Genomic DNA, 257,975 nt, shown 5'->3' on the forward strand with positions numbered 1-257,975 from the left:
TTGACTATCTCCTTGTGTCCTCCACCCTCAGCCCCAGGCAACTACATTCTACTCTTTATTTCTATGAGTTTGGCCTTTTTAGATTCCACATGAGTAAGATCAGACAGTGTTTGTCTTTCTGTGTCTGACGTATTTCACTTAACATAATGCCCTCAAGGGGATTTGGACAAATTTATGACAGGTATCCACCATGATAATATACACAGTAGTTTCATTGCTCTAAAACACCCTCTGTGCTTTGCTGAGTATCTTATTTTTTATTTTATTTATTTGCATGTTTATTTTGACTGGCTCTCCCAACTTTTAAAAAATTATTTTTATTTTCTTTTAAATAAGCTTTTTATTTCCAGCTATAATAGATACACATGCAGTTATAAGAAATAATACAGAGAATTTCTGTGGACCCTTTATCTACTTCCCTCCATGGTAACATCATGCAAAGCTATACACAACTGTATACAATATCACAACAGTTCAGTCAATATACAGAACATTTCCACCACAACGAGATCCCTTCTGTTGCTCTTTTAAGCCACACCCACCCACCTCTCTCTCACCTCACCTCTTCCTTAGACCTTGTGAACCCCTAATCTATTCTCCATTTCTACAATTTTGCCATTTCCCAAGCTTTCTCTTTTTAACAGTCATATCTTTAAAACGTAACAAGTTCTTCATCTCATCAAATAAGCAATCAGTATTCAAATTTCCAATTCTCTCTCTCTCTCTCTCTCTTTTGTTTGCTTGTTTGAATCAGAATCCAAGCAAGCTCTATATCTTGCAATTAGGTAAGGTTCTTTTCATCTGTAGGCCTATATCCTATCTCTTAGTTTCACTTTTTTTTTACACACAGTAAAACTCCCAGATCTTAAACTGTTTCATTTAATGAATTTTGTATATTCTCACGTAATCGTCAAAACTTCCCATGCCCCCAGAAACTTCTCTTACATTCAAGTCTAATCAATTCCTCAACAAGAGGCAACCACTTTTTGGTTTCTACTCTCATGTATTAGTTTTGTTTGTTTTACAGCTTCATACAAATAGAACTCTACAGTATGTACTCCTTGATGAATGGTTTGTTTCACTGAATGTTTTTAAGATTAATCCATGCTTTGCATGTATCAATTGTTTATACCTTCTATTGCTCAAGAGTATTATTACACTTATGAAAATTCCAGTTGTTTATTCATTCACCTGGTGATGGACATTTGGATTGCTTCATGTTTGGGGTCATTACCAATAAGGCTGCTGTTAAGATTCATGCACAAATTGTTTTGTGCATAAATTTTTTTATTTCTTTTGGGTAAATACCAAAAAGTTGGGTCATAGAGGTGATGTATGCTTCAACTGATAAGAAGCTGAAAAACCTTTTCCCAATGTTGTTTTACCATTTTACTCTCCCACCAGCGATGTATGAGAGTTCTAATCAGACCCACATGACTCCTCACCAAGGTTTGTTTTTGCTAGTCTATTTTTATTTTAGTCATTTTAGTGGAGTGTGATTTTAATTTGCATTTCCCTGATGACTAATGGCATTGAACACTTTTTCATGTGCTTATTGACCATTAGTGTATCCATCCACTATAAAGAATCTATTTAAGTCTTTTATGCATTTAAAAAATTGAGTTATCTTTATGTTGTTGATTTGTAGGAATTATATGTTTACATATTCAAATTATGAGTCCTTTATCAGATATATGTAATATAAATATTTTTCCTAGCTTGTGCCTTGGTTATTTTCTTAATGGTGCTTTTGATATATATGCTTATTTGTATATTCTTGGAAGGACAGACAAGAGCCTTGTTCCATTGTTTATCTCCGTAGATAGACACGGTTGCTGGGGCACAGGAAAGGTTGACAGGAAAAGTTCTCACCCTTTTGTGTTTTGTAATATGCAAAATGGTATTTTAAGTATTACCTACTCAAAAAAGAAAATAATAAAAATAAGAGTTTAGGCGTTAGCTAGACCTGGGTCGACTGCCTACTCAGGCATTTTAAGCTTTGTAAACTTGGAGAAGTTCTTTACCTAAAAAAAATGCTTACAGTTTGACATGTCCTAAAGGATTCTATAGTATATCCACTGATCTATTTTTAGTTCAGTGCCATAGTGTTTAATTACAGAAGTTTTAGAGAATGTTCTGATATCTGGTATGCTGAATCCCCCTTTACTATTTTTATTTTGTATTTTTATTGTTGTAGAGATTCTTGGTATTATGCTCTTCATGTGAAATTTAAGATCATTTGATCTTTCTTTCCTTTGAACACTGTTGGCCTTTTCCTTATAGCCAAGAGGAAATGAAGCACGTGATGCCTGGTATTTGTATTAGCAACACGCTTAAAGAGTTTGGGTAATTTAGACTTCAGGACTGAAGTTTGTCATATAACCAGGGTGTGTACAGAGTATTTGCAAGATCATAGAAATATTTGTGAGTGTCCCTTTAAAAAATGGATTTGACAATGTATGTTTATATACATAATCTAGTTATTGAATAATAAATTTTAACCAGTTTATTAAGACATAACTAAAATGTATAAACTGAATAATTTAAAGTGTGCATTTTGAGCCCTGGCCAGGTAATTCAGTTGGTTAGAGCATCATCCTCATACACCAAGGCTGCAGGTTCGATCCCAGTCAGGGCACATACAAGAAATCAACCAATAAGTGCATAAATAAGTGGAATAACAAATTAATGTTGTTCTTTCTCTAAAATCAATTTTAAAAAATAAAGTGTACATTTTGATAAGTTTTAAATAGGTATACATCTGTGAAATCACCACTGCAGTTGAGATAATGAATATATCAATCACCCCAGAAAGTTTTCGCCTATCCATTTTACAATCTCTCCTGTCCATCTCCATGCCAGGCAATCACTAATCTGCTTTCTGTCACAATTGATTAGTTGGCATTTTCTAGAATTTTATATAAATGAAATCATACAGTATGTATTATTTTTATCTGGCTTCTTTTGTTCTGCATAATTATTTTTAGATTCATTCATGTTATTACATTTATTCCTTTTCATTACTGAGTAGTAGTCCATTGTATCACAATTAGTTTATTTACCTGTCCATGAACATTTGTTTGTGTGTGTATGTGTGTGTGTTTTAAGATTTCATTTATTTATTTTTAGAGAGAGGGAAAGAGAGGGGTTGAGAGAGGGAGAGAAAGAGCAATGTGTGATCAGTTGCTTCTCGAACACGCCCCCACCTGGGACCTGGCCTGCAACCCAGGCATGTGCCCTGACCGGGAATTGAACCAGCGCCCTTTCATCTTTGGGACGATGCCCAACCCACTGAGCCACACCAGTCAAGGAAATTTGTGTTGTTTTCAAATAAAACCATTACAAATGAAGCTGCTGGGAGTAGTTATGTGCAAGTCTTTGAGTCGACACATGTTTTACATTTTTCTTGAGTAAATATACCTAGGAGTGGAATGACAGGATCATACAGTAAGTATATGTTTAACTTTTGAAGAGACTGCCAAGTTGTCTTCCAAGGTGGTTGTTCCATTATACATTCCCAGCAGCAGTTATGAGAGTTCCAGTTGTTTCACATTCTTGTCAACACTTGATATGTATTTTTAACTTCAGCCATTCTAGTAGGTACGTAGTATTACTTTATTGCAGTTTTCATTTGCATTTCTATAATGACTAATGAGGTTAAACATCTTTTCATGTGCTTATTTACCATCAGTATATCTTCATTCAAACCTTTTGCTCCTTTTTAATTTTTTTTAACTTTCAAAATATTTTATTATTTAGTAATCTGTCTATAGCTTTGTCAGTCTCAAAGTGGCTTCTTCATATTCTTAGTTAATGTGGGGTTTGTTCAGCTAGTCTTCAGGTGGTTCTCAATAATAGGTGTTCTGTAACTTAGATACAATTTGGACGTGATCATGGAAGGAGGTGAACACAGCATTTACCTACACTACCATCTTTTGCTCTTTTTTATTTTTATTTTTTTAATTTATTTATTGATCGATTTTTAGAGAGAGAGAGAAAGAGAGAGAAACATCAATTTGCTGTTTCACCCACACATTCATTCATTCATTGATTCTTGTATGTGCCCTGACCAAGGAAGGAACCTGCAATTTTGGTGTACTGGGACACGGTTCTAATAACTGAGCTGCCTGGCCAGGGCATTGCTCTTTTTTAAATTGGGTTATTAGTTTTGTTATTATTGTATTTTGAGAGCTGTTATATATCCTGGATAGAGGTCCTTTATCAGATACTTGATTTGCAAATATTTTCTCCCAGTTTGTGCTTGTCTTTTTATATCCTTAACAGTGTCTTTCACAGAACAAAAGATTTTAATTTTAATTAAATCCAATTTATCATGGTTTTTTCTTTAATAGATCATAGTGTTGGTGTGATATCTAAAAAATCTTTGCCTACCTTGAAATCACAGAGATTTTCTTATGTTATAGACTAGAAGTTTTATAGATTTGGGTGTTATATGCAAGTATGTGATTAATTTTGAGTTCAATTTTGTATGTAGTGTGAGTTTTATGTTAAGTTTTATTTGCGTGTGTGTGTGTATACACCTGTCATAGTACTATTTGTTGAAAAGGCTATTCTTTCTCCATTGAATTGCCTTTGCGATTTTTCCAGGTTCTTAAAATGAAAGCTGAGGTCATTGATTTGAAACTTTTTTTTTTTATAATATAGGTTTTTAGACACTGCTTTAAGTGCCTCCCACAAATTTTGATGTTTCATTAAGTTCAAAATACTTAATTTTTTTTACTTTTGGTTTCTTCTTTGGCCATGGGTGGTTTAGAAGTATGTTGTTTAGTTTTCAAATATCTGGGTGATTTTTGAGATATTTTTCTGTTATAAATGTCTAATTCAAACCATTTGGGTCAGAGATTACAGTATACTTTGTATGATTTGAATTGTTTTATATTTACTGAGACTTGTTTTGCCCAGAATATTTAATGTGTACTTGAAAAGAATGTGTATTCTGTTTTTGTTGTTGTTGGGTAGAGTGTTCTATAAATATCAATTAGGTCAAGTTGTTTGATAGTATTGTTCCATTTTCTATGTCCTTACTGACTTTCTACTTGTTCTAACAATTATTGAAAGGGAAGTAATGAAATAATTGTGGTTTTTTCTATTTGGTTTTAGTTTCATATATTTTTTAAAAGATTTTATTTTTTTAGAGAGAGGGGAAGGGAGGGAGAAAGAGAGGGAGAGAGAAACATTGATGTGTGAGAGAAACATCAATCAGTTGCCTCTCGCACACCCCCAACTGCAGGCCTGCAACCCAGGCATGTGCCCTGACTGGGACTGAACCAGTGACCTTTTGATTCCCAGGTCAGTGCTCAATCCATTGAGCCACACGAGCCAGGACTAAAAATGAATTTCTTATAAGCAGAATATAGTTGGGCCTTGCTTTTTTTACCCCATGTAATAATACATGCCTTTTAATTAGGATGTTTTGACCATTTTCATTTAATATGATTATTGATATGATTTAAATCTACCATCTTTTCATTGTTTTCTATTTGTTCCTTCTTTTTAATTATGAATCCACAATATGATACTCTCTTCTATTTTATTGTCTGTTCTTTAATCATTTCATGTTTTGCTGTCATTTTGGGAGTTCTGTTCTATTTTTCCATTCCTTTGATAGTTACCTTCCTTCTCAGCACTAATAATAAAATATGTAGTTCTTTACCATGATTAGAAAATGCAAATATAACACTTCTTTCTTCCATTAAGATGTTCTTTCCTGCCACTTTCCCCCAATAAGAGAGGCCTTTAGAATACTTTTACTTACCTCTCTCACTCTGCTTCCAATTCCTAGGTTTTACTGAAATAGTATAGTACTTACGGTCCTAGATATAATTAGACATCTATCCATCTCCATGAACATTTAACAGTACAATATTTTGCCAGATTTGTTGCTCACTGCTTGGTCTTTCTCCTCTTCATCTCCCTCTAGCTTTTTCTTTTCTTTTTTTTTTTCTTTTTTTTAAGTATATTTTATTGATTATATTGTTACAATAGTTCCAATTTTTTCCCCTTTACTCCCCTCTGCCCAGGACCATCCCTCCCCCAGAAATCCCCTCCACCCCAGTCCATGCCCCTGGGTCGTACATACAAGTTCTCTGGCTTCACCCTTTCCTATATTATTCCTTTTTTTAAAAAAATAATTAATTAATTAATTTTTTTTTAAACAATAAAAAATAACACACACCCCCCTCAGACTTAAGACCTTTTATAATCTTATGAAGGACAATAGGCGAAGGTCTCGTGCTCCTCTAGCTGCTTCAAACTGGACATGGTCGTCATCCTACCTACACTTGGGTCCAGAAATCCCTAATAAGAATGTGGGTGTAGTGGGGAGGGTGGCCTTCCCACATGGGGAAGGATCTTGCAGACTCCAGGTCAGTTGGCTGTCCCCGGGCAACAGCGTGCTCAGTTTAACAGGCTGGCATCCTTGTTGTATTCAGTCATGTTGTGATGTAGCGGCCTTTTCTCCGTGGTTATCTCTTTTCTTTTTTTTTAAAGAAGGAATATCTGAGTGAGATATTTTTAAAAATTGATTTTAGAGGGAGGGAGAGAAAGAGAAATCGATTGGCCAGGGCCATCTTCCTCAATCTGACTGCTCTGTACTCTAGCTAAATTTTTCATGAATATTTTCTTCAAGTGAGACATGGGAGTTCTTTTTCTTTTCTTTTCTTTTTCACATGAGAATTCTTTAAAAAAAATAATTTATTTATTTGTCTGTCTATTTATTTATTTATTTTTAGAGAGAGGGGAAAGGAGAAAGAGAGGAAGAGAAACATCATTGTGTGGTTGCCTCTCACTCGCACCCCTAACTGGGGACCTGACATGCAACCTAGTCATGTGCCCTGACTGGGAATCGGACCAGCGACACTTGGCTCGCAGGCCGACGCTCAATCCACTGAGCCACAGCAGCCAGGGCTGAAAATTCTTTATATCTTCAAATACCTTCCTTTTGCACTGGCAGGTGAATGTTTCCTCAGTTGGGTGTGGGATTCCTGGGTAGCCATCCTTTTCTCTCAGGGTTCCCACTTCAGCTCCCAATGTTACAAATGAAAAGTCCTATGCCGATCTGATTCTTTTCCCTTTTAGGTAGCTTGCTCTTTCTGTCTACCAACTTAAAATTGTTTTTCTTTTATCTGGAGTTCAGGAGTTTTGTGCTTATGTGTATGTTTTTTCTTTTTGTATCTTCCTGTACCCTTTCAGTCTGCAAGCTCAGATCTTTCTTTGGGTTGGCAAAATATCCCTCTATTTTTAAATTACTGCCTCTCCTCCATCCATGCCTTTTCCTTCTTTTGGAACTAATACGTTTGACTGTGAGGACTACTGGATTTATTCTCCAAGTCTCATTTTTTCCTCATTATTTCCATCTCTTCATATTATTTGCTCTCTTTGAAATATTTTTTCCACATGTTGTTCCAAACCACTAACTTGAGATTCAGCAGTTACCAGATCTTTCTTTCTATATATATACTGATTTTTTTGTGCTTGAAAATAATGGTTTTTAGTTCCAGAAAAATATTTTCCTGGTATACTACTTAAGTTTCTTTAAGTGTTCCTAATATTTTCTTAAGTTTCCACAAACCTCTTCAGTGGTTCCATTCCTGTGCTGTCTGGTAGGCAGGAAAATCTATAATGACCTCATCCATGTAGGGCCAAAGCCCTCTGAGTCACACTCTTCCAGTAGCCTCAAGGTCCTGACCTCTGCTAAGGGGCTCTCCAAAGCTGGTGTCCAAGGTTTTATGTGGTGAAAATTAGGAAGCTCCCCACCAGGTCTCCACACCAGGCCATCCCCTTACCAGTCTCCAGTTCATGCCTTCACTTGTACATCCTGACTGCTGACCACAGCAGCAACATGGCTAAGGAGAGGCAGGTATTTGAAGATGGAGTGGAAATTCCCGTAGAACATGGTTCTCAAACTTGAGCATTCATTAGAAGCACCTCCAGAGCATGTTAATATAGACAGCTGAACTTCATCCCAGGAGTTTCTGATTCATTAGGTCCAGGGTGTGTGCCCGAGAATTTGCATTGCTAACAGTATCCAAGGAATGCTGATGCTGGGATCTAGGAACCCCATGTCAGAATGCACTAAACCAAGCCCTCTCCTTCTTCAGAATTATACCTTTCTTATGTTAAGGAAATGAATCTCTCATGTCAGGAAGGTATCACCTCCTCATACATAGATGACCATATCACCTGCAAATAAAGACAATTACTTTTTCCTTTTCAGTCTTTATCTCTTTTTATTTTCTTGCTTTATTGCCCCGCTAGAACCTCTAGTACAATATTAATTAGTTACATCCACATAACTCTTATTACAATGTGTTGTTATAAGTGTTCTATGTTATTAGTTATCATTAGTAATCTCTTATTGTGTCTAATTTTAATAGGTATGTATATATAGAAAAAACAACATAGTATATAGGGTTTGGTACTAACCATGGTTTCAGGAATCCACTGATCTTGGAAAGTATGCCCTGTGGATAAGGTGGGGACTACTATATATGGAATCTGAAGAACACACTTCTAAGTAACCCATGAATAAAAGAATAAATTAAAAGAGATACTAGAAAGTATTTCGAACCAAATGAAAATGAACACACAACATATCGATATTTCTGAGATGAAGCTGAAGCGGTACTTGGTAATTTATAGTACTGAAACACCTATATTAGAAGAAAAAAAAAATCTAAAATCAATATCCTCAGCTTCCACCTCAAGAAACTAGACAAAGAAGCCATGACCAATGCAGCTCAGTGGGTTGGGCATCATTTTGCAAACGGAAAGTTTGAGGGTTTGATTCCGGGTCAGGGCATATGCCTGGGTTTCGGGCCAGATTCCTGGTTAGGGGCATGCAAGAGGCAACCGACTGATGTTTCTCCCTTCCCCTCTCTCTAAAAATAAATAAATAGAATCAAGAAAGAAAGAAAGAGAGAGAGAGAGAGGAAGGAAGGAAGGAAGGAAGGAAGGAAGGAAGGAAGGAAGGAAAGAAGGAAAGAAAGAAAGAAAGAAAGAAAGAAAGGAAGGAAGGAAGGAAGGAAGGAAGGAAGGAAGGAAGGAAGGAAGGAAGGAAGGAAGGAAGGAAGGAAGGAAGAAAGAAAGAAGAAAGAAAGAAAGAAAAACTAGAGAAAGAAGAGTCAATTATACCTAAAGGAAGTGTTAGGGATAAAGAAGCAAGCCAGTTACTCTCAAACCAGGAGGAGATAATTAACAGATGAATCATGGAAAAGGGGTGAGGAAATGGCATTCTGTAGCTCCTCACACATATCTCTGAGATCAAAAGGAGGAAGATTGTTGTCACCAAACACAGAGAAATGGGAAGATGTAGCTAGATAACTTTGCAAATAAGTTGGAGATAGACCTATAACTAGATTACCCTTAGTTAATCACACCCTGAGTTAAACAGTTATTCGTGTTAGATTGTGAACCCTGATTAACCAGTAATGGAGAAACAGGGGAGAAGGAGAGGGGAGGGGGAGCTAATTGCATTAGTATAAAACCAGTTTTCTTTGCCTACTTCTGCACACATGCTCCTGGCTGGTGGTGTGCCCAACTCTGCAGACTCGTGAATAAACCCTCACTTTGCTGCTCAAGTCCTGTGACCCAGCTTTTTATTGTGAGCGTTTCTCACAGGAAGCAGAAGAAAGGAAACCTAACAATTAAAGCAGAAATCAATTAAGTAGTAAACAAGTAAGAAACTCAGAGAAACCAAACGAGGTTCTTTGAGAAAATCAATAGCAATAAACCTCTAACTAACGTGAAGAGGAAAAAAAAATAGAGAAGACACAAATCACCAATATCAGAAATGAGAAAGGTGACTACTACAGTCTACAGATACTAAAAGAATAATAAGGAACCAAATTTATATCAATAAACCCCATAATTTAGATGAAATAGATAATTTCTTGAAAGACAAAAACTATGTAAATTTACTCAAGAGGAAATAATCCTGAAGAGCCTTGTGAGGACAATGGAATCTAGTCAGGCCTTCCTCACCCCGGATGCTCAGGCATGGGCTCCTGGAGATAAGAATTAGATTTCCCTGCGAAATGCACTTGCAGTTATATAAGCATTGATGTCATATTCTTGGCTAGTAGCCAGCTTTGTCTATGTATAATATAAAAGGGGCAGGAACCCCCACGGGATTGTTCATTCATGTTCGTGTTCGGGCACAGCAAGGAGCAAGTGTTGGGGCAGTGAGTGAGTGGAGGAGCAGCGCCAAGCGCCAAGCGAGTGTAAGGCAGGGATGCAAGCGAGACGCTGTAATGTCTGCAATAAAGGAACTGTCAGAGATTCCAACCTTGCCTCGCATATTTTATCTGATTGCCGGACAAAAGAGAATCTGCATTCGTTGGCACAACAAGCCTCTTTATCAAAGGAGAATAAGTAGTTTAAACTCTTCCCCAAAAGAAATCCCAGTGGCAACACTTGGTATACAGAAGTCCTCAAGTCTGTTTTCACTAGCAGAAGGGAACAGCACCAGCAAAACTCCAGGTGACACTAAAAACACTTAGACCTCTGAGCCAACTTTAAAATGTATGTGGTTATAAGAAAAAGCTAAAAATAGCAAGCTACAAACTAAGAAAATGTGCAAGGTAATTGTTGGCCCCAGAGAATTTGCTAAAAATGAACTTCATGAACATTTTCAAAACTAGGCCATCAGACTGCTGGACTCCTCTAATAAGTGGAAACCAGATCTCAAAAAACTGATATAATATCAGTCTGGAAAAGAAAGCACAGAATTATTGTATTTTGGGGAGATAAAATTAAAGGAATGATGCCTTGTCCAAACAAACGATATCCCTCTTTGGAATAAAATACATCTTCTGCTTCAAAGACAAACGCTTTCGTGACCTTGTCAAGAAACTTAGCTTTGCCCAGCCTCAGCCGCCTTATTTGTAAAGTACAGATTGAAATAAAAGCTGCCTAGCCCGACTAGTGTGGCTCAGTAGGCTGGGTGTCATCCAGCAAACCAAAAGTTTGCAAGTTCAATTCCTAGTCAGGGCACATGCCTGGGTTTCGGGCTGAGTCCCCGGTTGGGAGCATGTGGGAGGCCAGCAGTCCATGTTTCTCTCATACATCAGTGTTTCTCTCCCTCCCTTCTCTTCTCTCTAAAAATAGAGAAATAAAATATTTTTAAAAAATAAAATAAAAGCTGCCTAAAGACCAAGGTTGTATCAGATGAATATTTGTGTTGGCTTTTTGGGTCCAAGACCTATAATTCTATAAAATTTGTAATGCTAACACTAAACCAGGGGTTGTAAGAACATTGCCATCTTTATACAGGGTGGGGCAAAAGTATGTTTACAATTGTGGGTATGCAAAATGCAGAATTTATTCTTATATTATTATTTACTTATTATTGTATTATTTTCCATACGAACAACTGTAAACCTGCTTTTGCCCCACCCTGTATAAAATCCAACCGGAAAACTGTTCCACTTCACATTAAAAAAAAAAATCTTTAAAAAAAAGAGATGAATCAACTAAACATCTAAATGGGAGGATGGCTGGGGCATGGATGAAAAAGGTGAAGGAATTAAGAAGTACAAATAAGTAGTTACAGAATAGTCAGGGGCATGTAAAGTACAGCTTAGGGAATAGAGCAGCCAAAGAACATATATGCAAGACCCATGGACATGAACAATGGTGTGGGGATTTCCTGAGGGAGTGGGGGGTGCTGGGTGAAGGGATCAAGGGGGGAAAAATGAGGACAACTGTAATAGCATAAACAATATAATATAATTTTTAAAAATAGAGGGTGAAAATGTAATTTTAAGTAGAATATTCGAGGAAGGCTTCATTAAGAGAAGTGATGTCTGAACAAAAATTTAAAGGCAATGAAGGAGCAAAGCAAGAAGATGAATGAACATTGAGGCAAGAGGGGATAGATGGCAGGTGCAAAGGCCCTCGGAAAGGGATGCGCCTAGGCTGAGGGATGACTGCTTTAGTCTTAAACTCTTTGAAGGCAGAGAAAGGAATTACACAGAGCAGGAGTTCAGTTAGTGTCAATGGGAGACAGGAAGTAAAAGAGGGATTGTAATATCGTACCCAGAGATTTTGAGGTTGAAGTTTGGGAACAAAGAAAAAGCATCAGTTTCATAAAGCTGGAGAATAGGTGATTAACTGATTTTATGTCCTTTCTGGCATTCTCTTAAAATTATTTCTCAAATGGAGATAATTCAAGGAATTTGAAGATTTTGTTTTTCTTTTTGCTTTCTGCCTTTGCTTTGAGTTGAAAATAAGGATTTTTGTTTGATTGGTTTTTTTACTATATTTAAAACATTTGTAGATTTATAGACCTCTTTAAGATGAAAGACTAGAATTCAAATAAATACTCTCAAAATGACTATTATTTGGAAGAAATTAAAATACCATTTATAACAAGAATAACAATTTATAGGGGAATTATTAATAAATATGAATAGAAATGCTCCCCCCCCAAAAAAAAAAAAATAGTCAAGAGAATTGGGTCTGAGATTTGGATGGTCTCTTGCTTTGGTTTGGATAGTTTGTATTTGCCTCTGCAAACAACTCTGAATGACTTTTACATGACCATGTTATTGTTTTCATAAATGGTATTTTTAGGAATTGGAAATAACAGAAAGTTCTGGTAGACTTGCCACTTGTCCTTAGTAACTTGTGTAACTAAATGCCTCTTTCCCAAAAAATGACTGAGCAACACCAGCCCAGAATTGTAAGTGTAAAATAAATATTTTTATGTAAGACAGTAGCAATAACAGAAGACGTAATAGTGGTTCAGTTGCTGTTTTCTTTTTTTTTTTTTTAACTTGGTTTCTGTTTAAATTACAGAAAGAAAATTATTTCTTTCCGTTTTTCTATTTTAATTTTTTTGTAAGATTTTTCAAGAATAAGTGGAGGCCTGGCAGGTGTGGCTCAGTGGATTGAGCACCGGCCTAACAACCAAAAGGTCATAGGTTCAATTCTCAGCTAGAGCACAAACCTGGGTTGTGGGCCAGGTCCCCAGTTGGGGGCGTGCAAGAGGCAGCCAATCAATATTTCCTTCTCTTTTTCCCTTCCTTCCCCTCTCTCTAAAAATAAGTAAATAACATATTTTTTTTAGTTTTTTATTATTGTTCTATTATAGTTGTCCCAATTTTTCCCCCACTGCTCTCCACTGCCCTCCCCCACTCAATCCCCACCCTGTTGTCCATGTCCATTGGTCATTTACACTATTAGTTCCTTGACTAGACCCTTCCCCTTCTTTCTCCCCTTCTCCCCCTTCTCCTCCACCTCTGGTCACTGTCATTCTGTTCCTTATTTCCATGCCTCTGGTTCTCTTTTGCTTGTTTGTTTTGTTCATTAGGTTCCTGTATTAGGTGAGATCATATGGTATTTGTCTTTCACCACCTGGCTTATTTCACTAAGCATAATATACTCCAGTTCCATCCACGCTGTTGCAAAAGGTAGGAGTTCCTTCTTTCTTTCCTCTAAAAATAAATAAATAAAATCTTAAAAAACAAAAAGAGTAAGTGGAGAAGTCTCTGGTCTCAAGATACAGTCAGCACCCATTTTGTTTCAATGTCACTAAAGTACAATTAATTTTAGAGAGATTTCTTTTTTGGTCTTTCCCCTTCCACTAAAGATTTTTGAGGATAAAATTTTTCTTTCACCTGCCGTTTTTTTCTTTTAAATATTTTATTTATTTACTTACTTTTGGAGAAAGGGGAAGAGAGAAAGAAGAGAGGGAGAGAAACATCAATGTGTGGTTGCCTCTCACATACCCCCAACTGGGGACCTGGCCTGAAACCCAGGCATGTGTCCTGACTGGGAATTGAGCCAGTGACCCTTTGGTTCACAGGCCGGTGTTCAATCCACTGAGCTACACCAGCCAGGGCGTCACTTGCCTTTTTTAAAAGTTAATTTGCATTCTCCACTTTTTGGTTGAAAGGTAACAAACTTTGAAACATACAAACATAATACAGTTGAAATTTTGACTTTATTCTTCTTCTATTATAAAAGTAGTGCATATTCATTATATAATAAAAGGAAAGCACAAAAGGCATAAAGAAGTTAATTTTTAAATTGCCTATAATACCATCCCAGGGGAAAAAAAGTATTAATATTTTGGCATATTTCATCACTCTTTTTCTATGTATTTTTTAATATAACTTAGATATTACTATATATAAAGTACTATATCCAGATTTTTCAACATATATTAAAATTATTTTTTCTCATATCAATAAAAATTCTTTTTAAACATAATTCTAAAGGCAGCTAAAATTTCATCATAAGGAGATACTATAGTTTATTAAACATTCTCCTAATATCAAATACTTAATAGGAGAGTTAGCAGGTCAGAGGATATAAACATTGTTACAGCCATTCTGTTTCCTAAAAAGATTGGTCTTGAGAATACAGAGAGGGACTAATACACAGAGCCAATGAAGGTGAGGGGACTGTCAAGGCCAATCATGAGGAGGAGACTCAGAGGTCCTGTCCTAGCCGTTCTAGCTCATTGAGGAGGAAGTCCATGTCAGCCCGGGTCAGTGCAGGGTTGGCCACAATCATGCGGAAAAAGTTGCCCTGGGTCCCATGGGGCTGGTAGCCAATCATCATGGAGCCCTTCTTTACCATACGTTCTTTTAGTACCGGGGCCACCTGTGGAAGGGGTGCAGAATGTCCAGCTGCAGCCTGGGGTCATGTGAGGGGAAGGGTGGCTCTTTGGCCAACAAGTTATCCAAGATGCATTTCCCTCCCACCCAGCCATGTTCCGGAGGTGGCACTCATTGCTCTGATCCTGACTGTGGTCCCAGTTTACCTTTTCTGCCATGGCCAACCTGCTTGGCCTTCTCTACCATCTGCTTTATTCCCCATCTCACCTATCTCCAGATTGTCACGTGGGTCATTTTCTATTAAATCCTGGCTTCCCTGATTCACAACATTGCTTTAGTCTAACTTCAAGCCTCCGTCATCCTTAACACATTCTCCCCTTCTCTGAATACCTATAATATTTTTATCTGTACCCTGTGATCTAACATGTATACTTACAAGATTTCCTTGAACACATTGGTTTCAAATTGGGAAGTCTTGTTTTCAATATATTACTTCTTAAGGGCAAGAAGATTCTTGTCCTTTTGGGTCATCTGCAGCATCTACTACCAACCTATATACTTAGGGACCTATGACATATTTCCTCTGGAAAGCATGTCTGGCCTGGCCTTACTGGGTTGTTCTGTCCCCAGTATCAGTGAGTAAAACTCTTCTGTGATCTTCCTGCCTCACTTCTCTGTCCTGGACCTGAGCTCCCAACAGAACTGCCAGCTCTGGGGTCTATGTACACTGGTGACTTACCCTATAACGCCCCTCTCTGTCTTCTTCGTACTTTCCAGAAACATACCTTATTCTCCATCCCCATCCCCACAGAAATGAGGACAAGTTGGTGTTTCCCAGTTCATGCCCCCGCCTCAGGAGCAATAGACCAGCAAAGGGGCACGCCATGCCACCATCCGCCAGCAGGGGGCGTAAATGTACCAGCTCCGTCAGTTCCCTCAACGGGGTTAACCACAGTCTTGTGGAAGAGAAAGCCTACCTTAGCCAGCCTTTCACTGTAATCCAGACTCGCCTGCTTGCCCCGCAGGCTGGGGGGCAGGAACCAGAAACACACATTGACAAACTCAGGCTGGAAGGAATGTGGAAGAGAAAGGTGTGAGCTGAGAAGGGGGACTGTCCCCCCTCACTGCTCCTCTTCTTCCATCAGGGCTTTGCGTGTAGGATAGACTAGGGGGTAGGGGAACAAAGAACACAGGACAGGTCATACCTCCATGACCAATTCAAATCCCTCCCGCTTCTTTATTTCCTCCACCAGGTACCTTTGAACAGAGAATGAGAAATCACAGGTGGGGGAGGAAAGAAAATAAAACAGACCCGGAGAATGAGTTGCAGAGGCACTGAGGGCAGCAAAGGGTTTCAGGGAAGTGACCTGGGGAGGGGAACTGGAACTGCCTCCACACCTACCTGGCAAGGGCAAAGGCCTGGTCAACACGCCGCTCCAGCCCTTGCCCACCCTGTGCCTTCCACATGAGCCACAACTTCAGGCAGTCCACACGGCGGCCACACTGCACCACCTTGTCTCCCGTGTCCAGGGCCACATCGTAGAACTTGTCCTGCTGAAAGAGGTAGCTGGCCTGGGACCCGTGGCAGCGCTTGAGCAAATTCTGTGGGTGGGTAGGAGACTGTTAGACCCACCGTCTCCACCCCGGTTTCCTCTTGCAGTTTATTAGAGGACTTCTTAGCTCAATCCACTCATTCCTTTCCCTGGAACCATGTGGCACTGATGGGATGCCTGCCATTTGACACAGACCCCTTTTTCTGGGTTTTCTCCTAACACCCAGAGTTCTTCCCAAACTCAACCCAGGATCCCTTCAATTACAACTTCAAGCTCGACACTTTTTCCTTTGCATGAAGACAGGCCATGGGGGGAGTGAGAGAGCCCACAGATGTTCGGCTTCAGATGGGATGGTAAGGAGAACATAGTAAGGCCAGGGGCCCCTCTAAGGGGAGATAAAAAAGAAGACAGGGGTCTAAGTTGAGAGATGGGACGAGGCCAGGGGCATGGGCAGACCCACCGTGGTATCCCGGAGAAGAAGAGCTGAGCACTGCAGGCCTGCTGTGAGGAGCTTGTGGGGATTCCAGGCCACAGAGTCAGCCCTGCGGTAGGTACAGCAAAGCTGGGTCAGCTGACTCCCCCTTAAGCTGTCCGACCAAGCTCCTCTCCCTTCCCGGACCTCAGTCAAGGGGCTAGCCCAGCAGTTGGGAAGAACTGCCATGCTGCCACCTGAACTCCCAGCCCCAATCAACCATCTCCAGTTCCCCCACCACCGATCTCTTTCCCTCACTGCCATCCAAAGCTCCCTAGACCATGACTATTCTATGGATCAAGGATTTGAAAGGAGCAATTCAGGGAGCAGGGACTGTAGGCACCTCTGGATCCCATCCAGGAGATGTCTATGTGTCTGTGACAGCAGGACACTTCCACCCCAGGCAGCCTGTGGAGAAGAAAGAACAGCATGGGTTTGGCCTCAGCTCAGCCCAGCCCACCCTCAGGCCCACGTCCCACTCACATCCACATGCAGCCATAGCCCATGACGCTGGCACACATCAGCAACTGCTTCCAGGGGGTCAAAGGCCCCCAGAACAGTAGTGCCGGAAGTGGCACTGACCAGGAATGGCACAGCACCCTAATGTAAAAATGCAGAGAAAGAAAGGCTGTCAAGTCACCTAAAAAACAACCCACAGACTGGTGCCAGAGTCTATGGCTAAACTCTTTGCCATACCTGACCTGGGCCCTTTCAACCTTATGAAGTACTACTATCTCCTTTAATTTGCAGGTGAAACACTGAGATTCAGAGGTATGAAGAAACTTGCCTCCAAGCTGAAGCTCCAGAAATGGAATCCAAACCTAGGTCAGTCTGATAGTCTATCTCCAAAGCTCATTCTTTCTTCCTTCCTTCCTTCCTTCCTTCCTTCCTTCCTTCCTTCCTTCCTTCTTTATTTAAGATTTTATTTACTTATTTTTAGAGAGAGGGGAAGGGAGGGAGAAAGAGAGGGAGAAAAACATTAATGTGTGGTTGCTTCTCACATACCCAACAACTGAGCACCTGGCCCCAAACCCAGGCATGAGCCCTGACTGGGAATCGAACTAGCGACCATTTGGTTCACAGGCTGGCACTCAATCCACTGAGCCACACCAGCCAGGGCCAGGGTTCATACTCTCAAATTTCAATGCCTTACTGGGACACCAAATGCTATTTTAAAATTTCTAGTAGTACAAAAGTTTATAAAGAAATCGAATTAGGTTTTTTTTTTAATGTCACAAAGAAAGCCCAGGCCCAGATGGCTTCACTGATGAATTGTATTAAATATTTAAAAAGAGTTGATAGCCCTGGCCAGGTAGCTCAGTTGGTTAGAGTGTTGTCCTGATATACCAAGGTTGTGGGTTCGATCCCTGGTCAGGGAACATACAAGAATCAACCAATGAATGCATAAGTAAGTGGAACAATAAAAATCATTGTTTCTCTCTTTCTCCTTTTATTCTCTCTCTCAAATCAATCAATAAATTTAAAAAATTAAAATAAAATAAAAAAGAATTGGTGCCAGTTCTTCACAAACTTCTATAAAAAGAAGAGGTGCCCTAGGCATGTACTGGAGGCAACACATTGATGTTTCTCTCTCTCTCTTTTTCCCTCCCTTCCCCTCTGTCTAAAAATAAATAAACTTTAAAAATCTTAAAACAAACAAACAAAAGTCAGTTGGCTTCTTTGCAGACAGAAATTGACAAACTGGCCTAAACTATCTGAAAAAAAGAACAAAGTTGGAGGACTCACACTTCCTGGTTTCAAAATTCACTACAAGGCTATGTTAATGAAGACAATGCGGTCTACAGTACAGAATGCAAATCAATGAAATGGAATTGAAAATCCAGAAATAAACTTTCATATTAGCAGTCAATTGATTTTCAACAAGGATGACAAGACAATTCATTGGGGGAAAGAATAGTCTTTTTAAAAAATGGTGCTGGGACTACTGTGTATCTACATATAAAAAAATGAAGTTGATGACAGCTATCCTCAGAAGGGAGGGGGTTTTGTGGGGCTAGGTAAGAAAGATGAAGGGATTAAGCAAAATGAAAACAAAAACAACTCATGGACACAAACAACAGTATAGTAATTACCAGAGGGGAAAGGGGTGGGAGGAAGGAGAAGAGGGTATAGGGGCATAAATGGTGCTGGAAAGAGACTTGACTTGGGGTGGTGAACACACAATACAATATACAGGTGATATATTATTGAATTGTACCCCTGAAACCTATATAATGTTTTTACCCAATGTCACCCCAATAAATTCAATTTTAAAAAACCATAAACAATGAAATTGAATCCCTTTTTCACATCATACACAAAAATTAACTCATAATGGATCATAGAACTAAATGTAAGAACTAAAACTACAAAACTCATATGAAGATATAGGAGCATGGGTTAGGCAAGGACTCCTAGATATGACATCAAAAGCAAAAGCAATCAAAGAAAAAATAAATTGGAATTATTCAAAATGTAAAAGTTTTGTGCTTCAAAGGATACCATCAAGAACATGAAAACAAACTAGAGAATAGAAGAAGGTATTGCATACTACACAGCAGAAAGAAAGAAGCAACTCCTACCTTTTGAAACAGCATGAATAGAACTGGAGAGTTTTATGCTTAGTGAAATAAGCTAGACAGCAAAAGACAAATGCCATATGATCTCACCTATAAGAGAAACCTAATGAACAAAACAAACAAACAAGCAAAATAGAACCAGAGGAATGTAAATAAGAATAAGACTGACAGTGACCAGAAGGGAAGAGGAAGGGGGGAGGGGGATAAGGGAGAAAAGAAGGGGAAGGGTCTAGTCAAGGAACATATACAAATTACAAACTACCCAGGGACATGGACAACAGGGTGGGGATTGACTGTGGGAGTGGGGGTGGGCAGGACAGGGGACAACAATGGGGCAGGGGGGATTGGGACAACTGTAAAAGAACAACAATTTAAAAAGGCAAGAAAAAAAAAGGAAGGTATTGCAAATCATATATATGATAAGGGACTTATATCTAGAACAGAATAGAGTAAGCACATGATAGGACACTCAACATCATTAGTCATCAGGGAAACGCAAATCAAAACCACAGCAAGATACCACTTTGCACCCACTAAGATGGCTATAATCAAAAACAGAAGCCCTTGCCAGGTAGTTCAATTGGTTACAGCATTGTCCCAATTCGCCAAGGTTGTGGGTTTGATCTCTGGTCAGGACACATACAAGAATCAACCAATGAGTACATAAATAAGTGAAATAGTACCTTGACTGGTGTGGCTCAGTGGATTGAGCTCTGGCCTGTGAACCAAAGGGTCACCAGTTTGGTTCCTAGGCAGGGCACAAGCCTGGGTTGTGAGCCAGGTCCCCAATTGGGGGCGTGCATTAGACAACTGATGAATGTATCTCTTGCACATCCATGTTTTTCTCCCTTTCTCTCTCCCTTCCCCTCTCTCTAAAAATAAAAATAAATAAAATCTTTTTTTTTAAGTGGAATAGCAAATCAATGTTTCTCTTTCTCTCTCTCTCCCTTCCTCTCTTTCTCTAAAATCAAGAAGTAAAATTTAAAAAAGAAATAACAGGTGTCAGTGAGGATGTGGAGAAATTGGAACCCTCACACACTGCTGGTGAAATTATAAACCGGTACAGTCACATTCTTTTTTTTTTTAAGCCTCACTTGAGGACGTTTTTCTCATTATTTTTAGAAAGAGGAAGGGAGAGAGGAAAGGAGAGAGAGAAACATTGATGTGAGAAAGAAACATCAACTGGTTGCCTCCCATTCACGCCCAGACTGGGGATCAAACTTGCAACCCAGGCATGTACCCTACCAGGAATCAAACATCAAACCCACAACCTTTCGGTTATGGGGTCATGCTCCAACCAACTGAGCCACACTGGCCAGGGTGGGTGCAGTCACTTTGAAAAAGTCTGATGGTTCCTCAAAGGTTAAACATAGAGTTACCATATGACTCAGCAATTCCACTATCAGGTAAAAACCAAGAGAAATGAAAAACATATATTCACATAAAAACTTGTACACAAATGTTCAGAGAAGCATTACTCATAATAGCCCAAAACTGGAAACAACCCTAATATCCATCAATGCAAAATTAATAAATAAAATGTGGCATGTCCACACAATGGAATATTATTCAGCAATAAGAAAGAATGAAGAACTGGTACGTGCTACAGCATGAATGAGCCTTGAAAACATTATGCTAAGTAAAAGAATTTCATCACAAAAGACCATTCCTATGAAAAATCCAGAATAGGCAAATCCAGAGACACCAAGTAGATTAGTGGTTACCTAATGGGAAGTATGGGAGTATTAGGGATTGATGGCTAGAAGGTATAGGGCTTCTTTTGGGGGTGATGAAAATATTCTAATATTTATTGTAGTGATGATTGCACAATTCTGTAAATATGGTAAAAAAAAAAAAACACTGAATTGTACACTATAAATGGGTGAATTGTATGGCATGTAAATGGAGTTATATCTCAATAAAGCTTCTACCAAAGAAAAGTTTATACAATAAACAGTGATACTCCACTGTTCTAATTGTTGCTCATACTGCTCCTCAGGGGTAACATCCCTATGTCAATAAATTCATACTGTCCTTCCTATACTGCAATTCGCTATATATACTTTATATAAATAGACTTCAATATGTAGTGGAGGTATTTTCTTTTTTATAAAAAAGATTTTATTTATTTATTTTTAGAGAGAGTGGAAGGAAGGGAAAAGGAGAAGGAGAGAAACACCTATGTGAGAGAGAAACATGGATTGATTGTGTCTCACACATGCCCTGACCAGGGACCAAACCACAACCCAGGCATGTGCCCTCAGGATCGAACCCGTGCCCCCTCACTTTATGGAATGACGCACACCAGTCAGGGCTGTAGTGTAGGTATTTTCATGTTAGTATATATATTCCCACTTTGTTCTTTTAAATGTCTACAGAGTACTCCAATAATAACAATAACAACAATAATAGTAGCTTCATGGACTCTAAGTGCTTTACATATTTTAATTCATTTAATCCTTATAACAGTCCTATGTGTTAACTTCTATGTTATGCCCATTTTACAAAGGAAGAAATCAAGACACACATATCTGGTATCATAATTTGTCTACTGATGGACCTTAATTTTTCAAATTTTACACTTTGCTCCAGTGCACAGAATTCAAAGTACTATTATGATGATTTATAGAATAAATCTTAGCAGTAGGACTCTGAATCAGTGGACAGATACATTTAAAGTTTATATATAGTACCAAAATTCCCCCCATGATGGCTACAGCAGTTCACATAGCCCCCCAGTGTGGGACGGGTGCTGGGCCTCAACATTTCCACTGCTCAGTCTGCAATCCCCACCACTGGCCTGCACATCTTCCCAAAGCCCTCTCTGCACAGACCTTCCCTGCCCATAGAAACGTTCCACAGTACACTTCAGGCCCCAACACCCTCTCTGCGGTGCCGCCTTGGGTTTCCACTCAGTAACTCAGACCTGCTCCTTCCTCTTAGGATCTGGTCCTGCCAGTGGATCTCGGCAGAGTTCCTGAGGGGATCACAGAGTCTCCTTGCCCCTCAGGCACCCCACAGATCGTTTCAGCTCACAGAGGAGCTGGGCACAGAGGTCAAGAAGAGGGATGAGGGAAGCCTTGAGTAGGGAGAGCCCAAAGAACCCATCAAGAAAGGACCACGGCCCAGCTCCACACCCTGCTGCGCATCCCAGCCCCTGTCTCACCTCAGCCTTGGCCAGACAGATCTGCCTCTCCAGATCCTCAGGGATCATTTTCCCCCTGGAAAAGAAAATTGAGCGGGTAAGGACATAATTGGTTCTCTAGGCTAGGAAATGTTGAGAACAGGGTAATATAGGGTTGGCAATACAAAGGCCACGATGTTGGTTTTTCCCTAAGAAGGGTAAACATCTTAGAGGACAAGGCAGGAAACTCTAGCAGAAAGAAGTGACAATTCTGCAGGAACAGAGAGGGGACAGAAATCTACCAGAGGTGTGGGTCTGCAGCCAGAGCTTCTGACAGCAGGAAGGTATGCAGCACCAAGCCCAGTCAGGGCCACAAGGACAGGACCATCACCTCTCATCTGCCTTGACCACTCGGATACTGTCAGTGCCAAGTCCCAGGAAAGCAGCTCCCTTTTTGATGGAGTAGTGACACTGGGGAAGAAGGCAGAGAGCATGTTAGGCTATGGGTGGGAGGGCAGGGAGGATGGAGCACAGAGACTAGTACAAGTCAAGTATGAGCTGTAATAGATGAGCCTCAGTAGACCTGGGCTTCCCAAGTGTTCATGAGCCTTTGAATTGCCAGGGTATCTGATTAAAATGCAGAGTCAGATACAATAGGTCTGGGGTGGGGCCTGAGATTCTGCATTTCTAACAAATGCCCCAGTGATACTGATGCTGCTGGTCCCTGGACCACACTCCAGGTAGAAAGGGTGTGGACTGTCTCCACCAATGAGTGACATTGCCCCTTCTTCTCCCCACCCCCTAGACTGAAGGCAAGGTGAATGGAAGCCCCCTTGATTGGAAAGTAGCACATATGCTTGGGGCAGGCTGGCCTTGGAGGAGGTGACTCTGGGTAGGCAGAGGACCTGACAGATCTTGGATTCTGCTGGCTAGAGATTAGAATCAGGAGCCTAGGATAGGCCTGTGCCTCTTCCCCACCTCCTTTGTTGTGAAGAGGGCCAAGGGTGGCAGTGCCTGGAGGCCCCTCTGCTTGCAGTCAGGATAGCGCTGATAGCGGGCCAGGTTCACAGCATACATGTTGGCGATGGAGCCCCCTGTCACAGAGAGGATGGTGGCAAGAGGGAGAGACATTGGGTCAAAACTGGAGCTCGCCTCTCTTGACCTCTCCACCCAGAAGAACTGATCAAAGAAGCACAACCGATTGGCCCCCAGTTCACGATTTCCTATTTCTACATATGGCATGAGAGCCGAGAACAGCCCAGGGACCCTGATCACCTGACTGTCCCCAACATATCCTGGGCTGCATCCAAAGCAGCCAGAGAGAGCAAGCATGGGAGCACTGATCCCATGTACTATTTGGCAAACATGGAGAGACAGAGTATTGGGTGCCCTCTTCCTTGTTTGGCCAGAACCCAGCAGGAGAGGAAAAAAAGAGATATGCGCCCTCCCTGCCAAATTAGAACAAGAGAATTGTGGGGAAAGAGGAATCTTTAAAAAGGTCAAAAGAGACCCCGCCTCCTTCTCACATACCAGGGCAGAAGACCCCATCCCCACAGCTCCAGCCCACCAGCGCCCGGAGTTTCTTCAGCACCTCTTCTTCCATGAGTACAAACACAGGAGCAATTTCATAAGTGTACCTGCCAGGAGAAGGAACAACGAGAAAAGGGAAGGGACAGGGAGGGACGCTAGGTGAGGTTCTCAAAGAAGTCAGAGAGAGCAGGTGGTGAGAACGAGTGAGGGAAGGGCCCAAAGACAGAACCAAGGAAGCCAGAATGAGAACAAACTAGGGTCCCGAGGCAGGAGAAAGCTTAGAAAAGTGAAGGGAGCCCAAAGGGCGCAAAGGGAAAGACTGCAGCAGAGTCTCAGGAAACAGAGATGGGGGTGAGAACCATTTCTTCCCCTCCCCCTAGGGCAGTCTCCTGCAGTGCAAACCCATATCCTCCCTGGAATGGTAGGAGGGGCCCTTGGTGTGGCTCACTGGCTGGTGTTGAGGCTCTCTGTGACAATGCGCCCAGCCAGAGCATGGGGATCCAACCCTGAGAAGAGCTGGTTGAAGAAGTGAGGGTGACCTGAAGAAGGGGGCAGGGAGCTCAGAGTGGAGCTGGGTACAAACTCCAGACACTTCCCACCAGCACCCAGGACCCACAGGTCTTCACACTGTAGCGGATCACAGCCCGGCACCGCTCCAAAATTTGCTCCTGTGGCTCCCCCTGGCTCCGCAGCTCCAAATCCAGCAGCTGCTTCAGCTCCTCCGGTTCCTTCCACTCACAGACCTCAGAGGAGAAGAGGGAGATTCTGGGGTCCCTTAGACATTCTAGCAACTGGCTGTCCAAACCACATCTCAATATACACAAGACACCACCAATGTGCACTTAAAGCAACAAGTCAGGATTATTTCCAAAGCAACACATGAACAAGGGTAAATAAACACACTAAGACCCAGTATACAGTCTCTGAGGCACACAGTGAGACAGTAATAAAGTCTGGGGAGAAGTCTTGTGGGAGGAGGAAAGCTCTGAACCAGGTTGATGGGCAGGAAGAGAAGGGAGAAAGGACCCACCTTCTCAGAGGCACTGGTCCCTTTCCAAATGACTTCATCCACAACAATCCCAAACACATCCCGAAGCAAGGCTTCTGCAGCCACGGGGTCCCAGTCAAGGGAGAGGAGTGGTTGGGAGTCAGCCATCAGGATAAAATCTATGAGCAGAGCAGGAATTATTCCCTGCTCAGCCTGTGTACCCCACCGGGCCCTAACCAGCAAGAACCCCAATGCCTTAATGGGCTTAAGGCTCCAGTCCTGCAGCTCAGTCCCAGCCTTCACTGTACCGACAAGGGCAAACGAGAGCATCTAGGGAGAAAGCCAGTTGAAACAAGTGAGAGGGAAAAAGGCAGTTAGCACTGAGCATGTGAAATGTAGCGGCCACTGCCACCTAAGGCAACAACAAGAGGCTTCCCTTTCGGTTCGGGTCTCTGTTCAGGCAGGCTGGAGGCAGCAAATACAATTTGCTTTTCAGAATGTTAAGACCAGGACAGCAGAGGGAGTGAGGTATAAGCCGCAGTCACATGACCATGACAACACTCTTATGACCTTGCCCTTAAGAAAATGTACACAGATTTGGGATAGGGACAATAGGTTAAGTCCCCTGAATAATCATTAGCTGACTTGGAGAAGGTAGAAACTGAGACAAAGGCAAAAGCACAGGCCAAGAGTCAGTAGGAAGAGGGGCTTACCACCCTGAAGCAAAGGGTCTAGAGCAGGGTTCCTAGGAGATGTTTGGCAGGGAAAGAAGGGCAAGGGGAGGGGAGGTTCAAGAGGTGGGGGAGCCTAAGAAAGACCAGTGGGGGTGAAATGGTTTAGGCAAGCCTCAGAGGCCAATCTCTGCACCCCAACCCCCTGAGTCTTTTCAGAACTGTCATCATCTCTAACGCCCCCTCCCAGAGCAGGAAGGGAAGGAGGTTACACTGAGGAAGGATCTTGTTAAGTAAGTGTAACCCTGTGCCTTGCAGGCTAAGAGTGCTCAATAAACAGGGAGTGGCTGTCTGAAGGGAACACCAGCTGTATTCATGACAGGGTGCTGGGACTGAGAAAGCTTCCCTGTCCCACTGGGAGGACACAGATGCACATGCAACACTTATAGCCCAGGGCGTGGCTGGATGCTGAACCCAAGAGCTATTCAGGAAAAGAGGAGACTGATGAAGGCTGAAGACTGGTGAAGCTCGGAGGGGACTGGAGCTGAATCTTCCAAGGGGGCAGGAGAAATAAAATTGGTGAAAGGGAGAAAGAGAGGCGTGCAGGGGTAGGGGAGGAATGCCATGAGCTTACATCGGGAATAAGGTCAACGAGGCCCAGCTAGCTGGAGGGAAAGGTCTGCAAGAGTGATATGGGAGCACAGCTGCATGAGCCTATGGTGAGCCTGGAGTGCCAGCCAGGCCAAGGAATCTAAATTTTGTCCAGCAGAAAATGGGAAGTTGCTGAAAGGTGGTGTATCAAAGAAAAATGTGATGAAATTGATGCTCTCAGAAGATGAGGGTATAGCAGCAGGATTCAGAATTAAGAGGCTATTGCCATAAACCAGGCAAGAGGTGATCCACCCTTGAATAGGCTGGTGTCAGTAGAAAAGGACAGATAGAGGAACATTCACGCTTGGCACTCACTAGATTACACTGAATTCAACACTAATGGAATCTACTTTGAAGAAGAGGGAAGAGTCAAAGGTGATCCTGGGGTTTCAAGCATGGGTAACTGGAAGAATAATTGTGCCCTTGAAAGAAAGTGGAATGCAGAAAAAGGAAGCTGGATGGAAAGTAAAATGATTATTTCTTGGAAATACTCATCCAGGCGAGGTGTCCTCTGGCTATAGATACTCAGATGGGAGGCCATCAGGCCCAGGGCTCTGATAAGATAATAGAATGAAAAGCAGTCAGCGTGCAGCTGAAGCCTCGTGACTAGCTCCACTGCCTCTGGGAGAGAAGGTTCAGAGAGACAGCAGCATGGGAAAGAGGGGCAAACACCATGGCCTGCAAAATCCCCCAGATGAGGGGGCAAGAGGATCCAAAAAAAAAAAAATGTGGAAAGGGAGGAATCTTCCTCAAGGCGAGCTGCTCTAATATAATCCACTGTCAACAGCCACTGGACTCCACACCAGTAGAAAACAAAGGTCCAAGGGATCCTGGTGGCCTTACCCTTAAACTTCTCCTCAGTTGATTGGGGCAGATAAGGAAGCTGGCCTCTCACCAGCTCTCCTGTTGGGTGGCAGCAGTGAGGTGTTCAGGTTGAGAGGCTTAAGGGAAAGAGGCTAATAAAAATAGGTACCATTGAAGTAGGTGCTTACCATACGCCACACTCTGTATTTAATGTGTATTATTCTATTCTTCATAACTGCTTGGGGTAAAATTATTACCAACAACTGAAGACAAGGAAACTGAGATTTCAGAGATCCCATGTATTTAACTTGTCCAGATCACACAGCCAATACGTGGCTGAGCTGGGTTTGAACCCAGGTGTGTCAGGCTCTGAAGCCGATGCTTCTAACCATCAGGCTCGACTGCCTCATATGCAGCTGTCTCAGGCACTGAGTTTGCTGTGGTGTCAAGGCCATTGGGCCAGGAGTGAGGATACCTCAGGACCTCAGTTTCTGTAAAATAAGGAGTTTAAAGAGGGATTCTCCAAGGCATCTGCTGGTGTTCAGAGGAGCTCAGGTCCTTGATATGGCAAGGCCAGGGAAGACATTCCTGTCTCTGCCTGGGTGGAAAACAGGTTGCAAGGGGTTTGCTAGGGTGAAATGACTAGTGAAGAAAGAGAGAGCCCTGGCTGAAGGGAGGCCTTTCCCATAGCTCTGAAGAGGTCTGCAGAAAAGACCATGGCTCCGCCCACCTGGCACCTTCTTTGTCCATTCCATTCTCAGAAATGAAATCTAGAGGCGAGGGCTCTGAACACCCCCAGCTTCCTCCAGCGGTAAACAGGAAGCTAAGGCATCATTCCCCTCATTCCCCATGCAGAATCCTGTCCTGAGTGCCTGAGACAGGGAAGAACCACTCCCGCAGAGAGTTTTTCTTTTCAAAAACAAGAAGGACATTAACCTGCAATATAGAATGATGAAGAATGATAGGGCTAGGAACAGCACGTTAGCCCCTGGCTGGGATGTTGGTTTTTTTCACAAGTCACTTGATCTCCATAAGCTCCTGTAACCATCAACTCTCCTTCATATCTTTCTTTCCTTCACCAATACAAACTAGATTGTACAGGCAATCATTTCAAGCACTCTTTGTCCAAAATCCTCAACCCCCAGCTCTACTGTCCTTCCACCAAACCCACCTGGCAAAACCCCAGTCCAGCTGACCAGTTCTTGTCTTACCAAATGCACCAGGACTGCTGGATTCTGCTAGCGAAAACCACCTCCCCATTCAAATTGGTATCACTATCAATTCATGGTCTCTGTGCTCCTTCCAGTTAAACACAGCAGATTAAACACATACATTTACCACTCCTCCCTCCTGAAACCCCACTAAAATTACATCAGTGAAATTTTAATTCCAGAAGGATGAAGCAAATGAGAAGAGAGGAAAGAGGTGAGAGATGTCAATAATTGTAGAAAATCAAAAGCAGATAGAAAGTGGTAACTGGTTAAGCCAATGACAGAAAGTCAAAACCAGTATGTCTGCAGAGGGCTGTCAATGGGAAACTACCTGGCTCTCCAGGCAGTGGCCCAAAGAGGCTCAGGAATTTACAACACCAGCTATCTTGGAAGGCAGGAGGAAGGGGCACAGCTAAAAATATGGAAATTAGATGAAATTTTGTATAAGGAACATTTAGACCCTCACTCTTCTCCCTCTACCCACTCAGCCAGGTGACTCCCCTCCCCCTCCCTCCAAAGAAGCATGAAGTTTGTGTTTTCTAGAGAAACTGAAACGGGGAGGCCTGAGTTGAGGGACAGCAGGCACAGCAGGAGGTGAGGATGAGGCATTGTACTAAAAATAAAAGGATCAGGAGGAAGTGACATATTGAATCACCTGCTTTCTCCCCATCAGCATTCAGAACCAGCCACCAAAGGTAAACCCTCCAGGACCAGGGGACTGGAGGATTCGTCTCTAGAGAAACTGACCTCAATAGCCCCACAGAATAAACCTACTGAAGCTCTTATTTCAGTCTTCCTTCAGTCACCTTGTCAGTGTGGACCACAAGTAAATGATGCTTATCCATGCACTTGGGCCCTGCAATATGCCTAGTGCCTCGTTCTTAAATATGAGCAGAGAGTCAGCCAAAGATTATCACATACTTAAGGAAAACCCCTAACATGAACTACAGAGGTAAAAACGGACAAACTGAAAAAAGGCATTTGGCGGAAGAAGAGAAATGCAGGGAGCAGAAAAAAGCTTCAAAAATTCAAGAAGACATTGCATCCACGAAAAAAAAAAATTGATTGCTTTCCAAAAGGAATATTCAGAGAACAAGAAGAAGCTCTAGGATTTTTAAAATACGACAACTGAGCCCTGACTGGTGTGGCTCAGTGGACTGGGTGCCAGCCTGCGAGCCAAAGGGTCTCCAGTTCGATTCCTAGTCAGGGCACATGCCTGGATGCTGGGCCAGGTCTGCAGTTGCAGATGTGCAAGAGGTAACCACATATTGCTGTATCTCTCCCTATCTCCCTCTGAATCTTTGTCAATAAGTATTGCTTGATTTACTGAAAAAATAAACAAATAAATAAAAGTCGGCAGCCGTCCGTCTCGAGAGACGATGGTGTAGCTTCTTAAGAGTCTATCTGCACCGCTGAGAATGGCTGTGCAGTCCGACTCGGGAGTGACATGGTATCTGTCTCCTCCCGTGTTAAATCGACATCTTGCGATGACGCTGGAGTGTCCTCTCCAGTGAAGCTGAAGCTACAGAGCCTGGGCAGGGTGATATGGAGGGTCTGCTGTTGCCCATGCCCATCCGTCTCAAGAGACGATGGTGTAGCTTCTTAAGAGTCTATCTGCACCGCCGAGAATGGCTGTGCAGTCCGACTCGGGAGTGACACGCTATCTGTCTCCTCCCGTGTTGAATCGACATCTTGCGATGACGCTGGAGTGTCCTCTCCAGTGAAGCTGAAGCTACAGAGCCTGGGCAGGGTGATATGGAGGGTCTGCTGTTGCCCATGCAGCAGACCCCCCCTCTCTTCGCAGCTGAAGGGTCCAAGGGAAAGACGGAGTCAATACAGCTTGGATTCAGGTGCGCCGCAGGAGTTGCCGGTGTTGACTACAACGTCAAACCGCCTTAGGGACTCCGGCTCCGGATTTTCTGTCGGGGTTTACTCCCTTAGCCTTTCCCCTGAAGAGGTATGCCGCAAGGCAGCGGAGGTTTTTTGGAGTCAGAGTTTTCCTTCTCTGATGTGCCCTGACTGGAAGATCGAACCAGCGACACTTAGCTTGCAGGCCGACGCTCAATCCACTGAGCCAAACCAGCCAGGGCACTGAATAACTAACACAAAGACAGATAACACAGGGCAAAAGTAGGTTTATAGTTGTTCCTATGGAAAATAATACAATAAGTTAAAAAAAAAATACAAGAATAAGTTCTGTGTTTCAAGTACTTACAACTGTAAACCTACTTTTGCCTTACCCTGTATTGTTTCAGAACAATAGAGAATCCGAAGACTTCTAGAGATAAAACAAAATGAACTCAGAACAGATCATAGACAAAGGAGAGAGAATCAGACTACATCATACTTTTCTATCACAGGAGAGAAGTAGCCATCTTCAGAGAAAATAAGAGCAGCAGTGATTATGTTAAATTTAACACTGCCTGACAACATTACTATTTTTCTATTTTCAGTTCTATCTCCAATTCTCTGTAGCAATTATTTTAAAAAATTCCCATACCTACCCTGGCCAGTGGCTCAGTTGGTTGGAGTGTCGTCCTGTACACAAAAAGGTTTCAGGTTCAATCCTGGGGGTCAAGGCACATACCCAGGGTTGCAGGTCCAATCTCAGGTAGGGGCACGTCAGGGAGGCAATCAGTCAATTGATGTTTCTTTCTCTCTCCCCCTCCTCTCCCTAAAATCAATTTTAAAAATATCCTCGGGTGAGGATTGAAAAATAACTAAAATAAAATAAAATAAAAATTTCCCACACCTCTCAAATTATTGACCTATCAACCCTCTCTGTTTCTCTCTCTCATTTCAAATTTCCTAGAGAAAATAAAAGCCATCAAAACTCTCTCAACTTTTTGTTTCCTGCACTCTGGATCCCTCCCTCTCTCCCCCTTCAGTATCTATTTAGTATCTAGTATTTTCCAAACACTTTGGTGGCTACTAGAGACACAAAGGAGAGCAAAGGACCACAGCCCTGCTCTCATGAATTTCACAGTCTAAAGTACAGGTCACAAACTGGAAGATAGTGAGTATGCCCACCCTCAGACAAAGTTTTGCTTGGCTTACACAGTATATTTTAAAACATTTAAAAAATAATTGTCAGTGTTACTGAAACTTCCAGCTTCTGGTATAAAAAGTCAGAAGACCTAGCAACACTGGACCTAAATTAATAAATAGCAATGATCACTTGTGTTGTTTTTAAGATTTTATTTATTTATTTTTAGAGAGAGGGGAAGGGAGGGAGAAAGAGAGGGAGAGAAACATTGATGTGAGAGAGAAACATCCATCAGTTGCCTCTGTACGCACTTTGGCCAGGGACCAAATTGCAACCCAAGAATTGAACGGGCAACCTTTTGATTTACATGATGATACCCAACCAACTGAACCACACCAGTCAGGGCAGCAATAATCACTTGTAATTGGAGTTCCCGCCTTTATTGTTATTATAATTTAGCATTCATTATGGTTTCAGTTTTTTAAATTTTTAATTAGGCAATATATTCAGGTAGCTTAAAAATCAAAATATACAAAATACATTGATAGTGAAAAGTCTAATTCCCATCCTATCCTGTATGCTCCATTCCCACCTCCTCCCCCAAAGGTAATCATTTTTATTAGTTTCTTGGGTAACCTCTTTGTTTTTAATGCAAATACTAACAAATGCAAATACATATTCTTATTTTCTCCCTTTTTTATATAAAAACATATAATCAGTCTGCACCTCATTTTTTTCTTCAGTTAACAATATATAGGTGATCTGAATTTCCTCATTTTTTAATATAACAGCTTGAGATATAATTTACATACCAAAAAACCTACTCCTTTAAATCGTACAGTTTAGCGGTTTTTCATATAGAAACAAAATGTGCAATCATCATCACTATCTAGTTCCAGAATATTTCCATCACCCCAAAAAGGAACTCATTAGCAGTCACTCCCCAGATTCCCTTCTTCCCAACCCCTAGCAACCACTAATCTATTTCCTGCCTCTATAGATTTGTCTATTCAGGACATTTCATATAAATGTAAACATACAATATGTGATCTTCTATGACTGGCTGCTTTTTGTTAACACAATGTCTTCAGTGTTCATCCATAGTGTTGCATATATCAGTATTTCATTCCCTTTTCTGAACAAATAATATCCCATCATATGGATATACCACATTTTATTAAATCCAATCACCAATTGGTGTATAAGTTTTTGTGTAGGCATATGTTTTCAGTTCTCCTGGTACATACCTAATAGTGGAACTGCTAGGTCATATGGAAATTCTATGTTTAACTTTTTGAGAAACTGTAAAACTGTTGACTTCCAGTCAAGATGGAGGCATAGGTAGACATGTTTCACCTCCTCTCACAACCAAGAAAGAATTACAACAAGATCTCAAAAACAAATAACCACCAGAATCATCAGAAAATCAAGCTATATGGAAACCTGACAACCAAGGATTTAAAGAAGCCACATTCATCCATACAGGTAGGAGGAGGCGGAGTCACAGAGATGGGTGGGGAGGCAGTGGCGGCAGAACAGACAGTCCCACAGTGAGGAGAGGAAAATAAAAATTGGGAGGGATAACTTGGAAACTAATGATACCAGCCCCAGACCAGACAGCACAGCCCAGGATTCCAGCACCAGGAAAATAAACCCCCATTACCTCTGACTGTGAAAACCAGTGGGGTTGGGGTAGCAAAAGAAACTGTTGGAATTTTCGCCACTTAAAAGAGTCTACATGGTCTTAGAATGTACACAAACCCCAGGACAGAAACTGGAGGGGCATCAATCACATATGGGAAGTGGGTGAAGTGACTGGAAATGGGGCAAGAGCTGGAAAATTACCAGAAGCCAGGGAGTGGCACTGTCCCCTCTCTGGGCACCCCACTACAAACAGAGCCACAAAGTGGTGAAGCAGGTAGTCCTGCCCTGGCAATTACCTAAGGCCCCACCCCACACAATTTACAGGTGCATTTGCTACATAGGCCATGCTACGAAGGGAGTAAAAGCAGCTCCACCTCATACACAGAAACAAATACAGGGGGGGCTGCCAAATTGAGGAGACAAAGAAATATGGCCCAAATGAAAGAACAGAACAAAACCCCAGAAAAAGAACTAAATGAAACAGAGATAGCCAACCTATCAGACACAGAGTTCAAAACGGGTGATAAGGATGCTTAGAGAGCTCATAGAGTACAGCAAAATAAAATAAAATAAAGGAAGAAATGAAAGTTGCACAACATGAAATAAAGAAAAATATACAGGGAACCAAGAGTGAAAGGAAGGAAGCTGGTATTCAAAGTAGTGATTTATAACAAAAGGAAGAAATAAAGTCAACCAGAATAGAAAGAAGAAACAAGAATGGAAAAAAATGAGAAGAGGTTTTGGAATCTCTGGGGGAACTCTAAACATACCAACATCTGAATCATAGGGGTGCCAGAAGGAGAAGGGGAAGAGCAAGAAATTGAAAACTTATGTGAAAAAAATAATGAAAGAAAACATCCCTAATTTGGCAAAGGAAATAGACATACAAGTCCAGGAAGCACAGAGAGTCCCAAACAAGTTGGACCCAAAAAGGACCACACCAAGACACATCATCATTAAAATGCCAAAGGTTCAAGATAGAGAATCTTAAAAGCAGCAAGAGAAAAGTAGAGCGTTACCTGCAAAGAAGTTCCCATAAGACTATCAGATGATTTCTCAAAAGAAACTTTGCAGGTAAGAAGAGACTGGCAAGAAGTATTCAAAGTGATGAAAAGCAAGGACCTATAGCTGAGATTACTCTGTCCAGCACAGCTATCATTTAGAATGGAAGGGCAGATAAAGTGCTTCCCAGACATGGTAAAGCTAAAGGAATTCATCATCAACAAGCCATTATTACATGAAATGTTAAAGAGACTTATTTAAGAAGAAAAAGAAAGTCAAAACTATGAACCTTAAAATGACAACAAACTCAAAACTATCAACAACTGAATCTAAAAAACAAAAACAAACTAAGCAAACAACCAGAACAGGAATAGAATCATAGGTATGGGGATCATCTGGAAGGTTATCAGCTGGGAAGGGGAAGGGGAAGAATGCCGGAAATGGTGCAGAGATTAAGAAACATAATTGGTAGGAACAAAATAGATAGGGGGGTGTTAAGAATAGTATAGGAAAGGGAGAAGCCAAAGAACTTACACGCATGACCCATGGACATGAACTAAGTAGGAGGATGGCTGGAGGGCAGGGGGGTGCTGACAGATGGGGCAAAGGGGGAAAATTGGGAAAACTGTAACAGCATAATCAATAAAGTATACTTAAAAAAAAGAAACTATATAACTGTTTTCCAAAGCACCCACACCATTTTATATTCCCATCAGCAATGTATGAAGGTTCCAATTTTCCACATCCTTGTCAGACTTGTTGTTGTCTGTCTTTTTGATTATAGCCATCTGTATTTGACAAGAATTTCCAACATCCTAGAGGTACCAGTATATGAAAGTGCTTATGTTCTCAGCCTAAGTAAACTTTTTCATTTGAGAAGTAAGAAATTATATTTTAATAGTTTTATTATGAACTCCTATATTAGTTTTGCTGTGGTAACCGGTAGCTTCAAATTCCCACTGGCTTACAAGAGGTTTATTTCTCTCTCACTGGTGGTTGACTACAGCTCTCATTTGTGCGCCCGTATTCCTAGACCCAGGCTGAAGAAACAGCCCCTATCTGAGACACAATGTTCTCATAGCAGAGGGGAAAAAGAAAAAACATGCACTGACTCTTGAAACATCTGCCCAGACCTGCCATAGGGCACATCTGCTCATATCCTGTTGCCCAAAGCAAGCTGTAGGACAGTAGAGTGAAGATGCACAGCAATGGGTGAGGATGTAAAATCCCATCACAAGGTCATGAGGTACAGGCCCTTAGAATTTTGCAGTTTCACCTCAGTCCACACCAGCCCACCTCACTCGTTTGCATTACCTACCTGGCTCTGTAGATAACTAAGTTGGAACTGCTGATCTAAAGGCTTCTCTCCTTTTCCCTCCAGGATAGCCTCTTGATTATCCCCTCTCATTTCTTCAACTCTTCTTCCTACTCTCACAGCATTTTAAATAGTTTAAACCTCTCACATGTTCCCACTCCAGCCACCTCCTCTTCACAGCCAACCTTCTTGAAAGAGTTGTCTCCGCTCCCTGTCTTCACTTACTCTCCTCTTGCACTTTCTTCAGCCCACTCCCATGTACCTTCTATCCTCAAAGTCATCAAGAACTTCCCTGCTCCAGGTCCAGTGGACACATCTCATCTTTATCCTACTGAAATATTTTGCCATTCTATCTTGAAACATTGTCTTTCACTGGCTTCCATATGACTACCCCTGACCATTTCTTACTTTTCTTTGCATTTTGACCTTCCTCAGGACATTCCTTAAATGCTGGAGTCCCTTAGGGTCTATCCAGGGCCTCTATCGTCAGTACTCTGCAGCTCTCCCCAGACAATCACATTCATTCTCAGGGCTGCATGCTGGTTACGCTTCAATCCCAGACCTCATTCCTAAGCCCAGATCAATGATGCCACCTGCCTAACTTGGAAGTCTCACAGGCACTTCACACTCCATAGTATCCAAAATTGAGCTCATGTTCAGCCCTCTCAAATATGCTCTTTCCTGGGTCCCCTGTTCAGTGAATGGCACCATCTTCTACTGGTTGCTGAAACCTAGATACTAACTGATCTCCTGCCTCCTCATCCTTGACTGATTTTTTTTCTTTTTTATATAATCTTCAAATGTTACATCTTTCTCTATTTCATTCAGAACAACACCGAAACCTAGATAAAGCTTCCTTCACTTTCTTCCTCTGGACTACATTATAATATTCTTTTCTTAAAAACACTTTAAAGGAAAAACGGTAACTTTACAGTCAAGAAACCTGGTGGACACCACCTTACCCAGGTGATCAAAGCTAACAACACCAAAATGGGACAGACTAAGACAAGGGGCCTCCTGATGTAAGGCTCTGAAAAACTCAGTCACTTATGTAATAGTTCTGCCAAAAATGCATAACCTGAATTTAATCATGGGAAAACATGTATCTAAATTGAGGGTTATTATACAAAATAACTAGCCTGTACTCTTCAAAAATGTTAATGTCATGAAAATCAAAGAAAGACTGAGGAACTGTTCCAGTCTAAAGGAAACTAGAGACACTTTAACCAAAAGGAATGTGTGATCTTAGATATGCTCTTGAATAAGGAAGGAAAAACCTGCTATGAACAACATTATTGGAACCACTGGTGGAATCTAACTATGAATGGCATCATAAATATTAGTATTCTATCAGTGTTAAATTTCCTGAGTTTGGTCACTGCATTGTGTTTATAGAAGAGAACATTCTTATTCCTAGAAAACACATGCTGAAACATACAGCAGTAACAGAGCATAAATACTGTAACCTTTAGTTCAGAAAAAGACAACACTGTGTACATATCTACAAGCATTTTTAGAAAAATAACAGCCTATTATAAAGTCTGCCCTTTTAAAGTACACAACTCAGTGGACTTTTTTTTTAAGTATATTTTATTGATTATGTTGTTACAGTAGTTCCAATATTTTTCCCCTTTGCTCCCCTCCACCCAGTACCCCCCCTTCCCTCCAGCAATGCCAACCCCCACCCCCCAGTTCATGTCCATGGGTTGTGCATATAAGTACTTTGGCTTCACCCTTTCCTATATTATTCTTAACTTCCCCCTGTCTATTTTGTACCAACTGATTATGCTTCTTAATCCCTGCACCATATCCCCATTTGTCCCCCTCCCCCCTCCCAGCTGATACCCTGCAGATGATCCCCATATCTATGATTCTGTTCCTATTCTGGTTTGCTTAGTTGGATTTTGTTTTTATTTTTTAGATTCAGTTGTTGATAGTTGTGAGTTTGTTGTCATTTTAGTGTTCATAGTTTTGATCTTCTTTTTCTTAAGCAAGTACCTTTGACATTTCATATAATAATGGCTTGGTGATGATGAGCTCCTTCAGCTTTACCATGTCTGGGAAGCACTTCATCTCCCCTTCCATTCCAAATGATAGCCTTGCTGGAAAGAGTAGTCCTGGTTGCAGGATGCCTTTCATCACATTGAATACTGCTTGCCAGTCCCTTCCTGCCTGCAAAGTGTCCTCTGAGAAAGCAGCTGATAGTCCTATAGGCACCCCCCTGTAGGAAATCTCCGCCTCTCTCTTGCTGTCCCCAGGACTCTCTTTATCTTTCACCTTTGGCATCTCAATCATGATGCGTCCTGGTGTGGTTCCCTCTGGGTCCAGCTCACCCAAGACCCTCCGTGCTTCCTGGACCTGTATGTCCATCTCCTTCAGAAAATTTGGGAAGGTTTCCTCATTTTTTTTCAATTCTTGCTTCCTCATTCTGCACTGGTTGACTTTTATTTTCTTCCTTATGTTCCAAATTGTTGATTTGAACCCCAGTTTCCTTCCTTTCATCATTGGTTTTGTGTGGATTTTCCTTCATTTCACTTAGCATAGCCTTCACTTCTTCCCTTATGCGTCTGCCATACTCAGGCATATCTGTCAAGCCTGTGAGCATCTGTATCACCAGTGTTTTGAATTCTGCATCTGTTAGATTGTCTGTCTCCTCATCTGTGAGGCTGGCTATCTCCTCGTCACTTAGTTCTCCCACTGGAACCTTGATCCGTTCCCCCTTTTGGGTCATACCTCTGTCTCCTCATTCTGACAGTGTTTGTTTGCCTCCCCATCCCAGGTAGAGCTGTCGTTCCTGTTATGTTGTAAGGGGTGGGGCCTTAGGGATTTGTCAGTACAGGGCGACCCGTTTCACCACGTTGTGGCGCTGTATGTGGGGGAGGGATCCGAAAGGGAACAATACCTCCTGCCCAACATTCGTCCCTTTTCCAGGCACCTCTCCCACTTCCGCACCGGACTGGTGCTCCTTTAGCTGCTGCCCTGGCCATCGTCCTCAGAGTGGGTGTGTCTGCGGATGTTCTAGGACCATGGGGGCCCTTTAAACAAGTGGACTCTGCTGAGAGACCGGCAGTTTCTTCCTCTGCCTCAATCCCCTGGTTTGCACAGTCAGAAGCAATGAGGCTTGATTTTCCCTGGTGCTGGGACTGTGAGCTGCAAGGTCTGGTGAGGAGCTGAGAATGCTCCCCAGGTGTCCCTCCTGACTTTTTAAAATGTGTGACTGTGCTTTCTGCCAGCCTGCTGCCACTCTTGCCGCCACCACAACGCATCCTCTCCCCCTCAGCTCTGCCCTTCCTACCTGTCTGGATGAGTATTTCTTCTTTATATCTTTGTTTGCTGGACTTCCATGCAGTCTGATTTTCTGGAACTTCTGGTTATTTCTAGTTTTGAGGTAGTTGTATTCCTTCTTAGTTGTGGAGGGAGACACAGCGTGTCTGTCTACATCTCCATCTTGGTCGGAAGTCTCAGTGGGCTTTTTTTAGTATATTCACAAAGTTGTGCATCGATCACATTATTATTTCCAGAATACTTTCATCACCCCAAAAAGAAACCCCATAGCTACCAACAGTTACTTCCTATGCAACAGGCTGAAAAAGATGGGAAAAGTTTTCAAAACATTAACTGTGGTTATTTCTGGGTATTGGAATTATAATTTCATTTTCTTATTTATATAGTTCTATATTTTTATAATTTTATATGATAACTTCATATTACTTATATAATTAAAGGTTGTTGTTTTTTAATCCTCACCGAAAGATATATATATTTTTTTAATTATTTATTTGTTTATTTTATTTTTAGAGAGAAGGGAAAGGAGAAAGAGAGGGAGAGAAACATCACTGTGTGGTTGCCTCTCACTCGCGCCCCCAACTGGGGACCTGACATGCAACCTAGTCATGTGCCCTGACTGGGAATCGAATCAGCGACATTTGGCTCGCAGGCCGATGCTCAATCCACTGAGCCACAGCAGCCAGGGGCTCGAAAGATATATTTATTGATTTTAGAGCGAAAGAGGAAGGTGGATGGGGAGAGAGACAGACAGATACAGAGACAGAGACAGAAGAACATCGATGTGGGAGAGAAACATCAATTAGTTGCCTCCTCTATGTGCCTTGACCAGATATCAACTGGCAACCTAGCTATGTGCCCTAACTGGGACTTGAAACTGCAACTTTTTGGTGCATGCAACAATGCTCCAGCCAACTGAACCACCCAGCCAGGGTTAAGATTAAGGAGGAATTAAGGGACAACAAGAATTCCAAAATACACAAAGTGCAAGGGTCAAGGAATGACCCTAGTACATCGCATGCTTTCCCAATTCCTCAACTATCATCAAAAAGGTCTGAGTGACAAAGGTAGCAATATATTACTCATTTCTATCATACAGTTAGTTCAGCAAACATTGGCTGAGTATCTACTTCTGCTTCCTGTCACTACTGTGAGAAACACTCACAATAAAAACCAGGACACAAGACTTGAGCAGCAAAGCAAGGTCTTTATTCAAGAGTCTGCAGAGTCGGGCGCACCCTCAGCAAGGAGAATGTGCGCCCAAAAAGAGGGAGCTGACTGCTTTTATGCCTAACGCATCTAAAGCCCCCCTCCCTCTCCTTTTCCTTCCCCATTTCTCCATGCTGGATACTCCGGAGTTACAATCTAACCCGATTATCTAAATGCCCCTTTTGTGATTTGTAAATATGCTAATACTGTCAACTACCTTCTCCCATTTTCCCTTTGTCTGATGAAGACTATCCTTCCCCCTTCAGGATGCCCCTTTTGTGATTTGTAAATATGCTAATGCAACTGTCAACTTCCTTCTCAGAGATCCTCTAATTACATTTGCCCTTAAGACCCTCTAATTACATTTGTCCTTTGTTACTAATGATTTTCTACTGGTTTGGGAGTCACTATTTCCTTGTTTCTTGCACTACTCTGGTGCTATGTCTGCACTGTGCACTACATCTAACAGGCCAGAAGGGAGGCTGGCAGGTAAGATAAAGACATGCTCACCACAATAGAGTGGAAGTTTATGAAGGAAGGGCAAGACTGGTGAACTCAGCTCAATTGGCCCAGGGTAGCCTTCAAAGAGAAAACACTAGGCCTTTCCTTAAACCTACAGAGTTGATGCAGGAAAACACTAATTGGCATTCATTACAAAACTATTTGAATAAGTGATGGGGTGGGCCTGACAGAAGAGTGTACCAAGGAAGTCAGGGAAAGTCACATAGGCGGAGGCCTGCCTGTGGGCAAGGGGATTAGGGAAGTAGCTTCTTAAAGCACTTTCAGCCAGGCTTATTGTTGGAAAGTGAAAACACTGATTCTGTGCTATCTACTAACTCAACATCCACCTTAATAGAGGCACCTATTCTCCTTACTGCCACTCTTTCCTCCCCTTCTAGCCGGTAAATCCCTGGGGAGAGATGACTAATTTTTATCATTCTTTAAGAAAAGCACCAAATACAAAATAAACACTCAAAAAAATGTTACTTTTCATCTTCCCTGTTCTCCATGCCCTTCCCCCAAAGTCTTGCACAAAGGCCATCAATAAACATTTGGTGAATCAACCAACTTAAAAACAAAAAAACTCATTTACCCTGTTGTGATGGATCAAGTAAGGATAAGTCTTTGTTGTTGTTGTTTTTAACTTTTTAAGTTTGTTTTTTAGAGAGGGGAAGGGAGGGAGAAAGATGAGGGAAACATGAATGTTGTAACAGAACCGGAGTGGGAGTCCTCCCCAAAGTCCCCACAGAACATGGTTTTGGGGATGGGGAAAGGAGATTGCACAGCTTTTAAGGTACTTTGCATATCTATGGAAAGTTGGTAACTAGATAATAGCTGTGCTGCAGCCCAGGGCAAAAGGGCTGGTGATTGGCTTAAGATACTTTCCATAACAATGACGTATGGTGCCCTAGGTCAGCATTTAAAATAAGGGCATTCAGCCATAAAAAAGGAGAGAAGCCACACTGTCTGAGAGGGTGTAGACAGAAGTCAGCTAGGAGGTCTGGAGTGTAAGGGGGAAACCACAAGGTGTGGAGTGAGAAAGAGGAGACCTACTAGGAATCCTGCCTGGAGAACAAGGCAGCAAGGCTGATGAGGCTGGAATTTGGGGACCTGCCTAACCAAGCATGGATTGGTCAGAGATGCCTGAAATGCTCAACTGGGACTGTGAATACTAAGCCATGGAACTCTGCTTTTCAGAAAGACGGTACCTCTGACTGGTGTATTCTGAAACTGTCCTGGTTTGGCAGGGGGAGGCAGTACTAAGTGTTTGTGGGTGTTTTACAGGGTGTGGGACATAACGGTAGAAACCTGTCATTATTCTGAATCCATAAAACTTTTAAATAAATCCCCTTTCCTTTTCCACCAAACTTTTGTATTGAGAGTCACCCTTGGGGGCAGGCATTCGGACCCCACAGCTGTTACAGAACAGCACAGACTGGGGTTCTGTAACAATGTGAGAGAGAAACTTCGATCAGTTGCCTCTCATGCACCCTGACCCGGACTGGGACCCAAACTGCAACCCAGGAATGTGCCCTGACCAGGAATTGGACCTGGCCACCTTTCGCTTTGCAGGACAACACCCAAATAACTGAGCCACATGGGTCAGGGCACAAACAACTATTTTCAAGTACAGAAAAATAACACTGCATTCCACTTACATTTGAGTTGCATAAACCAAAAATCTGTATTAATGATAACTTAAAAGATTTGCAAAGGGTTTTTCTTCTCAAAGCCTTCTCATCTATGATGTAATTATTTCCTCACAATAATGCTAGAAATGAGCCTGAAAAGTATTTATTTATTCATCCTTATTTTCTTATTTTTATTTTTTAAAGATTTTATTTATTCTTAGTGAGAGGGAGAAAAACATCGATGGGTTGCCTCTCCCATACCCCCAGTTGGGGACTTGGCCTGCAACCCAGGCATGTGCCCTGACTGGAAACTGAAAGGGCCACCTTTAGGTTTGCAGGCTGGCACTCAATCCACTGAGCCACACCAAGCAGGGCTATTCATCCTTATTTTCAAGATGAAGGCTCTTGGATCAGAGAGAGAGAATTAATTTGTCTAAGATTACAAAGGTAATAAGGGAGCAAGCCTGGATCACTGCTTTCTGACTTATAGGCTAATACCTCTTTTACTACATTATTGGTTTCTTTTAAGTATGGCATTTCTCCCTACCTCTCACCACACACACAAAAAGAAACTAAAGCTGAGACAAATATGTAAACTAAAAATATACAGCTATAACAATACCAGAAAGAAGAACAGGGATATTTTTATAATCTTGAAGTAGCATGTCACAAAAACCCAAAGCCACAGGCAAATTTGACTAGGTAAAACTTTAAATTTTGTGTAAATAAAGACACCATTATATTGGTTAAAAATAACTGATGGCTTTTTCACCACTCATTATTCTACCCACTCAATGTACACCAAAATGATTTTTCCTCTCCTTGCAACTATTTCTTTCCATGTAAATTTAAAGACAAACTTAAGTTCCACGAAAAGTCCTGTTTTAATTAGAATTTAACTTAACATATAGCAAAAACTTTGGTCTCTACGATATTAAGTCTTCCTCCTAATGGACATGGTAAAACTCTCCATTTAACCAAACCCTTTTTGTCTTTCTCTAAAATAGTCTGACTTTTTAAAATACTATATGACTTGCAGTTTCCTGTTAAATTTATTTCTAGAAATGTGATATTTTTTATTGTGCATGAGATTATTCTATGACGTTCTTATGGTTGGTTTTACTGTTATATTTTATTATATAATTTTTGTTTGCTAATCTTACATCTGGCCATGCTACTGAACTCACTAGTTTTACTATTTTGTCAATTGATTCTCTGTGTAGATGAAAATATCATATGAGTATAATGAGACTTTTGGGAGGTGGCCAGAAACTCCAGCAGGATATTCGTTTAGATGGTAAACATTCTTGTCTTGTTCCTATCTATATAGGAATGTTTCAAATATTTTCCCATAAAGCATAACTTTTGCTCTGAAAAAAGGATGAAATATAAATAAAAACCCAAGAGAAAATATTTTAAATGCATGACAAATGAAAAATTAATATAACATAGAGAAGACTCCTACCAGCTAGTAAGAAATAGACAAGTGGGCCCTGGCTGGTGTGGCTCAGTGGATTGAGCACCGGCATGAGAACCAAAGGGTCTCCAATTCAAATCCCAGCCAGGGCACATGATTGTGTTGTCGATCCCCAGTTGGGGGTGTGCAAGAGGCAACCACACGTTGATGTTTCTCTCTTCCTCCCTTCCCTTCTCTCTAAAAAAAAATAAAATAAAATCTTAAAAAAAACAAACAAGAAATCAACAAATGACCTACTTTTTTCCTTAAGGGGCAAATGATGAACAGGCAGTTTACAAAAACAATGAAAAAGGTCAAGACACAAGAGATGCTTGGTTTCACTATTAATGACATGTAAATTAAAACAATAAAATTACTATTTTTAACCTATCAAATTAACAACTGTATAAAAACTTCATAGCACCCAGTATTGAGAAGGTCATAGGAAATGGGGACATTCACACATGGTTCTGAATGAATGCACAAAGTTACAAACTTGAAATTCAACTTCACAGAATCTATTAAAATATAAAATGCACATATCCTATCTACATAGATATCTAATACAAAAGAATAACTATATAAGGATGTTCATTATGGCATGGTTTTAAAAAATTGGAACTAACCTGAATATTCATCAGGATGGATCTAGACAAATTAAACTACAAACATAAGTTGAAATACTATGCAACAATTCTTAAAATGTGAACTGACTCAGATGTCTAAAATACACTGTGAGGCCCTGCCTGGTTTGGCTCAGTGGCTCAGTGGATTAAGTGCCAGCCTATAAACCAAGACATTGCTGGTTCAATTCCCCATCAGGGTACATGCCTTGCTTGCACATCAGTGTTTCTCTCCCTCCAAAAGTAAATTTTTAAAAATATTTTTTAAAAATTAATAAATAATAAATAAAATACACTGTGTGGCAGACTGTAGGTGCTCAAAAAATATGTTCTAAATGAAAAGAAAAATTGGTATGAACATAGAAAAAGCCTGGAGGTATATATACCAAAATGATAAGAATTACTACCTTGAGGAGCATTGGATAGTAGAGGGGGAAACTAAACATTTTTTGCCTATTATTCTTTTGCTCTGTGTGAATTTGTTAAAATAAATGAGCTAATTTTTTAAAATTAAACTTATTTCTGATTGTTTCTCTATCCACTTTGTCTCAATTTTATGAGGATCCTAAGAACTCAAGGAGTTGCTGTCAGTGCTCAAATAATAGAATGCTCAGGGAAATGAAGCCAGTGCGCAAGAAGTAGCTGGGAATTATCTTCTTTCATAAATAGATGCTTTTCTTCTGCTATCTCCATTAATTCTCTTAAACTCACAACCTAACAGAACCTAACCACAGAAGCTAGGACCTAAATGGAATGGACATTTCCTTCCATCAAGTACACTTTGGATAGTCCACCTTAAGCACTCCCTGATAGCTAAAATTTAAAAAAGGCTCGTTTCCTTTTTCCTAATGCAGACAGGCCCATGGGCCATCCTGCATCGTGGTCTCAGAGGAGACCAGTTTCCTACTGAGGGGAATCCTAAGGCTTTTTTCCTGCGTGGCCCATGTCAGACGCCGGAGGGTCTGGAATAAAGGCGGAATTGGTATAAGGCAATCAGACTGGCCTCTGGGTGCGTGGATCACCGCCGGGGCGCCCATTTTCATATAGAAGTTGAGTGTACACGACAGGAGTGTGCAAAGAAAGTTAACTCCTCTCTCAGCTGACAGGGAGGCCCCAGAATCTGCAGATCTGGGTCAGACTGTAAAGTTCAAGTAAAGGCAACGAAGGCCGAGTTACGTGAAAAGGCAGGGTATAAACTATTCTCACTGTACTTGGGGCTCCACGTTAAGAAGCGACAGGAAGAACGTCCGCGAGAAAGGTACATAGGGCTTTTTCGAGGAATCTTTACCAAACCTCCTAACGAGCACCTAGCACACAATTGTTTCAGGGCCTTAGAGCCTGCCCTCAATCAAGATGGCCGTCGGGGCTCGAACGCACCAAGGCGCACGCGCTGTACCATCGGCCCTCCCTCTTCTTGTCTTTCCACGGGGCGGGGGGGGGGGGGGCGGCACCGCCCATTCAAGAGCTGCGCTCCATTCCTGGCGTCCTCGGCCTCACCGCCTTTCTGGCTGCCCCAGCCTGTTCAGCCCGGAAGTGTATATAACAAATCAGCGGAGAGGGGGAGGGGGAGGGGGAAGTGCTTCCGGGGAAGCGGGCCCAGGGTTGGTGTTTGTAAACTTGTCTCGGTCCCGGCGGGGGCAGCGGTGGCTACAGGGTTGGCACAGTGTGCTGGGGCCTGGAGGAGGCGTCGCACGGCGGGTGAGAAAGCTGGAGGCCGCGCGTGGCAGGTAGGAGCCCGCCCCAGGGAGCTTAGCGTCGTCCGGGCTGACGGCAGCGCTTCAGCAGCTCGCAGGCCGTGGGGCGCCGCGCGGGAAGGGGGAGGGGAAGGGAGGAGGGGCGCGTTGCGAAGGGAAGGGGCTCCCTGGGGAGGGAAAGGAGCAGCGCGCTCCTCTCCCTGCCCGCGTGCCCGCAACATTAGACCTGAGAGCGGGGGTGGGGTGTGCGGGGAAGGCTTGCTTGGAAGGGACACGGGCACGAGCACGCACCTTGCACGGCTTGGGCGCTCTGCGTGTCTCTTTCCAGGCTCTGCCGCTGACTGGAGGGCTGGCTGGAGGGAGGGAACGCACGCGCTGCGCGGGGCTTCGCCTGCTTGCTTTCCACCTCCGCAATAAGTTTCTGTACCTTGGGGCAGACTCGGAGGAGGCACACGTGTGGCCCGGCCCGGATGCACACTGCCAATCTGGTTTCTTCCCGCTATCCAAGCGCCCAGCGATAGCCCCTAAGTTTTTCTCCACCCCAGCTCTGGCCAACTTAATAGAATACGAGCTTCGTGTACAGCCCACGCGGTACAAAATCTCTGGAGGGCCTCAGCTCCCTTCTTTCATTCCTAAAATAGCAAATCCAAGCATTTGGCCTGTTGGCAGGTCCTTCACAAGGACCCCAGTTACTTTTGCTCTTGTTGACTGCTCCCACCCCTTTGCCCAAGAGACCAGTGTCTTCTCGACCTAGAAAGATAATTCTGCTTGACTAATGCCCTCCTTCTGTCACATAGAGGGCCTGACCAAAAAAAAAAAAAAAGTTAAGTTCACTACAGGTTGTATGGCCTGAGGATGTTGTACCTAACAGCTCCATCTATCCCTTTCTGGTTTCAGGTTTCTGAAACAGATTGTGCACTTCATCGAGAGAATTCAGTTGGAAAACCAAGACTGGCACACTTTTTCTTCAGACAATAGGCAGAAGCCAAGCAGAGTCCAGTAATTCTTGGATTATTTATCTTCCATTTGGAAGACACGAAGTTTTATTTGAAGACAAAAGCAGTTCAATATGGCAGCAGGACTGAAGGGACATGAAGGAGTTGTTACAGTGATTTGGTGACAGTTCTTCAAAGTGTCTTAAGGAAAGTTGGATCAAGAAACCCCTGAACTTTTGAGTTGCATTAAGTGAGAAATCAGCATGGCTCAGGTAAAAAGCTCTAGAGTCCTCCTTCAAGATCACTGGGAAGCGTGTTTGCAGTTTCACTCTTGAATGCTGCCTTAGTCAACATATTGACCAACCCAGTGAGCCAAGCTCTGTATTAAGCACCAGGGGGAAATCTAGAGGAAGGAAAGGAAACAGGCCACAGCCCCTGCCTTCAGGGAGCTTCCAGTCAAATGAAGGAGGTAGGCTGTACTGCATCACAGGCACTGATGGGACATTTGCAAAGCAGCAGGTACTTAGTTTACATTTGGTACATTAAGTGCTGAGGGGTGTGATGAAGTAAACAGTTTTGTGAATATTTCATTTGTTTTTTTCAACAGGAATTTATTGAGCTCTTGTTATATGCAAGGCATTGTGCTGGGGATCCAAGAATGAATAAGATTGTCCCAGTCCCCAGAAGTTTCTGGGCTAGGTGTGTTTAGGGTGGGGGAGGATGGAGAGACAGTGTTACTTATCTTTCTTTTGTTGTTGTAATTTATCTTTATAGTCACACCACCTTGTATGGTGGCTGACTAGTAGTAGAGACTCAGTGAATCTGTTGATTGAAGGAATGTGCAATCATTGAGATATGTATACTGCCGAGGAGGGAATGATACCTCTGCCTGGATGAAAAAAGATGAATCTTAAAGGATGCATAGGATTTTGCTAGATAAATAATTAGAACAGGGTGTTCAGACGAGAACTTCATGGGCAGAAACTTAGAGGTATGGGAGAATGTGATAAGGTTGGGAGTATTGAAGATAATTTGCTAGTTAAGGAGCAAGGATTTAAATGGGGGGTGGTTCGGGGCATAGGATAGATAGTGATGGATGACAAAATTCAGGTGAGGGAGTTGTTCCTGGAGAATTAAGGAGAGTGCAGCCCAAGGGCCTTTTGTACATTAAGAAGGAACTAGGCTTTATTCTGTAGGGCATGGGAACTCTGAAGAATGTTAAATAGCAGAATGGCATCACCTCAGTTTATTTAGAAGGTACAGTATTCCCTCACTTATCGTGGGTATTATGTTCGAGACCCCACCCCCCCAGCGAAGTAGGAACCTTACATTTATTCTACACTCTTAAACCTACGTAACGTTAACAGCATACGTATACAGTACCGCAAAATCCCACGATATAGCGAAAAATCCGTGATAAATCATTAAATATAATATTTTTTAAAATCCCACGATACATCAAGGCCGCAGTAAGTGAACCGTGATATATAGAGAGGAACTACTATAATTGTCACTGTCGGGGTACAAGATGAATTGGAGAGACAAGGTGACATGATAGTTTATTGTCAGGTTATTTTCGTTGTCTGAGTAGGAAAGCTATGGGCAGGGATCTCAGCTTTCTTCCAGGGACCCTTCCCTACCAGTGTCATCAGGATGGTTGCCTGATCACAGAAGAACTGGCTTTCTTCCAGCTGCGTGCATAGCTTCCTCCTTTCCTGCAGAGTAGGAGCCCTTTAGTTTCTTCCTTTGCTCTACTTACAACCCATCTCACAGCATCATGTTCATTCTTGTTCTGAGAAGACTACCTTTCACTAATCACTAACTTTGTACTAGGCCCTGCTAAGCAGTTTACATCCAAGTTTAATTCTAAACTCTGTGAAGATAGATATTATGATAAACATTTTGCATTTAAGGAAACTTAGGCTTAAAGAGGTGGAGTAATTTGCCCAAGATTATATAATGTAAACAACAAAGCTAAGTTGTTTGTTTGTACTTCCACGCCATTTAGTCCAAAATCCTTGAATGTGAGAAATGGGATTCCAGAATATACTGACCATCTGAAAGAAATTTCTTTATAAATCACTTGTGGAAGTTTGCTAACAACTATTTCTTAAGTTTCTTCAGTAAAAGTATATTCCCTAGTGCTGGTTAAGTAGTTAATTTGAAGAATGTAACAGTGGAAAGAGGAAATTTTCTTAAACATTTCTTTCTTGTGTAATTTTTATATGTAAAGCAAGGAATGTGAAAAAATATGGGTATGCACACATGTAAATGACCTGGTGGTATGTCAACAGAAATTGTATATTCAACTCCAAAATCCTTCCACGTGGTTTAATTTTTATATGTTATAATTGACAACACTTAGGGAATTTAAAATCTAAAGAGAGAAATTTTACTGATAACCATATTTGTTGGATCCAATAGAATATATATTTGGCACCAGTGGTGTCTGGAGCTGAATGCCATTGAGAGAGAAAGGAGGAGGAAGGAGGAAGTTCCTTTAGAAATCTCCCATTTCAGTGGGTCAGCAGGACAGACCCTCAAGCCCACTCACAAGGCCTGGAACTACTTCAGAATAATATGTAGACACGCACTGTACCTAGCACAGTGCTAATGATAAAAATGTCAATAATACTTGATTTTGTTTTATTACATCTGAATGATGGGTGACAAAATAAGTAGTTCCTGGTGAGATGAGTTAGGGAGGAATCCTGAAGGAAGCAGAGTTTCGCAGTGAGAGAAACATTCTCTAGAGAGAATCAGTTTGTAGTTAGGAATAAAGGAAAAATACCCCTCAGGTCCCTGTTTTTGCCCTGCCAGGTGACCTGACACCTCATCTCCTTTCAACTTAGGCAAGTCTCCTGGCTTGTGAAGGCCTAGCAGGTGTGAGTTTGGTGCCCACTGCAGCCAGCAAGAAGATGATGCTGAGCCAGATTGCCAGCAAGCAGGCCGAGAATGGAGAGCGGGCAGGTAGCCCTGATGTGCTGAGGTGCTCGAGTCAGGTACAGCGCTTGAGTCCATTGTGGCACCTGGGGGTCGGGTGGCCCAAGCTCTCTGCCAGGAGATTCCAAGCTTTGATTCCTCAGTGCTTCTCTGTTTAGGGAAGTGGGGTAAGGGAATCCAGATGGGGAATAAATGAATGTGGGTATTTTAGTGAGCTAAGGAAGGTCTTTTCTGTTCCTACAACCGATTAAGACCAGAGTACTTAGAGAAGAAATGGATAAGAACTTTCTCTAAACCTTTGGGCACATAGTTTACTCTCATTTACAAGTTGCTTAAAAACAGCATTTGGTCTTCTGTCTTGTGTTCTGAGATGGACTGAGTTTAGATTTGATTTGTATTTGAAGGGCCACCGAAAAGACAGCGATAAATCTCGGAACCGCAAAGATGAAGACAGCTTGGCTGAGTCCTCTCATTCAAAAAAGACTGTTAAAAAGGCAGGTAATGGGGTTATCCCCAAACATGTAGTTTGGTCACGAGGTAATCCTCCTCTTTCTTCCTTCTATGGCTCAACCTGGAGCTTTCCCTAGATGTTTTGGTCCCTCACAGCCAGTGAGTGTGTCACCTTGATTTCATCCAGAAACCACTTTGGTAGTTGATCTCCATCCTCTGCAGAAGATCTTTGGTAAGGGAAAGAAGGTTAGGGGAGCATGAGATCCTGTGGCAAAGGGACAGGCAGACTACCCCTCAGGTCCCTTCAAAAGTGTTGAGTTTGACAAGGCAGTCAGCTTACCCACCCACTTTCTTTCTAGGAGGGTCTCTTAACTCTAAGGGATATGGGAGATGATAGCATCAAAGAGGTTACTTTGTACAGCAGGTGGAAATAGACCCTGAGTAGAATGGGCCGGGGTTGGGGTGAGAAGGGGACAGAGAGATAGCCTCATGACATGCTTGATTGTTGCCCCCAGGTGGTGGTAGTGGAACAGAATGGTTCATTTCAAGTAAAGATTCCCAAAAATTTTGTTTGTGAGCACTGCTTTGGAGCCTTTAGGAGCAGTTACCACCTCAAGAGGCACATCCTTATTCATACTGGTAAGTCTCTTGCTCATACTCAAGGAGGGGGGAATAGTCTATAGTTTTGGGAGAGTGTAGTTCTTTTGGGGTTGATTTTAAAGGATATTAGAAATAAAGGAAGAAGGTAAACGAATGAGCTAGAGAGATCACATGGTTCCGTATCTAGTGTCATTGAGACGAACAGTTTTGTGGACCCTTCCCCATTAGGTGTTTGCACATTGCTAAAAATTAAACTTTCTGGGAAAATACCTAGAACGTGATCCCTGCCGTGTATACCTCCTGATACTAATTTCTCTCTCCACCTGGGCCAGGTGAGAAGCCATTTGAGTGTGATGTATGTGATATGCGCTTCATCCAGAAGTACCACCTGGAGCGTCACAAGCGTGTACATAGTGGTGAAAAGCCCTACCAGTGTGAACGGTGTCATCAGGTAAGCTCACATGTCACCCATCCACCTCTCCACAGAAACTTTTCCTTCCCAAAGAACCTGGGCCTGCCCCCACTCCCAGCCAGACAAAGTGTTCCCTAGTGTTCCTGGCCATGATCAAGTTAGTACCTCAGGGTGAGGTGTATTTCTTTGGCCTTACGCAGCTAATCATAAGGGGCCATTTGAATAACTGTAATTATAAAAAATAATAATAATAGCATTTCTTAAGGTCTTACTCTACACCAGGCACTGTGAAAGTGTACTTGACATTGATTATTCTCACATTAATTCCACAAGGTAGCTGTGTCGTCCTCATTTCACGGGTGGAAAAACTGAGATTGGGAGAGATTAAGTTTCCCAAGGACACAGCAGGTTAAGGGCAGAGCCAAGATACAGTCAAACTTCAGAGCTAGAGTACTTGGAGGAAGAAATGTAATCTTTGCGCTGAGGGTCGGTATCTGATCTGATGAGAATGTAGGAGCCAGGACCAAAACAAAGAATAAGAGATAAGAAATGATAACAATACCTCCTGGATACTTTACTATGTCTCAAGTTTTGCTACATGCTCTTCTATTGAATCTCAAAACAAAATAATGAAAGCTCTATGAGGCAGAGACTTCATCCCTCTGGTTCTCCACTCTTATCTGCTGCCCCAAGAACTACCTGCCTTGGGGTAGATACTCAAAAATTTGGTGAACGAAGGAGCCACACTGTGAGTAGGTACTTTTAGCCCCGTTTTACAGATGAATTTACCGATTCAAAACTGTTGGATAAGTTGCCAAAGTCACAAAACTACTTAGTGGTAGAATCAGGATTCAGACTTCAGATCTCGTTCTTAACCACTGTGCACTTGTGCCATCTGTGTAAGCTTGGAGGCAATGTAGACTTGGTCGAGTGCCTCCTGTGTGGGGAAGACAGATCTAGCCAAGAGGTAGCTGAGCTGCTCCTCGCAGGCACTTAACCCTCTCTTTTTTCTCAGTGTTTTTCTCGGACAGATCGATTACTCAGACACAAACGGATGTGCCAAGGATGCCAGTCCAAGACTTCCGACGGGCAGTTTTCTCTATAGGCGCAAGGGGCCTTGGGTGGTGGGAGTGATCAGAAGATTCTACCGAAGAACGCACCCCCTCTCTGGTCTGATGGTCCCACCACCACCCCGTGTGTACCTGTCCCTTCCTGGAGGAGTGGACCCAGGAGACCAGAAGAAGAGTGCATCAGGGGACAGCAGCGCCAGAACCTCAGCTCTGTAAATAACCTGAGACTATGAGTTGAATCACGGGGAAGTTCCTATAGCATTCCTGGGTAGGAAAGCTAGTCCCTAGACCCTTGGCAGAGGTCTTAGGTGGGGGACTCAAGGTACAGGACCAAGACTGAAGTGTGGCTCCCACAACCTTGGACTCCATCTGGCAGCTAAAATGGAAAAGATTAGGGGAGAGGGATTTGTTTATTTGTTTGTCCTGTTCTTGTTTTTATTTATCCAAAAGCAATTTCAGCAGGTGCACTATGGATACAGGTAATCTAGAGGCATAGAGCCATGGTCACAGGGACTGTGTGTGGTCCCGCCCTCCACCAGAATGGAGTTTTTAGTTGCATTTGATCCTCAGTGTTCCATAGCCCTGTACCTCACCTCCTGTTTGAAGGAGAATAGGATCAGGGATGGCAGCTGAGCTTACTTTGGTCTCCTTATACACTGTAGAGACAAAAGGAAGAACAGGAGGAGGAGCAGATGAGGGAGGGCTGGATCCAAGAAGAGTGGACAGGTACCTGTTATTTCCTCTGGGGAAGAGTTAAGAGTTGTGCCCATGGGTGTTGTAATGGCCCATGCCACACTGGTACCCAGTGGGGTCAGCCTAAGTGCCTTTTGGAGGAAACTTGGGTGAGAGGGGCTCGTGAAACCCTTCTCTCTTTGGGCAGTTAACCTTGGAAATAGTTTGTGGCTACCTCGCTGCCATTGATTCCTAAGCCAGAGGGGAGTCATGGATATCAAAGTAGGTTCTTCCTCCTTGTGCCCTCTTAGGAACCACCCAAGACTAGTTCTGAGTTGAGTAACAACTGTTAATGAAACAAAGGAAATTGGTGTCCCCTGACATGACTGTTGAGCAGTGCAAGCTGTTCTCTCTGTCCAAGTCCTATCACTGTATTTAGGTAGAGGAAATAAGGATCTGGCCTTTGATCCCAAAGAACAAGATCTTGGCTTCCTTTTTGATGGCCTTCCCTGCCCATCAAAGAATTGGGGGGAAGGGGTGCTGCAGAGAAAAGTTTGAGGAAGAAACCTAATGTAGGTTTTATTCTTAACCATATTTTTTTGCTCCTCTCTGCTCTTAACACCACCACCCTGCTCGCCCTCAAAAAGGTGAGCAGGGGGTGTGTGAGTGTGGGTGTGGGTGTGTGTGAGTGAGAGTTTTGTGTTTGTATGCTTAGAGGTAGCATATTGAGCCAAACCCTTCTCTGGCCCTCTATGCAGGGAAGGATGAGCAGAAAACAGCCTTCCCTGCCCCAAACCTGAAGGGTGCTTAAGGTTCCAGCAGGAGCCGAGGAACTCAGTTTAGGGAACTAGAGGGCTTTGTTTTGGAGGGCGTTTTTTTGTTTGTTTGTTCTTTAAGATTGATTCAACAGACTGGTGGTTAGGGTGTTTCTAACCCAAGCCAGGGGGTTGTGAACATGAGTTTTCTAAAGTGAAATAAAAAACCTTTTTCCTGCTAAGGAAAGGATCCTTATGGAAGATTCTGGGGTTTGTGGCCTATGTTCTGTGGCCTGCCCTGAGCTGCGGGGCGGGGAGTAATCATGGAGACTTGATGAACCTGACCAAGCTGTCAGTGGGGATCTGAGATGGCAACCTCTAGGAAGTGGAATTTATTTCCCCCCAAAAGTAGGGAATAGCAGCAACAAACTCCTTGCTGTTACCTGCTCTGGAATAGACAGCAGGACCGGGAGGGGCAGGGGCAGTCTTCCATACCTCAGGTGTGAGGATTTCAGGGAAAGAGAGAAGAGGCATGGCACCCTTAAGGTTTTCCCTAACATCATCTGAGGTCCTTTAGGGGAGACTCGGGAATGTGTTTGCCACCCTCTGCTCTTCTAGCTTTAGGCTGGCACGTCCCATTGGTTGTGTCCAGAACCTAGACCTCAGTCCTTGGATCTGCCCTGTGGTCCCTGTAAGCAGGGCATCTTCCTGCATGTGAGCCAGCCCCCTTCCTGTGAGAATGCTCTTCAGACTGGAATTTGATTTATTGTTCACCTCCAGGAATATATTCTGGGAAGAATACATTTAGAAAGCTATCCTCCCCAGAGTGCTTTTGAAAATGGGAGGCCTTGCTTCCTGCCACGTACAGTTCATCTGTTGTGGGTTGGGGTGGGTGGGTGTGGAGAGAATCATGTGAGTGAATGTGCATTTAGATCAAAATGTGCCCTGACCCCCAGCAGGCCTCAGCTTCCTGCCTGAGGGGGTGGGAGAGGAAAATGGATGTGCTGAGCCATTACCAGAACTACCCCTGCCAAGGACTGGGCGTGGGGAAGACTCAGGAGCAGGTGGTTCAGTTGTCCAGGTGCTGATGTTCTGGGGCCATCAGTGTGTAAGAAGAGAGGAGCAAAGGGGTGAAAGTGAAAGGAGTGACTTAAGAGCCCAGAGGGCCCAGAAACCCTACTTATACCCCAGGGAAATCACAGACTAAGACCGCTGCAAAGGCTCCTGAGCCCAATACCCCACCCTCCATTTTCTGGGATGGGGTCTAGCACTGGAGGGATGCCTCAGGTGTCTTTGCAGTGAAGGGAAAGGGAGATAGGGCAGGTTCTCAGAGACCAGGATGTGGAATTTGGGGACCTGGGAGAGAGCATCAGTTCCTGGATGAGCTGCTGTACCAGGCCCTACCAGCCCTGCCCTTCCCAGCATCCCAAGTCTTTTCCGTCCACCCCCAACAGCCTCCTCATCACTTAGCTACTGATTGTGCCCCATGGCTTGACATAGGAGGGTTAAATAAGGCGCAGTCCCGCCACAACTTTTAACCCTCTCCCCAGATGCTCTGCCTCTGCTGTAGCTCTGGGGCTTTTATCCTAACAATCCCTCCTACCCTTCTCTCCACCCTTTTTTTTTTTTTTTTAATATACTTATTTTGCTATGGGGGAGGGGGATGTCAAATGAACAAGATCACTTTTAAATGGTAGTTTTTATAAGATGTTATAAACTTGTATCTTTTTACCATTAAAGTGCAGTGTATGTTCCTTCGTGATATATTTAGGATATTTAAATAAAAAGAAAATGGGGCTTTTCTACATGCTATCTCATCTTTGAGAAGAATATCCTTTGGGGAAGCTTTTTCACTGGGGCCAACAAGGTCCTCCTCTTCCCCCCAAATAAAACCATCCTACGACTTCCAGTACTCTATAATATAATCGCAACTTTAGAAACTCCTTCACAGGTGTGCAGCAAGTAGAATTAAGAACAGGTATCAGTTCTCATTAAGAGGAAAAAACCTTGCAGAACAGGACAGAATGAGGTTAGATAACAGCAACCAGAGGAGACAATGTTTGTGAATGTGTGGTCTGTGCTTCTCCAGCCTTGGGAATTCACTGTCCTGGACCACCAGCTGCTTCCCAGGCAACCACATGGCTGTCCAGCACATTCAAGATTAACCACCTCTCCCTGCCCTTAGGTGGCAAAAGGCAAAGGCTGCTTTGGCTTTGGGGTAAAGCAAATGAATGTCTACAATCTGAAATGAGACATTTTTATTTCATCCATCGGTGGGGTAACCCCCAATCCTCATGAGGTAGGGAAGCAAGGTTGCAGTAGGAGGCAGCCCACTTGGGTGTCAATAAGAATGAAGTAGGTGGTGATTAGTCTCCTGCCAGGCTGCTGCCTGACAGACCCCCATACCCCCAATTCCCACCATCTTCATAGCAAGAACAACCCTGGGGTGAGTATCCCTACACCTTTCACTGAAGAGTACTTTCCATCGCTGTGGTCTCTTGAAAGTGGGGGTTGACAGTGGTCGTGATGGCACTTTTGTAGAGAGGATTGTTGTCCTGGAAAAAGGGGTTGGGAATGATGAGGCAGTCTCAGGACTCCTTTATCTAGTCTTGAGAGCCAACGTAGAACTAGAGCCAGACCCCAGGAGCTGACAGAAATGAGCAGAGGGGTGGGACAGGCTCCATATACCTTGGTGGGAGGAATTGTCTGAGGGTGGAGTGAGAAAGCAAAGAGGACCTAACCAAAGGAAGCAAGTCAGACCCAGCCCAGTGAGCTATGATGCAGTCTCACCTGGCTCCACTTTAGCTGCTGCCGCTCCTTCTCAAAGCGATTGTATTCTCGGCGGTCATAGATTTCCACTGAAAGCCGGTAAGCCAGGACCAGCCCCAGTCCCACTGCCACAATGCCCCCCACGCAGCCTAGCACAATGGCCTGGGTGTGGTCCGCTCCCTCTATGGGGGTGAAACAACACAGACTTGGTGACTGGGGCATAAGGATTGATCAACAGCTGCCCACAGTCTGTGTGCCGCTCCATCCAACCTCCCCAGCCCTACCTGTCAAAGGGAACCCAGCAGGGTTATCTTCAGTGCCTAGTTCCTTAGCCTTGTCCTCTTGGCCCATCACCTCCACTTTTGCCTGGATTCACAGCTCTGCTTCAACCCCTGCCCTGGTTCCTTATTTTTACCTCCCCAACCTGAGTTCTGGAGCCCTACCTTTCAAACTTCCAGGGCTCCATCTGGCATATCAAAGGCCTCCCTGCCCACTTACTTTCTGGGGGTCTCACTCTCAGCATGACCCTGCCTCCAACTTCATCCTCCACCAGGAAGAAGAACAGTTGGTTGTCCAGGGTCCGCTCTTTGCACCAGCCATCATCCAGGATAGGGGCCAAAGTCAGAGTCACGTTGGCATGGGCACAAGCCGTGCTGCAATTGGTGGCCAGGGGACCAGTCCCAAAGGTTCCACACTCTGCACAGTCCCTGTCCAGTATATGCCAATAAGTTACCAACTGGGCGATTGTCACCCATACCACATGCAGGAAAGCAAGCAGGTGGCAGTGGCTTAGTGAGTCGCACTGTGCCCCTGCTCGCAGAACATAAGACCTAAGACCTCACCTGTGTCTCTCGCATGGGGTCTTGCAGCCTGGGCACTGGTCACATAGGGCACCGTAGTAGCCGTCCAAGCACTGGCAGCGGTTGCATCTGCAGTGTCCACGCCCACTGCAGAGTTCTCCTTCAGGACTCATACAGCCATCCATGTCCCCGCTGCACTCACATGCTGTGCCCGTGTGGTTGGCGTGACAGTGACACTTGCCACATCGGCAGTGGCCAAAGCCTGGAACAGAGTCATGCACAGGCTGAGAACCATATTCCCCACGCACAATGGATGTCACAGCCTTAGAGTTGGTCTGGTCCTGTGCATCCAATTCCCTCCCAGATGCAGGCTCCAACTCCTGTACCATGATCTCTGATACCTGCCCTTAGTGCCTTGAAGGTGCTAGAGCTTAAATACCCTTGCAAGAACCACTCTGACACCACCCTTCCAAAAGTCCCCAAGTACCTCCACAGAGGATGCCCTCATGTCGCTCACAGCTGGCATCATCACACTCGCACAGGCGCCCAGAGCTCTGTCCACCGCAGCTGCAGCGTCCACACTGGCACCATCCCTTCCCACTGCACAGCGGCCCTGTTCCATTGGGTTCCCGGCACCCAGATTCAAGATCCGGGGAGGACAGCTCAGCCTTAGAGCACTCACAGAGCCGACCCAGGCGGCCTGGAGCACAGCTGGGAGGGGAAGGCAAGGGTGGGAAAGGTGGGTCAGACAGTTTGACCATCCCTTGCCCTGTCTTTCCCAGGATCTCACGAGAATTGGAAAGAGATGAGTGGCTGAAGGGATGTAGAATATAGTGAAGCACCGAGGAGTAAAAGCAGAGGGAGTCCTGGTGGAGGGGAGGGTCTCGGCATATCTGAGAAGCTTCAGGAGAGGAAAATCAGGATACAGTCTCGGGATATCTAGGTAAAACTTGTCTAGAGATACCAGTGGAGGGGTGGGAGGAGGAGGAATACAGGCGCTGTATTTGTGGGGAGCCACATAGGTGAAGGGAAGCAAGAGGCCCTTACCTGCACACCCCGCATTGTAGGTGCCCCTGGCCATCACTGCAGTGGGGAGCTTGGAGCTGGCTGTCACTACAATTACAATCACACAGAGTATGCAACTCCACAGTCAGCTCCTCTGAGAAGCCAAGAACTCGGAACCTCAGAAGATGGGGCTCTGGGAGGCAGTCGAGAGCTTGGAGAGTAACCAAAAAATTCACCTGAGGGCAGGATGAGCAGAAATCAGGCTAAGATCATGCACGTGCCTATGTGCACACATGCACACACCAAACCTTGGTCATCCAGAACCCTACTCCTTAGTAAATTCAGGGACAAGGTCATGCTAACACCCATCTGCTAGCAACATTCTTGAGGAAGCCACTCATTAAACCCCTTGGGAAAGGATGGATAGAGGGCTGCCCTATGCTTTTGCATTGTTCTCTGTGCCCGCCTCCCATCTTTTTCCTGTCTGCCTCAATTTCCCACTCCCACGCCCACTTCCTTCCTTCTGCCTATCTTGACTGGCTCTCACCGTCTGGTTGATTCGGACATGGTTGCACTGGCCCCGGTCCCCAGCCTCACCATCCCTCTTCTCATGACCGCCACACTGAGATTCGTAAGATATGTGGACCCCCGGAGGGAGTGGAGAGTGTTCCAGGGTCACAGTAGATGACAGGCTCTGTGGGAAGAGAATGAGTAACCACATGAAGGTAGGACTCTGACACCACCTCATGCCCTCTCCAGCCTTCCCAAATTCTGCCAGAAACCCTGCCCTCAGCCCACCTTGGGGCTCCTTCCATTCTACCTACTCTGGAGGTATTTCTGGAGGAAGAACCTGTGAGAGATTAGAGGGGGGTGCAGGGGGATCCAAGGCCTCTAACAACGTTTCTGTGCAGCTGCAGCAAGGGGCTGCAGGGGGTCAGGGGCTGGCCAGGCGCTGTCTATGTGCAGTGGCTGTGTTTTCAAATTCCAGATCAGGCCCATGCATATGCAAGGTCTAAAGGGCACGTCTCCCAGACTTTGTCCTGGGAAATTTGATACTGTCTCAGATTTTCTCACCAGTTTCAAGACATGGCTCCTGTCATCAAGAAACCTATAGTCTGGTTACAGAGATAAGACATAAACCCAAGAAACACTTAGGAATTTTTATGGTCCCTTCCACCTATAAAATTCTATGGTTCTTGTGAAGAATATCTGAATTGTTTATAAGTTTAATGAAAGCAGGCTCCAGATGTTACATTCTTTATGTACAGACTGACTAGCGGACAAGTCCGAGCCCTTCTATCTTTTGTCTGTGTGACCTTGGGCAAGTCACTTAGTCTCCTTGTATCTGTGTCCCCATCTATAAAATAGGGATGGTAATCGTTACCAAGCAGGGGTTTCAGTGGGGTTAAATGAGATAGCAAACAGTATGTGCACTTAGGAGAGTGCTTGGCATGCAATAAAAGCTCAATGACTATTACTCTCCTTCCTTGCCCAGAGCTGGGTTCCTTTCTCTGCGCAAATCAAATCAGACACTTAAGATTTATGAATGTAAGATTGAGTGAGTGAATGAACTATTTTAATGACAGCCATATGCACACTGCAGGTTAGGAGTTGTGGAGTGCTACCCAAAAAGTGATTATTCCCTCTTAGTTCTGCCACTCCTCCTGAGGGCCCTGTCCTGCCTTGCCCCAACACCTGCCCTCGCCATTCTCCCCCACCCTGGCGCCTCACATTATAAGCGTCCATGATGAGCTGTACCACATTGCTGGAGTTCTCACTCAGCTCCCCCACTGCGGACTTAGGAATCAGCTTACTCAGCTCCTGAATTATGAGAAGTTAAGGGAAATTGGGTGGGTCACAACTCCAGGGAAATGGGCTTCTGGGGGTCTGGAAGGAGGGCATGTAGGGGAGAGGAGAATGGATCTCAGGGAGGCTCAGGGTAGGAGAGCCTGACATTCAGGCAGCTCTTACCTGGTAGACAGGCAGTGTGGGACTGGTGACAGCAAAGATGGGCTGGATGTTTGCTGCAGAGAGAGCCTGCGCTACCTGACCCACAGAGGGGTAGTCCTGGAGCAAGGAGTGGGCACAAAGTAAGCACCACAGGTCCTCCACAACATGCAAGGTGCCCTCAGCCAGGGAAGTCCAGAAACTGGGGTTCCACCAGAAAGAGGAGCCCTGGGGCCTTGTGAGGGAGGGAGGGGCTAGGGAGTCTGAGCAAGGGGGTGGAACTGCTGGGGAAGACAGCTGGGGGCTTACCAGTAAGGAGAATGATGCTGGGGGTTGGGGGGGCCTGGGAGGAAAGGAGGTGTGCCTCAGATAGGGAGGGCCTGGGCGAGGGTAGAGACTCACAAACTCTGGGCTGCGACTGTAGAGGCCATTGCTGTCCAAGTGGCAGTGCCCATCACTGGGCATGAAAATGCCACCCAACTTCCCATCCCCAGCTGTGTGGAATGTGTCATCTGAAGTGAACACCAGCAGCCGAGACACATTTCTCCAGCCAATCTGCTCCTGGGGTGGGGTGGGGGGTAGGCTGTGCATATGGGTGTGGCCCTTGGGCCACCCCAACTGGCGATGTGAGCCAAGGACTTGGCCAGACTCATTCTGAGTCAGCTTTCTGAGTCAGTTTGCCTACACCACAGCCTCCTTCTCCCTGCTTCTTTCCCCTAGCCCTCAAACAGGGTTGCTGCTAGTGGAGGCCTTCCTGTGAATTAGAAACACATACCTCTTCCTCAAGATATTTTACTTCAGTTTACTAGGAAATTGTCAAAATAAATAAGCGAACTGCAGTGACCATGATACAAACGACACCCCCTAGAACTGTGTACTGCACAACCACAGGTGGCAGTCTTGGCCCCAAACTGTCCTTCAGATTCAGGTCCCTACCCTCGCCTCACCTGGCAGAGTGCAGCCTGCAGAATGGCATCAAAGCCCCCTTCAGGTGAGTCCAGGTTGCCAGAAACACTTTGGCGCCCCACCTCCCGCTCGAAGGCCTTAGCATCCCCGGTCAGAGACAGCACATGGTGAAAGCTGAAGGGCGGTTGGCAGCGCTCCAGCCGGGTGGGGCAGGGGTGGCGAAGCTTGGAGGGCACTGTGCTCACAAAGGGCAGCACCGTTTTGTCCACGAAGGAGCCAAAGCCTGGGAGGGGGAAAACATGAAAACTGTGCCAGAAGTCTCTGGACCACAGCAGCAGGATGGAAGGGCCACTGCTGAGGACTAGGAAGGGAGGAGATCACGGAGAGTTGGGGGTGGTCCTAGAGGAGTAATTAGGGCCAAGCGTTGCTAGAGGGCAGGGACCCAGTACCTGGTGGGGGGGGGGGGTGTAGGGCTGAATCCACCAACTCAGGGAAGTGGGGAAATGGAGGAGATTAAGAGGAGGATACAGCAGGGGTCAGGCAGGGGTTTCCTGAAAGCAGAGGAAGAAGGTGGGGTGTAGGATGTAGTAGCAGCATGAAGAAAAAGAGGGGATTGTGAACAGAAAAAGATGAGTGCAGAGTGTGCAGCCAGAGACAGTGGCATTTAGACCTTGTCCAAGAGACACAGGGCAGAGACAGTAGTATCAGGGAAGGATCTGAGTTGGTAGGTCTAGGGCACTGCCTGAACCCTGGGAGCTGTCTGAACACAGTCTTTCCAGACTCTGGGCTTCCAGTTGCCCTCCCTGTAAAATGGGTTGTCCTACTGGACAATCTCTCAAATCCCCTCCAGCTCTGACCTAGAAGATGATGTCTTTACAGAGAGATGTCAGCAACTTGTGGCCTGTTAAAACCTGGGAGAGGGCAGGTGGGGCCTTTGTGTGTTTAGGACGTTGGCAGAGACTAAGGCAGCGGTTGAAGTTAGAGGCAGAGAGCTGGCAGGTAGTGGGGCAGCGCTGCGCTCACCAATGCGCACAGAATGGGTGACCTCCTGCAGTCGCACCAGCAGGGCGTGCCCGAGCTGGCGCACGAACTCCAGGTCGTCCTTCATGGAGTAGCTCAGGTCCATAAGGTAGTACAGGTCCACAGGGTATCCTTCTGCACGGAGGAAGCGGACCTGGAGCTGCTGGGGCTCCCCTAGGGTGGCAGTGGGAGCGGGATCAGCAGGGCGAGTTTGTTCTGCGCCCAGACCTCTGCCCCGACCCTGCCGCTCCTCACTCACCCGGACGCAACGTGACCCGCACCCGCTGTGGTGCCAGCTGGGTGGCCCCCTCGCCCAGGGCACCCTGGCTGAGTGGCTTGTCCTGCAGCACCTCCTGCTGGCCGCGGGGTTCCTCCAATTCCCCAGGGGAGCAACCCCGAGCTAGCAGCTCCTCACGCCTGGCGCAGCGCCGCTCCTCTGCCTCCCCAGACGCCGTGAAGTTCTGCACCGCAAGGGTAGGGCGTCGGGACCATAGTACCCCCTGCCCCACTGGGCGCACGCTGACCCCTCAGCCCTGCTCCAAGCCAGCAATACTAGCCACTGTCTAACCCCTCCCCTCCTTGATCCCTTCTGTTTCCCTCCCCTCCCCTTCCTTCTACAGCTATCCTTGAACCCCGATCCTTTCTTCCTTGTCAGAGCCCACTTCCTATAGCACCCTCCCTTCTCCTTTCTTATCTCCACTCCCCTCCTTCCCCAGCCACCTACCCTTCCCCTCCCACTAGGGCCACAGACTTCCTGTTAAAAATCTCAGGGACCTCACACACACACACACACAAACACACACACACACACACACACACACACACACAAAACAGGAGGAGCCTTATCTCAGTCCAAACTCCCCTGCTTGATTGGGCCCAAATGGGAAGGGGAGCAGGCTAAGACCCACATTCCCTGGGAAGACAAAAAGAATAGGGACAGAAGAGGAAACTCTATTCCCCTTAATATGTGGTACCCCTGGGACTGGCTGGGAAGCCGCAGAGGAAGGAAATGGTTAGAGTGGCTTCTCAGCTGGCCCAGGTGCCAGCCTCTGGTCTGGGGATTGAGGGAGGCAAATATATACCCGCCTGTCCCAAGAGCCCCCGCCTGGCACCTCTGTTCTGTCTACTACAGACTGAGTCTTCCGGTCCTCTCAGATTCGCTATGTGCCTTTCTCCTGGGCCTACTCAACCTTTGTAGCTCTGCTTTCTAGTGAGTTTGCCCTCAACTCTTATCTAACTTTCCATTTCGCTGTGAGTGTTCTACCCCACACCCATCTCAGGCACCCCTCATGTTCCACCACCAATGAGCCCTGTCTCTTCAAGACATAAACAAAGAACAGCCTTGTTTGACCAGCCGGAGAGACGCTCGCTCCCCAAGATCCTTCTTGGCCACTGAGGTAGCTCATGCCTTTTGCCCAGACCCATCAGGTTTCCAACTCCTTCCCTTCTACCTTCGCAGTCACAGGCTGATACATACTTAGGAAGGCACCCGCTGCCCCCCAACACCAAGTCAGAGACCCAATCATGCACTGTCTGTTATGAATTAACCCCCAATGTGGTAGTATTTGAAAATAGGGCCTCTGGGAAGAAATTAGGGGTAGATGAGGTCATCAGGGTAGAACCCCCATGATGGGATTAGTGCCCTTATAAGAAGAGACACAAGAGAGCTTATCTGCAGCCCATCTGCAAGCCAGGAAGTGAGTTCTCACCAGGAACCAAATGTGCTGATACCTAGGCCTTGGACTTTCCAGCCTCAAGAACTGTGAGAAATAAATTCCTGTTGCTTAAGCCACCCAGTCAATGGTATTTTGTTACGGCAGCCCAAGCTGACACTTCTTCACATGTATACAATAAATGCCTCTACCTATACACAAAAATCAGTTCCAACAAGAACATATTTCCTCCAAATTCATAGTCTTAAGTCTTGTCCATATATACACAATACAGACATAACTGTACATGCATATAATCACACACAAGGGCCCTATGTGCATAAAGTCAGTCTCACACAGGTCTGCAGAGTATACTCAGGAAAACCATACATGTGCCCACACAATCATATATATATATATATATCCAGGCTGCACATACACCTACACGTGGCTCAAAGGCTACAGGCCCATTTTTACCAGTTGCTTGCACCATGCACAGCTTGGATGTGAGAGAATGCACTTCTGGCAGGAGGAGGCTGGCTGGCAGGATCCTGGCAGGGACTGATCAGGATCCCTCCATTCTGTGGCCTCCCCTGGGGATGAGATCTTGGCATCCAGTTCACCCTCACTTCTGCTCAGAACCAGCAGGAAAACAAGGACCATTGACAAAGCCACCATGGTCTGCAATAGGATATAAAGGGGGAAATGTAGGTCATTAGGGAGGGCCTCTAAACATAGCCTGTGGTTGTCACTCTCAAAACTCTACCCCTACTCTTTATCTCCCCTCATAGTTTCACTTCCCCCTGTGGATTCAGCAATTTCTTCAAAATGGCAGGAAGGAGCTAGTACCAGGCCATGGTAGGGAGCTTGGAGAAGAGCCATCCCACCTGTGTGCAGACTTCAAGAGGCCAAGGTGGGCAAAATGGCCTAACCAAGAGTCTGCAGACTGGGCCTGGAGGCACTAAGGTCTACACACAGGTCTATTCACCAAGGTTCTAAGTTGTGTGGAAATACAACCAAACAGGAGGAAACAGACCAGATTCTGATCCTGCTTCAGTCATTCACTGGCTGTATGGCAAGTTGGACTCTCTCTGGGCCTTAGTTTCCACATCTGTAAAGTGACGGCATTGAATAATCAATCGACAGCTCTTGTAGCTTTTATAATCTTGGATTCTATATAAGGGAAGAGGGTCAGAGGCTCTGAATAAGGTGGGGAGTCAGGGAGTGAGAATGGGAAGAAAGAAAGCTAAAGTAGATGAAGGAGCATGAGAAAGAGGCAGGGAAGGTTGGCTGTATTTGACTGACTTGGTAGCAAGTAGAATAAAGGTTAGATTGTAAGAACTTTCTAAAGGTCTGAGATATCAGAGGAAGGAAGGGCAGGGGTGGTAAAGTTTTCTCTTTATACAAAGGGCATCTAGAGGGGGAAATGAGTGAGCCTGAAGGCATGACCCCTAGGGAAGACCAGGGAAATTTCTAATTTTAAAAAACTTATTAAAATTTTGAACAGGCATCCATTACCATGCTTTAAAAACCAAAAAGTTAAATCCCAATGGCCTTTTTTTAAAAAACAGAAATGGAAAAGCTGATTCTAAAATTTATATGAAATTGCATGAATAGCCAGAACAATCTTGAAAAAAACAAATTAGGAGGACTCCCACTTCCCACCAGCATATAGATTCATGGAATAGAATTGAGAGTCCAGAAATAAACCCATTTGTTTATGGTCAGTTAATTTTTAACAAAGGTGCCAAATCATTCAACAAGGAAAAAATAGTCTTCAACAAATGGTGCTGAGATGACTGGATAACCACATGTAGAATAATGACGTTGGACTCCTACCTCACAACGCATATAAAAATTAACTGAAAATGAGTCAAAGGCCTAAAAGAAGTGCTTAAACTATAAGCTCTTAGGAAAAAATGTAGGGGTAAATCTTCATGATTTTGGACTTGGCAATGGATTCTTAGTTATGACATCAAAAGCACAGCAGCCCTGGCAGGTGTGGTTCAGTGGATTGAGTACCAACCTGCAAACCTGAAGGCTGCCAGTTTGATTACTAGTCAGGGCACATGCCTCGGTTGCAGGCCAGGTCCCCAGTTGGGGGCATGCAAGAGGCAAACCGAGCGATGTTTCTCTCTCACATCGATGTTTCTCCCCATCTCTGCCTCCCTCCCCTCCCCTTTCTCTAAAAATAAATAAATACAATTGAAAGCACAAGCAACAAAAGAAAAAATAGATCAATTGGACTTCATCAAAAGTTAAAACTTTTATGCATCAAACACTATCAAGAGAGTGAAATGACAGGCAACATAATGGGAGAAAATACTTGCAAATCAGGCCCCAGCCAGGTAGGGTAGCTCAGTTGGTTATAGTGTTGTCCTGATATGCCAAGGTTGTGGGTTTGATCCCTAGTCAGGGCACATACAAGAATTAATTAATGCATAAGTTAATGCATAAATAAGTGGAATACCATGTCAATGTTTCTCTCTTTTCTTCTTTCTCTCTCTCTAAAATCAATAAATAAAGATTTAAAAAGAAAATATTTGCAAATCATATATCTAATAAATATCCAGTATATATAAAGAACTCTTACAACTCAAAACAAAAAGACAACCCTATTTTTTAAATGGGCAAAGAATTTAAATAGACATTTATTTAAAGAAGATAGACAAATGGCCAACAAGTACATAAAAAGATGCTCAACATCATTAGCTATAGGAGAAATGCAAATCAAAGCCACAATGAGGTACCACTTTAAACTCTCTAGAGTGTCTGTAATAAAAAAAATGGACATAAATGTTGATGAGGGTGTAGAGAAAATGGGACTTTTATTGTTGCTGGTGGGAATGTAAAATGGTACAACCACTGTGGAAAACAGTTTGGTGATTCTTTAATAACTTAAAACATAGAATTACCCTTTGATCTTACGATTTCACTCCTTGGTATAGTCCTAAAATAATTGAAAACAAGTTTTCAAACCAAAATTTGTACATGGATGTTCATAACTAAAAGGTAGAAACAACCCAATGTCCATTAACTGATGAATAGATAAACAAAATGTGGTATATCCATATAATGAGATATTATTTGGTCATAAAAAAAGAATGAAATCCTGACACATACTACAATATGGATGAACTTTGAAAACATTATGCTGAGTGAATGAAGCCAGTCACAAAAAAACAACGTATTTTATGAGTCCATTTATATGAAATAGCTTGTCTAGACAAATTCATAGAGACAGAAAATAGTTTAGGGGTTTGCAAGTGTGTTGGTGGGGGGGTAGGGAGGATGGAAAGAAACTACTTAACGGGTAATTTCATTTTGGGGTGAAGACAAAGTTCTGAAACTAGATAGTGTTTATAGTTGCACAGTATAATGAGATTACTTGATGCCACTGAACTGTACACTTAAAATGGTTAAAATGACAAATTTTATGTGTATTTTACCACAATAAAAAAATCAAAATCCCAGTCCTAGCCCTTATCCAACTGTTTCCAAATGAATAACCATCATTTATTATTATCTTTTGTTACTTCTAGTCTTTCTAGAGACTGTTTTATGCATATATAAACTAATATGAACATATATTCATATACATGTATATATGTATATATATTCTTCAAATAGAAGAATCAAATGATAGAATTCTACAAATGGTAGAATACTTTACACAGATTTGCATCTTACCTTTTATAACTACTTTTCTTAGAGACCCTGCTACCCAAGAAAATTAAGAACTTCCTTATTCATTTTTACAGCCATATAGTTTTCCATTGCATGGATATATCGTATTGTAGTCTCTTATGATGGGGATTTAAATTATTTCTAATTATTCACTATTATAAATAATGCTGCAGTGAAATTCATTTATTTATTATTTCACATGAGTGCAAGTGAATCTGTAGGACAAATTCCTGGAAGAGGATTTGTAAGGTCAATAAATCATTTGTAATATTGCTGAGTATTGCTAACATAACTGCCTTAGGTACTGTACCAGTTTACATCCCAATCACTGGTGTATGAAAAAGGCCAGCTAACTCTTTGTTATGAACCATCTGCCTCCTCCTCAGCCTGGATCTACACTCAAATACTGATGCTCTGCACAGAGTGTGGGGAAGGGGTGGGGTGCCAAGTCGTTGACCATCCTGTCCTGCTCCCCACCACCTGTGACCTCAAGCGTAGAATGTATATATAACAGAGGCTCCACCCTCCTGTGAGAGGCTGCCAAGGGCTCAGCCTCAGTGTAACCTCAGCTTTGCTTGCTCTGCACGCCTGTGGTCAGGGAGGCTAGAGATGCTGTAGCACAAAGCCCACTTTTGACTCATCTCTCACAGGAGGGGCCCCCATGGCACACTGGTTTCCCGGATAGGACAAACCCAGAAACCTCAAGCCCCACTCATCTCCTCTAAAGGGAGCCCTGGGTCTCCTTGGACAGTCCACCCCAACCCCCTTCTCCTAATTTCCCCCTCCTGCTCGTTTGCCCTTCCTTATGGATACAAGACTTGTCACTTCTCTTAATCTACTGGTTTTTTCTCCACTTTTTCACAGTCCTATTTTGCTTCTTTTTCTCTCTGATCCTAACCACAGAACAGCAGAAACTTCTACTTCAACCTTCTTTTTCTACAAATGGAAACCTGAATCCCAGAGTGGTAAGTGACTTGCTCAGAGTCACACAGTGCACTGGAGGCAGAGCAGGGACTGAGACAGGTCAGGCCCTGTGGTTGGTTGACTGCTTTCCTTGCCTCCAACCCAGACACCATTGTCTTTGAAAGTAGTGCCCTCTCCCGAAGTAACCCCAATGGGCTCTACCTAATCTCTTTCTCTCTCTCTCCTTGGGGGAGCTCTTCTTTAGTCTCCCTCCTCTCCCTGCTGGTTGTCCCATTTTCCTGGACTCAATTCTGACTGCAGTACACACCCTAGCATTCCCTCAGCGGCTGAGAAACAGAGCTGCTTCCCAATCCGCCTAGATCTTCCCAAGTCAAGCAGGACCCTCTGCTGCCTACTCGGAGGCATCAGGAGGAAAGAGAACTGAGCCACTGGGCTAGTCTCCCGGGAGTGTGGGATCTATGGCTAAGGTGCCACAGAGGAGGCCTGAGCTGAACAGCACCCCAGCCCCACACCGTGAGCTCATTAGGCAGCAGGGATGGCTGAGGAGTAACACTGGGGAATACCTTGACATAATCCTCAGGCACATGGCAGGCACTCAGATGACAGCACTCATACATCCCCTCACCTCCTTTTCCTCCCTCCAGCCCCATTCTTGGGAAACCGATGTAAGAGAGAGAGATAGAGGGAATGAGGGCTTGTGAAACTGGAGGAGGGAACAAGACAGGGGGATTAGGAATGCAGAAAGGAGTTCAGAGCATTTCTCAAGTTTCAGCTGAATCCTGGGTGTCCTCAGGTCAGAACTGTCTCCAGGGAGGTTGAAACCAGGTGGGGCCTGGACTAGTAAGGAGAGGCAGGAGGGCTGGTGCCCTGGTACTCACAGGTGCGAGCAGAGCAGCCTTTTCCTCTTGCGGCGGCAGCGGCAGCCTTTGTGTACTGATCTGGGAGGCTGCAGAGGAGGAAGTGACACACCCGCTGGGGTGGGGGAGTCTTGGGGGTGGTGGGGGTGACTGATCTAGAAAGCAGAGCAGATAGAGGTAGAACTGGGCTAAGGGAGTTGACAATACATACAGGGATCTGGAAAATCATCTACTGAGCACCTAATAGGTGTTGGGTGTATCGTGATGTTATAATTAATCCTCAAAGGAACCTCAAGACATCGGTGTTAATATCTCCCCAGCCTCTCTACTTTTACAGATGTCGAGGCTTAGAGGTAAGGTAGATACTGAGGCTTAGAGGTAAGAAATAAAAACTGCCTAAGGTCACATAGCTAGTAACTGGTTGGTCTGGGATTCAAATCCAGGTCTGCTTGCCTCCAGAGTTGACGATCTCTCCACTTCCTTATGTAAGAAGATGATAGGAAGGAAGATATATGGAGGCAGTAAGTACCGTACAGAGGGGGAAATTAGTGACTATTGTTCTTTTTGAAAACCCAGTGCCCACGGTATCATAGCATGTGCTTAACAACACTGGTTCTGGAGCCAGATTGCCCAAATTCAAATCCTGACTCTATACCACTTACTAGTAGTGGGACCTTAGGTAAGTTATTTACCCTTCCTGAGGCTATTTTCTCATCAGTCAAGTGGAACTTATAGGACTGTTAAGAATTAATGAGATAATTCATATCAATTGTTTAGAAGAGAACCTGGCACATACTAAGGGCTTGATGAGAGAATCAGTGAATGAGAAGTAATGGGGTGAAAAGTGGAGAGGTTTTGAGAAATTCAAGGTCCAGACAGCTGGGAAGTTGAGAGAGAGACACAAGGCCAGGCTCAGAGAATGAGACTGGGCCAAGGAGGCAAAGCAGTATTGGAGTCTGGGAAAGGGGTGGAGGAAGCCGCCTGAGAGGCAGTGAGTACAGGAATGGCAGCTGGAGCTGGAGCCTGGGCAAGGATGAAGGCTGTAGGAAGACAGGGTTTGGAAAATATTCACCCCCACCCACACTTGACCAGAGGGAGCTTTGAAAAGGACCTGGACAACAGGTGTGTGTTCACAGGTATGTCTCCTTTATCAGAAAGAATACTCCTTTCAGGCAGGACTTAGCGAAGTGCCCCCCTCATAGCAGAGGCTCAGTAAATGGCAGGTGGATTTTAGGAGCGTAGCTGCTGGGGGGAGCAACTGGGGAGAAGGGGCTTCTTCTCCGGGTGGGCTTCAACTGGCCTCAGGCTACAGGACATTTTACCCTTCCCCCACAACCAGAGATTACCATGGCAATGACCAGGCCCTGTGGTTTCCTCTAGAGCTTCTTTCACTTTCTTCTTCTGCTTTTCCTCTCTTCTCTCCTCCCCTAGTTCCACATCCTTAACCTCTCTCCCATGTGCACAGGTCATAAGTGAAGAAAGCCAGGAATAAGGTAGGCAAGGCTCTGTCCCCGAGAAGGTGGACCACAATGTGTGTGTGTGGGGGGGTGATGTTGAGGGAGTGCAGGGGTGCAGTGGTAGAGGCCAAAGGCAGTGGGGCACAGACTGGCAAGGAGGAGGATTAGGACAGGAGGTAGCAGTGGGGTCATGGAAGCTGAGTGGAGGTCGTGGGGTGAAGAGTGGTGTCCAAAGGGACAGAGGGAGTGACTTAAGTTGAGAATGGAGTCATGAAGGGTGGAAGAGCTCATGAAGTGAGGGGTTGGTATAAAACAAACTATAACTTAGATACAGGCTGTCGGTCTATTCTTCTGGGGCCAGCAACCCTCATGAGAACTGAATGAAACTTCAATGAACCCCCTCCCCAGAGGGCAGAGATACACATATATGTAACTGTGGGCGGAGACAGCTTAAAGCCCTCTGAGGCTCATTTCTGCCTTCTCAGAGGTCCATAGGATCAGATCTAAGAACCCACACTGGTGGCTGTGGAAGGCCCAGGCACTCAGGGTGGACTCTTCCCCTACCACCCTCCTGTCCAGGCACATTACATCCTATTTTCTTGGTTCTCCTGTGAAAGCTGAAAAATCCAGTAGATTAGGAGCTTGCCCTCCTCACCCAGTCCCTCTTCAGGTCAGCCGGTCCTTTCCCCCACCTAGACCTCCTGAAGGAAGTCACATCTCATGAGTTTCCATCACTTTATTTTGCAAAAATAGAAAACTCAGCAATACGCGATACAGCGGGGTGGAGGGGGGATGTAAACAGAGGGGAGGGGACAGCACCCTGACCCCCCAGAGAAAAAGGGGAGCCAGTGGGAATCTTATTTGGCAGCTAAATACAAACTGGGAATTGGAGGAAGAAGGGAGGGGTCACAGGGGCCCTGGGCTTCCCCTCCCAAGACCCCTAGAGGAAGGGGTCAATTCCAGGGTGTAAACAAAAGCTAATAAATAAATAGAGGCTTCCTCTGGGTCAGGGCAGGATCAGCTAAGCAGCACCCACCCCACCCCCCTCCCTGGGCCAAGCTGCTCTGGTGGTCATGGGGAAAGGCACTAGGGGGAGAGGGGTCCCCTGGCCCCTCTGTAGTGTAGGAGGGCCCCTGCCCCATGGCTGAGATGGGGGGCAGGGGGAGTCCAAGGCACATAAGAGGGTTGGTTGGGGAGGGGTTTATAATGAAGGGCACAAGGTAAACTCTGGGCCCAAGCAAAGAGGTTTAGAATGGACCTGCATCTGTGACTTTCATCCTCTGGCCCCCAACACAAATGCAGGCCCCAGCCTGCCCTACCCTGACCTGGCACAAGGATGGGGCACAGAGGGTAGCATGCACCCAGCAGGTGCACTACGCAGCATTAGGCACCAAGGGCAGGGGCAAGAGGGTGGGCTCAGCCCTCCCCCTACACCCCCCTTTTGGTCTCTAGTGTTCCTGTTTGCTCCCAGAAGCCTAAGCACCTGGCAGAGGAAGGGGCTGTGGAATGACGGGGTCTTCCTCCTGCCCTGGGGAGTCTGGGACCCTGGTGTCTGAGGGACAGTGCTGAGATTTTAAGAGTCCAAACCCAGGCTCACCCCTTTGTCCTCTCTCCTGGAGGGAGCAGGGCAGGCCCTCGAGACTGGAAAGGGAGCCCGTTAGAGCAGGAAGGGGATGAACACAGAGGCACCCCTGGAAACTTTGGCAAAAACAAGGAGCTCATTGGAAGGGGTGAGGAGAGGGCAGAGCAGGTCCTCCCCCAGTCACTCATGGTGTCTGGGAGATGGTCAGTCTGCTGCCTGGAGCCCCAACCCCCAAATCAGGGGAAGTCAGGGGCCCTGGTCAGGCTGGGGGTTACGGCCCGCTTTGCCTGGGCCCCCTGGAATCTCATCCTTGCTAGAGGCCTTAGGGTGGGGACCAGTCTGTGGTGAGTCATCTTCAAACATTTCAGGGTTCTCCAGCATCTCTCGAATCAGGGGAGGCATCGGACCTGGAATCTCCATTTTCAGGGTAATGGCCCTTTCTGCTCCTGCAATGAAAGGGCAAAGTTTCAGGAGGGCAAAGGTACATGCCACCACTTTAACCTTTCTTAACTGCCTTATGACTCCCCTCTGGGGGCTCCCAGCACAGGCCTGCCACCCCTCTCCCTAATTTAGGCTTCCTGGGGGCCTCTACCTGTCTTCTCTGCCAAGCTATTGCCCATTCACCCCATTCTTTCAGGCTGTCTTCTCAAAGATCACACCATGCCCAACATTCAGCCCCATTCCCTAGGCATCCCACCCTCTAATGTACACACCTGTTCTTAATAACACTTATAATAATACTTATTATTTAGCAAACACTTACCACCTGCCTGGCATCCTTCTAAACCAGCACTGTCCAACAGAACTTTCAGTGATGACAGAAATATCTACTTCATCTATATAGTGCTGAACACTTGAAATGTTGCTACTGCCACTGAGGAACTGAGTTTTTTATTCAGTGCAGTTCAAAGCCCATTGTGTGTTAACTCATTTAGACCTCACAATAACTTACGAGGTAGGGATAAGTAAAGTCCAGTTTACAAACAACGGAACAAGACACACAGAGGAAAGGAATTTGCCCAAGGTCTCCCCCCAGCAAGTGCCAGATCTAGATTCCACTGCAGGATCCCTGGTTCTCACCCATTCTGTTCTTGTCTCTACCTGTTCACCTGAGTGACCAGCAAGACCAGCACCTCTAGGAAGAGAGAGCGGAGGTTCGATCGCGACTAACCCTTGGTGCTAATGCCCCGGAGGTCGGTGATCTTCATGAGCATCCTTGGGAACATGTAGGGCTGGCTGGGCCTCCGCCGCCGGGCATATAGCCTCAGGGCTTCCAGCAGTGGCTCCTGCAGTTTGTCCACTTTTTCAGGCTCTTCCAGGTCCATGCGGTCTATGAGGACCAGAACAGTGGAGGAAGGAAGAGGTGGGGTGGACAGTGACATGTGGCTGATCCCTAATGGCCTGCCTTATGGGCCTCCAGCCAACAAACTTTGCCCCATCAGCCCTTCCCCTATTATCCCTGAGCCCCACCCAGGCCATCTCCTCCACCCAGGCCCTGTACCTTCTCCCCTTCAGTAAGAGGCTTGCTCTGATAAATCGCTCTTGCCCAACCCCTATCGCAGCACCAGTATCTGGGGTCTCCCCAGCAGCCCCTGGCTCTGCCCCTTTTTGTCCTATATTCCAGGCTTACACTGGATCTAAGAAAGCTGTGGATGGGGCCAAGTACAACAATCCCAAGGGCAGGGACAAAGGTCTCCAGCCTGGTGAGAGATCAGTTAGGAGGTATGGCAGAAACGGGACCTGAGAAAACACCAGGGGGCGCACCCATACCTCCGCAGATGAGGCAGATGGCACTGAGCAGCCCCGTCTCTGTGTCATCCATCTCCAGCGGCAGGAGCTGCCCAGCAAAGGCGAAGACGAGGTCTGTGAGGGGTCCAAAGCCAGCGTTGTGCATCTGAGTCCGGTTCAGGGTCAGCCCGTCGGAGAAGGTCATGGTGTCCTGCTCTGGGGTGTACCTTGTGCAGATCCGAAGCATCTAGTGGTAGGTGAGGGAGGGTTAATGCTGTCTCTGGAGAGGGGCACATCTAGGGGTGAGGCAAGGAGGGAATGAGGTGCATGTGGAAAGTGAGAACGTCAGGTCCAAAAGGAGGACAATCTGAAGGAGCCTGCAGAGGAAGGCAGAGAGGTGTGTAGGATCAGAAGCTTGGGGAGGAAAGAGCAGTCAGAAGAAGGGAGGGCGTCTAGAAGTCTAGAATCATGTCTTAGGGTCAATGGTTAAGACAAAAAGGCCTGAATTTAGAGGAGCTCTGGGGAGCCCCAGATTGGGAGAGGGGGAATAGAATCTTTGTGTGGATCAATTCCTTGGTTTCATATAAGGGTCAGGCTATGGTGGAAGACCGGCCATAGGGTGATTGATTAACTTACCAGGATGTCCAGGCAGGCAGCCTTGAGCAGAGTGATTTGGTCAGCAATGCTGAGCCCTGTAAAGCCAGGTAGCCGCTTGGCAAATTCCACAATCTTGATGATGCACTTGGTGGCCAGTTCACTGAACTTGTCCCACAGCCCCAGATCCAACTGCACCCTGTGGTCTGCACTGGAGTTCTGCAGGGAGGACAGATGGGAATGCAAGCTAAGACCTGCTCTGCAAGCTGTCTTCTTTCTGCCAATACCCCAGGCTCTCCCCTCTGCATTCTGATGCCCTTCTTGTTCTCAGCACCAGACCATGGCCTCCAATGCAACCCCTCCCCATTCCCCAAAGTGAATATTGTCCTGCCCTCACTGAGGCCCTGCCCACTCCTCACCGTGGTGTATTTGCCCAGCTGGCAGAGCGAGGGGAAGGTCTCCTGATGGGCTTTGCTGACCTTGGTGATGAGCTCTTCTAACTGGGGGCTCAGCTCATAGCTGTCAAGCGACCCTTCTTCCTTCACCTCTTTCTTTTTCTTGTTCCGATCATTCCGTACAGCTTAGGGGTGGAGGTGCAAGGAGACAGAGTCAGAACCCTCAGAACCTCCCTCTGGATATACCCTCTCACCCTGAATTAATGTGCTTCATCCTTATCATGAACATCTATTCACTCCGGAACCCTAACCAGTGCCTCAGTTTCCCCATCTTCTACATTACCTCCCATTCCCAAGCTGGTTCTCTCCAGCCCCACCCAGGGCCTACAGCCCCTGCTCCCTCCCCAGGCCATTCAGCTCCATCCTGCCCTTCCTGTCACCCTGCAGGAGCTGTGGGGGGCGGGGGGGGGGGCAGGATATGCAGGCGGCAGGATATCCACTTATAGCCCTGGCAGCACAATGGCGCAGGGGTGGGGGCACCCCAGATCCACCTCAGGCTCAGTTCTGGGAGCAGGGGAGGGGACTAGCAAGCCCCCCTCACTTCTCCATGAAACAGGGGAATGTGAGATGATAACCTCCATTTACTTAAGGGTTAATTAATCTCTGAGAGGGGAAAATGGGCAGAGCTTCCCTGGTGAATGCAGCTAATCAAATAGGCCTGGCTAGGAAGGAGGCAACATCTCAGGACAAGCTAGATCTCAGAGGTCAGGGAAGTAGAAAGAGGGTAGCAAGCACAGGCTAGGTTAGCAGTGCTCCTGCCCAGGCCAGGGCTAGGGGCCTACCTTCCTTCGACATGCCCACTTCAAAGCACTTCTGTAGCCGACAGTACTGGCAGCGATTCCGGGTCACCTTATTGATGATGCAGTTTTTGTCTCGGTGACATGTGTACACCATGTTCTTCTGGATGCTGCGTCGGAAGAAGCCCTGGAGTAGGGGGTGGGGAGAGTGTCAGTGAAGCAGGATACCGGGAGCACTAGCCTCTCATAGGCCTTGCAGGTTGCCCCAGGCCTGACCCAATCTGTTAACCCCTCCCACCCCAGAGGGATGCCTACTCACACACAGCATCTCACCCCTCTGCTCTGGGCCCTGGTCTCTGATCTCACCAGGTAACTCCAGATGCCCAAATGCATCCACCCCCACCACCCCCACCACGTACACACCTTGCAGCCTTCACAAGAGCTGACCCCATAGTGGTAGCCAGAGGACTTGTCATTGCACACGAAGCATGGCTTGTAGACCCGAGGAGGTGGAGGGGGCGAGGGTGAGCTGGGCACCATTTCCTCAGAGCTAGTGCTCTGCGTCTCCACCGCTGAGGGGAAGCAGTGTGATATGAGGGTTGGAGGAGAAGAACCCCTCAGTTCTCCAGGTATCCTCATCATACACGCACACCCATTCCCACTTCCTCCTGCTCAGCAGTGACAACATCATCACCACCACAGTGTTTTAAAGTCCCCACAACTATGTACAGCCCCATAGTAAACATTTCCAGAAACCCCCAAACAACCACTACTACTGGACCTCCCACAGTCCGGCCATCTCCCCCCACAATAATGCCAGCCAGAGGCTTACATGACACTGTTCAATTCTCCAAATTTCAGATCAAGGCCATCCTGGAAGTTAACTTCTCTGGGCTTTGGTTTCCCCAGCTATAAAGTGGGTAGGTGGAGGGGTTATGGCCCATGGCTCTGAACTCTCCAGTCACTACCTGTCATATCAATTGATCCTTGTCAGGCCCTCTCAACATCCTCCTCCTTATGAGGCAATAGATATGGAGGTGATAGGTAATTAAAAGCCGCCTGTAGCTGGCACCTGACTAACTAACCTGCTAGGATACTCAGTAGGTAGAATAGGACTGCATTTCCTTTCAAGTAGTACAGGGTAGATAAACCTCAAGTTTCTCCTCTCATACTGTCTGCCAAATCACTGCAAATGTCCTTTTCTCCAGAAACCACTGAGACAGTGGAGCAAATGGGACACAGGTACCAGGGAAGTAGGTTAGAGGCTATGCAACAACCTTATTTCACACCTGAAGGAACTGAGGCCAGCACAGGGAAGTGACCAGCCCAGTACCCCACTACCAGTTGACAATGGAGCCAAGGCTCCCAGGTCTTCTGACTAGCTCCTAATGGCCTGGTGGAGAGTCACAGAAGTTGGGAAGGAGAGACAGGTATTTGCTCAGATTCTCAGGTCTAGAAGCTGTTGGCGGTGTAGCAAACCAAAGAAATCAGGTGACACTAAGTAAACAGGGCTGATGGGGGAGGGGAGCTATCTCTGGATCCTCTCTGAGCCTCTGTCTTCACTCCTAAACTTCCCCACAAATACCCAGTCGCAACTCAAAAGGGGTCTCAGCCCACACCACACAGAGTGTGTGGGGAGAACACCCTCTGTTCAGCAGGCTGCCAAGTAAACCGTTTTTGGGTGTGTAGTTGCTGTTCAGAGGCTGGAAAAATCTATAAATTTCTCAACTTGTAGAACCTGTTGCCCAAAGCTGGAGGACCCAAGCAATGCAAGAAAATCCTAGTACCCTCCCCAAAGAGTATCCTGTGGACCAACCTCAGGAGCACCTTCCTTCTTCTAACCCGCAGAGCCCACCTAGTCAGAAGCCCACCCCATGCCTCAGAAGGGCAAAAGGAATGCCCAGGATGTTGGTCCGGGCTCTCTCCACCCACCTCACAGGAGGGAAGCCTTTCCACCCCCCCCAACACACAGGCACTTAATTAACATAAGAATTCTGCTGGAGGGAGAGTACCCAGTGAAAAAGGAAAGAGAAGAGGGGAGGAAAGAAGGGTGCTTGAAGTCTATTCAGATTGGGGGGGCGGTGCACAGAGCAGGGGGCGGGACAGGAGACTCTAGGAGGGCCTGGGGCTGAGAGATATGGGATGGTCTGGAATGCCTTTCAGGACCCCTCTTGGTGTCCTCTGAGGGTACCGGTGCTGCCACAGGCCACTATGTGGGGTGGTGCTGACTGCTCCGAGCCCACAGAGCGCTGCCTCATTTCCTCTCTTGTGAAAGGGCCTGGGTGTGGTCAGACTGGCATGGAGCAGTGCCAGTCAATTATAGGACTAGGGACCGAAGGAAGACAGGCCCAGGGCAGCTTTTCCCATCTATGTGGCACTGTCACTTCTTCTCAGCACCCCTCTGGCAAACCTCCACCCCCTGAACCCTAAAGTATAGCTCAGTGGGTGAAGGGCGAGAGAAGGTGAATTGAGTCAACTCGGCTGAGATCACCTTCTGGGACGAGTGGAGGAGCTCCCACCATCAGGAGGCTGCTCCTGGGCTAGGCTGGGGCCCCTGCTGGGGAGGAGGGGATGGACTCTGGGTTTTTTTCCTTTTAAAGCCCAAATTGCTGAAATTGAGGAAATTCCTGGCCAGGCTGAGCGGAGCTTCAAACAAACTCTTTATAACCGGCTGTAAACGCTCCCAGCTGCGAGGCCCAGGGCTGAGAAGCCCGAGCTCACAATCTGCCACATACCTTCCTGGAGACACACACACTCTCATACATCAACAACACCCAGGGCACTGAAGCAGGCACAGCATCAATGGCCTCCTTTACCACAACTGGATCCTGGCACAGAACACATAGACAGCATAAAGACACACCGACCCCAGCCATCCTGTGGAAGGGGACGCACCAGTCATAAAGCGGACATACACCACCCAGCACTCCACTTCTAATTTGCAAGCCAGCAGCTCTGCTACCAGACAAACACCCGGGCCTGCCAACGCAGCACCAGGGCACCGAAGCCTCCAAACATGCACAAACACACCCTCCCCTCAAAGGACCTCTTTCCTTCCCTGGTTTAGACACCCAGGTCTAAATGACTTTCTCTCTGAAAGTGTGTGGAGCAGGCATGAAGCCCACCAAGATCCTAGAGGCCAAAATCATTGATCCAAATTGAAATGCAAAAACATATCGCCAGCCAAGTGCAAGGGGCCTCCTTGGGCCTGAAAAAAACTGGGGTCCCTGCCCAGCCCCCACAAAACCCTTCCTGGGAGATTTTCTCCACCTCAAAACCCCTTCAAACATATCCCAAATCAGCATCCTACTGGGAAATGAGAGGAAAATTAAAAATTCACAAGGATTTGGTGCAAAGCAATAGTTCCATGTTTTCTCCGCCCTTCAAATGCCACTTTTAACTCTCGACCCTCTCCACCCCAAAGTATGGTCTCCTGTTGCCACCTCCCTCTTCCAGTCTCCCGGTTGTTAAATCTGAGCAGCTCTGCCCTGAAACCAAAAGAAAAAAAAAAAAAAAAGCCTAACTCGTAAACAGCGCTGCAGAGTGCCAAGGAGCGAGGCGCGTTGGCGGGGGCTCCGTGACCCTGCGGGCTTACTCTCCCAGCGCCCCCCGCCCGCCCCCTCCTAGCGTGCCCCAAACTCCTCGTCCCCCCAGCGTCCGCACTCGGCTATGAGCGCGGTCCCCAGTCCCCGGTAAGTTTGGGGGGAGGGGGTTCCAGGCTTCTCTCCCGCTCCTCCCCACACCCCACCCCCGCCAGGCACTTGGGCCCAGGCTTCAAAGCCGCCTCTCATCTGGACTTCATTTTTACTGCCTCTCAGTCCCCAGCTTTTTATTACTGTTCTGGAGAGGGGTTCCAGGGCCCCAGGCCTGGCATCTCCCATTTCACAGAGAAGGAAGATGGGTATTCGGGGACCCAGTAGTCGTACTCCAGCCCACCTGCCCCCCGCCCTGGACTTTGCCACCTCCAGGCCACCCCCATCCCATACACAGAAGTTGCTCTAAACTTTTAGCTTCCTATTGAAGATGTGTGTGTTGGAGCCAAAGGGAAAAGTCATCTCTGCGTATAACCCTAAACACATTTCCAAACATTTCTTTATAAAACCGGGCGGGGGGCGCCAAAACCCAGCCTTTGCCCGGTTGTGTGCACCACCCCTTCCACTCTGCACAGAGAACACACAGGATGCACGCTCGAGCACAGCACTTTCCAAAGCCGCCCCCGCAGCCACGAAAGGACACACGCCCTCCCGGCCTCACGCCACAAACATCCCTACGCAGGGCCAAGCGGACCTGCCAGTGCTGTCAGTGGGCGACACTTCGTGGAGAGACTCACCCACACCCACACCTACACCACCTAGGCAAGGCGCTGCACACTCTTGGAATTCACACGTTCTGCGAATAATATTTTTACACTCCCAACTTCACACATGAACTTTACAAACGCCATCCATGGTCTTGGGTGCCATATCCCTCCAGAGCCACGGACCGGAGGGCACAAACTACCAACACACCTCGGTTTCTCCCTATCTCCAGGTACTCTGGAGTGGCACCAACCACATATTCTAGCTAAACACCCACCATAAAAACCGCACACACTCAAAACACTACTGCACTCATCCAAAGCAGTCGCCGAGGCCCCCAAGTTTAAAGGGCCAGTGCCTCTCTTTCTTACACACCCGCCCCTCGCAGAGTCAGAATCTCTGCTTGCACCCCACTTCCACCTTTTAAACATGGAAAGAGTGAGACTCTGCCTTTCCTGCACCCCACACGCCACCCCGGGACTCGGGTACCTACATTGCAGACTGGCGGGTTGCGGCCAGGCAAAAGACTCAAGTCCGGTGAAACAGGAGCTGCCGGCGGCTCTGCGCAGTAAGCCGGCCCCGGGCCCGACAGCCCCGTACAGCCGTCGCGGACCCGGGGCAAACGTTTCCATGCAGTCGTACATCGAGACCCGGCTTGGAGGGAAGCTGGGTGCTAGGAACACCAAGAACCCGCAGCTGATTCCCCCTCCTCCCCCAGCGGCGCCCCGCTCCTAGAGGGGGGGAGGGGGAGGGCTAGCATAGGGCGCCGGGCTGCATGGGGGGTATGGGGTGGGCGGGGAAGAAGGGGATCCCCAGCAGGGGAAAGGGACTGGGCGGGGCGCAAAGCCGGGGCAGCCGCTTCAGCAGCGGTCCGGCTCGCTCTGGGCGCCCCGGCGGCTAGCTGTGGGGAGACCTTTTGTAAAAGCAAAGCCTGGAGGGGTGGAGGGGTGGGGCTTGGAGAGCGAAGTGGGCCGGGCACCAAGATGAGCTGAGCAGGGAGTGGAGTGCACGCAGATACACAGATACACACTTGCACCGCGGTGCGCTTGCTTGCTTAGACACACATCCGTGCATACATTTATCTTGGCAGGCACCACGACTTGCAAATATGAATGGTGCACATTCATATCTGCACGCACAGAAAATCATAGATGTGCACACGTTTGTGCAAGCACACCTGGCTTGCAAGAATGCTTGCAAGGATTCTCCACACCGGGAGGCTTTGCAGGCATTTGCACTTAGGCGCGTGCCCGGGTCGGGGGTGGAGGACGGAGTGGAGGAACCAAGCAAACGCATTTCCTTCCGAGTTTCCCCCCTCCCCCAACACTCCCTTTTTTCACACAAGTCAATACAGGTAGGGGTGTCAAGGATGACTGGGAAGCGGGGAACATGGAGGTTCCCAGCGCGGGGCGGTTCTCCAGAGACTGGGGACCTGGACTACCTCCATCCCCCGGTTCCCAGGCCTGGCTCCTCCCTCTACTACACGCGCGCGCGCGCGCGCGCTTCAGCTCCCAGCAGTACATTCCTGTGGCTCAGCTTGCGCGGCCTCCTCCTTCCTTCCCGTCCTCCCCGCCCCCCGGTCGAGGGGCCGGAGCGCGCTCCCGCCTTGAACTCTCCGGGAACCCCCCTCGGGGCGGGTGGCCGGGCGCGCTCACCTCCTCCTGACCCGGCCCCGCCCCACCCCGCCCAGGCAGTCGCCTGCGCCTCTGCGGAGTCCCCCCGCCCCTTCCAGCAGAGCCGGGAGCCTACCCCTCCCAGCCTGGGCCGCCTCCCTCCAAGTCCCCGAAGCCCCATCCCCGGCAGACACTCCTTAAACGCTTCCACTGCCTCTCTCAATGCCCCTTCCCCGACCCTAACTTCACTTTTAGAGCACAAACCTACCACCCCACACGGTTTCCACAGCGCCTCAGACGAAGCTGCCCTCCTGAACACCAATTCCCCTCTCCTAAAGTTTCTGGTGTACCAACTGCCCCAAATTGCCAAGTGTCACTCTTGGCAATAACTGTGAGTCTGGTCATTAACTGTTCTCATAGCCATTACATATCCCCGCCATTGGCAATAACCGCCCCCTGGCCCCTCAGTGTCACACTTAGTGCCCTTCTGATCTCCAAAGACCGCCTCTCGGCTTCCTCGGTTGCCCCTGCCAAACACTGAGCGCCCTCGCCCGGCACAGAAGAAGGTGAGGAGGCGGGGACTTGGCCACGTCAAGAGTTTGCCCTCGCCCCGCTGGGCCGAATGGGAACCCTGGCCCCGGGACAGCGCCAGCGGCGGCGACTCCCGGAAACCGCCCCTCCTCCGCGCCCCGCCCGCGCGGCCCGCCTGGCCGGCCGACGGGCCGGCCCAGCCGGCTCTGTCAGCGCCGCTCAAACGGGGAGCGCCGGGGAAGCGGGAGCGGCTCCCGGCCCGACCTCTTCCCCGCCTGGCGGCTGTGGCTGGGCCTTGGGCGGGGCGCACTTTTCTAAGAATCTCTTATACTGGGTGAGGGGCGCGCTGGGGTGCTGCAGGAGTGGGGCGCCAGTTTGCAAGAATAAAGAGCAGGAAGGGGTGCCAGAGTAGGCGAGGGAAGGGAAGGCAGGCGCGGAGGAGAGGCCCGTGTGGCTGCCAGGGACCGAAGGGGGGGGGGCAGGGCCTGGAAGGAGGGCCTGGCTTGCGGATGGGGGTGTCGCGAGGTGGCAGGGCTGACCTAGGTGATTGAAGCAGGGATGAAGAGACATGTAGTGCTCTTTTTCCAACCCAGTGTGAACTCCTTGCTCTCGCCCCCAACCCCAAATACCCCATTTCTAATCCAGCCATCCTCACACCGAAATTTCTGAATCGAATCAGACCAGTGGCAAAAAATAAAATAAGAAAGTGTAAAATGAGGAGTACCTCAAAAACAAGAGGAAAAGAGCCCTGATTAGTCAACTCCAAGCTGTCAGTCCCCACCCACCTACCCTTCCCCCTCCGAAATCTGAAAGGTCCCAATTAAGTCGGGCCTGCCTGGTTGGTAATTAGAACCAGAAGTGGCCAGGCCACAAGGGGGGAGGTGGGGGGGAGGGGGGCACAGGAGGAGTTGGGGGAGGGCTCCAGGAAGTCATGAGTCCTGAAGAGCCCCCCTTTCTCTTCACCAGATGCACCCCAGTTCTCATCACCCCATCTGTGTGTCCCAGTCATTGCAGGGAGAGTGGGTCCTTATAAGGGACCAGGCATTAAGGTGTCAGACCCACTCTTCCCATCAACCCCAACTCCTCATTCTAGACAGTCTTAGTATGGCCTTGAGAAGGTAAGAGAATGGGGGAATCTAGTGCCCCCTCTTTTCCCCAAAGTCTCCCCAGCCCTTATTGCAGCAATTAGACCCATTAGCCTTCTAGCATTTCATGGGAAACAGATGTTCTCCACCAGCCTGGTGGGAGTATGGGGGGGCACTGCTGCCTGACTCACCCCCTTCCCAATGATCCCCACCACCACAGAGGGTGTACCCCTCCCAACTAGAGCCCTACAAAGGCATGGCCCCAGAGGCAAAGAGAAGGGCACCCCTTCCCCACTAACCAGGCCATTAGCACTCAGAGTCTTGCATGGTCACCCCTCAGAGCCTCTACCACCCTGACAAGCATGAGTTTAGCCAACGAGGGACTGTGGAGGGAGGGACAGCTAACATCTTATGCACCCCTCCTTTTCCCCCTCCTACCATCTTCTGGATGGGGCTTGAGGATAACTGGCTCTAAATTCCTCATGTTAAATTTGCTTTTCTTCCAAAACTTTCCTCAAAAAATTGAAGAGAGGGCATCTCAAAGCAAAGAAGTTCCAGCCCCAAGGGTAAGTCCTAACATAGGAGTCCCACCTGAAGGGCAATGGGAGGGGTCTCTGGAGGAGGGGGCTGCAGAAGAGTGGAGGGAATAGAGGTGTGAATGAGGGACAAGGCCCAAAGCAGAGATGTAAGGAGTGCTGGCAGGATGGGGGCTGGAACCGGGCAGGGGGGCCAGAAGAGGGGGGTGCAGCCTGGGCCTCAGCGGCGGCGGCTTGCCCAGCTCCCCCCCACCCCTCCGCCAGAGAGGTTTCCTGTTGCAATCAAAGCCCCGTTTGTGTCTGCCTGGAGCTGGAGCCTGAGCCTGAGCAGGAGAGACCAGGATGGGAGGGGAAAGAGGCAGTCGACTGGGGTTTTTTTCCTGGAGGAGGACTAGCTGCCTCCTGCTTGCCACCCTTACCTGCCTGCTTGTTCCCAGCGTCTGGGTTCTCCCTGTGTTTGCACCCTTGGGCCTGTGTAGTTCTCTCTCATCTTGCTTAGGTCTCATGAGTCCTTCTTTTTCAGTTCATTTTAAGTAGAGTTCTATTACTTCCTGTGCCAACCTGCCCTCAGTTTCTCCATGTGACTTAGTGTGGTACAGTCTGGGCTCCTTGCCCCAGGGACACTCACCAAATTCAGAGAACGAAGAAGGCTAGGTCTTCAGAACCACATATATCACTTCAAGAGGAGGAGAAGAGCAAGGCTTCCTTTCCCTCCTATCACACTCTATTCCCTGCGGTCTCGATAAAGCAAACGTACAACATAATAGTGGGGACACAGACACCAGGGTTTCATGCACATTTGTGAGCAAGCACACCCACCTCTGCTTTCCCATGCACACAGGCCTGTGCTTGTCTCGGCAGCACATGCTCCCTTCCCTCTCCCGTCCTGCATCACAGGTTTCTGAGAGGCCTGCCTCACCCTCTCAGGCATCTGGAGAACCCCTAGAGGTGGAAAAAGACTCCCCTTATCAACAAGATGTCTCCAAGGTGTTAGGGACCCAGCATAGGATCCAGGAGCCAGCCCCAGGGAGAAGTTCCAGACTCTTTCATGGACCACTCTCCCTCCCATAGACTAAGAGACAAGAGAGTGAAGAGAAAGACACAGATTCAAGGTGAGCGTAGCTGTAGCATCAGACTTTGTCCTCCAATCCCTCTCCATTAGTTGACCCTAGCCAAAAAGGGACAACAGGTCAGAGAAATGACAGACCATCACACTCTTTAACCCTTTGGCTGATCTCACGCTGCGGGTGATCTCCCAGAGTCCAAGATGCCTTCCCCTCCCCTCTGCCACCCTCTCATTCACCCTAGGTGCTCCATGCCCCACTCCCATACAAGCTGTCTAAACCCAAGCCTTCACCTCCTCCCCACCCTACCATGCCTCTCTGCCCAGGCCTGCCCCCAGCTGCCGGCCACACCTTCCCCAGCTACCTGCCCAGGTTCTGGCTCCTCCCTGGGATTTTTCCTTTCAGCCTCCCTCCTCGGGGCAGCCTTTGGGGACACAGCCCAGTGTGACCCCTTCCACTACCCTGACCTCACTTTGAACCTTGGCCTTGATCTCAATGTGTCCAGGGTATAGGGGCACAAGAACTTTACTGGGGACTGATTATGACTCTTGGCATTCTCTCCATTACCAATCTGCTTCTCCTCTCCCTCCTTACTCCTGCTTCTTTAGTTGCCTCTCTCAGAAGCTGGGAAAATCAAGTCCCAAGGGATTGAGTTGCATGGTTCTCTGTAAGAAGTACATTCATGTGGGAAGGGTGGTTCCTTCCCAACTCCCCAAGCCCTGGGACAGATTCATGGGCTGTAAATGAGGTAGGGGAAGCCCAGCTGAGGTTTCCAAAAAGGGAAGCTTTGTGTTCTCTTGTTCACCTGCACACCACCCAAATAACCCCTGTTGGACTACAGACTTGCCACCAGCAAGCCTCACCGAACACCAGACACACCATCAGCAGCCCTATTAAATCCAGGCTCACTCCTCACACTGACTCTTTGTTGCACACACTGGAATTCTGTATCTGAGCAGAGTCTCAGGGATATGCTGTGCGCACACAACTGCATATGGCCTACACACACACACACACGCATGCACGCACACATGCACACACCCTCTCCAGATCAGCATACTCTTTCCAGCAGAGCCACCAGCCAGCCCTGTCTATTCACCCCTTTACACATACAACCCTCCAATTGCCCTCTCCTGAGGGCACGGCCTCTTCTCTTCCACCTGTTTCTCTCTCCCCAAGCTTGTGGAGCTATAAAGGATGAATCTTTATCTTTTTGTCTTTTCCTTTTGTTTCTGTTTCTGTCTCTCCGGAACTGCTCCTCTCTCTGTCTCTCCTCCCATCACCTCCCCTTCTTTCCAGGTAAGGCCTTCTCTACAGCAGCTCACATGCTGACCCTTTAACTCACAAAGTTCAGCATCTCAGCCCTGCAGCTCATGGGTACCCACTCCTATAATGACCTGGTCAGAAAGAACAACTATCAAGTGGGGAGAGAGGGGATCCAGAGGGGAAAGGAGAGAACTAAGGCTGGCCAGCTGTCAGCACTCAAAGGCTGAACCCAAAGAGGGCAAGCCTGAGGGACAAGTAGGGATCTGCACAGCATGTGGGCACTAAGCCAGACCTCCAGGGAGGGGAGGAGTCCAAAACCCACATGGCTGGAAGAGGGGCTACTTCTGGAACACCCCCTCCACCTCCCTATATTACTTCTGGTGAAGAAGCACCTTCTTTGTGACTGTTTCCACCCTTTCCAGACCAATAAGGAGAGCCTCCTGACCCCTCACATCTTTGGGCACCTGGCACTAGATTCCATTCCTCTTTTTGCAGCCTCCCCTAATTCAGAACAATTTCACCTTCTGATCACAGAGTCAGCTAACTGACCTCCCAGGCTCCTCTACTTCCCAGCCTGGTTCCCCTTACCCTCAACTACATGCTGGTAGGCCCCTCAAACTTCAGCAGAAACCCCCTTGGCTGCGTGTACACAGGCGACCCTGCTAGTTGACTTACTCAGAAGGCAATGTTAGACCCCACCCCCAAAATTCAGGCATGCTACTTTCCCATCCTATTTGGGCAGGAGGACTCTCATTTGCAAATGCCCCCTCCTAACCACCCCGTCAGCTATTCTATTAGATCGAACCCCCATCCCTGCCAATTTTCTATGTCACCCACCCTCCAAGTGTCCTCCTGTTTCCACTTTCCCTCATCCCCAATATCCATGAGACTCACACAGAGAGGCCATCTCCTTGGGAAGGTCAGGCTGGCCCAGGCCCCGGAAGCTAGGGCTCAACATCTCGAAAGGTGGAGACCCCCTGAGTGCCCCTGGGAAGGCAAAGGGGAAGCCAGCCCCTGGGTAGCCAGATCCAGGCCCCAGGGCACCAGCAGCAAAGAGTCGCTCCTTATTGGTGGCCATGGCAGCTGCAGTGTGGGAGGCTGAATCCCCTGGGGTCTGCGATGGGCGGGGGAGGTCTTCAGCCACAGCCCCCGCCCATGCCCACTGCCTAAAAGGCCTGGGAGGCTCCGTGCCCGCCCTTGGTGGCCTGCCCGCTGGGTCTCTGAGAGTCCTAGGGAGAAAGAAGAAAAGAAAAGATGAGAGAATGATCACTCTTGATGTTCCAAGCCTGTGGCCCTGTCTCAGTTGAAGTTTCTTCCCTCTGTGCTGCTAGGGTTTGTACTTCCCTAGCTCAGGGCCCACAGGGGAGGGCAGATGCTTAGGCACATGCAGAGAATCTCTCCAGGGAAGGGTAAACTGAGTTTCCAAGGTGAATGTGAGTCTCAGGACTCTTGGCATAAGACTCTAAGCTGAGAAGTGAGCATTAAGTACAACTGGACTAGGCACTTAATTTAACCTTCACATCAATCCTGTGAAATAGGAATTATGATTCCCATTTCATAGATGAGAAAACCAAGGTTAAGTGGCTTAAGGTCACATGGCTGTAAGTGATACAGCCAAGTCTCAAACCCTCTACCATTCTGGAGAAAACAAACAGCTCTGTTGTAACTTTGGGGCCCTAAACCCCTCTGGTTAGGAACACGGCCTCTGGAGCCAGACAACCTGAAATTGATCCCCACCACTTGCTAGCTGAGCTGCAGGACCTTGGGTGCGTTACTTTAATCTCTCTGTGCCTCATTTTCCTCATTTGTCAGTTGGGGATAATAACAGGACCCACTTCGTAAGGTTGTCATGAGGGTTAAAAACATAACATGTAAAAGTGTTTAGAATAATACAGGGCACATACTAAATGCTTTATGTGTCTCATTATTTCTCTTTGTATCTTCTCTTCCTCCATACCTCTCTTTTTTCAAATTTTTATTTATTGATTTTAGAGAGAGAAGAAAAGAGATAGAGAGACACATCAATTTGTTGCTCCACTTACTGATGCATTTATTGGTTGATTCTTGTAGGTGCTCTAAACAAGGATAGAATCCAAAACCTTGGCATATCACAACAATGCTCTAACCAAGTGAGCTACTTGGCCAGGGCCATAGTCTCTTTTAATTAGCATTTCCTTCTCTCTTTATCTTCCTCAATACTCCCTCTTCCAGTTTCCCCTCCCAATTCTCTCTCTGTCTCCAGTGATCCTTCACTCCCCAAGAATTCTTGCACCCTCTTCTTCAAATCCACAGAGTTGATGGAAGCCCCACTGTGTACCAGGTATGATGCCAGAGAGCTCCTCTCCTCTCTTCCTTCTCAGCTTACTTTGCTTCTCCGTCTCTTTTTCTCTTCTCTGAGCCACTGCTTCAAGGAAGCCCTCCCTGCATCCTCCCCTCCTCAAATGTACCCTGCCCCCACTCCCTGGAGTTTTTTAACCTGTGACTACCAGAGGGGGAGGAGAAGGAGGAGGAGAGGAAATGGGAATCCTAAGGCTAGGCAGGTAGTTCCTCTCCTGATGCTCTAACAAGGGAAAGATTGGCTTTCCTAGGAACCCGCAAAACACCCACCTCTCCAGGGGGTTAGGGGCTAAGGAAGGAAAGCCTCCCCAGCCTGGGTACCTTCTCTCTCTGCCAGTCAGAACCATAATAGAATGAGGGGCGAAAGGGTGGAGAAGGACCAAGAGAAAGTGAAACAACATGGAAACCACAGGGCGGGCAGGCCCATAGGTAGGTAGGTGATGGGTATTATAGGTATTTCTGCATCTCTTTCCTTCAAGGGTCAGTGTCTCTCAATCTGTGTACCTATTCTTTCTCTTCCTTCCTTTCTCTCTCTCTCTCTCTCTCTCTCTCTCTCTCTCTCTCTCTGCACCCCCCCCCCTTTCTTGCCTATCTCTCATCTCCCTTGGCCTTCAAACTCCTGAGGGTAAATTGTCATGGAGGTTATAGGAACTCAGACCCCAATACCACCACACTTCACTCAGTCCCAATGCATGAAGCAGCTCTGTCCCTCATTAGGCACCACCCGTATCCCCAACAGCCTCAGACTCTTCAGCTTAGTGTCTCTGCAGGCTTCAAAAGCCTGAGCTCCAAGTCCCCAGGGTCCCTGTCTTCTTCCTCACCCTATTCCCTGAAATTCTCATCCCTGGTTAAGCCCAGGTAGAGCCAGGAGTCCGGGGCCCCTGAGGCCCCTGGGCCATAGCTCGACAGGCTGGGCCACATTCCAGGTGGATTAACCTTTCTAATGCCAAGGGTGAGAAGCTACTATAGCCCCCCTACCCCGCCCCATCTTCTTCACTCAGAAAAACTTAGACTGGGGACATGCTCTGTGCTCCAGGCCTCCTTGTCTGCTCTGCACCAACAGATGATAAACAGAGACCTGAAGGGGAGGGGGACAGGAGGACTTGGGGTATGAGGGTGAGTCCCAGAGAGGGATGCCTCTGACTCCTGATTCTTAATGAGGAATGAAGCTGTAAGGAGTGAAGAAGAGCCCAGCTCTACCTGGCCTTCCTTCCATTTTGCCTTAGAGAAGGGACTTGAAAGTTAAGTGAAAACAAGAAGGGGACAAGAGATTCATCCCATTTCTGAGCCTTGGTTTCTCTGCCTTGGCTGGGGAGGGAAGGGAAAGGTCTTAAGTCCAGGGTGGAGCAAGAGACCAAGGAATAGAAGACAGTGGTAGGGAGAATAAAATCCTCAACTAGGGACCCAGGTGCATTGGTTCTTTGGGGGACCTGTGGAAGGGAGAGAGCACTTGTCTCCTCCCAAGATGCCACCTCAGATGGAGGTGGGGCTGACTAGGGGAAAGGGGCCCATACAAAGCTGCTTCTCTTAGAGCTGAGGTGGAGTTGAGGGGAGGGCATGGATGAAGGGGGCTGCCGGATGGAGGGGGGGAGCGTCTCCCTGCTGCCCTACCGGCTCCAGAGCCTGGAACAAAGCTGCTCTTGTCGGCTGCTCTCCACCCGCTGCCCCCCTCCCCTCTGTATAAACACGACCACCTTTTTCCATGACCCCATCCCCAGCCTGGGCGGAGAACCCAGGCATCCTCTGCTCTAGCCTGGGCCCCCAGCCTGCTCTCCAGGAGGCAGCAGTGGGCTGGGTTTCCCTGGCTCTGTGCCACCCTTGGGGGGGGAGTCTAGACCCTTGAGTCTCCACCTCTCATCCCCAGGTGCCCTCCCTCCACCCCACTGGCCCCAGGGAGGGGCAGTGCCCAGGAGGCAGGCAGGCAGGCAATGCCAGTGGAATGTGTGTGGGCAACGGAGGGCACGGACAGGGTGGGGCAGAGGGGGGAACTGGAGGTGCCAGTTAGGTGGCTTTCTGAGCCAGGGGTGGGGGTGTGCTGGGTGGGGGTGTGTGCCCTGTGCTGCCTACAAGTCTGTAAGCCACAGAGTGTGGGCATGTATGTGTGTGTGTGTGTGTGTCTAATTGGGATACCCATGCTTCAGGCACACTACCCCCTGCCCCCTCCCCTGCCCTTTCTCTTCTTGCCTTAAGGATATGGGACACTGCATGTGGTCCTCAACCTCAACTCAGTGTCTGAGGAGTGACACAGTAAAGGGCCAGAGCCTCAGACTTGAGGACTGGGATTGTAAATGCCTGGACATGGGCCCAGAAGGGGCACAGTCATCTCAGCTCCTTGCCCTACAGACCCTTCCTCGGGCTCCCCTGTCCCCTTTCCCCCACAACTGTGCACATTCTTACCCTCTGGCCACCTGCAGAGGTTCCCTCCTACATACTGGGTCAGGTAGAGGGGACTGAGCTGTAACTGCTAAAGACAGAGAGGCAGAGTCAATAGGGCTGTAGACTAGGACTCCTGGGTCCCTGCCCCAGTCCCCCTGCTCTTCCTTTGTTCCGTTTGGCCTCCCCCTAAGAATATCTCCAAGAAGTCCCTCATCTTGGCTGGAGGGGCTCACACCCCTGGCTGGGAACATGAGAGAGGGAATCCTGAATTGTGGTTCAAGGAAACTTCACAGGCCCCTATCCCATCCACTTGTCCCTCCAAACTCCTGGATCCAGAGCGCCAGGATCACTCTGGCAGGGATCCTTTCCTTGCCCTGCTGATGTCCAGGCTGTGCCATTCCACAGCGGAAGGAGCAACTTGGACCAGCTTGGTCCAAAAACCCACCTCTCAGATCCTCCAGGGGAAGCTGTAGGGAGGGCAGGCAGTGGTGTTTCCCTACAGGGGTAAAGATTGTCTTCCCTCACACTCGAAGCACAAAAGTAGTCTAGAAAGCCCCTGGCTGACGATTTCCCCAAATGCTCTCCCCGCTATTCACCGAGATGAGGGGGCGATAAAGAGTAGCTCAGCCCCAGCTTGCCTCAGGTCTCCTTCATTCCCTTCTCGCATCAGGGCTGACCCCCAAGTCGGGGAAGGAAGTCCCCCTCAAACCTTTCGGGACAGCCTGACCAGCCCTGGAAGGGACGGAGCCGGCATCGCTTCTCGGCGCCCCCGCCCCCAGCCCACCTCACTGGAGGCACCAGGCGTTCTGGGCTGGCGAGCCTGTTTCCCCGACTGACTCACCTGGAGTGGAAGGGAGGAGGCAGGGAGGCCGCGGAGCCCCGAGGTCCAGGCGTCCGGCGGTCGCGGGGTTGCAGCGTCGCAGTGTCAGAAGTTCGCGGTAATGGGGGGCTTGCGGGGGGGGTGGGCACCGGCTCTAGGCTGGGACTGTCCCGGGGCCTCTCGGAGACCGCCCGCCCACGTGACCGCCCCAAAATATCCGACACATTTTCTCCCAAACCGCACACTGACTCTGCAGGCGGGGACACGGAAAATATTTTCTTTCTTTTTCTCCCTCCCCCCCCCACCTCCCTCCCAGCCTGGCTCCCTCCTCTCCCTCCCGCCTTCGCTCCTCCCTCCCCTGCCGCCTGCCCCTGCCCAGCTCCCTCCTTGGTGCCCTGGGGCTGGGGGGCGGAGAGTGGGTGGGAGGGGGGCTGGGCGAGGCGGCCCGGAACGCCTGGGTCCCTGCCCCTCCCATTTGCTGGGTTTCCGTGGCTCCATCCCCGGGAGGCCGGGCAAGGCTGGCAGAAGAGGTCAGTGTCCTGGGCCCATGATGCCACCCTTTCTCTCGGGCACTTTCCCCCTTCCAGCCATCTAGGGGGACTGGTTGAGTTCTCTCACCAGGCTATGATTCAGGGAGGCCAGTCTCTGGTACCTCCCCAGGGTAGGCAATGGGAGCTGTATCCCCGTGTGCCCAAGGGTGGAGTGATGGAGCAGGAGTGTGCTAGAGCAGATGCCACAGTCTTTGCCCTTTGCTTAGCCTTCTGCAGGTCAAAATAGTCTCATAGTCTGCTTACACTTGGCTACCCCAGATGCTCCTTTGGACCCAGGAGCAAACTGATTTAACTAGTGGGTATGAAGGCGGGTGGAGGGGGGTGGGGGGCAGCGCTGAATCCCAGGCTCAGACCTCCTCCCTCTCATCCTGCCTTCAGTAAACTCAGGGAGTTGGGGCAACTGGGTCCCTGGCTGCCAATCCCCACCTTCAGGCTTGGATCTGGAGTGGGAGAGGCTGGGAGGAGGGCAGGAGGAACTGTGCTGGGAGTAGGAGGAGTCTTGAACTGAGTGTGAGGGAGAAAGCCCAAGCAAAGGGTGTGTGTCTGCCTTAACCAGCGCCTCCCTGCCTGGTAGATGCGCCACGAATGTGGTTGACTCTGGGGGTGTGTGTGTGTGTGTGTGTGTGTGTGTGTGCGCGCGCGCGTGCCTGCACACACACTCACCCAGTCAGTGTCTGATGGGAATGTTCTCTGACTTCATCACGACCACCACAGGCTCTCAGTCCTAGAGTGGGAGGGAATCCAGGGTATCAGTCTCCATTCTACTGAGGACAGAGCAACAGAAAAGAAGGGGTCTGAAGTCCAAGCTCTGTGCATGGACGCCAAGCACTCCCACAGGCATAAAGGGTGGAAGTGAGAAAGTGTAGAACGGGAGCAGCAGCAGGGACTGGGCTAGGCTGGAGAGACACATGCAAAGGACCATCCCCAGCAACAATCCCAGGGTGGCCAGCACTGGGGACATATGCATCACGTTTTCCATACTGGAATTACTCTGCTCTGTCCTCACTGCCACCCTGGGAGCCAGGTGTCCTCCCTCTCGGGGGAAGGCCGCTTTTGGTAGCCAGAGTCAAGTGAAGGAGAGAGGAAAAGAAGGGGGATGCTGTGGTTACCTCTGGAGAACAGGAGACGTCAATGGGGGTGCAGACAAGGCCCTCCCTTTCACTCTGGGGGTGGGAAGAGCTGGGAATTTGTACCCCAGGGTCCCGTCCCCAGGTGGCCTGGCTGCAGTTGACTTTGCTTGGTTACCCTGGGAGCAGCTGTGAGCGTGTGGGAGGAGTGGGTGTCAGGGAGTTGGACCCAGGCATCCAGGCTGGGATGAGATGGCGCCCTGACTGTGTGGCAGGGATCTTGCCAGGAGGCCGCAAAGTTAACCCCTTCTGCCCTAGCGGTGGTGGCTGGGGGAAAGAGGGCGGGCCCAGCTGTGGTTTGTGAATGTAGCCCTGATTCCCCACCCCCACCCCCTCCCGGCACATCTGTACTTGGTTTACAGTGAATGAGTCTCCTGTCCTCCTGAACCGGGCGAGGGCACCACTCCCTCCCGGGCCTTTGGCCGGGCATCTTGACACAGAACCAGGCGCCACCCCCGTGACGCTCTCCCTGCTGGGTCTCCCCTCTCTCAACTCTTCCCCTTCGCCCTCTTCGAGGGCTTCAGTGCCTGGTCCCCAGACCAAGCGCTCTAACGCTGTGCAGTTAGGGTAGCAGATGGGGACAGGGAAGATAAAACAGGTGACAAAATACTTGGAGTAGCCTGGAAAGACAGAGCAGGTCTGGAATTCCCATCTGTCTTTACTCTCCTCTTCGTCCTGGTTTGTCTGTCAGTCTGCTCCTGTCCTTGTCTCTGGTGGGTGTTCGTCCATCCATCTGCCTTGGTAAATGTGACTCCGCCCTTCTGACAGCCTTCTCAGTCCCCAGCCAAAGACCGCAGCCAGGGGGCTATGCCCAAGAAGACCCGCCCTATGCTGGTTCCGCCCCTCGGGATTGCCGAGTCTCCGCCCCCCCGACCCCCACCCCCTGTCCCCACCCGGACCCAGTGGCTGGCATCTGTCTGGTGGCTACAGTGGTTTGGACGTCAAAGCAAAAACCCCATACAGGACTAAGGAACAAGGAAGAGGGGCATTGTGAGGGGTTCAGATTCTTTTCTATCTTGCAGTAGAGCCAGTCTTCTACCCAGGGATTCCGGGAAAAAGCTTGAGAGCCTCCCACTCTGCAAACTGGTGGAGAGAGCTCCCCTTGTTTCTCTGTCCCTTGGGTCATCCCTCTCTCTAGGTTTTGTTCTGTTTGTGGTGTCTACGTGATCATGGTCACCCTAGCAAATTAAAGAAGTGGTATCTTGGTGACCCAGAACCAGGCTTCCTTTACACCACTCATCCCAAAGACCAGAAGGAGAGATGGTGAGAGAAGGATCCAGACTTCTGTCCCACCTGCCCTGATTTTGATATGTTGCTGCACCCCAATTTTCACCTTCACCGCCTCCTTGCCAGCATCGGGACACTGAATAGATAATTTTCCCATGGCCAGTCTTGGGCTGAGAGGGAGGGCGGGGTATGTCCTATGCCATGCTCAGAGGGGGCTAGCAGATGAGGTTGGGGGAGCTCTGTTACAACCTCCAAGGACATCATTAAGGCATGGAAGTGCCACCGGGGCTTAGAGACCAGGGCACTCAGGGAGAGTATGATGAAAACATGTTTTGTACAACGTGTCTTCTCCTTTCTCTTCCTCCCCCACTTCTTCCCCCTCCTCCCCTAAGCTTGTTTTGAGCCATGGCTGGTGCCTGCCCTACCCCCTGTGCTTGCTCAATTCCACCCCTTGTACCAGGCCTAATCTGCTGCTTGCCAGTTTGTTGGCTCTCCTGGTGAATGAGTTTGTGTGTGGATGGCCCTTACCAGCCTCAATGCTGCCCAGATCCCACAGAGAAGAAAGCCTTGATTGTGCAACACAAGATTTTAAGAACTAGTCTAAACAACTCTAGAAATTTTCCCCTTACTCCCCTAAACGTGCACCTTTCATGAATTCAACAAATCTTTATTAAGCATCCACTGTATGCCAAGCACTGTATAAGCCAGGGGAATACTCAGGTATGGTCCCTGCCCTTGCAGACCCCTAGGCTGGGGGAGGAGTCAGATGTCAACCAAATAATCCACAAAATTGCAAGTGATAACCAGCGTGGAGAAGCATAAGGTACTATGAGAATGGATAGTAGCAGGATTTTTCCCCCAGCCAAGGAGATCAGGAAAGGCTTCTGGGAAAAAATGAGGGGGAGAGTGGAGAGAAAGGAGGGCAGCAGAAGGCTGTGTACAAGGCCCTGGAATTGGGGTCCTGGCTTCAGCCACCCTGCTGCCCCAGAAAGAAGAGGGATCCTCTATTCCTGCTCCTTACCTAGCTTTGAATATGCTACAAAGCACCTCCTAATGGCCAAAGCAGGACCCTGGAACACCGGGTGACCCTGCCCTGGAATGATTCTACCCATTCTTTCATCTCCTCTTCCAGAAAGGGAAACAGAGGCACAGATATGGAAGAGGAATCCACAGCTTTAGACCAAGGTTATACACATAAAACAAGGCCCCACATCGTTGGCAAAGCCCTCAGGGTGAGTTTGCCCAGCTGGAGTCTCACCAGAGGCTCCTCTGAGCTGTTCTACCATGTACCCCACCCCCCCTCTGATCCAGCCCTAACCTGTCCTACTCCTGGAACAAGGAGCATGTCTGCCTCCACAGTTGCCTGGAGTGTGATGTGAGTGCTCCAGGTGTCTGCCTGTCACCATGTGGGTGAGTGTAACAGTCTGTTTTGTACAGAACCTCCTTCCAGGGGTTAGGGAATTACCTCTCCTCTGTCCACTGGGGATGGGGGGGTGCCTTCCACTTCCTTCTGCCTAGACCCCAAGGTCCCAAGGTTCCAAGGTTCTTCCTTTCTGAAGAAAAGCAATTGAAGGCTCTTTGGAGGAGGGAGCAGACTTCTTTGTGGCTGTAACTCCTCCATAACTGGCAAAGAGGTCATGGAACCAATGGGGTTAAGTTTCAGCCCTGCTCTGACCCACTTTCCTCCCTCTGCCCACATCTCCCAAGGCCAGGGTGTTGGGTGGGGCCAGTCTGGCACCCCTGCACCCATACCTGGGACTTCCCCTAGATGGAAATTCCCAGACCCTAGTGTCTTACCAACCTTGCCAGATCCCAACAACTGCCTAGGATATGTTCAGCTTCAATCAGATCACCCTGTCTGCCAGTTCTAGACCAGACTACATCTATGCCTTAGCCCCAAGGGCCCCTTGGATGTTGGCCCACACTCTGGGATTTTTCTTTTTAATATTTTACTTATTTTTAGAGAGAGAGGAAGGGAGATAATGAGGGAGAGAAACATCGATGTGTGGTTGCCTCTCACGCACCCTCAACTGGAGACCTGGCCTGCAACCCAGCCATGTGCCCTGACTGGGAACTAAACCGGCGACCCTTTGGTTCTCAGGCCGGCGCTCAATCCACTGAGCCACACCAGCCAGGGCTTGGGATGTTTTTTCTTTTTTTAAAGATTTTATTTATTTATCTTTAGAGAGAGGGGAAGGGAGGGAGAAAGAGAAAAACATTGGCCCACAACCCAGGCATGTTCCCTGACTGGGAATCAAACCCCAACCTTTCGGTTTGCAGGTCAGCACTCAGTCTACTGAGCCACACCAGCCAGAACTGGGATAATTTTTGATGTTTGTCTGCCCCTCCAAGTGGTCTCCTTTGAAGAGAAGATGTGATGTTGGAGGGAGGAGTTTAGGAAACTATCCTTTGTTGAGCACCTAAATGTTCCGGACATTGTGCTAGGCATGTCCATTATTCACTTAATCCATGCAGCAGTCCAGAGTGGTAGTAGTTATCATATTCATTTCACAGAAGAGGGAGTTGAAAACCAGAGAGGTTAAGTGACTTACCCAATATCACACAGCTAGGAAGTAGCAGAGCTAAGATGAGAACCCAGGTCTTAGGGATCCTGTGCTTCCTTTACCACAGACTTCCTCCTGTTCTGCAGCTGCGTGCCTCTCCATGGGATGAGAGACTTGGGGGAATTCAACTCAATCCCAACTCAATTCAATTCAGCAAATAGTTATTGAGCATATGCTATATACCAGGCAATGATAGGTGCCATAAATACAGGAAAGGTCTCTGTCCTCAAGGTCAGGTGAGAAAGGTAGGTATATGGACTAGGAATATCTAACTTCAACATAATGATTTGAATGAGGTGGCATGGAGCAGGAGAAGTGGTACTTTTATTTTCTCTTTCTGAAAGAGTATATAAATATATTATGTACAGAATAAATTGGAATAAAATAAATACCTATGCAACTGCTACCCAAAAAAGAGTATTTCCTATGTCTCAGAATCTCCCACATGTCCCATAATTCCTTCCCTCCCCCAAGAAGTAACCATCATCCTGACTTTTGTGATCATTATTTCCTTGTTTTTCTTTATAGTTTTAGCACCTGTGTTTAGCTGTTTTTGAGGTTTATATAAATGTAATGTTATTGTATTACTCTTTTGTGTCTTAATTATTTTGTTTGTGAGATATACCCAAGTTATTGCATATAAATGTCTTTTCCATTGTTGCATAATATTCAATTACATGAATTTACCACAATCTATTTATTTTTAAATGTCTGACTACAGTTGCATTCAATATTATATTAATATCAGGTGTAGAACATAGTGATTAGACACATATATTTTATGAAGTGTTCCCCCTAATAAGTCTAGTACCCACCTGGCACTGTGCATAGCTACTACAATATTATTGACTGTATTCCCTAGGCTGTACTTATGTCTTTGTGACTATTTTGTGATTGCCAAATTGTACTTCTTAATCCCTTCATCTTTTTCACTCAGTCCCCCAACCCCTCTCCCATCTGGCAACTCTTAGTTTGTTCTCTGTACCTATGAGTTTGTTTCTGTTTTGTTTAGTTATTTGTTTTTTAGATCTCACATTTAAGTGAAGTCATATGGTATTTGTCCTCTGTCTGACTTATTTCACTTAGCCTAATACCCTCTAGATTCATCCATGTTGTCACAAATGGTAAGATTTCATTCTTTGTTGTGGCTGAGTAATATTCTATTGTATATATGTGACATATTTTTTTAAATCCATTCTTTTAGCAATGGAGACATAGGTTGCTCCTATATCTTGGCTACAGTAATGAACATAGGAGTGCATATGTCTTTTCAAATTAGTGTTTTAGATTTCTTTGAGTAAATACTCAGAAGTGGGATTGCTGGGTCATATGATAGTTCTATTTTTATTTTTTGAGGAACTTCCATACTGTTTGCATAGTAGCACAATATTTTTTTTTTACTCTACTATTGGTGGATGTTTGAATTGTTTTCAGTTTGGTCTATCATAATGCTAAGAACATTTTTGTACCTGTTTCCCAGTATATAGATGCAAGAAATTTTCAAGGCTATAAAACTAAGAGCCAAAGTTATACATACAGGCAGTCTCAGTTTTATCAGATAAGGTCAAACTTTTTTCCAAAATTATTGTACCAGTTTCTCAGGAAGCAAAGCATTGTAACCAGGGGCAAGCATAGGATCGAGAAGACCCATACACTTTCTTGCTTAAAACCCTCAGTGGTTTTTCCTCTTTCTTGAAATAAGATCCAAGTCCCTGCTGTGACTCCCAAGGCCTCTGCCTTTCTCTCTACCTCTGCCATGACTCTTTGCTCTTTGCTCTTACTGCCTCCCCTCTGTGGGATTTTCTTCCACTAGATGTCTCCATGACTCATCCCTCACTTTCTTCAGGTCTTTGCTAAAATGTCATTTCTCAATGGCACTTTCCCTGACAACCGCATTTTAGATTGCAATCTCCAGCACTCCTTATCCCCTTCTCAGCTTTGTATTTCTCCATAGCCTCAGGCAGCTCTCCCATGATTGGTTAGGGATGGACTGCCTTTATCTCCCCCCAAACCCTTAAAGGCTGTCATACCTGACTATTTGGGGGCTGCCTGCCTAGCCGCCCCATTTGTTGAATCCACCTCTCAAGTCACTTTTTATCACATCACCCTGTTTTTTTTCATTGCCATTTACATGCTCTAAAATAAGCTAATGTATTTGTTTGTTTACCTGTTCAGTTTTAGTCTCCATCCCACATCACTCCTCATTTTTATGGGAGTTCCATGAGAGAGCAAACTTAGCTGTCTTATCCAGGCTGGTTGTAAGTCTCCCAGAAACAGCTGGGCATCCTCACACCTACACCTGGGATTTGCCCCTTCTGGAATCACCCAGAACCCAGGCATCTTCCCTCTGCTGCCACCTCCCACCAATATCCCTGGCTCCGCTTCAGAGTACTGCTGCTGCTGCTGCTTCCCTAAGTCCCCTCTGGGGGACTGTTTGGGACCCTGAGGCAGCCAGTGTGGCCACCAGGGCTAGAGAGTAATGGGCTGGGGTCCTTACCCAGGCAGGTGGCAGGTGTCTGGAGCTCAAGAAATACTTTTTGATTGAATAAAGGTGAAGACTTCAGAAACTATAGGACCTCACTAGGTGGAGGAAAGAGAAAAGGCACTCCAAGCTGAAGGAACAGTATGAACAAAGGACTAAAGGCATGAAGGTGCATGTCGTATTTGAAGAACATGTGCTGGTCTGGTGCAGTTGGAGAGAAGGGACGCAGGAGAGCATTGCTGGGAAGGAATGGAAAGGGGGTTGCTGACTGGGGAGATCTGAGCTCCCTGATGGATCAGCAAGGATCAGTAGTGTCTTAGGTTTAATCCTGCCCCCACCTCTGCCCTCCTCAGTCTGCCCATTCTACTCTTCCCATGCCCTCCCCTCTACCCAAACCCCAGCCTGGCCTCTCCTGCAGCTAAATGGACTTCTCTCTGGGCCTACGTTTGGGGCCTCAAAACAAGAAGGCCACCCACCAACAACCTCCTGCACCCTCTTTGCACAGCCTGCCAGCTGCCTCTCTTGGTCTATCCTGTCCTTCCTCTGCCTGTGCCTGCCCCTGCCCTGGCTGTCCTCCTCCCACCTGCTCCTGCGCTGCCTATCCCTCTTACACAACTACCTGCCCCTCCTGTCCCAGCCTCCCTGGCCCACCCTGCACCTGCGCCTGCCCTCGCTGCCCTGCCTGTCCTCCCTCATCATGTCCCCATAGTTCCTGTGTCCCGTGCTCTGGTCCTCACTTGACCTGTTGCCATCCCTCACTTTGCCCCATTTACCCTTGTTCCAAGGGCCGACCTGCCTGTCCCAGCTCCTGCTTGGACTACAGAGACAACTGTGGCTGTGGTCGAGGGCCTACCTGGGGGCCTCCAGGCTCCACTGGCCACTGCAGTTGCTCCTTCAAGGGACAACGCACCTCTCAGGGTCACTGTTTGATAGTCTAGGTGGACTGTTGCCCGTAGAGAGGCTGTCAGTCTTCTGGAACACTTCTGTAGCTGTTTCCTCAGACAGCAGGCAGAAGCTCTGGTTGGAGTGAGAGGGCTCACCTGGACCCCCACCCAGAAGGTAAAGGCAGAAGGCTGCTCAGAGCCCCTGGCCTCCCCCTCAGTCCTGGGAGTGGGAGCAGGCATCCACTTTGAAATTAGTTCCCGGGCATGTTCCTGCTGGTTCCAGAAACTCCTCTTCTGCAACTTTTGGAATGGAAAATCTTCTCAGAGTCTCTTCCAAGGGCTCTGAAGGTGAGCAAATTGGCTGTTTCCCCCTCTTGTCCACCTCCCAGGAGACCCTTCTTGGCTTCTCCGCAGTTCACATAGATAAGATAGATTCTTCCTCTAGAGGTGGTAGGATATCCTTTGTCTGGGGGCCATTTTTTGCCCCTTGGACCTTCACCCATATCCCTGACTGACCCAAGAATCTCTAAACTCCTTACCTCTCATCTTAAGTCAGGCAAAGATGACCGGTTGTTCTTGGACTAGAAAAGGAAGCTGAGAAGAGGATTTTTGGCTCTTCCCTTCCCTTGGATATCATGGCATCACACATGGTCCTTTGCTTCTAGGAATCTGGCAGTCTCTGCCTGGATGTCTTGTCTGACAAATCTCTGAGTGCTCACTTAGCCTCATGACCTCAATCTTCTAGGATTAATCCCATCTGCAACATCTATGCTCATCCGGCATGGGAGTGAAGGAAGCTAGGAACCCTTGACTCAGGTTCCCAATGATCCTATCCACACATAGCTAGTCATAAGTCCCCTGTCCCTGGGGGTGTTACTAGGGGTTTAAAGAAGACTCCAAGAGGAAGCTGGAAGTGGGAGTCCAGGTGTCTTCCCAGCGCTGGATCCTGAGCTGAGAGCCACTGAGCCACCCTCCGCATTTCTCCAATTCTCTGACACTAGTCTTCTTCAATCTTCTCTTTCTCAGCCTCCTTCTCTGGGACACTTCGTGGGTTTTTTTTTTTTTTTTTTTTTCCCCTTTCTATCTCTGTTTATCCTTCAGTTCATACTTCATTCTATCTTTCTACGTCATTCTCTCCATTTGTTTCTTTCTTTCTATAACTGGGACATTCTGCCTTAACCTAATTTGTGTCTTGACATGTGTATTCCTCACTCTCTCTCTAATTCTCCCTTCCTCTATTTCCCCTTCTAATTTAAAATATAATTAACATATGCATCTTTTTTCTTTCTCCCTTGCCTGTCTCAGTTTGTGTCTTCATGTCTACTTTCTTCCTTGGTCTTTCAATGCACCTCACATTGCTCTCCTTTTCTGTCCTATTCTGCTTCTGGGTGCATTTCATTCATGATCTCTCATTTCTGTTTCCCTCTCTGTCTTTCTCTTCCAGTCTTCTGTGTCTAGCTGTTTTTTCACTTCCTACCTCTCTCTGTGCCTCCCCATATCTGGCTTGTGCTCTCTCTCTCTCTTGTTCTCTCTTCTGCAGCTGCCTGCACACCAGGCCTGTCTCATGCCATCTTATTGCTGTCCAAGGGTCAGGACATCAAGCACTTTAGTATCTGTCTGTCCCCCACACACCCCATACACTGGAGTGAGTGAGGGCTGGATACAGGAGCCAGAATAGTTTCTCCTTTTCTCACCACTATCCAGGCCATCCATCCCTCTTGAGCTCTAAGCCCAAATTTAAAAAAATAATAATGCTTCTCCCAACTTCTTCTTCTGAAAGTTAGCAATTAAAAAGAAAAAGAATAAAGCATTTATACTGCTTCTCCTGTATAAACTGTATTTCAGGAGAGCCAAATAACTAAGTGGTGAAGAAAACATCTTATTTACAGAAGAATTTCAACTAATATGCAAGGAACATGGAATTAGAAAAATCACCATTTTGCAACTCTTAATGAAATAATTGATCAAAACAAGAATCTTCAATGGATGAAACAAAGATCATGGTTGATGGAGAACTTTACAATGGAGGGATCAAAAAGGTACAACCACACACTGTACACCTCCTGATCTGATGCAGTCTGAAGCACTCAGCTCCACCTATGAAGGGCTCTTACCAAAGAAAAACACTGAACATGATTCTAATAAAAACTTCAGAACAAATCTCCATTGAACGGGAAATACTGGGGACAGAAGAACAAATTAAATGACACAATAAGGAAGTAAGAAGACACATCCAGAATGTGGGTATTCTAAAGGAAATCTGACCCAATTTCCTCAACTACTAAATGGCTGGGGGGAAAGGTAAAAGGTGATGTAAAAAGACAACCACCACATGGAACATAAGGACAATTTTGGTTCTTGATTTAGACAACCCAGTTGTAAAAAGACATTTTCAGACAGTTGGGGACAGTTAATTATGGACTGGTTATTTGTGATGCTAAGGAATCAGTGTTGATTTTGTTAGATGTAAAAATGGCTTTGGGTTCATGTAAAAAGAAAAAAGGTTCCTATTTTCTATAGATGCATACTAAAGTATGGAGTGAAGTGACATATTTAATTTTAAATATTTTGGCAAATAAAAAAGGACAGAAATAAAGGAACAAAGTGACAAAATCAGTATTGTTGAATTAAGTATACAAAGGTTCATAGAACTATATTCTCTACCTTTGTGTATGTTTGATCATTTTAAAAAAAAATATTTTATTTATTTGCTTTTAGAGAGAGGGGAAGGGAGGGAGAAAGAGAGGGAGAGAAACAGCAAAGTACGAGAGGTACATCCATCAGTTGCCTCTCGCATGCGCCCAACCAGGGGCCCGGCCCACAACCCCAGGCATGTGACCCAACTGGGAATCAAACCAGAAACCCTTCAGCTAGCAGGCTGGCACTCAATCCACTGAGCCATACCAGTCAGGGCTGTTTGAATATTTTTGTAATAAAAGTTTTAAGTGATGCTCCTCTGGTAAACATGGTACCTAGTAACTCTCAGAACATCCTCCCCACCTGCCCTGAAAGACTTCCTATGTGTGATTCCTCAGACACAGACTCCAGCTCTCCCTGCCCTCTACTGGGAGGATGTACTAGAGATGGATTATGCTCACAGGCTGCCCTTTATCCCCTCCAGTCCTTTGCTGGCACATTCCTCATGTTTAGGACGTTCTCATCTGTGCCTCATAGCTAGGAAGGGCCAGGGGAACCTTCAAGAACAAACATATTTTGAATAGTTCTTAAAATAAACAAAAATAATCCCAAATAATGTAACCTTGCATTAAGTCTCTCTCTGTCAGGTGCTTCCAAACAAAAGGCAACTTAGTAATGGGAGAAAACTGGCCTCAGTCCTGGGAAACAGAAAGCAAGGAATGTTATGCCATCCTGTCCCATTCCCTACCTTTCTTTAGGATGACTTACCATCGCAAAGAAAAGGCCTCCAAGAATCAAGAGGCTGGGTATCATGAGTTCAAGGGGTTTCAGTCCGGGACTGGAATGAAGGACATTTGGGTCAGTCATGCTGTCACTCACTGAATGACCTTGGGGAAATCATGAATTTTGAGTCTGAGTGTTTCTACATGAATGCATGGGAACCACTAACCCTTTCTATTTTCTAGAAGTTTGCTTGCTATGGATAAAGACACTTTGGAGCTTGGATATAAATCTCAGCTGTTTCCTTTATCACAAGAATTTCTTGAGATGTAATCCTGGATCCTCCCACCCTCTACCTTCCAAACTTTAGTATAAAGAAAACCAGCATGTAGTAATCACCTGTACAACTAAGTGAATTTATTTAATCTTCTCAGAAACCATATGAACATGGAATTGGAATGATCTGAGTTGTAGTTCTGACTCTATTTCTTACCATGTGACTCTGAACATGTTACCTAACCTTCCCAACTCTGGGGAATAATAATAGTACTGATCTTATGAGTTGTTGTAACAATTAAATGAGATAATTCACCTATAGCGATTGGCTCAGGACTTCTCAAAATAGAGCTTAGGTACATAATAGCTGTTTGATAAGTGTTAAATGCTAATACAGACCAGCACTTTTTAGAGTAATTTACATGGATTAATTTATTAATTTATTCATCAAATATTTATTGAATGTTTTAAAAGATTGTATTTATTTATTTTTAGAGAGAGGGGAAGGGAGGGAGAAAGGGAGAGAAACATCGATGTGTGAGAGAAATATCGATGTGTGAGAGATACATCGATCAATTGCCCCTAACACGCCCCTAACTGGGGACCTGGCCCGCAGCCCAGGCATGTGCCCTGACGGGGAACTGAACCAGCGACGTTTCCATTCACAGGCCAGCACTCAATCCACTGAGCCACACCAGCCCAGGCTATTGAATTCTTTTATGTACCAGCAACTGGTTTAGGTATTGGAAATACAAGTGAACAAAGCAGATAAAAATCTGTAGGGAGAAACAGTAAATAAACAAACAAGTAAAATATATAGTGTGCCGGATGGTGTTAAGTGCCATGGAGAAAATACAGCAAAGGAGAGCTCATAGACAGTTATAAGGAAAGCAGGTAGATTACTGTGGTAGAGATGGTGTAGTTGCTATTTTAAACAGGAAGTCCTCTCTGATAAAGTGACATTTGAACAGAGAATTGGGGCACTGAGGGAAGAAACCATGTGGGTATCTGGGAGAACCAGAACCTTACAGGGCACAATGTGCAAAGGCCCTGGTGGTGACCAGTACAGATAGAGTAGGAGTAGGAGGGAGAATGGTAGATGAGGTCAGAGAAGTAGCAGAGAACAGGACAGAGGGGTTTGTAGGCCTTTGTAAAGATTTTGGCTTTTATGCTTAGTGAGATGGGAAGCCTTTGAGGAGGGTCTGGAGATCATACTAAAATTTTCCAAGGTTAACAGTTAGTAAGGAGCCGGAGGTGAGGGGTCCACGCCAGGGCTTGAAGTTCTTAACTCTCTGCTGCTGCTGAACTTTAGCCTTTTTATTTGGGCACTGCTCTCTTTTGACTTCAGATGAAGAAATTGGGACACTGACAAGTTATGTGGCTTGCCCGAGGCCAGACAGCTGGTTAAGTGACAGGGGTGGGATTTGAGCATTAGTCTGTCTGAAGCCGGAGTGCAAGTCTTTCACACCACACTGCCTCCCTCGGGTGTCTGGGCCATACTAACTTCTGGCTTAGAGGTGACTACAGTGAAAGAGCGGAGCACAAAAGAGGCCATCTCGGCTTAGGGCAGCGGTGTTCCCTGGGGAAGCTCCAGCCTCCGGTTCTGCGAGACTGCAGACATCTTCCCCGGCACAGCCACGCTCTCTAACCTACGGCACGTTGAAGGAGAGATTAAATGGGCTTTTATTTCGGGGTGGCCCCTCACGTATACGGAGTCGAAAAAGGGTGTCACGGGAGGGCGGCGGACGAAGCCGGACTGGAAACAGAAACCTCTCCCCACTCTAATAGTACCGCGACGCGCTCCCGGAGGTTGGCGGGACGCGGGTAGGAGAAACTAGGCGGAGCAGAGGCGGGGCTTGGGTGCCACGCCCCCACCACGTGACGGAACCATCATGGCGGCGGCCGGAGGCCTCCCCGGCTCCCGGAAGCAGGCCGTGAGGGGCGGGTACGCTGCTAGAACCCGAGCCGGAGCCGGAGGTAGAGCGGGCAGGGCAGCGGGCGGCCTGGAGCCGGACGTGTCCGGAGCGTCCCCGCAGACCGGGACAGCAGGTGAGACGGGGTCTGGGTAAGGCGCGAGCGGGTGTGGCGGCCCTGGGGCGCTGGACCGGGGCTAGGGGGCGCAGGGGGGTGCCCGTGACCTGGAGGATGAGGAATCCGAGATGCACGCGCGTGACCCTGAAACAACTCTAGAGGCCCGCGCGGGCGGGAGGGATGCCCAGGACAGAAGACCGAGACATTTAGGGTTAAAACGGGCTCCCCAGAGAGGATGGGAGGTAATAGAAGGATGTATGCAGAAGCTGTTATGGAAGAGGGCAGCAGCCCCTTAGTTTAAGGAGATGGGATTATTGAAGGGACTTCTTCGCTATGTCAGGCAAAGTTAGGGCGAATGCTCAGTCTTCTCCCCGATCCTCTTACCCCTTCCCTGCCCCACAGTGTCCTAGGAGACCGCTCTGGCGGGCCACTCCTCCCACCCACCCAACTGGTCCCTCAGGTCTGAGTTCTGGGGGAGTGGAGTTGAGGGGTGGGGAAGTGCATTTGGCAGGGGGGTAGGGTGGAGCTGCCTTCTGCTTAAACAGTCAGCCCCTTGACAATGCTGTTTGGGCAATGGATATGACTGTGAAAGCCCCTTCTTTGCCAGGTCGTCCGGGGGCCCGCCATGCTGGTGACTGCCTACCTCGTCTTTGTGGTCCTCCTGGTCTCCTGCCTGGGGTTGGAACTGTCAAGATGCCGGGCTAAGCCCCCAGGAAGGGCTTGCAACAATCCCTCCTTCCTTCGGTTTCAGCTGGACTTTTATCAGGTCTACTTCCTGGCCCTGGCAGCAGATTGGCTTCAGGCCCCCTACCTCTATAAACTCTATCAGCATTACCACTTTTTGGAGGGTCAGATTGCCATCCTCTATGTCTGTGGCCTTGCCTCCACAGTGCTCTTTGGACTGGTGGCCTCCTCCCTTGTGGATTGGCTGGGTCGAAAAAAGTCTTGTGTCCTCTTCTCCCTCACTTACTCTCTGTGCTGCTTAACCAAACTCTCTCGGGACTACTTTGTGTTGCTGGTAGGCCGAGCACTTGGTGGGCTGTCTACCGCCCTGCTCTTCTCTGCCTTCGAGGCCTGGTACGTCCATGAGCACGTGGAGCGGCATGACTTCCCTGCTGAGTGGATCCCAGCTACCTTTGCCCGAGCTGCCTTCTGGAACCATGTGCTGGCGGTAGTGGCAGGTGTGGCAGCTGAGGCTGTGGCCTGCTGGATGGGCCTGGGGCCTGTAGCGCCCTTTGTGGCTGCCATACCTCTCTTGGCTCTGGCTGGGGCCTTGGCCCTTCACAACTGGGGAGAGAACTATGATCGGCAGCGTGCCTTCTCGAGGACCTGTGCTGGGGGCCTGCGCTGCCTCCTGTCAGACCGCCGGGTGCTGCTGCTAGGTACCATACAGGCCCTGTTTGAAAGTGTCATCTTCATCTTTGTTTTCCTCTGGACACCTGTGCTGGACCCACATGGGGCCCCACTGGGTATCATCTTCTCCAGCTTCATGGCAGCCAGCCTGCTCGGCTCTTCCTTGTATCGCATCGCGACCTCCAAGAGGTACCACCTTCAGCCTATGCATCTGCTCTCCCTTGCTGTTCTCATTGTCGTCTTCTCCCTCTTCATGCTGACTTTCTCCACCAGCCCAGGCCAGGAGAGTCCCGTGGAGTCCTTCATAGCCTTCCTACTCATCGAATTGGCCTGTGGGCTGTACTTCCCGAGCATGAGCTTTCTGCGGAGAAAGGTGATCCCTGAGACAGAGCAAGCTGGTGTACTCAACTGGTTCCGGGTGCCCCTGCACTTACTGGCCTGCCTGGGGCTCCTAGTCCTTCATGACAGTGATCGCAAAACAGGCACTCGGAACATGTTCAGCATATGCTCTGCTGTCATGGTGATGGCCCTGCTGGCAGTGGTGGGGCTCTTCACTGTGGTCAGGCACGATGCCGAACTGCGGGTCCCCTCACCCAACGGGGAGCCCTATGTCCCTGAGCTCTAGCCCTGTTCCGGGACAAGGGGCCTGGGACAGACTCTTGACTTCCACCTCTCCAGGGATGTACAGATTTCTCTGTTACTGACTTTATAATTATCTGGCCCCTTAGTCTGTCCTTGGGGCCCTACTGCCAGTGCTTTGAGTTGGGGAGCACATGGGGGTAATGACCTGGAAAGAAGATGCCAAAAACTGCCTCTATGTTACTCCCTTTCCCATTTTCATTTAAAAATAAACACTTTTAACTGATCACTGATTTGATTTACTCATCTTGACCTTTAACCATCTTAGTAGTTTCTGGTGGGTGGGCAGCTGGAGGTTTTAAGGGTAGAGGTAGGGTTACCAGCAGAAGGTTTGTATTTCTAGCCTAAGACTGTATCCAGCTTAAATGGAGAGTTGTGGAATTTTCACTCAGCAGAAATGGGTGGGAAATGCCTGAGGCTTCTAGGTCCTCCATCTCTTGTTACCTTGGGGACAGACATTCTCCCCAATTGCCTAGTAAAACCCTTGTTCTACATCCAGGATGAGATCATCACTTGGAGCATGTGGGGTGAATGCCTAAGCCACTGAGCAAAGATTCCAGGGGCTTGGGCTACTTTTATGACCATCCCTTGGAGCAAATTCAGGGTCTTCCTACAGTAAGAAGCCTGCAGCTCAGCACATGCATGCTACCTGCCTTATGCCCCTGTGGCTGTGAATGCACTATTGGTTCAGCATCACCTGGGCCCATGAGGTGCTGTATCTTTGCATGAAACCTAAATAAAGGGCTGCCAAGGGGAGAGAGCAGTCAATGGCTAAGGGACTGGCACATCTTGTCTGTACCTGACTCTTCCCTACCCAGACTGAGTGAGGGTGAGGGAGCCATCAGAGCAGGAAATAGTACCAGTGGGAACACCAGTTTTGTGGGTCCCTCCCTGCCTCACCTCTGATGATATCTGCCTTTACTCCTCCCACCAGCACCTAGGCTTCTCAGGGGAAGCAGAGCCAACTTTTAGAAGGGTGGGGATGGAAGGAGGGTAGGCTCAAGGGTGTGTCCTGGAATGTGCTTGAGATGGGCATGGGGGACCCACCTGTTCTGGAAAGAAATTGACAACTTTCCCCCGGGTCCCAGACTACTTCCCAAACAGAAAGATGCAAGATTTTCAAGACCTGCAAGTCCCAGCCTGTGTGGAAAGATAGTATCAGCTGATGCTGGAGGAATGCAGTGGGGATGGGCTTCTGTACGGTGAAGCTGAGGGAGATGAATGGGTGGTGGTCTCAGGACCCTACTTAGAACAGAAAAAACAACCAACAACAACAACAACAACAAAAACATGTTCCCCCCACCCAGGCTGCAGGGAATAGAAGTTGAGGTTAAGTATGAAAAAACATACGTTTGCCTCCCCCCATCTTGAGGCTAAGACAGAGTCTGTTAAATAACTTCACATCCTCTTTATGCCTTATTGAGCTGTACCTAGATATATTTTATAGTTATTTGTAGCCTTTCTGTTTCTCTTTACCATACTACAATCTCCTTGAGGATAGGAGGAAATTGTCTTATTTGCCTTTGTCTCCCTGTGTATGCGCACAAGTGGGTGCTTTGCCCATGCCTGCGCTCAGTGGAGAGAAGATGGGCTAGCTCACACCTGGCTTTTCAAGAGCTGCTCTTTTAGCAGGAATTAGACTAGAATCAGGAGCCAAGTTGATAATTTGTTGTTTTGGATGACAGTAATTATTTACTGGTGTAGGTATGAGGGGGTCCCACGTTCCTAAGTGATAAGGAAATTGGAGGGTAGAGAAGGCAGACTAATGAGGTTCCTTTGACTTTGTCCCTGCTGAGCTTTCTTCAAAGGGGCTGGTGACATGGAGTGGGGAGGGTTTTCTCCCTATCAGATTCACAGGGTGTTAAGAGCTCAAAGGCGTCTTAGAGATTGTCCATTCAGCTTAAGTATATTTTTATTGAGCACCTACTATATGCCATGCATTATATTATTAGGTGCTGATGGCTTTTTCTTTCTTTTTTTTTACGCAAGAGGAAAATTCCCTTAAAGAAAAAAATATGTAGCAAATGAATGGTAAAGCCAAAGCTAAACCTTGCCTTTTGCTGCCTGCCTAGTGCCCCTTCTATAACGTATACCTCTGTCTCCTGGGCCTTCACCTACTAGCCTTTCCCCCTCTGGCTCTGATCCCTTATCCCAATCCCTGTCCCTGGAGAAGGGCAAGAGAGTGGGAGCATTTAGCCTTGGCCATCTGGTCCACTTTTGGGTATCTGTCTATATGGGTCAAATGAGGGATTGGTTCAGCAGGTGCACACTGCCTGCAAAATGCTGTTCATGATGCTCTGCTAAGAGGCAGCATAGGGGACTAGTTAATAGCATGGAACCAAAGCCTGACTACCTGGGTTCAAATTTGAGCCTCAGTTTCCTTATCTGTAAAGTGGGAATGATAGTGTCATTTCTACCTACTCTATAGCACTTTTGTGAAATTAAATGCACTACTATATTTAAGTGCATGGACTAGTACTTGACCCACAGTGTAAGTACTACATAAGTGTTTTCTTTTATATATATATATATATTTTTTTTAATTATTATTATTTTTTTAATATTTTCAATCCAGCTAAGCCCATCCAGATTTGGGTGTGAGAATGAGTGGATGGAGCTATAAAATGGTGTGTATAACTGTCCAATGCATCCCAGTGGTTGGGTGATTCCTAGCAATGTTTATCCTTGATCGTGGTCCAGATAGAAGTATTCAGCTATCTGAAAAGCATTCTACTTTGGGTATGTGAGCAGCTGAGTAGAATGTTAGTATGTTCCACTTGAACTCATTTCCTCTTCAAGTGGGAAGGTTGTTTTAGTGTCAGACTTGATACACACCACCATCTTTCACTAAGAGGCTCCTGGTTTTCTAACTTTCCATCCAGCTGGACACATGATTATTTGATTTGGAGCTTTTAAGTGATCCTGAGAAGAGTAGAAACATCATAAGGGACCAGGAGCCAATGGACAAGAGGCAGGAGAATTGGGGCATGACTGTAAGATTCTGAAGCTTGGAGGATACCTCTTCCTGGAAATTCAGTCCTTGCTCAGGGAGGGGAGGGGGATTGCCAGCTAATGGCCATGGCCCTCTGGCTGGGTCTAGGTTCCATTCCTCACCTCTCTTCTCCTAACCCCAATCCCATGGTTCTCCTTGTCCCTTTTATTATTTTTTGCCACCACTTCCTTACAGAACCACAGAAGAGAATTATAAAACAAGTTTGTCATGCTTGGGATCAGATCTAATGTTATAAAGATACTTCACATTTGCTCTAAGGTTTTTTTTTTTTACAATAAATTTATATGGGATCAATGTAAAATAGTCAAATGCAAATACAGAAATACATATTTAATATGAATGTGTAAATATAAATCTGTTTATATAATGTTATACTAAAATACATATATGGACATAAATATATTATGAATGTACATACAGAAATATAAAATGTAAAAAAATTACAGATTCCCTTAATCCCACTCTTCATACCATTGTTGAATGGACTGGATTAATTTTTTTGTTTGTTTTTTTAAACAAAAATTAAACTGTATCATTCATGCTGTTCCATAACTTTTTTTTACATACAGTATATCTTGTTTTTCTCTTTAAAACAATTAAAATCCACAACAAGACTATAACAATTATTAATGTATCTCTGACATCTTTATATGTCAGTACATATAACACATGCTTTTTTAATGGCTGCAAAGCATTGTTAGGGCCTTTGGAAAACATTTCAAGGCTATTCTACTTGAGACTGGCAAAATCTCTGGGGGGCAATGAGGTTTGATATTAGTATCCCCATTTCACAGATTAGTAACAAATTGAGCTGGGACTAGAAAGTGGCTCCTTTGTCCAAACTCAGGTTTGAAGCTCTTTCCACAATCCTGTGCTGTCTCTTTATAAACTTGGGATTCAGGTGAGGGATTGAATTATGTGACTCAAGTTCAAATTGGTCAGCATTTATTGGCCTCATGATACCTGCAGAATTTTCTTACTGTAAATAGAAGAGGAATAAAAACGGATAAGTTCTGTGCTCTTGAGGCGTTTAGAGTCAAATGTAATACATAGGAAAAAAGTCCTAGAACACTTGCTGTACAACATGTAAATGAGTACTGATAGCTAAAGAGTATGCAAGAGGAACTGAGTACTGGGAGAACTGATATATTCATTGATCATTTATGAACTCCCTGCTGGGTCTCTTACTGTACAAGAGATAGGTGTTAATGTCTATAACACACTGTTGGCACCTGCATTAATGTTACCATTCCAGCCCCAGCTGGTGTGGCTCAGTGGATTGAGCCCTGGCCAGCGAACTGAAAGGTGGCCAAACAGTTTGATTCCCAGTCTGGGCACATGCCTGGGTTGCAGGCCAGTTCCCCAGTTGGGGGAGTGGGAGAAGTAACCAACCAATGTTTCTCTTGTACATTGATGTTTGTCTCCCTCTCTTTCACCCTCTCTCTAAAAATAAATAAAAATAAAATCTTTTAAAAATATATTACCATTCCAATGCTGAGAATCTTAGAAGTCATAATTATTTGTTTAAAGAGTCTTCCATACTACGTTCTCAGCTCCTAAAAGAAGTTGATAGTGGTGAAGAAGGTCGATGATAAAGAAAGATGAATTATTCAATAGAATTCAGCAGGAAAAAGCTAACTGCCAAGGCTAGAGTTTTGAATTGAATTCCTTAGTGGAGGAAGGAAAAAGAAGCAGAGCCAACTGAATCTGTATGTTTGGAGGAGAAGTTCGTACTCACCAAACGTGTCATTAAAAACTATGAAATGCCCTAGTGAATGAGTTTTCCTAGTTCTTCCTAACACAACCCCGTTCCACCCCCTTACCCTCCATTCCCCCATCAAGGAGTGCTAGATCCTCTGTCTTCCTTATATAATCCAATGGAAGGAGCAAGGCTGGAAGGCATAGAGAGAGAGAGAGCTGGAAGTCTCCAAAGGACTCATGTCAGTGACCCCAGAAGCTGTATTTTTAAAGGATTCCATGAAAGGCTATGCCTTTTTTTCCTAGTAACCCAAACCGCGTGAGTTTCCAAGTAAGTTCTTTTTTGCTATTGAGCCTTTTTCTCTTCTCTTGAAATTTAAATTCTTTCTGAGCTCTTAAGATAAAGGTGAAAATGATGTGTAGGACTGGACTTCCCGATAGCTACTAAGCGACGCGTAGCCGAGAAACTCGGCCCTGACTGGGATAAGTGGGGAAACCCGCGCCCCCAAGAGGCCTTAACGCCCAGAGCAGCAGGACGCCACTAGGACGCATCACGTGACGAATCAGTACGGCGGATGAACTACAACTCCCAGTGAGCCGCGCGGCCCGCCGGAGTTATGCAGCTTTCGCTGATTGGTCGCTGGGAATATTTGAAAGGAGGGGCTGGCGCGGAAACGAAGGTTAGGAACATTTTGGGTCCTTGCGAAGTACTTAGTCTGGAAGGTAAGCCTTAAACCTGGAAAGGTGGGGACCTCTGGGGCAGTTAGGTCCGGAGGGACTCCTGAGCCTGTGTACGCACCGAGTTGAACGGGGTCAACACTGCCTTCAGGGAGAGGTGGGGGCTGCTCTGCCAGGGAGGGTCGGGAGGTCTTGGGACGCTCTGTGGAGGCCTCCTGTGTGGGGCGTTGAAGTGATGAGATGGGTAGTGAGGCCAGGGATCGGCCGGGAAGATGGAAAAGCGGAAGTGTCGGTTTATAATGCGAGCCCGGCGTCCAGGGCTGGGCTTTTTTCCGTTAAGATATCTGACGGGATTCTTTGCCCCCTTCTTCCGCGACCTATAAGCCCTTCTGCTGCCCTTCACTTAACTCCATTACGAGTCTTCTTTGCTTTCTCTAATCTGTCTATTTTCCCGTAGCCCTCTGCCACCATGAGGAGCTTCAAAGGAGTCAACTTTGGGACTCTGCTAAGCAGCTCGAAAGAGGCTGAAGAGTTGCTGCCTGACCTGAAGGTGGGGGTGCCGTCTGGCTGTGGATATACCTGGCTTTCCAAGTGGAATTGTTTTTTGTTTTTATTTTCCTTATTCTAAGAGACCGATTAGTAGCAATTCCATTTCTAGTTCCTTTCCCTATCCCTTTCCCTTTGTCCCATTCACATCTTCCTCTCCTCCTAGGAGTTCCTGTCCAAACTTCCAGCCGGTTCTTCCAGCTGCAGATTTGATGCAGAGAGGAGACAAACTTGTGATGCCATCCTGAGGGCTTGCAACCAGCAGCTGACTGCCAAGCTGGCTTGCCATAGGCACCTGGAGAGCCTGCTGGAGCTGGCAGAACTGGCTTGCAATGGCTACTTGGTGTCCAACCCCCAGTGCCCACCCCTCTACCTGGAACGAATTCTCTTCATCTTTCTGCGGAATGTTGCTGCACAGGGAATCCCAGAGGCCACACTTCGACTAGCTCAGCTCCTCCATGCCTGCTTGGTGCAGTGTTCTCTCCAAGCTGCTCCCCAGGATTATGAGTCTGTGGCTCAGGGCAGTTTTTCTCTGCTTTGGAAGGGGGCAGAAGCCCTGGCAGAGCGGCGAGCTGCCTACTCGGCGCGGTTGAAGGCCTTGAGCTTTCTAGTATTGTTAGAGGATGAAAGTATCCCATGCGAGGTCCCCCACTTTGCTTCTCCAACAGCCTGTCGAGTGGTAGCTGCCCATCATTTATTTGATGCCAGTGGGCATGGTTTGAATGAAGCAGATGCTGATTTCCTAGGTGACCTGCTCTCCAGGCATGTGATTAAAGTCTTAGTGGGTGAGGAAGGGGACTCTCCTGGTCCTCTTTCTCCCCAGAGGGCCCTCTGTCTCTTGGAGCTCACCGTGGAACACTGCCGTCGCCTCTGCTGGAGCCACCTCCATGCCAAGGCCACCAGGGTGGTGGAGAAGGCCCAAGATTACCTAAGGAACACTGACCTGGCTTCCAGCCTCCAGCTATGCCAGCTGGGGGTAAAACTGCTGCAGATCGGGGAAGGAGGACCCCAGGCAGTGGCCAAGCTTCTGATCAAGGCATCAGCTATCCTGAACAGCAGTGTGGGGGCACCATCACCCCCACTGCGGGCATTGTATGACAGCTGCCAGTTCTTCCTCTCAGGCCTGGAGCGGGGCACCAAGAGGCACTATGGACCTGATGCTGTTCTTGGCCTCTTTGCTTTTCTTGGAGCGTATTGCTCCCTTATTCGGCAGCTGCAGGATGGTGTGAGTTGAGGGCCTAGAGATAGGGTGGGAATCTGGTTCTGTGGACTTATTATCAGGCTGGGGTCTTTGGTAAGATCTGGAAGCTGTGGCTCCCTCCTTGGTAAGCTGCTGTCTGGACTGTGCAGCCTAGTCTATCACAAGAGGAAAGTGGTCTCTCCTGCTATCCTTCCTACTTCCTGAGCTGTGCATGCTCTCCAGGACTCTGGGCCAGTCTTTAGATTGGAGCTCACACTTTATCTCTGTCCCTCAAACCAACCTTCCCTGTCTTCCTCAGGTCTGTGGGAACTCCTCCAAGCAGCGGCAGTCTTTGGTTCAGATGCAATTTCAGGGACTTCACCTCTATACTCTGATGGTTTATGACTTTGCCCAAGGCTGTCAGGTACCATCTGGGAATCAAAAACCCTGGACACATCCTAGGGTCTGGGGTTGCTCGACTGCCCTCAGTAGAGCTTTGGGGTGGCTTTGGCTTTAGGTATGGGATGGGGTGGTTGTCACTTTATACCTATTATGTCTCCCCTCACCCTCAAACCCTTCTTGTCTCTTCAGGTAACTGATTTGGCTGATCTGGCCCAGCTAGTGGAAAGTTGCAAATCTACTGTTTTCTGGATGCTGGATGCCTTACAGGGCCTGTCAGGCCTAGACTTGACTGACTACCTGGGGATGACAGGTTAGTGCCCTGGGGCCCAGATATAAGGTTCTTAGGAGGGTCATCACTCATTAGACAGGCACATAGCACTTGCTGGATTGTTCTGACCGCTGTGGGGGCTCCTTAGGGTTTAAGGAGGGAGTGAAAATGTGTTTATAAGTATCAGTTACTCTATATTTAACAACAAGAGAAGTGATGAGACTAACAATAGCAGACGCTAATTTTTTCTCTCATTGACTTTGAAATCTGATTTGATATTTGTTTCATGAAAATGTTTGTACCTGATATGCAACTTTATGATCTTTATATTAAAATTTTAAAGAATATTTACAACTTTTTTTTTTTTTAAACCAGGTGAAACATTCACGGGGTTTAAAATTCAAATTGTATGAAAGGACATACAGTAAAAAGCTTCTCTCCCACATCTTAGTTGGGGGAGAAAGAGAAGAACAGTAGAATAATTGAATTGTCAGCATATTAGAAAGTGATCAGAAACGTGGGGGAAAGGAAAAGTGGAGCAGTGGCAGCATAAGGAAATTAGGAGTTCAAGGTGGGTGAGCGGGTCAGGTTACCATCTAGCACAGAATGGTCCAGGTAAGCCCCATTGAGAGGGCAACATGAGCAAAGCATGGAGGATGTGAGGGAGTTGGCCATGTAGACACCTGGGAAAGGACATCCCTGGCAGAGGAAATAGCCAGTGCCAGGGCCTTAATGTAGGAGAGGGCCTGGTGTGTTCAAGGAATAGCAAGGAAGCTATGTGGCGTCAGTAGAATGAGCAAAGAAGAGAGAGGTAAGGGACAAACCACAGTGTTTCCCTAAAATGCTGACCTTTGGAGCGAGATGAAGACAGAGATTGGCATGTGAGGAGAGATGAGCCCTGTTGGGAATAAGGACTCTGCTTTTATAAAAGGAGTACAGAGGGCCTGGCTGGTGGGGCGGCCTGGGCTGACTTGGAGCAGGAAGGGGAGTGCTGCCCCTTTCTCATTCCCAAGCAATAGGGGTTCCTCTCTGATCTGGAAACTGCTAAGCTGACCGCAGGTCAAGCTTCTCTTTACTGCCTCTCCAACAGGAGAGGGCAGTGGGAACAATTCCTGTGGCCAACTGTCCCTTCTTTCTTCTGCAGCCTCTTACACCAGTAACTTGGCCTACAGTTTCTATAGTCACAAGCTCTATGCCGAGGCCTGTGCCATCTCCGAGCCCTTCTGTCAGCACCTGGGCTTGGCGAAGCCAGGCACCTATCCTGAGCTGCCTCCTGAGAAGGTATGGGGACAGGAAGGGAGGTTATGTTAGGGGAAGAAAGGGGCTTGAGTAGCATAAAAGGCCCTCACCAAGACTCTGCCTTAGAGTAGGGAGTTAGGAACTACATGTTGGCACCAGTACTTGGGGCAGCATTTCCCAGACTTCACCAGTACTGTCATTTACTTCGTTTTTTTCTTTTTTCTTTTATTGACTCACTTTTTACACTTAGCTTTGTCCCAAGCCAGTGGTTGTCAACCTTGTTGCACATTAGAATCACCTGAGTGAACTTTAAAAAAAAAAGAAATTCTAATGCCTGCCCTAAATTAATTACATCTATTTGCATCAGAATCTCTGGTGCTGGAACCAGGGCATCTGGATATTTAAAGTGTTCCCCTAAGTGGTCTTTTGGACAGCCATAATGCAAGATTACCCATGAAACAAGGGGTTGGATGGATTGGCAAGCAAGGTGTGGGTCATAGAAGACCTTGGGTTTCATCATGAGGGAGGTGATAAGCTCTAATGGATTTAAGTGGGGGCATGAGAGCAGATTGGCATCTTGGAGTTCTCTGGTGTCACTGTGATGAAGAAACGGAATGTAAGGACAACACTGGGCACCCAGGCTGCTGTAGTAGACTAGGCAGGAAAGGGTGGGTGTCTGAACTGAAGCAGCTTCCCAAAGGATAGAAAGAACTGATAGGTGCAAGAAGTCAAGGATTAACGTGGTTAATAGCTTTGAGGGAGGGAGAAGGAAGAGTCAAGGATGGTCTTGTATTTCTGACTCGAGTGAGTTGTTGAGAAGATTACAGGAGGAGGAGCAGGTTTTCAGGGGTGTAGACAATGAATATATAGGTGGGATGGACTGAAGCCTCAGGTTGAGAGCCCCTGAGGTATTTAGTTCTTAGGTGTCTCCTGCCTTGGGGCAGGGGTGTTGGTTGGAAGATCCCCCCGCATCCACCCCCACCAGGTGGTATATGTATTGTAATTGTGGATGCATGTCCTCTCCCACTGTACAGACTCATTGGGTCCCCTCTCCAGTTTGATCTGTTCCCTTTCTCCGGTCAGTTGCACAGGTGCTTCCGGCTGCATGTAGAGTGTTTGAGGAAACTGGGTAAACAGGCCCATGGATGCAAGATGGTGGCTTTGTGGCTGGCGGCCCTGCGGCCCTGCGGCCCCAAACACATGGCTGAGCCAGTCACCTTCTGGGTCCGGGTTAAGATGGATGCGGCCAGAGCTGGAGACAAGGAGCTACAGCTGAGGTGAGTTAAGGGGCGGTGAGGCAACCATGTTTGCCCCATGGCTAGGGCTGGCTTTTTGTACTCATGGTCACGTTCATCCTTATGCCTGAAAAAGGCACCGATTCCTCCATCATTGTTCACTGAGAGCCTACTGTGTGCCAGCCACTACGCTCAGTACTGGGGAAAGGCAGCGGTATCAGGCAGTGTTCTCGCTTTCATGACTGCAATCTTAGGGAGCTCTCAGCAAGCCAAAGCAGAGACTTCTTAGCGTGAAGCAGAGGCCCTGTGCTTCACGGGCTCCCCAGATGCTGAGCCCACCCTCTTTTAGGACTCTGAGAGACAGCCTGAGTGCCTGGGACCCAGAGATCCTGTCCCTCCTGCTGAAGGAGGAACTGCAGGCCTACAAGGCAGTGCGGGCAAACACGGGACAAGAACGGTTCAATGTCATCTGTGACCTACTGGAGCTGAGCCCCGAGGAGACACCAGCTGGGGCCTGGGCTCGAGCTACCCACCTGGTGGAATTGGCTCAGGTGCTCTGCTACCATGACTTTGCCCAGCAGACCGACTGGTAAGGAGGAAAGGTGGGGTGCCCACTCTTGCTTCTTGCCCTAGGTCCTCTGACCCTTTGTGGAGCCTGTTTCCCTCTTCATGTCGCTGAGTACCCCCTTCCATTTGTGGCTATGGGAGCCCATTCAGAGGATGAGGCCAGCTGTCCTGCAGCAGGCTCCAGTTAAGTTCATCCTCTCCCTATAGCTCTGCCCTGGATGCTGTCCAGGAAGCCCTGCAGCTTCTGGAGTCTGTGAGGCCTGAGGCCCAGGCTGAAGATCAGCTTCTGGATGACAAAGCACAGGCCCTGCTGTGGCTCTACATCTGTACCCTGGAGGCCAAACTACAGGAAGTGCGTGTGGCTGCTGTGGGGCTGAGCGGCACTGGGTACAGGAATTGTTCTCCCTGTGCCCCTAGTAAGCTGGCACTGGCCCTGTTTTTTACTCTGATCTCTCATCCAGGGTATTGAACGGGATCGGAGAGCCCAGGCTCCTAGTAATCTGGAGGAATTTGAAGTCAATGACCTAAACTATGAAGATAAACTCCAGGAAGATCGTTTCCTATACAGTAACATTGCCTGCAACCTGGCTGCAGATGCTGGTGAGGGCTGTGGACATAGTGTGGTGGGACAGTCTCATCTATGGCTTCCTAAGAGCCAAACAGGGACACCAGATGTGGGACAGGCTGGCCCTCTAGGCTGGGACATGGGTGGGCACAAAGGACAGAGAAGGTGGCGTTCTCCCCAGATGGCCCATGCTGAGAGAATGGCTCATCTCTTTTTTTCTGACTTATAGCTCAGTCCAAATGCCTGGACCAAGCCCTGGCCCTGTGGAGAGAGGTGCTTACAAAAGGGCAGGCCCCCACTGTGCGCTGTCTCCAACAGACAGCAACCTCGCTGCAGATCCTAGCGGCCCTCTATCAGCTGGTGGCAAAGGTAATGGGGCAGGGCATTGACACAGACCAGCAATCCAGCACCTTCCCGATCTTTGTCCTATGTATCTGCTGAGAAGCTAAGTAATCCAGTGTGGGCTCTGTCACCAGCCTCTCCGAGTTTAAATCCAAGCTCCATCATTTATTAGTACATGGCCTTAGGCAACTTACTTAACCTTCTAAGGCCAAGTTTTGTTATCTCTAAAATGAGGGTAATAGCCCTGGACAGGCAGTTTAGTTGGTTAGAGTGTTGTCTTGACACACCAGTGTTGCGGGTTTGATCCCTGATCAGGGCACATAATAAAAAAAAAAACTAAACTAAAATGAAGGTAATAATAATAATTACCTCATAGCAGTGTTAGCATTTAATGAGATAATGCATGGACGATGTTGTACATAAAGTGAACATTCAAATGTAAGCCATAATTATTTTATCAATTATTAGATAATTTGATACCTATGTACTAAAAAAATACATAAATGCCTGTAGACATAATTCTACATTTTTACATGCAATGTCAGAAGGTTTCACAGACTTCCTAAGGCTTTTCCCTGGACCCCACATTAGAAACCTGAGTGCCACATTAGGAACCTCTGAAAAAGAACATTGAACTTAAAGTATCGTTGTTACTGTGGGTCATTAAACTGTATTTCTAGCACAAGGAGCCTGGGAAGTTGCCTCAGCCCTGTATTTGAGTCTTGTCTGTATCATATACCTATTATGTGAATTTAGACAAGCAACTTAACCTGTGTGATTCTTAGTTACCTCATCTGTTAAATTGGGATTAGAATTGCTGTGACGATAAAATGAGTTGATAGATGTAAACCTCTTGGCACAGTGCCTGGCACACAGTAAGCCCTCAGTAAATCCCGGCTATTGATGATGACTGGCATCTGGGCTTTCAAACAGAACGGGGTTAGGATGGTTTGCAGACTCCCACACTTTCTTCATCTCAGACTCCTCGATGGTTGCTCTCTGGGTAATCACATTCCAGCTAGGCCCTGAGATCAAACCAGGGTCCCAAAGGGCTAGGGAGCAAAGGGTAGAAATGGAGGCTTGAGTTAGAGCTGGGTAACCTTACTGCTCCTGGCCAACCAGCCCCTGCAGGCTCTCGAGGTCCTCCTGCTTTTACGGATCGTCTCCCGGAGACTGGAGGACCATGCGAAGGCAGCTGGCTCCTCCTGCCATGTCACCCAGCTCCTCCTGACACTCGGCTGTCCCAGCTATGCCCACGTGAGTGCCCAGCCTGCCTAGCCTGGGGGGCTACAGGGGAGACATTACTGTAGTAACCCATCTTTTCTCTGAAAAGACAACATACTGAAGGCACAGCTTCTCTGCCTGCCACATTGGCTGGAGGCTCCTAAAGTGTATGACGGTTGGGGGGCAGACGTTATCTCACTGCAAAACCAGTTCACTGAGTCTTACAGATTGTGCATCAAGCATGTGATGACTAATCCTCTACTTCCCATTTATTTTTGTTGCCCTTGTTGATGCTTCTTCACTCACTTAGGACTATTACGATGTCTCCTAGCTGGTCTCCTTATCTCCAGTTTCTCCCTTTTCCACTTTTGACTACTAGTAATGTGGTCTTTTTAGGCACAGATCTGATTTAATCTATTTTCTGCTTAAAGGATTTCATTGGCTTCTCCAGTAGTTGAAGGATACTGTCCAGACCCTTCACGTTGTTTCTTCTTTTTTAAAAATCATATTTTTTTATTATGCTATTACAACTTCCTGATTTTTCCCCCTTTGCCTCCCTCCACCCAGCTACCCTCACTCCCTCAGCCAATCCCCTCACCATTGTTTATGGCCATGCGTCATGCATATAAGTTCTTCAGCTACTCCACTTCCTATACTATACTTCGCATCCCCCTGGCTATTCTGTGACTACCTATTTATACTTTGTAATACACTCACCTCTTCACCCATTCTCTCACACCCCCCTTCTATCTGGCAACCATCAAAATGTTCTCCAAATCCATGATTCTGTCTCTGTTCTTCTTGTTTGCTTAGCTTGTTTTTTGGATTCAATTGTTGATAGATATGTATTTTTTTGCCATTTTATTGTTCATAGTTTTAATCTTTTTTCTTAAATAAGTCCCTTAAACACTTCATAGGATAATGGTTTAGTGATGATGAACTCCTTTAGTTTTTCCTTGTCTTGGAAGCTCCTTATCTTCCCTTAGATTCTAAATGATAGCTTTGCTGGTTAGAGCAATCTTGGTTGTAGGTCCCTGCTTTTCATGACTTTGAATACTTCTTGCTAATCCCTTCTAAGCTGCAAAGTTTCTTTTGAGAAATCAGCTGACAGTCTTATGGGAACTCCCTTGTAGGTAACTAACTGCTTTTCTCTTGCTGCTTTTAAGAGTCTCTCTTTATCTTTAATCTTTAGCATTTTAATTATGATGTGTCTTGGTGTGGGCCCCTTTGCATTCCTCTTGTTTATTACTCTCTGTGCTTCCTGGACTTGCATGTCTATTTCCTTCTCCAAATTAGGGAAGTTTTTTTTCATTTTTTCAAATAGATTTTCAATTTCTTGCTCTTTCTTTTCTCCTTCTGGCACCCCTATGATGTGATTGTTGGACCTCTTGAAGTTGTCCCAGAGGCTGCTTATACCGTCCTCATTTGGGGGGGGTTATTTTTTCTTCTTGTTGTTCTGATTGGTTTTTTGCTTCCTTATGTTCCAAATCATTGATTTGATTTTTGGCTTTATTCACTCTACTGTTGTTTCCCTGTGAATTGTTCTTTATTTCAATTAGTGTATCGTTTGTTCCAACTGGATCTTTTTTATGCTGTAGAGGTCCTCACTAAGTTTCTTGATCATCCTTATAACCAGTGTTTTGAACTCTGCATCCGATAGATTACTTATCTCCATTTCATTTAGCTCTTTTTTGGGAGTTTTGATCTGTTCTTTCATTTGGGCCATGTTTCTTTGTCTCCTCGTTTTGGCAGCCTCCCTGTATTTGTTTCTATGTATTAGGTAGAGCTGCTATGACTCCATATCTTGGTAGTGTGGCCTAATGAAGTACGTCCTGTAGGGTCCAGTGGTACAGCCTCCCAGATCACCCAAGCTGGGTACTTGAGGTGCGCCCATGGTGTGGGCTGAGTACAGACTCCTCCAGTAGTTGAGCCTTGGTTGCTGTTGGCAGGTCAATGGGAGGGATTTACCCAGGCCAATCAGCTGCAAGGATTAGCTATGACCACTTACCCACAACCTCCACCCTCTATGGAGGATCAGCTGTGCAGGGGCAGGGTGGTGGTACTCCAATGTTGTCTATAGCTGTCCCCTGGGTGTGCTAGCCCTGTGGTTTCCTGGGTGGTGCAGGGCAAGGCCAACCTCCACCTGTGTTTTGCCTGGGCCACCATGCCTGAGGTATAAAGCAATCTTAGATGGTTGATACTAGTGCTGGGCTTGGAGATTCCCAGGTGAAGCTAGGCTATGAATCTAGGCTGGCAGCTGCTAGTGCTGGGCCTGGGGCTCACTGAGGCCAGCTGTTGCTTGTTTGATAGGATTGAAAAAGTTGTCCAGCATGAGCCAAGACCAGCCATTCATATGGAAAAGCAGCTTGGGTGGTCTTATAAGTTGGGTGGGGGAAAGTCTCTAGAGATCTCTAAGGCAGGTCCAACAGTGTTAGCCAGGTTGATGGAGTCTCAGATATGGCACCAGCTTGCAGGCTCTGTGATAGAAGGGATTAGAAAAGGGACAATGGCCTCTGCTCACCTTGATGCCAGACACTTCAGTTTCTCCCTGTGTACCACTGGTGCTGGAGTTCAGAGGGAGTGAGTCTGAGTGGATGAGTTCCTGTGTGGGGCCCCAGCAGTTTCTTTCACTGACTCAATCTCCACTGGTTTTTGCAGCCAGAAGTTGTGGGGACTTATCTTCCTGGCACTGGAACCCTGGGCTGGGGGGCTTGGTGTGGGGCTGGGATTCCGCTCCTGAGATATTTCTCCTGAATTTCACATGGGTGTGGAACCAGCCCATTCCATGTCTGCAGCCCTCTTACCAGACTGGATGGATGTGATGCCTTTAATTCCATAGTTGTCAGACTTCCATTCAACTCGATTTCTGATGGTTCTGAGTGATGATTGTTCTATGTTTTAGCTGTAATTTTGATGTGGTTGTGCAAAGAGGGGAGCCATGTCTGCCTACACCACCATCTTGACCAGAAGTCCAGACCCTTCACTTTGTATAGACGCCTTCTGTATTGTGGTTCACACTCTTTCTTGCCACTCCCTACCATGAACTTTATGCCAATCTGTCCCATTACTTTATATACCCGTACATGCCTCTCTGTCTGGTTGTATTAGTTTCTCCACTCTAAATGGACCCTCTCTTCCCCACTATTTTTCATTCAGTAAACCTGTACTTTTTTTCCAAGCCCCAGCTCAACTCTTCCCTCCTCCATAAAGCATTTTATATGTCCTCTTCTTTCAAGGGCAGAATCAACTGCTTTCCCTGGGTCCCCATAGCACTAATTGCAATGTTTCATGGTTACATCGGATTGCCTGTTCACCTGCTGCATTGCAAGCTAGCGGAAAGGTCCTGCTTACTCCTTATTGGCTTTGTCTTTCTAGAATAATGGTTAACCTAAAGGTACTCAATGAACATTTCAATGAGTGAGTGAATAATTCCTATGGAGATGATAATAACTTGAAATAATATTTAGTTGGACATGTTGGCATTTTGCTTGTGAATCCACTTTAATTTGAAGGCTTTGGCTGCCTCTCCTCACCAGCATGCTCACACAGCCCTTCATTGCTCCCTTAGTTACACCTGGAAGAGGCAGAATCAAACCTGAAGCTTCTGGATCATGACACTGACACATACCTGCTCCTTTCCTTGACCTGTGGCCTACTGAGAAGTCAGCTTTACTATGCTCACCACAAGGTATTTCTCACTTTCTTTTACCCAAAGATCCTGGGAGTCGGAAGGATTTTAGGATTTTCTAGATATTTGTCTGGCTTCTGAGATTTCTGTGGAGCTAAGAAGAATATTCCTGACCCTGAGAAGCAGTGCTGTTTCCTAGCTTTGCCCTCCAGTGAATTGGTCACCAGTGTTCCTCTAATAGAGATATTTCCCTTTTTATTTTTTCCAGTTTCCTCAGGGGCAAGGGGGAAAGTCTCCCTGAATAGAAATTGGGTGACACTGGAACCCTAGACTGAAATCCAGTGGGATCCAAAAGGCCTGAGTTTTCTCATAAACTAGCTGTGTGACTTTTCCAGGTCTCATGCCCTCTCCTGTTCTAGTTTTCTTTACAGCTTTTATCATTCTTAAAAGCAGGGGACTGGGCCAGGTGATCTCCAGGGGCAACTCAAGCTCTGAATTGCTGATATGACCTCACTGCTCTCCTCCGGCCCCCCAATCTCTTCCAGGTGACAGAAGGTGCTTCTCTGTTGCTGTCTGTGCTTCAGGACCCTGCCCTCCAGAGGTCATCCAAGGCCTGGTACTTGCTGCGTGTCCAGGCCCTGCAGCTGGTGGCAGTCTACCTTAGCCTCTCATCAGACAGCCTCTCAGCCTCCCTGTGGGAGCGGCTCTATGCCCAAGGTGAAACAATAGAGAAGATGGCCCCTTGGTTGATGTATGTGGTTGATGTGTATGATTTGTGCACTGTTACCCCTTCTCAGTCCTTGTCCCCTCTGCTGTCCAGCTGTGTGTATGAGCCTACTGAGAAGCTGCATAGAGTAGGCCTGATATAGCAAGTGAGTTTCAGTTCTCCTACTGACTAACTGATTGCCTAGCGACTGCTTGGAATATAATACTGATGGGGTTTCTGAGTGCCGCCCCCCCCACCCCCCCCACCAATGTGGTCTCTGGTTGTTCTGTGATTGATTAGCTCTGTCTGCCTTAGGTGTACAAAGAGAAGAGTAGCAGCATACTTTGCACTTGCTATCTTAGTAGTTGAAGGTGGTGGAAGTTCAGGCCACATCATCTCCCTTCTTGTCCCCTCCTCCCTCACCCGCACAGGCTGGCAGACACCTGAGACAGCACTCATCGACTCCCATAAACTTCTCCGAAGCATCATCCTCCTGCTCATGGGTAGTGATGTGCTCTCGATTCAAAAAGCAGCTGTGGAGACATCATTTCTGGACTATGGTGAGTCTGAGAAGGAGAGCAAGGCCATGTGGGAATGAACAAGCTAGATGATAGGCCTGGCAGTTTTGTCTCCAGAGGATCCAGGCTGTGACTGAGTGATCATGGTCTTACCTGTCTCCTTTGCTACAGGTGAAAATCTGGTACAAAAGTGGCAGGTGCTTACAGAGGTGCTGAGCTGCTCCGAGAAGTTGGTCTCCCGCCTGGGCCACCTGGATAGTGTGAGCGAAGCCAAGGCCTTTTGCTTAGAGGCCCTGAAACTTACAACAAAGTTACAGATACCGCGCCAGTGAGTACAGGGACCAAGAGGATGCCATTTCTGGAACCTGAACTATTCCACATGTTAGCCTTTGAAAGGGTTGGTAGAAGAATACATCCCATGACTTAATAAGTAGAAAGTACTGAGTTAATCAAGGTTTGACTTATTTCCTATAGGATTTCTTATGTCCTCCAATATGCTAATACACATTACAAATCTGAAAACAGAAGATCTAGTGTACAGTGTTTCCCTGAATCTCTTTGCCCACAGGATCCTTTTTTTGAGGAATGCAGTTTGGGAAATCCTATCCTTATGCACAAGGATGAGTTGCTTTGAGAGAGCAGTATAGGGGGCTTTCCCCAGGGAACCAGAGGCTGGAAAAGACTGTGATGGCTCTGCCTGGGAAAGGGGTAAAAAGATTATCCAGGAAGGGATCCCACTAACTGGTTGTTATCTCCTCTCCCAACAAGGTGTGCCCTATTTTTGGTCCTGAAGGGGGAACTGGAGCTGGCACGCAATGACATCGACCTTTGTCAGTCAGACCTGCGGCAGGTTCTGTTCTTGCTCGAGTCTTGCACAGGTGAGCTGCCGTGCCCCCATGTCCATGGGCAATGGTAAGAGTGACACACACACTATGTGACACATCTTTATATGTCAGGGTTTGGCTTCCTTTTAAATCAGACTTTTGGTCCCAGGGCAAAGCTCTCTTTACTTTAATCAGACCATTGGTATCCCTCCTTTAGACAGCCTGTCCAGGACTAACCCTACCTGGTTCTAGTTTTCAATGCTAATACATTTTCGCTATTTAAATTTAAATTTAATTTAAGTAAGATTTAAAATTCAGTGCCTTAGTCACCGCATTTCACATTTAGTAGTCACATGTGGCTAGTGGCTGTTGTATTGGACAGCACAAATGGAGTGTCCTCAGAAGGCTTAAGCTAATAATAAAATACTGCATTTCTGATGCTTTTTTTCCTTATTAACTACTTTTACCTCTACTATTTCATTTGACCTACACAATACCCTGGAAAGTCAAGTGGGAACATAGGTTTTTTTTTTTTCCTTTGTAAAATGAGAAAGTTGAGAAATTCAATGTTTTGGGCCAGAATCATGGGCTAGTCAGGACAGAAGCCAGGATTAAGAATTGGGCCTCCTGCCGTGGCCAGTTGGTTGGTTGGAGCACTGTCTTGTGCATTGAAAGGTCATGGGTTAGATTCCCGGTCAGCTCACATACCTAGGCTGTGGGTTCTGTCCCCAGTTGAGTGTATACAGGAGGCAGCCAATCAATGTTTCTCTCTCTCATTGATATCTCTCTCTCTCTCTCTCTTTCAAATCAATAAATGTATCCTCGAGTGAGGATTGAAAAAAAAAAAGGGACCTTCTTTTGCTAGCCTGCATTCCAGATCCACAGTCTTCTAAGCTGCAAATAATGGGGGCTTTGTAGGCTATGTTTGTCCATTGTTGGAAGAAAAGAAAGTATTAGAGGTTTTGTCAAAAAAAAAATAGGCCATACTAATATTTAGTATATTAGTACAGTAATATATCTGTGAGTAATTAGTAAGTAATTAACACATATATTAGGGAGTTGGGCCCTGGGGTAGCTAAAGAAGCACTTGGCATCATTTCTCCTAATTTTGCAATTCTTGTTCTGCTGTCTCCTCAGAGTTTTGTGGACTAGCCAAACACCCAGATTCTGTGAAGAAAATCCACTTGCAGAAGGGGAAGCAGCAGGCCCGGGTCCCCTGTCCTGTAGAGCCCCCAGAGGAGGAGCTCTTCCTAAGAGGCCCTGTGTTGGAGCTGGTGGCCACCGTGGCCAAGGAACCTGGCCCCATAGTACCTTCAACTAACTCCTCCCCAATCCTGAAAACGAAGCCCCAGCCCAGCCCTGGCTTCCTGACCCATTTGCCCACCTGTGACTGCTCACTCTGTGCCAGCCCTGTCCTCTCAGCAGTCTGTCTACGCTGGGTGTTGGTCACAGCCAGGGTGAGACTGGCCACTGGCCATCATGCTCAGGCTCTGAATCTCTTTCAGGTTGTGCTGAAGGGTTGTCCTGCAGCCACTGAGCGCCTAGCCCGAGCTCTACAAGCTTCTCTGAATCAAAATGTACCCCCCTACCCTGTCCCGAGCCTCTTTGATGAGATCTTGGCTCAGGCATATACACAGCTGGCACAGGAGGGGCTGAGCCGGCCCTCAAACAGCCTGGAGAAGGTCCTGGAGTCAGGGCTGAAGTTTGTGGCAGCGAGGATACCCCACCTGGAACCCTGGCGAGCCAGCCTGCTCTTGATTCAGGCCCTTGCAAAGCTGGCTGGCCTCAGTTGTTGCACTACCCAACTTTTTGCAAGCTCCTGGGGCTGGCAGCCACCATCTGTAAAGACTCCCCCAGGCTCAGAGCCCTCTAAGCTTCGGAGTCAAAAACATTCCAGACGAGGGCGCCAGCAGGGGGTCTCTGCTACCCTGCCCCTTCATAAATCCTCTCTGAAAGGTCTGGAAGGTGGAGGACCACCCTGTACACCTAAGCCCCCTGGCCAGCTTAGAGAGGCTGGCCCTTGTGTCCCTTTCACTGTGTTTGAAGAAGTCTCTCCTACAAAGAGCAAACCTGAGGTTCCCAAGGCCCCCAAGGTACAACAGAGGGTCCAGACGCGCCTGAAGGTGAGGTGGGACTGCGGCTAGCTGGTGTTGGTGCTGGGTGGGGATGGTCCTGGAGTAGAGTTCTGCAGAGCAGGTGTCTATGGAATGATTTCCCAGGTCTGGTGGGACCTTTAGCTCTATTTGCAGGATCCCTACATCTTCCACAGTAAGAGCTAGTTCCAAGTCTACCTTTGATTTAGAGAGAAGGCATTTTCCTTATCTCTAGGTTTCCTTTCCCCTTTCATCCTTCCTCCTTATATTTTAGACCCTCTCCTCTCCCTCCTTCCATACCCAGGAGTTACCTGATTGAGTGTGGCAGTATATGTGGGAGGTTAACTTGTAAATCTTCCCCATGGCCTCTGTATTGCTTCCTCCACAGCGCCATCTGCTGGCAGACAATGTCTTGTCACTGACGGCCCCTTGGCCCTTCTCCCGTTTCATACCCATCCCAGGTGAACTTCAGTGATGACAGTGACTTGGAAGACCCAGTTGAGGCACAGCTTGCAGAGGAGCCCAAGAGGCGGGGCTCTGCTTCTCGGGGCCGTGGCCGGGGCCAGGCTAGGAAGGGCCAGAGCTTGAAGACTGGTGTGGTGGCTGTCCCAGGTGGCTGCCCTGGGCACTCTGGCCTTAGTGGCAGAAGCCGGAGGGCCAAGAAGATGGAGTCAGAATACTGTGAGGAGCTGGGCCCTGAGATTATGAGGACCATTCCTGAGGAGGAACTGACTGACAACCAGATGGAAATGAGCTTTGAGATCCTCAGGGGCTCTGATCGGGAAGACTCAGCCTCAGGTATGATGGCAAGGGTGGGAAATAGAGGTGCATATGTTTTGGGGAGGCTGCCTTGGGACCAAAGCGCAAGAAATGACTGGTGCCAAAGACAATTCTTTTGTTGGCTCTGGACTGGATCCAAGGAGAGAAAATAAACGGGATGGCAGGAGTAGGGAGCTCCACAGAAAAGTCCTGTTCTCTCCCCAGATGGGAAGACACCAGCTCTGGGGTCTGACACAGCCATTGGGGAATGTGAGGTGTTGAGACGGGATTCCAGCAGAGAGGAGCTCCCCGTCCCTTGTCCAGACAAGAAGAGAGACAAGGATCTTGGTCCTCAGCTCCGACGCCCCTCGGCTTCTGTAGCCATTGGTGAGGTCTGGTCACTCGGAGAGGGCTGAGCCTCTAGATCTCTTAATCCCAGTGCTTTTTCAGTCTGTCCCAGTAGCTTTTCATCTGGGTTTGAATGCCAGTACTTTTTCTACCAGCTGTGTGCAAGTCACTGAACCTCTGTGAGCTTCTTCTGACTTAACTGTAAAGTGGGTTTGGGGAGGACAGGGAAAGTTAAGACATGTGAGTTATGTAGCGTCCTACAGGGCACATTGCCTTTTGTAAATGAATGGTAGCTGCTGCTTTTTCAAGTGGGAGATGAAATAGAGATTCCTTCTCGGCACGTTGCTATCAGTGAGGAAGTAGCAGGCTTGTGTGTAGCAAGTGTATTGACCTTCCTCTAGGTGTCTCTATCCTGGATTCCATCTGTGACTCACTGAGCATTGCTTTCCGCGGGGTCAGTCACTGCCCTCCTAGTGGGCTCTACGCTCACCTCTGCCGCTTCCTGGCCTTGTGCCTGGGCCACCAGGATCCCTATGCCACTGCCTGCCTCGTCACCGAGTCTGTCTCCATCACCTGTCGCCACCAGCTACTCACTCACCTCCACAGGCAGCTCAGGCGAGTGTCCACCATCCTAAGGCTTGTGCTGGGGCAGACTGGAGGGAGGGTCCAGACTTTGAAGGAGGGAGAACTCACCCCTACTTGTGTTGCTTGCAGCAAGGCCCAGAAGCACCAAAGATCACGTGAAATAACAGACCAGCTACAGGGGCTGAGCCTCCAGGAGAAGCCTGGAGATGTCCCCCTGGCCCGCATCCAGCACCTCTTCTCCTTCAGGACGCTGGGATCTGGCTGTTTCCCCCAGCCTGAGAAGGAGAGTTTCCAGCAGTGCCTGGCTCTAATCCCCAGTGGTATGGTAGCAGGCTTTGGCTGGCTCTCCTGTCCTTTTATTTATCTACTTCTGAAGAGCTGGATGAAGGTGTTTAAGACATTAGTTAGCTCACATAGACTTATGATCCTTATGGAAGGACATGTCATTCCTTTTCATTGATTAGTCATTTTCTTACTCTTACCAAACAGACATACCCTAATCTGGAAGTCTTTTTTTTTTTTTTTTAAGATTTTTATTTATTTTTAGAGAGAAGAGAAAGGAAGGGAAAAGAAAGGGAGAGAAACATCAATGTGTGGTTGCCTCCTGCGCGCCCCAACTGGGGACCTGGCCTGCAACTAAGGCATGTGCCCTGACTGGGAATTGAACCGGTGACCCTTTGGTTTGCAGGCCGGCATTCAATCCACTGAGCCATGCCAGTCATGGCTGCCTTTTTTTTTTTTTTGTAACTTCAACTTTGAGTTACCAGCAAATTCAACGTCTTTATTCAGGCATAAGTCAGGTGTCCATGGGCTCCTTATGCTAACATGAAACATGTTAACAGACTATTTGAGTATGTCCTTCTGTGTAGGGCCCTTTGTTCTTTTCTGTGAGGGACACAAAGAAGTACAAGACATGGCCTTACCCCAGGGAGCTGTTAGGGCAAGTGAGAGCACCTTGAACTCCAGTGACCAGGGGAGACTTTTTAAGAGTTGTTTTGAGTGAGAGATAGGGATTGAGTGTGGAAGACATTGAAGGGGATTCCTTGTAACAGCTGAAACAACTCTGGCTATGTTCTATGTGTTAGGGGTGACTGTGTGTGTGTTGGCCCTCGCCACCCTCCAGCCTGGAACAGTGGGAAACACCCTCCTGCTGACCCGACTGGAAAAAGACAACCCACCAGTTACTGTGCAGATCCCCACTGCCCAGAACAAGGTACATTTCCTGGGCCAGGGAGCAGAGTTGGGCTGGGGTAGGCTTCTGGTCAAACTGCTCTCATTCTGTGCTGGGGGATAGAGAGATGGTGATCATGTGGACAAGCAAAAATCTTACAGCCCCATCTCCCAAAGCTTCCTATTAGCTCGGCCCTGAAAGAGTTTGATGCCATCCAGAAGGAACAGAAAGAAAACAGCAGCTGTACTGACAAACGAGAATGGTGGACAGGACGGCTAGAACTGAACCATAGGATGGAGGTGTGTGCCCCCAAGGTTGGGTGGGGTCAGGCCTAGAAATCACCTGGGGGTGCCGGTATCTTCTCCCTCAGAGGTGCCAGGTCAGTGCTAAGCTACCTCAAATCCTTTTGGGAATTGTAGACCTAATAAAAAAATTGTGTCACTTGGGAAGGACCTTAAACAAGAGCCCACAACTTGAAGGGGTTATGGCAATGGAATATTTAAAGGTACATGCAAGGAAAAGGACTGAAGCCTTCCCAGCTTTAGTTTTCATTGCCCATCTGTTCATAGATGTGTAACAGATTATTTTATCTATCCTTTCCCAGAGTCTCAGCAACTGAAAAATGTTTCTAGCTTCTTGCCTTTTGTGACTGGCAGAAACATATATAAGACAAATGCACACATTGGAAAACCCAGTTTCCTCATCTCCAAAATGTTGGTGCCTATGGGGAAAGAAACTTAGCTTCATCTCTGACTGAAGGTTCTATTCTTCCACATTCAGGTTCTCATCACTTCCCTAGAGAAGGATGTGTTGGGCTGCTGGAGGGGGCTCTTGTTGCCATTCAGTGAGGACCCCGGCCCTGGCCAGGAGGCCTCCCACCTACAGGAGCTGCTGCAGGAATGTGGCTGGAAATATCCTGACCCCACTCTGCTGAAAGTGAGTTGAGAAATCAGGGAAGGGAAGAAGCTAGGCTTAATTCCTTCCCCCTGCCTCTGTGAGTGGAGATGAAAGCTATGGTGCTCACTGACCCTTGTGCCCCTACAGATCATGCTCAATGGTGCCAGCACTCTCACCCTCCAGGACATTCAGGCCCTGGCCTATGGGCTGTGCCCTGCCCAGCCAGAGCGAGCTCAAGAACTCCTGAGTGAGGCAATAGGACGCCTACAGGGGCAGACAATACCAAGCAGTAGGCACCTTGTCTTAGTGCTGGACAAGGTAAGGAGCTAAGGACCAGAGAGGCACTAACTGGTGGGTGGTAAGCACTAACTCACCCCCACACCCCACCTGTCTAGGGACCGTAACCTCTGAGTGCTTTTTACCCAGGACCTGCAGAAGCTGCCATGGGAGAGCATGCCCAGCCTTCGGGCACTGCCTGTCACTCGGCTGCCTTCCTTCCGCTTCCTACTCAGCTATGCTGTCATCAAAGAGGTAAGCTTTAGGAAGTGTGGACTGGAGATGATTGGCGGTGATTGGGAAGATAGGAGAGGGTCTTAGAAATGGACTGGTCATGAAATGGGGCTTGGAGTTTATTGGCCTTCAGGTCAGAACAGGATCCTGATCACTAGTATCTCCTTCTTAGTCTGGGGCCTCGCCTGTGCTGAGCCAAGGGGTGAATCCGCGCAGTACCTTCTATGTTCTGAACCCTCACAATAACCTGTCAAGCACAGAGGAGCAATTTCGAGCCACTTTTAGCAGGTCAGGAGGATAAGAGTAAAAAACGGAATGGGGAAGGGTAGTAACAACATACAGGCTCAACATGACCTTTTCTCCAGAATCAGATGTTGCAGCCCCTTTTCCTTAGTATTCCCTGTGCCCAATTTGCTACATGACCCCTATTCTTACTCCTGCAGTGAATCTGGCTGGAAAGGGGTGGTTGGGGAGGTGCCAAGCCTGGAACAGGTGCAGAAGGCGCTGACGGAGCATGACTTATATGTGTGAGTGCTTAGGGCAGGGAGGTGGGGAGAGGACCAACCCCAGAGGAGGGTATTGCTGTGGTTTGCTTTGGGGCTTTAAAGCCCATGGCTGACTCAAGACACCTCCGGAAACAGAGCAGAAGCCTAGTATGGCTAGGTCAAACTCATGTCCCCTTCTTCTGCTTTAGCTATGCAGGGCATGGAGCCGGTGCCCGCTTCCTGGATGGGCAGGCTGTTTTGCGGCTAAGCTGCCGGGCAGTGGCACTGCTGTTTGGCTGCAGCAGTGCAGCCCTGGCTGTGCATGGAAACCTGGAGGGGGCTGGCATCGTGCTCAAGTATATCATGGCTGGCTGGTGAGTCTCAAGGGGCAAGGCCCATCCTAGGTCCCTACCTCAGGTTCTTTCCAGGGTCTGAAGTCTAAATCCTCCCATTTTCCCCCATCCTAGTTCCCTGGGACCATTCACCCATTGCTCTCTTCTCTCCTCCTAGAACTATGGGCCAAGGGATTTCTTCATTGGCTCAGTCCTCTCTACTCAGCCACCACCACCATCAGTTGTGTTTTTGTATATATCCCATTTTAGAGTCCTTTATATTTCTTCCTTTTTTTTTTCCTAGTCCCCTGTTTTTGGGTAACCTCTGGGATGTGACTGACCGTGACATTGACCGCTACACAGAGGCACTGCTGCAGGGCTGGCTTAGAGCAGGCTCGGGAGCCCCCCTTCTCTACTATGTCAACCAGGCCCGCCAGGCTCCCCGACTCAAGTATCTTATTGGGGCTGCACCTGTAGCCTATGGCTTGCCTGTCTCCCTGCAGTGACCCCTGGAGCTGTCCTATCACTGACAGAAGCCATGTGACTCTTCTACCTCCCATACTTAGATATAACCCTTAGAATAAATATTTTTAAGTGATTTTTCCCTAGTGTTTTATGTAAAACATTCCCTTGTAACTTAATAAAGATTTATCACTCAAACCCTGTTTTGTGTATTCATGTGAAAACATTTGAAGACAAAACTATTGCCACCTCCCACATGTGTTACTATAAACAGAGCAACTTGTAGAAGTTCAAGTCTGAGAGCATTGGGAAGAAAGGCAAAACCACAGGACAAAGCTGGGCCTGGCTTGGCCTCAGCAGACAAAGCTCAAAGAGAGGCACGGAGATGTTCTAAGTGGGGACAGGGTTGTGAAGGAAGGGTAGAGATAGACCCATTTAGAGTGTCTTGACCAGGTACCATCAGGTCTGTCCTGTCTTCTTGCCCTCAGGTATCCTGGGAGTGACACCAGCTTTAATACCTCAGTTCCCCTGCCCCTACTCCTAAGTGAATGTTGAAGACTACTTACTGTTTTCTCCCCACATACAGCTGTTAACACTCGTCAGAGCACTTTGGCAGCACATTATGTGGGGTCCTGCTGCTTATGCATGGTTTTTCTCTCACCAAATACATTAATTTCCTCAGAACACATATCTTACACGTTCATGTAGCCCTCACATCTAGCACATGATATAACGTATGTGTTGATTAATAAACCTTGGGCTGTGCTTGTTGGTTGATAACGTGCCTCCTTACTGTTCTCTCCATCGCCAGACTCTTCTGCTTCATCTGTTCAAAGCACCACTTTCCCGATGCCACTCCCACTGACCAGAGAACTTCACAAGCATACTTGCCTGTCGCTGGGTTTACAACACCCACATGGAGTAGCATTCGTTGCTTTGCACTGTTGTGGTTATGGGCTGAGTACTTTTACGATTTTTAAGTTCCTTGAAGGCAGGAGTCCTGTTTGCTACAACTTTACTACGCTAGACTTGGGATGTTTTATGAAAAAGCAAGCGCCGCTCTCTTTAATTGAAGAGAAGTCTGAGTTCAGACTCCCCTTCCGAGACGAAGAACCATAGAGAAGTCTGGTGCAGCTAGGCCTTCGGGCGCAGCCATCGAGATGCGCAGAGGCTGCCTAGAGCGTTGCTCATAGAGCCGGCTTCCGCTTTCTTAGTCCTCCTTCCCAATATGGCGCAGTCGGTCAACATCACCGAGCTGAATCTACCGCAGCTGGAAATGCTCAAGAACCAGTTGGACCAGGTGGGGAGGGGCCCCAAAGACACTCCTTTCCCGCCTCACATCACTCCTGCCCACGCGTATGCCCTCGCCCCCCCCCCCATTCCTCCCCATTTGGGGAGGCTTCCCTTCCCCTGCGAAACCCCCGCCCCTTCTCGGGCAGTGCTTCCCTTTCCCTCAAGCCCCACACTGATTCTTTCTCCTGAATTCTATAGGAAGTGGAGTTCTTGTCCACATCCATTGCCCAGCTCAAAGTGGTACAAACCAAGTATGTGGAAGCCAAGGACTGTCTGAACGTGCTGAACAAGAGCAATGAGGGTACGGAGTAGGCGCGCGAAGGCAACCTGGGGGATGTGGCCAGCCGGCTTCTCGTCCCGCCTCCTAAACTAAACCAGTCTTCCTTACCTGAGACGAGAAACAATCCATTACGTATTCTGTATCGCTTTGTGAGCATTTTGCATGTTGCTTACCTAGAATTGAAATGTACAGGACATTGCTCCTCTTGCCCGTTTCCGTTCTTTTCATACTATATGCGCTGTGCCATGCTGGAATTCCCTTTAACGTCTTAACGTTGGAGCTGCCAGCCTCCCCCAGATGTTTGTCTAAATTGCTTTCACAGGGAAAGAATTACTTGTCCCATTGACGAGTTCTGTATCCTTTCCACAGAAACTATACAACCCTCTTCTTTCTCCCTCATCTGTCCTCTGCAAAAAAAAGGGTGGGGGTAGTTTTGATGACTCCAAAGTGCCCCCATTATTCTAAGAGCTCTTACCGTACACACTGCCTAGTTCTCCTATCTGTATCCTGGGGCCAACATCTAGCATTGCCTTGTGGGCACCAAAGAGTATGTATAATTGAGGTCTGATTATTTTCCTTTTTTTGTTTGAGGATATGATATAATGTGGAGAAAAAACTGGTGGTTTACACTTTTTACTAATAACTTAGAAGACATAAGCAATAGAATAGGACATAGAAACAAGTGAATTGGTTCTGTGTATTAATTCTAGGTTTCAGCTTAATTGTGGCTTAGTCCTAAACTGTTACTAAAAAACCTGGATTGTGCCTATCTGTGGAATGTTTTACTTGAATGATCAAGTTATGACAATAGGGCGTCTGTAAACTGAAGTCTGAGAACTGACAGGCTAAAAGAGGAACACAGATAGTAGTGTAGTAGGGATTTGGCTAAATAACAAACTTTAAACCCATCAGGATTTAGCTAGTTCATGGTTAGGGTGTTGAGGGAAAGTGAGGCTGCCTTTTCATTTTTACTTCTCTACAACAGTAGGAAAATACTGTGTCTAGTCATTTTGGAGGGGCTGTTTGCTTGGAGTGTGAGATCAGTGCAAGAGTGTTTCAGTGTGTGTAATTTTCTCCATAAGGAGCCAATGTCTCCACCTCTCTACATTTGGAGTTTATTTGGTATAATCCTAAAGCCTCCAGATTATTCAGTCCCTATGACTTTTAGCTTTTTAGAAAAGAAGGTCTTAGGAGGCTAAGCAGGCTTGCTGACAAGGAATCGTGACTCATACTGGGCTAGTTTTCCCTTAATCCTTGCTTCTCAGATGTATGTCCCTGGGAAGCTACATGATGTGGAACACGTGCTCATCGATGTGGGAACTGGCTACTATGTAGAGAAGGTGAGTGGAAGGAACCATGTAGATGGCCCTCTGAGCAATGAAAAGAAGTATAGGGGAAGATTTAGAGGCAGCATGGGGTCTCCTCTTAGCCCCTCCATCACCTCTGACCTTTTAGACAGCTGAGGATGCCAAGGACTTCTTCAAAAGGAAAATAGACTTCCTCACCAAGCAAATGGAGAAAATCCAGCCAGCCCTGCAGGAGAAGCATGCCATGAAACAGGGTAAGCTTGACATGGGGCATCTCTTCACCCTTTCTACCTCCATGATAAAGAACATGCATTGCACTATGAACCATGAGGGTGTCTCCTTTCTGGATTAAAACTGTATCTTTCTCTTTTGTGTCTTGATGTGTTATTCTGTAGATCCTGTTCAGTACATACCCACTATTTATAAATTCCTGAGTTGGGTGCTTGAGAAATTTAGAGGAAGGGAATAATGTCTGTGTTCTTAATGGAGATGGAATGGGGGAAAAGATAAATGTAAATAAACACACAGGAAAGAAATATAGCCTTAAGTACTAGGCAGTTGCAACCATGGTTCTGCATTAGAATCACCGAGGGAGTTTGAAAGGAAAGCCTGGGCCCACTCCGAACCTACTAAATCAAGCTGGGTAGTGGTGGGGATGGGGTGGGCAGGGATTCCAGGGCTCAGTGTTTTTTAAAAAACTCCGCAAGTGATTCTGTTACACAGCCAAGATTGAGATCCACTGTTCTAAAGGCAGAAATCTTTCCCACATTACAGTTTTTGGTTATGTCTGACTCATTTAATACTGTATTTTGTTCGTCTTCCTATCCCAGTTGTCATATTTATTTACTGACACATTATAGATTCTAAATTTGTGTTAGTATGTGTCCCCAACAGTGGATCATTGTGTTAAAAGTTTTATTAACTGTAGTTGGCTGTCTGTCTACCTGTCCTTAAACTTCCGTCGCTTTTCCCTAACTCTGGGTTCTTCCCTTTAGCTACTGGCTAGGGTCTGACTTTTTTTTTTTTTTTGCCCCCACCCCCACCCCCGCAGCTGTCATGGAGATGATGAGCCAGAAGATTCAGCAGCTCACAGCCCTGGGAGCAACTCAGGCCACCAAGGCCTAAGACCTTGTTTCAGAAATCTGGCACAGGGGACCCCTACCTCAGGGGCCTGGGACTTTATGGTGGGGAAGAGAAGGGTTTTGTGTGTAATGCCAATAAATGTTCCAGGTGGACAGAATGTTGGTCTTTTCTTGCATTAAGTAAGGGACTGGTGAAGAAATGGCAGAGCAGTGGTCTGAGTGTGCCCCGCAGAGCCTGATGCAGTGTTATCTTGAAGAGCGGGGAGGTTTGCCCTTGCTGCTTAGTGTACCCTCCCTGCTGGGCCCGTAGCCATGGGAAAGGCTGACAAGCGGAAGTGGGGCTGCGTGAGCACTTCCTTTTCCGGGTCGGCGCCCCCCTCCCCTTTTCGCGCGGGAGAAGCTGAATGGGCCGCTGCTTTCTGCGTGTTCTCTTTCTGCTGTTGCCGCCACCGGTCCTTATCCGGCACCGCAAGTTTAACCTGGAGTCAGTCCAGCCCTCGAAACGACCCCGCAGCAGCCTCATGGCACCGCCCCTAATCGGGACGCACAACGGCACCTTCCACTGCGATGAGGCCCTGGCATGCGCATTGCTACGCCTCCTGTCGAAGTACCGGGTACGGTCCATCTGGCCTGCCCACGTGCTCCTTACCAGGCCCCTATGGTAGCTCAGGTGGCAGCAATGCTCCTCCTACCTACCCACCCCCTCCCCCGACTCTCCTGGGAACCCAACATTAATCCTCGTACCTGCGCGACTCTTGGCAACTTTCTCACCTCCGGTGTTCCCCTGCAGGATGCAGAGATTGTGCGGACCCGAGACCCTGAAAAACTAGCTTCTTGTGACATCGTGGTAGACGTGGGTGGCGAGTATGACCCTCAAAGACACCGATATGACCATCACCAAAGGTGGGTTATTCTTTATACCTTATGTATATTTTATAAAGTTTTTTGTATTTACTCAATATTTAATAATAAACACAATACGACATATAGATGGTGCGTTGTAGAATTGTATGTACCCCTGAAATCTATATAATTTTAACCAATGTCACCCCAATAAGTTCAATTAAAAAGAAAATACTTAATAAAAATCATTAAAACAAAAAATGAGCTCCCTAGGTGATTCTGATGCTTATTTACAAATTACAGCTATGATTTCTACTTCCCTGACAACTGTCTTACCTTTTTCCTATTCTCTGTCCCACTGCTATTCAAATTCCTGCCTTCCTCACTTCCTTACCCAGACCAATGCAGGTAATCTCCTTGCATCTGTTCTCCATGCTGACACAATCCTCTTTCTAACATGCACTTGTCTACTTAAAAATCTCTCAGTGGCTCCCATTACATACAAATTGAAGGCCAAACTCCAAAAGTATGGCATACAAGGCCTGCCACGATCTAGCCTCTGCTTACCCTTCCATTTTTTTGCCACTCACCCAAGCTGCCTTTCTTACAGTTCCATTGTACATGGTGCTTCCTCTACTTGGAATACCATTTCTCCCTCACCTTTTTGTGATGAACACCCAGTAATTTTTCTTTTTGGTATGATTTGAAAGCTCTCTTCCTGACTCCTTCCCCCTACCTCACCCCCTTCCTTATTTATATCTTAGCTAGAGCATTTGCTTGGTTGTTTCTGTGTTTGTCTGCCTTTAGCAGATGAACTTGAAGACAGGGACACTGTCTTGGTTTTTTCATCCCTAGTGTCTAAACACAAAATCTGGCACATAGTAAGCACTGAGTTAACCATTGTCAAATGCACGCATGGAAACTCAGCTGAGATCTATGGGACCCCTGAAGAAAAGCCAAAGCCTCTCCAGCTGGGCTATCTCCTTCCATCTCCTGCGGTATTCCCCAGCCTCCCTCCCTCCACTTGTGCCTACACGTGCACACACACACTGTGGGTTAACTGGGGCAACTCTGCATCAGCCCCACCTCCCTGTACTCCTCAGGTCTTTCACGGAGACCATGAGCTCCCTGTCCCCCGGAAAGCCATGGCAGACCAAGCTGAGCAGTGCGGGACTCATCTATCTGCACTTCGGGCACAAGCTGCTGGCCCAGTTGCTGGGCACTAGTGAAGAGGACAGCATGGTGGGCACCCTGTATGACAAGGTGGGGACCCAAAGGCAGAGATGCCCCACATGTGCATCTCCACCAGGCCAAGTGGGAATGGTACTCATATAACCCTTAGGACTAGGCTTCAGATTAGAGTTCCTGGCCCAGAGCTAGCCCACTACCATCTCCCTCAGTCAGGCTCATCTTCTCACGTAAATGAGGTAACATGGGAAAGGGTTTTGAAAACCATAAAGCAGTGTTTCCCAGTCTTTCTTGACATGACACAAATAAAAAATGACTGTTCAACAACTTGGTAATGGAGGAGACTGCTTATGTTTGGAAACTTGTGGATCAGAGGTCCTGACTGCCTTGAAAGGGAAGAGGAGCATATTCTAGGCACCACTATAATTCACCAGAGGCACATGAGTTGGAAAGGGTCTTCAGGTTCCACCAGCATCCCCTGAAAACTGTTCAGCAGATTCCTGCTATTGTGGAAGGAACAGAGCTAGTCCTGGCATGCATGTCAACTCAGTGATTCTGAGGACACCTACTGGTCCCCTACTCTTGTGAAGTTCACAAGTCAAACTAATGATCCATTCAGCTGTTTTTTTGCAGACTGTTTGCTTCTCTGTCTCAACTTACCCGTCTTCTGCCCCTATGACACAGCATTAGTATGACTTAAGAAAGTAAAGAAATATGGTTAAGTTGGAGATTTTGAAATACTAAGGTTGTAAACTGCCTGGCTTAGTTTTCCCTTCTACTGCTGAGGAGTTTCTAAGCAATTGAACTAAATTATACCCAAGTTTTAACATTATCTGGTTGGAGTTTCTTTTTCAGCTCTTGAGAGTAGCGCTTTTTCTACATACCACGTAGCGTGTTGATATGTGGGCCTATTTTGTAGAGGAATATTGCATTAAACACTGATCCCAAATTGTTTCTGCCCCCAAGTTCTTGAGGCATTGTCCTACCATTTCTTTAGGCTCAGGAGATGCAAGAACTGATGCCATGTGGCACGTCGTGGATTTCTCTGGGACCACACCCCAGCGCTTGATGTCTAGATCCACACCCATTCTTTCCCACCTGACTCATGTGCTTGGCCAGACCCTCCCGGGCCTCATTAAACAGGTCACTGAGTAGCCTACTCTGCCCCCTTGGAGGTTTACCCTCCCTCACCATAGAACCCCTCATGGAACTTGAGACCTTTGTTCAGAAGTCAGCAGCGCCCTCCCCACATATGCTGGCCTCAGCTAGGGCTTTGTGTGGTAGTTGAATGACCACTGAATTAGAAAACATGATCCTATTTCCAACCCCAGTACTATTAGCTCTCTGACCTTAAACAAGCTGCTGGATGCCCCAATTACCCCTTTTCTCACCCAGATGTTGAGAGATCCTCACTGGGTCATTGCATTGAGAAGACTGAAGAGTGTGTATGCACATAACTTTGAAACCTGTAAAGCTTTATTATGCCATGGTAGGCACCCTCAAGGGCATTTCTCCTGCTGCCGTAGATGTATGAGAATTTCGTGGAGGAGGTGGATGCAGTAGACAATGGCATCTCCCAGTGGGAAGAGGGAAAGCCTCGATATGCAGTGACCACTACACTGAGTGCTCGGGTTGCCCGGCTCAATCCTACCTGGAACCAGCCCAACCAAGACACGGAGGTAAGGAGGGCCCCAGGGGGAGAAGGAGGCATGTAAGACCTCAGGGGAGAAAATGAGAGTGGATGACCCCTCAAACTTAGCAAAGTCCGAAGTTCAGACCAGCACCATGGTTCTGATTCCTATGATCCTTAGGCTGGGTTCAAGCGCGCAATGGATCTAGTTCAAGAGGAGTTTCTGCAGAGACTAGACTTCTACCGGTACAGCTGGCTGCCAGCCCGGGCCTTGGTAGAAGAGGCCCTGGCCCAGCGATTCCAGGTACAGCCCTGGGAGGAGGCACTGTAGCTTGGGGATTACTGACTACTGGCAGGCTGCTGCTTCCACCCTGAGCCTTCCAGACATGCCTCGCTTTCCTTTCAGGTGGACCCCACTGGGGAGGTGATAGAACTGGCAAAAGGTGGATGCCCCTGGAAAGAGCACCTCTATCACCTGGAATCTGGGCTGTCGCCCCCAGTGACTATTGCCTTTGTTATCTTCACTGACCAGGCTGGACAGTGGCGGGTGCAGTGTGTGCCCAAGGAGCTCCATTCATTCCAGAGCAGGTAAGGCCGTTGGGGACCACCCTGCAGACCTTCAAGCCTGTTGCCACACTATCAGAAGAGGCCACTAACCTTGGCCTCTGCTCTACCAATTTCCACTTTCTGTTCAATTGTAGGCTGCCCCTGCCGGAGTCATGGCGGGGTCTTCGGGATGAGGCTCTGGACCAGGTCAGTGGAATTCCCGGCTGCGTCTTTGTCCATGCCAGTGGCTTCATTGGTGGACACCGCACCCGAGAGGGGGCCTTGAGCATGGCCCGTGCCACCTTGGCCCAGCACTCAGCACCTGTGCCTCCCACAAGTCCCCTCACCCAATAAAATTTCTTCCACCTCATACTGACCAAGTCCTTGCCACATTTCTGCCCTGCACCATTCTGGGAACTTGCTGAAACTTGAGAAAAGTGAAACCTCTTATTATGTGCCAGAGCCTATGACAGACCTTCAGGCACATTGATATTTTCTCAGCTTTGCTTTCCTAATCATTTGACAGCTATCCAGTTCTGAAAGTTAAATAACTTGACCAAATTCACAAGCAGTGGCTAAAAACTGATAGAACCAAGATCTTAACCTAAAATGTATCCCTTTTTTTCTTCTCTATATTTCAATGCAGTTCCCTTGAAAAGAGTCTCATAACTGAGTGGAAAACACAGAAGGAAATTTTTATTATTAGAAATGGGAATGAGGAGAGTGGGACCAAGCAGGTGGTGGCCCTGGGAGAGGGTCCCAAGGAGCAGAGGTTGGGGATGTCTCAGTAAAGAGGGGCAGATCATGAATAGAACCTCCACCCCCACCTCGGGGCTCTTGGGTTCGGCCAAGCGCTGGGCTAAAATGTGGAAACTGGGCATTGACAAAGTACATAGGGATGTGGGCAATTCGGCCTGTGGACCAGCACTGCAGAGAGAGAGGAAAAAAGTCTTCGTCAGAGACTGGTCTCAAAGAAAACCATATGGCAGAGCCACACAGCAGCCAAGGCCCTCAGGTCCTCCACCCCACTTCCAAAAACCCCAGGAATCTGGTCTCCTCACCACAGTGAGCAGAGCCCCTTTGTTGAAGGAAGGATGGAAAGTGATGAGCTGGGCCTGGGCTCCTGGCTCCCCTTGGATAATGCCACTAAGGGAAGAAGAAAAATGAAAAAGTAAGCAGGCAACTAGAGACATAGGCAGGATGTAGGTTTAGTGAGGGAAGGCTAGTGAGTAGCCCAGACCTAATGGCCTGCCCAGCACTTACCAAGGAAGTAGCTCAAACACAGGGCTGTTTCGAGTACAAAAAAGGAGAATGACTGGCCTACCATCCTGGACCCGTGGATTTCCTGTAAGAAATGGATGTAGGACCCTGGCTGGTGTGACTCAGTGGACCAAGCACCAGCCTGCAAACCAAAAGGTCACCAGTTTAATTCCCAGTCAGGGCACATGCCTGGGCTGTGGGCCAGGTCCCCAGTTGGGGATGTATGAGAGGCAACTGATTGATGTTTCTCTCCTCTCTTCCTCCCCTCCCCTCCCCTCTCTCTAAAAGTAAATAAAATCTTTAAAAATAAAAAAATGGATGCAGGGACAGGAAGGAACTCGAGGTAGAATCCCAGAGCAAGGGCAGAGAACTGCAGCCAAGGCATGGACACAATAGTAAGATGGCTAGGGCCTGAGCAAAGTCCTTCCTCCCCACCTCTTACCTTTCATGAGCACAGCCAAACGCTCCCCACTGGGGTCCCAGACCATGGAGTGAGCCTCTCCCCCAAGTCTATGGGCCAGAAAAATAGGGTTGGGAGGGTTCAGCATGGTCCCTCCCACCTTCCACTGGTCTCCCTCACCCATTCAGCTCACCTTTCCTCTCCATCTGGTGTCTGTACTGTTGTCTCAGACAGATCTGCCACAATTGTTGCCGATTTTGCACCTCCAACTCGCCCCTTTCCCTCACCTGGAGATAAGGCCAGAGGCTCTGAAGTACAGGAAATAGGCCTCTGACTTGTCTCCTGCTGCCTCTCCATTACAGGCATCAACACCTTAAGTCTCCTGAGTTGTTTTACTTCCCTTTATCCTTCAGAGTAACATTCCAGAGGGGGTCCTGCCTCCCTCTGACTACCCCAGATGGCCTGCATCCTAAAGTGTTTCCCCTAACTCACCACAACGTTCTGGGAATGACAAGGAGTAAATCAGTGGTTCCCCCAATACAGTGAACAGCAGCCGGTTTCCATCTGGGCTCCAACAGCCAGTCTGGGATCAGGAAGCAAAAGGCAGGGGAAAGGTGGTCTATAAAGGAATGTAGGAGGAAAAGAAGTATAGGAGGTGGGGAGACAAGCTTGGGAGACCAGGGGCCCATCTCTTCCCCAGCTTCTGTGAATGTTACCTGACATCGCCCAGACAGGGTAGGCCACCTCTCACAAGTCCACATCTGGGCCTCCCAGACTCTGCACCAGAGAGTAGATCACAGCTTAGGACCTCTTGTTCCAGAACAAACTTCCCTCCCCTGTCAGTCCCAGAGTCAGATTAAAAAACAGAAATGGGGACAGAAGGTCCTTCCTGCTGGAAGTTCCAGGGGTCAAGTGCCTTTCTCCAGGTCATTCTTGCCCCCCTTCTGTCCCCCTCCCACTCACCGAAAGACAGCTGAAGGAGTGGAAGCCAGGACTTTGCTACCATCTGGGGACCAGAGCAGGTTGGTAACCCCACCTCCCCGAAACCAGAGGAGGGGGACACAGGTCTCTGTTGAGACATCCCATACCTAGGAGAGTAGGGTCAAGAGAGTGAGACAGGAAACTCAAGCACCCCTATCATCTCACAGGGAGCTCCCCTTCCTTACGGTACAAAGAATTGGAAAGGGGCTGTTAAAACAGGCGGAAATAAGTTTTATGTTTACAATTACAGTATTCCCTCACTCATCGCGGGTATTAGTTCGAGACCCGCCCCCCTCCTCAAAGTAGGAACCTTAAACATATTCTACACTCTTAAACCTATGTAACTTTAACAACATACGTATACAGTACCGCAAAATCCTGCGATACAGCAAAAAATCCGCGATAAATAATTAAATATAATCTTTTTAAAAATACAGCAAGGCCACAATAAGTGAACTGCAATATAGCAAGGGGCTACTGTATAGCAGACAGAATTTTAAGTATGAATCTGGATGATGCAGCTCCTTCCATGGGTAAGTTTCAGACTGAATAGATAGCCCTGGCTGGTGTAGCTTGGTTGGAGCAGCCTCCCATAAACCAATAGATAGCTGGTTCAATTCCTGGTCAGAGGACGTGCCTCAGGATTTAAAAAAAAAAAACAAAAAACTGAATGGACAATTGTTCCTCTCCCTCCACCACCAGGTTCTTTCCTCAATCTGAGGGATGGCTGAAAGGACCAAAAGAGGGGTGGGGACCAACACACCAAGATAGCAGCATCCACAGGGGAAGCTGAGAGCAGCCGCCCCCCACTGGGGGCCCAGGCCAAACTGGTGACGGGTGTGTGCCCAGGGTGAGAGAGCACTTGGGCACAGCCAGATGAGGGTCTGCAAAGAGGAAACAGAGTATGGAGTCAGAACATAATAGTTACCTTTCCAGTTCACAAAAAACAACCTCATTTTTAGTGGCTCCACTGTAGTCCACTGAACAGATTAATTTATTCAGGCATGCCTCCACAGAAGGACATTTCAATTGTACATAATTTTATCTATTATAAACAATGCTGCAAAAATATTCTCTGTATCTTTACTCATGTTATTATTTGTGTACAACAGTACTAACGGAATTGGGGGTTAAAAAAGGGCCCTGGTTGGTGTGGCTCAGTGGATTGAGTGCCAGCCTGTGAATCAAGGGGTCTCCAGTTTGATTCCCAGTCAGGATATATGCCTGGGTTGCAGGCCGGGACCCCAGATGCAGGCGTGCGAGAGGCAACCACACGTTGTTTCTCTCACTCTTTCTCCCTCCCTTCCCCTCTAAAAATAAATAAAATCTTAAAAGAAAAAAAAAGGCTTGCAACTTTTAAAAAATAAATATGCCAACAAATTATTTTCTGAAAAGTTTGCACTACTATACTTTCTCATCAACTGTATAAAAGTACCTGTTTTCCTACTCTTGCTAGTACTAGGTAGTATTGAACATCTTAATTTTAATAATACTATTATTCTGAATGGGCAAAAATATTCTAGTCCTTTTATTTTTAATCTTTTGTCTGCTTGGTATTTATTTATTTGTAAACTGTGAAGCAAGGACTATTATTTTCTAAATCGATTGTCAATTATCCCATCACCACTTTAAAAAAAAAATCTAATATAAACGTTTTTTCAGTAAAAAGCCAAATATATCATTTATTAAATTTCCATATATTCTTAGATCTGTTCCTGAATGCTACTGTTACACTGATCTGTGTGCCTATTATTACACCAATAACCTGTTTTTTAAAAAAAAAAAAAATTCAGTTTTAGAAAGCGGGGAAGGGAGGGAGAAAGAGAGGGAGAGCAACATTGATGTGCGGGAGATACATCAATTGGTTGCCTCTCACATGCAATGCAGACATATGCTCTGACTGGGGATCGAACTGGCAACCTTTCTGTTCGCAGGCCAGCACTCAATCCACTGAGCCACACCAGCCAGGGCCAATAACTATTACTATAACTTCATGAAATATTTTAATACCTGGTAGGGCAAGTTTCACTCAATATTCTTCCTTGTCAAACTTTTTTCTTAGCAGTTTTTTCACATTTAATCTTTCATAAAAACTCTTAAATTTTGTCCAGTTCACAACAAACAAAACCCAGCAGAATTCTGATTGGATGTACACTTAATCTGATATCTTTATATATTCTTCTAGTCCTTTCATTTATGTTCACATTATTTTTTTGTCTGCTTGATATTTTCCTATCCAGGAATATAGCTTGTCTCCATTTATTCAGCTGTTGTTTAATATTCTTCAACTTTCTTCAGATGTCTACTACAGTGAATAAACTTAACAATTTTTTTCCTAGTAACTTTGTAACTGTTGCACCTATTGTAAATAGAATTTTTTTTAGTTTTAATTTCTCACCTGGTTATTGTTGGTATATGGGAAAGCTATTACATTTTCAGTGGCTTGGATCCAGTCACCTTACTACATTTAAATTTCTTATTAGAGCAAAGAGTTTTAGTTGAATCCCGTTTTATCAAGATATAAAATTGTATCATCTTCAAAAAAATCTTACCATCTTCAAATAAGAATAATTCTCTTCTTTTTCAAGATTTTACCATATTTCTTTTTCTTGTATTATTGCACTCCCTAGAACCTCCAAAAATAATGTTGGTTAATAACAGTGACAATGATATCTCTGTCTTTAGTTTGACATTATTGGAAATACCTTTAGTATTTCATATTTCAGTTTTATATGATAGCTACTGATTTTGAGTAAATATGCTTATGTTTAGGTTGTCTCTTTGTATTCCTATTTTATTTTGTATTTTCAACTGGAATGTCTGCTTTTGGAGGCCATTTATTGATATAAGCATTTCACTCCATTAATTTGCTAATTAATAAACCACGTGAAGAGATTTTCTAATGATAAATAGTCTTTAATTTCTGGAATATCCTACTTGGTTAAGATTTTTGTAAATATTCTTTTGGACTCTATTTGCTAATATTTTATTTAGGACTTTTGACTATGCTCAAATATTTTCTTTCTTGTATAACTATTGTCAGATTTAGGTTTTGGGTTAAATTAGCTATCCTGGGACAGAGGACATTAATGGAAAGAATGGTGAAATCTGAACAAAGTCTGGAGTTTAGTTAATAACAATGTGCAAATGTCAGTTCCTTACTTTTGACACATATAACATGGCAATATGTGAAAAGTGGGGAAAGTAGCCCTGGCCATTGTGGCTCAGTTGGTTGGAGCGTCAGCCCATAAAGGGAAGGGTTGCAGATCAGACTCCCAGTCAGGGCACATACCTAGGTTGTAGGTTTGTCCCCAGTTGGGGTGGGTATGAGAGGTAATGACTGACAATTCGCTCTCACATTGATGTTTCTCTCCCTCTCTCTCTCCCTGCATGCTCCTCATCTAAAATCAATACGCATGTCCTCAGGTAAGGATGAAAAAGTTTTAAAAAACAAGAGCCCTGGCTGGTGTGGCTCAGTGGACTGAGCACCAGCCTGCGAATCAGGAGGTTGCTGGTTCAATTCCTGGTCAGGGCATGTGCCTGGGTTGCATGCGAGAGGCGATCAATTGATGTATCTCTCACACATGGATGTCTCTCTCCCTCTTGCTCCCTCCCTCCCCCTCTCTCTAAAAATAAATAAATCTTGAAAGAAAAATGAGAAAACTGGGTAGAGTATACCAAAATTCTGTACTATCTCTTTAAAAAATATATGTTTATTGATTTTAGAGAGATCAGAAGGGAGAGAGGAACATAGATTAGTAGCCTCCCATACATGCCCTGCCCAGGGATCAAACCCCCAACCTTTTAGTGTATGGGATGACGCTCCAACCAACTGAGCCGCACCAGCTTAGACCAAAATTCTGTACTATCTTTGCAACTTTTGTAAAAACCTAAAATTATGCCAGAATTAAGTTTATTAAAAGAAAAAAAATCAGGAGAATTTCCAAATTTTTCTATGATCTGTATTAGTTCAAATAGTATGGAGATTATCTTTTGTTTGACAATTAGACAGAACTCTCATAACCAGTCTCTGGTTTGTATTTAGTTCTCCTAGGTATTATTTTTCCAATTTCATTGGTTTCAACTTATAACCATATTAACTCCCTTCCCATCTTCCTTTAAACCTATATCTGACAGTTCTCTAAAAGAGATCATCTTTCCAACTCTGTAATTCATAGAGACAACTTCCCACAATCCCAGAAGCCTCTATTTCTGTCCCTTTCTTTACCCCCTCCATGGGAACTGCTGTGAGGATAAATCTCCTTCCAAACTGCTTCACTGCCCTTAGCAAGGCCACAACCTCAGGCCAAGGTAAGACAAGAGTGAGGACTCACCTGGTAGACAAGGAGGTGGGGTCCAGGGTCCAGACAAGAATGCAGCTCTGGCAGGCCACAGCCAAGACAGAGGCACTGAGGGGCTTCCAGGAGAGGGCTGCCACATTTCGCTGCAGCCGGTGCTTCAGAGAGGGGACTATGGTGCTGAAGTGAAAGAGTAGGGGACCGTGTCAAAGCAGGGACACTAAGTCCAGCTGAAAGGCGAATCCACAGAGAAGAAAGCTCATCACCCAGGCCCAGAGGTATTGTGGGACAGAAGAATAAGATAATGGTTATATCTGGATAGAGGACACAGATAGTTCTGGAAGGAGCCCTGTGGACCAGGACCAGGAACTGCAGGACTCCCATGAGAGCAAGGCTGGAGAGGGAAGTGGAGACTAATCTATGGGGACTGAAGAGTCAGAGCCTACCCAGAAGGTCCCCACATACCTGTTGACATTATACACACGGATCGAGTCATCTAGCAGGGCCACCGCAAACTTGTTGGTGTGGGGGTGCCATGCAAAGACCCGCAAGCAGCAGCTGGACCTGAGGCAGAAATGAGCATGAAAAGCCCAAACTTACACATTCCTTTACCCCAGCCCAGAAGCTCCGATTCCCTTTAACATGTGGACTTTTTTTTTTTCCCCACTTTTTATTTCTTTTTTTGGAAGGTAGAAGGAGAATGTGGACGGCAGTCAGAAAAGAGATGGCAGGAGTCTGTACATAGACTTCCCTCTCCGCAAAAGAAGCTGCAAGGTTCAGGACTTCCTACAAAAGTCCCAGAGCTTGTAAACTCACCAATTTGTAACTTGGGCAAATTCAGCAATCAGATCTTCACTCCTGAGCTGTAAGATCAAATCAGATAGAGGAGGCACTGGAACAAAAGGAGCTCATCCCCTCAATGTCCCCACTGGACCCCTCCCACCTTCTACAGGCTTCCCACCCCACTCTGCCCTTAAGGGATAGAAAATGGAGAGGGTGGTGGGAATAGGAAAGGTCAGGGGAGGAAGCCAAACTTACAGACAGGTGTGGGAACAGGGACCCATGAAGAGAGGAGGCCCATCGGCAGAGTGCCAGTGCCCAGCTGGACACAGTCTTCACCCACTCGAACACTGTGGGGTTGAGGAAGCAGCTGTGATTAAGCCATTCACAGGGCTCTTGCTGGGTACCCTCTTTGTGAGATGAGCACTTCCCAGGTCCTTCCACCCAACAAGTGCTTCTGGACACACACTCTGGGGTGAGCAAGGTAGGCAGAGGGGAAAAGTGAAGATGGCAGCAGCGCAGACAACGGGGCCAAGGAAAATAGGGCTAAAGGAAAAGGGGCTTGGCCAACAGGTGCCACGATGAGTTGGGGAGAATATGGAGGGAAGATGTCCACGGCAAACTAGAGAGGGCTGGAGGGAAAAATACTTACCCTCTTCCTCCGAGTCTGCAATTTCATTCAGCACCCCAAACAGACCCACATCACGCCTGATGAGAGGAAGCTGTGAGTCAGATTTCTCTGATCTCTTCAGTCTAACTTCTACAAATTTCATTCATTCGCTCAATAAATATGTACTACAAATAAGAGAATTCACATTCATTGAGTGGCAACTATTTGCCATACACTTTATATACAGTCCTTTCATTTAACTATCACACAAAAATGGGTATTCTGCCCTTTTTACCAAGAAGGCAACTAAGGCTCAGGTGTCTCTCACGGCTTTGTGAGCAGGACAAGAAGTGAAGACTTACCCTAAGACAGTGAATGGAAAGCTACAGAAGGATACTAAACAGAGGCATTTTAGAAAGATCAGTGTGGCTGTAGATTTAGAGGGGGTGTTTGGCACACAAGTGAACACCCAGGTGTGGAGCATCAGTTGCCAATTCCAGCTCAGGACACTAACATTTAAGGGATATCACGGAAGAGAAGCAGCAGCTGAAGAGGCAGAAAGTGAAAAAGGGTCCAGGACTGAATGGGTTTCAGACAATGAAATGATGGTGAGAAAAAGGACACATGGACATGGTCAGCAGTGCGGTGATTGCTGGAACGGGGGTGGTATAAAGGAAATAAATGGTAACAGGGAAAAAATACAATAAAGATTAAATTTTAAAAACTTAAATTTTTAAAAAATGAAATGATGTTTAACTTAACTCACACAAACAGACATACAAATTAAAGCCTACTATAACAACAAATATCCAAGTTTGATAGCACATGTGTTGGGAAACAGGCATTCTCACACACTGCTGGTAGGACTGTAAATACACACACAATTTCAATAGAGGACTATCTGACAACAGCACATGAAATTACAAATAAACACAGCCTTGGAACCCAGCTACTTCATTTCTAGAATTCACTCTACACGTGACAAAGATAATGGCTAACTTTTGAAGGGATTAATACAGGCCAGACACTGTTCTATAAGTGTTTTACATCTACTAACTTCTTTAATTATCACTACAACCTTGTAAGATAGGTTCCATATTACAGAGGAAGAAAACTGAGGGACAGAGTGATTAATTTGCCCAAGGTCATAGCTAAAAAGTGATGCAGCCAGGAACTGAACCCAGGCATTATGGCTCCACTCCTACATGTGCAAAATGAATGACTTATGTACAAGATTATTCACTGCAATCTTATACCTCCTCACCTTGCTGAGCTTCTGGTAAAGGCTCAGAAGGTGGCATTAACATGAGGTGGGGATAGGGAGCAAGTTCACATAAATCATAAAGCAAGGCAAGTCATTGGACATGAAATGAAAATACTGTTACACAGCCTTGAGTTCTACAATAAGGACTGATAATTTGAGTGATATACCACTCTGAGCTAGGGAGAGCCTAGCAGCCAGAGGGAGAGGGGTGGTGACCTCATTTTCTCCAGGATCTGTAGACAGTGACCCAGGAGACCCTTTGCCATGTCTCACCAAATATTGATGCACCTCTTCCACACTTGCTCCCGATGATGAATGAAAGCAGTTCTTGTGCCATGGTCCAGCCTCCCAGGGGTCTTCAGGGGATCCTTAGACAGGTTTAGGACAGGAAAATTGATCCACTATAGCCCAGAAGTGAGAGGTGTGAAAATGAGTTAGTCTCTTTCCCAGATTCCTACTGAACTCCCTGCTATCTCCAACCCATGGCTGGACTAAGGATAATAAGCTCCAGAGACCCGTTTCCCAAAATATAACACTTGAGAAACCAGAAAACAGGTCTTAGCTCCCTTACCTGTAAAACTACAATAATGTTTCACAGGGTTGCTGTGATTATTAAAGCATAATATTTGTGAACATCTGGCTCAGTGTCTCCTTCTAACCAAGCAAACCCTCAATAAACGCCAGTTTTTCTTTCTTTTCCTTCCCAGGAACACCACGGATAAAAAACGCTTCAGACTGTGCTTTGCAGTTCTCTCAGACACTCTTCCTAATTTTTCAGTACTTCTCCTGCACCTTCATGTTCCCTAGATTTACCCTCAGATTCTCTCCACTCCCTCTAGGTCTCCCCACAGCTCCTCATCATGCCCCACCGTCCAATCTCAGCTCTAAAGTATATTCCTCCCCTTCTATTCCTCTTCAACCCAGGCCAGGCGGTTTGCAGTCCACCGAAGGACAGACCGCCACCCCGATCCCGCTGCGCAGCCTCGGGTCCCCGGTTCTCCATGACTCCGCCCCACACCGGTAGGTCCCCTCCCTCCTCGACCAGGCCACCTGGCCCCGGAAGTCAGAAGGCGGACTCTCGTAGCTATTGCCCGTCACCAGCTCGTTATTATGCTCGTATAGGGTGACTTGACCGCTAGGCGGAGGCGGAGGGAACAACCCCAGGGAGCACATCTGCGGTTCGCGAAGACGTCCGGAGTCGGCAAACTCCCGGATCCCACTCCTCTCTTAGTTCCCGGGCTAGATTCGGATGCGTACGGAAAGCCGCCTGGGACAAACAGCGTTGCAACGCTCAACGGAACTGAAGAGAATAACCCAGAAGGACGCATGCGCAGTCAGGGGAAAGCCTACCAGAGCTTTCTCTCGCGCCGCCTGGCGGCTGGAGGGGAAACGGGGACACATCTGTAGGGCCAACCCTTAGTTAAGGGTCAGAGAGTTGTTTTTCCCAGTTCCAAATTCCCCAACACAGTCTCCCACTCTCTCAACTTTTGTAAACCCCAAAATAAGCCACGTTCATGGAAGTACCTAGTTAAACCCTCCCAGGACAGTGGATCGCCCCGAGTTAAATACAGACTGTCTGTCACACGGGCACCTGACTGGAAAGCCTCCAGAAGAAGAAAAAGAGACCTTGAGAGCCAGTGTTGGGCCCTTCGGAACCTAGGGCCCACAGGGTTAAACATCCTGGAAGGAAAGGGGGGGAACTGTTGGAAAACAGTAAGATTTCCTAAACACTTATTATAAAGCGCTTGTATAATCTTTACAAAAACCCCATGAGGTAGGTACTGTTAATAACAGTACTATGAGGAGAGTGAGACACAGACATTTAACCTAAAAATACCAAAACCAGGCTTTCTAAATTCAGAATAAAACTGAAATCGACCTTATTCTATCTAACTCCAAGGGCTGCAACTAGAACTGGCGTCTAATGCAGAATGGGGGCCCCTCGGCTTATAGCTGGACGACTTTGGAAAAATCTTTGAATTATTTGAGCCTCAGCTTCCTCACTTGCAGTGTCCTAATTATTTCATGTGGTTGTTTTCTATTCAAAATAATGGAAATGAAGCCACTTAATAAATTATAAAGTGCTAAACAGATATCAGAGATCATTAGTCATAACTGACTTTGATGATTTGTTTGTTCATTTAACAAATGTTAATGAGCAAATTCCAAGGACCATGCTCTTAGGACAGAAAAATGTTTAAGGCAAAGTCCCCACTCCCAAGAGCTACCAGTCTCCTGAGGGACTCTACAGAGCATTCTAGTTTAGCATTCTTAGATTCCATGTCTGTCGCTCCTTTCTACATGAAAAGTTACCCCCAAGGGAGTTATTCCCAGGTCTGAAAACAAGGGACTCTAGAATGTTAAAGGCCATAGGACTCACCTGAGGACTTGGTAAAATGCAGATTCTGGATTCTGGGTGGACCTCTAAAGTTGAATTTCTAAAAAGCCCCCAGGTGATACAGAACAGACCGCACTTTGAGTAGCTCCCACACACACACCTTTAATTCATTAATTTGTTAACTGTCACCTGGGAGGTCAGAGAAGGCTTAAAGATCATAATGTAAAAACGCTTTGGGGAAATTGGCTGGGAAAACGCTCCTTGAAAAGGGGAAACAGGACAGGTTTGAAGGTAGAGGAAAGCAATGAGAACCCATCACAAAGTTTTTGTTTTACCTGAGTCGTGACACCATCCAACTCCAAGAAAACCCCAAGAAATCACTATGGCGTGAGCCTGCAACTTCCACTTCCCTTTGAGGAAGCCTGATTTAAACCAATGGGTTGTGTTATAATTATCGGGTGGGTGTCTGCCTCTTAACCTGTGATGTGAACTGGAGAGGAGGAAAACTGCGCTCTGTGTGTTCACATTCCGCCATCGTCTCCTCCATACTGCTTATTTAACGTTTCTTGAACGGTTTTCACAACTTCCAGGTTCTGGGGAGGCCAAAGTCCAGGCCTAGTGCACTTCCCACTAACTTCACCAGGGGGAGCGGCGGCCCCGACGACTCAACCACTGGGACCCACTGCCCCCGGGGCTGGAAGCGCTTAGCGGGAGGTCTCCACCGACCCCCTACAACCTGGGCGGGAAACCGAGGCAGCGCCCGGCCTGCTGCCCGAAACTTTTAACATGGGCCCCCCCACACACACTTTGAAGGCATCTCCAGAGCCTGGGTGCCTGGAACCCAGCCCGCCGCCCCTTCCCGGGCGCCCGGGCCGGGGCCGGTAACCAGGCGCACATGGCCCGCCCGGCCCTGTTTGTCCTGGCGGCGCGCCGTCGCTATTTGAGGCGGTTTTTATCTCCCAGAAACCAGCAAAACCCCAAGCGGAGTCTAGGGAAGATGAAAGGGGCCGAGGGGCTGGGGAGGGGAGGACCGCTGGGCTGCGGCGGGCGGGAGCTGGCACCGGACAGGCGGAGACCGAGAGGCAAGAGGGCCAGGCCCTGGGGGGTCCGCAGGAGGCCGCCGAGCGGGCGTGGGCGGGAGTCCGCAGTGAGCTCCGGGTCTCTTCTCAGGCCAGCTTCCACCCGTCCCCCGCCCTCAGCCGCCCCAACCCCCTCTCCCCAGTGGGCCTCCCGCCATTGCCCCCAGCCCACTGGAGGTATCCTCCAAACGCGGATGTCTTAAAAGCGGCTTTGAAGCCGCGCCCCGCCGGAAGGCAGGAGATTTCGCACCTGGTGGAGGGCAAGAGGGCTGCCGAGTGGGAAGGAGGCTAGCACCCCGAGACCGCTCGGCTCGCGGCATTGGACCCCCTGCTCCCTGACACTGCCTCCGGCGCCGCAACGCGGTTCCGGAGCCCACGACAGGGACCATGGGCTGCGGCGCCGCCCGCAATCGGGCCCAGGCCTGGGGGGAGGGGGGAGCACGGCCGGGGCGCCCCCTTAGCCCAGCGGGGGAGCCTTAGGGGGTGAGGGCCGCACAAAGCCCTATTGTCGCTTGAGGATGGCCGCCACAGAGTGGCTTTTGTTCCTCCGCTAACTCCGTGGCGAATAGGACTGATTGCGGCCCGGGAAGGGAGCGGGTTACGTGCCAGGCCGGGGCCGCCCGCCGGGAGCCGCCCCTCTGCAGGTTCGGGTCCCCGCAGTAGTCTGACTGCGACCGCGGGACCCGTGTTCCGTCCGGGTCCCTGCGGGTCCGTTGGTGTAGAGTTCGAGAAAGAGCAAGAGAAGGAACCTCTCCGCCTTCCCAACGCATTAAAGAGCTCTGCGTCGAAAACTGAACTCCCTGCGTGGTCTGGCAGAGGAAGTATTCTACCCCGGGCATAATGTGCAAACCAGCACCTTAGAACGCCCATGGGGAGTACCCAATTTGCCGAAGAAAAATTCCAGTCCCGTAGCTCACCCTCTCCCTTCTTCCTCCCCTTTTCCCACCAGGACAAAATTTAAAATCGAATTTTTATTTATTAAATTAAAATTTAAAAAAAGACTCCATGAGGGCATGATCCCTTCCCTTCCATTATATTACCCTCTCCCCAAGCTCCAGAGGCTTCTATCCTTTAACTTGGGGCCTTGAGGGAGCAAGAGATAGAAAAGGAGAATCCAAGGTCACAGGAAAGGCATTCAAAGGCACGAAGCGGCTTTAAAAGTCACTGGAGGTGGAGGTGGGAGAAACTGAAGTCCCTGGTTGGGGGCCTATATACGCTCCCAAATTAGCTTAGGGACCTTTGTCCTCCTAGCTCTAGAAATTCTTCTTTCTCATGGCTTGTAGACACCAGCCTTGCTCACAGTGCCTTGCACAGAGTAGGCACTCAATAAATACTTGATTTATTTGAATCTGATCCCAGAGAAAGGCTTTCCCACCTATTCTTCAGGAGAGGCACCTCCAAACCAATGTCCTCCTATTAAGTGGGCTTCCCCAACGAGCCTGTCCAAGATGGCAGCTGCGAATTCTCCATAACCATGGCAGAGAGGGATTAGCCTGATGGGGTCATGGTGTCACAGGAGGGGCAGTGGAAAAACCTGTTCTGGGTTTGAAGGAGCTGGGGTACATTCCAGTCCTCCCTCCATAGGACTTGAGGTTTCACAGCTTCTGGCTGGGGGTGGGAATGCTAGGGACCCCTAATTGAGAGATACCCCATCAACTCTGTAACAGAGATCTAGCTAATCAACCCTATTAGCAGAGATTCCGTTAAAAGAGAAACCCCATTAACTGAGACCCTGATGATAGAAATCCTATTAACAAGATCTCCACTAACATTTCTATACAGAGATGCACTTGACTAAAATTTCCATAGCAGAAATGGACTTCCTCCCCCCTCCCCCCAGCTCACTACCTGACCTGTCATCATAACTTAGATAAATAGAATTATTATTATTACTATTCATTTCTCTTGGAACATAGGGGTTAAATATACAGGCTTGAAGCAGCCTCCCTGACCCTGGAGTCACCCCATCTTTAGGATCAGATCCCCATTGGTCTGCCCCACTCTTGGCACCCTGCTCCCTGCCAGGTCACTAACCCCAATCCCCCTGACTCTGATCCCTAATAAAGAGGCCACCAGGGGGCAATAAATTATCATCAGTATCATCATTGTGTTTGTAAAAAGGAAGAATGCTGTGGAGCATGGACAGCAGTGGAGTAAGAACTTGGGAATATTGGAGCCTGGAAGCTAAGGATAGTGGTAAATAAGCTTGGGAAGCAGAAAGGATGGATGTCAAGGAGATAATAATATGGAGAAATAAAGGGTTGGGAGCCCAAATGGAAGGAAAATGAGCTGGTATGGTAAGAACAGAGGAGAGAAAAGCTGTGAGTAGGGGTGAGGGAAGACTAGGAAGCCAGAGTACAGAAATCAGGCACAAGGTGAGGGCCTAAGAGGACAGTATGGAATGGGCTCATGGCAAGGGGAAGAGGTGAGCTAAGGAGGCATGCAGGGAGATACCCAGGCCCAAAATGGCCAGGGGAGAGATGGAGAGCACCCAAAGGGCAGCATGCAAGGGGTAAAGGGAGTGAGGGGCAAGCAGTGGTCCACCGAGCCAGGAGAGGCTGGCAAGCAGTCTGAGGCTGGAGACCCTCCACTCAGCTCAGATTTCCAGCAGGTTACTCTGCTCCGGGCTGCCTTCCGGGGCTTTTTCTGGGGGTGCTGGAGAGGCTGAAGGTCGGGGTGTCTGACTGGTTTCCTCTTCCCCAGTGCTGCGGCCCTCCCCCAGCTCCTTGGGGCCACTGGGTGGGGGGCCTGGGCCTGGCTCGCCATGGGTGCGTTGGTGTTTGCTCAGGTGGTCGCTTCTGGTAAAGCGCTTGGAGCAGAGCAGGCAGGTGAACTTTTTCTCCCGGGTGTGAGTGCGCACATGGCGCTCCAGCTCATCCGAACGTGTGAATCTCTTGCCACAGAAGAGCCAGTTGCAGACAAAGGGCCTCTCGCCTGTGTGCCAGCGCAAGTGGGCCTTCAGGTGTGAGGCCTTGCCGTACACCTTGCCACAGCCTGGGATGTGGCAGCTGTGGATGGGCTTCTTCCGCAGCCCAGCTGCTGCGGCCCCCAGGCGCTCGATCTCCTGGCAGTTAGGACAGTCACAGGAGGAGCGCCCTGCTCCACTGCCCCCATATCCACCACTGCCCCCTGTGCCTGCGCCACGAGGGGGTTTGGCTCCACCACTCCCCTCCAGCTGGCCACTATTGCCCACTGCCTTGGGTTTATAGACATCTTGGGGTAAGACATGCTGAGGCCCTGGTTGCAGAAGATGAGGAGCTGGGTAAGGGGCTGGATTAAGGGGGGCAAAGTCGGCTGGGTAGGTGGGTAGCTGGGGGTTCAATGGAGGCTGAGCAGGGCCTGTGGGCAGTGTCCCTTGCAGCCCATCGCCCTGGCCCTGCCCACCACCTAGCCAGTTGCCCCCAGGGTGCATGTCCCACCAAGGTGTAGGAGCATTGCCTGGGCCTGGTGAGATACCTGCATGGATGCCTGCCTTGTACCAGGTGCCGTAGGGGTGTGCCATGTCCAGAGAGGTGTAGACACTAGGCAGGCAGTCAGAAGAAGTGTGCCCCTTGGGTACTAGTAGCCCAGGGTCCTGGGTGCCTGTGGGCCCAGGGAATGAGTGAGAAAAAGGAGGGTAGTCATTGGCATAGCCCGAGGTGGGCGCTGGAGGACTGCCTGCAGGTGAGAGGAGCCCATTGGTGCTTGAAAAGGGGGCTGGGTAGGCATCCCCCATGGTTTTTGCAGCTGAAAGGTCACTGCCCACAGAGTATGGCTTCTTTGTGCCTGCTTTGCCCAGTGTTGTTGAGTCCCGCAGAGGGCTGGAGCCACCAAATTTGCTGCACGCCGCTGTCAGCATGGCCAGGGGACTGGAGCCATAGTGAGCTTCCTCCTGGGGAGAGATGGAAACACCACTTAGGGGAGAGGAGGAGAACGCAGAGGGAAGGGTGAACTAGGACTTTGACCTAGACACATGAAGAAGAAAACAGAGGGTTCATGGGAGAATTGATAAGAATGGGGAATTAGAGGTGAGAGGAGGGGCCAATGAGGACTGGGTCCCAGGACAGAGCTCAGATGGCACTGTGGAAGCAGAACAGAGGCCCAAGACAGCAGCCTAACACCAAACCACAGAGGCAAGAAGCATAGTTCACTGTGATGTAGCTGGGGGAGGGAGGTGGCGGGGCAGGATTGCAAGGGCCTCAGAGAAACAGGAGATGCCTCTCAAATACCCACAAGAAGAGCTGGGGAGAGAAGCAGCACCTGGGTGAGGTAAGAATCAGGGATCCTGACCCAAGGGAGTGGTTTGGAGCAGAGGCCATGATCAGAGACTTGGGAGAGAAAAGGTGAGGCTCAAAGAACAGCATGGGAAGGAGGAAAAATATTAGGGGACTGTAGTTACCCCAATTCCATTTTCCCAGTGTTACCCCATATTTCACTTCCTGTCTCTGCTTTATCTCCTGACTAAGGCAGTGGCGGGGTCTCCCCAAGGCCTTGTTCTCATGTCCCTTCTAAGGAATCTCTTGGCAGAGACTCTGGGCCTGGGGAGCAAGAGAAAACGATGGCTGAGACACTGGGACATTGAGAGGGAACAGGGCTGCTGCCAAGCCAGGACTGTGGCTGAGGCAAGAATGTCTTTCAAGCGGGCAGTGGCACCTCCTGCTTTGTGGAGCCAGCTGGTACCCCTTTTGGAGGGCTGGAAGAGCCTGAAGTCTTCACTACCCTGTGGGGTGGGGAGTTGGGGTGGCTATGATACTGGCTCACAGCCACACCCCTCCATGTCTCAGTGTCCCCTAACATGTCACCACAAAGCTGGTGTCTTTTCACCCAGGGCAGTGTGTGAAGGAAGATATGTAGATGTGGGGCATGGGGGTCTTTTAGAAATGCAGAATGCCCTTAATACCAGTCCTGCTGCTACCACCAGGCCAGACCTCCCTCTGGAACTCCTGGTACCCCTCACTGGGTCAGCCTCAGGACATTCTGGGAGGAAATGCCCTCCAGAATCCCTGGCTGGCATAGACAGATGTCCATTTCTGAGAATCTCCTTGAAAAGAAATGTCCTCAAAAGCTGACCCTGGACAGTTCCCGGACTGTGGTCCTCAAAAGCCAATGCACCTGGTGCCTTCTGAAAAAGAACCCAAGAACCCAGGGTTCCCAGGCCTTCCTGCTTGCATGTTGTGTGTGTTTGACACCAGTCCTCAAGGTAGGTCTGGGGTCTTCAGGTTGCAGAGAAGGGCGAGTGTAATCACCACTCCTGCAGTGCTCCCCAAGTGCAAACCTGCTGCTCCCCCTGCCCAGTTACCTCTTTCTGTGGTCCTGTTGACCCCATGGACATGGACTCCCAAATCTGGGGCACTAAAAGCTTCCTCAGGCTTGGCCATGGTAAAAGCCCTGGTCCTTCCCAGCCAGGGTTCCCCTGGAGCCTCTGATCCCCCAAGCAGAGGGTGGGCTGAGGTGGGGTAGCTGCTGGAGCCAAATCCTAGCCAAAAGGGAGAGGTAGAAACATGGAGTACAAAGGAGGGAGATCCAGGGACATGAGAGCAAAGCACCCAGCAAAGGGTGAGGAACTGATGTAAAAGCCCCCTGGCGTGGGGAAAGGGGAACAGAGGGGAAAACTGGCATTAGGGGACCGTGTGAAAGGGCAGAAAGGTGAAAAGACAAAAGGGAGGGAGCAGGAGGAAACCAGTATAAACAGACAGAGGTGATGGAAAGAGACTGGGCTAAGAAGGCAAAGGAAAACAGGAGAAAGGAAAGGAAAGGAGGAAGAGAAAAGGAGGGGGAGGGAGAGGAAGGCAGATTTCCTACCTAAGAAAGCCACCATGGGGCTGGGCCCCAGAAAACCCCCAGACCAGGCCGCTTCTCCCGCCTTCTCCCCCTGACCGCCCCCTCCCCCTCTGCCCAGCCTGGCCCGGCTCCGTTGGTTTCCCTGCGGTCGGTTTATTTTTAAAAACGCCGACGCCGTCCCCCGCCCGGCCCTCACACTGTGGCCACAGGGGCCTCAGCCAAGCCCAGGGACCCCACCCAGCTGTGGGGAGGGAAGGAGGGGTGAAAGAAGGCAAGCAGCCCCAGGCCAGCAGGAGACCCCAGCCCTGGGGAGCGAAGGCCCCCAGAGCCCCTGAAAGCAGGGAAAAGGGAGCAGGACACTAGGCCCACTCAGGCTGTTCTGGGCCCCTGGCTAAGTTTCACCACAGCCTCAGTTTCCTTCCCTTACTATTTACGCTCTTCTGAGAACTGGGGAGAGGGCCTTGGTGAGGGGTCCAAACTATGAGCCCTCATACCTGATCAAATGCATTACCTTTCCAGGGACCCAGGAGTCCCACCTTCCAATTGTTTTTAATCCTACCTTCACCCGCTATCTCTTAAAAAAACAACAAAAAGCAGACTTAAAGTAAGGAGAGGGCGCCTCAGAAGAAGGAACAACAGGAGGTGCTGTCCCAGCTCTCTCACCCAGATGTGCAGCCGAGGAAGGGAGATCGTCTTTTCAGGTGTTCACAGTGCCCAGCCTACCTCCCACTAGAATATTTGCTCACTGTCTATCTGAGGGCTGACTGGCCATAGGTTCTGAGCATCCAAGGTCCTAGTTTCCAGTTCTCCACTTTTCAGCCTCCTCCCAAGTTGTTTAGTTCTCCCAACTTCCAATTCTCCATCTCCACCTAGCCTAGACCCCTATTTATCCCTCCTCCCTGTTCTCCTGCATCTCAGTCAGCCCAGGTGAGCTCCCCATCAAGCATCAGCTGCTTCCCTCTCCGAACCCAAAGTTCTTCCCCCTGCCAAAGATTCCCCCCATACCAGGCAGAGGCCTCCCTGGTGGTGATGGCTGGGGAGAGGGAGAAGGAAGGTTGAGGACCCGAGTGCCCTAAAATTGGTGAAAGAGACAGAGGGACTGGAATGTCTTGATGTTGGGGCATCTCCAGCTCACTGTGAGTGAGGGACACAGAAGCCCACTTTTCATGACATATCCTATTGCCAAGTGCTATCACAGTCCAGTGTCTTTCCAGCAAGCCTTTGGGCCAGCCCTTCCCCCAGGCACCAGTGCCACGCTGGCAACTCTGGCATAATGCCCATGCCCACTGACACTGTTTCTCCCTTGGGTGGACCCAGGATTTCCATGCACCTCAGTCCTCCGGCTTCCTCAAGATCAACTATTATTTCAACGATGGCTCAACATAGAGTCTAGCGGAGAGATGACAAGGAGAGCAGTCTGCCCTCATTGTAGCACCTGCAATCCCTGACCGGATACAGAGCAATGACAAGGGACACAGTTTTCACCCCATTGGGTTGCATGCCATTTCCTCAAAATCAGTCACAAACTATCCTCCAGCCTTACAAACACACCGTTCCCCACTTGGACTAACAGATATGGCCCAGCTTACACACACACACATACACACACACACACACACACACACACACCTGTGTTCTCACCAAGCCAGCCATGCACACAGTCACTGCTTTGCATTCTAACACACTCAGACCAATGGACACAGATGTTAAGACTCCTGCTCCTATCACACACACCTCACCTACAAGCTGAATGAGTTGGCTTCCTGTTTGACCTATCACCCCTGGGACTTGAACTAGGGCACTGGGAACACAGACCACAGAGGGGGGTTTCTGCCCTGACCAGGTACTTCAGTTGGTTAGCGTGTCATCCTGATACACCAAGGTTGTGGGTTCGATCCCCTGTCAGGGCACATATAAGAATCAACCAATGAATGTATAAATGGTGGTCAACAAATCTCTCTCTCTCTCTAGTCAATAAAAATAAAGAAATACTTAAAGACAGGGGCTTCTGAGGGCCAATAATATGGAAGATTCAAGGCTACTGAAGGAAGTTGACTTCAAGGGATGACTCTCTGGCCACAAATTCCTATGGAGGAACCCAGGAAAGCAGGACAGAAATGGTGACAGAGAAACAGAGTCAGAGACCCAGAATCAGAGGGAACTCAGGACATTCAAACAGGCTCTAAATGGCTGTTTGGCCAGCTTTCCAACTATGTGCCATGAGTCCCTCAGAAACCCTGGTAGAATCAGTGATTTCTCAGGACCCCAAACCCTGACCGATATGTTACCCTAGTTCCCTTCATCCTCAATGCCAAAGGCAAGGGATGCTGGGGTCCCAGCCTGGAGGGGAAGTGGCCTAGTCCGCCCTGGAGCCTCCCACTCCCAAAATAGAGCTGAGTTTGTCTTTGGCCGAAAGCTAAATATTTGTGAGCCGGGCAGGCGGCCTCAGACCCTGGCCCTCCTCCTTGGTTCTCTCTCAGGCCTGGGCCCAGTTCTTCTGGTCAGCACCCCCACAGGCACAGGACTGCCCTTCTCCTTTCTTTCATAGCCCACCTCCTCTCCTATACACACTAGCACCCCCACCCCACCCCCACAAACCAGAAAAGACACTGCTCAGGCTAAGTTCCAGGAGACAGGACCCATAAGGAACTGTACCCAATTGCCACTCTACCCACTCAACCAGTCCTATCACCTCACCTTCTCTCTCTCCCCCTGTGTGCTACCAGCTTATCTATCTCTCACCCTTCTCTCCCCACCCTACCCCTCCACTCACTCCTTCCTTCATCCCCTTTGCAATCCTTAGAACTGGTGTGCTTGGTTGACCTTAGGGGTCCTGTCTTCTTCTTACCTAATCTCTCCTCCCCATAGATTTCTCTCTGACCCCTGGCCCAGCTATCTCCTCCCCTTTCTCCTGCCCCCTTCTCCCCACTCCTCTGACCCCACTCCTCTCTCCTCATCGGAGGGGCCCCTAAAAGTGACAAGCACTGTAACAACTGTCTGTGTGAGTTGGGAGGTGGAGAGTAGGCAGGGATTAGGACCATTAAGATTGTGGCTGGTGTCCTGGGGGGAAGAGGGGACAGTTACCTCAAGCAGGGAGGACGCCATCCTGAGACTGGGGAACAGGTCCCAAGGAGCCAGGCAGATGGAGAGAGCCGAGCCGGAGAAAGAGGGAGAGGGAATGAGAATGGGAGAATGGGAGAGAAGAGATCTAAAGTTAGAAGGGACTGGGGGGGGTGGGAGTGTGTGTGTGTGGGGGGGGGCTGCTCTCTGTCTGTAGGGATCCACCCTCTAATTACAGCTTTCCCAGAGGAGAAGGCTCCGGATCCAATGAGCAGGGCGAGAGAGGGAGGCAGAGGGTCCAAATTTCCTGCTCCATTTGCTGAGCTCCCCAAAGAAGCGATCTGGGCGGGAGAGGAGAAACAGGGCTCCCAGGAAAGGGATGGAAGCAGGAGGGGAATAAGGACATGGGCAAGTTGTCAGGGCGTCCTAGGGGTGCTGACGGTAAGGGCTGAAGGGTCAATGGGCCCAGGTGTTCCACACCCCGCCCCCAGCAATCCCATGGGTATCTGTGGGAACCCCAACCCACCCACCCAGCGCTCCCCAGTGTCAGATACCTGGGGGATCTGGGGCTGGGTGTCCTGGGTCTCTCCTCTCTGTAGGTCTGGCAGTGGAAGTGCAGGCAGGAAGTGGCCTGAGGGTCCTAGGAGGGCTCGGCCCCTCTCCCAGGCCAGCTCCACTCCTGTTCCCACTTGGGCTCCAATCCTACAATCCTACTGACTCCAGAGTCCCGGCTGCTTCTCGGCTGCTGCTGCTTCTGCTGCTGAGGCTGCCGCTGCCGCTGCTGCCGCTGAGGGAAGGAACAGGAGGGAAAAGGAACAAACCCCAAACCACTAATTAGAGATCCAGGGGGGGGATGGGGGATTGGGGACGACACTCACACAGAGAGACTGGAACACACAGCCATACACACTCATGGACAAACACAGAATGATACATGCACACACACAGGCAGTGCTATCCACACGGACACAGCCACTGTCATGAATGAACACAGACAAGCACACACACAAATAAGCTCAGTGACATGGCTGGAGGCACTCACACCACATACACACCCCAGTTGACCACAGGGATGCTTGCTTCCACAGTCACCCACTTCTAGATCAGGAAAGCAGTGTGTATGTACATGTGTGTGTGCCTACATGTGTGTTAGAAAAGACAGGCGGGACAACATGCTCTGGGGTGAAGGTTTCTACTGCCCAGGCTTTTAGACTCACTGCAGTAGGTTCCAAAGCAAGGTTTGGAGGAAGGGATGGAGTGGGACAGATCTTGGCACAGACTTGGGGGGTGCCCTGTCTTCCAATGCCTTCTAGGACATGGCACCTACACCCACCTCACTCTGTGGGGCAGAACCTAGAACTTCTGATTCTGGGAAGATGCAAGGCAGGCAGGAGTGAGGGTAGGAGTAGAAGATCATTGGGTCAACTCATCCATGCTCAAGCCTTTCCCTTTTGGATTAAGGCCTCCCAAAATATGCCATAGCCTCTATTATTCCTTGTCACTTACCCACCTCAGGCCTCTCTTGACCGCACATCAAATCCCTACTCTTTGATGGATAGCTCTTCTCATGAGAGATCATGCTTTCCTGGGAGGGAGCTCCTGGTTCCCTTTCTCATTGCATCAATTCCCTCAGCAGCAGGAAGAATTGAAGTTAGAGTTTAGGTAGGACTTCTCATCAAAATGGGGAAAAAGAGAAGGAAGGTCAACGTGGTTGAGAGAGGGAAACAAAAAAGTCTATTAACTGAAACTTGGGTCCTGAGGTAAGTTTGTGGGAGAGAGAGGAGTGGGTAGCCAAGTGGTAGAACCAGCATCTCTCCCATGGAGGGGCCCAGCCAGCTGAGGTTGTTTTGCAAGTTATTCCCCAACACACCTCTCTCCCCACTCCCAGCCCTGCCCAACAGAGGAATGGAGCCCTGTCTTTGTCTTCCTACCCCCCCAACTCCCCAAAACAGTCCCCTCACTTTCTCTTCCTGACTACCCACTTCCTTGCTCCTTTTGCTCTCCCAGCTCTCCAAGAAAAAGGTAGGGAGGAACAAGGAGCTGATGGAAGTCCAGGCAGAGTTAATGAAGTTTAACCAGCAGGCAGGATCAAAGTTCAGGGCAGGCCCCAGGAGTTCTGGATTCCAGCCCAATTATTTGATTTCCCCCAAGGAACCCTGTGGGTCCAACTTTTGGGGAGAGGTTTAGGAAACCAGTGTGGCTGGCAGACAAAGGGAAAGAAGCAAAAGAAGAAACACAGAAAGGCCAGAAAGACCGAAGAGACACACAGAGCAGGTGAAACAAGTGGAGAGAATCAGAAGAGATGGTGTTGGATATAACAGAGAGAGAGAAAAAAGAAGCAGAAGACTAGGTATGTGGCTTTAAAAAAAAAAGAGAGCAGAAATATCTGAAAAGGAAAAGAAAAGAACTGGCCCAGAGGAACAAAGATGAGACAATGGCTTTGAGAAAGGACAAGACAGGGAAAATAGCCGGAGGCCTGGTCAGGCAAGGAGGAGGGAGAGAGTTAAAGCAGCCAGGCAGGTGGGGGGGCGGGGACGGGGTATAAATAGTGCATAATTGTGTCCGATGATTACACGGGCCACCCCACCCGTCTGCCCAAGAGGAAGTGCCCGTGGTGGGGTGTCCTGTGACCTCCCAGTCTCCCCTTTGGGGGGTGGTGGCATCTGAGCCTGAGGTGCCAGATGGATTTCTGCCCCCATACACACACACACACTCAGAAGTCAGGAAGAAGATAGGGAAGCTTTGGAAAAAGTATTGCACCAGCAGCAGAAAAGCCCAAGGCCAGTTAGGTCAGGCAGGCAACTGAGACAGAGGAGAAACTCTTGACTCCAGAGAAGAAATGGCAGGTAGGAGAAGCATGGGGCTCAAACTAGATTGGAGAGGAAAGGAAGAGACTTAAGGGCAAAAAGAGGAAAAAGGAAGGAATGAAAGGAGGTGCAGGATTGGGGAAAGAAGATGAGGGGCAGGGAGGGTCAACCTTCTCCACTTCCTTTTTGGGGACCTTAAGCCCCCCAAAAGCCCCCTATCTGGGAAGGGGAAGCAGTGTCAGGGAAGGAAAAGGAAGGGAGGACCAGGGACCCCAGGAAGATATATGCATCAGTGCTGATAGAACAGTCCCTGTACACGGAGTCCCCTCTCCAAGGTTTGTGTCAAAGCAAGGCAGAGGGGCTGCCTCCTGAGTTCTGACTTTTAAAAGATAATCCTGCAGCCCAGCTGAGGCCCTGGTATTCCTGGTCCAGATCCCCCCCCCCTTCCTTGTGCCCCCAAGGGCTAGGGGCAGCAACTGGGAGCCCTGACCGAGGAGGACCTGTCTCCACCCTCACAACCCTCCCTCAGCCCAGCCTCCCAGGGGGTGGGGCAGCCCAGGCAGAGGCGCCATGTGGCAGGGGCGGGTAGAGGCTGCGGCTCTGGTCCTTCCAGTATAAACCCCCTAGGCATCTGGTTTCTATCCACCCCCCACCACCACCCTGGGGGCCCCTCAGCCTCCGCCCATGGCCACCCAGACGCTAAGCTCCCAGAGATGGACGCCCCTGAAGGAAGGGGTGTGACGGTGCCTTTCTGATCTTTCAACCCCAGGACTGGGCTGAACCACAGGGACCGCTCCCTTCCCTCCCTCTCTTAGAAGAATCAGGGTGGGATTTCTAGGTTAGAGAGGTTCAATCTGGAACCTGCCTCAGTTCTCTTTGGATCTTTTTAAAATGATCGGTGGGAATGGAGAGAGAGTTAAAACTGGGGAAAGTGTAAGCCCTCTACTTCTCAAGGAAGCTCCCTCCTTTCACACCACTGCCTTCTGCCCACCTTCTAAGGCTGGGGTCCTCTGAGAACCCTAATCCAAAGGGACTCTTCACCCTTCCTTTCTTGTTTTTACAGAAGGTTTGGCTCCCCTACAGTGAGCAGGGAACAGAGCCCATGAAATAAAGATTCACACATACTCTAATATAGACCTAATGAGTGATGGTCAGATAACACACTTGCACACGTGCTGAATGATAGCTGTCCAGAAAGTATCCAGCCATGTGCTATGAAAAAGAGACATTTATTGAAGATACAAGAAACAAGAAACATTGTACATAGGACAATGACACCTCAGTGCCCTTCAAAGTAGATACCTTGGGACCTCATACAGTTCTCCCAAACGCCATCAGCTGCCCCATTGTATTTTCCTAAGTCTCATCGATGGTCTGAAATCTTTCCCCTTTCAAAGGTGATTTTAGTTTTCGGAAAAGCCGGAAGTCGCCAGGAGCCAAATCTGGGGCTGACTCACCTGGGTGATTTGATGTTTCGCAAAAAAACTCAGCATGAGATGTGATGCATGAGCGAGCACATTGTCATGATGGTGATAAAGCTGCCAATCACCAGTTGCCCATAGCTGCAGCCTTCTGAATTATCCAAATAGTTCCCATGAAGGAATGTTCAAGCTTAATGCAAAATCTGATGCAGATCGTTGCTCAACTTGCTCAGTCATTTTGAATGCAACAGCCACACAGTACACATGCTCACTCAACAGTCTACCGCCCCTACCAACTAACATAGTGAAGTTGTCACTGTTCACGCATGTGCATTCCAGTCCACTTGCCTTGGCTGTCAGGTTACATCGATGTTATGCAAACTGTTCTCATTACAGCAATAATGGCTGGACTTTTTCCGGACAGACCCCATACATGCTCTGCAGGTGCCTACTTTGACACAAACTGATGTACATATATACACACATTATACACTGACACATATATAACACATTATACATATGATGCTTACACCAAGACAGTTACCTTAATCCCCAATCACGAGAATGCATGCACCAGTGTACATACATGCAGAGAAACTCAGTCACCTAGAATACTCCCTACATGGACTTACACAGACTCACATCAGACAACAGTTACAATATGGCAAGTCCCATACATAACATGGGTCTATCATCACAATTTTACAGCTCTTGAGATCCCTGAGTTCTCCTAGAGGAGATTTAGGAGCCCTTCTTCCTACAAGAATCTGGGGATAAGGGTGATGTGGAGGGCACTGCCAGTCCTACAATTGCTGCCTGTAACTCATACCAGTGTAGGAACCTTCAGTGTACCTTCAAGGGACATTTACCCCCATATCCACCAGAGTTCAGAGACCCAAATGGCCCCAGCGAACTCCTTGGCCCTGGGGAACCCCGGCATTCCCACCCCCACCCAGACCCCCCCTGCTCTGCGGCCTGCTGACTCATCTCTCCCTCTGTGGAGCTCCCCAACCACAGGGGCCTGGAAGAGAAGCTTGGAAAGTTGCGCTCATGTCCCGGGCCCCTGGTCTGGCCACTACCCGCCCCCCATGCATCCAGACCCAGCCCTTGTCTCTAGTAGAGACCCTGGTGACAGAGAACACAGAGGAGACAGGAAAGAAGACACCCAGAAACAGAGAAACAGAAAGACAAAGGAAGAGAGAGACTCAGGGGAAAACAGAGATGGTGGGAATACAGATAAGAAACCCTGAAGGACAGTGGCTAAGCTGGTAGGGTCCTCCAAAAGCCATGGGATTGGGGACCAGGGAAACTCACCCCCCACCCCCTGGAGCAGGGGGAAGATCCATTCATGGCTTCAGGATATGGACACTGCTCAGTGCCTTGACCTAGCATTCTGAGGTTAGGCTCAGGGAGCTTGGAGAAGAGGACCCAGTTCTGGGAGGCAAAGCTAAGGACACAGGGAAGAAGGGACGTTTATAAGAGACCAGCAACCTCTGTATAGGACAGCTTGGAAAAGGTGCTCCCAGTCTCACCACATACTACACATTTTTACATATACATGCATACCTCAACCTTCTCCCTCTGATAGTTCTCTTCCCTCTTCCAGGACCAGGGCCACAGCGCAGAAATCCTGGTGCCAGCCCTGGCTCCCCTCTGCTCTGAACTTCAGCTTCCTTAGTTGACATTTGAACCCTGAGACAGTATAGCAATGCCAGAGGGGGCAGATCAGAATTAGAAAGAGAAGTGCTACAGGAGGGGAAAGAAAGAGCAAGGACAGCAGGGAAAAAAAGAGGCAAATGGAGGGAAGGGGAAGACTGAGGTCTGACCCTGGGAGGAGGTAACTGTCCTGGGTAGGTATTTTACATGAGTTAGTATTAAATTAAAACTCCGGTCATCTCAAGGAAGTGCCCCTTTGTAAAAAAGATACCATGGAATCTGAAGCATGAAATATATTAATATCTTTAAGCAAAGAGAACTTGGGGTGATGGGGCCCGATGATTATGTCTTCTATCCTTAGCAGTGGGGCTGAACAACCAAAGGCAATTGTCCTTCAAAATCTTAGCCACCACCACCCCACACCCACTTTCTCTGACTTGTTCAGATTCTTCTTGGGAGCAGAGTTTTTTGAGATATAGGCTGGATCTGAGGAACATTCTTTCATTCAACAAATGCTCAGCAAGCACCTATTTTGTGCCATGCACACAGGGCTAGGTTTCAGCATGCAACCATGAACAAGACAGACCCAGCAACTAACATAAAGAGTGGGAAATATCTTGCCCTGGTCGGGGAGCTCAGTTGGTAAGAGCATCATCTGGATATGCCAAAATTGTAGGTTTAATCCCTGGTCAGGGCACATACAAGAATCAACAAATGAATGCCAATGAGTGCATAAATAAGTGGAACAATAAAATCTCTCTCTCTCTCCCTCCCTTCCTCTCTCTCGAAAATCAATAAAATAAAAAAGAGTGAGTCTAAGCTGGTGTTGGGGGGATCAAGGAAAGCTTCCCAGAAGAAAGGATGACTAAGTAAAGAAACTGAAGGACAAATAGGAATTAGCCAGGTAAAGAGAGGAAGAGTGTTTACAGAGTCCTGCCTCTCCCTATATACAAAGGCCCAGAGGTATGAGGGATAAGGGCACTTTTGAGGTTGAGCATGACTGGAGCACAGAAAGTGGAGGCTGATGGAGAAGGTCTAATCAATTGTACAAGGGATCGGAACTTGATTCTAGAGGCAACATATGGAAATATTTGTATTTTAGAAAGATGACCCTGGCTACAGAGAGGAGAATGGAATTGGGGCTTAGAGCCAGCAGTTGTGTGTAAATCAGCCGTTGACTGTGGTGCAAGCTTGGGTTATTTAACCTTTGATGCTTTAGATTCTTCTTTTTTAGAATGGGGAAACATAATACAGCAACCTCCCAGGGTTGTTACAAGGATTAGCAATAATATATGTGGAACTCTTACCACAGTGTCTGGCACTTAGTAGTTATTCCATCAGTGGTGCCTATTAGTATTGTCAAAGTTTGGAGGAGGGCAAAATTAGAGGCAAGGAGACCAGTTTGTTACAGCAGCCCAAGCAAGAGGTGAGAAGATGTGGCCTGTAGCAGCAGAGGGCATAAGATGTAATGGAAGGGTGATATTTAGGAGGTAGCGCAGACAGGACTTGGGGCCTAACTCTATATGAGAAGAGAGAGAGAGAGAGAGAGCAGTTAAGACTCGAGTGTTGGCATGCGCATGTGCACCCAGGACACGCAAGCATGTGAGAAGTATCTGTTCAGTTCTGAGAATGACCCTTAACAGCTGGATCTGGTCAACAGGGTGAAGATGCCATGCTGTATCTGAGGACCTGGACTCCAGCCATCTGGGAGGACCCCTGCCCCCCCAACACACAGACACTGCTCTAATCCCTCCTTAACGATTTCTTTTCCCCCTTTTCACCCCTTCCTGTCTCTCTGCATCCCCTTCTCATCTCTCAGGAAGGCATTCCCTGTAAATTCAGAGGGGTCACCCTTCCCCAACCACCCTTCCTTTTTCCACTGTCCGGGTTACTGAGAGTCACCACCTCCACCACCTGTCCCCCCCACACACACACCCTCAATCGGACGCCCCCTCTGGACCTCAAAGCATTGCTTGACTTTTCCCGCGTGGAGGTTTAAAACAAGGCGGGCTGTTAAGACCTCATGATTGGGGGTCTCAGCCCCAGCTCCAGCTATGGCGGGAATAGGTGCCCCCAGAGCCACATATATTGAGGTCTGGGGATGCAGGGAGAGGCCGAGGGCGTCGCCTCCCTTCCGTGCCTCAGTGTCCCCGCGCGGCTGGGAGGCGGAGGGGCGGGGCGCGGGCGGGGCCGGCCGGGCCGGGCGCCCGGGCAGGAGGCAGCTGCATATCTGCGGTCCCGACCACAATTGCTGGGAGTCGCGTCCCGGAGACTGGCGGCGCTGACTCTGCCCGCTGCGGCCGCCGCGCCGATTAGAGCCCGAGAGGGAGCGCCAACCGGGGGGAGGGGGGAGTAGGCTGCGGCAGGGGAGCTCCACTGTCCCTTTCCCCTCCGCCCAGCCAGCGCCCCCAGCTGCCCCGCCCAGTCCTTTCCTGATGGCCAGAACCTGCGATGGGAGTCCTGCCTCCCCAGTCTTGGCTTTCTCCAGACCCGGATCCCAGGCGTCCTCCTTTGGACCCTGCAGTCCGGAGGCGCTAACATCCCGTAGACCCCAGGCTACCAACCTCTCTTGCCCTTTCTCTCCCTCATCTCCCTCCCCACAAGAAGAGAAATCTGAATCTCAGGGCTCCCCCATTCCCTTATTCCCCACCCCCACCCCGCTCCCACAAGCACTCTCTGGGCAAAAGTAGTTCCGAGTAAAGAAAGGGTCGGAGATTTGGGAAGACAGGTATTCAGGTGCTAGAGCACCCCCTGCTGGACGGCCAGAAGGCCCTCCCCATTCCCCTCCAGCTGTGACCTCCAGCTGTGGTGGTTGGGAAGAGATTCTTTGATCTCGGAGCGTGGCCACCCCCTCCAGGCGCCCCATTAACCTCCATTATCCCAATTAGGCAGCCCTCCCAGTCCTGGATCCAAGCTTCAAAGACCCCTTAGTGGGGAGAAGAGAAGACCGAATACTATGCCCACCCCCCATCACCAAGCCACACCAGTTTCAGACAAGACCCAGGTGTCCTGCTCCTCAGCTTGGGTACCCCCTAGCAAGACGGGAAAAGGGACCCCTAGGGGGCACCCAGATATCAATCCTTAAACTTCAATAGAGAGAGAGAACCAGATAAGAAAAGGGAATTTCTTTTGCTGGCTCTTAATTTTCCTGCATTAAATGCTTTAGGTAGCAGCATTCACGTTCCTGGCTGACCTGAGCTTCCCATCAACTTATTATTCTGCTTTATCCGGTGGAGAGGGGAGCCAAGAGCCACCCTCTCCTCCCTTAATCCTATCTTGACACTCCCTTCCCTCCTCCCTCCTGGAACAATTTCCGCTGGGGGAGCAGGAGCAGGGCCCAGCACAGTGGCCACTTCCTGGAACATTTTCCTGTATCCGAAACCGCGGCTCCCTCCCCAGGGACCGGCTGATCAAGGCCAGATGGGAGCAAGGATGGGGGAGGAGGAGAGGGAGCCAGGCTCACACAATCACCCCCTTCCAACACATGCCCTCCACAGGGAGTCCCTACCCTGACACAAAGGCACATACCACATGCCACAGTCACACACCCATGGGTATTCATGGCGACACTCATGAACCACAGGAGCCAGGTCTTAGAAGAAGACGTACAAAGTAACAAATACATTCAACAAACACATGGATGATCACACATACTCTCTTTCTACCCAGTCCCTTACCCCTTTAAAGTCTCCTTGGGCCCTGGGCCTTCCCTGCCATCTAAGGAAATCTTAGAAATTCAAGAATATAGTGATGGGACAGCAGGAAGACCTTAGCTAACAAAAGTTGCCGGGACAGATGGAGACATCTAAGGCTGCCTGTAACCTGCCAGTCAACACCCACCACCACCTCATTCCACTTCTTGGATGGGTCTCAGGCCTGACCCCTCTCTCCAGGATCCTGGAAATTAACCAGGGTACAGGAAGTCTGGGATGCTCCCTGTAGTCAGTGCTACCCTTAGAGTACTTGCTAATTGCTTCCAAATTCCTAGAGAGGAAGCATATGGTGTTCAGTGGGATCTCTAATGGCAGCCATGGGACAATGAGCCAGCAAGAACATGCAGCTTCAGGGGCCCTGACTGAGTAGCTCAGTTGGTTAGAGCATTGTCCCCATTAGTCAAGGTTCTGGGTTCCATCTCTGGTCAGGGCACATATAAGAAGCAATCAATGAATGCATAAATACATGGAAAACAAATCGATGTTTCTCTCTCAAATCAATAAATAAAAATAATTTTTAAAAAAATATGCAGCTTCAGAAGCTCCGGGAGCCTGGGAACCTGTGACCTCATCGGTGACAGCCCACCCTTCACCCCTCACTGTTGCTCCCCCTGATCCCTTCTATCTCAGCCAGAGAGATCGAGAATTAAAGCATGGGGATTGTGCACTCAGCTCAGTCCATTCATGAGCCTTATCCTCTTCTCTGCCCACTTCCTTTCCAGTTCAGGGCCCTAATTCTTTCTTTCTTTTTTTTTTTTTTAAATCCTCACCTGAAGATACATTAATTGATTTTAGAGAGAGAAGAAGGAAGGGAAAAAGAGAGAGAGAGAGAGAAACATTGATGTAAGAGAGAAATATCAATCGGTTGCCTCCCCCATATGCCCCAAGGGGGATGAAATAAGCAACTTAGGTATGTGCCCTGACTGGGGATCGAACCACCAACCTTTTGGTGTACAGGACAACACTCCAACAAATTTGAGCACCTGGCCGAATTCTTATATCCCACACATTTGTTTGTATCTGGGAAGGTGGGTGCAGATTTGGGCATGGATACAATATGGGACAGGGTTTCAGAAAATCTGAGGCTGGAGATACATAGTCTGCTTTTGTTTCTGGAACATCTCACTGCTTTAGGGGGATGTTTGAAATTGTAAAGTTCTGGAAAATCTGGAAAGGGGGAATGTGATCATCATAAGAAAAACCAAAACTAATCTATCTAGTCAAAAGTCATTGTGTTCTTTCCTACATCTTGTTAGAAGGTGTATCCTCTTTCTCAAGCTCATCTGGGGATGGGTTGACTCAAGACATTTTTTCTCATTTGTTTAATGGTTTACCTTTCTAGTTATCTAGAAGTCTTTCATTTGGTATAACCATAACCACAGTCTTCCATCTTCTTATTTAGCCTGCAACTTCTTGCTCTAGCTCCAGTATAAAAACCTGTTAATCAATTTAATAGCCAACAGCATTTACTGATTGAGCTACCAGGTGAAATAGAGAAAATTCTACATAGGACCCTCAGTGCTTGCTATTTGGGATCTTAACAGCCTAGTTTTTGGGGGGGTAAAGATACATGAAAAAAACTAGGGACCATATTTGAAAGCATAGACAACCCCCATTTACCCCTCAGTACCTATGTTTCCTCAGCTGAAAATAAACAAATTTGTCTACATCGAATTGAGTGAGAACTACTGACCTCTATGAGGGCTAAGGTCCCTTTTTTATTTACCTCAGGATTGCTCCAATGGGTTTTTAATAATGGAATTCATTAATAAAGAGCATTTTAATATGTTAAAGAAGAAGAGTCATATCATGGATTCAATACATGCAAAAAAGACACTTGACAAAATTCAAAATGGTTATTCTTAATAAAACCCATTTGGAAAAAAAAACAGGATTCAACAAATGGTAAATATTGTTCTTAGTATTTTGGTTCCTTCCAGCTTAAAGTTCTAGGGTTTTGAGATCCTTCCTTGGAACTGAGATCAGGTTTCTTAGAAGGGGAGAGGGGTCCTGACTTGCAAAGAGAAACACTAAAGATGCAGAGATAGGCAGGTAGGCATTAGGCACCCAGCAAGGCTGTGATATGGTAGAGGTAGACTTCCAGGGGTCCTGACCAGAGGCTTGCCAGTACTTCATTTCAGGTAAAGACCAAAAAAATAAACATTGATTATTATCTCCTATTATCTTTCAGATACTCTGAGGTCCCAGGAAAGACAAAAACTTATAAAATTCAAAAAATCCTTGCCTTCAAGTAGCCCATAGGCTTATGTTAGGCAAATTCTCCTTTCCAAAACAGGGTCCATTGTGTGTTACCCAGCAGCACCGAACAGTACCCAGTAGTGCTTAGTGCACAGGGCCGCAAAGCAGGGGCACTAAAACAAATGGAAAGTTTGAGATGAATAATTAACTTCATATTTAAAAAATAAAAGCATTACAATAGTCATTGTAAGATAAATCAGAATTTTGTGGCACATCCTCACTTGTGCTTACTTTTAGTATTTTGCTTGAAAGTCCTTATGGTGGAGGTGCGCACTATAACATTTTCAGAGCTTAGAATCTTTAAGGGTCTTAACTCCAACCAGCTCAGCTCGGTGTGTTGGAGTAGCAAGAATGCGGATGTGATTCTGGAGAAAGACAAACCCTTGGAGGCAAGGGCAGTGCTCAAATACCTGCAGACAGGACCTTCCCTATTGAGCAAGGTTACTCAGCACCACCAGGTGGCAGGAGTGAGCTGCTCAGCGTCTCCACCTATCAACACTCGGGGCTTGAGCCTAGGAGCCGAGCGTTGGCACGTTTTTGCAGGGGACAATGGCAGAGCTGTCAACTCTGAGGCAAGAGCGAAAGTAGGAAAAAGTCTCAGATTCTAACACTTCCTCCAGTCTTGGCTCAGGACGGGCAAGACAACTTGTCAAATATCCAAAGGCGTCCTGACTCTCAGGCCAAAATTTAGCAAGCAAGGGTCTATTTTCTGCCCTACCTGCCTTTCTTTCACAGACATGTCCTGAGCTTCGACTCTTTGCCAGGTATGTACTGGAAGTGTGCAATATAGCATTTAACAAGAAGTGTGCAATCTAGTGGAAGAGAACCTGGTAAACAACTATACTCCTATGACACGGGGAGGCAGTTTAAGGGGTGGTTAATTAAGTACACTGCTTTGGAAGTCGGACAAACTAGGGAGTGAACCCAAGCTCCAGCACTTGCTAGTTGTGCAAACTCTGTGTCTGTAAAGCGGAGGCAAATGACCCCACAGAAGACTAACAAAATTATAAATATTAGTTCCTTTGTTTTTTTAGTAAAATAAAATTCACTGCCTGCTATATAGCTGTTCTTATAAGTGCTGAATACTACGGGAGCAGCACCTATTTAAGACTTGAGACTTCCCAGAGAAGATGACCACTATTGTAGAAATTTGAAGGGTGAGTAGAAGATATGTAGGGGAAGTGGGAAGAGGTGGGGTGCTGATGGTAGAGGGAGGTGGGCAAGGAAGGAGTAGACAGACAAACTCGGGGGAGCATGGATGCACAACCCCTGGTTCACGAGAACTGGGGACAAGGACAAGGCTAGCTTCCCATATTTGAGGCTGGCATAGTCTGAATTCTCCCATGAATCAACATGCATTTAGTGAGCACCTATGCTGAGCCTCTCTCTCTCAAAGGCTGTAAGAAATAAAGGAAACAAACAAACAAACATACAAACAAATAAATAAAGGTCTGATCTTTGTTCTCTGGAAGCCTATGGAAGTAGAGAAGAAGAAAGGGCAGGGCCTCCAATTTTCTGCTCCAAGCATTGCTAGCCTGATCTCATTTCCAGCCCTCTCACTCTCACCCTTCACTCACAATACCCAGTTAACACGGAGTCCAGGTGTTGTCAGGAAAGGCCAATGAGTGGGCTGCCTGCTCCCTACCACCCACATTTTTACATCATTCAGGTCCGGCTAAAGTAAACATGAGGTCCACCTAGAAGGGGAAAAACATATTAAAAGACAATCTGTTGATAAAAATCAACATTTTTATAGTTCTTTACTAGCTATAGTGGCTAGCTGCACTTCCCCTGCAGCAAATTATTTGATCTTGACAAGTGCCTTATCAACTGGGCAAGTATTGTTAGGTCTTGTCAGGAAAGAAAGAGAAGTTTAGAGACTTAAATAACTTGACTCATTTGTCATCCTAAGAAGGTTGTGCTTTACCTTAAGGAAATGAACGTCATTGAAGAATGTGGAGCAGGGAGGTGAAATGGCCAAATCCTTATTTTATAATCATCATCACAAGAAAATATTGCACACATACTCTGGTTTCTCTTCAAGACAAATAAATCTTTTGCCTTTTACTAAAAAAAACAAAAAACAAAAAGCAAACAAATATATATATATATTGCACAGAACTATAGAACACGTATCAGGATATTTATGACAGATTTGTGGTATCAGGAGGCTAACTTTCCATCCCTAAGGGAATACAATGCAACAGAAGCAATGAACTAGATATATCTATAGCAACATGAATGAATCTTAAAAAGAGTATTGTGTGGAAAAGTAAAACAATTAGACTTATAGCACAATTAAATTCTACATGCAGCCCTAGCAGGTGTGGCTCAGTGGACTGAGTGCTGGCCTATGAACCAAAAGGCTGCTGGTTCGATACCCAATGAGGACACATGCCTGATTGCAGGCCAGGTCTCTGGTTGGGGGTGTGTGAAAGACAGCCAACTGATATTTCTCTCTCACATCCATGTTTCTCTCCCTCTTTTCTCCCTCTCTTCTCTTCTCTCTGAAAATAAAGAAAGAAGATCTTTTTAAAAATTCTACAGGCATCTTAAACACACCCATAAAACAAGGATACATATATATTCAGGGACAAATAAACACATTAGATGGTGCTTATAGAGAAAAGGGGAAGGGCTTAGGAATAAAGAGGAAAAACTAAAATAAACTAGAGAAGAGCCTTATATGTTTCAAATAATGATAGTGTGTACTATGAAACAAAGAATATAATTAACTTACTGACTCTTTGCACCTAGATGGAAAAAAAAAAAATTTCATGTACTGGTTTCTCATTTTTCCACTTAAAATCCTTCAAAAATCATAAAAAATACAAGAGATAACAAATGCCGGAGAGGATGTGTAGCAAAGAGAACCCTCATGTACTGCTCGTGGGAATGTAAATTGGTGCAACCACTATAGCAAACAATATGGAAGCACCTCAAAAATTAAAACTAGAACTACTATATGATCCAGCAAATCCATTTTGGGGAATATATGCAAAGGAGACAAAAACACTAACTTGAAAAGATATCTGGCCCGGGCTGGTGTAGCTCAGTGGATTGAGCGCCGGCCTACGAAACAAAGGGTTGCTGATTTGATTCCCAGTCAGGGCACTTGCCTGGGTTGAGGACCAGGTCCCCAGTTGGGGGCGTGCAAGAGGCAACTGCACATTGAAGTTTCTCTCCCTCTCTTTCTCCGTCTCTTCCCCTTTCTTGAAAAGTAAATAAATAAAATGTTTAAAATATATATATCTGCACACCCATGTTTATAGCAGCACCATTTACAATAATGAAAACATGGACATAACATATAATGTCTATCAATGGATGAATGGATAAAGTTGTGGTATATATACTCCTATAATATTACATATATATTATATAAATAATAAAATATTGTTCAGCCATAAAAAATTAGAAAATCCTCCTAACATTTGTGACAACATGGATGAACCTTGAGGACATTACATTATGTGAAATAAGTCAGAGAATGACACACACTGTATGATCTCACTAATGTGTGGAATCTAAAAACAAAACAAAATAAAAACCAAACTCATTGAAATAGAGATCAGGCCCTGGCTGGTGTGGCTCAATGTATTGAGCACCGGCCTATAAACCTAAAAGGTCACAGTTCGATTCCCAGTCAGGGTACATACCTGAGTTGCAGGCCAGGTCCCCAATTGGGGGTGCATGAGAGACAACCACACATTGATGTTTCTTTCCCCCTTTCTTTCTTCCTCCCTTCCCCTCTCCCTAAAAATAAATAAATAAAATCTTTTTTTAAATTGAAAATAAAAAAAAAATAAAATAAAAGATTTAAAATGTATAGATGTGTGAGCTTCAATCCCAGAGGTACTAATTTAAAGGACTAGAGTAGGGCCATATATGGGTGTTTTTTAAAAGATTCTCAGGTAGGCTAATAATCATGATTTCCCACTCAGTTCAGGTATTTCTAGGCTGGATTATGGTCCCCCTATGTGTCCACTTTATCTACTATCAATTTATCTAAACAGTTTATCTTAGTCTAGTGGGATTGATTGAGGCTTTTGTAGCTGACTCTTCTGCTTCAAATCTTTTAGTGGCTCCCCTTACCCTCAAGATAAAAATCAGACTTTTCTTGTTTCTTTAGACTTCTTCTTCTTTTTTTTTTTTTTAAGATTTCATTTATTTAATTTTGAGATAGCGGAGAAGGTAGGGAGAAAGAGAGAGAGAGAAACATTGATGTGATACAGAAACACTCATTGGTTGCTTCTTGCACATGCCCCAGCTGGGGACCAGGCAGGCCCTCAACCCAGGCATGTGCCCCATGTGTGCCCAGACCGGGAATTGAACCAGAGACTTTTTCCTTTGCGGGATGACACCCAAGCAGCTGAGTCACACAAGCCAGGTTTTTTTCTTAGACTTTTTCTGTTTGTTTGTTTGTTTCTATAGAGAGGTGAGGTGTGGTTGCCTCTCATGCACCCCAAAAAGGGGACAGGCATGGGCCCTGACTAGGAATTGAACCAGCGACTTTTTGGTTTGCAGGCCAGCAATCAATCCACTGAGCCACACCAGCCAGGACTAGATATCTTAATGAATCCTGTCATTCCTCCTGGTCCTGCCTTATCTTTATTTAATTCATCCATTGAATTTAACCAGACATTCTAGTAAACAGTGAGGACAAAAAGGCAAATAAGAATGGCACGGTTTTCTTTCTTGCAGAATTTACAATCTTTGGGGGAAGACAAAAGTTGAATGAATAATTACAGGGTTATATATAGGGCCTAAGCTTCTTTCAGGAGTTGGGGAAGGAAGGCTTCCCAGAGGAGATGAAAGTTAAACTTGAGTACAGAAAGGTGACTTAGAAGTTAAGTGGCGGTATAGGAAGAAAGGAGTGTTCCAGGCAGAAGGAACAGCACGAGCAGAGACCCTGGCTTAGAGAAGATCATGGCACACTGAAAACTGAAAACATGTACCAACAAGGAGGAGGAAACTGTGGCCAAACTTGAAGACAGGATGACTCAGAGCTTTATAGGCCAAGTTAAAGTTGGGGATGTTATCCCACGTGTGCTTGAAAAGATTTAAGTAGGGGAGTGTAATACAATCAGATGAAGTTTTTTAAGAAGGATCTGGGTATACTGTGGAATTTAGATCGGATTTGGGTGTTCCCAAATCTCATCTGCCTCTCCTCTGCAGATAATAGTTTGGAATCTTTTACTAATGGTTAAATTCATCTCCTGTGACTTGTTTGTGTTAGCCAAATGATCAGAATGTGACCCTTTTTACAACTCCTGGGGACAGCAGTGGAATTCCAGAATTCCTCACTGTTGTTGGGTCATTCAGTAAACACTCGTTGGGGCTATTTTGTACAGGGCACAGGTCCAGGTGCTAGTGATATGAAGATAAACAAGATCCAACTCAAAGTACAACAAGAAAAACAGATTTGATCTATTAAAAAGTAAGTTTGACTACATAGAAAATAATAACAAAGTTAAAGGCAACTGACAGAGAGAAAATATTTTCAATATATTTTTTAAAGGATTAGTATCAGGACGATGTTAAGAATAGTATAGGTAATTGAGAAGCCAAAGAACTTATATGCACAATCCATGGACATGAACTAAGTGGGAGGATTGCTGGAGGGAGGGAGGGTACTGGGCAGAGGGAGACAAAGGGGGAAAAAGTGGGACAACTGTAATAGCATAATTAATAAAATATACTTAAAAAGGATTAGTATCTAGTATTTATGTATATTTAAAAATGTAAAATAGTATAGCAACTTTGGAAAACACTTTGGCAATTTCTTATAAAGTTAAACATACATTTACCATAAGACCCAGCCATTCCACTCCTAGGTATTTGCTCAAAAGAAATAAAAACATATCCACACAAAGACATATAGAATAATGGTAGCTTTTTCATAATAGTTCAAATATTGGAAACACCCCAAATGTTCACCAAAAGGAAATGGATGAACAAATTGTGGTATATTTATACAATAGAATAATAGAAAACAAGCTACTGAAATAACATCATGGAAGAATCTCAAAACCATTTTGTGAGTGAAAGAAGCTAGAACAAAAAAAAAATTTAAGCGCATACTGTCTGATTCTATTTCTGTGAAACTCTACAGAAAAAAAACAAATCTAATTCTTTTCTAGAATCAAATCTAGAAAAAGTCTAATCAGAAAATGGGTCAGTGGCTGCCTAGGTGCTGAGGTAGGGGAAGGGTTGGCAGAGATTGTCTAGGAAAGTGAAGCACAAGGAACTTTTTAGAGTAATGTTCCATATCTTGATTGTTATGATGGTTACAAGCTATATACATTTGTCTAAACTCATCAAAATGTACATTTAAAATGAAGTGCACTTTGTTGTATAAAAATTATACTTCATTACAATTGATTTTTTTAAATTTCATTTAACGCAACAACATGAAAAGACAATTGACAGGGATAAAGTAGTTGACATATTTTAACAAAGAATTAATATCTAATATTTACCCTGGCTGGTTTGGCTCAGTGGATTGAGCGTCGGCCTGCAAGCTAAGTGTTGCTGGTTCGATCTTCCAGTCAGGGCACATCAGAGAAGGAAAACTCTGACTCCAAAAAACCTCCGCTGCCTTGCGGCATACCTCTTCAGGGGAAAGGCTAAGGGAGTAAACCCCGACAGAAAATCCGGAGCCAGAGTCCCTAAGGCGGTTTGACGTTGTAGTCAACACCGGCAACTCCTGCGGCGCACCTGAATCCAAGCTGTATTGACTCCGTCTTTCCCTTGGACCTTTCAGCAGCGAAGAGAGGGGGGGTCTGCTGCATGGGCAACAGCAGACCCTCCATATCACCCTGCCCAGGCTCTGTAGCTTCAGCTTCACTGGAGAGGACACTCCAGTGTCATCACAAGATGTCGATTCAACACGGGAGGAGACAGATACCGTGTCACTCCCGAGTTGGACTGCACAGCCATTCTCGGCCGTGCAGATAGACTCTTAAGAAGCTACACCATCATCTCTCGAGACGGACGGCTGCCGACGGGAATATCTAATATACATAAAGAGCTTCTTTAAGTCAAACAATTCAATAGAAGAATGGGCATAGGACATAAAAGGACAATTCACAGAGGACAAAATACAAATGGACAATAACAAAGAAAAGACACTTGTTCTGACCTGGCTGGTGTGGCTCAGTGGATTGAGCATTGACCTGTGAACTAAAAGGTCGCTGGTACAATTCCCAGTCAGGGCACATGCGTGGTAGCAGGCCACGTCCCCATTTGGGGGTGTACGAGAGGCAACCCATCCATTATCTCTCTCTCATTAATGTTTCTCTTTTTCTCTTTCTCCCTCTCTTCCATTATCTCTAAAAAAATGAAGTCTTTAAAAAAAAAAGAAATTAAGAAAAGACACTTGTCTTTATAAATCAGGAAGAAACAAACTTCAATATTGGAATTGTCAGATGGACAACAATTTTTTTTGAGAGCATGTTTATTAAAGCTGGGAACAGTGAAACAAGAGAGGGCCTAGGATAGAAGAAGCAACAGGACAGAGCCTAGGCAGCGCTGCTTTGGCTCTGTAGAAATGTTACAGGAAAAAAGTGGGCCAAGGTGGGGCTGCTGTTAGCTCACTGGAAAGTCAGAGAAAAAGGGGGCCTTGGAGACAGGATGAGCTACAGCTGCCCATTGTTCACCTGGTTGCAAGTCTCATAGGGACCCTTAGAGTTTAGAAGAAAGAAAATTCATTTGAAAAGGATATTCGAGTGGGTATGTCCCAAGGAGGGCGTGTCTGATTGACAACAATATTTTTTTAATTGGTGAGAATTCAGGGAATCTATCACTGTCATAGTGCAGGTATGTGTAACTGGGAATATTTTTAGAGGATAAGTTGGCAGTGTATAAAAATTTTAAATGTGCCTAACCTTGCCTCAGAAATTCTACTTCTAGGAATCTGTACTGATAACATTGGTATGTATGAAGTGCTTACTGTATGCAGGGATTCTAACCATACCACTACTGTTGTAATGGAGTAAATACTGTTATTTCCTCATTTTACAGATGAGATAAGTGAGGCATGGAGGTTAAATGAGTTGCCTGAGGTCATACAACTAGTAAATCACAGATCCAGGATTCACACCTACAGTGTGTCTCTAGAATTTATGCTCCTAACCACTCCTGCTATACAGCTCTCCACTCTTTCCTAAATACCGTGTATGAGCACTAATGTATATATAGAAAGCTGTTTGCTGCAGTTGAGTTTGAAATATTAAAAAAGAATAAAACTAGGCCCTGGTCAGGTAGCTCAGTCGATTAGAGCATTGTCCTGATATGCCAAGGGTGTGGTTTTGATCTCTGATCAGGGCACATACAAAAAGCAACCAATGGCCCTGGCTGATGTGACTCAGTGGATTGAGTGCTGTCCTGAGAACCAAAGGGCTGCTGGTTTGATTCCCAGTCAGAGCACATGCCTGGATTGTGGGCTGGGTCCTTGGTTGGAGGCATGCAAGAGGCAACAAATTGATGTTACTCTCTCTCTCTTCCTCCCTCCCTTGCCTTCTCTCTAAAAATAAATGAAGAAAATCTTAAAAAAAAAAAAAAAAAAAGCAGTCAGTGAATGTATAAATAAGTGGACCAACAAATTGATGTTTCTTTCTCTCTCCTTCCTCTCTTTCTAAAACCAATAAATAAAAATTTTAAAAAAAGAAAGAATAAAACTAATATGAAAAGATCTTTAACATATTTTGTTAAGAAAAATAGCAAGCCATAGAATAATGCTTATAATACCTAGTTGTATGAAATTAAAAAAAAAAAAATAAAGCAACATAGCCCTGACTGTTTTTGTTCAGTGGATTGAGCACCGGTCCGTGAGCCAAAAGGTCTCTGGTTCGGTTCCCAATCAGGGCACATGTTTGGGTTGTGGGCTGGGTCCCTGGTTGGGGACATGCAAGAGGCAACAAATTGATGTTACTCTCTCTCTCTCTTTCTCCCTCCCTCCCTTCTCTCTGAAAATAAAGTAAAATCTTAAAAAAACAAAAACAAAAAAACCCAATATAGTCAGTGTGCTCAAAAAAGCAAAATCTTTTTTTCTATTTTGTTGACTGCTGTGTCTTCACTGCCACACAGAACAGTGCCTGGCACATAATAGGCATTGAGTAAACATCTGTTGAATGTATATATGAGGTCTGTCCAGAAAAAGTCCAGCCATTGTTAATATAACGAGAACAGTTTGTGCAACAATGATATAACCTGGCAGCCAAGGAGAGTGGACTGGAATGTGCCTGCAAGAACACTGATGACTTCACTTATTAGTCAGTGGGGGTGGTAGACGCTGTTGAGTGAGCATGTGTACTGTGTGGCTGTTGCATTCAAAATGACTGAGCGAGTGGAGCAATGGATCTGCATCAAATTTTGCATTAAGCTTGAACATTCCTCTGTGGGAACTATTTGGATGATTCAAAAGGCCGCAGCTATGGGCAACTGGTGATTGGAAGCTTCATCACGACAACATGCCCACTCATGCATCACATCTTGCACAGTTTTTTGCAAAACATCAAATCACCCAGGTGAGTCAGCCCCACTATAGCCCAGATTTGGCTCCTCGTGACTTCTGGCTTTTGCCAAAACTAAAATCCCCTTTGAAAGGGAAGAGATTTCAGACTATTGATGAGACTCAGGAAAATACAACAGGGCAGCTGATGATGACTGGGAGAACTGTATGAAGTCCCAAAGTCCACTTTGAAGGGGACTGAGGCATCACTGTCCTATGTACAATGTTTTTTTGTATCTTGTATCTTCTTCACTAAATGTCTCTATTTTTCATATTGCATGGCTGGATACCTTCTGGACACACCTCGTAAATATATGTAAATGCGTAGAAAGGGGACTGAAAAGCTGCAAACCGAGCTGTTAAGCAGTGAAGGTGGTTTCCTAACTTGGGAGAAGAAAAAATGCTGTGTGTGGGATAGGCCAGTGAAGGGTAATGTGTTTGTACTCATCAAACTGCTGACTGTTTCAATCTCAGAACACTTTCAAGTAAGTAATATCCTCATTTTATAGATGAGGCAACCAAGGCTTAAATAACTTGCCTCCAATGGCACAGTTGCCAAGCCTAGATGTGAACTTTGACCTGTGGCTCCAAGACCAGGTTCACTTCACTGTGTTTATAAATGTAAAGACAAGTAAGTGAAACAAAGAGTTGAAGGCTGCAAGTTTAAACACAGCAGAAGCGGCCATGAGGCCATATGGAGAAGCGTGGCCAATTCTAGAGAAAGAAGATATTTCTGGAAAGGATTCCAGAGATGAAGCTTGGTCTAAGACATGAAAGATAAGTTTCCTTTTATGCTTTTGCTACCTTTATTATTATTAAAAAGATTTAAACTGAGGTATAATTGACATACAACAACATTAATTTCAGGTATACAACATAATAATTTAATATTTAGGTCTAATTAACACCCATCACCATACATAGTTACAGATTTATTTTTCTTATAATGAGAACTTTAAAAATTTCCTCTCTTAGCAACTTTCAAATATGCAGTACAGTATTATTAACCATGCTGTACATAATATCCCTAGGATTTATTTATTTGATAACTAGAGGTTGGTAACTTTGACTCCCTTCACCCATTTTCCTTATCTCCAACACCCCCTATGCCCACCTCTGGCAACCACCAATCTGTTCTCTGTATCTAAGAGCTTGTTTTTGTTTTTGTTTTTCTTTTTATGAACGTGGTTTTTTTGTTTGTTTTTTGTTAGTTCATGTCTTTTATTAACCCATATACAATTACTTGTATTTCGGTTTGTTGAAGCAACAGGTCAGACAACATTTGCCACAACAATGTCTGTCAAAGAGGCTGGCCATAAAAACTCCCAGCACCACATTCACCTGGAGGGCATTCCCAAGAAGGCAACTGCTTTTTTTCCCTTTTTTTAAAGTCTTTAACTTAACATTTAATGAATGAAAACAGAGCATTTTCAAAGGCTACTGATTTTGCCTTTCTAGTACACCTTCGAGAACAGTCAGCTTAAGCTTCTTTCTCTTATGCTCATTCTTCTTGGAAGTAGTGTAAGATTTCTTCCTTTTCTTAGCAACGCCACGAAGTCTCAATGCAAGATGAAGAGTGGACACCTTTTGAATGTTGTAGTTAGACAGAGCATGTGCATTTTCCAGCTGCTTGCCAGCAAAGATCAGTCTTTGCTGATCAGGAGGAATTCCTTCCTCATCCTGGATCTTGGTCTTTACATTTTCTGTTGTATCCAAGGGTTCAACTTCAAGAGTGATGGTCTTCCACATAAGAGTTTTCATGAAAGTCTGCATCTCGGCAGCAGGTTCACAGATGGTAGATCAGAAAAGCTGCTTTTCTATTCCACATATAAGTGAGATCATATGGTACTTGTCTTTCTCTGACTTATTTCACTTAGCATAATGTCCTCAAGGTTCATCCATGTTATTGCAATGTCAAGATTTCATTATTTTTTATGACTGAATAATATTCCATTATTACTTTATCCATTTTTGTATTTGTTTCATCCATTCATCTGCAGATGGACACTTAGATTGTTTCCATATCTTAGCTACTGTAAATAATGCTGCAATAAACATGAGGGTGCATATATCTTTTTGAGTTAGCAGTTTTGTTTTCTTTAGACAAATACCCATAAGTGTAATTGCTACATCATATAGTATTATTTTTGTTTTTTGAGGAAATTCCATACTGTTTTCCATGGTGGCTGCACCAATTTACATTCCTACCAACAGTGCATGGAGATTCTACTATAGGGGAAGAGCCCTCCAGGCACACACCTCCGTGTGTATTAGTGAGGATGTCACAGAGGAAATCGCTTGACCTAAATAGTGAACAATTAATAGTTGAGTGAGTATGGCTGGAGCTTTAGTTACATATCTAGGTGAAAGGTAGGGCCTGCAAAGATATGATTTGATTCGTACCAGATATTGAGACCTGTGTTCACTAAGGTAAGATTCCCTGGGGCCAAAGTGGGCAGCCTCTTTTGAAGAGGATTAGGCTGCAGACAGGGAATCTAGTCTACATAGTAACATTACCAAGTAAGCAATGATGGGAATATTGAAAGAGAGGAGGGGATGAATCTGAAATACATTTTTGGAATAAGATTGATGGGACTTAAGTGAGAGGGGATGGGAGGGGCCAGAAGAGGGAAAAGTTTGTTGGGGAGAAAACTGGGCACAAAGTTCCTTCAAAAGGCATCATTTGTGTACGTATCTCCTACACTGCTTGTAAGACAGGATGTTGTAATTTACTATAATTAGCTGTGTATGAGTCTGTCTCCTTTACTAAGCAATGACTCCTCCATATCATCTCCCCCAGTGTGTCTAGTGCCAGGTCTTGCACAGATCATGTTTACACAATGAAAGAACACAACAGAGAGACTAGCTTTGGTTTAGGGTAGGTTGGGGGAGCAGGGAATGGTGGGAGATAAATAATCACAAAGGTTGGGAGTCAAGAAGTTCTTAGCCTACTATCTTCCTTCTTGCCTTGGTCAGAAGCCTGCCCCAGGGGAGACTGCTCAATTTTCTCTTAGTCCTTTCCTTCTATGTGATAGCCACACAGTGTCACAGTGTGAGTGTTGACTGGCTGAAACACAGGTGGCTTCAGTATGGGGGAGAATATCTCTCCCCCAAATTCGAAAAAGGCACTGTAAGAGAAGTCTCAGAGGTCTACTTCCCTCCTCTAAACCACCAAATCTTTTTTTCTTTTCAGATTTTATTTATTTTTAAAGAGAGGGGACAGGAGGGAGAAAAAGAGGGAATGAAAAATAAATAATAAAAAAATAGAAATTCAGTACTTAAAAATCTTCCATAAATAAAAATGAGTATTGTCACACACTTCATTTTGAAACAAATCTCTGTAATGTTCCTGTAATCAAAGAGACATTAAGACTTGTACCTACGAGTCCATTTTGCTTAGAATGGGCAGATTGGGCAAATGTTATTGAATAATCGTTCACCATCTAGAATAATACATACTTCCACTCATGATTTCAAAAAAATTTTAAAGACTTTATTTATTTGTTTTTAGAAAGAGGGGAAGGGAGGGAGAGAAACATCGATATGTGAGAGACAAATTGGTTGCCTCTTGCACAGCTCCAACTGGGGACCCGGCCCACAACCTAGGCATGTGTCCTGACAGGAATTGAACCAGCGACCTTTTGGTTTGCAGGCCAGAACTAAATCCACTGAGCCACACCAGCCAGGGCTCAAATTGTTTTTTAATTTGTAAACAGTACACACAATGTTTATCCAAAAATGTATTACCAAAAAGAGTATTATAAGTGCTATAATAAAATTAATTTTTGCACCCTGGCTGGTGTGGCTTACTTGGTTGGAGCATCATCATGTAAACCGAAAGGTGTCGGGTTCAATTTCCAGTAAGGGCACATACCTAGATTGTAGGTTTGGTCCCCAGTTGGGGCGCATGCAGGAGGCAACGGATTGATGTTTCTCTCTCACGTCAATGTTTCTCTTTTCTCTCTCCCTCCCTTCCCATTTCTCTAAAATCAGTAAGAATGTCCTCAGGTGAGGATTAAAAAAAATAATTTTTGCTAATTAATTCCCAGTCAGGGCACATGTCTGGGTTGTGGGGCAGGTCCCTGGTTGGGGGCTTGCAAGAGGCAACCAATCAATGTATCTCTCGCATATCGATGTTTCTCTCCCTCTCTTTCTTCTTCCCTTCTTCCTTTCCCTTCTCTCTAAAATTAAATAAATAAAATCTTAAAAAAAAAAAAGATATTGGCGCTGAATCATGATACTTTTCCCAACATTGTTACATTGCTCAAGTTAGAAAACCTAAATCTGGATACCTAATAAATCACAACAGATCAGGCCCCTGAATATTCCTGGAACATCATTTCATGTTTTATAATCATTTTAATATACTACTGAGTTCAAGTTACCAAACTGTATTTGGGATGTTTACATGTATCTTAATTGATACTCATCCAGATTTTGCTTTTTAGTGGCAATTCTCATATATTATTAAGATATTGCATTATATAATGATCTGGCAAAATTTAGTTTGAAGTTATCTATTCTTTAAAACTTCTTGCCTACAAAACTATTGATTCTGGTTTTCAAAAAAACAAGATCATAACTACATTTAAATTTTTTCCTTTCTTTGTAGATCTGTTCAGGTTTTATATAGTATCTTCAGTCAACTTTGATCACTTAGGCTTAAAACAACAATCATTTTATTCTGTCTCATGATATTGTGGGTCAGGAATTTGGGGCAGGGGCTCAGCTGGTCAATTTTTATATTCTTTGAAAAAATCTTTTTAATTGATTTGAGAGAGACAGAGAGAGAAAGGGAAGGAGGGAGAGAGCAAAACATCAACGTGTTGTTCCACTTATTTATGCATTAATTGCTTGCTTCTTGTATGTGTCCTCACTGGAGGTTGAACCCCCAACCTTGGTGTATCAGGCAATGCTCTAACCAACTGAGCTACCCAGCCAGGGCAGTTATTCTGTTCTATATAGCTAGTGTTAACTGAGGTCACTCAATGGCATTCTTCTGGTGGCTGATATGGAGGATCCAAAACTATTTCACTCAACTGTCTGGTTTCATGGTGGGCATGTCTGGAAGATTGGGTACCTGTCTATCTCTATGTATACTCAGGACCTCTCCATGTAGTCTCTTCAGCCGACTAGCCAGACTTTTTAGCATAAGAGTTCAGGATCTGAACTTCAGAGAGTATCCCAAGGGATAAAGTAAAATGTATCAGGAAGGTCTGGGTCCAGAAACTGGCACAGCAGTACTTCTACTATATACTACTGGTGAAAGTCAAAGTCTGCCCAGATTCAAGGGGAAAAAAGGATGTAAATTCCACCTCTTGATGGAAGGAGTATCAATGAATTCAAAGCAATTTTACTCTGCCACAGTATGATATTACCATTTTACAAATGAATAAACTATAACACAGAGCAGTTAAGTATCTTGTTCAATATAACACGAGTAGGAAAGTGATGGGATAGAGATAGGTGTCTTTCCCACATTTGTTATAGCAATAAGATTAGTTTTTAGAATAAATGTGAAGTTTATCAGTAAACCACCAAATCTTGTGATGTATGGCAAGAGGTGATACGTCTTTGGTAGGATGTCATATACTGATGTGGCAAGGGGAAAAGAAGGAGAGCAGCCAGAAAGGTGTGAACTTTAGCAGACAGGAAAGGGGCCTAAGAGTAGGGATGTGAAAGGAGAAAGGAGCCAGTGGGCATTTTAATTATTATTATTACTTACTTAAAATATTTTAACCATTCGTATTAAAAATAATTTAAATCATAATAGAGAAGAAAATGAATCTGATATACCATTTGGATTTAACAATTATTAACCCTTGCCATATTTAGGTCATTTTGGGGGGAAGTATTTAAGATAATTTACAGACATAATGACATTAAAATCTTAAATATTTCAATATACATTGCTAATAAAAACACATGCGTATATAGGAAATCTAGTTAATATTGTATTAACTATTGCCAATATAAGAAATGTGCAAACCTGAAGAGAATTTTAAAAAATGTTTTATAAATTTTTCTTGCATTTACTGGGGTGACATTTGTTAATAAAGTTATATAGGTCTCAGGTGTACAAGTCTATACTAGATCATATGTATATTGTATTGCGTTCACCACCCCAAGTCAAGTCTCCTTCTGTCACCACTTATCCCTCCTTTACCGTTTTCCATCCCCCTTTCTCTCTAGTAATCACCATACTGTTGTGTGTCTATGAGTTTTTTTTTCTTTTGCCTAATCACGATTTTTTTTACCCCATTCTCCAATCCCCTGCCCCTCTGATAGCTGTCAGTCTGTTCTCTGTATCTATGAGTCTGTTTCTATTTAGTTTGTTAGTTTATTTTGTTCATTAGATTCCACGTATAAGTGAAATCACATGGCACTTGTCTTTCTCTGACTGGCTTACTTTACTTAGCATAATAGTCTCCATGTCCATCCTACTGTTGCAAAAGGTAAGATTTCCTTCTTTTTATGGCTGAATAGTATTCCATTGTATAAATGTACCATTATTGCTATCTTGAGGGTGGTTTGCTTGAGGAATCTGAAAAGAAGCATTTAAAAATATGTTAACCTAGATGCATAAGAACAATGGACAGGGCTTGCTTAAAGCAAAGATAAGCCTTTTACTAAAAAAGTTACATGCTTGGGGCATGACTACCCACCATGACCTGCCCAGTTAGGAATTTATGATCTGATCACCCTGTGAGACTATTTTTTGTAGAACTCCTTTTTCATTCATACAATATATAGTGTCAGATGGGTACTAGGCTTATATCAGGATGATCACTTCATAAGGTATATAAATATCTAATCACTATGTTGTATACCTGAAACTAATAGAATGTTGTATGTCAACTGTAATTGAAAAATAACATTTTAAAAAATGTTCTTATATAATCCCATAGTATTATCATTCCCTCCAAATTAACAGTCATTCCTTGATATCATCTAATATCCAGTCTATACTCAAATTTTTCCAACTGTCCCCAAAATGTGTTTTTACAGTTGGTTTATTCAAAATAGGGTCACATAGTATATGCCTATTTTGTCTCTAAATCTCTTTTAAGCCCTTCCCTCCTCTTTTTCTGTCATTGACTTGCTGAAGAACCAGTCAGTTGGTGTGTAGAATGTCCTACCTTTTGGATTTTTCTTATTTCTTTGTGTTTTCACTTACCTTGTTCTTCCAGCCTCCACATTTTCTGCAAACTAGAGATTAGATCTAAAGACCCCCTTAGATACAGGTTCAAAATTTTGTTAAATAATTATTTGTTAGGTGTTCTTCATATTGCATTACTTCAGGGCCACATAATGCACATGTCTGGTGGTCTGATTCAGTGTTTTTGAAAGTTGCTGGAGGAAGCTAAGCCTGGGGGGGGTGGGGTGGCTAGGCAGCCACCTGCCTATGGAACTGTAAGTTGAGCTCTGACTGGGCCCCAGCCTTCATGGCTGCTGGCCTGTACAGGCACAGAGTAGACTGAGGTCAGAGAGGAGGCCATTTAGACCGGCTCAGTTCTTGGGCAGTATTGAGCATAGGGTATGGGAACACAGACACAACACAGGCAGTGGTGGCTCCCTTCAATCCTGGCATGTGTACCTTGCATGAATGAGGAGACTAACCAGGCAAAATTCCTCAGGGGTGGGGGTGAAAGCATTCTAGGACCTGTTCACCCTGTCCTGTACTTTCCTCTTATGGAGAACAGGAAGGCTCTGGGCCCTTCTGTGGTGAGCCTGGGGTAATGCGGCTCAGAAAAAATTCCTGACTCTGCTAATTCAGTTTTTCTTGTTCTCTGACTTCCAGTTCCTGCCTTAAATTAGCCTTTGATTGCTCTTAAACGTTACAATGTCAGTGCTCAAAGGAACCTTGTGAATCATGGGCACTAGCCCCCATTCTCCCTCATCATTCCTTAGAAATAGCTGCATTTAGGATGGTGAAACCAGGATGGACAGTGTATTTCCCCAGACTTCATTCAGTCACACTCCACTGTCATAATTTTTACGGTTATCATCAGGTTTTCATTGTATTAATTTTTTTCATTCTACCAACATCTATGAAGTGATAGGTTTAATATGTAATTCAAATTCATTCTAAACTTCACTAAAAAAATCCCACACATTCAGCAATGTTCAGATTCCACTATTGGTAAGTGCCTCTCACCTTGGGAAATGCTGGAGAACTGGTGTCAGGGGGCCCCACTAACTTTGCCTTGAGGCCTTGATTGGGCACACTTCTCAAGTGCTTCATTTATTTCCTAAATCCATAAGAAAGAGATAGTATGGTATCTACAGACGTTAGTTACTATAGTCTAGTGAGTGACTTAGGTAAGCTCTTCCTGGAAGACTTCCAGGGCCCTTTGTGCAGGCACCTCTGGTCACGTGCAGTGGCGGGGGAGGGGAAAGCAGCGAGAAGGAAAGCCTTGGTAAAGGTTACGCCTAAGTTGAGCATCAGCCTTAGGAAAGCTGTGAGAAAACCTCTCTTGGAGGCAGAAGTCTGTAAAGATCCTGTCCTCTCCCACTTCTTCCTGGTCACCCCCAAGAAGGAATTCACAGCGCGTTCCAGGGCCTTTCTCCCCTCCACGAAGGACCCCCTCGCCCTGCGGACTGTGAAAACTCCCGGAAGTAGAGAAGTCAGGTGTCTGGCCTCAACGAAGCTCAGCTGTCTTCGAGGGAGGGCAAAGCAGGAAGGAGGGGTTTGTGGTTGGGGAGAGCCAGATGGCCCACCCCTAGCCGGAAATTGGGGGTGGAGAGGCCCAGCCCAGCCCACACAGTTATCCCCTCAGGCCGGGCCTGAGAGGCAAACAAACCATACCCCATTCACCCCTGGGCAGCTCGTGGCCCTGGCAGGTTTGTTTATGAATCCAGTTCTCTCCTCCCCCAGCCGGGCCCTCCACCCACCTCCAGAGTTGGTCCCAGGTCCGTGGGAGAGGGAAACCGGCCAGCCTTTGGCTGACTCCCTTTTCTTTCTTCCCCCTTATTCCAGCTTCTGCTGTGGATGCTGGCGAGGAGTAGGTTGTCTTTCCAGACCTGCTGAACCTGTTGGGGGTCATTCTCTTTTCTGGAAGTGGGAAGCTCCGGATGGTGTCTAACTCTCATCTCGACCGACTCTGGACTCGAGGAGACTCGGGGCTAATTTTTTCAGGAGAGGAAAGAGATAGGGAACTGCTTAATTAAAAAAAAAAAATCTTTTACTGCACCCCAGTCATCCTTGAGATGCAGAGTCTGGGTGGGGTGGAGTACTGGTAACGGTAAATTGGCATTAAACACCAGTTTTCTGCCAGGTCAGGTGAGCTCTGGATCCCTGAGGAACCGAGGGGTTTGAATATTTTGGGGGAGGAAAATGTTTTGGTTATATCTTTATTTCAAGCTAGAGACTCTAGGGGTATGATTTAAATGTTCAGAAAATTTCTCTGCTTTCTCAGTTTGGGGCCCAAGTTCCTCTCTGAGGTCCTGGATGAGGTGCCGGGTGGGATGATGAACCTGCTTTTCTAGCTCTTGTTATGGAGCATTAGCGAGCAAAGAGGACACGAGGCAATTTAGAAATAAATTTATGGCGTTTATTTACCTGGCCAGGGACGGGTCTTCCCACTTTCAGAAGCAAAAGATGGGAGAGCCGCCCCGCCTTACAGACTAAAAGGTTTTTAAAGGCAAAAGAACTATACTCATGTCATTGGGGTAGCCAGATAACAACAAAAAAAACTACACAGGCGTGAGAAAGTACATATACACACACTTTCTAATTTAGAAGGAGCTTCAGCTGATAAACACTTGGCGCAGAACTATTCTCATGTCCTTGGCTACAGCTAGGGTCTGCTAGCAAAGGGGGGGGGGGCTCAAGGTTGCTAGGATACGTGAGCAAAAAAATAACCCGCCACTGGGGTAAAACTCAAAAAATGGAAAAGAGTAAAAAATGACCCATTACAGCTCTCAGGAAAGCAGATGGATTGTGGAGCCCCTCAGCAATTTCTCTTCCTCTTTCCCACCGTACCGCAAATCACCTCTGCTTTTATTTGCCAAAGGATCTTTGAGCTCCAGAGTCCATCAGCTGGGTGTATAGTCAGGCTGGTCGTCGTGCCGAACCGCTTCAGAAAAGAGAATATGTGAGAAGTTTGGGCCAGAGTTCAGCTCCAACAATAACTAGTATTCTTAACCATGCCTCCCGACTCTTAAGACAAAAACCCATTATTTTCTCAGCCTTTCCTCCTCCTCAAGGGCGTTTAAGACCACCAGCAGCACGGACTGGTTGCCACACTGAACAAAGGCCTTCCCAGTTCATGGTACGGTCCTGACAGGAATGAGCCACAGTGCTTCACAAATAAAGATAAAGCAGAGGTACAGAAGGAGCCATTTTTAATAAGAATAAATATCTTCAGCCAGTACTGGATGTCTCATCAACAGGTTCTGGGCTTCCCAAATAGAAAACAAAAACAAAAACCTGATTTGTTACAGTTCATTTATTTTTATTTTTTGGTTTTCTTGTCTTTCCAGGACCCATAAAAGACTGAGGGATGTGTGGTGAACCATCCAGCTTCTATCCTCACCATTGCACTGGGAAATGACCTTAGACTGCACGATGTGAAAAACCTAGGCTTTTTTTTTTTTCTCTTTGTAAATCTAGGCTTGTTTTCTTGTTCAGAGAGCTAGAATAAAGGTTTAGAACATTATCTGTTGAGATGTAACTTGTCAGAGTCTCTTTTTCTAAGCTCCTTTATCCTAGAGTAGGCAGGACAGGTAAAAGAAATGTTAGTCTGTTTTGTACTTAGCTATAGTTGAAAGTTTACTGAGAGGGAAGGTTACAGTGATGGTATAAAAAGAGGGTTTTGAATCATCTGTATTTTAATATATGAAATATTCCCAGTTACCAGATTGCTACCTGGGAAATTAATGAAAGCTCAAGAGTGTTTTCAAAATCAGGAAGAATATATATATATGTCTCTAAACTGTTTATTTCTCCCGAGCAGGAGATGGGAGTCCCTGGAAGCAGGGCATGCAAATATTGCAGGCCTATGGTCCCAGAGGACCTAGTGAGGATGGGTCCCTGCGGCATGGCCCTCAGGGCAAGGTGGAGCTGTTGGCTTGGTTTTTATCTTAGTAGTTGATGTAGATCCTGTCCAGGCTGATATTCAGGCACTAGGCTAGCAGGCTGCACAGTAGCTTACTGTAGGGAGGGCTCTGAGCACCGCAAATCTTGTGGCAATTTTGTTTTATTGTTGTTCAATTACAGTTGTCACAACTTTTTCCCCATTGCTCTCTCCCCTGTCCTGCCCCTAACTGCTCCTACAGTCAATCCCCACCTTGTTGTTCATGTCTATGCTGGCTTTAGAGTGCATACAGCTCAGTTGAGCTGTGGAAGACTATGAGCTGGTCTGGAATCACAGAAACTGATGTACTAGGCTGCCTTGCCACTGACATTCACCAGCTGCTGGCTAAGCTTCGAGGAGCCCATTAGGCACCTAGGTGCAAGGCACCTTGGGTGTTCACCATGAACATCCCCTTGATCGCAGAGGGATGATGAGGACTAGGGCACAGGAACCAACCCAGGCCTGCGACCATAGCCCAGGAACCTCAGGAAGGATAATTTAACTTGTGAAAGGCAACCAACTGAAGGCTGAGAATCTATCCTTAGCATTGTAATATCTAGAGACCAATTTAGAATATTCAGGAACTAAATCTCCTTCCAGGTAACAACTGTATGCGGGGCCCTGAGGATACAAAGTGAAAAGGTATTATCTGGGCACTCAGCTTGCTTTGTCTAGCTGGAGATCAGATATTTAGGTACCTCTAATGGAGGACTATATAAAGAACACAGTGGACAGAGTATTCAATACCTGAGGGAGGCAGGAAAGACTTATAGAAGTTGTTCTTATAAAAAATAAGAGTTAGGGCCTGGCTGGTGTGGCTCAATGGATTGAACTCCAGCCTGCAAACCAAAGGGTTCCTGGTTCGGTTCCCAGTCAGGGCACATGCCTGGGTTGTGGGCCAGGTCCCCAGTTGGGGGCATGTGAAAGGCAACCACACATTGATGTTTCTCTCCCTCTCTTTCTCCCTCTCTTCCCTTCTTTCTAAAAATAAATGAATAAAATCTTTAAAAAAAACAAACAAAAAAAAGGGAAAGAGTTTGGGAGCCCAGAAGGAGGACAAGCTGAGAAAACTGTGATTCTGGACTTTGGAGACCCAAGAAAGCATGCTTTTGAAAAAAAATGATGAAGAATGAAGTGAAGAGTAAGTGAATGTAGTGCACAGAAATGGAAGATGAGCCTGAATAAGAGCAGGTCAGACCACAAAGAACCTTGACTGCCACGTTGGAACATTACTACTTACTATTGGGTTGGCCAAAACCTCCATTACCTTTTTTCCCATAAAAAGTCCTTTTTGTTTCCCCATAAACTAAAAGACACATTTTTCATTTTCACCAATAACTTTATTGATATGGATATTTTGAGTATGTTGGCTATCTTCCTTATCTTCTGTGTGGTATATAACATTGATTGTTCTCAATATCTCAGTTTGATTGCTATCAACAACTCGTCAATGGAATTGTGAAGCATTGTCCAGTGAAAAATCTCTAACATGCAATTTTGCAAGCTACTTTTGACATGTTCAATCAGTCACATCTTTTTCATACACTGCATAAATCTTTTTTTTATTTCAGTTATGTTTTTACCTTTCTTAAAATAATAAAGCATAATATGCTGAAAATGTTGTGTATTTTCAATATTAAAATGGCTACACAAAAATTCACCAATCTGATTATAGTTGTTTTATTTTTTAATGCATGCTGACAAGACAGCTGTCATAATACAATCTAACAAAAATTGTTTCAAATGAAGTTAAAGACAACTAAGTGCTACTGGAGCCATTTTACAGAAAAAAAAAAAAAAAAAAGGACTTTTTAGCCAACCCCAATACATGTGAAGTTTATATATTATACAGCCAGTCACAATTCGTGTTTTTATGAGTGATTTATAATGAAACAATTCTCAAATGATCCATGTTGCTTTTTGTACACAGTCATTAGGAGTTATTTAAATGATTTGAGAGGCCTTGAAATACGTTTATTCATTGCGTGTGCGTGTGTGTGTGTGTGTGTGTTTAGTCTAAAGAAAATTTGTTCATGTTTTCACAGGTGAAATGGACAAGATGGGTCATGTCCATTTGCTTTCAGGGACCATCAATAAGCATATGTTGAGGACATCCTTCACTGGCCTTGTTCTGAAGTCTGTCTTGTCTTGGAGAAGCAAAGAGAGAGTATTGTAAAAAGAATGATGGTTCTTGAATTTCAGGTCAAAATCTAAACCTTTTCCTCAGAACCTAGGATAAAATAAAAAATGAGTTTCCATTTTAGGCAGACTAGATTATAACCATGGAAAAAAACACAAGTTTGGAACTAAACAGAAGTTACAATTTAACTGAAGGTTCTGTGCCTCAATTTTCTTATCCGTACAAGGGATGGCAGTTTCTTAAAATAAAGGATTAAGTTAGACAATATATGTGAAATGTTCAGAGGTTTGCTCCACAATGTTATCCCCTCACCCCACCCCGCCCTGTTTAGGTGTGGTCTTTTGCTGAATGTACTGAACAGCTGTTAGAAACTCCAGAGCTTGGTTTACAAAGATGAGTAATGCAGTTTCTTCCTGAGGGAAGTTTCTTCTCTCCATGTGTTCCCTTAGTGTTTCTTAAAACTGGTTTAGAGGCTCATTGCTTTGAAAGAGCTATTTTAAAATGCATACTCTCATGCTCCATCCTGGAAAATCAGATTTATTAGGTATGAGATGGGGCCTAGGAATCTACATTTTTTAAAAGTAGCCCACAGGATTCTGATAGAGACTGTCTGATGTATTTTAAGAAGCTTTGATCTAGGGAAAGATGCTGTTAATTATAATGTAATGTAATGTTTTATAATAAAAGTATACAAGGGAATGATGCCATTTGAACTGCCCTGGAAGTACGGGCAGGAATTTTTTTAGGAACTAGAAGGCAACAGTAAAAAGAGCATTTAAAAAGAATAAAGGCTCAGACCCCTTCTGGCAGGCCATGGGGAAGGACTTCCATGAGTTGGGAGGGAAAAAAAAAAAAAAACAAGAGGAAGGAAAGGTGGAGGATGGAAGGAGGCAGAAAAAAAATTGTTTTTAAATTTTGTTAAGCACATTTTTAATAAATGGTTATAAGTGGAAGACTTTTTGTAGGATTTTTCTGGGTTGGATTCTGGAACTACAACTCATTAGCTTTGTGAACTTGGGCAAGTTACTTGCCAGCCTTATTTCTTCACTTATAAAATACAGAATATCTCTAATACTTACTAACGTCTTCCTTATAAAACACCTAACTGATCTAGGTACCTAAGATTCCAGAATTACTTCGCCCTCTTCAGGCTTTGGACAAAGCAGTAGAAGCCTGCTTTAGGGGAATCCATACTTTTAAAACACGACAGCCTGCCATGGAGTGCTGAAATTGTAGGTAATGAAGTGATAACATAATATACAAGTGCTAAACAGAATGATCTTATATCATTGACAAGCCATCCAGGCTGCTTCCACCGTAACAGGGGTAATGGAGAGGCAGAACAAGGGGTCAGAAATTCAGGTGCCTCGGGGAAAAAAAAAATCTCCTTTAACCTTTGTGGTTGCAAAAAGCAAGAGCTCTATACTATTATCTTGTTTTATGCATATACGATATTTACAATTGAGTGTGGGAGGGATAAAGTGGCTTATAGGACCTTGACTCCGGGAGATTCTCCAACGCACTTTAGCCTCTAAGACAAGCTCATGAGAAGTTAACCCGTCCTAGCTTAAGTGGTCAGTACTTTCGGGAAAAACTCAAAAAAATGGCGTTTGCTAGTCTCACAAGGACCTTGCAAATTGGTCAGTTCAGTATTGACTGACGATGTGAGCGCCGAGACAGATCTCATCGCTACCGCACCCCCAGGGCTTACACCCACGTTCAGAGGCATCCGCCTGCCTGCCTCTCGAGCCTGCCTGGGAGGGGTGAGACTTGAGAAGTACTTTTAAGGGTCCTTAAATGAAGATTCAAATGAGCCCTGGTGGCGAGGCATAACTGCGCGCTGAGTTTCTTGTTCCTGATACTTGTTGAGCTGGAGGACTCTAGGGCAGAGTACCACCTAGTCACTGTAAAGACGTCTCCTGAGGAGTGCTAATATGGCGACGGGTTTCTCTTGGCACAGCCCCGTTCCCTCCCCTTCACAGGCAGTTTTGGTAACGCCTATTGGACAAGATGGAGGAGGTGCCTTGCTTCCTTCACCCCGTCATTGGACTGAGTGACTGAAGGAGACGCCAATTCTCCTCCCCCTACTCTGAATTCCCGCCCTCAAAGTTCATTCGGCATTTAATTGGCTTTTAGTTCCCGTCAATTTGCGTTTTATCTTGTCACTTTTCAGTGTTAATCCAATCATAACTTTCCTGGCTGCCCGCCTGATTTCTAATTGGTTTTGATCAGCCCATTCCTGCCTACTTCTTATCTCTTCCTCCCACTAGGACTTTGCTCAGGCACGTCCAGGGTTCTGGTTGGTCGTTGTTGTGTCATTCCAATCAAAGCTCTTCCTATCTCTACTTCTCAGGGAGCCCGCCTGGCAGTTGACAGGTTTTCTTCCAAGCCTATCATTTCTAGATCCCGCCCATTTTCACTTCCTGCTGCTTCCATTGGGCTTTAAAACTGAGAAGGCGGCCTTTCAGAGCGGACACCGGGCACGCAACTTTGTCTTACACGCCTAAGAGAGCAAGCGAGCCTTGCCATTGGGTTACCTGACCGCCTTTCTTCTGCAAGTCCCTCCTTTCTCCCTCCCTCATTGGGCGGGGCAGCAGCGAAGGGGCGGGGCCTAGGCCGGGCTTGTGGCGCGCTGCTCCCTCCTCCTCACCCCCCCCTCCCTGTCCGGTCCGGGTTCGCTTGCCTCGTCAGCGTCCGCGTTTTTCCCGGCCCCCCCCAACCCCCCCGGACAGGACCCCCTTGAGCTCGTCCCTCAGCTGCCACCATGAGCGGTAAGGATGAGTCCACTCCAAGCTTAGGGGTGGTAGGGAATGAGGGGGCGCGCGCGAAGGCCGACCGGGCGGTCCCCGCCGTGAGGGGGGGCGGGCGGGAGGCGGCGGCGGCGGCCTTGGTCCCGCCCGGGGCGGAGGGAAGGGAGGGAGAAGGGGCAGTGGCGGGGCCTCCGAGGAGGAGGGGGATGGGCCGCCCGCCCCGGGGGAGGGGGCAGAGTGGCCTCTCCCGCCCCCTGCCCGCCCCGGCCATGGGGGGACGGGCCTTACCCCCCACTACTCCGCCGCCCGCCAAAGGCTCCTCCTGCCAGGGGCTGGAGCCGCGGGGGCGGCCCGAGTGGCGCAGGCCCCGCCTGGGCCAACCGCCTCCCTGGTCCGCCCTCTGGTCGCCGCCTGCCCCAGGGCCCTCCCCACCCTTGCTAAGTTTCCCCTCCCCCCCACCGTCCCGCCCTTTCCACGCCCCTCACCCCGAAACCGCCCTTTCCCTCAGGGTCCGCCCTTAGTCCGCCGGAAACCTGATTTCTAATCCCTGAACCCCTTTAGATCCTTAACCAGCATTCACAGATGTTTCCCCACTCACTTTTTATTCCTTTTCTTCTTGCCTCTTTTTTCTTGTTACTTTTTATATTTGAGTTTTTCTCCATCTCCTTTGACCCAAATTTTAGCAAGCTTCCTGTCCACTTACATGTTTTTTTGTCTTTTCCCTCCTGGATACTTTTTTTTATTTTGAAACTCTCAACAAGCCCACGTCCTTTCACGTTTTCTATACCAAAAACATATTTTCCGTGTTTTCTAAGTTCTAAGTGTGCAAAGGAGAAATGAGACCCAGTTTTGGCATCACAGAGCATAGTTCATGTCCTACACGTTCTACCACTGTCCCTTCCCCATCCATTTCCCCTCCCCACTGGCTCCTTTCACCTTCCTGTTAGTCATGTCTGTTTCCTCATAACCTCCTTTACCCTTCCTCACCTTACCCTGTTCCTTCCCTCAACTTGAAATTGTTTATTTTTTAATTCTCTTTAGACCAAGATCACTCCATGGATGAAATGACAGCCGTGGTGAAGGTTGAGAAAGGAGTTGGTGGCAATAATGGGGGCAATGGTAATGGTGGTGGTGCCTTTTCTCAGGCTCGAAGCAGCAGCACAGGCAGTAGTAGCAGCAGTGGAGGAGGAGGAGGACAGGTAAGTAATGATTAGGACAAACTGGGGAGGGTGTTGAGAGAATGGATGTCTTTTCACGGAATAAGTTTTAGGCAGGGGCTAACCATTTTATAGATAGGGAAGTAAGTACAGAGAGACAAGTGACTTGGATATACCCCAAAGATGAGAATTTTTGTTTGTTCTTTTGCTCTTTGTCTGCACTGTTTTGCTATTTATTTATTGGATACTGCCTCTGAAGCTGGCAGCTGGATGTCACTAAACTAATTCTTTTCCTTTCATATTTTGGCTAGGAATCTCAGCCATCCCCTTTGGCTCTGTTGGCAGCAACTTGCAGCAGAATTGAATCACCCAATGAAAACAGCAACAACTCCCAGGGCCCAAGCCAGTCAGGGGGCACAAGTGAGCTGGACCTCACAGCTACTCAACTCTCACAGGGTGCAAATGGCTGGCAGATCATCTCCTCCTCCTCTGGGGCTACTCCTACCTCAAAGGAACAGGGGGGCAGCAATACCAATGGCAGCAATGGCAATGAGTCTTCCAAGAATCGTACTGTCTCTGGTGGACAGTATGTTGTGGCTGCCACCTCCAACTTACAGAACCAGCAAGTCCTGACAGGACTACCTGGTGTGATGCCTAATATTCAGTATCAAGTAATCCCGCAGTTCCAGACTGTTGATGGGCAACAGCTGCAGTTTGCTGCCACTGGAGCCCAAGTGCAACAGGATGGTTCTGGTCAAATACAGATCATACCAGGTGCAAACCAACAGATCATCACAAACCGAGGAAGTGGAGGCAACATCATTGCTGCTATGCCAAATCTTCTCCAGCAGGCTGTCCCCCTCCAAGGCCTAGCTAATAATGTCCTCTCAGGACAGACTCAGTATGTGACCAATGTACCGGTAGCCCTGAATGGGAATATCACCTTGCTACCTGTTAATAGTGTTTCTGCAGCTACCTTGACTCCTAGCTCTCAGGCAGTCACGATTAGCAGCTCTGGGTCCCAGGAGAGTGGCTCACAGCCTGTCACCTCAGGGACTGCCATCAGTTCTGCCAGTCTGGTATCACAAGCCAGTTCCAGCTCCTTTTTCACCAATGCCAATAGCTATTCAACAACTACTACCACCAGCAACATGGGAATGATGAACTTTACCACCAGCGGATCAGCAGGGACCAACTCTCAAGGCCAGACCCCCCAGAGGGTTAGTGGGCTGCAGGGTTCTGATGCTCTGAACATCCAGCAGAACCAGACATCTGGAGGTTCACTGCAAGCAAGTCAGCAAAAAGAGGGAGAGCAAAACCAGCAGTCACAGCAACAACAACAAATTCTTATCCAGCCTCAGCTAGTTCAAGGCGGACAGACCCTCCAGGCTCTTCAAGCAGCACCATTGTCAGGGCAGACCTTTACAACTCAATCTATCTCCCAGGAAACCCTCCAGAATCTCCAGCTTCAGGCTGTTCCAAACTCTGGGCCCATCATCATCCGGACACCAACAGTGGGGCCCAATGGACAGGTCAGTTGGCAGACTCTTCAGCTGCAGAACCTCCAAGTTCAGAACCCACAGGCCCAGACAATCACCTTGGCCCCAATGCAGGGTGTTTCCCTGGGGCAGACCAGCAGCAGCAATACCACCCTTACACCCATTGCCTCAGCTGCCTCTATCCCTGCGGGCACAGTCACTGTGAATGCTGCTCAACTTTCCTCCATGCCTGGCCTCCAGACTATTAACCTCAGTGCTTTGGGTGCTTCAGGAATCCAGGTGCACCAGCTTCCAAGCCTGCCATTGGCTATAGCAAATGCCCCAGGTAAGGCTTTAATTTTTTGCATTTATTTCCAGAGTTAACTAGCATCTCAGCTGAAACTGTTCATTCCAGAGACAGGACTAGAACCCTTAGGGGGGGTAACACTTTCTTGAGGCAAGTCGATTAGAGAAATAGCGACGATTGTATTTAAGTCATTTGGAACTGATTTAACAAACTTTTTTTTCCGGTTAATTTGATGAGAAAGGAGCATTTCTGGGCAACGTACTTCCAGGGCCTTTAATACTACAGAACAGGGATTGCCAAATTTTCTTTTTTTCTTTTTAAAATTTATTTTAGATAAAGAGGAAGGAAGAGAGAGAACAAGAAACATTGATTTGTTGGTCCACTTATGTATGCATTCATTGGTTGATTTTTGTATGTGCCCTGACCTGGGATACAACCCACAGTCTTGGTGTATCAGGATGACACTAACCAACTGAACTACCGCGCCAGGGCCTTGACAAACTTCTGTAAAGGGCCTGATAGTATATATTTTAGGCCTAGTGTGCTACATATGGTCTCAGTCCATATTTTTTATTGTTGTTTTTGTTTAAAAAGTTTTTTTTTTTTAATGTGAAACCATCCTTAGCCTGAGGACTTCATTTGGCCTGTAGGATTGACTCATATAGGATAATATTTTATTATGAACGTGACTTATTTATAGGACAGTCATTTTTTATTTTTTAAGATTTTATTTATTTTAGATGGGAAGGAAGGGAGTCAGTAAGGGACAGGAACATCGATGTGTGAAGAGAAACGTGGGTAGTTGCCTCTTCCACATCGCCAACTGGGGACTTGGTCAGCAACTCAGGCATGCGCCCTGAGGAGGAATCAAACTGACAACCTTTTGCTTTGCAGGCTGGTGCTCAATCCACTGATACCTCTCACGAAGAACTGTAATTCCTAAATGAGGGGAACCGTGACATAATCGACTCTAGAAGGATTTATTTAAAAACAAAATAAGTTCTCTGGTTAATCTTTAGTTAACTGGAATATTCTACTCTGAGCAAGCTGATTACTCAAGGTTTAATTTTTTTTACTCCTAGTTACCTTAAAAGTCCATCTACCTCCCATTACACTAATGTGTATTTTTAATAAACTTCCTAGGTGATTCTGATACTTCCTAGATAAGAGAATCATTTCCTAGACTGCTTTGAAAGCAGTGTGTGATTGAGAAAGGGAGTGAGTCCTGGAATGGAATGGGGAGGTGGTATTGAGAGGAGTTAGGAATAAGGAGAACATGAAAGGGGAAAAGAGTGGTCAGAAAAGAACTATATATATATTCAGTCATTCACACTTTCTTTTTTTCCCCTTTTTTTAAAAAAAAAAATTTATTTTAGAGAGGGATGGAGGGACAGAGGGAAACAATTGTTGTTCCACTTATATGTGCCCTGACCAGGATTGAACCCGCAGCCTTGGTGTATCAGGGCGACACTTCATCAACTGAACTACCTGGCCAGGGTTTCAGTCATTGACTTTGAACTGAGTTTTACAATTGGTTAATTTGAAGTTTAAACCATATCTATTTTAAAAGGTGATAGTCTTTTTAGAATTTATCACTTTAAATTCCATTGTAAGGTAGTTAAACTTTACTAAAGCATGATAAAAGGATACACACTTTTATATTCTGGTGTGATACATAAAAATCAGGATGGGAAGTTAATATCATTGAACTTCTAGTTCTTTTGGAATATATGTGAGCATATGAATTGTTTACTTTTTTTAATAGTGTTTTCATTCCATTTAGACTGGTTCTTATGTAAGTGAGGATAACAAATAGGCAGCCATATTGCTTTCTGCAGTTTTGGAAAAGAGGGGGTTGGGGGTGGGTGGGTCAAGTTTCCTAAACTTTCTTCACATTCTTGTGATGTGTTTAAAATGACTACATTTTGAGCTTTAACAAGACAGTAATTTTCTTAGTGATCTTAGATGAGAATTTTGGAGCTGGAAGGGACCTAAGAAATCATCTAGTAGACTGCTTTATTTTCTCAATGAGGACAAGGACATTGAGATACTAAAAAGCACTTACGTGGTGAGACTGCAACCAGAGCTTGGGCTTGTGGTTAGTTCTAGCCTACGGCATTTCATTACCTGCTAGTTTGAAGTTTGCACTTGAGAAATCCTTTAGATTGTTAAAAATGTGTATCTTTGGTTCTTTGAAATTTAAGTTCTAGAGCTGGCAAGTGTTTTATAGGCTGGAAACTATGAGGAAATTTTAATAGAAACTGAAATTAACAGCCTGGAAAAGTAGATACTATCTGGGTAATCTACATTAGCATGTTTGTTTTCTCTTTGCTCTGAGGTTGTATCCAGAAGTTTGCTTTTCTTCAAAGGGAAGCAAAGCTGTGGGATTGTTCCCATTAATAATAATCTGGATCCTTACAATTTCTGAAAGATTTGTAACTTAAGCTCTAAGGGATAGTTAAGAGGCACTCTCATTGCTAAATCATGCTCTGGGGAAGTCTGCCATTTAATATGTCATAGGATAGGGCTACCTAGTTGTTATTGATGGTCTCTGAGTTCAAAAAAATGCATGCCTTTTTGTAATGTAGCAACAGCTTGACATTCACTAATAAGAAGAGGCACTGAAAGACCATTTTGTGAGAGTTGAGGTTGTTTGTTTCATTAATAGTGGTTTCTGAAGATACAGGTTTCCTTTCTGGTTAATCATACTTGTGCAACTTTTTTTTTCTCCCGTTTTTTCCCCCTTCAATTTATCTGACTTCATTCTAAATGAAAGGTAATAAAATTATTTCCTTGAAGCTTACTGCTCTTCAGCTGTTGCTTGGCTGCTACAAAGTGTCTCATTTTACCCTCTTTTCTGGTATACAGTTATTTTACTAGAAAAACTCAATCTCTTGGCATTGGTAGAATAGATAGCACCTACAAAGTGGGACATGGTTGTGAAAGACTGCCGCTTCCGTGGTGTTCATTTGGTCTGTTTACATTTATTATTTTTTAAAAATAATCTTAAAAATTCTGAGCTCTCCTCTTGGCTTTCACTTTTGTTTACTTCTGTTTGCTGAATACACAGGCAAAGGCACAAACTTAGAAACAAACCAGCCACTTCTGTATTCCTGTGTTTTTCATGGCTCTGCCCCTGGTGGGTGGTAGTAAGGAAGGGACCACCCAGTAAACTAAGTTTAGTTTCGAGACAGTGAAATATCTATGGGCCCTTAATTTTTGCCTTATTTTAAAATTACCAGCAGTGTGTGTTTGTGTTTTTCAACACCCTTTACCCTTCATCAGCACCCTTTCCTCTCATTTTGTAGTCACACTCATAGATCTTGTTTTTTTTCAGTTTAAAGCTTCAGGGTCATCGTCCCCCACCCCCCACTCCCCGGCGCCCCACAGCAGGGGGGTAAGTCCTGAAAGCTCTTACCCCAGGTTGAGTGGGGACTGGCTTTGAAAGACTGAGTTTGTGACTTCGTGGGAGTTCTGCCTAATAAAGACTGCAGGACAGGGCTTTGGCAGGAGAATAGAACACATTTCCTTGATGGCTATAATTCACTCAAGAAGCAAATTTCAGGCACTAAAAATAAAAATTTCACATCTGTTTGGTTTTATTGGGGTCAGGAAAATGTCTCCTCTTAGAAGTTAAGTTGAATGTGATACCAGAGTTGGTTTGCCAACAGTGTCACTAAACTTGGGGTCAGATTGCTGAGACCTAATTTGTTTAAAACTTGTATTGTAGGCTGGTGCATTTGAACATTAGTGGTAAGTAGGTTTAGATGACTTAAATGTGTTCAAAATTATTCTAGTGCAAAAGGTCATTCAAGAGAATTTTCTATTTTAAAATAAAATTTATCAAATATGTTTCTGCATCATCTGCCTTTATCAAATATTATATTTGTTTCTTAGGGTGATGTTAGTGTGCTTTTTAAATTATTTTAAGTAGAAAAGGTTTCCTTTAAAGCCTAGGTGTCTTGATAGATCCGAAAAGACTGTTTCAGTTGCTCCTATTTATTCATTCCAGTGGCTTTCAGTAAATGACGTCATTGTTAAATCACGTTGCATTGTGTAATGTGGCCATTTTAGTTCTTAATTAAATAAAAAGAGCACAAGGCTGCCTAGTGTTTCAGAAAACTTTAGTATCTGTTCAGTTCTCATATCTCCCTTTCCTTTTAATTGTTCCGCATTGTAAAGTAGTATGTAAATGTTACCACTAATAATTTAGTTCTGATCATTTCTTACTTCTAATTGTTTTGCTTGCCCTCCTTGAAAATGTTTTAAAATGTAAGATGAACATCTAGAGAAGCTTTGTACAAGTAATGCTTTTCGTAAGTAATGCTTTGTAAGTTACTTATTAGATACCTGTAAACAATGCATAATAATTAGTTGAAACTTTCACTTTGTTGTTTAATTGAAAAACAAGTATATTTTTCATATTTCTCACAGAAGGTGTGTCTTAATAATATCTTACAGAAAGTGTGTCTTAATAATAATTACTTTTTCTCTAATATTTAACACTATTATACAGACCCTGGTCTGTGGAAGGATTATTTTAAAACAGTATGATTATATTGTTAATACTATGCTAGGTTTTTAGAATTGTTCTCCGTAGAAGACCCTGAAAAAGTTTCTATAGAAAGAGTATTTTTCAGAGTTGGTTGCAAATCTAGGCTGTAATCTTTATTATATTTTTATTATTTATTTATTTTAAAAAATTTTATTTTTATTTGTTTTCAGAGAGAGGGGAAGGGAGGGAGAAAGAGAGGGAGAGAAACATCAATGTGTGGTTGCCTCTTGTGCACCTGCAACTGGGGACCTGACCCGCCACCCAGGCATATGCTCTGACTGGGAATCGAACCGGCAGCCCTTTGGTTCACAGGCCGGTGCTCAGTCCAGTGAGCCACACCAGCCAGGGCTGGGCTGTAATTTTTATTTGTACTTTTGCTCCAATGTTTTTAAAACTGAATGGTTTGTGGAAACAGAGCAGTACTACTTGTTTGACAAGTTTGGATGTGCCTATCTAATTTATCTGAATTCTTCTCATGCTGTATTTGTGTACAAAATAAACAACAATTTAATAATTTCAGAGGAGTTAAAATATAAAATACCTAGGTCACGACAAAGACTTGCCCTTTAAGAGATGAGAGAACTAAGTTAGAAGTCTATATACATCTCTGAAGTTTTTAAAAAAATTTCTCATAGGCAAACAAATGTTTTTTGCTAGTAATCTAAAGTTAAATGCTATTGAGATGTATCTTTAAATTATTCAGCCCTGGCTGGTGTGGCTTGGTGGATTAAGTGCTGGCCTGTGGACCAGGGAGTAGCTGGTTCGATTCCCAGTCAGGGCACATGCCTGGGTTGCAGGCCAGGTCCCTGGTTGGGGGTGCACGAGAGGAGACCACACATTGATTTATCTCTCTTTTTCTTCCTCCTTTCCTCTCTCTCTAAAAATAAATAAATAAATTATTCAGTATGTTCTTCATTGAATTGTCCCTGTTTTGATAGCTTAAAAGTTACAGTTCTTGGCAGACATATACAATTAAACCAGATGCCATGGTAATAGCAGTTAAAGTGACTTGCTAGAGCTGGAAACCTTTCTCCTCCAGTACCTTCATTCTGACGGAACCTAAGGTATAGAAAGATTCAATAACTTTTCAAAGATCAATGACAAAATTTACAGTGACAATTTATTTTTTAAAGATTTTATTTATTTTTAGAGAGGGAAGGGGAGGAAGAGAGGGAGAGAAACATCAATGTGTGGTTGCCTCTTGCGCGTCCCTAACTGGGGACCTGGCCTGCAACCCAGGTGTGTGCCCTCAACTGGAAATCGAACCTGCAACCCTTTGGCTCACAGGCCAGTGCTCAATCCACTGAGCCACACCAGCCAGGGTGACAAATTTTTTTACTTCATATCAGGGTCTTTTCTATTCCAAATCACTTCTATCAAGTAGAAGAATAGGTTTGGTTTTTTACCCTATTCAGTAACTTTACTAATATTTGTAGTCTAAAACATATATATAATAGCGGGGAAAAAGAAGCAGAAGGCATGGTTAATCAACAACTTCTTTACAAACTTTATTACTATTCAGAATTTGTTGTAACCAGATTAATTTGAACTTATTTAAATAAATGAAGTATTGTATAAATAATGATAATGAAAACTGATAATGAAGGGAGGAACAAGATGGCAAAAGAGAAATCAAAGATGTAATCAGCCTTCGAACACATGAAGATCAGCTGTGTCTTATGGGGGGGGTACAAGGAATATTACCCTCCCCACTTTACAATAAGGAAGATGTGATTTGTTTTCCAGACTGTTCTTATTTTTTTCCCTAATATATTTGAGATATTTTTATAGCAAACTTTAATCTCCTTATTGCTGTCTATCTATTGTTTTTCATGTTATTCTGGAACTTCCCTTTCAGGGCTTTCCTTTCCTTACCCCTTCCTTTCTGTTGTATATATGGTTTAACAACCCTTTTAAAGACTATAGAGTGCAGTTTTGTCCAGGTCCTCCTACATAGTTCCTGGTGGTGTATCTGAAAGTACTTAGAATTCTTTGGCAGCTTCTTGCTCTCATTAAAAAAAAAAAAGTATTTTAATTTATACAGACCATTTGTCTTAAAGAAGGTAAAAAGCCCATAGCCCTGAAAAGTATTTGGAAATTTTCCATGTTATGAAGAAATTTCTTTGGTTTGGTGTTTGTTTAAAAAAAATCTGTTGGCATTATCCGGTGTTGAACGGCCTCCTGTTTAACCTTAAATTCTGTTAAGAAATTCAGTAATATTCACAGTTCAGTTAACTTACTGATACATAAGCATTTGCTGAGCACCAGTGTACTTAGTAATATAATTGCCTCCAGCAGGCTTAAGAATTAGATACAAAGTTACAGTAAAAATGTGTTCCAATTTTTGGTACTTCATGCATAGATAAATAAGCAAAATTTATGGTGTGTCAAATATGCTAGGCTCTTGGAATTCGTTGAAACAGGTAATCTCCCTGCCTTGATAGTGCACCCGTCAGTTGCTGTTGTGCTATAGTTACATACACTTAGTACACTTCATACAGCTAATCCTGAGAGTTGCAGCAAAACACAGGGGCAGACAAAAGCAGGTTTACAGTTGTTCATATGAAAAAAGATATAATTCAAGAATAAACACTTTCACGTACTCACAACTGTAAACCTATTTTTGCCCACCACTGTATATGAAATAATAGGGCCACAAGTATTTTGAATCTGTACTATAGCCTCATGGTACTGTTATATATTGTCAGGTTATTTATTTTTTATATTTAAAATGCTATCATGTCCTTTAATATCTTTTTAACTGTTTATCCTTTTACTTATAATTTTGGCTCAAGTTTATAAAAGCAGATGCATGGAAAAGAGGGAAGAGAATTGCACAAATATTGTGATTTACTTAATGGTATTTTTGTTCACTCTTAAATCCCTAGCATTTACGTATTTTTAGGGAAAAATTGTTTAAAATGAATATGAAAAATAAGTTATTTTTAAAATAATTACTTTTAATTGTAATAAAAAGCACATAACAAAATTTATCTCTAACCATTTCAAATGTACAATTTAGTGGTGTTAAGTATATTCACATTGTTATGCAACAGATCTCTAGAACGTTTTTCATCTTACAAAACTGAAATGCTATATCCATTAAACTAATTTCCCTCTCCCCTCACCCTTTTGCAACTGTTATTCTGTCTGCTTCTGTGAATTTGACTACTTGAAATATGTCATATAAGTAGAATCATAGGGTATTTGTCTTTCTGTGACTGGCTTTTTTAATTTAGCATAATGTCCTCAAAGTTCGTCCATATTACAGCATGTGACAGGATTTTCTTCCTTTTTAAGGCTGAGTAAAACTCCATTGTGTTCTTTTACCATATTTTCTTTATCATCTGTGATGAAGATTTGGGCTGTTTCTACCTCTTGGCTGTTATGAATAGTGCTGCTGTGAACCTGGGTGTGAAAATATCTCTTTTGAGATACTGCTTTCAATTCTTTTGGATTATATCCAGAAACAGGATTGCAGGGTCACATGGTAATTCTATTTTTAATATTTTGAGGAAATAGAGTAATTTAAAAATTTTTATTTATTGATTTTAGAGAGAAAGGAAGGGAGCGAAGGAAACATTAATTTGTTGTTTGACTTATGCATTTCTTGGTTGAATCTTCTTATTTTTTTAAAGATCTTATTTATTTTTAGAGAGAAGGGAAGGGAGGGAGAAAGAGAGGGAGAGAAACATCAATGTGTGGTGGTCTCTCGTACGCTCCCAACTGGGGACCTGGCCCACAACCCAAGCATGTGCCCTGACTGGGAATTGAACCGGCTACCCTTTGGTTTGTAGGCCAACACTCATCTACTGAGCCACACCAGCCAGGGCCCTTGGTTGATTCTTGTATGTGCCCTGACTGGGGAATCAAACCTACAATCTGGGTGTATTGGGACAGCACTCTAACCAACTGAGCTACCTAGCCAGGGAGAATACATTAATTTTTTATAACTTTGCTTTTAGATTCTAAAAACAAATATTTTTAGAAAAACTTATTCATACTATGTTTTCGGTCAGAACTACATTTTAAGCTTTTTATTTTTAAGAGGGAAAGAGAAACATTGATTTGTTGTTCCCCTTGTTTATGCATTCATTGGTTACTTCTTGTATGTGCCCTGACAGGAGATTGAACCTGGAGCCTTGAAATATTGGGACTGTACTCTAACCAGCTGACCTACCTGGCCAGGGCCGTTTTAAGCTTTTCTATCTGAACAGTTTTCTTTAAAGATTATTTCCAAGTTTTCGAACTAGTGGGGCAAGATCATTAATACTTTGTATCCAGCTGCTTTATATTATTTAAATCTTGAATATTTGTAAAGTAAGATGCTTAAAATGGAGCTCAAGGGTTGAGACTTGAAACAGGAATTACTGCTGTTTAGGATTGGACAACAAAATTGTCATGAGATACAATGTGTTTGAACATGCTATTTGTTTATTTACATACCTTTAAATCCTCACTCAAGGACATATTTAGAGAGGGGGAGCGATTGAGGGAAGGAGGGAGGGAGAGTGAGAAACATTGATGTAAGAGAGAAACATCACCTAGTTGCCTCCTGTGTGCATTATGACTGGGAATTGAACCTGCAGCCTAGGTATGTGCCTGGACGAGCCATCTGGCCAGGGCATTTATTCTTAAATCATTCTTAGTTACTGGTAATTGCTTATCTCCTTGTTTTAATTACTTAAACGTAAGAGACCACAGAAAGCAAGGATGGTTTGTTGCTGGCAAGCATTTCCCTTTTTGACATTAATTAAATGACACTGCTGAGCCCTAGAAAATGACAATTGTCTTCTCATTCCCAGACAATGAATATTCTCATCTCTAGCTTATACGGATGCTTAGGAAACTGCAGCATGGCCAAGCATCTTGGTGTAATTAATGGTAATTAATATTTTAGTCAAATGCCTGGTCAGAGCATTTTTTTTTTTTTTTAAATTTCAGAGCTTTTTTTTTTCCAGAGCTGTCTTAATAAAACACTAACATATAATCACATTGTATTATTTTTAACTGAAATGTGAAACAAATTTAGATGCATCTAGACTTAAATTACTATGGTTCTTTGATTTATTCCGGAAAACATTCTGAGAACTAATTGACTTAAGTCTTAAAACTTCTATTGCACTAATCAAAATGGAGATGTTACAAAATATTATCATTGTATCACATAATCTAGATGTGCCTTACTATAAAAATGTAAAAAATAAGCATTTAAACTTAAGAAACACATGTCATGGGGGTTACATGAAATAGGAATCTTCATTTCCTGCACTTCTGTGTTGGTATTGAAAATTTTTACTCCATGGACTATTTGGTTTTAATCATTGGTTTGCTTGCAAAGGAATTTGATGCTGTTTAAAAGTGTTAACAGCCAAGAAATTCTTCTCTTTCCAGAATGCTAAGTATCAAACTTAATACGAACTCTTCATTTTGTTTAGCTCCCTTAAAGCCTCAATACTGCATATAGCATTATTCAGAATGATTTCCTTAATGAGAATGTTACTGAAGGGCTACTAATGTTGCATCATCTAAAGACCCCTAATTCAAGCAAAGTATCCCAGGACCCAAATAGAGGATTGTTTGGAGATACATGGCACTTTGCATGCTTTACAAGATTGTACCTAGAAGGCGAAGATATATAAAAAGTATACCTGGAAAACACAAGCTTTCTGTTCACTTAGGAACTCAAGTTTCAAAGGCTTTTCTAGTTTTGATTCAAAACTACCATGAAGCCCAAGCTGAAATGGAGACCTACTATTTTACATGAACCGTTCTGTTTATAAATTATTTATATTGTGTCATGTCCCTTGTTTTTCAATACACTCTTCTACCCTGTCCCTATTTCTTTTCCCAATCTTCGATGAGACTTTGGTATTGTGAACAAACTCAGGAGCTTACTGAAGAGTACTGATTTTCTTTCCGTTTGTTGTGCTGCTTTTATGAGGGGAAGTGAAATGACTCTTTGAAAGTCAAATATAAAAATCACAAAATTGTTGGGAAATTTTTTGGAATGAGTTTTCCACTTAGTACTTTCTTGGATAGGAAGTTGTAGATGATGAAATGTAAGTGGGATCTTAAATCTGAAATCCCATTTTTCTTTTTTTTTATGTACTGTTTTTGCAGATGAATATCTCACATCCTGGGTAATACAGGTTGAATGGTTTAGTTATGAGTATACTTTTTAGTTCATCTGATGGATGAAATAACTCCAGCTGTGAAACTAGCAGTAATTGATTGAAAATCCTTTGTGAAAGAAAAAGAAAGCTTGTCCTGAATGAGATATTTAGTATGCACAGAAGAGTTACCACATGGGATTTGGAGGAGACACACTAGGGTTCAAATCATAACTTTGCTTCTTTCCTGGCTATGTGATTTAGGGGAAAGTTCTTCATCCTCTCTAAGCTGAGGTTTCTTTATCTGTAAAAGATGGTTAATATTAATATTTACCCCCATGGGATTATTAGAATTAGATAAGATATCAGAGCACATAATAGGTGCTCGACACTTATTAGGGCCATCTCAATAAAAATTTCATTCCTTGGCTGTGGTGGTGTGGCTCAGTGGATTGAGCACCGGCCAGCCTATGAACCAAAGGGTCGCTGATTCGATTCCTGGTCAGGGAGGGAAAAAAAAAATTCCATTCCTTGTAGTCTTCCCATCCAATTAAAAGTAGGATTTTAATCACTTCAAGGTTGCTCTTCCAAGTTGTTGAACGGTCCAAGCCTTTACATTCTTTCTTGCCCATTATATTCCTTGTCCACCAATGTAGTCACTAAACTACCTTGACTACCAAAGGAAGTAAATTCCAGCCAGTATGCTTTGTTCTTTATTGAGCCATTCTGGTAAAAATGGTAGTTGACAGTAGAAAAGGTTTTTAAATTTACCTGTCCATTTTCTGTTTCTTTATCGTTGGTCTGGTTTTGAACTTGGTGCAGAGCATGTGCCTATGCTTTTCTCTACAAACTGTGTGCTAGGAAGATATTCTCCTTGATAAATACTTTGTTGATACCCCATCTAATGATAATTGGGTTTCTCAGTTTCCTAGTTCAACAAATTATTTTTCTGTTCCTATTTTTTACGAATTGTTTTATTTTCTGTAAATTAAAAATATTTTTTCCTTTTACCTTTACTAAAATACTGTTTTAACTTCCTTTTCCACTCTCAGCTAATTTTGTTTCATGTATCACTATCCCTGCCACACCCCCAAAAGGCCCAGCACTTCAAAAAAGATTGTGAAATAATTTTAGGCAATTAGAAAGGACAATACAATTACACATATTATTGAAGCTCACGAAATTGTCTAACACTTAAAAATTTTTTTTAATTAAAATATTTTATTTATTTATTTTTAGAGAGGGGAAGGGAGGGGGAAAGAGAAACAGTGATGTGCAAGTGAAACATCCATCAGTTGCCTCTTGAATGCCCCCAGCTCGGGACCTGGCCCACAACGCAGGCATGTGCCCTGACTGGGAATTGAACCAGTTGACCTTTCAGTTCTCAGTCTGGCACTTAATCCACTGAGCCACACCAGTCAGAGCTCTTGACACTTTTTTTATAGTTTTATTTTTTATTATTATTTTTTTCCATTACCATTTATCCCTTCTATGCCCTCTTTCACCTCCACCCATCCTCCTCCCCTGCATAATCACCACACTGTTGTGCATGTCCACAAGTTTTTTCTTTTTTCTCTTAACACTTTTTAACATTTGCAGTTGAACTCTATATGGTTTTATTAAGTAATGATTGTTTTGATTGTGTGTATGTATGCGTTTACTTGCTTTAATCTTTTTTGAAAAATTGATTTTAGAGAGAGAAAGGAAGAGAGACAGAGACAGAAACATAAATTTGTTACTCCACTTACTTATACATTCATTGGTTGCTTCTTGTATGTGCCCTGACCAGGAATTGAATGTGCAATTTTGGCATATTGGGAAGATGTCCTAACCAACTGAGCTACCCAGCCAGGCTGAGTTTTCTTGTTTTGTTTGTTCACCTTTTTTGGGGGGGGGGGGGTAGGGGTTAACATTGATTTTAGAGTGGAAGAGAGAGGGGAAGACAGAGAAATATTGATTTGTTGTTCCACTTATTTATGCATTCATTGGTTGCTTCTTGTATGCCCTGACAGGGATCAAACTCACAATTGTGAGTCAGACAACACTAACCCTCCCAGGGCTACTTGTTCATTTGTTGATTTTTGTTTTATATCATTTGTTTCCAAAATTTCACTGTTATAAACAATGTTGTGATGAGCATCCTTGTTCATACTCTTTAGATTAAAATTCTGTAAGTGAGCAGTTGTACTCCTGGGTATATTTCTGAGAGAAATGAAAACATATGTCCACACAGAAAATTGTACACAGATATTTAGAACAGTATTCTTCATAATAGCCAAAAGGTGGAGACAACCTTAATGTCTAATAGATAAACAAAATATGGTATATTTGTATGATGGAATATTATTCAGCCATAAAAAGGAATATATTGATACATGCTATAATGTAAGTGAACCTGGAACACATTGTGCTAAATAAAAGAAGCCAGATAGAAAAAGGTCATATTTTATTATTTCACTTGTATGAAATATCTAGAAGGGAAATTCCATACACAGTGGTTGCCAGGAGTATAGGTTGAGTGGTGGGCATTGATCTTTTTCTGGGAAGATGATAGTTTTGTTTTTAAGTTGATTCATTTTTCAGAGAGAGAGAATGAAATCTCTATTTGTTTCTTGTACATGCTCTGACTGGGGATAGAACCCGCTGCCTTGGTGTATTGGGACAGTGCTCTATAACCTACTGAGCTACCCAGCCCGGGTGGACGATGAAAGTGTTTAAAATAAGGAGAGGTGGTAGTTGTCCAACATTGTGGATGTACTACATGCCACTGAATTTGTTATATGACTTTAGCCTCAATAAAAATTTTTTTAGAAATCTAGTGAGCCAAAGGTTTTACACATTGAATGTTTAGAGTTTACAGCTAACTTGAATTTCAGAAATCTAGCAATTTATATTCCCATTGATACTGATCTTTGCCAGTATGTTATGGGGAAAAAGATTCTTGCTTTACTTAGCATTAGTTGATTATTAGAAAATTAAATATATTTTTATTTGCATTTTTTTCTTGTGAGTTGCCAGCTTTTATTGTTTTTATAATACTTTATTTTAATAATTCTTCTTTTAAAAGTTAATTTTTTTATCCTCACCGTAGGGCATGTTTATTGATTTTTAGAGAGGGGAAGGGAGGGAGAGAGAGGGAACGAAACATTGATTGGTTACCTCTGATATGTTCCTAGTCATGTACCCTGACTGGGAATCAAACCTGTGACCCTCCTGTTGACAGGATGTCACTCCAACCCACTAAAGTACACCCTTCGTACACCCTTCAGGGCTGTTTATAAAAGTTTTAATAGTTTTACTCATTACTATTTAACAGTTTTTTTCCTGGGTAGTTTCTTATTCTTTTAAGATGAATTTCACACATTTTGTTAGGTTCTCCCAGTAAGTCCTTCTGGGATTTTTATTTTGATTAACTCATAGTACTTTCATTATTTTCTATGAGCCAACACATTTCTTGCTAAATTTAAGCTTAGTATTTTGTTGCTGCTGTGAATAAGATGTTCCATTTTATTTATTTCTTTTACTTAAGGATTTATTTATTTTTAGATAATGGGGAAGGGAGGGAGAAAGAGAGGGAGAGAAATACCAGTGTGTGGTTGCCTCTCGCACGCCCCCAACTGGGGACCTGGCATGCAACCCAGGCATGTGCCCTGAGTGGGAATCAAACCAGTTCACAGGCCAGCACTCAATCCACTGAGCCACACCAGCCAGGGCCATTTTATTTCTGACTGGTTCTTATTTGTATATAGGAAACGTATTGAGTTATGTGTGTCAATTTTACAATGACTTTTACTATAATCTTGTAACTTCTCCTAGGTTTTATGATTTTCAGGTCATATTATCTACAAATAATTTTACCTATTTCTTTCCAGTAATTATATGTCATCTCATTCTTGTTAAATAGTAATGGTAACAGTAGGGATCCTTGTTTTATATCTCACTTTTTTTTTAAATTTAATTTTACTGTTTTTCTATTACAGTTGTCCCATTTTTTCTCCCATTGCTCCCCCATGACCCAGCCCACTCCTTCTCCCACAGTCATTCCCCACCCCGTTGTCTATGTCCATGGGTAATATATTATATATCACTTTTTAAGGAGTGAGTTTTAATTACTACATAATAGTCTGTCAAAGCTGTTTGCTACAATTCATTATTTCTCTCTGTCAAATATTCAGGTGATTTCAGATTTTCCTCTTATTTTAAAAATAAAATGAAATAGAGCATATAGTTTTCTCATTTTGAATTGTTTTCTTAAAATAAATCCTTTGCCCCTGGCTGGTGTGGCTCAGTGGATTGAATGCCAGCCTACGAACTGAAAGGTCACCTGTTTGATTCTGGTCTGGGCACATGCCTGGGTTGCGGGCCAGGTTCCCATTTGGGGGCATGAGAGAGACAACCAATAGTTGTTTTTCTTGCACATTGATGTTTTTCTCCCTCTCTCCCTTCCTTCCCCTCTCTCTAAAAATAAATAACGCCTTTTAAAAAAATAAGCCCTTCGGAGTTGGTTTGCTGATTCATTCATTACATAATATTAAAAGAACAGGGACTTTAACTCCAAATATATTAAATTGAATTACTTATTGCCATATTAAGCAAAAGTTGAAAGAAACCAATACAGGAAAATATGTTACTTTCGAAACACCTTCTGTCCTTTTGTCATACTGTCATTGGCAGTTTAAAGCAATGATGTGTTTTTGTAACATTGGTATAAATGAGAGTATCTGCTTTTATTACTTATCTAGTAATCTGGACTTATTAAGACAAGATTAAGTTTAGTTCTCATATTAAAAAGTTAACTTAGAGTTTATGTTTGTGGAGGTGTTGAAATGTCAGCTGTAGTATATCAGATTATATAATTGTACTAGGGGCATTAGTCATGCATAAACTTAGGGAGCTTGTCATTAAAAGATACCTAACATGTAAGTGCTTATTTACACAGTCACTTCAGGGATCTCAGGATGGTGCAGATCTGAAGTTACTTGTTTAATGTTAATTCAGATTTTTATGCATAATGTAACTATATTATGATTACAAATAGATAAATTTTATTTGTGTATATGAATAATAAGAGGAAGATGAAAAAGTGATAATAGTTAATTTGTTGGGGTAGTAGGATTTTGGATGTTCACCACCTTTTTGGATTCCATTACTGTAATGTACTATAAATACATTTAAAAAATCATATTCACAGAACATGATAGATGGCTACTATTACTCATTTTTCTTCAAGCCTGACTAGAGAATTAATTTTGTCTTGTCAGTGGGGGACAGTCTTTAGGATTCTTGAGTGCTAGGTACTTATCTTTCCCTATACACATCTCTACATTGCTTCATCATTTTTTCATGGTTTTATTATCACACAGCATCTCATTGCTATTATTTTATCTAGAAAATTTTCTGAAAAGATGAAATTTAATACACACTGTTTCTCTCTCCTTTCAAGACAACACCCTGTATTCAAAACAGTTATTTCTGCATTACTAATCAGACACAAGCTATTTTAAATGGGAGTCGTGTATAATTTAAAGGCTCCAGTCTGATTATCTGTTTTTAATGGTAAATTCATTGTTTAGAAAGAAAATATTAGATGGCTCTGTGTTTTATGTTTTTTCTTTTACAGTATTCTTTTACTGCTGCTATTTTAGAAACATAATTAAATTTGATGTTATAATTCCCTTAGGTAAATTTAAAATGATATACTGTGAGTGGAAAGGGTGTTATGTATGTATAGATCGGAGAAAAAACATTAAAAGTATATTTAGCCTGCCTTTTCTCCCCCCTAGTATACAGTCATTTATTGAGTTATCTCCTGTGTGCCAGAAACAATACTAGGTACACTTTATTAATTTATTAGTTAGTCCAATATAATTAAATTCTTTTTGATGATGAGGAAGGTAAGGCTCAGGAAGGTTATCCAGCTAGTAAGTGGTGAAACCAGGGTTTAAACCTAGGTCTGTCTGGCTACACCATTATAGTGTATAATGGCTTTTATTAATTTTAATTATTAGAGGCTCTTCAGTAATTTAAAATGTCAGTTTTGATGCAGATGAACAGCCCAGAAAGTCAGTCAAAAGAACCTGATTTAAAACCCAACACAGGAGATTATGTTTTTTTCTCCTTTAATTAGGGAAATGATGGAGACATGAAGTAAGTCCAAAATTTTATCATTTTATTTTATCACTTTCCTGCTTTTACTAAACAACGATATTCTTTTAACCTTTATGCCTCTCTTCCATGGCTTTCCCCAGGTAAGTATATATTATATATTTAAATGAATTTTAAATCATGGCAATTTGAATAATAATACATAATTATAACTAGTTTGGAGAAAGATGTTAAAATGAGTCCCTTTCTCCAGGAATCATCACTATGCTGAGAGCTGGGGAGAAAGATCATTCTTGTTTATTTCTCTGTCTTGAAAAACAATTTTCACTATAGAATAATGTTCACAGAAGTGGGAAATAGGTGAAAATTTTGGAATTTAGAAAAATTTCATCCTGTCACTAATGATTACATTTTTAAATCTGGTTTTTTTGGACATGAAAAATAGGGACATCTGTACCTTTGGGTTAATGATGGATAAAAAGCTGGAGTGTTTAGAAAGGAAACATTATTAAAGCATTAAAAAAATCTTGTTTTGATGGAGAAACTGCTGAATTATACATACTCAAATGGTCTCCCATTTAAAACCTGTCCTCCCACTCTTTTTTTTTTTTTTTTTTCTTAAACCTCTTGCCTAGGAGGTGAACTTTACAGTCACCCATCTATCACTTAATTACAGTGACATCTACTGGTGAGAGCCTTTGCCATCACTGTGCTGATTGCCTTGCACTTAGGGAAAGCTACCCATTTTCTGAGATATGAAAAGCCAGTTCCTTAAGCTCTAAAAAACTTAATGTACCAGAAAGGGGAGAGATGTGTAGGCTGGTTTTTTTTTTTTTTTTTTTTTTTTTTTTTTGCTATGTAGGTATTCTTAATTATAAAAGTTATAATCACATTATGAAAATATGAGGAATAGGAAAGAGAAAAAACAAAACTAATAGCATTCCCCATCACATTCACCAGTTTGGTATGTTTTATTCTACCCTATTAAATTTTGATATGTATTTCTTTATCATAGTTTTATTATAATATGCATGTAATTTTTTCCTTGGTTCAGTAATATGGCATAAGCATTTCCCCAAGTTGTTATATTTCACTTAACCATAAATTTTACTGACTAATATATTCCAGTAGGTTTCTTAACAATTTCGTTAATGTTTACATTTTAACCCATTTCTTACATTGCTATTATAAATAATTTATTATTTATTGTAAAATTTATTATTTTTTCCATTACCATATATCCTCCCCCATACCCTCATTCACCTTCACCCCGCCTCCCTATAAATAATTTATTGATGAATGTTTGCTTGAATGGCATTTTTCCAGTTATGAATGTTAACCTTTCCCTAAAGGTTAGTTTTTATGTTTTTGATGTTAAATATTTTTCCTTTGCTTGTTTAGAAGTTGTATCAGTTGATTTATTTACTGGCATGATAATATTTTTGCCTGAGATTTTTAAAAATAAATAAATTTATTGTTTTAAAAATATGCTGAAAGTAACTTCCTTAAGCTCTTTTTCTATACAGATGCTTTCCATTTTTATGTTAAATGAATTTATTTTTTTTGTGATTTAACGAGTTAACATAAAATACAAAGATGCCTTCTAAAAGTTTAATATTTGTTTTCATATTTAAACATATGTATGTATTTAACTTTATTTTTTTATTATATTTCATTTGGAAAAATACAAAGCAGGTAACCTATTTAAAGAAACCAGTGTTAGTATTTTTTAATTTCTTGCCAGTCTTTCTTTCCAGACATTGAACTTTATCTGCCTAGAATATTTTTGAAGTATGACAGGGGTGGAGGTAGCTGAAATTATTTTGAAAGTAAGATTTGTGTCGAAGCCTCATGACATCCAGATTTGTTGAACTAAAATATTTTCCTTCTCCCTACTTCTGGGATGAGCCTCCCCCTGCAGTGTAGGTTGTTTCTGTTAGTTCTTTCTTGTCAATTCCCCCTTTGCTGCTTTTCTCTCTTTGCCTTCTTGCCTTTAAAAAAGAAATTTAAACTATAGTTTGCTTTTTAAAACAGATTTATTGAACTTTAATTCATATAATTCACCCATTTTTAATGTACAATTCAAAGGATAAACAATGAAGAAATTAAAATGTACAGTTCAATAGATTTTAGTATGTTCACAGAATTGTGCAACTACCACTACAATATAATCTAGGAATATTTTCATCACTACAAAAAGAAACACCACATGGTGCATTGGCTGTCATTTCCCATTCTCGCCCCTCATCCCCAGTCCAAGGCAACCACTGATCTACTGGCCATTTCTGTAGGTGTGCCAATTCTGGGCATTTCATATAAATGAAATTATACAACATGTGGTCTTTTGTGACTAGCTTCTTTTGTATAGCATAATGATTTCAGGATTCATCCATGTTGTTCCATGTATCAGTTCTTAGTCTTTTTTGTTGCTAAATAATATTTCATTGTGTGAATATACCACATTTTGTTTATTCATTCATGAGTTGGTACACATTTGAGTTATTTCTAATTTTTGGCTATTTTGAATAATGTTGCTATGAATTATTTTTTAATCCTCACCCAAGGTTATGTTTATTGATTTGAGAGAGAGAAAAAAACATTGATGTAAAAGAGAAACATTAATCGGTTATCTTTGGTACATGCTGGGACCGGGGATCAAACTCGCAACTTATGTATGTGCCCTGACTGGGAATCAAACCCTCTACCTTTTGGTGTACAAGACGATGCTCCAGTCAAATGAGCCACCCGGCCAGGGCTGCTATGAATATTTGTGTGGACATAGTTTTTATTTATTTTGACTATGTACTTAGGATTACAGTAACTGGGTTAAATTCAGCTTTAATGAGTACCTTAGTCTGTATCTTTGAAAGACCTTAAACGTATTTGTTGCCTTTCTTTTGTTTATATCCCTGGCCGTCTTAGTATTTCACTTACATCCCAGAAACTTTGAGGTTCCTTGTATTCAGCCATTAAAATCCTGCCTTTTTTTATTCCTAAATATTTTAAAAACTTTTTAAAATATTTTATTTTATTTTTTAGAGAGAATGGAAGCGAGGGAGACACAGAAGGAGAGAAATATCAATGTGTGAGAGATACATCAATTGTTTGCCTCTTGCACACCACTAACCAGGAACCTGGTCCACGAAACGGTGACCTTTTGGTTCTCAGGCCAACACTCAATCCACTGAGCCATGCCAGTCAGGGCTAAACTTTTTTTACATATTGATTGTAGAGGGAGAGAACCACTGATTTGTTGTTCCACTTACTTATGATTTGTTGGTTGATTTTTGTATGTGCCCTGACTGGGGATCGAACCCGCAACCATGGTGTATTGGGGTGATGCTGTATCTGGCCAGGGCTTATTCCCAAGTATTTTTTATTTATACCTTTCTTATCACTGGAACCACTGCTCTACTTTAGACCATTATTATCTCTCATTATTATCTAATGGACTGGCCTAAAATATTTCACTTTTATTTCTTCTAATACTCCTCCTCCCAACTCTTACACTTCTTTTATCATTTTATTAGTTCTTATTATACAAATTATAGAGCAGATATTTTACTTGTTGACTTCTACCTTTCTTCCATTAAGATAGAAGTTCTGTAATAGCCAGGATTATATCAAACTCTCCCCAGAGCTTAATACAATATCTGGCACATGTCCTTATTCCTAGAAATACACTTTCTGGTTTAAAGATTAGTCACATCTTAAAGACTTGGTCTCTATTGCCAACGTGTCGTACATACACACCATTCTCTTCCTTGCTGTGTGCTTTTGTATACTCATGCTACTGGGAGTTGTGTAAAAGAGTGTCCATACTTTCTCTACCATCACTTTTTAAAAAATCACTCATTTAAATACCTGTCTTGTATATATTTAATATCATCTGTTTCAAAGTTCATCTCTCCACCTCCATCTTCTCTCTCTATGCCATCATTTCCACATACCGTGTTCTACTCCTATATTTCTTTGCTCATAGTGTTCTCTCCTCCTGGGGCACCTTCCCTTGCCAACAGTCTTCACCTGGCTAACTCCTATGTATTCTTTAAAGTTTGGCCCAAATGTCAGCTCCTCAAGTAAGCAAGCCTTCTCTGAAATTCCAGACTAGGGAAATTACCCCTTTTTATTACTAGAGCATTCTTTGAATGGCTTTTATTTTAATATTTATCTCATATTGAAATTATCTTTCTCTCTTCTCGAGTGAACTACAAGCCCTTGAACAGCAAGAACTACTTTTTTTGAATCTTCGGAGTTTAGTATGGTACCTGGAACAATAAAAGACAGTAAATAATTGATAAACATTTCTACAGCCTGCCCTTAGGAAGTCCACATGGTATAGGGCACTGTAGGGATTAAAGCCCTAAAGGAAGTTTATATATAGCAAAGCTTATAAATTATCACTGATATATGCATGTATGTAAAATTTGCTGTAGTAATTCTATAGTCAGGAAACATTAAATATGGGAGAAATAAAGTTTAGAAGCAAGGTATATGGATTTGTATAGAGCACAAGTTACTAATGAATTAGCAAGGGCTTGCATTCTGGAGCAGAAGGAAATAAGTTTTTGGTGCCTGTTCTTTATTATTTTGTAGTCTAATTTAATATAAAATTATCAGATGTTGTTTTGTTAGATGCTTACCTACTTACAGCATAGTCTGGGAGTTCAGCAAAGGAAGTTAATGACTCTTACCAATTTGACATATACAAAAAACAGTGATAGAAATACTGGTAGGACATACTGAGATGTAGTAAAAAAAATAAATTGATATGCCCAGTCCTCACTGGTGTGTGGCCCAATGGGTTGGGCATTGTTCCACAAACCAAAGGTTGCCCGTTCCATTCCAGTCAGGGCACATTGCCTGGGTTGTGGGCCAGGTCTCCGGTTGAGAGCACATGAGAGGCAATCAGTTGATGTTTCTCTGGCACATTGATGTTTCTTTTCCACTCATTCTCCCTCCCTTCCCCTCTCTAAAAATAAGTAAACAAAATCTTTTTTTTTTAATCAATATGCTCAACATAGTCATGACTGACTTGAATAAAACAGTTTTTTTTTTTTTCCCGTAGTTAGGAAATGCATTTAGCTGTATGTACCAGAAAATTAATTACAGTGGCTTAACTGAATAGGGGTTTATTGTTCTCACTCACAGAACATGAAGTCTGGAGGTAATGAGTCCAGTGTTGGTGTTACAGCTCCAGATAACAGAAGAAACCTGGCCATACTTACTTTTTAAAAGCCTTTGATTGGGGCAGTTGCCATGCTTTCAAAGCAGCTTTGGGTCATTGTGGCTTCTTTCTAGACAGGTTAAAGGAGGGAAAGGTGAAGTTTGATGAAAGAGGAAGAAGCAAGCTTAATTGTTCCTATTTAAAGAGCTTTCCTGAAAGTCTTACCCAGCAATTTTTGTTTTATACCTGATTGATCACATTCTTGTCACTTGACTTATTATCTGCAAGGGATCTGGGAAGGATAATTTTTTTTTTTAAAGATTTTGTTTATTTGTTCTTAGAGGGGGAGGGAGGGAGAAAGGAGAGAAACGTCGTTGATCTGTTGTCTCTTGCACGAGCCACCACTGGGACCCTGCCCTACAACCTACGTATGTGCCCTGACTGGGAATTGAACTCGTGACTTTTTGCTTTGCAGGACAACACCCAACCGACCAATCTGGGCTGGGAAGGAAAATATTAACTTAGAGTATTGTTACCCTGAACAAAATCAGGCAGCTTTTAGGCAGGAAGAGGAAGATAATGAAAGCTGGGAACAAATAGTAGTATCTGCTGTGTGAGCACCACATCCTTGTGTACATACACATACCACTGAAACAATCACAAATAGAGAACAAGGAATCCACCTAAATAATTATTTTAGATGGCTTCATCTTTCTTTTTTTACACTTTTAAAATACAATTCACCTGGCTGCTGTGGCTCAGTGGATTGAGTGTCGGCCTGCGAGCCAAGTGTCGCTGGTTTGATTCCCAGTCAAGGCACATTACTAGGTTACACATCAGGTCCCCAGTCGGGGGTGTGAGTGAGAGGCAACCACACAGTGATGTTTCTCTCCCTCTCTTTCTCCTTTCCCTGCTCTCTAAAAAATAAACAAATTAAAAAAAATAAAATAAAATACAATTCAGTCTTCCTGGAGCTCCCTCCTAAAAACAGATTATGTTATCATCTACCTAATAATATGAAGTGATGAGAAAGTCATGCTTCCGTTGTGTGCTATTCTTCCCCAGAAGCAGTAACTCCAGTCTAATGAGAAAATATAAGACAAATTCAAATGGACATTCTACAAAATATCAACTGGTAGTCTTCAAAAGTGTTGAGGTCATGAAAGACTAAGATACTGTCTTAGATCAGAGGAGTCTAAAAAGACATGACAACTAAATGTAATGTGGTATCCTAAATGGGATCCTGAAGGAGAGTAAGGACATTCGTGCAAAAATTGGTGAAATCCAAAAGTCTGTAGTATGGTTACTTGTATTGTACTAATGTTAATTTATTAATTTTGACTAATGAAGCTTGGTTGTGTGTTAACATTAAGAGAAGTTGGGTGAAGAATATACAAGAACTTTGTTTTTGTTTTTTTGTTTGTTTATTATTAGAGGGGAAAGGAGAAAGAGAGGGAGAGAAACATCACTATGTGGTTGCCCCTCACTCGCACCCCCAACTGGGGACCTGACTGGGAATCGAACCAGTGACACTTGGTTCACAGGCTGATGCTCAGTCCACTGAGCCACACCAGCCAAGGTTACAAGAACTTTCTAAACTATCTTTGCAGTGTTTCCATAAATCTAAAATTGTTACAAAGCAAAAAATTAACACTAGCTGGAGAAACTGGAAGAACAGACCCAAAACTCTACAATGAAACCTTATATCTACAATGAATCAGCAGGTGGGAACAAACTGTAAGATCTGTAGTCCTGGCTGGTGAGGCTCAGCTGGTTGGAGCGTCATCCATAAACCTAAAGGTTGCAGGTTCCATTCCTGGTTAGGGCACATGCCCAGGTTGCGGTTGTGGTCCCTGGTCAGGGCACATAGAGGCAAGCTGTCGATGTTTCTCTCCTCTCTTTCTCTCCCTTTCCTTCTCTTAAAAAAACAAAAAAAAAACCACAACTCCGTGTAAGATCTACAGATTACTGACATTTGTGAAGGGGAGGAAGCAGAGGGAAGGCAACAGGCCTTTAATGGCTCTGAGAACAGGAGAACCTCTAAATCGCTAACAGGTATTCACTGGAGAACATCTTGAACAGCAACTGAAACTAGGAAGGTGTTCTGAAGGATTCAGTTAGAGGGTATGTACAAGGGAATGGGGATAGAGTTTGACAGCTTTTGAAATTTACAGACTGAAGTTCTAACACAAAGCTTAGAATTTAGGAGAAACTTCTAGGAGCAGAATCCACACTGAGCAAGATAGGGAAAAAGAAAAGGACAGAAAAGTAAGAGAAAGCAGAGGAGTAGATATCAGAAAGAATGAAGAGTTATGTGTTGTTTTTGTTTTAATCATTTCACAAAAATTAGAAAAAAAGAATCTCTAAAGCTATGAAAGTTAGAAAAGCCTTCCTGGCTTCTACCGCTTGTTCCTAAAATTTCAGGAAAACTCATTTTACTTTAGAAATAAATCTGACTCCATATAAAGTTGCGACTAGCAAAAGGTACTAAAAACAACAGAAAGAAACAGAAAAACAGTCCCTCCAGCAGTGAAAGGACCCTGAAAAAATATGCTCACAAAATAGGTGAAAATTCAAAATGAGGTAAAAGAATTTAGGGAAATGAAAGAAGTTACTGAAAGTACAAATTCAATATGGAAAAGTCTCAGAAATGAAGTGATTAGAGAAAAGGAGAATTTGAAAAGAGAAGTGACAGACCTCAGGGAAAAAGTGGAAATAAGAAAAAATTATTTCAGAAATAAATATGAGCTCTGGCTGGTATGGCTCAGTGGATTGAGTGCCGACCTGCAAACCAAAGGGTCACTGCTTTGATTCCTAGTCAAGGCACATGCCTGGGTTGTGGGCCAGGGCCCCAGCTGGGGGCTCCTGAGAGGCAACTAACTACATGTTGATGTTTCTTTCCCTCCCTTTCTTCCTCCTTTCCCCTCTCTAAAAATAAATAGATTAAAAAAAATTTTTTTTTTAAGAATTGTAGTGGGTGTCCAGGAGAATATTAGTTTTGACTGTTCATTTGAAAAGAGGGTTAGACATATGGTTTTAAAGAGCCCCAATAACTAAGTATGTCTTTGTTTCTGTCTTGACAGTTATTCCCTGTCCTGAATTAACATTATGTTTCAATAAAATGGAGAAAGGTTTGCCTCTTTCCTGTTGATTGGGACAGGGGAGAGCTTTGGGGGTTAGTGAATTGCTTCTCAAATTTTAATGGAGTTAGGTAACTTGGAAAATAATTAAAGAAGATAATTTGTTTATCTGCACCATGGTTTTGTCTTTTTATAAAATTACAGTTTACAGTCAATATTATTTTGTGCTTGTTTCAGGTGTAACCACAGGTTTGTCTTAAATTTTTCTTTTTTTTTTTTTTGAGAGGAAGCAGGGGAGAGACAGTCACATCAATTTGTTGTCCCACCCACTTACGCATTTATTGGTTGATTCCTGTATGTGCCCTGACCAGATTGAACCCTCAGTCTTGGCATTTGTGGGACGATGCTGTACCCAACTGAGCTACCTTGCCAGGGCCGATTTTGTCTTATCTTAACTCTAAAAACCTATTGTAGATAGCTGGATCTACAGATTTATAAATTTATCTTTTGAAGGTAATTTTTCATAGGTAACCATTGGTGATTCTACTAACTAGCATCCTAACTAGCCTTGCCTACTAAAACTTGCCTTTTTGGGCTAGTTTCAAAGGATAAATTCTCCATCCCCACTAGGGGGAGTTTCCAGTCAGTAACAGCTTTTAAGGCAAGTCGATTAAACAAAATACTGTTATATTCTATTGCTTAATCCATGATTTCTCACTGATTTTCCCACATGATGTTTTCCTAATAATATTAACTACAATGTTTTTGAATGTTTGTTATGTTACATATATTATGCTGAGCATCTTACATATATTGTTTTGTTTGTTTTTCACAATAACTTTATGAGAATAATATTTCATCCCAATTTTACTGATGGAGAAATGCAACTAGAGAAGTTACTTGCTCACTGTTAGAAGTTCATCAAATGGTGATGCAGGAACTCGTATCTAGGTCTGTTTTACTTCAGAAATAGTTCTTAACCCTGTACTCCAGTAATTTTCAGTTTTAGCTCTGCCAATATCATGAAAGTCTCAAAACATTCTTATTAAATTTATCATAATGCCATAGGCTGGTGCTTAGAAGTGGTAGAGTGAGCAGGAAAGCACAAGGGAAGCTTATTATTAGGCATAGGAACTCAAAATTATGTTTATGAGCTGAAAAGAGTAGAGATTAGATACAGAATATAAGCAGGAGCCTAAAATTTAATTTGTTTATTTATTTATGTTTATTTAAGAGTCTAGGTTTTTAGCCCTGGCTGCTGTGGCTCAGTGGGTTGGCCTGCGAACCAAGTGTTGCTGGTTCGATTCCCAGTCAAGGCACATGACTAGGTTGCACGTCAGGTCCCCTGTTGGGGGTGCGAGTGAGAGGCAACCACACAGTGATGTTTCTCTCCCTCTATTTCTCCTTCCCCCTCTCTCTAAAAATAAATAAACAAACAAATTATTTAAAAAAATTTTTTTAAAGTCTAGATTTTAGATGGTAAGTCAGATATATCCCATTTACTTTAGTTTCCTTCTTTATAAAATAAATAAAATAAAGCAGGCCAATTCATTCCATTTATAGAAATCTTAAATATGGATAGAGTCCTTAACTTTATTTACAAGGTACTTCTGTAGGTGAATACGTGCTGATAGACGTTTTGAAAACCTGAGAAGAATGTTATCTGTTCCTTTAAAACATTACATCTGTCCATTGGCCTGGAGCAGTTTTTTTAAATGTCAAGTGTAACCAACCCATTAGTAGTTCCTAAAATCCATATACTGGGTCATGACCAGCACTAAGGAAAAAAATTTAAATAGAGTCTAAAAATTTTAGGACTATACTGTTTATCATAAGGGCAAGCATTGTTTATAAAGCTTTTGTTTCAAGTATATGTGTACGTACTAGGTCCCAATGTAAGTATTTTTTACTTTGGGTTGCAGGTTTTGAAAGTTTGAAAAACACTGGCCTCGGCTTTATAACATCTATTTTAATTTATCCAGGACAAAAATTAGTGATTTCATACAAACTTTATCTTTAAAAGCGAATGATAAAAATATGACATAATAGAATATATGCTTTATATTTTCTTCATTTTTCTAGCATTCTGAAAAATATTCAGTCCCAAATCAAAACCTTCCTGGGGGGTTAGCTAGCTCTTTCCTCTTCTCATTGTGTCAGAATTTTTAATGTACAGGTAGTTTTCTCAGCTGTGAATATTCAGTACAATTTTTTGCTCATTTCAGAAAGTTTTCCCTTTCAGGTTTATATGATTTCTAGTTTGGAAATCCTTAAAATCTTATTTTTAGTTGTTACCATTTCATTGAGTCCATAGCAGTTTAACTCTGGGAATGAATAAAAGATTAATGTTGGACATCTTTATGAAACAGTGCATACCTTCATTTCATTTTTTAAACTGAATCTATAGTAGTCTATTGCATACATTTATAATTTATTTAGTGCCTCAGTGGTGTACATTTTGATTGCTTAGATTTCTTTTTTTTTAATCCTCACCCAAGGACATTATTTTTGTACTGCTTTTAAAGAGAGAGGAAGGCAGAGAGAGAAACATCAATTGATTGCTTCCGTAAGCACCCGGACTGGGATTGCATGCGTCCGGGCTCAGAAATCATATGCACCTGGACTGGGGACCAAACCCGCAACCTAGCCATTGTGCCCTTACTGGAAATAGAACCTTGCAACCTTTCAGTTACGGGACTACACTCCAACCAACTAAGCCACACCACCAGGGCTGTTTCTAGTTTTTTGGTGTTACATTATTGTCATATCTTTGTATACTTACGAGTATCTCCATAGGACATTGCTGGTTCAAAGTGGAATTACTTTGAAGATGTGCATATAAATTTTTAATAATAAAGTAAATTGGCCTTCACAAAAGTTGTTCTAATTTATCACCACCTATATATAAAAAATGCTTATTTCCCCATACCCTTGCTGATGCTTTGCATTGTTAAGAGTTTAAACTTTTTGTAATCTGATAAGTGAAAAATTGCAAAAGTCCAGTATAGAGCAGCATTTTAAAAATTAGGTAAGATTGACCCTGTTTTCATGTATTTTGGCTCTTTGTATTTTCAGCAGTACTTCTTAAGACTTCAAGTATGGGTGATATGAGTTAATGTGACTTCAAAGCTGTGAAGGAATGGTGCTGTAAATGTAGTCAATGAGATGCCTGCAGCCATGATGACCTCCCCTATTTCCCATCTTGACTCTTTACTCTTTAATTTCAGGTGATCATGGAGCTCAACTTGGCCTTCATGGGGCCAGTGGTGATGGAATACATGATGACACAGCAGGAGGAGAGGAAGGAGAGAACAGTCCAGATCCCCAACCGCAAGCTGGTCGGAGGACCCGGCGGGAAGCATGCACCTGCCCCTACTGTAAAGACAGTGAAGGAAGGTAAGTTGACCCAGCCAGTATCTTAAGAGTAGTGTAAAGAATGAAAATAAAGAATGAAAAATTAATGGATTTGGAGGTAAGAAGGGGGTTGATTTTTCTTTTTATAAACATTTAAGACTTGGCAGTGTTGCAAAGGGATCACAGATAGCACAATACATTTGATTAAGCTATATTATAAGATCTTTTCCAGCTCTGATCCTTTCATTAACTCTTAAGACCTTGGGCCTTAATAGGTACCTGCTTTCTCCTATAGATAAGGAAATCAGATGGAGCAAGCTGATTTAATGATTGTTACCATATGGCTGTTTTGAGATGGTTTTACCATGGTTGCTTATGAAACAGTGTTGCAGAGGGAAAAAAATACCTACACTAATGTGTTTTTACAGTGGCTGTGTGGAATAAAAGAGTTTTCCAGAGTCTTTATTTTTCCTCAAAATAGATAAAAATGCCAAGTCCAGATAGAAAATTCTTTCATCTGTGGCTCTAACATGTCCTATAGAACAAAGTTCTGACAGCTTTCTCATTAGTAGTACCTGCTTATTCAGTTGTCTCTGGAGAGTTCCAAGTTCTTTTCTTTTCCTTCAAGGCACAGCTTTTAAGAGATTAAAAAGTTACATAGTTGTTTAACCCTTTGAGTGCCATGCGTAATTGCTAAAATTCATGTGAGAAATGTCAGGCTATTTTGCTGAGGAGTGCAGAGTTTATGAAAAATGTCTATAAAAACATTATTATTTAATAATAATTTGCTGAAAATTTCACAACATATAGTAAATACACTTTTCTTTTGTAAGCAGTGTTCTTTGACGGAATTTAGCAAAAAATTCATGGCATTAAATTATTTTATTATAACAATTATTGTAGAAAAAATAAATTCTTCAGTATGACTTGAAGTATAATATATGGCATAATATAAAACCTATGATTATAATTTGAAAAAACACATAGCAACATGGATAACAAGCAAGAAGTATGCCAAATAGTGTGTAAATTTTGGGGGGAAGAAAAGAAAACTTTGTAGTGTACAAAAAAATGAATACAAACAGCATTCACACTAGAGACATATATCAATAGATATCAACAGTGAAAAACAGTTTATAAACAAAAATGAAATGCAAAAACAATACAGTAGCAAAAGCTTCCTTATCATGCACACTGCATAGAGTTTCGACGATTATTGCAAAGAAATGAAATTAAAAGGACCATTTAAAATGTAAGTAAAAATTATAACAGAATTAATATGTCAGTATTTGAACAAGCGTAAGAATTTGAAATTTGGGTCAACACGAGAAAAAGTTACATCAATATATAGGCTGAGGTACAAAAAGAACAAAACATAAAATATGAATTATTCCATTGTTATTTACACTTATAGCGATCGAAAAGAGTCACTGGGAGTGACGCTGGCACTTATGGGAAAATTTGTCAGTGTTGCTCACAGCAATGTTGGCACTCAAAGGGTCAAATGCCTTTGGGAAAAAATCTGTTAAAGTTTTTGTCCCTAAAAAAATAAGCACAAAAATAGGAAAAGTACCAAAACAAAAAATTAAAAACCTTAATTAAAAGCACTGAGTACAATAGTGCTTCTCTCTAACAAAGGATAAAGTGGATTTAAATTTTTGAAGGAACTTCTCTGATTTTCACCTAAATGTGATTTCATTTCCGTTATTTTTTTTTCCTTCTGCTAATAATATGTGCTGTTAAACCCCAAGAAAAGTCCCTCTTTGAAATCTCCCCAATGCCCACTAATGGATGACACATGGAAAAAATTGGTTTGGCAAAGGTGTTTCATAGCTGATTCCTGAGAGCTTAGGATCTGCTGCATTCAGGGAATTTTTTTTTTAACATACCTTGGATTAGTTAGGGTTCTTACTCCCCTCTATTAACTTTTTTTCAGTCCATCTTCCTCTTCCACTTAAGTCCCTGATATTGGTCCAGCTTTTCACCTTTTAGTCTTCACCATTTGGCTCTTGAGTTCTATTTTAGGAAAAAAGTTCTGTAGGTATAAAATGTTTTCCTTAAAGTTCTTAAATGGAGAGACCCTTTGGTCATAAGCAAGTTCCCAGCCAAAAATACCACCATAATCACAGTAGTTTCTATGGAAAATGCTTGTATTGAGACTTAAGCTTCTTGAAAAATAGAAGAAATCACATGAGAAAGATTATTTCTTTAAACATCAAACATCAAAATTGAATAAGGAACAGGAAAGTAGAAAAGAGCAAATATCCAGTTGAGAGAAAACCTACAACTTGAATTTTGGGTATTAAGAATCAAGAGTTGCGCTTTGACTGGTGTGACTCGGTAGATTGAGTGCTGGCCTGTGAATAGAAAGGTTCGCAGGTTCGGTTCCCAGCCAGGGCACATGACTGGGTTGCAGACCAGGTTCCTGGTTGTGGCATTCAAGAGGCAGCTGATTGATGTTTCTCTCCCTCTCTCTCTTCCTTCTTTCCCCTCTCCCAAAAAATAAGTAAAATCTTTAAAAAAAAGGAATTGCCCTGGCTGGTGTGACTCAGTGGATTGAGCACCAGATTGCAAACCAAAAGGCCATTGGTTCAATTCCCAGTCAAGGTACATGCCTGTTGTGGGCCAGGTCCCCTGTTGGGAGCATGCGATGTATCTTTCACACATCCATGTTTTTCTCCATCTCTTTCTTCCTCCCTTCCCATCTGTCTAAAAATAAATAAATGGCATCTTTAAAAAGTACATAAACCAGAGTCAACTAGAGATTTATATTTTGATACTAAAGAGAAGCTTTTTTAAAAAAAAGTTTGAGTTAGTTTTGAGTGGGTGGGTAATTGCTATTGACACTTTGTGGTTCTTTAATTTTTATCTCTGGAATGATTGATGAATAGTTGTCTTCTCACTTTCAGAGGCTCTGGGGATCCTGGCAAAAAGAAACAGCACATTTGCCACATTCAGGGTTGTGGCAAAGTATATGGCAAGACCTCACACTTACGGGCACACTTGCGCTGGCATACAGGCGAGAGGCCATTCATGTGTACCTGGTCATACTGTGGGAAACGCTTCACACGTTCGGATGAGCTACAGAGGCACAAACGCACACACACAGGTGAGTAGGAGCCTGGGGAAGAAAGATATAGTAATAGGCCAGAATGGAAAGGCACAAAATTCATTTCTGAAACTACTAAAAATAATGAGCAACTTACTTTTGGAACTAAATGTATGAATCACAAATAGAATTGGAGTAAATCTGGAAAACCTTTAAGAAGCAAGAAACGAGGGCCCTAGTTGGGTAGCTCAGTTAGTTAGAGTGTTGTCCCAGTACTCTGAAGTTGTGGGTTTGATCCCTGGCCAGGGCACATATAAGAATCAACCAATGAATGCTCTATTAAGTAGAATAATAAATTGAGGTTTCTGTCTCTGTCTCTCTTTCCCTCCCTTCCTCTCCCTTACCCTCTCTCTAAAATCAGTTTTTAAAAATTAAAAGGAGCTAGGTTTTGAGTGGAATTTTGGATGATTCCATTATTCTTAGTATTCTCAGTCCTGCCACATGTTTCTGCTGTATTTCTTTCTACCTACCTACCTTCTTTCCTTCTTTCCTTCCTTCCTTCCTTCCATCCATCCTTCTTTTTCTTTTTTATTTATTCCCCTCCTCCCAGAACGCCAAATTTCCTTTGAAAATAATCCCTCTGTCTCTATTCTTGTTTATGTGGTTCGGATGGGATTCACCCTACCCCCAGCTCCAGGAATGGCTGTGATTGGCTTAAATCAGTTGATGTATCCCTTCCCCACAGATATTTGGTTCAAGGGGTGAGCAATAAAGTTTGGTAAGAATGAAAATTGGGACTTAAGCTGGTAATGGAGGGCTACAGACACTTTCTCCTTCTTGAGTGTGTGGTGTGACGATGTATGGCAAAGAACTGCCACTCCCCGACCCTTACCTGTTTTGCTTCCTACAAAAAGAAAAGATAACAGGTTTTTCTTGGTTTTATTGCCTTTTAAAACTGGGTTAATATTCTGCCTGATAAAGTTTGAAAGCAGTAATTGGACAAGGTACTCCCTGCTTTCTGAGATGTTTGTTTCTTATCTGTTTTCTCTTTTTTTTCACTTAGGTGAGAAGAAATTTGCCTGCCCTGAGTGTCCCAAGCGCTTCATGAGGAGTGACCACCTGTCAAAACATATCAAGACCCATCAGAATAAGAAGGGAGGCACAGGTGTAGCCCTGAGTGTGGGCACTTTGCCCCTGGACAGTGGGGCAGGTTCAGAAGGCAGTGGTGCTGCCACTTCTTCAGCCCTTATTACCACCAATATGGTAGCCATGGAGGCCATCTGTCCAGAGGGTATTGCTCGTCTTGCCAACAGTGGCATCAACGTCATGCAGGTGGCGGATCTGCAGTCCATTAATATCAGTGGCAATGGCTTCTGAGATCAGGCACCCAGGGCCAGAGACATATGGGCTATACCCATTAACCCTGAGATGCAAGGTAGCATGGGTCCAAGAGACATGTGGGAGAGAGAGCCATGAGGCATTAAAATGCATGGTGGTGGGAAGAATTGGAAAGGGATACAAGAAAAGAGATGGGGTCCTGGCACTCACCTATATCATCAGTACCTCCTTGCAGTGGGAAACATTAGTGAAAATTCTGTTGGTGCCACCTTTTGATGAGAATTTGTTTGACCCCAGTTTCTTATATTTCTTACCCCAGCCTCCCTGTCCTGCGTTCTCCTTCTCAGCTCCCTCATGATGGATCCCCCCCCTTTCCTAAAGCCATCATGCCTTGATAAATATATATGATCATTGAAATACTTTTTAACAAAAAAACAGATTCTATATTATATATATATATATTAAAAAAAAGATATATAGAAATGCATTTGCAGGGGTGGCTAGGAGGAGGAAGGAGACCATTCTGTGACCAAAATACCTTGGTCATTTTTTATATTGCCTTATTTCCTTATGGCTGAGCCTTGTTGTGACACATCAAGCTTCTATAGATGTTGTCTTGGCTTCCCACTAGATTAAGCATCCATATGCCCTGCTTTTAGTTATATATACATACATATTGTTTTCCCTTGATTTTGTCTTTTTATTTGGGATCAGCTTCTTGCACTCCTTTCCTGACTCAGTCCTTTCTGTCTCCCTTTCTCACACCTGATCATTTCATGTTTTTGGTAGTGATTCCTTGATAAGGCACTTCTGTGAATCTTTTAAAGTCTTTAGTACCAGCAACAGAATGGAGAAACCTTGAAGCCCAAGATGATGCTTGAAGTGACTTTGTGGAGAGAGTTCAGAATACTACTTACTGACGCAGGCACCCTCTTCGTGCTGGAGAGTCAAAGTCATCTCTCTTCCTCAGCGGCTCTAAGCATCAAGAATCAGAAGTCTTTCTGTGTAATTGTACAAGAGGTCCTTTGAAGGTTATAATTGGATCAGTTTGTGTAAACTGTCAAAAGATGGTCAAAAAATAAATAGGTGAGGGCTTTTAATAGGAAAATGATGTGCTCAGAAGTGGAAGTGACGCAGTAGTCCAGTTCAGGAGCTGGAGTATTTGGACTTTTGTACAGCTGTCTTCCAAGTTCGCTCTGAGCTTTGGTTTTACATAAGCTTCTGAGTTCACATTCTGAAAGGAAGTAAACTTTCTCTTTTGAACATCCCCAGTAGTGTCTTTCCCATTACATAATTAAGGAACATCAGGCAATGAATCCGTTCTGGGTTTCCATTCTGCAGAACTCCAGAGCATGGACTAGTGGCAAGGCAGTGGTTCTTTGAACTTTTCCCTTAACTCTTCCTTGGGTGGTTCCTAAGGGAAAAGGAAGCACATGATCATGGGAACAATAGCCCAGAACAAAAAGAAATCTTGTCTTACCACTGGTTTATAGGAGAGATCAGGAGAAAGCATCCTTCTTTCTTCTGGCCTGATTCCTGAAGAGACTGATCCAAAAATTAATAGCGGCAGGGAATTCTTAGTGCATTTGGCACTGAGATTTAAATGCAACCAGAGTTGTCCTCAAGGCCCAGCCATTAAAACATCGGCTCTCTTGACCTTCTGGTATCTTGTCAGAGGGCTTTTCACTGTGAGGAAGTGTGGAAATGGCTGTGTGTATGTGTGTAATCTGATAGGTTGGGGATAGGTTTTCTGTTAGCCATTACTAAAAGAGACCTGCAATAAAAAAATTACCCTGATCTGATAGTAAAGTCTTTGTGTGTGACTGTGTGTGACTGTGTGTTTGTGCCTGTATATATCTACACACAGATGAAAAATTATATTTAAAATTGTTGGAAAATAAATCAAATTCAGATCAAAATGTCTTTCAGGTCCATTACCTAGAAATCTATCTTAAAACCTGGGTATGTTCCTGAGGTCATTTCTTTGCTTATGCTAAATTAGTACAATTATGAATGGGGGATATTTTTTAATATATTTTATTGATTTTGCTATTACAGTTGTCCCAGTTTCTCCCCCTTTGTCCCCCTCTGCCTGGTACCCCCATTCCCTTCAACAATCCCCCCGCCCCTTAGTTCATGTCCATGGGTCATGCATATAAGTTCTTTGGCTACTCCATTTCCTATACTGTTATTAACATCTGAATGGGGTATATTCTACTGCACTTTTTAAAAGAAGAAACTATTTTTGTGTTTGAAAGTGAAACCATCTATTGCAGAATCCTAGTTTCTTTCATATTTTTTTTTTACCTTGACTACAAATAGATGATGCTATATTCTACTATATATTTTATATAAAATTATCCAAATTAGGGTTTGGGTAAGTTTGTGTTGTTTAACCTGAACTACAATAACTGTTAACATTCTAAACAAATAGTCCACTCCACTCGATCCTTTCTCTGCAGACTTAATGCTGTTTTAAACTCGGGAACCATTGCAAGGAACTTTCTCCAGATAGATTTTGTTAATACTAAAGTAAAAGTCATCCATGCCCAGCCACATGTCACACCTTTTATTCCCTGAAAGACAGAACTCAGAACCTGTTGTTTTATGGCTGTAATCATGTACATAACATCTTTTGGAGGAAAGAGGCAGTATTTTGCTAGAACATTCAAGGAATGGAATCTTCCCCAGTATGAAATTATTAAACTAGCTTAACGAAGCTGAGTACTACAAACTTTTAGGGTGTTATTTTGATGAAGTTTCTCTCTAGCATGGAATGTTGTTTTACCCTCCACCGCTTTCATTAGCATCAGTGTGAATGAATTTATATCCAATTCTTTCCATTTGCCCAATTTTCTTCTCACCAAGGAAGCTACAAATCCAGTATCTTGTTGGTCCCCAGAACTGAAGCAGCTTCTGCTTTTGTTCCCCAGCAGCAGTGAGCCAGTTAGTCTTCTCCATGGGAAGTTAGGAGCCTATATTCCTTGAGTCAGGAGCTTATTGCTGAAAATCCCCTTTTTTGAACTTTTGGTCAGCAGAAATTAATGTAACTGACAGGCATATTCTTTTTAATTTTAGGTATTTATTTGAAGAGAGGGAGAGAAACATCAATCAGTTGATCAGTTGCCTCTCGCATACCCCCAACTGGCAACCTGGCCTGCAGCCCAGGCATGTGCCCTGATCAGTAATCAAACCAGCAACCTTTAGGTTCACAGGCCAGCGCTCAATCCACTAAGCTGCACCAGCCACGACTGATTTCTAAAAATTTCTTTACATTAGTTCCTTTTTTATTTAAGTTTTTTTACATGACCAAACTTTGCAGAGAGGAGTGGAGTATAAAGCACTCATTTCCTTGTTCTTCGTGGTTGCCCATTCAGTTTTCATCTGCTTGTCATTTGACTGTCTCACTTTTTACCCAGAGCAGTAACAACCCACACCATCTTCCTTCAGGGACCTCCCAGCCAGCACCGTGTTTGTGGGTGCTATGCAGAATGAAATTTAATGGATATTTCTCAGCCCAGTTCAGAATTAATACAGTCTTTGGTTCCAGAAAGTATAAACTGCAGAATGAGGCAAAGATTTTGAGTGGGGGAGGGTTAGAGACAAAAGCTGTAAATTACTATGGCTGATTGGTTTATTTCTACTATATACATATATATTTTTTTGCTTTTGTATATCCTATATAGGAAACTAAGCATTGTATTTTTTTAACAAATCTGAGAAAGCACTATAAACTGCAGATGTTTGACTTTCAGAATATATTTTGTATTACTATCTTCACATTGTGTGAATACTGGAAGCTGCAGATCTTTGCTAAGATGCAATAAATTTATATACTTTTTGAGGGGTCCTGGGGGTATTAATCAAGCCCCTGTTATGTTTTGGGGGAGCTCTGGTGCTACTTGCTTAAAGTTTTCATTCAATTTTAAGTACCCTGATGCCTTTTGGACCTTGGGATCAGATCAAACGAGTTTTGGAGATCCAGGTACCAAGGAAATGAGGATAGACTAGCCGTCTCAAGTGAGGTGCCCTTTGCATAGTTCTCCTTACCCCTGTTCAAAGCTGGGTAGCCTCTCGGGGTTGGGAGGGAGAGATGTGAAATCTCAGAGTTTCATCTCTCTTAGAAGAGAGCCAGTAACTTATGTGCAAGGATGAAAGGTGGCAGCAGTAGCTTTGGGGAAAGGGAGGAGGACATGGAACTTCTCCAACCCCGGAAAACTGCTTTTAAAAACTGCTGATAAAATATGGGCAGGTTGCTTTACTTTTGTTTGGGAGCCTGTACTCTGGTGCCTCTCTTGGCTCTCCTCCTGGGATACAGACCTCTTTAGAAGGATGAGCAGACCAGCTTTGAGGTTGACCTGTTTCTTTTCTTTGCCTTCCTTAAACACCAGCCCCCAGGAAGACATTAAGCAGCCTGAAGCTTGAATTCCTACTCCCTCTCCCCGATTTGGCTCGTTTGCCTTAATTTGAAGGCTGGGGAAGGAAAAGGGGGGATGTTCCTGGATTCATTCTTCCCCTAGGTCTTCTCTAACTTTGACTTCCAAAACTCAAATCTATTTCCTCCACAAAGTTCCTTTGAGAGGAATGAGTATTGGGTCCCATTTTCCCTTTCCTTATAAAACACCAGCCTTTCTTGCATCTGCTAAGCGAGGAGATGTGAGTTGTTCTTCAGCTTTCTGCAGCATCAGAAAAAAAACAAATGGGGTTAAGCTGGGGCTGCAGGTAGTGATGACTGTTGATACCTCTCCTGGGGTGTGTGTGTTTCTATCACCTTCAGGAATGACACTGTGCCTTCTCCACAAGGGAATGGGCTTCGTCTGCTCAGCCCTACACTTCCAGCAACTGCTCTTGAACAGTGTCAACAAGGGCAGGTCTTCGTCTTTCTGATCACCCCCTTTCTCCCAGTGGCATCCCATAGCCCTTACCTGGAATCTAGGGATCAAAGACTGGAGTAAGATGGAGAAAATATGCTGAGATTGACCTGAGGAGTCCCCTTCTACACACCAATGGCTACTGCCTCGGCCTGCTTCCTCTCCCAAGTCTGTCATTCTTGGGGGAGGGGGGGGGCAGTGTTGTGCCAGTCTCTGTTGCCTAAACAACTTTATTTCTCTTAACACTGGCAATAACCAGTCTTCATACCACTGTTGCCTTTTTAAACCTCTTAATAAGTCATGCTGTTTTTGTTGTCGGTTCCAATCCAATTATCACCAGGGCTGTGTGGAGAAATACTTCTAAATGCTCTCATCTTGGTCCCCCTGCCCCCAGCCCCATTCTGTATGTATGATGCTAAATTCTTGTCTTTCAGTTTCTTCTTACTCTTGTATCTTTCTTGTGTCTCCTCCTACCTTCTCTTCTGTCTCTGGGTGTTTTGGGGCGCGCTTTTTTTTTTTTTTTTTTTTTTTTTTTTTTGCCTTTTTGTACAAAGATTAGTTTCAATGTAGTCTGTAGCTCCTTTGTAAACCAATTAAAAAATTTTTTTTAATAAAAAGGCATGTCTCTGGTGTGTTGAAAAGGTTGGGAATGGGGAGAGTATGGCTGTAACATAATGTACTGAACCTAAAAATTTTCCAGCTACATCGTTGTGCTCCTGTACATATTAATCAGTACAATTGGCCTACACTTAACTCCCAGGTAAACATGTCATGACCAGATCGGTCTACTGTGACTTCATAGAAATATGGAGAGCCAAGAGGAACAGAAGCAGCATCATTTTTGGCTTAATATTTTTATTTTGGAATACTTTTATTTAAAAAAAAATGATTTTACTTTTAGAGAAGGGGGGAGGGAGGGAGAAAAGGAGGAGGAGAAACATCAATCAGTTTGCTTCTTGTACACACCCTGACCAGGGACCGAACCTGCAACCCAGGCATGTGTTCTGACTGGGACTTGAACAGGCAAACTTTTGCTTTGTGGGACGATGCCCAGCCAACTGAGCCACACTAGTTGACAATTTTTTTAAATATTATTTTTAAATTTTATTTATTTTTAGAGGGGAAGGGAGGGAGAAAGAGAGGGAGAGAAACATCAGTATGTGGCTGCTCCTTGCACACCCCCAACTGGAGACCTGGCCTGTAACCCAGGTATGTGCCCGACTGGGAATCAACCAGTGATCCTTGGATTTCCAGGCCGACAACGCTGAATCCACTGAGCCACTCCAGCCAAGGGCGAATTTTTTTTTTTTTTTTTATACTATTAAAGGAAAGTTGCCGAGTACAAAAAGTTCCCATATATTCTTCCCCAGTTTTCTCCATTGTTGACATTATCATGGTACATTGTTAAAACTAAGAAATTCGCATTGGTACATTAGCTACGCCCCAGGCTCTGCGTTTCATGAGTTTTCCCATTGATGTCTTTCCTCTTCCTGTTGCAGCCATTCCAGGATACCACATTGCATTTAGTTGAAATGCCTCCCCAGTCTCCTGTAGTCCGTGAGTTTTTGTTTTTCATAATCAGGACAGTTTTTGTAAGTATTGCTGAGGTGTCCTGTAGAATGACCCCAAATCTGAATTTGATGTTTTTCTCATTATTAGACTGAGTTTATGGGTTTCTGGAAAAAAATACCACTCAGGTGAAATTCCCTTCTCATCACATCCTGTCAAGGGGTATGTGATAGCCACATGACATTACTGATGATAACTCTCATCACTTGGTTAAGGTAGTGTTAGGTTTATCTGGTTTCTCTTTTCCTATTCTTTGGATGCAAGTCAATAAGCCTATCCTACCTTTAATGGAAATTAAAGCCTCTTCTATGCAGTAGCTACGTAGAATATTTGGAATTCTGTGAGGAAATAGTTTCTTCCCCATTAATTTATATTACATGTACTCTCTTTTGAATACTTGAATTAAATTATTGGGTAAATTTATTTTATAGTTTGTTATAATTAATACATTATTTTGTTGTTCAAATTGTCCCAGCTTAAGTCATTTGCAAGCTCTTCCAGGTTGGCTCTTGTGTCCCTTTGATACATCTACATCCTTTTAATTTTTTGAGCACTTTCTTGGATTTTAATAAACAAGATGCTTCAGGCTCAACTTGTATTTCCCCTGCCCCAACTCTAGAATGAGCCATTTCTCCAAGGAGCCTTGGTTCTTTTTATTTGGAGAATTGTATTTGGGAACCAAGGTCCAGCCTTAACATATTTTACATTAAGTTAATACCAGCCTATGCCAACATGATTGAATCTGGATTTTAATCCCTTCTGAAACCTGAGCCTTTCTGATTTTCCATCAGCCTACAGCTTTTCCTTCCCTACCTAAGAATCCTTGGTCAACTATTTATACTGTAACTACCCACACTCTTGATTATTTTGCTCATTTGACTCCCTGTGCCTGCTTTGTGAGTCACTCAACAATGAGTAAAGTCAGCCATTTGATTTCCTTGTGGTAGCCATCAGCAATAAGACATTTTAACATTCGACTTTTGGGGGGACATTATTTTGGGTTTTGTTTTATACCCTTAAATGGGCCTTCTTTAATAGTGGTGTCATCTATTCATTCAATAAACACTTACCAAGCCTTTACTATGTGCTGGGTACTAAGTTATGTTGAACATAAAATATAAGACAGGCCCTGCCTCCAAGTACTTTGTAGTCTGGCAAGTGAGACTGACGCCATTAATTGCAAGTTTCCCAATCCATTTTTTCAGCAGATGATCTGATTCCTATTTTATGCAGAAAACAGAAGCACAAATTTCCTCCAACTTCCCTTTCCTATCCCTACAAACATCAATGTATTCACCAGCTTCTTAAGAGAAAATATTTTTTTTGCAAGTTCAACCCTGTCTCTTGGGCTCATGTTCTTAGACTTATATTTCTTTGTTTTTATATTTCCTCCTTTTATCTTCAGTTTTGCCTGAGATCTCTTTTGTCAGCCTATCAGCACATTAAAATCTCTTCCCTCCTTCCATTTTGAAAAATTGGCTTCCTCTTCTAGCTACTGATATAGTTCTTTTATTTCCCAAAATAGATTACACTCAATTTTCCTCTTATTTACCTCTCTGGCTATTTGTTCAGTTCCCATCATTTACCAAATTGTTTATTTGTTTCTTTTAAAAATATTTTATTTAATTTAGGGAGGGGGAAGAGAGAGGTGGGGGAGAAACACCCATCAGTTGCCTTTCGCACATGCTTGAACCAGGGATAGCCCCACCACCCAGGCCAGGAACTGAACCCAAACCAGGGACCTTTTGCTTTGCAGGACAATGAGATTCAACCAACTGAACCACATCAGTCAGCGCGCCAAGTTGTTTGTTACAAAGATCTCGTTGCCAGCTTTAGTGGTCTTTCAGTCATTAGCCTCAGATCTCCCTGTAACTACATCTGAGAGCTTTCTTCCCATGGAATGTGAAACTGATATTCTCCTGGTTCTCCTTGAGCCTTTCTGAATATTCTATTTAGTTATTTGTTTGTTTGTTTGCTTATTTTTGGAGATAGGGGTAGGGAGGGAGAAAAGAGAGGGAAAGAAACATCAGTGTGTGGTTGCCTCTCATGCGCCCCCAACTGGGGACCTGGCCTGCAACCCAGGCACGTGTCCTGACTGGGAATTGAACCTGCAACCCTTTGGTTTGCAGGCCAATGCTCAATCTACTGAGCTACACCAGCCAGGTCCTGACTATTCTTTTTAGTCTCCTTCCTTCTTTTTCTGTCCCTTGAGTGTTAATGTTTACCTGCCTTGTGTCCTTTCCTCACCACCTTAAGCAAGTTACATCTCCTTCCTTGGCAGCCGTCCGTCTCGAGAGACGATGGTGTAGCTTCTTAAGAGTCTATCTGCACCGCCGAGAATGGCTGTGCAGTCCGACTCGGGAGTGACACGGTTATCTGTCTCCTCCCGTGTTGAATTGACATCTTGCGATGACGCTGGAGTGTCCTCTCCAGTGAAGCTGAAGCTACAGAGCCTGGGCAGGGTGATATGGAGGGTCTGCTGTTGCCCATGCAGCAGACCCCCCCTCTCTTCGCAGCTGAAGGATCCAAGGGAAAGACGGAGTCAATACAGCTTGGTTTCAGGTGCGCCGCAGGAGTTGCCGGTGTTGACTACAACGTCAAACCGCCTTAGGGACTCCGGCTCCGGATTTTCTGTCGGGGTTTACTCCCTTAGCCTTTCCCCTGAAGAGGTATGCCGCAAGGCGGTGGAGGTTTTTTGGAATCAGAGTTTTCCTTCTCTGATGTGCCCTGACTGGAAGATCGAACCAGCGACACTTAGCTCGCAGGCCGACGCTCAATCCACTGAGCCAAACCAGCCAGGGAGCAAGTTACATCTACTCTTTAGTTATTAAATACATGTTGATGAATCCCTAATCTTAAGCCCTAAATTTTCTTTCAACCTGGCAGCCTGCTTACTGGACATTTTCATCTGGATATCCCACGGATAACTCAAACTCAACATGTAAGAAGAGGAAATAACCCTTGTGCTCCCCATCTCACTTAACAGTATTACTACCCCTTGAGCCTTTATACTTGAAACGTCAGAATCATCTTTTCTATTCTCCCTTTCATCTCTCAACATTGATTATCAATCCTGTTAATATTACCAATACAATGTATCTTTTTTCCTTTATTTTTAAAGTATATTTTATTATGCTGTTACAGTTGTTCCAATTTCTTTTTCCTTTGCTCCCCTCTGCACAGTACCCCACTTCGCTCCAGCAATCCCACCCCGCTTAGTTCATGTCCATGGGTCGTGCATATAAGTTATTTGGTTTCACCCTTTCCGATATTATTCTTAACTTCCCCCTGTCTATTTTGTACCTACTGATTATGCTTCTTAATCCCCTCACCATTTCCCCATTCCTCTCCCTTCCCCCTCCCAGCTGACACCCCTCCAAGTGATCCCCATACTTATGGTTCTGTCCCTATTCTGGTTGTTTGCTTAGTTTTTGTTTTTATTTTTTTAGGTTCTCTTGTTGATAGCTGTAAACTTGTTGTCATTTTAATGTTCATAGTTTTGATCTTTTTTTTCTTAAATAAGTCCCTTTAACATTTCATATAATAAGGACTTGGTGATGATAAACTCCTTTAGCTTTACCTTGTCTGGGAAGCACTTTATCTGCCCTTCCATTCTAAATGATAGCTTTGCTGGATAGAGTAATCTAGGTTGTAGGTCCTTGCTTTTCATCACTTGGAATACTTCTTGCCAGTCCCTTCTTGCCTGCAAAATTTCTTTTGAGAAATCAGCTGATAGTCTTATAGGAACCCCTTTGTAGGTAACTCTCTTCTTTTCTCTTGCTATTTTTAAGATTCTCTCTTTATCTTTAACCTTTGGCATTTTAATTATGATGTGTCTTGGTGTGGTTCTCTTTGGGTCTACCTTGTCTGGGACTCTCTGTGCTTCCTGGACTTGTGTGTCTATTTCCCTCACCAAATTTGGGAAGTTTTACTTCATTATATTTTCACATAAGTTTTCAATTTCTTGCTCTTCCTCTTCTCCTTCTGGCACCCCTGTGATTCAGATGTTGGCATGTTTAAAGTTGTCCCAGAGGTTCCTAAGCCTCTCCTCATTTTTTTCAATTATTGTTTCTTCATTCTGTACTAGTTGACTTTTTATTTCTTCCTTATGTTCCATATCATTGATTTGAACCCCAGTTTCCTTCCCTTCACCATTAGTTTTGTGTGGATTTTCCTTTGTTTCACTGAGCATAGCCTTTACTTCTTCCCTTCTGCATTTGTTGTACTCAAGCATATTTGTCAAGTCTGTGAGCATCTTTATCACCAGTGTTTTGAACTCAGTATCTGTTAGGTTGGCAATTTCCTCATTGCTTAGTTCTTACACTGGAACCTTGATGTGTTCCCTCTTTTGGGCCATACTTCTTTGTCTCCTCAACTTGACAGGCTCCTGTGTTTAACTCTGTGTCTTAGGTAGAGCTGTCGCATGCACCTGTTACGTTGTAAGGGGCAGAGCCTTCTGTATTCCTCAATGAGGGGCGACCTGTTTCACCAAGTTGTGGTGCTGTATGTGAAGGAGGGGTCTGAGAAGGAACAATGCTACTTGCTCAGCACTCATCCCTTTTTCAGGCACTTCTCCCACTTCCCGTATGGGACTGGTGCCTCTCTAGCTGTTGTCCTGTTGTGGTTCCCAGAGTGGGTGGGTTTGCAGACATTCTAGGATTGCAGGGGCCCTCTAAACAAACAGACTGCTGAGAGACGGGCAGTTTCTTGCTCTGCCCCAAACCCCACTGGTTTTCACAGTGAAAAGCAATGAGGTTTGATTTTTCCCAATGCTGGAACCCTGAGCTGCACAGTCTGATCTGGTGCTGGAAGCGCTCCCCAGATGTCCCTCCCAACTTTTATAATGTGTGACTGCACTTTCCACGGCTGGCCACAGCCTCTGTTATTACCACCACCTCCACACCGTGTCCTCTCTGCCCCAGCTCCGCCTCTCCTACCTGTCTGGATGAGTATTTCTTCTTTATGTCTTTGTTGGACTTCCATGCAGCTCAGTTTTCTGAAACTTCTGGTTATTTCCAGTTTTGAGGTAGTTTTATTCCTTTCGTTGTGGATGGGACAGAGATGTAGCATGTCTACCTATGCCTCCATCTTGGCCAGAAGTCTCTTTTTCCTTTATTTTTATTTTTTAAATTTACACTGTCCTGGTACCTTGGCTTAGGTCTTGTAGCTGATCTTGCTTCCAAGCTCCCTGAGCGCCAGTCATCTATGTTTCACATTGCTACCAGAGCCCTTCTTAAAATCCTTTGCTCTTAGGAGAAGTCTGAGCTCCTTGATAGGGAATTGAAACCTTTCCAGTCTGGTCTCAAGTCTATCTCTAGGGTGATTTTCTGTTTTATATATCATATACCTTTCTCCTGCTTACACCATCTGCCCTCAATGCATATATTTTGTGTTCACACCTTTCTGCTATTTATTCTTGCTGTTCCCTTTGCCTATAACAATCACCTTCCTTTTACTTGTTTTCAATGTATTTACACCTTTGAGATGATTTAAAGATTCCTTTCTCTGTGAAACCCTCTGGGCATCTTTCTTGTCTTATCTTTTATGCCCTGGACAGAATTAGCTTTTTTGATCTTTCTGCTTATATAGCTGCTTATTTAACTGCTTGTTCACACTCCTGGTCAGATACATAATTTTCTTGTTGCTTAATTAATTTATTTTCTTGCATTTCCAGACTATGGGTTCTTGAAAGGCAGGAATTACACATCATTGTAGGCCCAGCACCTAATGAAACACCATAAGACTGGGACCTAGTCTTGGTTGGTGTGGCTCAGTGGATTGAGTACCGGCCTGCGAACCAAAGGGTTGCTGGTTAGATTCCCAGTCAAGGCAAATGCCTGGGTTGCAGGCCAGGTCCCCAGTTGGGGTGCGTAGGAAGCAACCACACATTGATATTGCTCTCCCTCTTTCTCCCTCCTTTCCCCTCTCTCTAAAAATAAATAAAATCTTTTCAAAAAGAAGGAAGAAAAAAAAAAAAGAAAAAAAAAAGGACTGGGACCTAATACATATTTCTAAGTTGAATGGATAAACAACTCACTTTAACTTTGTAGTCATTGGGGTCAAAGATCAATTATTGGGCCACTGCAGACTTTAATTAGGGGATTCTGATGAAGATCTTTGTGTATGTTTATCCAGGAAACCTTTATTCCTATCCTGAGGTCCTTTCTCAGGACCTTTCTAATCCCTTAGCTCTCAGATTTTTACCCCTTCTATCATTATTTCAATTCTAAACTCTGGCCAAAGTAGGTTTACTTTCCATAAACCTGACTGGAATGTTTATCTTTGAGAGGAGTAGTTACCCAAGGCTTTGGGTGAGGAAACTGCCTTCCTGCCTGATCCTTACCTTGCTCCCCACTGGAGGAGACAGTCTCCTGAGACACTCCAGACACAAGAAGTTATTTGACCTTCAACTCCTGTCCAACCCCCACCTTCAGCCCCAGACTTATCTGATCTGGGAGCTGGTGAAGGAAGATAGCTGTAACCAAGTACATTCCAGTCATCTCAGTGACTGGGTCCTGCTGACTCCTAGAAGGACCCCAAAAGGGATGGACAGCTGTCCATATGCCTCTAGCCCTCATCATTACTCCAGCTTTGGCTTCACAGCTACTGGAGCTTTCAACTCCTCTTTCGTCCGGGCTCCCCGGGAGAAAGGCTCCAGAATCAAAGAATCAGTACTCAGACCTTCACCCCTTGTCTAAGCCAGATCATTCCAAGAAAGGGTTTCCAGGGGGACACAAGGCTAGGGAAACATGGAACTGGTCCCCTGTGACTCTAATTCTCGTGGGAGCCAGCTGCTGACATCTGTGGGAATGATTACTGTAGTTTCTGAGTCTGGGGGAGTTAGACTCCTGTCTCTCTACTGCAGCACAAGCCATAGTTCTCCCTTTCCATATCCATGCTGACGTTCCCTCTACACACCGTGTGCCTTCCCTTCACGTTTTTATAGTCCCTGCAGCTAAACAGATATAAGTGTGCTATGGATATTAGTTAGCTGTCAGAAGAGGTTCTTGCTGCCCACCTCCTTGCGCCCTGAGTTTCTCCTATGTCTGCTGACCTCTGGTGGTGGTAGTTTGAACTGTACCCTCCTTTTCTAGTTAGTGACGTGCTGGCAGGTAATGGTGTATTTTTTTTCTCAACAATACAAATTCGAATATTCAAATACTGTAGTAAATGGAAATATTTATTACTGCTGAGTTTTGTATTTATTTGCAGGCTTTTCAGGCATTAAAAGTGAAGATAATAATGGCTAGATCAATGGAAGAATTAGATGAGGTGATTGTAAAATAATATAGACCTAGCTGTTTCCTAGTACATAGGTGCTCAATAAAAGTTTGTTACCTTCTCAATAATAGTGATTTGTTCAGTGTGTAACTCAAAGTGATTTTTTAAATTCTGGTAACGTAAAATTCACCATTACACCATTTTCAATGTGATTTTTTTTAACTCTGAGAAATTTTATATACCTGATTTCTGATTCTTTAGTTTGGAAAATGAGGTCAACTCTGGTATGGACTGTGAAGCCTCTCTCTGCCCAGGGAGCTGTAGATCTGAGACCTGATAAAGGTTAGAAGGTATCTTGGGCACAGCTGAATGGCTTTGTGCACTTGACCTCACTTTGGTGGCTGACAGGATCCAGTCCTTTCTTCAGGGTCAGGAAAGGGCAGAGGTTTGAAGTTAGACATCACTGGGTTCTCAGCTGGGCCTCCAGGGCCCCCTCCTCCCACTTTGCAAAGAAAAGGGGAGGTGGCTGAATAGAGGAGGATATGAGATTGGTTCTCTGCTCCTCCCTCTCTCTCCTTGCTTTTCCCCACACCCACCCTCTCCCCCACAGCAGCCATCTCCCCCACAGAGACTGGAAAGAGGGAGGAGGGCGGAGTTGGGGACTGAGGTCTCAGAACCCCCACAGTGCCCAGTATATAAAGGAAGCTATGGCCAGGGGCAGCTGTGCTGGCTCATGGTCCCCACCTCCTGCTGCTGCCTCCTTCAAAATGATGCTGGGTACTCTGGGGCTTTGGGTTCTGTCTCCCATAGCTGTGCAAGGTAAGTGTCTATAGGGAGGGGCAGTGTCTTTCCATGCACCCAGTGAGGAAGAGGGGCACTTGAAGCAGCAGCCACTCCTTTGGAAGAGTGGTGAGTGGGGTGGGTGAAGTGAGGGTGAAGGGTGGAGCCATGTGTCCCCATGGTGGAGGTCAGGTTCCCGGCCTCTGCAGACACTCTTTCCTCTATGGCTTTACCATGCTGGCCCTGAGATATGAAATATGTTTTGTCTTTCCTTGTGGCTGCTGTTTTGGCCTGGGCATTCACTCTCATCTTGAACTCTCCCTGCTCCCCACCCTGGGCCACAGCACCCCCAAGCAGGCGGATCTGTGTGTTCTTCGAGGCCCCTGGAGTGCGGGGAAGCACAAAGACACTGGGGAAGCTGCTAGATGCAGGACCAGGGCGCCCCAGGGTTATCCGCTGCCTCTACAGCCACTGCTGCTTTGGGATCTGGAACCTGACCCAAGACCAGGCACAGGTGGAGATGCAAGGTGAATGGCAAAGTGTACGGCGGGTGATAGCTGGGGGGGGGGGGGGTACACCCTGGGTTGTGGGTGGCCACTGAGGAAGAGGAGGAGAAATGGAATGTGAGGAGGGAAAGAAAAGCCCATATGAAAAGCCCATATGAGATGGAAGGGATGCCTCTGAGAAGGGATTTATCCTCTTTGTCCCCAGACCCCATGATATTCCCTCTCCCCCCACCCCTCTCCCCCCTCCCTCCTCTCTCCATCTCTCTTCCTCTCTCTCACTTAATCCCCTTCTTTCTCTCCTCTTCTCCTAATCCCACCCTATCAGGATGCTGGGACAGTGATGAGCCAGGCTGTGAGTCTCCCCAGTGTGACCCAAGCCCCCGAGCTCAGCCTAGCCCCAGCTCCACTCTCTTCACCTGCTCCTGCGGCACTGACTTCTGCAATGCCAATTACAGCCATCTACCTCCTCTGGGGAGCCCTGGGACTCCTGGCTCCCAGGCTCCCCAGGCCATCTCAGGTAGCCCCCTGGGGTGCTGAACCTGGGTGGGGGCTGGGGCCCAGGTTAGGATGAGAGGTAGAACCAAGGCCAGTTCTCACCCTACCCCCATTCCAAGCTTCACTCCTTCTGGCCTTGAGAAGTTGGTTGCCCTGGTGACTGGGAGATAACTGGGCTTGTGACCAGGGTGGGGGTGGGTTGAGAAGCAAGATCTCTGAGGAGGGGGAGAGGAGCAGAGAGAGGATTTGGAGCAGGGCTCATCTAGCCTGCATTCTTGCCTTAATGCCCAGGCGAGTCCATCTGGATGGTGCTGGTGCTGCTGGGGCTGTTTCTCCTGCTGCTGCTGCTGGGCAGTATCATCTTGGGTATAATCTGCCCCATCCCTCCTTGTGACCCCAAGACACTGCCCTAAAGTTCTGACTCCTCTCCAGACTTCCCATGGTTCTGAGATCTCTACAACCTGACTCCCATTATCTCCCACAAAGCCCCCACCCAGTCTCCATGCCTGTGCACCCTGACCCTAAGGCTTTTCTCTACCCCAGCCCTATTACCGAGAAAGGCCTACAGAGTGAGAGGTGGACCAGAGCCAGCACCAGAGCCAGACTCAGGCAGAGACTGGAGTGCAGAGCTGCCTGAGCTGCCTGAGCTGTGTTTCTCCCAGGTGCTCAGGAAGGGAGGGAGGGAAAGAGGGGTCCTCTAAGCACTCCCAGAGTGTGCTGAGGAGGAAGCCTAGCTCTGGTACTAGCCGAGACCCACACCCAATACCCGCTGTATCCAACCAGGTAATCCAGGAAGGAGGTCATGCAGTGGTGTGGGCTGGGCAGCTGCAAGGCAAGCTGGTAGCCATCAAGGCCTTCCCCCTGAGGGCTGTGGCCCAGTTCCAAGCTGAGAAAGCATTGTATGAGCTGCCAGGCCTACGGCATGACCACATTGTCCGCTTTATCACCGCCAGCAGGGGGGGCCCTGGCTCCCTGCACTGTGGGCCCCTGCTGGTATTGGAACTGCACCCGAAGGTGAGGACCAAGAATTGTACATATGTGTATTTGCCTGTACGTGAATGGGCGGGTGGGTGGGGGCTGGATGGCAGCTGGGCCCTGTCCATGCTTATTCCTCTGTTTTAAATTTCTTCTCTAAAACATTAAAAATGATTTTTCTTTTTTTCTTATACAAGAAATACCTGTTAATACTTTTAACTCAGAAAATAGATAAGAAAAGGAGGAAATCAAAACAATTTATATTCTATACCTTAAGGAAAATCATTGTTAAAAAAATACCTTGAGCCCTGGCTGGTGTGGCTCAGTGGATTGGGTGCTGGCCTGTGAACGGAAAGGTCATGGTTCGATTTCCAGTCAGGGCACATGCCTGGGTTGCGGGCCAGGTCCCCAGTTAGGGGTGTGTGAGAGGCAACCACACGTTGATGTTTCTCTTCCTCTCTTTTTTCCTCCCTTCCTCTCTCTCTAAAAATAAAATAAATAAAATCTTAAAAAAAAAAAATACCTTAAGGCATAGCTCTTCAAATTCATTCATATATTCATTCAACAAATATTTATGAATTGTGTGTCAGGCACTGTGCTAAGTGCTAGGAAAAACACACCCAGTCCCTCCCTGCCTTTACAGATTTTATGGAGAAGTGAGCCAAGTAAACACAAAAATAAGTGTAACACAAGTGTATTAGGTGTCAAAAGAGACAGCCATGGTACTGTAAGAGAAGAATACAGAGACATCACTCAAGGGGAGGACCATAAGCAATAAGGATGAAGAGGAAGATGTAGGCAGGTGGCAGACCGCAATCCTTCTTGTGGGCCTACTAAGGACTTGGAACTGTATCAGCACCTACAGCTTCTCCAACTCTGAAATTTTGAATTCTGTAAAGTCCCCTCCATGATCATGTGCCTCAAAAATCACTGCTTTTTTGGTTTTGTTTGTTTGTTTTGTTTGTTTGTTTGTTTGTTTAGCTTTTTTTTTTTCTCCCCGCGCAGCCTCCCTAGATTTTTGTTGTTTGTTTAACTTTTATGGCACACTGAAAGTACTCAATGTTTGTCAAATGAAGGATTCTTGCTCCTTTCCTAACAATTCCCACTTGCTCTCCTACCCAACAGCTCTGCTCATTGGCGAGCTCTACCATGTACGCCTGACACCTAAAGCCACGTGGTTCATGAGGGGTTCCCTGGTCTAGCTCACCCCGTCTCTTCTGTTTCTGTCTTTGCCCCAAGTCCTGTGAGGCAGTATAAGGTGGTTAATAGCTAGTGGCACTGGAGTCAGACTGCTTGGGTTCAAGCTCCACTTCTCTTTCACCAAGTGACTTCCAGCAAGCTCAGTTAGCTCTCTGTCAAACTCCTTACCTGTAAAATGGAAGTGACGGGAGTACCTACCTCCTAGAGTAGTTGTGAGGATTACAGGTGGCCTGGCCCATAGTAAATGCTCAGGACACTTGAACTAGAGTTACTCTTTTTTTTTTTGTCAATCTGACTGATGCACATTCTAACTCCTCTGTTGCCTATTATCTTGGCCTAGAAGTGTCAGTGTGTTGGTTTGCTGAAAGATGCCTGTCAATCGATCTCTGCTCTCTGGATCAGCCACCTCCAGCTTTGTGTGTCCCTCTCTTCTCTCTACTTCTCCCCAGGGTTCCCTATGCCACTACTTGACCCAGAACACCAGTGACTGGGGAAGTTCCCTGCGGATGGCACTGTCCTTGGCACAGGGCCTGGCATTTCTCCATGAAGAGCGTTGGCATGATGGTGGGTGAGCTGAGAGCAGAAAGCCATGGGAGTCAGGAGCCACACTGCTATGTTTCTGATTCTCCCTTAGCTTGGAAGGGAAAGATTGAGACAAAAGAGAAAGGAAGAAGATCCATGCCCCTTCAACCTTGGCTTCTCCCACAGGCCAATATAAACCAGGTATTGCCCACCGAGATCTGAGCAGCCAGAATGTGCTCATTCGGGAGGATGGGTCATGTGCCATTGGAGACCTGGGCCTTGCCTTGGTGCTACCTGGCCTCACTCAGCCCCCAGCATGGGCCCCTACTCAACCTCAAGGCCCAGCTGCCATCATGGAGGTGAGTACTCTGGATAAGGATGAGGCCTAGGATGATGGTGGTGGTGCTGATGAAGATGTGTCCATTGCTGTAGCAACAGTGCAGTGGTGGCTATAGAATTTGGGACATTGCTGAGTCTGTAGTTGGGGAGATGTTGTATGGACGAGTGTTGTGGTGAAGGTTGCCAAGGAGACGATTCTTGGTCCTCTATGCCATTCTCTCCAGGCTGGCACCCAGAGGTATATGGCCCCAGAACTCTTGGACAAGACTCTGGATCTACAGGACTGGGGCACGGCCCTCCGACAAGCCGATGTTTATTCTCTAGCTCTGCTCCTGTGGGAGATCCTGAGCCGCTGCCCAGATCTGTGGCCTGGTAAGGAGGAGTACGACAGTGCCTCACTCATCCATTTCAGATCCACCTACCTCCTGACCCAAGAAGCTCTGCCCTTTCCCTCTTGGTCTTCCCACAAGGAAGGCACCCCTAGTGCTAGCTGACACCTACCCTATGTGCTTTTCCCCAGACAGCAGACCACCACCCTTCCAACTGGCCTATGAGGCAGAACTGGGTAGTACCCCCACCACCTGTGAACTGTGGACCTTGGCAGTGGAGGAGAGAAGACGTCCCTACATCCCACCTGCCTGGTGCTGCTTTGCCACAGTACGAGACCATAGGCTGATACAATGGGGACCTGGAGAGTCTGGGCATGGGCTTCAAGGGTTGGTCTGCCAGGACCAGTTTCTCTACTCCTATTTCTTCATCTCTCACCACTCCTGGCTCCTGTTCAGCTGAAGTTGGGCAAGATTTCTCTGTACCTCAGTTCATCCTCTTCCACTATAAGTCTCACACAGCCCATTCCTGAGACTCACACCTTCCCTTTGCTCAATCTTGCCCAATCTGTCTTTCTTCTCCCCCACCATTAGTTAGTCTTCCTTGGCTTTGCTTCTGCCCTGAGCTCAGTCCCCAAGATGGCTTCTCTCCTGGTACACTGGTATCCAACTTTCAATCCAACAATTCCTCGTTCTGTCCTACACATCTGTGTTTCTGTCATGACTCAGTAGAGCCAGCTCTATGTGTAAAAGGTTAAAGCAGTAGGCTAAAAGTGAAATTTCAGGGGTCTGTACAAATAGTTTTAACAGGAAAACCCTTCCCTGCTACCTGGTCTGAAATTTTCACTGCACAAGTATTTGCTATATTAGATAACAGAGGCCCAGGCATTGTTTACAGAAGACCGTGTTTGCCTGGAATGAAGAAGAGCAATTCCCATTAACATGTTAAGCCATTAACCAAAATTAACTCCTCAGAGGAAAGAGGTAGATCCTTTGGAAGGTACCCAGAGAACCTGTCTCAGGCAACAACATGCAGAGGGCTGGATTTCAGTGAGGGGGAGAGGAGGATTGCTCCAGGAAGGATCAGAAGAGAAGTGTTGAAAACAGGAGAGTAGTGGACACCTTTAACCCTGGGGACTACTCAGTGGGCCACTTAGGATCCTGGACTCAAGCCTGCCTCCTGGTCCTTCTTCCCAGGATCCTGGTGGCCTGAGAGAGCTCCTAGAGGACTGTTGGGATGCGGACCCAGAAGCACGGCTGACGGCTGAGTGTGTACAGCAGCGTCTGGCTGCCCTGGTCCCTCCTCTGGAGGCCCACACCTTCCCAGAGGGCTGCTCACATAGCTGCCCATCTCTCTGCCCAGAAGACTGTTTCTCAACGCCTCCCCACTGTCATTCTCCCTTGTAGGCCTCAGCTGAGAATCTGCCACTTCAGCGTTCAGCAAGGCCCTTGTTCCAGGATTCTCAACCTGCTACCATTTCTCATGTGTAAATATGTAGTTTATGTGTAATCTATGTGCAAAGATAGATATGGAGATTGCATGCCTGTTTGCCCTGCCTCACCACTGCTTTTCCCACTTGACAAATGCTTGGATCCTCCTGTAGGCAACCAGTCCACTATAGTTCTGTCCAGTGACAGAGGATAGGTGTGCACAGGAAAGAGATGAAATCAGCTTTGCTGATTCCATGTCCACAGGCCATCCTCCTTTCTTGTAACCCTGGGCTCCTCCTGGCTCTCTTCTTTTCTTTCTCCTCCACAAACCTTTATTTGGTGGGGTGCGGTGAAGGGCATTGGGAAAAGGGGTGAATACACTGAAATTGCTGCCCTGAAGGTGCTCAGAGACTCTCAACTCACTTTGTTGGGGTCCTGTACAGTGTCCTTGGAGGGGGTGTCCTCTTCTGAGGCTTAGTGGGAAGGCCTCACAGCACCGGACGCTTGAGCTGGGTCTTGAATGAACAGCAGTTTTCC

At 45.3% G+C, this 257,975-nt stretch overlaps 13 protein-coding genes, 1 long non-coding RNA gene and 1 pseudogene across 28 annotated transcripts; 9 read left to right on the forward strand and 6 right to left on the reverse strand.

Annotated features, from left to right (window-relative positions):
• Window positions 1-13,970: 13,970 nt before the first annotated feature.
• Window positions 13,971-45,975, reverse strand: CSAD (cysteine sulfinic acid decarboxylase). The gene is made up of 15 exons (XM_090273243.1): window positions 45,806-45,975; window positions 24,874-25,010; window positions 24,460-24,586; window positions 24,292-24,382; window positions 23,844-23,950; window positions 23,292-23,407; window positions 22,705-22,784; window positions 22,356-22,410; window positions 17,094-17,210; window positions 16,954-17,018; window positions 16,599-16,680; window positions 15,988-16,187; window positions 15,791-15,842; window positions 15,563-15,652; window positions 13,971-14,631 (listed from the first exon to the last, which is right to left on the reverse strand). Exons 2-15 carry the CDS (start codon window positions 24,997-24,999, stop codon window positions 14,458-14,460), a joined length of 1,482 nt encoding a protein of 493 aa, XP_090129369.1. The 5' UTR covers window positions 25,000-25,010; window positions 45,806-45,975; the 3' UTR covers window positions 13,971-14,457.
• Window positions 45,402-55,256, forward strand: ZNF740 (zinc finger protein 740). Its single transcript, XM_090273244.1, has 7 exons — window positions 45,402-45,547; window positions 46,412-46,721; window positions 49,302-49,451; window positions 49,797-49,886; window positions 50,358-50,481; window positions 50,775-50,893; window positions 51,870-55,256. Exons 2-7 carry the CDS (start codon window positions 46,713-46,715, stop codon window positions 51,957-51,959), a joined length of 582 nt encoding a protein of 193 aa, XP_090129370.1. The 5' UTR covers window positions 45,402-45,547; window positions 46,412-46,712; the 3' UTR covers window positions 51,960-55,256.
• Window positions 55,257-55,594: 338 nt separating this feature from the next.
• ITGB7 (integrin subunit beta 7) lies at window positions 55,595-69,022 on the reverse strand. 2 transcript variants are annotated; one of them, XM_090273245.1, is made up of 16 exons: window positions 68,940-69,019; window positions 64,487-64,561; window positions 63,928-64,131; window positions 62,058-62,259; window positions 61,802-61,972; window positions 60,820-61,061; window positions 60,275-60,433; window positions 59,897-59,992; window positions 59,657-59,746; window positions 58,473-58,619; window positions 57,968-58,161; window positions 57,408-57,631; window positions 56,963-57,182; window positions 56,619-56,827; window positions 56,142-56,302; window positions 55,595-55,906 (listed from the first exon to the last, which is right to left on the reverse strand). In XM_090273245.1, exons 3-16 carry the CDS (start codon window positions 64,126-64,128, stop codon window positions 55,817-55,819), a joined length of 2,406 nt encoding a protein of 801 aa, XP_090129371.1. In that variant the 5' UTR covers window positions 64,129-64,131; window positions 64,487-64,561; window positions 68,940-69,019; the 3' UTR covers window positions 55,595-55,816. The 2 variants fall into 2 exon arrangements, with proteins under 2 accessions (XP_090129371.1, XP_090129372.1); XM_090273246.1 differs by lacking the exon at window positions 64,487-64,561 and having other exon boundaries at window positions 68,940-69,022.
• A 2,074-nt stretch (window positions 69,023-71,096) lies between these two features.
• RARG (retinoic acid receptor gamma) lies at window positions 71,097-93,790 on the reverse strand. Of its 4 annotated transcripts, XM_090273248.1 has the most exons (13): window positions 93,686-93,790; window positions 92,612-92,672; window positions 91,419-91,647; window positions 90,599-90,665; window positions 86,759-87,093; window positions 80,263-80,442; window positions 75,895-76,043; window positions 75,517-75,658; window positions 74,699-74,859; window positions 74,322-74,498; window positions 73,728-73,932; window positions 73,129-73,287; window positions 71,097-72,403 (listed from the first exon to the last, which is right to left on the reverse strand). In XM_090273248.1, exons 5-13 carry the CDS (start codon window positions 86,940-86,942, stop codon window positions 72,204-72,206), a joined length of 1,557 nt encoding a protein of 518 aa, XP_090129374.1. In that variant the 5' UTR covers window positions 86,943-87,093; window positions 90,599-90,665; window positions 91,419-91,647; window positions 92,612-92,672; window positions 93,686-93,790; the 3' UTR covers window positions 71,097-72,203. The 4 variants fall into 4 exon arrangements, with proteins under 4 accessions (XP_090129374.1, XP_090129373.1, XP_090129375.1 ...); XM_090273247.1 differs by lacking the exon at window positions 90,599-90,665; XM_090273249.1 differs by lacking the exons at window positions 80,263-80,442; window positions 90,599-90,665 and adding an exon at window positions 84,354-84,476 and having other exon boundaries at window positions 93,686-93,789.
• LOC150011835 (uncharacterized) lies at window positions 91,424-102,823 on the forward strand. 7 transcript variants are annotated; one of them, XR_016510471.1, is made up of 4 exons: window positions 91,884-91,927; window positions 94,214-94,338; window positions 95,435-95,712; window positions 96,934-98,152. XR_016510471.1 is itself a non-coding variant. In XM_090273252.1 (2 exons), the coding sequence occupies exon 1, from the start codon at window positions 99,771-99,773 to the stop codon at window positions 100,284-100,286; it is 516 nt and encodes a 171-aa protein (XP_090129378.1). In that variant the 3' UTR covers window positions 100,287-100,580; window positions 102,078-102,823. The 7 variants fall into 7 exon arrangements, 1 of the variants encoding a protein (XP_090129378.1); XR_016510470.1 differs by lacking the exon at window positions 94,214-94,338 and having other exon boundaries at window positions 91,885-91,927; window positions 95,435-95,534; window positions 95,662-95,712; XR_016510472.1 differs by lacking the exons at window positions 91,884-91,927; window positions 94,214-94,338 and adding an exon at window positions 91,424-91,515.
• A 2,899-nt stretch (window positions 102,824-105,722) lies between these two features.
• On the forward strand, window positions 105,723-108,115 carry SLC61A1 (solute carrier family 61 member 1). 2 transcript variants are annotated; one of them, XM_090275576.1, is made up of 3 exons: window positions 105,723-105,914; window positions 106,504-107,438; window positions 107,523-108,115. In XM_090275576.1, exons 2-3 carry the CDS (start codon window positions 106,522-106,524, stop codon window positions 107,872-107,874), a joined length of 1,269 nt encoding a protein of 422 aa, XP_090131702.1. In that variant the 5' UTR covers window positions 105,723-105,914; window positions 106,504-106,521; the 3' UTR covers window positions 107,875-108,115. The 2 variants fall into 2 exon arrangements, with proteins under 2 accessions (XP_090131702.1, XP_090131701.1); XM_090275575.1 differs by having other exon boundaries at window positions 105,724-105,914; window positions 106,504-108,115.
• Window positions 108,116-113,274: 5,159 nt separating this feature from the next.
• Window positions 113,275-134,361, forward strand: ESPL1 (extra spindle pole bodies like 1, separase). Its single transcript, XM_090273253.1, has 31 exons — window positions 113,275-113,322; window positions 113,735-113,827; window positions 113,990-115,048; window positions 115,323-115,427; window positions 115,595-115,715; window positions 116,818-116,954; window positions 117,996-118,189; window positions 118,497-118,736; window positions 118,922-119,066; window positions 119,176-119,314; window positions 119,509-119,648; window positions 120,744-120,878; window positions 124,414-124,533; window positions 125,019-125,190; window positions 125,611-125,739; window positions 125,869-126,025; window positions 126,466-126,575; window positions 127,659-128,644; window positions 129,076-129,412; window positions 129,599-129,760; window positions 130,123-130,336; window positions 130,436-130,626; window positions 131,392-131,519; window positions 131,654-131,776; window positions 132,258-132,413; window positions 132,522-132,692; window positions 132,801-132,905; window positions 133,057-133,172; window positions 133,328-133,411; window positions 133,579-133,743; window positions 134,006-134,361. The coding sequence occupies exons 2-31, from the start codon at window positions 113,747-113,749 to the stop codon at window positions 134,205-134,207; spliced, it is 6,324 nt and encodes a 2,107-aa protein (XP_090129379.1). The 5' UTR covers window positions 113,275-113,322; window positions 113,735-113,746; the 3' UTR covers window positions 134,208-134,361.
• Window positions 134,362-135,361: 1,000 nt separating this feature from the next.
• Window positions 135,362-138,283, forward strand: PFDN5 (prefoldin subunit 5). Its single transcript, XM_090273256.1, has 6 exons — window positions 135,362-135,463; window positions 135,655-135,757; window positions 136,059-136,090; window positions 137,002-137,076; window positions 137,192-137,297; window positions 138,095-138,283. The coding sequence occupies exons 1-6, from the start codon at window positions 135,392-135,394 to the stop codon at window positions 138,166-138,168; spliced, it is 462 nt and encodes a 153-aa protein (XP_090129382.1). The 5' UTR covers window positions 135,362-135,391; the 3' UTR covers window positions 138,169-138,283.
• A 207-nt stretch (window positions 138,284-138,490) lies between these two features.
• Window positions 138,491-142,702, forward strand: MYG1 (MYG1 exonuclease). Of its 2 annotated transcripts, none has more exons than XM_090273255.1 (7): window positions 138,491-138,739; window positions 138,916-139,028; window positions 140,072-140,231; window positions 141,683-141,835; window positions 141,968-142,090; window positions 142,319-142,374; window positions 142,488-142,702. In XM_090273255.1, exons 1-7 carry the CDS (start codon window positions 138,530-138,532, stop codon window positions 142,684-142,686), a joined length of 1,014 nt encoding a protein of 337 aa, XP_090129381.1. In that variant the 5' UTR covers window positions 138,491-138,529; the 3' UTR covers window positions 142,687-142,702. The 2 variants fall into 2 exon arrangements, with proteins under 2 accessions (XP_090129381.1, XP_090129380.1); XM_090273254.1 differs by having other exon boundaries at window positions 138,492-138,739; window positions 142,193-142,374.
• A 300-nt stretch (window positions 142,703-143,002) lies between these two features.
• Window positions 143,003-153,217, reverse strand: AAAS (aladin WD repeat nucleoporin). Of its 2 annotated transcripts, none has more exons than XM_090273257.1 (16): window positions 152,976-153,217; window positions 152,199-152,326; window positions 150,704-150,759; window positions 150,310-150,401; window positions 150,088-150,134; window positions 149,737-149,835; window positions 149,308-149,451; window positions 145,737-145,857; window positions 144,956-145,080; window positions 144,709-144,769; window positions 144,485-144,575; window positions 144,186-144,300; window positions 144,035-144,102; window positions 143,596-143,677; window positions 143,394-143,478; window positions 143,003-143,259 (listed from the first exon to the last, which is right to left on the reverse strand). In XM_090273257.1, exons 1-16 carry the CDS (start codon window positions 153,096-153,098, stop codon window positions 143,035-143,037), a joined length of 1,662 nt encoding a protein of 553 aa, XP_090129383.1. In that variant the 5' UTR covers window positions 153,099-153,217; the 3' UTR covers window positions 143,003-143,034. The 2 variants fall into 2 exon arrangements, with proteins under 2 accessions (XP_090129383.1, XP_090129384.1); XM_090273258.1 differs by having other exon boundaries at window positions 144,186-144,279; window positions 152,976-153,216.
• A 4,721-nt stretch (window positions 153,218-157,938) lies between these two features.
• Window positions 157,939-164,207, reverse strand: SP7 (Sp7 transcription factor). The gene is made up of 2 exons (XM_090275577.1): window positions 164,187-164,207; window positions 157,939-159,213 (listed from the first exon to the last, which is right to left on the reverse strand). Exons 1-2 carry the CDS (start codon window positions 164,205-164,207, stop codon window positions 157,939-157,941), a joined length of 1,296 nt encoding a protein of 431 aa, XP_090131703.1.
• A 22,386-nt stretch (window positions 164,208-186,593) lies between these two features.
• On the reverse strand, window positions 186,594-187,355 carry LOC150011842 (ubiquitin-ribosomal protein eS31 fusion protein-like; annotated as a pseudogene).
• A 6,570-nt stretch (window positions 187,356-193,925) lies between these two features.
• Window positions 193,926-196,167, forward strand: LOC150011843 (uncharacterized). Of its 2 annotated transcripts, none has more exons than XR_016510684.1 (4): window positions 193,926-194,164; window positions 194,513-194,815; window positions 195,724-195,861; window positions 196,018-196,167. It is a non-coding gene; the product is annotated as an uncharacterized LOC150011843 (long non-coding RNA). The 2 variants fall into 2 exon arrangements; XR_016510683.1 differs by lacking the exon at window positions 193,926-194,164 and adding an exon at window positions 194,205-194,376.
• A 5,304-nt stretch (window positions 196,168-201,471) lies between these two features.
• Window positions 201,472-241,044, forward strand: SP1 (Sp1 transcription factor). The gene is made up of 6 exons (XM_090273259.1): window positions 201,472-201,521; window positions 202,542-202,699; window positions 202,969-204,481; window positions 232,690-232,858; window positions 235,726-235,925; window positions 236,929-241,044. The coding sequence occupies exons 1-6, from the start codon at window positions 201,515-201,517 to the stop codon at window positions 237,240-237,242; spliced, it is 2,361 nt and encodes a 786-aa protein (XP_090129385.1). The 5' UTR covers window positions 201,472-201,514; the 3' UTR covers window positions 237,243-241,044.
• Window positions 241,045-251,891: 10,847 nt separating this feature from the next.
• AMHR2 (anti-Mullerian hormone receptor type 2) lies at window positions 251,892-257,474 on the forward strand. The gene is made up of 10 exons (XM_090273261.1): window positions 251,892-252,171; window positions 252,476-252,667; window positions 252,937-253,011; window positions 253,189-253,307; window positions 253,429-253,659; window positions 255,270-255,384; window positions 255,529-255,701; window positions 255,906-256,053; window positions 256,202-256,338; window positions 257,205-257,474. The coding sequence occupies exons 1-10, from the start codon at window positions 251,895-251,897 to the stop codon at window positions 257,412-257,414; spliced, it is 1,677 nt and encodes a 558-aa protein (XP_090129387.1). The 5' UTR covers window positions 251,892-251,894; the 3' UTR covers window positions 257,415-257,474.
• Window positions 257,475-257,975: the final 501 nt, after the last annotated feature.

The sequence above is a fragment of the Furipterus horrens genome, unplaced genomic scaffold (assembly GCF_987537825.1).
Source record: "Furipterus horrens unplaced genomic scaffold, mFurHor1.1.pri manual_scaffold_4, whole genome shotgun sequence".
NCBI classification, from domain to species: domain Eukaryota; kingdom Metazoa; phylum Chordata; class Mammalia; order Chiroptera; family Furipteridae; genus Furipterus; species Furipterus horrens.

Excerpts from the sequence above, each read along its gene's own strand:
- CSAD (XM_090273243.1), bottom strand. The coding sequence starts at position 24,999 with ATGGCTGACTCCCAACCACTCCTCTCCCTTGACTGGGACCCCGTGGCT. Across the intron at positions 16,681-16,953 it reads CTCCTGGATGGGATCCAGAG|GGCTGACTCTGTGGCCTGGA; the intron begins GTGCCTACAGTC and ends TACCTACCGCAG. Across the intron at positions 16,188-16,598 it reads TTCTTCTCCGGGATACCACG|AATTTGCTCAAGCGCTGCCA; the intron begins GTGGGTCTGCCC and ends ACCCACCCACAG.
- ZNF740 (XM_090273244.1), top strand. Across the intron at positions 49,452-49,796 it reads TGCTGAGGTGCTCGAGTCAG|GGCCACCGAAAAGACAGCGA; the intron begins GTACAGCGCTTG and ends TTGTATTTGAAG. Across the intron at positions 50,894-51,869 it reads AGTGTGAACGGTGTCATCAG|TGTTTTTCTCGGACAGATCG; the intron begins GTAAGCTCACAT and ends CTTTTTTCTCAG.
- ITGB7 (XM_090273246.1), bottom strand. The coding sequence starts at position 64,128 with ATGGTGGCTTTGTCAATGGTCCTTGTTTTCCTGCTGGTTCTGAGCAGA. Across the intron at positions 58,162-58,472 it reads ATGTCCGAATCAACCAGACG|GTGAATTTTTTGGTTACTCT; the intron begins GTGAGAGCCAGT and ends TCCTGCCCTCAG. Across the intron at positions 56,828-56,962 it reads ACCCCATGCGAGAGACACAG|GGACTGTGCAGAGTGTGGAA; the intron begins GTGAGGTCTTAG and ends TATACTGGACAG.
- RARG (XM_090273247.1), bottom strand. The coding sequence starts at position 86,942 with ATGGCCACCAATAAGGAGCGACTCTTTGCTGCTGGTGCCCTGGGGCCT. Across the intron at positions 80,443-86,758 it reads CAAGGAGATGGCCTCTCTGT|CACCCAGCTTCCCTCCAAGC; the intron begins GTGAGTCTCATG and ends TGGTGTTCCTAG. Across the intron at positions 73,288-73,727 it reads CATCTGCCTCATCTGCGGAG|ACCGCATGGACCTGGAAGAG; the intron begins GTATGGGTGCGC and ends TGGTCCTCATAG.
- LOC150011835 (XM_090273252.1), top strand. The coding sequence starts at position 99,771 with ATGGACTTCTCTCTGGGCCTACGTTTGGGGCCTCAAAACAAGAAGGCC.
- SLC61A1 (XM_090275575.1), top strand. The coding sequence starts at position 106,522 with ATGCTGGTGACTGCCTACCTCGTCTTTGTGGTCCTCCTGGTCTCCTGC.
- ESPL1 (XM_090273253.1), top strand. The coding sequence starts at position 113,747 with ATGAGGAGCTTCAAAGGAGTCAACTTTGGGACTCTGCTAAGCAGCTCG. Across the intron at positions 126,576-127,658 it reads CTTGCTCGAGTCTTGCACAG|AGTTTTGTGGACTAGCCAAA; the intron begins GTGAGCTGCCGT and ends CTGTCTCCTCAG. Across the intron at positions 133,412-133,578 it reads ACGGAGCATGACTTATATGT|CTATGCAGGGCATGGAGCCG; the intron begins GTGAGTGCTTAG and ends CTTCTGCTTTAG.
- PFDN5 (XM_090273256.1), top strand. The coding sequence starts at position 135,392 with ATGGCGCAGTCGGTCAACATCACCGAGCTGAATCTACCGCAGCTGGAA. Across the intron at positions 135,464-135,654 it reads TCAAGAACCAGTTGGACCAG|GAAGTGGAGTTCTTGTCCAC; the intron begins GTGGGGAGGGGC and ends TGAATTCTATAG. Across the intron at positions 137,077-137,191 it reads CTGGCTACTATGTAGAGAAG|ACAGCTGAGGATGCCAAGGA; the intron begins GTGAGTGGAAGG and ends CTGACCTTTTAG.
- MYG1 (XM_090273254.1), top strand. The coding sequence starts at position 138,530 with ATGGGCCGCTGCTTTCTGCGTGTTCTCTTTCTGCTGTTGCCGCCACCG. Across the intron at positions 140,232-141,682 it reads TGGGCACCCTGTATGACAAG|ATGTATGAGAATTTCGTGGA; the intron begins GTGGGGACCCAA and ends CTGCTGCCGTAG. Across the intron at positions 142,375-142,487 it reads CTCCATTCATTCCAGAGCAG|GCTGCCCCTGCCGGAGTCAT; the intron begins GTAAGGCCGTTG and ends GTTCAATTGTAG.
- AAAS (XM_090273257.1), bottom strand. The coding sequence starts at position 153,098 with ATGTGCTCCCTGGGGTTGTTCCCTCCGCCTCCGCCTAGCGGTCAAGTC. Across the intron at positions 150,135-150,309 it reads CCCTGTTCCCACACCTGTCT|CTCAGGAGTGAAGATCTGAT; the intron begins GTAAGTTTGGCT and ends TTGATCTTACAG. Across the intron at positions 144,576-144,708 it reads CCCTGTCTGGGCGATGTCAG|ACTGGCTGTTGGAGCCCAGA; the intron begins GTAACATTCACA and ends TCCTGATCCCAG.
- SP7 (XM_090275577.1), bottom strand. The coding sequence starts at position 164,207 with ATGGCGTCCTCCCTGCTTGAG. Across the intron at positions 159,214-164,186 it reads TGGCGTCCTCCCTGCTTGAG|GAGGAAGCTCACTATGGCTC; the intron begins GTAACTGTCCCC and ends ATCTCTCCCCAG.
- SP1 (XM_090273259.1), top strand. Across the intron at positions 202,700-202,968 it reads GTGGAGGAGGAGGAGGACAG|GAATCTCAGCCATCCCCTTT; the intron begins GTAAGTAATGAT and ends TATTTTGGCTAG. Across the intron at positions 235,926-236,928 it reads GCACAAACGCACACACACAG|GTGAGAAGAAATTTGCCTGC; the intron begins GTGAGTAGGAGC and ends TTTTTCACTTAG.
- AMHR2 (XM_090273261.1), top strand. The coding sequence starts at position 251,895 with ATGAAATATGTTTTGTCTTTCCTTGTGGCTGCTGTTTTGGCCTGGGCA. Across the intron at positions 255,702-255,905 it reads GCCCAGCTGCCATCATGGAG|GCTGGCACCCAGAGGTATAT; the intron begins GTGAGTACTCTG and ends CATTCTCTCCAG. Across the intron at positions 256,054-256,201 it reads CTGCCCAGATCTGTGGCCTG|ACAGCAGACCACCACCCTTC; the intron begins GTAAGGAGGAGT and ends GCTTTTCCCCAG.